Source organism: Molothrus aeneus, chromosome 4 (assembly GCF_037042795.1).
Source record: "Molothrus aeneus isolate 106 chromosome 4, BPBGC_Maene_1.0, whole genome shotgun sequence".
In the NCBI taxonomy this organism is placed as follows: domain Eukaryota; kingdom Metazoa; phylum Chordata; class Aves; order Passeriformes; family Icteridae; genus Molothrus; species Molothrus aeneus.
Window position 1 is genome coordinate 68,727,276 of NC_089649.1, and position 288,358 is coordinate 69,015,633.

General features: G+C 38.8%; 2 protein-coding genes across 2 annotated transcripts; both read right to left on the reverse strand.

Moving 5' to 3' along the window:
* Positions 1–143,395: 143,395 nt before the first annotated feature.
* LOC136556106 (major centromere autoantigen B-like) lies at positions 143,396–143,872 on the reverse strand. The gene has a single exon (XM_066549160.1). The coding sequence runs from the start codon at positions 143,870–143,872 to the stop codon at positions 143,396–143,398; it is 477 nt and encodes a 158-aa protein (XP_066405257.1).
* Positions 143,873–144,179: 307 nt separating this feature from the next.
* LOC136556107 (uncharacterized) lies at positions 144,180–161,703 on the reverse strand. Its single transcript, XM_066549161.1, has 2 exons — positions 161,211–161,703; positions 144,180–144,235 (listed from the first exon to the last, which is right to left on the reverse strand). The coding sequence occupies exons 1-2, from the start codon at positions 161,701–161,703 to the stop codon at positions 144,180–144,182; spliced, it is 549 nt and encodes a 182-aa protein (XP_066405258.1).
* Positions 161,704–288,358: the final 126,655 nt, after the last annotated feature.

Consider the following 288,358-nt stretch of genomic DNA (forward strand, 5'->3'; position numbering starts at 1 on the left):
CTGCTCCCACCAAAACATATTTTCTCAGATACATTGCTTGGATTCTCCTCTATAATCTGCTTTGTGGAAAAATCGTCTTCAGAAGCCTTCCAATAGTGCAAAAAAGGTGTAAACTCTTGTGTCAGGCAATAACAAAATAAGCTAAGAAAGCACAGTTCATTTCCCATTTTAATTTTGTCTTCAAATGTCAACATAGGAAGAAAGAATGGAAAATAAATGTCTTCATTTTGACACTTTTAACTGAAATGTTTCCATTAGTATTTAAAAATAGTTTTATCTAAAAATACATTGACACTCATTTTTAAAAGACATCCAAAGAGAAAATATTTAACTTTGTCTGGGGGAAAAGTGTTCAAACTTACTTTAAATTTGCTAAGAAAACAAAGAAAAAATTATCAGCATAACTCATATTTTGTTTATTTTTTCAAGGCAACTATTAAAAAAGAAAAATCTACACACATTTGTCATATGCTTGAGAAACTGAGAAACTCGCTCAGGCTGCTCCTCTTCAGCTCAACACAATCTTTGAGAACATCAACCTCATTAGATTATTTCTTTCACCAAGCCATCTCTATGGTCTTTATGAGCCAGTTCACCTTGTTAATGAACTACAAAAAATAACTTTTCCAGAGAACAACCATCACATTTCAGGCTTGAAGAACAGAAAAACTCTTTGGAGTGCAGAAATAGTCACCAGGCTTGAGAAATTGTACTTTCTTTCTTTCAGTGAAGCTCACCTGGTGGATTTTCTTGTGTCCAGCAATGTGGCTGAGCTTCAGGTTTTCCCTCTAATGTGATGATAAAATAATCTAGAAACATGAGGGCAAAATAATTTTGGTTTTCTTAGGAACAAATGAAAACCCTTCTTCTGATAAATGAAAGCATGGAAAAGGAATTAAATACTTGTGGTTTTGGGGATTGTCCAGAGTGAGAACAGAATCACAGAATCACAGACTGATTTGGGTTGGTAGGGAGAATAAAAGTCATCTTGTTCCAAACCCTTTCCATGGTCAGGGGCAACTTGAACTAGACCAGGTTGCTCCAAACCCCATCCAACCTGGCCTTGAACACTTCCAGGCATGGGTCAGAAGCATCTTCTGAAATTATCTTTTTTAATTCCTTAATTTTCAAATGAAATAGTAAAAAAAGGCTCTAGGGCAGTATTGATTGAAAGTGTTTTGTTAATAACCTGAGATGAGAGGGAAAAAACTGCCTATTTCCAGGCAGGAATAATTTTGAATAGATGCAAGAACCAGTGCAGGAACTGCTTCTAAGAAGAAGCTTCACAGAACAAGGTGACCCTGTGCCAGCAGCTCTCACTGTGGGCACTTGTGAGAGACAGGGGAGTAAAAGCAGCCTTGCATTCCCCACAGGGGCATAATTAATGTCATTTTCCAGCAGGGAGCAGCTGGCACAGGGAGTTGTTCTCCCATCAGACATGCTGTTCTATTTCCTCCTGTATGTGCTCCCAATGCTGTGGCTGGTCCAACACAGCTTCCACTCCTGGGTGAATAAAGCAGGGAGCACCTTGGGTGATAATGGACATGTTCTGTGAGAATCTGACATTGTGGGGTTTGTGATAGGACTGCAGCAGGAATTTGGATGAGTTTTGGAAGAGAAGTAACTCTTCTCTGTACTTGCAACTACCCTTTAACTTCCAAAGCTGTAAATTAATGTTTCCAAGTCTTAGTTTTGGAGGGATACTTGACAGTGTGCCAGAATTATGACTTACATCCAGCAGCACCTCATCTCTCCTACATGAGAATTGGGAAAGTTTGTGTCTTAGTAAGGTGTGTGTTGTATTTCTGTTTGAAAGAGATCTTGCTGTTATTTATAACACTGAAAGCCTAGAACAAAAATAGACCAAATAAATCACTTATACTAAACCAAATAAATCACTTATATAAAAGTCTTTTGATGTATTATATAAGGGCTTTTCCTCAATTTCTAATTCTAAAACTAGAGGCACATGTACTTTTACTCTTTTATTTTGTTTCTAGTTTTCCCCAGTCACTCCCTGTTTTCATGATATATTTTCTAAAGGCTTGTGATGACAGGCACTTATAGCAAGAGCATTGGTCATCTGAGAAAACTAAGTTTAGCTGAATTCTCCTACAAAGTCCCTGTGCATGTGGCCTTAGTTCTAGCAGCAGCAAAATGAGAATGAGAAGTAGATAACAACAATTAGAAATGTGGTGAAAAATCTTGAGACAGCACTCAGACTTCAGTTTTCAGCTATAAACAAAAAATATCAGCAGAGAAAATATGAGTGCATGTAATTGGGGGAACAACATCCAAAACCAAACCATCCCTGGAATAAAGTGGAATGGGGTCAAAATAAGAGGGGGGATATGGAAGGTGTTTGCCAGGACAGGAAAAGAGTGAGGATGAATTAACTGTGCAGGGAGCTTGTTTCACCCAGGAGATGGGACAAAATAAACCTGAAGGACAGAAAAATCTGGTATTTTGTATAACTGGCAGAGCTGAAGAGGATTCTTCCCAACCCAGCAGTGTGAAGCCCTTCCTGAGTTAGGAGCTCTGGGAAGCAGGTTCCGACTGCCAGGAAGGACCCAGAGTGGGATTGACAGTGGGCACAGCCACAGGGACACAGAGGGACTTTGGGACTGTGACTTTGTGGTCAAGACTGGGTGAGCAGATTGCTGGGGACAAGTGAAGAATGGTGGATGCTGTGCCAGAAGAGGGGACAGAAGGCACAGGAAGGAGAGTGGCTGGAGGAAGGTTTCACGAGGAGGTTCAGGCCATGGTCTCTCTCTCAACCCAAACCCTGCCAGTCAGGTGCTTTGCTGTCTGTGCTCCTGCTGTAAACATTTTCTGAACAGTAAATCCTTGCCTGAGACACTCTGCCCAATAAACGTATTGCAGCAGAGAATTAATTAGTATAAAATTATGGAATGTGTAATAGCTCAGCCTTAAAATAAGTCCCAATACTCTTTTAACAAGAAAATGAAACAGGGTCTATCCAGTCAGATCAATGATCCACTAAATCCACTGTCCTGTCTCTGGCAGTAGACAGTATTGGATGTGAGGAGGAGCAGACCCCTTCACTTGGTGACACAGGAGCATGCAGGCCTCCATTCACTTTGCCCACACAGAGTTACTTTTGGTTTTTTGGCCCTTGACTGCTGCTACAGAAAGCACAGGCATGTGAGAGCCATCCAGATACCAAACACTGCAGGTGCCTGTGTGTGGGAATGGAGCTGAGACACTGAGCTCTTATCAACTCAGCTGACAGGACCTTCCCTGATAGCAGTGAGGATGTGAGGGGGCTGGTTCAGATGGAGACTCCACAGAGCATCAGAAACAGGTCAGGATCATGTAGATGTGAACATTTTATTCACTGCTGTTTAGTATTATCCAGGAATTTCTGTCTCAAGCAGAAGTTCAGTGCAGTGAACCTCACATGTCATCATCAATTTGGGCACAATTGAGTTAGCATGACTTAATAAGTTGGGTCTCATCAGCTGGACTGTGCTAATTGAGTGCCTGCATAGAGCCTGCACAAATAAAATGCATTAGTCTAAGGGTTAGGGACAGGGATTTAAGACTCTGTATATTATTTTGCATTTGGGAAAAAACAAAAATGCAGAAAGGTGAGACACTTCAGCTCCCCTGATGAGAACCTATCACTTACTAAGCCAAGGTTGCCCACTCCTACTGGATTGTAGATGTGTCTCATTCTTTCAGGGGAGTACATTCCTTTAATTTTTTAAAACAAATGAATCATTGAAAATTTATTCAAAGCAGGTTTTTGGCCCTTTGTATCTTTCTGATGCAGAGAATGTCTATCCCTGTGGGCACTGTACCCTCAGGAATAAATAAATCACTTACATGTTTGTAGGATTAAGGCTTTGGAGCACATTTTTGAAAGAATGAATGTCAAGTTGCTTTGATGGTTCATGTAAACATGAGAGTTATATTAAAAAAAAAAACCTTCAAAGTTGTTAAGCCAGATACATCCCTTCTATTCCTTCCATGTGAATGTGATCAGTTTAAATAGAAAAAACAAGACTGGTTTAAACCAAACATGTGGATTAAAGGCTAAGGAATCCTTACAGAGATGAACTTGGTGCTTCTGCATTTGAAGCTTATGACAAAGCAAATATGGAGAGTTCTGCTTTTTGCCTGTGTTTTCCTTGGTGCCTGCTTATCCACCCCCTCTGTCACTCTTCCACCTTAACTGCTGGTGAATAACCAAGTCCTGCAATGCAGAATTACCTGTTTTGAGTCTTATCAGATATATCAGAGTTCAAAGGGAATATTATGCTGAAAATGATTGCCGTTAATGTGAAGAAGAACACATGGAAATTTATTGTAAATGCAGGTCCACCAACAAGGGGAGAGAATGATGCATTTGACTCCATGTTTTCAGAAGTCTAATTTATTACTTTATTATACTATATTATGAAAACTCGTGACTCTTTCCAGAGTCCGGACACCGCTTGGCCCTGATTGGCCAAGGAGTGAAAACAACTCACAGCAGAATCCAATGAAACAATCACCTGTGTGTAAACAATCCCCAAACACATTCCACATGAGCACAACACAGGAGAAGCAAATGAGATAAGAATTGTTTTCCTTTTCTCTGAGGCCTCTCGCTGCCTTTCAGCTTCCCAGGAAAAGAACCCTGGGCAGAGGAATTTTTTCAGAGAATGCGAATGCCACAGAAATTGAGCTGCTTTGCAGATGATATGACAGGTTCATATGATGAGATCTGCAGGACGTGCCTTGGTAGATGGCTCTGGCACTAGCTGATGCCAGTCCCAAATGCTTGTGAGGAAAACATAATAAAAGCTGTGGAAACAAGATGACCGTGACAAGAAACATAGGGAAACATTCCTACACCTACTTGTTATGCAGAAGTTTGATTTCGAGCTGGAATGTAAGAGATTATTTCTCTTTTTAAAGCACTTTAATATCCTTATTATAAATACTGACATTCACCTTTTTCCTAATAAACATTCACTTTCCTTATCTTTGCTTGCAGGATTCTACAATGTTCAAGTTTTAAAAGCATTCAGTATTTTAAAAAGGCAGGAGGAAAACAGGAGGTCAAAAGGCAATAGCAAAAGAAATATTTAATGAACATTCTAACTCATGGGCTACTGCTTGTAGTATTTAAGAGCATAAAGATAATTTTTAATACTGAAGTGTATACCACATAAGTTTTGTTTAATAAACATTTGTGTCAAAAATAATTTTAGTTTATTTGCAAAACATCTTCTTGCAGAAACTTATTGGCCAGCACAGAAAAAATGTATTACAGGAGAAATATGCTGCTCTACTCATAAAATGCTAATGCATGTTTATTTAGAATGTGTGCTGGGAATAGTATTCATTTTGGAAAATTACTTCTAGATTTTGACATCTTCAGAGTACGTGTGCTCGTGTGTGTGTGTTTAGATTATTTTTATTTTTGATCCAACATTTCTAAATCAATGACCATTGAACACCTTAAAAAAATATCTTAATAGAAATATTTATGTGCATGTCTTAGTATGTCTACATAATTTACCTGTTTAAAAACAAACTGTTTGGAAAATGAAAGTTTTGACCAGCACTAATGGAGTTAAGTTTTAGAAACCAGAGATTTCCCTGCAGTTCCATGAAGTCAAGGATAAGAGAGTAATGTTCTGAGTGGCATTATAAAAGAATTAAATAATCAGGTTGCTCTTGATTACTGATATATAAAATAATATTAAATAAATAAACAGGTTGCTCTAAGATTACAAAGGAATGAGACAGTTAAAACCCATCAATATGGAAACAAAGACTGAACATAGAGCCAAGGCTTGTTTCCTGGGTTGGATATTCAATAGACCAATACAATATGGAATGGAATAATTCAAATACAATATCACTCTCTTAAGCATTTACTCACAGCATTTAGTGTCCTGTGATCTCTTTCCATAAGAAATGCAGACAACAAAAACAACTATTAAATACATTAACTATTGAGTGCAGTCTACCTCTGCCAGATTGACACAAGGTTAAATTAGTTATTTGCATATTGTGTCAGTATGAAGCACCCAAATAAACCACATATAGAGAGGGACTGATGCTTCTGAGAAACAGATCAATTGAAAATGCCAATTAAAAAAATTATTCAAATATTCAATCTAATGAAGTTGGGAGGAAATGCTTGGAAAACATGAATCTTTCCTCTTATTGTAGCTGAAATGTGAAAAGTAAATCAATGTAAGAGGAAAGTCTGGAAACACATTGGGGTCCTGTTTGAGGGATTATTGTAGAACAGAAAAATCAGCAGCACCTCTAGAAGGAATCAATATTTCCTTCAGCACTGCTGTCTGTCCCAGCCCTGCCTGTGGACTGTGTAGTTGTGTGTGGAGGCACACACAGGAGCTGGGTGCTGTGCTCAGCAGTGCAAGATTCATGAGGGCAGTGGGAGATACAGGGGAAAAGCAGCTTGATTTTGTAGCCAGCGATGCAGCGACTCCCGTGGGGTTCAGTTGTTGTTCCTGATGTTGTTCACATGTTTTATTCAAAGACTATTTAATTCAGTGTTGGTAAAAGAGTTTGACACTGTCATCCCCAGAAAGGGAGCACTAGCTGTGAGCTTCCAGAGTTACTCTGGTTTTGTCTGGAAACTCTTCATCTTTTCGCCTTTAATTTTGATTTTTTTAGTAGCAGTGTGGTACAGGAGGGATGAGAAGTGTCTTTTGTCCAGCCTGGTGCCTGTGCAGGAAGAGGTTATGTTCTCCTTGCTGGGAGAAGTTGTGCTTTTAATTGTTTACTGCCTCAAGGAAATCCACAGCTCCCTGTCGTGGTTTTTAACCCCAGGGCTGGCACAGAGTGGTGGTGGCACCATCCCCGCCTGGCTTTGAGCGAACAGCGGGAGCCACTCCAGTGCCAAAGGGAGACCCCTGCTCTTCCAAAGGGAGGTGTGGTTCCCTGAGACTGGGAAGAGCATTCAGACTGGAAATGCTTCATCCAGTGCCACATGGGCACCAGTTTCACCTTTTAAGCAGTAACTATGTTACAGACTCTGATAGCACCTTCCTTTTTGAAAGGAAAAGTCACTTTGCAGGTTATTACAAAAATATGTTTATTTATCCATCTGACAACATTCAGAACTACCATGAGAACAGCAGTCTGTGATGGAACTGTTCAGCTTGTTTTACCTGTATCCTCCAGCACTCAAATGGACTCAGGCTGTACAATATTGGATCAGAGGAAAACTCACCAGACAGAAATCTGCCTGGCTCTGCTGACTCAGTGGTGTGGATGCCTCTGGATCACACACAGGAGATGAGCAGGATCCCAGATGCTGTTAAAAGCCATGTGCCATTAAATTCTGTAAAGGATCAAGGACTTTTGCTTTGTTTTGGGTGAAAAGTCAAATTCTAGATTCTGGTAAAAAAAAAAAAAGATAGGATGAAGCAAAAGGAAAAAAATCTTTAAAAACAAATCAAACAAATAAATAGAAAATCAACTTTTTTGATATAATGGAAATGTAAGTTGTTACTCTCTAATGGTTGATAGGGAGAAAATAATAAGGCTGTTTTGTGGTCTGAAATCAACACAGAATTAACTGGGTTAATGTGGGATGAGAAAGGAACCTTTCAGCTCCCCAGGTCAGTATTGATGCTGATTGTGGTGTAGGCTCCAGCTTATGGAATTCAGATGCCAAAGTTTCTTCCTCTCCTCCACAGAGAACTTAACTTTGATGGTTTATTTTTCCCATGTGCTCGACCTGCACTAGAAAGGTCTGGATGAACCAGTTATCCTCCTTGGAGCTGTGTTGCTTGTGGTTTTCTTTGCAGTATTTTGCAGCTTTCCTCTTGCTTCTGTGTATTTTTCTCCTCTGTGTGAATAGAGGACATTTCCTCCCAGGGAAAACACAGTCCAGGCATGCAGAAAAATACATCTTTAACCATCAAATATATTCAAATATAACTCGAATCAAGGACAGATTTTCCTCTCAAATAATCTTTCTCGTGCTAGGAGGGATATCAGAGCATATTCCCACAACGGGACTTTTGTCCCTAGTTCTCTCTCCAGCCCTTGGGACTCCCTTCATTTGGCATTCCCTTCTTCTCCCATCTTTCTCCCAGGCAGTCCCCAGTCTCCCATATCTTCCCTTAGGCTTTTTCTCCTCCATTGACTTTTTTTTCCAAAAAACAACCTTGTTCTGCGTGCTGCTGTACTTAACTTTAGCAACAGATTATCATTAAACCCAGACTAGAATTTCTTCAGGCAATATTTCCCTGTACATGGTACTTCATGGTGCCATCCTGCATTGCCAGTTTGCATGACTAACAATTTGAGTTATTAATAACAGCATTGCTAGTACCACTTATTTCACTCTATTTCTATATCTCCAGATGGCTTTTTTACTTTATTCTCTGTTAAAACAACCCATCTCCTTTTGTAAGCTTTTCTATTTCCAATTCTCATTCATCACGATTTAGCACTAGTTATTTTGAACATATATATTCTCAAGTAAACTATCTATAATGGGAGTTGGCACCCCCATTTAATTTTTATTTCAGAGCAGGGTCACTGTCAGCCAAACTCTGGTCAGTGAAAATGACAATTGCAACAAGGAAAGCTGTCACGATCCAACAGAGATACTATTAATGATTCAATTATAAAAACCAGGAAGAATTTAATGAGCAGAAGGGATGTGGTAAATAGGGAGATTGTAAATTCCAAAAAAAAAAAAAAAAGAGAGAAAAGAATGTTTGTATCCACCGTAAGGAACTAAACTGATTAAAACACCAAAAATGCCTGAAAAGGAGCAAATCAGTTTGGACAGCTTGGCTAACAGTACAGTCTTATTCCATATACACTGTAGATGTTGAGAAACAAATTGGTATTTTGAAGTATGGCAGCACAGAATTAGAATTGAAAAACATCAGAAAAACATCAATGTTATGCAATTACTGTGTATCTGTGGTGGGGAAAGCAGAGTCTGGAGAGAGTTGGGGGAGCCAAACTGCACAAGTGTAAAAAGTTTTCAGACATAATTGAACTCCTCTAGAAAGCTCAAAGTAGAAAGACACATATTCTAGAGAAAATTATACATATAGAGAAAGAGAAAAGTAATTGTTCTCTATATCTGTGAACAGAGAGCAGGAAAGAATGCAAACATTTTAAGAATCTATCACTTATAGGAATAAAGTTCCCTCCAAACTTCAGGATGCAATATTTTCTCAAATAATTTCTGTACTGTTCCAAGGGGAAATAGAAGGTTTCCCTTTCCCCTGCATCTACAATGGGCCTGTTTGTTTCCATTCCTTCATGACCATGGACAGCACAAGCTTTTCTCTAAAAGAAAATTATTTTAAAGTCTACTGATCAATGCTGTGAGGGTTGCTGTTCATAACGTGTAAGGAAGAGCTTGAGCAAAAATGTTATTTACTAGTGAATTCTTCCTTCCTTTCTGTGGCTATGTCAGAACATGTTGTCCAGAATTACATAAACTGATTTTTTATTTTGTTTGGACACAGACTTCTCAGACAATCTTTAGAAGTTATGTTCAACCTCAGCCATGACTGTAATATGAGATTTAAAACCCAATCAACTTCTCTTTGGAAGGAGAAGAAACCTCCTCAAGTACTGGCACCAGCAGCAAAATAATAATTCCTTTTTTTATCAGAAAAGAGAAATATGAAGGGAAGAGATGTCACAGCAATGAAAATGCTTGCATTTGTCTGTGGATAGATAGATAGATAGATAGATAGATAGATAGATAGATAGATAGATAGATAGATAGATAGATTAAAGTTATATCTAAGAATACATTAAAAAACCAGCTTGCATTTGAATGTTCAAATTCCATGAAGATAGTTTCCATCAGGAAGTTTTTTTTTCATCTATCATAGACTTCCACCATCCAAAGAAAAAAACATTGGTTTGGCACATTTCATTAGCATATATGTGATGAGATACCTTAGAAAAAGTTATGGCCTAGACATGAGCAGATACAGTAATTAAATATGCTGGGGCAGATTAAAATGGAAAAGGCTGAATTTAGAATCCAGGAAAGGGGAAGAAATGGATGTAGTGTTAAATGCTGGGGGTTTTTTGCATATAGTTGTCTAGGGATGCACCAAAAAAATCCAACAGAGTTATTTAAGTTAATGTTTCACATCAAAATAAAGATAACTAAATAAAATTAGGAGGCTGGCCTTGCACAGCTGCTGTTTGAAAAAAGTGCAGTGGTGTAGGAGCTGTTCCCTTAAATAAAATTTCTTTATGAAGAAATTGTACAGATGGATCCTTATGTGAAGCTGAAGAGGGAAGTGGAATATGAGACAAAGTCTGGACAGGGTTTTGTAAAACCAGGTACATATAAGGCAAAACTCACCAGAAGAGCAGAGTTACCCCGCAAGGACTGAAGCAAGCAAACAAGATGTCCTGTTCTGAGGGAGATAGGAGGGAGAGCCTGAAGAAATCATCCTTCATGCCATGTTGTGGCAGAGACAGAAACATTATGGTTTTATTCATGCTTTTAAACCCTTTAGGGATTTCTCTTTTTATCTCTCTTAGAGGATACCCTCCCTGGGCTTTGCAATGCATCTTTATGTTTTCTGATTTTCCTTTATGAGTTAACTGAGGGTTAGCCTACATTTTATATTCCACCAACAATGCTTGTGTATTTCAGAAAATATGTTTCCAATCCATAATAGTCAGGGCAGTCTCAAAATTATAAAGCACGAGTGAGCTAAGGCTAAAGACAAAAGAACTTGCAAAAATTACAGCTTCCGGTCTAGATCTGGAATTTATGAAAATCAGGAGATCTTCATTTATTGCTACATTGGGGTGCCTAACTCTGGGACATGCCTCCCACATTTTGTGTTCTAAGGTCAGGTCAATGCTGACTTTCATACCAGCTAATCAGATGTTACTTCATCCCTAATTTGAATTTATGTTCTTTTAAAATGGAAAGAAGGAGTATGGCCACAGAATCAGTGAGGGCTTCGGGCAGAGCAGAGGGTGTTTCCTGTTGCCTACCCTTGTACCTGCTTACTCATATTTTCTGTCAGCCAAATTGCTCTTCATGTTTATATTTTTCATAAATTTATCTCATGAGTTTGATCCACTGGCCAGTTATCTTAATATCAAGTCTAGAAAGATGGATACAGTTCTATGGACATATTTTAGAAAAATATGTTAAATTACATCTTTTTAAATGGACACATATAAACCCCTTCCTGCAGAAGATATAAAATGTCCTGGTAAATATCAATACTGGTGTCAACACTGTGTGCTCAGCAGCTGAAAATCAGACCTCTGGAAGCAGCTTTGTTGGAAACACTCCAAAAGGAAGCATTTACCAGGGAAATGTTTTTCTTAATGGGGAAAAAAAACCCTCAGAAGGATTGGTGCATTCCTCTACTGATGAAATAGATTCTTCCTTTGGTGGCACAATAAAATTCAAGGTTGTCTGATAAAGTTAATGCAATAAATATGGATACAGGGAGAAAAGAGGAGAGATGAGGGGTGGAGTAAGAATAGATAAAATTCAATTTCATGAATACCAATATATTTGTATATCCACATATCTCTGCCAAATAGAAATAAAAAGGGAATGAGTTTTGCATTTTGTTGAGTCTACTGGGGAAAACAGACTTAACTGCATTCAGCATTAAAATAAGAATGAAATTAGGGGATTTTTCATGGTGCCAAGGCTGAGAGAGCTACAGGACACATAATACCACCTGCTAGAAACATCATTATAGTAAGGTTTTAGTGACTAAGGGGCTAAAGAGTGAAACAAGCCTCAGACATCCTTCAGGGGGGGAAACAGGACAGGGAATGCCCTAAGCCTCCACTTAATGTAAATGCTGTAACTCCAAACATTCCCTCAGAATCACAGAAGCAATCAGGGTGGAAAAGACCTCTGAGACCACTGAGGTCACCCAACACCACCATGGCACTGAATGCCACATCCAGTCTTTCCTTAAACCTCTCTACAAACAGTGACTCCACCACCTCCCTGGACTGGCCATTCCAGTGTGAAGAAATTCCTTCTGATGTCCGACCTAAACCTCCCCTGCTGCAGCTTAAGGCTCTGTCCTGTCAACCTATCACTGATTGCAGGGAGCAGAGCCCAGCTCCCACCCCCAGATTTTGCATCTGCAGAGGACCTTTCAGCTGTAAATCACAGGACTGATTTTACTCAGCTCACATCCTGTGTCCCTGAGCTGTGATGTCTCTGCATACTGTGAATCTTGTCATCTCCAGGCTGATACATTCAGTGTCACCTGCATGTGTCTCTCTGTGTGAGCTACTTCTTTCTCACTAAACACAATCAGCAAAAATAGAAATTTCTACTCATCCCATCTCTGTGGGACCACAGAAACCCCTGACATTTGTCTGTAAGCTCTATTGTACACCTGGCCAGAACAATTCAGATTCTCCAAAGACTTTGTGTGGGCCTGCTGTGTCCCCTCAGGACAGTCAGGGTCTGCCACTGACCTCTTCAGGTGTCAGCTAAACTTCAGTCTTGGTGCTCAAGGCAGAGGTGGACATCTCCTCTGTATCCCACAGCACCACTAATACATTGTCTTATCTCTTGCACAGTCTTTCCTTGTTCTAGGAAACTTGCTCATAGTAATAAAGATAACAGGCAAGTCAGTGTCTCTGCTGATTGTCAATATTTATTAAATTTTGCAGAAACACACACTAAATTTATCCTCCATAAGCCCAGGCTCAACTTAATCAAAGTTTAGCATGATCTCAAGGCTCCCTTCTGATTCCGTCAGTCAGTGAAATCTTTTTTATCTGATTTTTTCAGTCCTTTTGCTCTGTTCCACAATTGGGCTGGGCAGGATGAGGGTTGGGTCAAATGCCTGGGAGGTTTCTGGGGCAAATGCCTGGGGGGTTTCTGGGGCAAATGCCTGGGGGGAGTTTCTGGGGCAAATGCCTGGGGGGTTTCTGGGGCAAATGCCTGGGGGGGGTTTTCTGGGGTAAATGCCTGGGGGGAGTTTCTGGGGCAAATGCCTGGGGGGGGTTTTCTGGGGTAAATGCCTGGGGGATTTCTGGGGCAAATGCCTGGGGGGGGTTCTGGGGTAAATGCCTGGGGGGGTTCCTAAGCCAAAGCAAGAGATCTAATCCCTTCAGGGCCAGGCAGGGCTCTGTTACTGGGGATGGGTCAGAGGGGCTCAGGGCTCTCTGTGGTGGCGTTGGGGGTTTGTCTGCTTTGCCAAGGGACCCCGTGGGAGCTCCTGTGGGTCATTCAGTGTTGTGATGCCCAGAACCCACCAAGCACGGGGTGGGGATGGAGTCTGTGGCATCTCATGATGTGGTTCACGTGGCTGTGACATCGCAGAGAACAGGTCACAGTGGGAGCCAACACCAGGCAGCTCCTGCCTCATGCTCCCTCTCCCTGCTGGCCCCCTTTCCCCCCACCTGTCACAGGCCATGGCTGCTGCAGTCGGGTTCATGGTGGCCATGCTGGCCGTGCTGCCCAGGCTGACACGCGACCCGCAGGCCGACGCGGCCACGGCACAACAGATGCAGCAGAGAAAGGAGTTCCTTCACCAGGAGATGACACAGCTGTGGCAGGAGGTGGAACAGATGACATCCCTGGAAGGAGCCCTTGTCCATTATGTGTTTAAGAGCTGGCTGTTTTGGGCCACAGCAGCAGCCATGCTGGCGGAGGTCTGCTGGCTGGCCTGGCAAAGGAAGCTTGCCTTCAGCAGCAAGGGTGATAACAAGAGGAAACGAAACCTCAACAGAGCATGCAGTGCTGCCAGGCTTTTGGCTCACTCCACCGCATTACCAGCGCAGGATCTGCCTGAGCCGTGCAGGAATCTGAAGCAGCTGGTGCGAGACCTCCTGTATGTCAGCCGAGAGTTTTCCAGGAGGACTTTCATGCCACAGATTTACCCAGACAGAGGAATGGATGGCGGCCATGAATCCTGGGCTATCTTTGAGCACAGAATCTTCTACCAGCTGCTCGTGTTCCTGCGGCCACCCCCTGGTCACTCTTTCATCCTGGAGCCTGACACTGTGAGGCAGCACCCCGAGAGGTGCTCTGACATCCGTGTGGTGCTGGAGTGCACGTGCTCCATGGAGCGTGTGTTGGGATATTCCTTGTGCTTTGTCCATCGCCGGGGTAAGAAGGTGCTGCGGGATCACAAATCACTGGTCCTAGAAACCCTCTGCACAGGCTTCTACTTGAATGTGGAGCAAATCTCCAGCTGGGCTCAAAACTTGCTGTGTTCGGCCTGGCTGCGTTTGCCGCAGTGGCCGTGCCGGCGTCTGACGCCGCTGCCCTGCTCCCGCTCCTGCAAGTTCCTGGTGAGCAGCCCCTCCAAGGAGCAGAGCTGCACTGAGATGTTCTTTGCAGTGCATGAAGGCAGAACAGGCAACTTTGTAGTCCTGGAGTAGGAAGCAGCTTCCCCATGGATCATCTCAAGTGCCGTCATGCAGCTCTTGCAGCAGGACAAGCCTCTTTTGCAGCAGGGCTTGGGAAAGACAGGTCCTGCTGGCCACCCTGATGTTCTGTGACAGGGTGTCTCACATGGGGAAGTGAGGGAAGGGCTGTGCATCTGGTCTGCCTAAACTCTAATAAAGGAGAAAAATTTAAGATTTTTTTTTTTTTCTTTTAACAAAGGAAAGACTTTTAACACTTTTATGGAACGTTTAAAATGCAGTGACTTGTGGTCACCAGTTGTTGCAGTGTTGTTGAGGGTCCCCAGGACAAGATGAGAGATGAGAATTGATTCCAAGTTCTCAGAAGGCTGATTTATTATTTTATGAATTTATATTATATTAAAAGAAACTTATATACTAAAACTACACAAAAGAAAGAGAAAGGAGACATCAGAAGGCTGGAAAAGAATGAATAATAAAAACTCATGATAGATTCAGAGAGTCCAACACAGCTGGCTGTGATTGGACATTAAATTAAAACAATTCACATGCTGGGTGAATTCAATTTTCCAAATCACATTCCAAAGCAGCAAAACATGGAGAAGCTGAAGCTTCCCAGCTTCTCAGGAGAAAAATTATGGTGAAGGGATTTTTCATAAAATATCACAGTGACAGTAACTTCTCTGCACAAAACTGGTTTATAACTGTCAAAATAAACCACTAATTAACAAACAGTTAAGTGCTGCTTGAGATTTTCCCTCAGTTCAGCACAAAAATTGAATTCTGCTTTGTAGTGTCATAATATTGCCAGCTTCTGTTTTATTTACTTTCTAACTTCATAGGGAATAAGGGAATATCCCAAATAAAGCACATAAATCACTGAATACTTGTTTCACACGTTAGTCTAGACTTGAACAGTAAGCAGAATAATCCATGCCTGAAGGACTGGAAGCTGAGAGATCACTGCATCTCTTCCACTGTGCTGATGGGCAAAGGGACTTTTACCACAGGCATCATAATACAGCTGGGGTGCATCATAATGCAGTTGAGCTGGGGCTCAACTGCCCAGTTGAATTCTTGTCTATGAAACATCTGTTTTTTCTCTAAGTGAATTAATGTATAATTTGATCCATTGTAAAGAATAATAAAGCTCAGCCCTTGCAGAGTGAGTTAGGGGGTTACACCTGCTGGTAGCACTGGCACATCTACATATTCATGGTGGGTTCAGAGTGGAGCATTCATGCAATGTCCTTACATTACATGAGGAGCAAGCTGCCTGTCTGAAGGGATACAAATGCCTGGAGAAATTCTGCAATAAAAGTCACAGTGCAGGTTTTGGAATACTGGGCAGGATATCTCCTGAAACAAATCACAGCAGACAGATTTTCAATACCTACTGCTCTGGACAAACCCAGAATAGCATTGTTGTGAAGTTTAAGTTCATCATTTGTCAAGCACAGTGTTCCTATAGTGGCTAGTGCAGTGCAGTTCAGATTGTGAAATCAGTGCCAGTGTGAGCCACAAGTTTGGTGCAGAACAGGAAATTAGCATACAGGAGAACTGCTTGTGGCTCAACACTGCCCAATAAAAATCCTTCAGCCACCCTACAAAGAGCACTTCAGGTGAGACTGTGGCTTAATTTCAGCATGTGATTGCAAGCTGACACACACACACCCCCTAACTAGCATGAAACTGGATCAGGGCAGGTTTAAACTAGATATCAGGAAAGGTTCTTCACCCAGAGGTTTCACAATTGTGAAACATAGTGGGAGTCCTTTGATAAAATTAATAAGAAAGAAAAAGACATTTATTTCAGTAATCCAAGGATTTCTCCAAACCCAGCGACACAAAATGCATGTAACATTATTTTTTTGTAGTGTTGTATCTGACTGTTGAACATCTTGTTGCACCTCTTTTATGGAGAAGGGAAAATGTTAATGAGATTTCAAATACTTATGCATGAATCCTTTAATTCGTGTTCTTTTACCAGTCACCTACACAGCATTTAGTATAAAACTATCATCTTCCATGTCTGGAGAAAAAAGATTAATGTCACTTGCCTCTTAAAGAGACCTGAAAAAAAATTTCTTCATAGGAAGCAAAAGCAGCAGTCTAGCACCAATGGAAAAATTGTCAAATTCCAAGGAGAGCCCCTTCTGTCCACAACATCTCACAGCAGTGAGTCTTGGAATGGCAGTTCAGAGCTGGCCTACACACTGTATTAAAAATTGATTTCAGTCAAGATAAGACTGTAAAGGTGAGCATAAATCCCACTCTTGAAACAGATATAAACATTTCATTAATTATCTGCTCTCTACATTTGTGATGTTAGCACCCCTGGGATAGAAGGGGAAGATGGTTCCATCTGAAAATCCAAGTTCTGGCTGAGAGTATTTAAATAATGATTAAATGACTTTATGTGGATGTTATCTGGGAACATTAAATCTTTTAGTCAGACTTCCTGTGGTTTGCATGCCAGTAGTTTTCTGAAATACAGAATTAGGGGTGAGTGTGGCATTCACTGGGAAGTCCATTTACATCAGGCAATTACTTTTTGAACAAAATCACACCTCTCATTTCACTGAGACCCTGTAGGTGAGTATAATTGCTCTTTTTTTATAGTCACAGCTGAATTATGTTCAAATTGCCTTCTGAGGAATGCAAGGAGTTTTATTTTTAATAGTAGATTTTTATTAGATAAACTGAGTCACATAAAAAAGTGAGTGATAAAAACTCTATCAGCTATTGAGCCACAAAGCCCAGGAATTTCCCCTTCTTCACTCATTGGCCCTGTTAATTATGTAGATCTTAATTAAACAGGCCTTTGGAGATTAGTATGGACATAGTAAGCAGACAAATATAAGGATAAATCTATCACAGGGAAAGAATCAGAATCTTTATGGCACCTACCAATAAAAAACAAAGTGTGGAGGAAAATTTTCTTGACAAAAGGAATATAAAAAGTTTCAGTACAGATCAGTTTCCCAGAAATATGCATTCTGTGTTAAAAAAAAATCAAGGAAATAGAGCCAGAATTCATCTGCTCTTAATTCTAACTCAGTCTTTGGGACTAATGTTTCTCACTAATTAAGCCCATCTGGAATCCTGAAGTATGGAGCACAGGGACTCTGGCCAGGTGAATTTGGGCATTTGAAGGAGCAGTGATTGTCCATTCCATGAGCCAGCAATCTTGGAATTTGGCCTGACCTGTTCTTCATGGTTTTTCTCTTTTTTTTTTCCTTTTTTTTTCCCCAGCTACAACAGCCAAATCTCAAGAAAGGAATGAAGCGCAATTATCTTCAAGTTTTTATACAGATGAGAAAAAGCAACAAGGTCATGGGGAATAGGAAGAATTGTTTTGGCATGGAAAATGAAAATATAACAAAACTGCATAAGCCCTGGTAAGGCAGGTGCCTGTGTTAGCATTCATAGAAGGTTTCAGAGAGTGAGGGACAATGCAAACCATTTTAATTACAGCTGGTGCATCCTGGTGGAACATTAGTTTTACATCATGAAACCCACCATCACTTTCAAAGTGGTGAGGTTACTAAAACATTACTTTTCTGTTTAATTGTGATTGCCAAGTATGATGTGAATTTCCCCTCCTAATGCAATTTCATGCACCTTTAGGGCAGCATCTCTGTGAAAATTGACCTATAATTTGTGTGAAATATTATTGTAATATCCATGTTGGAAATGGAGCATAAAATTATACTAATATGTACACACAGGCCACATTTGCTTATTTTCAGGGCCTTGTTTCAAGACTATTGTTTTATCTACTAGGTTTTTTTAAAAGGAATATTTTTGAATCATTTAGTAAATATATGGAGTTTTAACTTTGATCTGAAAAAATTCAGATCACCATGACTCCATTGCTTTCCTTATATCAAAGCAAGAATCTTAAGAATCAGACTCAGGTTATTAACTCTAGAGATACAATTTTAAGACACAACTGAATTATTCAGTTTTACCTGTGACATCTGCAAACACCAGAGTTTAAATGTGTTACACTTTGCCCCTTTTTTCCTTCATTTAGGACACTGAAACACTTTCTTCAGTATTGACTAGTGGAGTTTTAGGACACTAAAAAGTGTGGCCCTTGTGGGCTTTTAATAGTGGGAAATATTTTTTACTAAAAAAAGAAAGCTAGAATCATAGAATCCTAGAATGGTTTGGGTTGGAAGGGAATTTAAAGATCATCTGGTTCCCACCCCCTGCCAGGGCAGGGACATCTTTCACTATCCCAGGTTGCTCAGAGCCCCATCCAACCTGGCCTGGAACACTTCCAGGGATGGAGTGTCCACAACCTCTCTGAGCAAAGAATTCTTAAATCTCTCAGTAACCAATGAGGAGAGACATTTGCTCCTGTAGGAATTCTAATCTTGTCATCTGAGCAAACTCTGAATGAGCAACTTTTATTTCTAATGTTTAGCTCCCTGAAGTTGTGTGAGATGAAGCCAACCAGTAGTGTCCAAATCCACAGAAGAGTATAAATATTTCATTCTATCTGAATCTCATGAATTTCAGAGACTCTGGGATTGGTTTTGTACTTGTGTAACTTTCTGGGAGAAACCTCCTAGGGGTTCCTAGCATGCCATAATTGTTGTGCAAACCAGAAGTTTTAACACTGTACAGCTGCTTGTAAAAAAACCCTGATGAGGAAATAAGTTAAGTCTGAGCAATATCTGCAAATCTCAGAGATTATATTAATTTTTGCAAGCTTGCCTAAAACTTATATTTGCTTATATTCCTAAAAATTCAACAGAAATAGAGACCCAGTGATCTCTTGAAAGGCTACAATTTCCAAAACCTTTTTCTGCCTTCAGAGAAAGTTTCTGCATATCACAGCAAGGCTGCAATTACTCCAGCACTGCAGAAATGTGCTCGTGCTAAAGAAAGAGTCTAATTATCCTCCTATTTCCAGCTTGTCTTTCTTGGTACAACACTTGAAAGGTTTGTGTCAGAGCATTGCCTGTAATCACACATGATCAGTTTGGGGCTATCTTTAGGTCTCAGCACCTGTATTTTGTTACTGAGTTAATTTGAAGGGATGTTTTATTGTTCGGGTGTCTGCACGTTGGACCTGGAAGGGAGAGAATGGATGAATGTCCACATTCAGTCAAGCTGGAGAGGAAGTAAATATTTACAGGAAATAATTGAATTAAGAACAAATAATGTGAATTATAATAGGAAAAGAAATTTCATTAAATAGGATAGCTCCTTGAAAATGAGAAAGTCAAAATCCTCTATCAGATTGTCCCTGTGGGACTGTAGCCCAATGCTCCTTAGGGTAAAATCCTCAAGTTATGGACATTTTTTTCTTTTTAAGAAGGTTATCTATGCTCTATGTCACCAAAATATCTTAACAATGTGTTACTCAGCACTTTTTTTCCCCTGTTTCAACAATATTTATTCTTAACTTGGGCTAAATTTAGGACACTTTAAATGAAGAAACCTTTTTCTCTGTACAAAGCAAAACTGTCACTGTAAAGCTGGAGAGCAGCTCAAAAACTGACCCAGAGACAAAATGATGCCCTGAGAGAGAATCCCAATGCATTTTTTCTGTCATACCTGCTTCCACATCAGATTTTAGGGTTGTCTCTAAATTTGTGATTTGTCAACTGGCTTGTGACTAAGATAAACTCAAAACAAAACTTTCCAACTGCTCTTGAACTCAGACTGATCAACTCCTTCAGACCTTCAATCTTGGAGTATAAATCAGAATCATTATAAAAAAAAAAGAAGGATCTTTTCAGCACAGTTAGGGAATTGGTCTTCCTATATCCTTAACCTCTAGGCATGAAAATTTTTAACCTGCTCCATCATTCTAACTATTTCCATCCTTCCCCACCTCAGCATTGTTACCAAATATGCGGTGCATACTTACACAAACAAAATATACTGAAATCAGAGGCAATTTATGAATTACATTGCTGACCAAAACAGCCTTTATGGAAATCCCCTCCATGAGCAAAGCTCATCCACATAGTTGACCACATTACAAGAATTTGGTGAACCTTTCTGAGGGCAATGGAACTTCAAATTTTACAAGTAGCCAATTGATTTTATCTCAAGTGTTTTAAATTCATCACAACTAAATGTCAGTTGTCTGTTGAATAGCAAGTAGGACCCTTAATGGAAACCAGTTAATCTTTGTGGTGAATTATTATTTATATAATAATCAAATATTGTTAGCCTCTACACAGACAAGGATTGTGAGGACAAGTCCTTGCCTTATAGAGTTCAGACTGAGAATCTGATTCTGCAAAATCTTTCTCTCATGAATTTATTGAATCAAGCAGTCACACTGAGTTCAGGGCTAAAATTCTTCTATACATTTAAGCACACACAAAATTTTTGTATATGTATTCAAAAGTATCACTTGAATCTATTTTTTATTCCATCTCTATTTAATTCCACCTCTGTTTTATTCTCTCTGTTTAAAACACCTAGAGAAGGTTTTGGAACACAACCAACAAATTTTTTCCTTGTAATACTACACTCAACTTCTTTATTATTGAAAAAATGAAATAGGAAGAAGCTTCCTACATCAAGCAAAATTACAATTATAGGCATGCTTGGACTTCACCTTGAGGGGATTTGCACTTTAAGGAATAAACAACATTTCTCTGGCATTCAAATAACAAAGGTGGATCCAGCACATATTACTGAATGGCTGAAATCCTGGATGCTTCCCGTTCCTGTTTCTATCCTACCCTATATTTCTTCCTGTCAGTAAAGGCATATATTTCAGATGATGGCTGAAAACCAATCCCTTTAAATCAATAGGATCCTTGACACCGAATTTCAGAGGAATAGGCTTTGGCCTTGAGACTTTCAAGACAGGAATATATCATTATTTAAAGCCATCTCTGCAGAAGAAGTGGTTCAGGTGTTCTGATGTGCTTGTGGCTGAACTGCCAGACAGCAGACATTGAACCCCAGAACTCTGGATTTTAGTGCATGAGCTCTCGGGCCAGAGGGAAGGAAAGCTCCTCTATTTGCTCATTGACTTTTGTAGTTGGGCCAGCCGATATCAGCAGGGGGAAAAAGACACCACAGCAGATGGGCTACAAAGGCCAGCACCAGCTTGAGATGTTTTATATTAACCAGAATTGTGCTTTAAGAGGCAGAGGAGAAATGAGAACCCTGAGAACAAGCAGCCCTGCAGCCACTGCAGTTAAAGGGGAAAAGAAGGGGAAGAAGGAGTTGTTGGGGGTTGTATTCCCATTTACTCCAGCAGTTATCTGAATGCCTCTCTTCCCTGGTGAGATGGGAGCAGTGGTGCTGTTTTGCATCCCTGGGTTCCCTGGTTTGTGAGGTCCTTCCTGCAGCTCTTACAGCTTTGTTGGAAACTGCCACATCAAAGGAACAGCTGTGGTTTCAGAGGGCACAGCATAAACGGGAGTGCTGTCACAGGAATGGATTCCTTCAAAACTATCCCTACTCAAATCTGTGTCCAGAGAAGCACAGAATCATCCAGGTTGGAAAAGAGCTCTGAGATCATCCATTCCAAGCATTACCTAGCACTGCCAGGTCCACCACTGAACCATGTTCCTAAGCACCCACATGCGCTTTGAGCCCAAAGTAACAATCTCACCGTTTCACCTAAGGCAGTGCTATTTCTTTACCAGTAGTAAGGGAAATAAAATTAAATTATAAAGATATGAAGCCATTCAAGACCCTTTGGAGGCATCAAGTCCACTTTGAGGATCATTTGTGCAAACCGTCTGAAGAAAGACTTTAGAGGCATTAGATAATGGGTACATATATGCTGGGGTGTGTGAGTTTATATAAGTTCATGCACATCCACACATCCAGTTCTGGACATTTATTCAGACTTTCACATGCAACATATTTGAGAGAGTTATTTCCACAGAATCTCTTTTTAAAATAGTGCAAATTAAGATACTTAATAGCCATTTTTAATTTTTGGATGACAGCCTGCTTTCATAGAGGATGTTTATGTAATTAAGTGCATGCAAAGTAGAAGGAGAGGATCCTGGAGAAATTAGAAAAGAATGGTTTTTGTGCTATCACTGCAAAGCAATAGTATTTGCTTTTTGTTATGTACAAAGAAAAATATATCTTCCCCCACTCCTGCCAGTCTAAAATGTACCTCATTGTTCAGTCCCCCTTTTGTGCTCATTTCCTTCTCTCTTTACCCCTTTGGCTTTGTGTTTTCAGCTGGGAGCCATCCTACCTAGAAGACCACTCACATATTTATAGCCTGGCAAATTGATTCATCCAGGAACCTGAAGTGTTGTCTGAGAGGCAGAAAGATTAAACACTTAGGAAAGAGACCTAGAATGGGTTATGGTGCCTAAACTGCTGCTAAGGTGGGCTTGGCAAGCTAAAAAAGTGCAGTACCACTTGTGCCATGATAAGAGTGAATATAAATCCCATAGGCTACCTTCATCTTTTTATGCATTTATCTTCTTTTTCTTCTATAAAATGTTTATTCTTGGCAATTAAAACCTTGGACTCTTTGATTTGCTTCTGTTAGACTCTGTACATCCTCTGTAGTGTCATGAAATGTTCTTCTGGTCTCTGAGATTTAATGCAAAAAAAAATCCCTCCAATCAAAGGACTTGGTTCTTATTCTGGCTGCTCGCTGTAACTTACTGAAATTCATAGGGCAAAAGTTGGGTCTTTGAAGAAATGTTCACTAATTTAAATAAATCAAGAACATTGGAATTGTTAAACTTGGCATTAAGGGTTTCTGTCGGTTCCTTTATTACCCAAATGGGATTGATCCTCCAGGAGGAAAGATCAAGGCTAGGTGAGAGTCTTAGTCAAGTAGCTGAAATCGGAGGGCTTTATCTGCATGTGAATAGCTTATCTTCCCCCCTCAGCACTAATGCTTTCCATTTTCATCTGTCTGCCCCGCAGAGATGAACCAGCTGTTTGTGAAGCCACTGCTTGAAATGACTGCCCCAGATATTAAGATAAAACCAGCACTTGGGTTGTGTTAAAAGCCTGAACTCCAGTGGGGTCAGCAGTTGCTCCAATTGTAAATCAGTTTTCTCAGAAGCAGAAATGGGGTCAGTGAAGGGTCCTGGGGAGAGAGCAGAAAAGGGGACCACCACAGATGATTCATGGTGTGTTATCATTAAAATGGGTGACCTATGCAGAATAGAGATGAGACAGATGAATGAAATGAAATATTATGAATATTAAAGAAAGAGATAAATACACATTTATGTATATTAGAGCAGTTAGTATCACTCATTTCTAAAGAGTGTCAAAAGCTGTAACCAAGCAGTTAAAGGCTGCTGCCTTCCTTTTTGGTGAAGTATATTTGCATATTTATTTTGCAAAATCTCTTGCAAATTAATTTGGGTCTACCAGACAACACAGAGGAAATGATGAAGTTTGATAATGCTGGATGCAATAAAAAAGTGAACAGACAGACATACTTGTGTAAATATATTTATACAGATGAGATTTGTTATTTTTTTATATTGTTGAGCATTCTATAAAGAAGGAGCAAAAAAACCCCTCATATATAGATAAACCTTGCATTGTCCCTGTAGCTGTAGCTTTGTGACAATGTGCTCACACATTTTTGGGACAAATGTTAGGGCTGTGTCTTGTAGGTGACAAATATGATGGAGTCTTTAGCACCAGACAAGATTTTGCTTATTTTCTGTGAAATAAGATTAGCACGGACACCAGTGAACAGCCCAACACAACAGCATTAACAGCAGTGAAGCTGCTTTTATTGCAATCCTGACAATTCCCATGTCCTGCAGAGAGCAGCAGCTGCTGTGAGAATAGTGGTGAACACAAATAAAGCGAAAGTATGGAATACCCTGTATGAAAGGTGGGTTATTTTCCATACTCTGACATTTTACACACACAAAAATATGCTTTATATAATGAATATATGTAAAGAGTCCGGGGAAGAATGATCTGACAGAACAAAAGGGTTGAAGTTTTGGGCTGGTAGTTAATGAGAGATTGTCCCATCCCTGGAAGTGTCCAAAGCCAGGCTGGATGGGGCTTGGAACAACCTGGGAAAGATGCCCCTACTCATGGCCTTTTACTTAGGATGGCTATAGGAATGTTTTATAACCTATTATTGTTACCAAACAATTGAAACAGAATGCCTTGGGTGATATCTCCAAATAATTTAACATTTTCAATGCCACATGATGGAATTAAAAAGAAAACAAAAAACAAAACAAAGAACATCTTGAGCTTTGTAATTAGTTCCTGTAAAAGATATAAATTGGAACTGCACCAGGTTTTAAAATATAATTAGGATATGATCTGTAATTTTGAAATTCTGTTGTGAAAGTACATTTGTTGTTCCGTCAGTTTTGTCTCTTGTACTTCGTCTTGTATATTATCACGTGATAGAAAAAAAAAAACACATAAAAGTTTGACTTTGAAAAAGTAAAAATTGGATAAAGTACATTTCTCTCTTTCCTCCTACCCAAAAAACTCAAAGGAAAATCAACTTTTTATTTTTGAATCATTTCCATTTTGATGGAATTGTGGCTTCAAAAAGCAAAATGGTTCTGTCAATGAATTTCATGCTGGCTCTATTGCTAAATCAATCATTTGAAATTAGAAACTGCATTATGAAGGAGCCTTCAGTATGATCACACACTAATTCTGTTTGGGTTTCTGAGTTTGTTTTCTTTCTTGAAGAATTCCTCTCCCTTTGAAGGTACAAAGTGGAAAGTGGCTGTTTCAGATGCCTTCTCCTTCATTGTTTAAGTACATTTTCTGCCTGCTTGGCCTTGAAGACAGGACTACTAATTACTCACTATTTTAATAATTTTCATGTTTTTCAGCCATCTTACATCTGTGTTTTTCATGAAAAACATGAAGAAACTTTTGTGACTTCCCCAAGAAATAAGCAAAGGACTGTTTTTCTATTATAAATCTAAAGTACTTGTAGATGAAAATCTAATTGATTATTTGGAAGTCAAAGGAACATGCTTTTGAAGTTATTAGCACTTTGGAAACTTAAAGCATAGCATTTATTTTAACTCAAACCATGATTTACAGTGCACAATTCTTCTGAAAATCAGATAGTTACCAAATCAGACACCAGAAAATGAGATTCAGAGCACAGTGAAATTTTAGTTTAAGTATTTTGACATCTTTACAGTTGATTTCAGGAGAGGGTTCAGCACCAAAAGAAACTTCCTACCCAAACCTCTTGCTGCTCCTCATGGGTGGTGATGAGTCCTCAGGACAGGCAGAGCAGGAGCACACCTTGGTGTCTCACCTCAGTTCCCAGAATGCACGTGTGGCTTTAATAAGAATGTTGGCAGACTGTTGTGTCAGTGAAATGTTCCACCCTACACCCTCTGAGGAATGGACACACTGACAGGCTGTCACCTATCACTGGTACCTTCTTAAACAACATCATTCTGAGACAAGAATAAAACCCACAACTGTTGCTATGTCCATTAGAAAAGAAGGTAACTTCAGAAGTGGAGAGGCATTTTGGGTATGATCAAGAGTCCCTGTTTCTGGCCAATGTGAAAAGAAGACAAATGGGCTTTCAGTAAAATCTGTAAGATATAGATTTTAGGACTTCTTGACTCAGCAGGTAGTGAACTTCTAATTTTTTTTTTTTTTTTTTTTTTTTGCCACAGAAAGTTGTGCAAACAGCCTTTTTAGGTTCAGGAAAGCTTTGTGAACAACAGAGGCTGAACAAAATGGACTTGGATGTAGTTTCTAACATCACAAATCAGCTGGAGAAGGAGATGTGAGAAGAGACCAGACCACCTTAGGGAATCCATCATATTGCATAGTCCTGGACTAGATGGGCTGCTGCTCTTATCAGAAACACATTTCTCATGTTCTCAGAGATAAACTGTTGTAATTCTGGCTAATTTGAGCCACAGTGTGTATATGGACTTTTCATGTGGACAAAGGAGACAAAGTCCCGAGACTGAGTCCAAGGATCTTTCATTACAAATGAAATTTGCAGCCATTTCTTGGCTAATTTACAGCACCTCACCTCTTCAGAGGGTTTGAGAGGGCAGACAGGAAATTACCACCACTCAGAGGACAACAATACCTCATTGCAGTGATGCCTCAGGTTTTAGCTTTTATATTTTTCACATTCTGTGCTGCTTTAGTGTGTAGGTCTAGGCTTCATATTAAGGGATGGTGAGCTCTGTGGACAGAGCAGGGAGAGAAAACAATTCCTGCTCCAGCTGGGGACCAAGGACAAATGATCCAAATCTCAGGCCCAAGAGCGCAAACAACATGGGCTGAAGAGAGGAAAACAAGAAGGATGGGACTGCATAGGGTACAGCTGTAATTGGACAATTAACTCCAATATGCAAATGGAGCAGAACTTATAAAAGTGACAGACTCTGTGGCCAGTTGTCCAATTTTTGTCATCATTTTGGTTCATCTTGGGTGCAGCCCTGGCTGGGCTCTTGTGCTGCCCAAGGTGGATCCATTGAGGCCTTTTAATAAATCCCTACTTTATTCTTTATCTCTGTCAAGTCTCTGTTCTAGGTCAGCCTTCACAAGGCACCTGTAGCAAGGAAAATTGGTTGCAGGTGAATTTGAACAGAAAAGATCCCATTTGTTGTGCATCCACACAGGTGAATAGTCCCCCCCTCTCGTTCTGGGGCATGTGTTTCTGTGTATTTTGTGCATCTCAGCAACTACAAATTCTCTCTGTCACACAGCATTGAGGAATTCTCAGTTTTTTTCCCCAGATTAAGTAATGAGAACCAGCCCTCTTGCAGTGCCCCTTTTCAGTGCACTGAGATTTGTTCATCCTTTCTTGAAACAGATAAAATAATTCTTTCAAGAAGACATTTAAGGACTCCAATGAGCTGCTTCTTATTCTAGCCTCAGTCATCTGTCCTTGCTACTCATTAAAGATGTAGTTAAAATGCTGTAGAGTCTTTATAATTTTATAGCAAATCTTTTCCTTAACGACTTAAAAATTTTCTCTCACAAGCAAAATACTCCAAATTTATCTGAATTAACCTCATTCTGTTTTGATTGGATTCATTCACTTCTCTCATTCATTTACACACTGTTGTAATTCAGCCCTGTTTGCTGCAGTTGCTACTCACTACATTAGTCCAAGAAGTCAGCCAAAGTACTTTTTTTCTTTTTACTAAATGACATGTAAATAAAGCTGTGTAGTTATTTATGCAGATGATCTCAGTTCTCACACCAAAGATTTATATCGAGGAGTCAAATGTGTCTATGAAATTTCTTTCTTCCAGTGGAATTTACAGCACATAGAAGATTGTAATAAAAATTTTGCAAAAGAAAATTGAATTCTTCCTCCCTCTGAGTAAATATTCCTATGGATAATGTTTGAAATAGGTCCTTTTTTTTTTAATTTTTTTTTTATTCCTCCTCCAGAAGCAGTACTTCACAAAAGCATTTGTTGTTCCATTACTTTATATAGCAGTTGAGACACAATTCATGGCAATTCCTTGCCTTGCTTTTTGGTATTACTCTCAATTACCAGCCTTCACAAAAATGAACATACAGTGGGTTCTCTGGCCAGCTCCTGTGGTTAGTAATCATCAAATCCAAGAACATTGCAGTGGTGAACACTATAACAAAATCTTCAGGGTCTAATTTCTTTAACTCCAACTCTTTTTTTTTTCTTTCTTTTTAAAGGTTTCCTGGGCATATTTGTTGTGTCAGCTACCTGCAATCTAAATTCAAGGACTGTTCCATTACAATAAAACCTGGTGCTAAGATTTTGTTGGCAAACCTTGAAAATGTGTTTTGATATGAGAGGATGAGGACAAGAATGAGAAGGAATATAAATTTTTCTCAGGAGATTTATTGTTCCCAGTTTTCTAAACATCCATTGAATACCATGCAAAGAGTCCTGGGAGGCTGAAATCTGATTTCCCACAGGGGCTGCTCTATGATGCTGGGATAGGTGTTGGTATGAAAAAGCAGAAATCTCTTGCCAAAAAGGTCATGAGTCTCTTTTCCCCTGAGCTGACAGAAATGCCCAGCATCTCTTTGTGATACTTCCTTCAGTTTTTTTCACAGATTGTCTCATTTCTTGGTTCATTGCTCACTGATTCTGCTCTTTCCATGGTTAATAAAGAGTAGCCCCTTATTGGAGAGCATTCATTGCTGCAATGTCCTCTTGGTTGTTTAAAGCCATTTCTGTATCCTTTTGATGCTGATCTTCATGTTCCTAAGTACATTTTTAGTAAAGGAACAACACTTCTGTCAACAAGCCAAGAATACCACTCACATTATCACACTGGTCTGGTAGCTCTGGAAATATCAGTGTTTTTAGAATTAGAATTTAAGCAACCAAAAATTACTACTTCCCTTTTTTTTTTTTTTTGCTACCCAGCATCTGTTAGGAGGTATTTGATTACAGCAAACAGGTTACTCTAAGAAAAGACAATATAACTTTGTCTCTCCCTCCCCTTCAATGGATTGCAATGAAAAGAACTGAATTGCTTTCAGTGATGTTGGGGTTCTCACCCATGGAGATGAAATGTATTGGATTTGCAGGGATGCCCCGACGAAGCCAGGAATGGTGAATCTGACCCATGTTCTCAGAAAGGTAATTTATTACTTTATAATACTTTATTATATTAAAGAATACTACACTATACTAAAGAATACAGAAGGGATACTTACTCAATGCTAAAAAGACAATAAAGAAAACTCCTGACTCTTTCCAGAGTCCCGACACAGCTTGGCCCTGATTGGCCAAAGAGTGAAAACAACTGACAGCAGAATCCAATGAAACAATCACCTGTGGGTGAACAATCTCCAAACACATTCCACATGAGCAAAACACACAAGAAGCAAATGAGATAAGAATAAAATATAGTTTTCCTTTTTTTGAGGCCTCTCAGCATCCCAGGAGAAAATCCAGGGCAAAGGGATTTTATCAGAGAATATGAATGCAATAGAAATGGGCTTCATCCTGATTCATGCAAGGGTTTATCAGCATTTTGTGGCAGTGGTTGCTTTGGAGATTGCATGAGGGAAAACCTGCTGAGTGCAAGTGAGGAGTGCCTGGCCTGCTCCTACCCCTGGATTCACTCTGGAGCTGCATTTAGAGATGTTCACCAAAACTCCTCCCATGCACAGCCACAGGATGAGGAAAAAATGACAGGAAAAGTTCTCTATTGATAAAAAGAATGAGTTGCAGAACTTCTTTCCTAGGGACCAAGAGGATGTGAGATAAAATGTACATCCTCTACTCCATTCCAAGTGATGTCTGGGGTGTATTTAAAGAATCCTCTGATTTCACTCCACTACTACCAGCCCTAATTGGCCCTGGGAAGTGAAGGACCAGCCACCAGTTTTGTCCCAGCTCTGTCCACACTGTGCTGGCTCCTCTCTCTTCCTCCTGTACAGTAAGAGCTGAAATGAGGGATGCAGGACTCCAGGCTGCTCTCCAAAATGCAGTGTATTCCATCCAAGGTGTCACAGCAGTGCAGGGTTGTGGGTGACAGAGCCTGTGCCTACAGCTGTCAGCTCCAGCTGCAGGCAGCCCTGGAGACCCTGAGTTTAGGTCACAATGCATTATAGACTTTTCATTGCTGAGCATCTTCATACAGAAGAACCAATCTATACCTTAACTTTCATCTCTAGCCCATCATAACTACTGTCATTACCATATTCATGTTACCATTCTCCAATCACTATAAGTCAGTACATTACAGTTTAAGCTAGAAGTTGTTTTTCAGTTTCCTTGCAGTGGAAAATTCTGAGACCTTTTTTCCACTTGCAACATTTGCTGCCTTGTTTGCCTGTGCTCTCTTTCTGCTTGGTAAAAACATCTTCTTGTTTGAGGTGGGTTTATCCTTTGCTCTAAGCCATGCAAACCCCTTGTAACTCACACACCCTTTGCCTCCTTGGTTATCCAGTAAGACTGGCTCAGCAATTCTTTTCTTCTCTATCAAAACTTGCTTCCATTTCTATTCCTTCTTCAGACTACATTCAAAAATCTTTCTGCCAAGCATACAGATCTGTGAGACTTTCTTGTCAAACTGTCATCCTTCCCAACACTGTACCCCACCCTGCCCTCTCCTGCAGTGCAGCAGGGATTCTGCCAGGGTCTGTGTGGCAGCTCCTGATCAGCAGTTTGGGCCCCCTGTGTGGAAACTCCTCTCTGATAGATCTTCCTGCTCCTACAATCCACCCATTCCAGTGGGAGCCTCATAGAGGGAGCCTGGCAAGTGCAGCAGGGGGAACCCTCCTCCTTCACACACCTTTCATTTCAGTTTCAGAGGAGCAGAAGTGAGGAATTATAAAGACATAACACAAATCTCTCTTTACTTTAGCCTTGATAAATTCACATGACAACCTGAATGCTTTTTGATCTTCTGCTTTATGTGGAGACAGCTGAGCTTTGAAATTGCACTGTAACTTCCAGCTTGATTTTCTTTATGAATAAGAAACTGTCACCAATTCCACCACTGAAAGCAAATTTCCCTGAGTAGCACTTCTTAGGACTTGAGGAAATGAATGCTCCTGGACAATTTTCAGGTATGTCCTCATGAAGGCATCCCTGAGTATCTGTATCTAAAGAACACTTGAATAATCTTACTGGGAACATCAGTTATGTGTTGCAAATTGTGAAATAAAATTGGGTTAAACCAAAGTTTAACCCAAAAAAGTTAAAGGAGTTGCCTACACACCTCTCACTGAATATCAGCTCTTGATGCTTTTGCAATTCTCTTTCCCATTTCTGGTTTGGTACACAGTGTGCCATGTGCAGGTATGGTACTTGCAAAAAAATATAATTCCTGCACAGAACTAGCTACTCTGCATCCTCTTTTAATTCAGTGTTAAGCCACACCTCAGGAAAGTTAAGGCTTTACTTTAGTCTGATGCAAAACAGGCATGGAAACTGTTAGAATAATTTAAAAATTAGCACAATTTGAGTAAGCTACAGAAAGAGCTACAAAATACACCTTTTTCTAATTGCTTAAAATTATTTTTTAAAATTTATGACACTCAAAGACCTGAGTTTGTGCTGCTTAATTTACATTTGACTAGAAATTGTAACTGCAACATTAGAAAGGTATTTACCACCACCATTGTTATGCTAAAAGTTTCAGGCTCTAACACAGACATAAGGGAACCAGCAAAGCAGATGGTGCAAGATTAAGGAACTAATCCACGCAGACAAGCTCATATTTCCCTTTCTCTTTTCTATTTCATCCTAACTTTTCACTTTCATCCTTCTGAATTCAAGGTTTCATTTTTTTTTGGTAGTAAAATCTTCAATGCTCACTTATTAAAACTCTGGTGTATATATTGCTAAGCACATCTTTCAGGACATTATAATAAAGGACAGAAATAGACTTAGGGCTGCAGTAAATCACTCTAGATCTATCAAACCTAAATAAAATTTTAATTTCTGACAATCTTGCCCTTCCATTTTAACATTTAGTTTTCCTTCATTTAAAATAATGAAACGAGATGTATGAATATAAAAAAAAATTCTGTATGTGTGACCTATACAAAGTAATTGGTGTTAATTACTGTGGGTTAAAGTTGTCTGCTCTGGACCTACCTGACACAGAAGTGGAGGAATTTGAATGCCTGCATATAATCAACCTTCACCAGGCCAGAACTCAGAAAGGAAGAGGTTCCCAAATTGTCTGCAATGCAGCAGCCTTTGCTGCTCTGCCCCATGTTTAGAACTTTCTCCCTCACTTTTTTCTCTTTCTCATCCACCCTCCCCCACAATAAAAATATCTACACACAGCTTCCCTCTCTTCTCCTCATTTTATTTTCAAAGAATTAATAGGAAATTTTGCCCATGGGAAACTCAGTAAGAAAGTGGCCTAAGTCCTGTTTCCAAACTGGTTTAAGGTCTAACCTGAGGTTCTGAGTGAGCAGCAGTTTTATTTATCTCTCTGCTGTCCAGCCTCCACTGCCCTGATTTGCACAGCCCTGTGAGTCAATTAACTCAAGCAGGTAAACTTTCTTTTCCCCTCCTTCTGCCCCCACCATCTTATCTTTAAGACAGGATTTTGATTTTGTTGTATTTATCTTCATTTGACATCCAGGCTACCATGGTGTGATGCCTTTGTGGAAGGTCAAACAGCAGCAAAGAAGAAAATCAAAGAGAAAAGGGAAGAAAACAAAAAGATATGTTGAGGAAAAGAGTGCATTAATGGGTGTGTTATAATCATTCTTGGCATGTGAGGCTTTACATTGAGGAAATGCTCAATATAATGCAGATTCTCATGCAGTAAGAAGCAAATGAAGGATGAAGCCAGAGAGAGGTTGCTAATAAATACCTTTCAAATGCTGCTGCCCCTGAGGCTGCTGCAATGACAAAGTGCTTTATACTCCCCCACAAAAGCCTAAATGAGTATAACGATTATCAGAGTCTTTTGTAAGAAAATATAGAAAATAATGGAATTAAGTGTAGACCACTTAATGAAGGGATGAACATAAAGGGACAGCTAAAAGGAAGGGAATAACTGCAAGCTGAATTTTTAAGAGAACCTCTAGCAAAGCACAACAAAGATTTAGAGTGACTGGGAAATGTGAGTTCTTCTCTGGCATTTGTGAAATTTGAATTTCTTCTCCTGGATTTGCCACTGAATTTTATTTTTTTTCCATCTAGGCTGTAAATGGGAATTGCCCCTTTATACTTTCATATAACACCTGCCCATTTTTATCCAGCATGATTCTAGTACCAGTATTCTTTTTGCAACATGGGTTTGGTCCAGTCAATAAGCAAACAAATCATTATTTCAGGTGATGTGCATATTCATTTGTTACTTATAGCATAGTTGTCTATTTTAAATAATTTTTAAAAATATTTCCCTCAGAGTTTGGGATTTTTTTTTACTGTTATGCTGATACACTGCCTCTGTGCCTGGAATTGAATATTATACACATCTCATTAAAGGAGAACAAGATGTGAACAATGTGAATTATATTTGAAATTATACACCTGTTTTTTTCTTCATTTCTTTGACACTTTAAAATTTTGTGATTAATAAAAAACTCCACAGAGAAGGCTGACAGTTTTTCCCTACTTTAATTTTAATTTTGGGTTATTTTGAGCTCAGACACTTTCCCCACTATTCCTTTAGATCTCTCTCCTCACAATGATCACAGTCAGTGCCAAAGTCATTGTACTGGGAGTCCGTAAAGCAGCAAAATGATAATCCCACCATTTGCCCTCATTAAATATCTGCCTTTGGTGGATTTTTTTCCACTCCACTCACAGATGTGAAGGCCATCTGTGCTGAGTTCTTCAGGTTGGCTTTGACATAGCCGTCACAGTTTAAATGTGACCAAAAAAACCAGAATATTCAGTACAAACCTCTCAGGACTCTAAGTAAATCTCTGAAAAGATTGCCTTTAAATCCTCACTAATGTGGGCTTCAACTCCCCTGCGCTTGCAGGCTCGAGGAAAGTTGGGTGTCTCCTGCTTGTATAAAATCCTCCCCCCAATTTCTGTGTAGCAGGTAAGCCTAGAAGATGGAGGAAAAAATTCAGTGTCACATAACAGAGGAGTAGGATCTTGGCTTGGGTGCTTTCCTCTCTGCTCACGTGTTAGGGATGAGCCTCGGATGTCCAGGCTGTGGAAATGAATGTCACTGCCCCGTGGCTGATGGGCCATTGGAAACTGCCAGAGGAAGAAGCACCAGGTCAGAGATTATCAGGTCTCTGAGCTTGTTTAAAATTACAGTGTTATCAAATAGATTAATCCAGGATGGAACTTTTTCCTCTAAAAGGAACTTTTTTCTTTGGAGGTTTCTCTCCTGAAGGAAATGGGAAGGAGATGGGATCCACCAACCCCAAAGGTTTTTTTACCATTAAAACCAATCCCTCCTTCAAGCTGAATGCAGGGGACAGCAATGATCCCATCCTTGACCTTTAGGTAAGGAAAACTTTTCTACTACAGCCAGCAAATAACAATCATAGTGTGGCAATAACACTTAACGAATTGCCAAAAAAAACTTCATTAAAAAGTGTTTTGAAGGAATTATAGTAAAACAACTGTCAAATTTATAATGCAAACCCCACTGAATGTCTCCACATGGCCATTGAGCCTGATGCACTCACAGAAGGAGGCTCTGTGCCTTTTGAAGTCAGCCTTCAGGTGAGGTGTGCCTTTGTGCTATTGAAACATCCTGTTTTAAGCATACTTCAAATACAGAAATGCTTCTTTTTATGATTAGTAAGTCTTAAAAAGAAATGGGGCAGTTGGAGATGGTTTAAGGCATAGCAGAAGGCCGAGGAAAAACTTCCTTCTCCTGTGTCTTTGGTTACAAAGCACTAAAATTCATTTGACACTGTACCTCAGAGCCAAACCCTGCTATGTACATAAAAGGAGAAGGAGGAGGAGGAGGAGATAAAGATGAAGACATGTAAGACTTCAAAGCACTTTTTCTCTCAGGAACTTACTAAGAGCTGTGAATAACTTTTTTTTTTTTTTAATCTAAAAATTTTCCTTCCTATACTTACCGAATTCAGTCCTTCTAGTTGCTTTCTTTACACTCATGCTGAGCTGTAGATGACTCAAATAGTTTTGTAAGGGAGTTTAGGATACCCCACATGCAGCTGTATTCAGAAACTCTCTGACTTCACCTTTGAAGAAGGATTCCAGGTCTTAGGCAGCCTTGGCTGCCTTGATTATGCTGCTGCACTGCCTTTCAAATGGAGAGAGGGTAATTTGCTGTGAGCCAGTGAGATTATTGCTCCACTGAAAACAAAAAGACTTCCTTCAGTTTATGCCTTCAGAAGATTTGGATCTATATCTCCATAGCAGTAACTTTACAAACAATTTAACTGTGGCTTCTTGTTTCCAATTTCATGACTTGCATGTCATAATTCTTCTGAAATTGTCTGAAAACTTCTGAGAGTACAAGGCACAGCAGAGAGCTGGAGCTCTCAGCATAAATTGTGCTCTCTCCTTCACCATGAGGCTGAACACAACACAGAAGAGCTGCAAAGGGCTGGTGTGTGGCATTACAACCCTGGGGCACTTCAAACCCGTCTCCTGCATTTTCTGCACTAGGGGAAAGGGAGGGACAAACACATTCCCTTCCACACTGGGTCCTTCAAGTGTTGATGCTTCAAATATTTCATGCACTTCTGAAACCTAATTGAAACAATCCAATTAAATCTAAACAGAAAGTGAAGTCAATAATGAAATATTCTTATATTAAGGTATAAATATGAAGATAGAGATCAGCTTTCAGCATTTTTTTGGCTTGAAGTTTTCCATTACACTCTTCACCAGTCATAGAAGAGAAATCCTTCAGATCAAAGACAATAGGAGTTAGTAGGCTTATGGTTGAACAGAAGTGTGAACAATAGTATTTTTATTTATTTATTTAATAAATAACATAAATATTTAGAGAAATCTTTTGAAATATCCACTGGAATTCAGGTCCCCATTGAGTGTGCATAACTTGGTAAACAGGGTAGATGCAGACAGGAATCCTAAATTCTCTCAAGTTTTGCCTTGTGGATGTAAATTCCTTTGGAGGTGGTGGTATGACCAATGCATTAAAATATTCCTTAAGCAGCAGTCCCTCTCTTTCATACCTGGACATTTGATCAACTCAGCCCATGCAGAGTTTTTGTTTATCTTTAGTGCATTGGATTTAACTGATTCCAACACATTTTCTTGTATATTCATATAGCCCAGCCATTCAGCTGAACCCTCACTAAAAACTCACTTGCCCCCCCAGTTTTAGGCTGATGAAGAGTTCCACCAGGGCTACTTTTCACTCAATTTTCCTAGAGATTAACAACAACATCTCGTGATACTGGGCCTTGTGTTAGAAAAGCTTCAATGGCAGGAGAGTGAGCAGATGGGACACCAGGCTTATACCAAGTGGTGAAAATCATTACAGATGGGTCATTTTTACTTCAACCCCATCATGTATGTAGTTCAGCTCAAGTAGTGCATTCTCCTTTTTTAATTGATTTTTTAAAATTATTTATTTTGTAGACATGGCAAGCAGAAATGTCAAGGTTTCTAACCTCAGTTTGAAGCCTGAAAGCAGTCTGTGTTGTTAGAGACTGTTTCTTAACAATCAGCTTCCCTTCATAAAGTTCAAGTCTCCATCAGCCCATCACTTAATTTCTTCACAGATCTCAATCACCTCACCATGGATATTCAGTATCACAGTAACTTAGGCAAACATCTGGCACTTATGAGTGCAAAATCCCTCTCTTGAGGGTGTTTCTGCACCTGATTTAGTCTGCTCTGAAGATTGCCCAAAGACTGGCAGAGGGGACAGTTAATGTGCCACAACCCCCAGCAGGTGGTTTCTGAGGTGGGGCTGGCTCTCTCGTTCTGCTTGCAAACACAGTCAGGACAAATGCACACCTGATTTCTTGTCATTGTGCCCACCTGGAAATCCAAAGAGAGGTGTAAAAGAAGTCCCTCCTTGTCTTACAGTGTCACCAATGCCACGTTAAGGTGGTGTTGAAAGCCTGGCCTTTTACCAGTCCAGCAGCAATCCTCTGTGCATGTGTTGGTGAGCTGAGAGCTTCTCCAGCCCATGCTCCTTTGTTCAGTGCTTTCCTATCTCTGTCATTTTTATAAACCACTACTGTAAAATCAGGGCACCCCTGACAAAAGAAAATGACTGGCATCTGATCCATGGCTTTGGAATGCTGAACGCTTGCTTTATTAAAAGTATGCTATATTATATTATACTCTATTAAAGAGAGATACTATACTACACCATACTTACTTCTAACTACTAACCACTGAAAACTTGTGACTGTCAGCTGACAGTCCCAACACCCACACGTGGATCCAACTGGTCAATGAATCAAAACACCATCACCATAATCTAATCAAGCAATCACCTTGGGTAAACAATCTTCCAACATATTCCACATATTCAAAAACACAGGAGCAGCAAATGAGATAAGAATTGTTTTGATCATTCTTTTCTCTGCTTCTCTCCGTTCAGAGAACATGGGAATACCACAAACTACCACTTCTTTTTGGCTGCTTTTTGGTCTGTCAGTTGTTGAAAAGGGAACAGGTGGAGCCCTCCAGCTCATTTGTGATTTATGGTCCAGTGTCCAAACTTCTGCTCCTGTGCTTGGGCTCTGGAGGCCCTGAAGAATTTAAGTCACTCACTCACAGTGGTGAAGGAATGATGGCCTTCAAAACCATCCCAAGGTGGCCCCTAGTGCTGAATTACTTCTGTGCTTCCTGGCATTGTTATGGCTTGGTCTGCAAGAGCTCTCCCAAATGTAAATTGCAGGACAGCATGGCTGGAGATATTTATCAGTATTCAGTACAAACAAGGCAATGCTGTTTTGAAAGGAGGGAAAGTTTAGCCATGGTGAGACACCACTGGGTGTCAAGGACAGAGGACAGGCTGGTATTTAACAGCACAGGCACAGCTTCAGACAGGCACTGCAGAAGTCAGGGAATGTGGGGCTGTCATGTTTGCAGCTCCTGGTTCTGCATTTCTTCCCTAACCTGCTTTGAGCAGCTCTGTGATTACATGCTGGGTAGATGAGATCAGGTGAAGAGTGTGGCAGGGTCACCACATCTCAAGAGGGGCCACTGGAGTAGAATTCCCCTTGTTCAACACCTCACTCTCCTTTTCTGGCAGGGAGGATCTCCGTTTCACATTCTCTGTCTCTTCATTTCTAACCTGTCCTTGCCCTTGGATGTCTGCTCAGAAATATGTCATCATCCTGGTGTCAATGACAATCCCATTTCCTTTGGCAGCCTGAACCCACGTATCTGTTTATAAAATCAACTTTTTCCCATAATTAACTGGTTATCTGAATAGCTGTTTTCAAGGTCAGCACTTTTACATGAACAGGGGTGATCCAAAGAGGTAGAAAACTTTATTTTTTTCAAACGAAGATACAAAAGACATTTGAAGAATATCACTGTAATTATATGAAAATTGACCTGGTAAATGAGTTTTTTCCTGCAAGCACAGCTGTGAGGGGATGCAGATTAGTGGAGTACTGGTCTGGGAGTGGGGGCCTTCAGTTTTAATCTCTGCCTCTGATTTATATTGAGACACTGAACTGGACCTTCACCACTTTTTCCACCTCATCTCCACCTTCAGAAAAGCTCTGACACTCACTAGGTGCACATTCATTTCTCAGTGCTAAATGCTGACTTCGATGAAGCGTAAATTTAATGCCTAAAAATTAAACAGTTCAAATGAGACAACTGAGTCTGCAGCTGGGATGTCCTACACAGACTCAGCCTTGAGATGATGTAAAAGAATCTAACTGGAAAGACAGAAAAGTTTAATATAAAGAAATTAGTATCTCATTATTTAGGAGGAGGACAACAGAGAGTGGTGGAAAAACTTCCTTGTTCCCTGTGATTTGAGGGAAATGATACACACTTTTCTATTCTGCATTGCACTTCACAGGGTTGTCAAATACTGAAATAACCTGGGAAATAACTGTACAGCCTTGAGGATGAAAGATGACACCCCCTACACAATGCAGTTTAGCCATCTACATGGTACAATGCTGAAAGGTTACTGGTTTATTTATAAAATCACTAATGAGTTCAAAAATAATGGTGTGATAATTGACTTAAAATTGCTCTATTAGAATGATTTATCCTCATTATACAAGCTCAAATTGGTTTGAGGGTTCATAGTCACTTTTCATAGTCTTTTGTCTAATTTTAAAAGACATTTAAAATACCTTAAAGCAGAAAATTAATTGAGTAGGTAGAGAATACAAAAGCAGGTTTGAAATAGAAGTAAATTTTGTTCTAGCAATTTAAATATATACTTCAAGACATATGTGAGGAAAAAAAGCAGAATTATATGGTTTACCTGCAATTTATAGCTTCAGATGCTGAATAAACACAGAAAAAAATCTTTCCTCTTTTTGTAACAAAACTAATATTTCATTGCTATGGGGAAAGAAAGGACTAATTTCTCAAGTATAGGTGATGTTTTTGTCAAAGGAAGAGTATGTTTAATTTCAGAATAACACAGTCTGAGGTGCAGCACTGGTCTGTGCCTGGACATGGGACTTGGGTGAGATGCTCTGGTGCTCCTCAGCAGTTGGCTGCCCCAAGGAAGCCTTTCTCCAAAAGTCTCCTTTCTGTTTCACAGTGTGGGATTTTACAACTGCTGAACTGTTGATGAAATTAAATTATTTTTCTTATCTTTCCCAAGGCAATACCCTAAGAGGATTTCTGAAAGTAAATCCAGCCTTCATTACATCCTGTTCTTTGCTAGACAATCTGAGCATAATTCTGCTCTTGATTTCACCAGTGGAAATGAAATTACTCTGAATAGGAATGGGTTTAATGGAGGCTGAAATTCAAACTGCAGGTTTTTTATACTCTTGAAAAAGAGGCAAGTCTCCAGTCACCCCGAATTTCCTTTGAATAGAAGTCCTGCTACAGCTGAGTGTCAGCTGGGGATTGAACTACCCAGAGAAAACACCAGGAATACCAATACCCTCTGCTGTGCTCTGTGGGATGTTTTCCTTCAGGAAGATCAAACCCAGGTCAGCAGAAATCCATGAAATGACAAACAGCAAGAATTTTATAACCTCTGTGCACACATGTATTTGTAAGAGTTGTGCCAAAGGACCATCAGGTTACAGAACAAATCCAGATTTGTATTTTGTGCACAGGAAAACCCACCTACAACACACAATGCTCTCAATGAGTAGGCAGGGCAATGACTGTCCTTAAATAAAAGTTAGGTGAAATTAAAGTGAAGGCAAAGATTCCTGGGAGCCCAACTCTGGCCTCATGTGGGACTAAAAGGCTGTTTTTTACCAACAAAATGAAGATGGAATAAATCCAAGGCATGGAATGTCTCACCATGGCACATGGACATCATATGTCCCTGATGGAAGATGGAAATGCCACTTAAGAGGATAGAAAAAAAATTGTTTTTTATTGAAGTATGCAAAGCCTGGCAAAATAAATAGAAAATGTTAACAATTCCTCCCTTTCTTGAAATGTGTGGGATAATTCACTATTAAGCACAGCATATGTTACAGTACTCTCCAGATGTTCATTGTGAGGAAGGTGTTGTTGAAGAGATTAAAATAGCTTCCTTGAGACTTTTTGTCAATTTTCTAACAAGTTTCCATCTGCAGATATTTTTAGCTGCTAAACACAGATCCACTAACTGGGATAAGAAAAAAAAAAAAAACAAAAACCAAACACCTTCAAATTCAAATTAGTAATTAATCTTACTCTGATTCTTTCATATGCTAGATCACATCAATAAAACATTAAGGAAAAGATAGTGAGTAGTTCTCAAGGTAGACCCTAAGATTTCAGGGGGAAAAGGCCATTTTCAACACTGAATTTGACTTGTGTTTTTTAAAAATAATTTAAATTTGAAAATTTCCCCAAATTATGACAGTTTTAATTAACATGGCCCAATCAGGAAGTCATAAGGGGCAAATGGTCAAAAAATTAGCTTTAAATTTATCAACTGTCAAATGCAATTGACATATTTTATAAAATTTGACCTGATATGGGAAAAAAAAAAAAGTTTTCTTCTCTTTTTTAAAAAAGGATAGAAAAAGAAAACAACCTTTGATGTGGGACACATTAATGGCTGAAAGATAGAAGAGTTTTCAAGGTACAGTTTAATAATCACTGTCAGTGTTGAAAAGGAGTTACTCAAACCTACCTGACCTCTGTCTAAGAATCAGACATAATTATCAAATCACCTCTTTCCCATACTCTGAAGTACAGGTGTGGCTTTCACATTCCCTGAAAAAATTTCCTTCACCCAGGGCTTTTCTCCTGGGAAGCTGAAAGGCAGCAAGAGAAGCCTCAGAGAAAAGGGAAACAAACCTTATCTCATTTGCTTCTCCTGTGTTGTGCTCATGTGGAATGTGTTTGGAGATTGTTTACCCACAGGTGATTGTTCCATTGGATTCTGCTGGGAGTTGTTTTCACTCTTTGGCCAATCAGGGCCAAGCTATGTTCTGTTTTCATTATTATCTTTTAGCATTCTGTAAGTATCCTTTATGTTTTATTTAGTAAAGTATAGTTTAGTATTCTTTACTATAATATAGTATAATAAAGTAATAAATTAGCCTTCTGAGAACATGGAGTCAGATTCATCATTCTCTCCCCTCATCAGTGAACCTGCATTTACAATACACAGGCTGTTCTGTTTGTTCAGAAAATCCTGATTGGTGGAAGTTTTTCCCAGAAAAAACAGAAAATGAGGTGTGAAAGGCCCTCAGAGCTGTAGTGCCTTCTCTTTCAAGGGCAAGGATGAGCCCATCCCTGGATTCCCTGCGTGTCTGTACATCATCCATGCAGCACTCAGGTGGTTTTGCTCACGTTGGAGTTCCATAAGCTGCTCATCAAAGCCATTTAGCAGCTTCCCCCTGCCTGCTATGAGCAGCTCAAAGAGCTACTGAGAAAGCACAGGAAGGAGGAGCCTGAACTAGGTGATATTTTTCACGGTTTTATAAAATTTTTGTCCAGAAAATGTGTGTTGTTGCTGCCAAGTGAAGATGGTTTTGTGTTCATATTGATGCCCACTGCCATACAGGCCATGAATAATGGACCCAGTGGTGTCATTTGTTGTGTCTTCTAATGCAAATATAATATAACTTCAGAAAATGTTGCATATTATACATTTCTTTATTTCACCTCTCAGTGTTACACAAACATACAGAAATGAAGAAATGATCACCTTGTTCCTACAAATATAACCTGGAACTTCAGTATAATTCTTTATGTTCAATTTGGTCTTTTCTGTAATTTCATTAGAGAAAAAAAAACAACCCCTAATATAAATATAATCATTATGATAAATAAAACAGTAATCCTTTTAAAAATCCAATCTACTCTTGCACAGCTTTCCCTGTGTTTCACTTCCAGCTTCTTTTAGTGGTATAAGATTGCCTTCTTTTGCCTTACAGTTAATGGTTATGGCTTTGGACAGCAGACAATCTTTTGTATGGCCTTGTAAAACATTGAGATAAATTCAGACTTGTAAAGTCAATAAATTTAGATTTTTGAGTATGAGGTTTGTGATTTAGAATACAGATTTTTTCCTCCTCAGTGTAACTCAAAAGAACCCTACTTAGGGTTCTTTTGGTAAACAGCAGGCAGCCAAGTGTCACTAGGAGCAAGACTAAAGTAACTGGACTATGAAGAGAGGCACTGATACTGCTGCCCTGTATTCAGAGGGAATGAAGAATAATGGGAATAATTTATTCTGAGGTCAGCAAATTTTCATTCAGCCAACATCTTGTCTTCCAGATCCTTCTCTTTGAAAACAGGCAGGTTCAATCAGGTAATAAAATCATATTTTCAGCAGAAGATCTGCAAGTGTCAGGCTTATTCTACCACAAAAGTCTGGTCTGAAGATATCCATGGGTAGTTTGGGTTTATTTCCAAGCAATTTTAAGGAGACACAAAATGTATCTGAGGCCTTGCAGCTCTAGTAATTCTAGCCCATTTCATGCATTGTCTTCAATCTCATTTAATGAGATTAAGCCTAAAACAGGATCCTTGTGAGTGGAACTATGAGTTTGCCTGAAGTCCTGCAGGATCCACTGGGAGATCCCAAAGGGAGGAGTGACTGTGGGGTGGATTTTGTCTCTTGGTGAGTCTCACCAGCAATGCCCTGTACCCTACAGCATGGTTGCCAGCTCTTGGCTTCTTTTCTCTACCTCTGTTGAGGTCAGGATTGAAGGCACTTGGGACAGAATTTTGTGTTCAGGCTTAGATGTTTGTTTTTTCTTATCTATGTTACAGTCTCACAGGCAGTGAGCTCTGCAGTATTTCACTAACAAGGTACAAAATGGCTATCTCTTGCTACAAGGTCTTTTAAGGCTAAACTATCCAATTAAGACATGACACCTAAATTATTTTCACTTTTAACCCAATAACTGATCACTCAGAGTCTGCAATGTGGATTTTTCTGCCCAATTATAAAATAACACCCAAATTCATGAAGAAGAAGGAAGAAGGAGGTAAAGAAGAAGGATAACTCCTCTGCCCTAAAACCTCCATCTTGCTGTATATATATGTTACTATATTCTATATTCTAAAACCTTAAACTCTAAATTTTCCACCCTGTGATACTACACATCTAATATATGGGAGTGTAGTTTCTAATCAAACTACACTCCCATAATTCCAGTGCTATCAATCAATTTTGGAAGCCTTCTCCATGGCCTCAGGTCAAATGCAGTGCTCTCCTGGGAGTCAGAGTCTGTCAGCACAGAAAGTTTAAAATTCTCAGCATCCAGGACTGCAACACCTGGAACTGGTATTTTGTGACATGCAATGAGAACCAGAGCTCTCTGGGCTGGAAAAAGGAGATGCCATCCCATGCCAGGTGCACAAGCTGGGTAACATCATTCCAACCTTGACCCAGAAGTTCCTAAACTTGGGTGTGCTGCTGTTGTACCAACCTCCTTCCACACAGTCGTGTCTGGGGCCACTCAAACTGTGCTGAAAATAATCCTGCAGCCCAGCAGGAGAGGGGGTGGCAGCTCTAATACTCACCCACATAAATAAATACTCTTACACCTCCAAACACATTTGGAGGATTTGCTTACACTGCTAATTTTTGGAGGTCCGAGTTTAAGCTCAAAACTCTGTCTTTGAGATTTGTCCATCATTCCCACAGCTTAATCCCTTGGAGGAGAAAAGTTTTATACTGAAGCTCATTTTTAAGTCACATTTATTTTGGTGCTGTCAGGAGCACTGAACCAAAAATTGCACATGTAAAAATACCTTTCAACTCCCCAGAACTGTTCTCTCTTCTGGACTTTTAAGTGCTTTGTATCATTCACTTGGGGTCACATTTCTGTGCCTCTTCTGATGCTTTTCAGCTCTGAGGACTCGGGGTTTCTATGTGAGAGCAGACCTGTCAAATCTCTCCACTACTCTGCACAACAACTAACTCATTCTGTATTTAATTTTACAGCTCTCACATTGAAAATAAATAACATTATTGTTAATTTTGAAGGAGCTACATAAAAAATGCCATGGTTCTGGAATAAAAGTCCAAGATCCTTGAATTTTCCATGGCACTAAATGTTGCATTGAAACATTTAAATAAATTGTGATGAGGTTAAACATCCCTAATCACACATAAAAGGGTTTTTTCCTAAATTCCTATTACCAAATTCTTTAGCAGCTTGTTAATAGTTCATTTCTGGTACAAAGGAGGGAATCTCAGCCCACCTGCAGGGATTGTTTCTTTTCATTGGTAGGTGAGGGATCAACAAATTTTCATCTCTTTCAAACAAGAACTTCCCTTTTCTACACATAAATGCCATTGAAAAATCTTCCCAAGTTTTCTGCTTGAAATGCTGCTTAAATAGAAATAAGCTGGAAAACTGCCTCCTTGCACAGTGTAGCTTGAAGGAATGCAGTGGGAATCTCACTGAATCATTACTGGTGATCACAAAGCAAGAGCTATTGACAGAAAAACTTAACAGTTGTTTAAAAATGTTACTTTAGAGATTGAAGCAAAAATGCAGGTAAAATACAGGCATTTTGTAAACACCTGCAGCTGTAGAAAAGAGGTGCTATTCAAATATTGTTTAAAAATATTCATTTAGCCACTTAACACCCAGGGCTTGTTATTTATTTAAGAGCTAAGTGGTATGTGTGCATTAGACCTTCTTCATTAACACAGAGTGCTTATAGGAAGTTCTGTTTTTGCTTCAGTAATTCTCAGTTATTAGCACTGGAAAGCACAGAAGCAGATGACTGTGACTGATCGTCTGTTACCTGTGTTACACTGAAAAGAATAAATTTATAAAAAATTTACGGATAAAAGTACACGATTTTAAAAATACATTAACATTTGCTAACAGGCTATAAATTTGTGTTATATAAGTGCATCTTTATTTAAGGATAATAAAACAAATACCTCTGTCATTAACATTTTTATTTTTAGTTCTTAAAATTATTTAAGTACTTTAAGTTCCTGAAGACAGCTGTTAAATTGATTATCTGCAAATTTACACACAGCATCCAAAAAATTAACATCTTCCTAACAAGATACTCTATTCTTAACAGTCCTGAACTATAATGTTAATAGGATTAAATGGGATTGCTATTAATCACAAACTATTCAGCCTTCAAAACATGCTTCCAACACCTGCCTGGAAACTCCATTTCTTGGAATTCAATTTTATCCTTGCTTTGCAAACTCTGATGTTCCATGGCCATGAAATCCATGTTCTCCCTGCCTGGTTCCCAGCTTAAACCATGGTCTGCAGTGTCAGGTTTGGAAAGCAAGCACAGAGATGATGAAAACATTGAATCAATTAACAGAATGTCCCAAATTTATTGCTCCCATCTTTTTGAACTCCTTTTGCCAGAAGGGAAAAAAAAATCCATAATCTGATTCTCAGAGGGTTTCACCATGCATGGCACAAATGAGCTTAGCAGACACCAAATTTATACTGAAATAAAGTATTGGTGCAGACTCTATAAATGATCTGTGCTGCTGGATAAGTGTGGGGCAGCCTTCAGGTAATCCTCAAACAGCAGAGCAGGCAGACTTTAGGGAATATAGACCTCAGTGTGCCCAGAAATCAGAAAATGTGCTGAGGTTTGTGAGGGTTTATGTAGAGCAGCATAAGGGGATTCCCATGTCATCTCTTCCCTGTGGTATTGGCATTTCTCCTGTGACTCTCTTTTCTCTATCTTTAGCTCTTATCACTCACAAAAAACATGTTTGACACTGGTAAATCCTTGGAGGATAAAGGCCTTCCTAAGTAGGTTTGTTTCTCACGGGATATTTCAGGCAGTACAAAATGTTGTTGTTGTCAAAAATGTTTTTCAAAACCCTGGGAAGTAAGAGAGAGAGAAAAAAACAGATCAATAATTTCTTCTTTTTTTTTTTTTTTTCCTCTTGCGGTCAACTTTTATGGGAAAGAATTCAGTCACTGCAGCAGTGAAATACAAATGCAGGATGTTGATGTGAGCAGCCTGGATAGAAAAGATAATTCCTGAAGAGAGAATGACCTGGCAGCCTGGGAGCTGGCAGTCTGGAAACTCAGCTTGGGAACCAGAAACTTGGAAAGTGCTGCTGGGCCTCTCTGAAGTACAGCTGGGCTATCTGGAATCTGGACATCTTGAGGTATTACCAATAAACACAACCCCAAGAAATTGTAGTGACAACTTCTCGTCTGAAAAAGTGGAAATGGAGAAAATCGAGTGGGTCTGAAAGAAAAGGAAACATCATCTTTTGGCTGTTACAGCCAAAATATTAAATTAAAAAGCATGTTTGTTGCTTGAAATGATGGTGTCCTGTACTGTCTGATATGTCTATGGTATAAAAAGGGGTTAACTTTTATCCAAAATGAAATTTTTCTCTGTGAGGACTTCTTGTGCTGTAGGTACTCTGTACCTAAACAGTTGCATTCTCCACGTGAGCTTTCATTAAGATCTGGGACATCACTGGGGACACCTGTGTGACTCCAGACTGTGCCATGGATTATCTTTGGAGGGAATCTGTTCATTGATTCATTTCTTTCTTGACCCATTGTTGAGTTTGGATTTTTAGATCCCTCTCTGGGCTATAAATTTGCAGTTCTCTACGCTAAAATAGAGAAATTGAGAGGATAGAATCCTTGCCCTGTAATGGAATCCAGAGTACTCATGGCTGTGATTTCCACACACCTGTATGTTGGGTAATCATTTAGGTCATGACAGATGTTGTTTATTACAATTTTGGAGGAAGGAGAGGAGGTCAAAAATAAACAAATAAAATCTGGTATTTTCTTCAGGCAGAAATAGGGCAGTCTGTGTCCCTAAAAGTACAGGAGGAACTAAAAGGCAGTAGATATTGGTAGAAAGGTAAAAGAGTGAAACAAACAGGTAAAATTCAGCACATTCCACACAACCAGATGGGAATCTCTGGGTGGCCCTCATGCACAGAGCTGAGTTGTCAGAATGTGGAAAGGGAGCAGCTCTGCTGAGTGAAACTGAGTGAGTGCCACCAGCCAGAGCTGGCATTAGGCACAGCTTGCTTAAAGCCACCTTGCTTAAAGGACAGACAGCTGGACAATCTACCATTAGTGGCCGAGCAAAGTCAGGAAATCATGAAAGCTCATTGACTGAAAAAGCAGCAGCTGAAGATGAAATTAACAGTAGTTAAGGAAATATGATCCTTTTAGTTGTTCGGGTTTTTTTTGTTTGGTTGGGGGTTTTTTTTGGTGGTTTTTTTTTTTTTTGCTTGCTTGTTTGTTGTTTTGGGTTTGGTTTGTTTGTTTTTTTTTTTGCTTGGAGGAAGAGGAGGAGGAAGTAGACAGTGCAGAAGTTGGTACAGATCTTTTAAAATACCCATTATATGATCACAAAATTACTTTCTATTCCTGCTGGTTGCATTATTCTAAGTCCCCATATTCTATTAACAGAATTGGGAGGATATTTTAAAGACTGTGGTCTAGAAAAGGTAAAGAAATTTCTAAACATTTCAGATGTGATCCATAAATATGATAACTCTGTGGATAAGTTACCAGCTATAGGCTGCTCCCTATCAGTGAAACAGTTCAATATTTCACTTTTTAATTACATCCCAGTTTTATGGCAAGTTTCAGAACAAGTTTTTCACAGGGTTTGGTGGTGGATTTTATCCACATTTCAGCAGCTGTAACTGGGGCTGAGCTGGGAACACACTGAGCTAGCAGAAAGGACCTTGTGGCATCCTGTGAGCCAGCTTGGCACAGCCTGGGGCACTCTGTGCAGGATGCCCTTCCCATGCCCTGCTGCCTGCAGGACACAACCAACACACACAGCTCACAGGCTCTGCCTCACTCAGTCTCACAAAGCCTTTTCCAGCCCCAAATTCCTGGGCTCTGTGGAGCCCCAAAGCCCTCCAGATGTTTTTTGTCCCAAAGGTCATACAGAGAAAGATACAAGTGACTTCTCCTGCTCTGGGGGCAATGTGCAGCCTGGCACTGACCCAGGCAGCCTTGGTGGAAACTGGTTCATGTTCCAGAGATGTGCAGAGGGCTGGTCTGTAGCTTAGGCCATGGTGGTGCTTTGCTCTTGTGGGGCCTTGTTCCAGAATCACTGCATCCATCGTGACTCTTTCTATTAAATCCATGACTTTGAACCAGGCCTTATGGTCATATTTATAACCTAGAGCTCTTTGGCATTTTAAACAGCATCATTATATTTCCCATTTTATTCCTTGATACTGGTGGAATTATTTCTGCTCAGCTTTGTCAAAAATGTATTAAACCTCCCAGTTAATATGACTCTGCATCACATGTATTCTTTCCTTGGAAAACACTTGGTCTGGTAATGTAGTTCTTTACATTGAAGGGCTTCAGAAATTATTAATTGAGATTACCTTGAGATTATGAACTTGCAGAACACTTTTTCCTCCCTGTGTTTGCAGGAATTGCCTGCTTGACCTATACAGGGAGCCTGGGGGGTTTCTTGGTAAATTTAGAAAAAAAAAATACTTAGTGGTGTTATGAATGGGGGATTTGGATCACTTAAAGAATCACTGTCAAAGGTATTAGCAAGCATGGATTTAATATGATGCTGTAAAAGTGCAACTGAATGGTCTGGGTTGGAAGGGAAAATAAAGATCCTTCATTTCCAACCCCCTGCCATGGACAGGAACAGTTTCCACTAGAGCAGGTTGCTCAGAGCCCCATCCAGCCTGGCCTTGAACTCAGGGGTTGGGCATCCACATCTTCTCTGAGCAACCTCTGCCGGTGCCTCACCATCCTCACAGGAAAGAATTTCTTCCCAATATCTAAATAAACATTAGGATATTCTTCCCAATTTCTTCCCAATTTCTTCCCAATTTCTTCCCAGTATTCCCTAGGGAATGCTAAGTATGATTAGCAAGAAACTGGTGGGAAAGGGTCTCTGCTGACAGGTGATGTGCCATCTGCCTCTGATTTCTGTGGGTGACTTTTCCAAAGATCCCATCCAGGGCAGCAGGTCCTATTTGACATTTTATTGCCTGCCACGATGCTCAAGGTCATGCTACAAAAAAAGACCCACAGGGCAGGTGAGAGCTGCCTTTGGTGGCCCATCCCTCCCTTCTGCAGGTCCTTGCCCCGAGGCTGGCACGGGGAGCTCTGCAGCACAGGCAGCCTTTGCTGGGCTCTTTGGAGCAAACACACCCCTGAAGAAAATGCATGCTCTGAAATCCCAAATACCACAGCACTGCAGCAATAATTCAGGTCTAACACAGTGCCACTTTTCTTATTTAAAAATGGGAATTCGCATCAAATGTGAAAGCAATCTGCTCCCATCAGGATGCTAAATACTGTTTTGTGGCTGGGTTAAATAAATCTTAATTAGGATGCTTAGTGTATATTTTCATTTATTGCCTTCCTTCCTCTCTTTTTTGCCTCTCCCCACACCCAAGGATCTGACTAGAACATAGTGAAAAATTGTAAAAATTAAAAGCATGGGGGGAAATACACAAAAACTAAACATGTGCATCTTCCCAGATGGTGAAATATCACGAGCCTGTTTTTCTCATAAATACAGCACATTTATTTGTGTGTCTATGTTTGCACATGTGCATATATATAAAAAAAATATAAGCAAATAAACATATAAAGAAAGGATGGACACATTCAAACATATTCTTTGCAGCTTATGGGGCAGAAAAACCTATAGAGTTTCAAATGACCATTTTCTGCAGTTCAATTTCCTTTGTAATGGAAACTAACACCACAAAAGTATGTACATTGTTCAATTTAATATGGCCAATGAAAATTTATATCCCTCCCTTTATTTTATTCTGAATTATATTATTGCAGAAAATGAGCAGAGCACATGTGATTCAAAGGGAAAATAATCAGTTTTCATTTCCTATTGGCTTAGGGATATGAGCGAGCAAGCTTAAAAGAGAAATTTCTTCAGCAGAGCAATATTTTGTACAGAGGTTTTTTGGAGACCTGAGTCACTTAAAATGATTCCAGCAGAGTGTTGAAGTCCAATTTCCAAGCTAGAAGCATAACAGGGCATTTACACTCCTGTAAGGAGTGCTGCTGTTCCCAGTAGCGAATGTGACATTTCAGCTGCACCAGCCCAAGCCATAAGTAAAGGGTTTGTGTTCTTTGAACCCAAATAGACTCAGGTTTTGGATAAGCTGAAAATGAAAAGTGTATTTTCACTTGTGGCATGCTCTTTTCACCTCTCCCCATCACAGGCACAGCCCCTGCAGCCCCCAGGTCTGTATTCTTTTAGGAGAGGGGACACTGAGGAACCTGGCAGTGGCAGGGCTGGGAATAATCACAGGCAAAAGACCTGGATCTTTTTCATCTTCATTTTTGTAGCTACAGAATTGGAGTGATGGGTCTGAGCTTCCTAATAGAGAGAAGATTTGAAAATATGGGGACAAAAATTGCAAAATTACTTTAGGTAAAACACTTTTGCTGGTGGTTGAGGCCCTTGTGGATACACCAGATATTCCAGGGAATGTGGAGAACCTGAGAAACTGACTCCCAGCAAAGCCTTCACTGTGTTTTACATCTTCATGAGGGACATCCCAGCTGATTGTCTCCCACAACCATATTTATATGTCTTCAGCCAGAGAGCTGAATTCAACCAAACTGACCAAAAGACTTGAGCAAAAATTGATATTAATTAAATGCAATATGGGATCTTCCTCCAGACATAGGCTATCTGCAACCCATGTATATGAATTAATCATGAATTATCTTGAATAAATGTTCTTAGGGGAAAAACTTGCTGTGAAATGGTAGCAAATCAGTCAAAATGATACAGATATCAGGATTCTTTCTGTTTGCTTCTCTGCCATTCTCCACTATAAATAAATGTATAATCTTCCATTAACTATTTAGCAAGTTTGTTTTTTTTTTTTTAATATTTGCAGCATTTTGACATCTCTTTATCTTTCTTCTTCCAAAAGTGGGCACAGGCAGCCTATGACTGAGGCTAAGCTGGAACCAGATGTGATATATTTGGATATACTTGGGCTACTAAGGCCAAAACAAGAAGTTGAATTTTGTGGCTGCATATCAGTGAAATCAGGCATTACTGTGCCATGATCCATTATGCAATGTAAACAAACAAAATATGTTTTCATTAAGGGCTTTGAAATCCTTGATGAAAGGAATGATTGGAAAGAAGGTATTGTTGATTCTCTAATAAAAAAACCAGGACACTTCATGTACACTGGTTTTCAGGACTGTTGAAGTGCTAATTGAAGTGAAAAAAAGATTTTTTTTAAGCAAACCAAGGAAGCACAAGTTTGTTTTCCCAACTGTACCAATTAATGGTGCCTGCTGGCATTTTTTAATCCCCAAAATATTCCCTCTGCTTTCCAGGAGAGTGCTGGTCTCCTGTGTCTCCTGTCTCATAGGGAAGGGGTTTCACAAACTGTAATCAATGCAGCCACAAGGTCATTCAGGCTCCTCTAAAGAAAAGAACTGAATTTCAACAATTGATCAGACTCTCTTAATCCCATTTGCCAACATTTACTACATTTCCATGGAGCTCCTTAGTGCCTGTTTTTGTTGCCCACACTTTCTGCCCCTTTTTTATGCTTTGGGCATCCTTTCAAACTTTCAAGTGACTTTAAGTGCATCTTCTGCAGGTGCTGAGGGCAGCTCAGAGAGCATCAGAAATCCATATTTAGGTATCTGAACCCCAGTCAGGGTCACCAGCTGAGCTGTAACTGAGCCCAGCTTGACTGTGGAGATTCGGGTGCCACATCCTCTGTGTCCCTGTAGGATGTAGAAAGCAGAGCTCTGGTGGTCCCCAAATTCAGAAAACAGATGAAACACTGCATAGCTAAACCACTTCCACCTGTGGAAATAGATGCATGGTGTGGAAATTTGAATTCACAAGCCTTGAAAACTATTTATATTTACAGGAAGTCCCACAGGTTTCTTACCACAGAAGGGTTTGGCTCTCTAAACATTTATTAAATGCATAGAGACCAGTGAAAGCAATTTCAAATGAAGTTTCTAAAGCCATTCTAATGTACATTTAGCAACTCAGTTGTGAAAATCATCCACCTACAAAGCCAGAATAATGGATGCTATAAAAAATGGGGAAGTACAATGGGAATAACAGGGTTTAGCTGGGCTGTTTTGTAATTCCTGTGAAGAACATGTACAGTGAGTCATCCCTAATCCTATTTCTAATACATTTTTTAAATTTTGAGTCAAGCAGAGTGCCATCCACTTTTCCACTTGATCACATTGTCTTTGACTCTGACTGGAATTTGATTTGTATGTGCCTCTTAAAGCCAGACTGCAAAAGTTTCATGTTTAAACTGCCTCTGTAGAGGACTCCTCCACATGCTCTAAAATCACCCCTGCCATAATGCCCAAAGAAAATTGTCATCTGAAACTCACAGAGCAGGACAGGAGTTGTGGTTATGGCTGCTTCTGAATTGCCAACACACCCTGGCTTTGCTAAAATAGCTCTGCACCTTTGCTGGATTTTATCAGATGCATTTGTTATTTTTAAATTTTTTTAAATTTATTTTTTTATCTTTTTTTTTTTTTTCCTGTGGGTTCAAGGTTGGAGCTGCTGTCATGCTTCATCTCTTTGCTGAGCATTTAACAGAACCATTCTCTAACCTGTCTCTAGCCCTTGCCTACCTTAGGCTGCCAACAAAACTGAAATAGAAACCTTAAAAAGGTCAGTCAAAAACAGGAAAAAACCCCTGAATGCCAGCTCTTGCAGAGGGGTCAGGTAGGGCTTGACTAACACAACAGATGCTTCACTACTCATTTCTAAAAAGCCTCGTGGTGCAGTTTATTTTACTCCAGAAGGAAGGAATCAGTTCACCTAAGAAAGAACTAATCTCAAAACAAAACCCTGACAGTGCTGCAGAGGATCCAACAGAGAAAAGCACCTTGGAAGAAAATTAAATGCAACATAAAAGCTCCTGAAGCTTGATAGCATGTTTTAGGCTCACCAGAAATCAGTAAATAAATGAAAAATGAGAGGTGAAAAACAGATTGGAGAGGTGTTTATTTTCCCCAAGGAGAACTTGAACATCCACTGGAGACCAGGGAAGAGTGTTAATGAAGCAAGTAGCATCAGGGGAGCTACTTGACTTAATACAGTCCTTTATTTTATTTATAGAGAACTGATTTTTCAATCAAAATGCCTGATGTGGGCTTACAAAAAGCATCCATGGGGGGAAGAGAAGAAAACTAAAGTGCCTCCCACCTTATCACAGACTTCTGACTGATCTCTTGGGGATTTTATAAGAAATGTGCTTGGGAAGCTCTGTCAGGGCTCAGCTCAGATATGGGTTACAGCTTTGAAAGCAAGGCTGAAAACTGCACAGACAACCTGTGTGCTGTCTGTGACATCGTGGGTAGCACTGCCACGGGAATTCCTGCTTGGGAAAATGAAAATTGGAAGGAGGAAAGAAAGGCATGGCTGCAGAACTTTTGTTTCTTTTACAGATTTTTGTTTCTGTGTTTGTCAATAAAGCAGGCCAGGACTTTCTCTGCTTTCCTAAAGACAAGTGATATGGCCCATCTGCTCACTCCTCTCCTCCCAGGAGGAGGTAGATTTGATCTTTCTTCATATTAGTTATCACCTCTGGCCCCTTTCACCTCTCCTTATCAGCATTTCCTAAGAGTACTCATTAAATGGTGAGTAAACCCACGTCTTTGGCCACAAAAAAGTTTTGATGCAGCCACACAGACTCAGGACTCCAGGAGAGAAATTATCCAAAAGGCGTTAAAGCCCAGCGGGGTCCTGGTGTGTGACTTGATGTTTCCTTGCTGGGAGCTGCTGTGGCACAAGGGCACAGCTGAGTGCCCTGAAAACCAAACAAAGGGGAAATGTTTTGCCAAGGAACCTTTGCAAAAGGACAGATGGTCTGGAGCAAGTGGTTAACTGCAGAGAATTGATACAGTTCCCTTCATAATTGGCAATAAAACTCTATTTTACCTTTGGAGGAGAATTTCTTGAAAAAAAGTACCTGATTTGAGTTCCTAGCAGGAGAAAAAAAAGAGTTTGCTTCTCTATCTAGAAAGTGCTGCTTGTTTTGTCATTGTAAATAAGGTCTGGCATCCCTGAGAGACTTTTGTGCACTGGGAATTTGAAAGAAAGGCCATTCCCAAAGCTCAAAAACAAACTGATAGGTTAGGAGGGAAAGTCCTACAAGCCCTTCAGTCAGGTGAATTCTCAGAGGAAATCACCTCCCAACCAAATAAAAAAAAATAAAATGGAGCCAACATCTAGAATTTATTGTGTACATTTATATATGGAATTTGATGTGAAAAGGAAAGACAGAGTTGATGAAAGTGAGTGTATATTGCAACCTTACTCAGGATCAGTGAGAAAGCTTGAAAGAATCTTTTGGCCATGTATGACCAAAGAAAAAAAGCTGTTTCAGCAGCCCTAAGAGCCAGCTTTGTCAGAGGACACAAAAAAGGAGTGGTAAAGGAAAAATAAGGCACTGAACACACTGAACACAGGTGATATATTAAATATTAATTATAAAATTAATTAAATACACATTTCTGTGTTGAAAGGGAAGAAGATGTACGCTGGTAGAGAATAAAACTTCAAATTTCCTGAAGCAATTGTTTGAGGAATGTGAACCCACAGGTCCTGTAAAAAACAGATTCAATTTAATCACTCACCTAAAAAGTACATTACCCTGAAAACCTGGTCTGTTGGGGAGGAGGGAGATCAGGAAACTAGAAAGGTCAGTCCAGAGGAAACAGAATAGCTTTCACAGAAAATGGGATTTATATGTAGTGCTTGCCAGTGTGGCATTATGAAAAATAGGTATTGTCACACAGGTTTGGATTGTTTGGTAATGTAGACATTTAAGCAGCCAGTTAAGGAAAAACCTGTTCTTTCCAGCACCAGGCTGTGATTTATTTTCTGCATGTATGTAGGGAAATCACAGAGTACATAACCACTGATGGAATGAGCTGCCAGACTACTACCAAAATACCTCAAAATACCTGATTTTCTTTATTTGTATTTCATTTTGAGTGCTTCAAATCACTCCTTGCCTCCCCTTCACAATCCCTTGCATTTCTAACGTTAGTGCAGGTACCAGGAGCTGTGTGACAAAGTTCCTTTTCAGACTCAGGCACTTTGGTTCTTCTTTCACCTCCCCAGCTGCAAATGACATTTGTTCAGGCTGCTCCCCAGGTGAACCCAGGCATCTTTCCAAGCTTAAAGGCCAAAAGCTCACAGATGTCATATGTCTTTTCTGATATTTCCAAACAAAATGAATGTTCAGAAGTCATTTCCATTTCCCTCCCTGTATTTGTCTTTGAGTGCACTTCCCCCCTGCCTCGTTTTCACTCCTTTTCCTCATTTTCTCCACTTTTCCTTTTTAGCTTGCATGTGTTTCCATTTGCATGTTCTCCAAATACATGCTGAGAATTTTATGGTGACTCCAAAAGACATATGAGAAAAAACAGGTAACATAATGCTCAAAGGGTAAAAAAACCAATATTACATATTGCAAAATATCTTCCAGACCCTAGACCATGGCTTGCCTTTTTGTTGCAGGCTTTGGAGCAGGATACCAAAGACTTGAACTTCTAAAAACTTCAGAATGTGAATATACTAAACCACCAGAAAACTATTTCTGAGTTTGTTATGGGTTGGGGGTTTTTTCCTATTATTTTTTTCTTTTCTTTTTTCTCTTTTTCTCCTTTTTTCCTTGGTGGCCTAGATTTCTGCCCAGCAAGTGGACAGAAAAGGCTCACTGAAGGTCAGATGAGTACCAGAGCTGCTGCAGAGGAAGTTGAAAGAGAATGAAGCCAAAAGGAGGGAATGGGAAAAGGGCAGGAAATGGGACCACAGCAGGGATCTCTTAGATCACCCCTGACATTCATTTGGTCAGGGTTATATGTCAAGACTACAAAGTTGTAGCAATACTGAGTATTTTAAATCTTAGGAAATTATTTTCCTCTCAGACTTCTCCCTTTTATTAAATTATTTCATTATTCCTCCTGTAAAAGGACTGATTTAAGAATGTAATTTTAGTGATGACCATGAAAACAAGTTCTCTTATGGGTTATAAAAATGTATTTTCCTTCCTCCATTTCAAGCATCACCAAGATTTCTCATGTTTTCTCAGTGTCTCTCCATGTCTATTCCTATTCTGATTGTAAGTACAAAAGTCAGTCAAGGGGTATATCAGAGGTCTGCACTGAAATAAATTAACAAATTGTTTTTTTACTTCACACCATTAAACAATTGTATCAAATTCCTTTTGGAAATCCTTGCACAAGCACAAGTTAGGCAATTTCACCTTTCAGTCTTTAGCAAGACATCCCCCTCTTTAACCCAGAAACCACTTTTGATGAGCTGCTGTACTCTTGAACATTTTTATTTTAGTATATCTCCAATATTTTTTCTGCCACCATTTGTTCCAACAAGGCTTTCATTGAATTAAATTAAACCCAAGAATGTGTAGATATGTAAAGAGAAGTCATGTTTTTTTCATAAAGCTGGGAAAAAATTCTTTGAGCACATTGAGAAAAGACCAAGCTAAGCACAGGTTAGAAACAACTTTTGTACACAGAATTATCAAATACCATGTCAAGTTAATACTAAAGCTGGGTGTCTGCCACTTGCAGGGCAATTAAATCTGGCCTAAGAAGTTTCATAATCATTCCAACGCTTTTCCAAAAATATCTACAAATAATTACCACTAATACACTGAGGTAGCTGCTATTTTGTTTTTCAGAGACCTTTGCTAAAATAAGACTGAAAGATAAAAGTGTTTATTATGCCTGTCCTGCTCTAGCATCTCACAGGCACACAAATATGAATTCTCAGGTAATGTCCACTTGAGTCTTTTCCTGGCTTAAATGGATCCTGCATCAGTCACATTTTTATTAACCTTATCTGCTGCTCACCTACACCAAACCACAATTTTACCACTAAACTTCAGTCCACTGCTGTATCCAGGCTGAATAATTGTGCAGAACTGAGGATCCAAATTTAATAATACAACTCAACATAGCTTCATTAAACACTTGGCAGTTTTACCAAACGACACCTCTGGTGTCTTTGATAATGTGGAAACAAGAGGTGGGACTGGAAGTTGATTTGTCATGGATACAGGGGTGGTGAAGGAAACTGAGCACCAGCAGGACTTTTTCATTGTAGATCTCCAATATTTTTCTTCTAATAATCAATGTGGCCAACACACTTTGTTTGTAATAGTCTTGCTAACTTAATAGTACCATGTTATTTTTAAAAGAGTAAATTACAGATCAAATCTCTCACTCAGCTTTGGTCTAGGTTTTTTTTGGGGTTTTTTTGGTTTTTTTTTTTTTTTGTTTTATTTGGTTTTTTGTTGTTGCTTTTTGTTTTGTTTTGTTTTTGGGTTTTTTGGTTGTTTTTTTCCCCCAAAATAAACAAAGAAAGGAGGGTAAAACCTTATCAGGAACAGAAAAAAGTGTGGCATTCACATTTTCTGAAAAATCCCCTTTGCCCAGGATTTTTCTCCCGGGAAGCTGAGAAGCCTCAGAGAAAAAGGAAAACAATTCTTATCTCATTTGCTTCTCCTGTGTTTTGCTCCTTTGGAATGTGTTTGGAGATTGTTTACCCACAGGTGATTGTTCCATTGGATTCTGCTGTGAGTTGTTTTCACTCTTTGGCCAATCAGGGCCAAGCTGTGTCGGGACTCTGGAAAGAGTCAGGAGTTTTCTTTATTGTCTTTTTAGCATTGAGTAAGTATCCCTTCTGTATTCTTTAGTATAGTTTAGTATAGTATTCTCTAATATAATATAATATAGTATCATAAAATAATAAATTAGCCTTCTGAGAACATGGAGTCAGATTCATCATTCCTTCCTTTGTCAGGGCACCCCACAAATACAATAGAAAAAGTGTCATAGAAAATTCCAATTTGGAAGTGACCCACAAGGATTGAGTCCAAGTCTTGGCCTTGCACAGGACACCCCCCCACCCTGTGCCCAAGGGCATTGTCCAAACACCCCTTGAGCTCTGCCAGGCTGGTGCTGTGACCACTGGGGAGTCTGCTTTGTGCCCAGCCACCCTCTGGGGGAATAACCAAGATGTCACAAATGGTTTTCAAAAATATCAAGGGAAACTTCTTGTCCTCTGGGTTCTCCTTTGTCCCAGCTCCTTTGTAATATAAAAAGTTCTCCCCTGGCACTCTGTAAATGTAGTCCAGGAACTTAAAACTAGCAGATATGCAGACATCAGTAAAATTGATAAGGCTGTTAGACTCCCAGAAGCTGTATTGATTAGCTGGTGGGACACTTTATCAACTTGTCACAATTAAGTGGTATTTTAATAGTCCCCTTTTCCCATTTAATTGTTTCTCTTCTTCATTAACAATGTATGAGGCCTAATGCTAAAAGAGTGGCATTCCTTCCAGAGGGATTAGCAGTTTCTGCAGGGAATTGCCTGTTTTGCACACCCCTCCAATGCGAATTTTATCACAGCCATCAGCTGAAATCTGCTCTTGGTTTCTGCATCCACTGAGTCCCAGCCCATGGAGATTGGCAAGATTCACAAAACTTCTCAAGTGTGAAGTGTGAGTTTGTTTGGTGTCGGAGTGATTCAAACCAACACTCCACTCCTGCACAAATATGTTGGAGGCTGATGCAACAGTAAACTCACAGTGGCAGCTCTCAGTTATCTTTATTTTAGGTTGGCTGTGAGGAGTATTCAAATTTATTAAGATTCATCTCTTTTTTTCTTTTAGAAAAAAAATGCAAATTTGTAAAATTGTGCTTCATTAAAACTGAAGTTGTTGAATATTTCCAATTCAAAGACAGAACCTGCATATTTTTTTAACAGCAGTTTTATTTTAGCAGGAGGGAAGTTAATCAACACCAGCAAAAAACCCAAGCCCTTGCCATCACTTATTGAAAGGGTGTGACAGCCAAAAAAACACTTCATGCCCTTTGAGGTTTGGCTTTCACACATTGATCACATTTCCTACTGTTTTTATAACATCTGTCACCATTTTTACACAACCAGCCTTCTAGATATGTAGAACCCAAATGCCTTTACTAAGATCCCCTTTTCAGTCTACAGGAAAGTTAATGACCCATGAAAAATGTCATATCATTTATTCAAAGGACAACAAGGATAATTTGTGACCTCCTGCTGTCTCAGGAGGTGATGACACTTCACCCTTGCCTTTTCTTGTTGATATTTTCATGCAGGGCAGCCAATGCCTAGGTAATTAAATCACTCTAAGTAAACTTCATTACTGAGTTTCATGCAGTGCATTTTTCCCCTTCAAAAACGTTAAGTGAAATCCACCTAAGCAGTTGCAAATTATTAAATATATCAGAAAACACTTCAAAAATATGGTCAGAAAAGAAAAGGAGGACACAATGATAATCTTCCCTGCACAGACTTTCCTGTCCAGCTTTAGGAGTTGGGATCAGTTTTCTTCAGACAGACCAACTCTGATTTGTAGCATTGACACCCACCCTAGGTAAATATAAAGAAATTCAAATGTCTTGCACTGAGGCATATAATCCTTGCCTGACTGCCTGAACCAAAGCAAACACAGCAGTAATTCAAACCCGGGGAGGTGAGCCAGGTGGGAAGAATGCAAATGGTCTTTATGATCATGTTTATTTGGCTATGTGGAAGTAAGGTCTGGGTGTGATGTTTCTCATCAGATCTTATGTGGTGGTGTCAAACCTGAAACAAGTGTTCTGCAAATCCTTTAAAGCTGTGCAATTATTCCTGACAGGACAGAGTAAAAAATTCAGCCCTGCAGTGAGGCAGGAAAGGCTTAGGTAAAACAAGAGAAAGGAAAAAGAAACCATTCTTGGAAGGTTTGTGTGTGGGTGTCGTGGATGTTCAGGTCTCTTAAATTGTCTGTGCCATGTTTCTGACTATAATGCATTAAACAGGGAGATTATCTGTCTTTGAGGACAGATCTACAGGGTGCTGACTGGTTTAATTCATTGTTGAAGATTGCTACAGAATCCAGAGACTTTTCTTCCCATATTAAGTGACATTATATAAAAATAGTAGAACTTTGTTTCCCTGTAAAAAATTCCCCCTAATTACATAATATGCAGCAAACATTTAGCTTAACTTTCTGTACATGCAGCTTATTTTCCATTAAAAAATTTCATTTATTTAAAAGAGAATCTAGGAAAGAAAAAAGGGCTAGAAGGTTTCTATTGCTTCAACTACTTCTTTAAAGTTGAGAGTGTGGAAGATAAAAAATTACATAATTATATAAATGTAGAAAAGCCTTAAATGTGTGTATTAGAAGCACACACCAATATTCTTTAAACTTCTCAGTTCTCAACTCCATGATGTGTAATGAATTGTACTTTCAGTGTCCCTATTGATTCAACACAACTCCACACAACCACACACCAAAACTTAAATTGGGTTTAAGCAAATGAGAGGTGGGGAATTCTGTAATTACTTTCTGTGTAATGAAAAGGTCTGGATCCATGCTGATCTTCTCTGCACATCACTAAACCAATTTATCACTTTTCAGCCACTTAATAAACTTCAGTGGGAGCCAGGCAGTCAGAACTTGTGTTATTCTGCTCGTGTCAGGGGCATTTCACAAGATCTCACCCTTCCCCTCACCCTTCTTGCTGCCACATTTCCAGAGCAGTTTCCCCCCAGCAGCTTCTCCCCCATCTCTGAGCACCACTGGTAATTACATGCACTGAAAAAACACCTCTGAGCTTGAATTCCTACAGGTCAAGCAGTCCCAGCTCTCTCAGCCTCTTCCCAGTGACAGATGCTCCAATCCCTGACACTGAAATTAAAATAAAGCCAAAATTTAGGATGTCCATTATCTGAAACAGTAACACTTCTTATAAACTGGAATAAACAGTTTTCAGAACCGGGTTCTCATGAATAAAAAAGTGAGATAATGACAGAGGCAGATCAACAGGAAGACATGGCAATACATTCAGGGGAAGCTACTACACTCAGTGCTGGATAAAAACTTGTCATTCAGTGAGGTGTGTGCAAATTCAGGCATACACAAGATGATAATGCAAGCTCTGCAATTACTACCAAGAATAAAAGGACTTTATCAGCAGATCTCAATGGGTGTGTTACAAAGAACTAGAATAATTTGTAAAACTGGGAACTGGGACATCTAGCTGCAAAGTGACTGACAGTCATTCAGAAGGCCAGTGTCAGCCCTGGGAACAGAACCAAGGACATTCTAATCCCTGGACAGAAACACTACAAGTTATCACTTATTTTTCTCCCAAAATGTGGTTTTGTCAATGGGTCATTATCTTGAGCTAGGAACATTGTTTTTGAGGTCTTTGTGCCCATCAATTTCTTGGTGTTCCTGTGAAACAGATGATTTTTATCCCCCCTGTGGTTCCTGCCACAAGAACATCTGTGCATGGGGACAGACAGAAAAGTCCCCAGTGTACTGATCCTATTATCCAGCTCCCAGAACGTGTAATGTTCTGCTCTCTGCAAATCACAATGGACTTGATTCAAACACTTAAATATAGAAACCATCAATTCCCCAACTGGCTAATAATTTTTGAAAAGGGATACATCATTCCTGCTATTTTTTTTCAAAGAAAGGCAGATATTGGGGAAACAGCTGTTTTGCACCCATGGTACTTTGGGAATGTTCAGGATCAAAGATGACCAGTACTTGTTTATGACACAAAAGCTGCACTTTTTGGCTTCTAGGTAGCCAGCATGCCAGGGCAATAAAGAATGGGTTTGGGAACACTTTTTAAATTCTAGCAGAGGCTAGAAACAATCCAGGAAACTGCTAATATCCAAAGATTAAAGGCACTTCAGCTGATCCAGGGTTCCTTCAGTACCAACATCCCAGCAGGCAGTAATGAGTAGTGAAGTGCTCAGGAACCATTCTTGTTTCCAGCTGAGTAGTTCCTTGACTAAAGCTTCTTTCCATAGGTCTTTGGAACCTCTGGAAAGAACTGAAAGTGTCAGGCAAGGTGAGATGATGATTTCCATCCAGACTGCATTAGCATTTCTAATCACATTGTTCTTCAACCTATGGACAGTTACAGTCCTATTTTCTATGGATTTCTATGGATATTTCCAGGGAATTATAGGCTTGAGGCTAATATTAAAGCTGGATAATTACCATTTGTTGCCTTGTTGTTCAGATTTGTTGTCTTCTTTTATTTTCCTTTAACTTTGTGCTTTTTTCCCCCCTTTCTCTTCAGGTGAATTTATTTTCAGTTTTTGACCTGTTTCAGAAATATGGAAGCCATCAAGTTCTGGTATTAAAAAAGAAGCCTGAAAGCAACAGCAATGGTGATAAATGGGGTTGTGGATTACAGTGCTTACAGGGATTTAATTTTGCACCTCTGTGCTAGGGAAAACTGCAGCAAAACCTGCATCTAGGGTGAGTCTGCAGAATTTGTACAACATTCCTCTGTATGATATAGAAAAATACAACATTACCTGCCCAGGGCACAATGGAACACAGCAGTTTGCCCACAGACTTCACTTGGGGTAGAATTTATTACAGAGTAAATTGGGTTCTCACCTGGCCAGGCACACCCAGAGGAAAAGGAAGGTGATGGTGCCATTAAAGGGCATCACCTCTGCAAAGAATTTGAGAAAAGGCTTTTGGTGGGAGGATGAGAGAGGAAGGAACTGGATAATTAAAGAAATAAGCCTGAAAAGTTTTACTTGAGCCTTTTTTTTTTAATTTCAATGATACCATTCTCTTTAGGACAAGAGAGCTTTGCTTTAGGAGAAGGCAAACAAGTTTGAGCCCTCGTTCTAACACAAATCCTTCCAGTGATGCTCTGCATATTTTGACCTGCTGAAATTTTGTCCTCAAAGCTGTTAATCCCTGAGCCTTAAACTCCAAGCTCTGGAAAGACATATCTTTCAAGGGGTAAATTTTTTGGGATACTTTTTGGTTTTTTAGGTGTTTTTTTTTGTTGTTGTTGTTTTTGTTGCTGTTTTGTTTTGGGATTTTCTGTTTTGTTTGGTGGGGTTTTTAATTTTTTTAATACATTTTTAATACATTTTATATATATTTTAACATATTTTATTATATTAATATTACTATGAATAGAATATGTAATATATTTTAATTTATTAATATATTTAATTGTATTAATACTTTTTAATATAATTTAATGTATTTTAATATATTTTTAAATATTTTAAAATATATATTTTAATTTTTTTGGGGGGGGGTTTCTTGTTTGATTGTTTTTTTTTATTGTTTTGTTTTGCATTTGTTTGTTTGGGGAGGGGTGGTTTTCCCTGGGAATGCCCCATTCCCTATTGATTTATTGCTTTTTACACTACCTAAACTAAAGACCCTGCTGTGCTCTGAGCCCTGCCACCTTCCCCATTCCTTGGGCTGCTGTCACCCTGCTGGCAGAGCCACCAGGAGCATTTCTGTCACCCCTGGGAGGTCTCTGCTGCTGTGCACATGGAGCAAACAGGGGCACAAAGGAGCTGGTGGGCTCTGCCCTTCCGTGGAATGACACTGACACCTCCCATCAAAGAGGATTTAATGCCAGCAGGTGGGTATCACCCACCCTGCCAGAGAACCCTCCTTTGTGAGCACTATCAGGGGCTGGGAGCAGGGGCTTGTATTCAGGATGCAGTGTCAGACTCCTGATATGGAGTCTATAAAGCTGCATCTTCAAATTTATGTCTTCCACTGAAAGATTCCTCTCACAAAGCTTTGCAAGACTGAAAATGCAGGGGAAGTAAGGGAAATTGTTAAATAGCAGTAATTAAAAATACAGGCAGCTCATGAAAAAAAAAAAGGGATGAAATTGTTGGTTGTTGTTATTTAGGGGAGCAACAAAAAGGTTTTCTTGCATTTTTTGCAATGTATTTTTTCTTGTGTATCAGAGAAAGCCACCCAAAATACACCTGAGAAATTCCAACATGAAAGGCTGAAATAATATAGAAAAACCTTAACTCCTACAGTAAGAGTTAAGGTAATAAAAATGAAATAAAAAATAAACTATTAGAGAAATTTGATAACTCATATAATTACCATAATAATTTCACATTCTACCTAATAGAGAATAAAACTATTAACAATCCCTAATAATTGTGTTTCTAGTAGTAAATTTTCAGACTATTTAAAAAAATGGCTGAATTCTGTTAAAATGCAATGAAATATTAGGAAAACGTTGCATTTCAGGCAAATAGCTCTGAATTGACCAGAAGATGAGGAACAGTGTTATCACCAGGGAACTATTTGCTATTGTTTGAATAAAAGGTGTTTTTATTCACTTGAAACAGGCTAACAGTCAAGCACTATTGATTCTGTCCAGGGAGCGTGCTTAAAGCAGAACTACACAACAAAATGCAATGGTTTTCCAGGTCACAAAACACCATTATTTGTCTTAGCTGCCAAATATTTTTTACAAAAAAAAAAAAAAATAAACCAAAACCAAAACCAAAATAAAAAAAAAAAAAAGAAACAGGTTTAAAAATAAATTTAAATTTTTCTGTTGAAAAAAACTGCATTTGAAGCTTTGCCTAGAACTGTTACTGATAGAAAATGGTGATGTGAACAGAATTTTAATAAAAGAAAATTCTCAGGCCATGTGAGAGTAACTTGTAGTGACTAGAGGAAATTCAGAGACATATTTAACTGACTTTGAAATATTCTAAAAGAAAAACAAAGAGCTTGAATTATTTACATTTTTCCTTTCACACTTTTCATTTGTGCATTTTATCAAGAATATGTTTTATTTGTTTTAAGAATTATCTAATTGCACAATTTTATTTTGATCTTAATGCAGATAAAATCCCCACTCACAAGTCTGTTTCTTTAGCTAACAACACCACTTTAAGAGTCAACTATAATTCTGCAAACACTAAGGAATTTTCAGGACATTTTCAAGATTATTATGAAATTTTCCCCAGAAAAACTTCATCGTTTTCTTTTAAAAGAACTTTATACTATTTTTTATTTCCCCCCAGAAATAAAGCAAAAACTAATCTACAATGCAGTTCTTTTGTTTTTCAGCAGCTTTTCTACTTTCATTCCCTGTATTTACAGCTAGACCCAACACTGACATAGATTTTGGGACTTTGGTTTGCAGAGTACACACCAGGTAAGAAATCTGTTATCTATAAAGGCCTGTCCTATAATTCTGAATGCTCTGAAATAATGAGCTTTTAGAGATAAAGTTGCCTTGTGCTATACAGAAAAGGTGCATGATCCCAAGGGTCTGTGCAAATGTCACTGCTTGAGTACCTCCAGAATGGCTCTAATTACTTCCCAAGTGCCACAGAGGAGAATTTGTACTTATCCTTTACCTGGGGTGAGGGCCATGACAATTCTGACAATTTCTTGCAGCTCAGTCAACCTTTTTTCTTAATATTTTTCAAGTTAACATAAGGCTCTGTGGAAAACTTTGCTTCCAGCTTGTGATTTGCACTCGCAGTAACATCCCCAATTCAATGTGAAACTGTCCATTATTCTCCAGGTGTTTAAGGATTCATGAGTCTGGACTCCTTTTAAATTGGTCTGGAGCCAATTTGGACCATTTCTTTTTCTTTTTACTCTTACTTTAAGTCTTCTCTTTTTCTTATGCCATTTCCATTTATCTTAGCAAGTGGCTCTGGCTTGGTTTGGGATTGACCCTGAATTGTCCTCTTTTCTTCCCATGGACTTTGATGTGGAGAACAGGTTGTTCCAGGACTCCTGAATAGTTTTAAAGAGAGTTCTGGGCATGGAAATGGTGTAAAATCATGTGGAAAGAATTATAATTCTTTGTTAAATTCTCCTATTACAGAGGTAAGGTTGCACTGCCTTTTCATGTCTGTGTTTCTTCATGCTTCATCTTGGTGGCTTCTACTCTTTTCCCCCTTATCCTGACCAACCCCTACCACACTAGAGATGGAGGCTCAGATGTTGGGCACGTGCTGGATCTGTGGAACTGAGCTCAGCAAAACATTGAAATGGCCATAATGATGCCCAAGTCCTTAATATTTCTTCACTTAAAAACCCAAAAAGTTAATTGGGAATTCAGCTCATTCAACGCTCTGGCTGCTAGCTCTTGTTGTTTTTTGTTTGTTTGTTTGTTTTGTTTTAGTTTGGTTTTTGTTTTGGTTTTGGATTTTTTTTGTTTTGGTTTTGGTTTTGGTTTTGTTTTGGGGTTTTTTGGTGTTTTGTTTGTTTGGTTTTTTTTGGTTTTGTTTGTTTTTTGTTTCCTCTTCTTGGTTCACCAAGAATCACAGTATAATCATTGTGAATCTCCTCCTTTACCTGAAAAGGACACAGAATCATATTAAACACATAAAACCAGAAATGCATAAGTGCATTTCTTCTACTCAATGCTAAACTTGAGTAATCAAGGGTGTTTTAAGTTTGACTGAAAGTCTTCTAGTATTATTATTGCTGTTACTAAAATTATATCTATTATTAATTAATATATAATATTATGTATTATATCTATTATATTATATATTAATATATTATTGATAAATAATTAATATATATTATTAATTAATTAATGTATATATTAAATAATATTACAATACATTATAATACAAATACTGCATCATGACAATGGTAAATCTCTTTCCTTAAATGACAGTGTATTTGTTTGAACAGCTTAGGGTTTTCACCAGTATTTATAGAACACAGAAGACAAAAGGGGAAATGGATTTTTTTTTTCACCTCAAATTTAATAGAAGAAAAAATATCCATTTAGAAATCACTTTTCCCAGTGGCAAAAAGTGAACATACCAGTACTTTTCTAGAAGAAGAAATTGCCAGGTAAACCTCACTGTATTCCCAGGTGAGAAACAGCCTGCTAATCAAGACAAAGATCCATAAGTTATTTGTTAGAGCTCATTTTTAGCCCATTAAAATAGCACAAACAGTCTTGGGGACGTGTCCTGGGTGTGCTGTGCAGTTTCATTGCCACTCTGCCCCACCAAGCCTCCAAGGACAGCTTGGAAACCCAAACTCCCACGAGTGGGTCTGGCTGTGCCTGTGCTGTGTCCTGGTTCTGCCAGGACTGAGCCTGGGGATACATCCACAGTGGAATTTCCTGTGCCCAGGGATTTGGCACTCGTCAGATTTGCTGCTCATCCAGCACAATCTGGAGTGAGCAGAAACTTCAGTCATATCTAAAGCTGCTGTTTGCTCTCATTGAAGTGAACAATGGGAGCAGTGCTGGCTCCAGGACAGCAGCTTTAATCTGAGACTCTAAAAATTAAAGGATTTTATTCAGAAAATCCTTCCCTTGACATCCAAGAGTCCAAGCTTCCTGCCTTGGATTTATGGACTAAAGCGTTTCAAACACTTTCTGTCCTGTAGAACATTTCCTTCAGAATATGGCCTGGGATAATCAGAGCCTGTGACAACATCTCTTCTCAAATGACAGAGAAAAAAGCTGCCCAAAATGTGTAAATGCTGTAGCTAAAAACGTTTTCATGTGCCATATATCATGGAAAAAGCAATCTGATCCTGCCTGTCAGAGAAAATAAAATGCATTAGGAAAGTGTAAAATCATTTGCCTTAAGTGGTTTGCCACTATAATAGTGATGCAATTTTCTTTAATTCAATCACCAAAGCTCTGCCTTAATCCTCCCTCTAACCTCGGTGATGCAGCACTTCTGTAGAGGACAGGTCAGAGCACCCTGTGCCAGACTGCTCCAGATCATCAGATTATTAATGGTGACTTTTTCTCTTCCCATCTTCTCTTCCTCTAGGAAGATAAACTCTTTTCCCTCCTTTTACTCAATTCTTCTGGGGTTTTTTGCATTTTTTTGTTCTCAAACTGCAAACCAATTTACTCACCAAGCCACCATCCTGCAATATCAGTTCTAAAAACTCTTTTAATTAGCATGAGGTCATCTGTGTCAGCTGCTTTCAACAATTACTTTTGCACATTATGGAAGGAATAAGAAACTGATAAAACACACAGACTGTAGCCATGGGCAGTTTGGGTTTGCTTGGGGTTTTTTTTCCTTTCAGTACTTTCAAGCAATACAATGTACTGTATTTAACTTTTAAAATATTAGCAGCTTTACATATATTTCCCAAAGGCACTGTATCAAAAGTTACAATCTAAAGTGGATATAGTCTAAATCCTTTTGATATCCCCACTCAAGTGTATTGCAGCTGAATTTTAATGTCTGGGTTTGCTTTCCAAGGGAGTTTTTTTTTTTCCAAGGTGGTTTGTTGCTCATGTGAGGCACATGGAAGATGGACAGGGACAATTAGGAGGCTGGATGAGAGGGTCAGCAAAGCCCTGCTGGCTCTGTGAATGGATGGGCTGGCTCCTCTGCATCCCCAGCTGGCAGCAGTGTCACTTTGCTGATTTAATCTGGATAAAGGGCAGAGCCAGTTTGTCCTGCAGTGCACATGTAGAGGGAATGTGTAAGCACAGGAGCCCCCTGTGGTGGAGGGAAAACCTTTCCTCTCTATTTGCACACACAGCCCTCGGGGCCTTTCAGGTCCCTGCAACCCCGAGAATGTTAAAAGTTTCTTTTCCCAGTCCAAGCACTTGAAGAATGAGTCGGAGCTCTTCAGTTCTCGGTCTCAGAGTTGTTTATTGTGTCTTATCTATAAAAAATTTTCTCCTGCCCTGCTGAGGGCTGTCCAGCAGAACAATTCCAGGCACACTGCCTGCCCCAGGGGTGGTGTTATGTCTTTGTACTAAAAACTGTGTATACAATGTTTACAATTACTGCCCAATACCTATCACCTATGTCAGACAGTGAGCTTCTACTCTAAACCAATCTGTAAGTGCCAACATCACAGCAGAAGATGGAGGCCAAGAAGAAGAAGGAGAAAGGCTGGACACACCCAGTTCCCTCCATCTTACCTCCTGAACCCCCATACCAAAAACCCCAAAATCTACTTTTCCACCCAGTGATAACTTCGCTATTATTCTACTTAAACTCTTGTGGCTTGCTGATCTTCATCTAAGGTTGGTAATTTGCTCCACGGGTCATAATCAAACCCACAGGTGTTTTGGGCTCCATGCCGGGGTCTTGGCCATCCTGGACAGCCAGAGGGATGTCCTGGGTTCCCACTCACAGCCTCAGCTTATGCCAAGAGAGGTTTAATTTGGATATTAGGTAAAAGTTCTGCACTGGAAGGGGGAATGTTGTGCCCCAGGAAGTGGTGGAATCACCATGACTGGAAGTGTTTGAAAATCACGGAGATGTGGCACAAAGTGACATGTTTTATTACTGGGCCTGGCAGTGCTGGTTTATGGTTGGGCCCCCTGATCTTAGAGGGCTTTTCCAACCTTAATTATTCTGTGGTGCCATGGGTGGATGACAGGCTGGGATCCCACATCATAAGCGAGGAGACACAAGCCCTCCATTGGTGCAATTTCTTTGGAGAATGTACAAGAGTTGTGTGAAGTTTTGCTGTAAAAAGGAATCTGTGCTTAAACTTGCAGAGATTTAAGTCCAGATGGATTTTCTTATTCACACTCCTAATTTTAAATGCACTTTATTTTTCCTCATTTTAAAGCAGTGTAATTTCTCCTTCTTGATTTTCTCCCCCTGGCTGTCCTTTACAGCTGCATTTCGTTTTTGTCCTGAGTGCACTCTTCGATTGCCAAGGCTGCCATGCCCCCATGACTCACAGCTAATTTCACAAAAAACAGAGGTGCATAGCTTTTAACCCTGTGTCACATGAAAGTAAATAGAAAGGAAACTAGAGAAGGAAAAAAAAACCCAATAGTTCCACCCTAAGACATCAGAGAGGCAAAGGATCAGGGAAATGCACATCATGGCCTTCCAGATAAAGAAACCCTTAAACTGCTGCTGTAGTTCCTCTGTTGTACTTTGCTTTTTTTTTCCCTTGTGAACTGAAAAGCTGATACCACAAGAGGGAGCAGAGACAGGGACATTTTCCACTTTCCTTTGTGATTTTCCCTTCCTCTGCAGGTCTGATCTCAGGACTTGAACAAAGACCTCAGGAAGCAAAGTCACTTCTGTGGATGGACTTGGCCGGTGCAGAAGTTGAGCAGGAAATAAAACAGCAACTGTTGAGCTGCAGGAGACAATGGAAATCCTCACACATTCACATCCTTCTGCTCAGAGGAAGATTTCATCTTTCATGGCTACACCAACAATTATAGATTTATTGGAGCTGAGTAACAAAATTTATATTGGTAAATTCAGGCTGATATTGAGTGGGTTTAGCTGCAACAGTTTCATGAGAACTTCTTGCCCTCTACACTCATTTATATCCACATGAGCAAACTGGCGCACTAAATTTAATTTCATTTAATTTTTCCAAGAAGTAGATAACCTAAACCCATTACATTTCAATTTGGCTTGTTTATTCATCTGTTTAAGATGCATGGAGATGACATACAAAGATAGTTAAGATTAATGAGTAGCTGATTAGTAGTTGAGTTTGCAGATGGAAACAAAGCACCTGAAATAATTGCAGCAGGAAACTCATGACATTCATTTTAATTGGTTGGGGATGGTTTTGTTTGTTTTTGTAAGGGCCAGATTGCTTACAAAGCCATTTCCCTTGTGCCACTGAAATAAAACACAGAAGTTATCTTAATACAAAAGAATGTGGTAGACACAGCAGGCTGTAGCAATTCTGGTGAGTTTTTCATTTGTTTTAAGAAAGGCCTTTATTTTTGAAAGCTTTTAATCATCAGCCCAGTTTTAGGTAAGTTCTAATCTTTGCTACCTGGAATTTTGGCCAGAGAGAGTTGCAAGTGCAACAGCAGTCAAGTGGATCAGATATTTTTTTCCATTTGATGTGAATAAACATCAGGTCATAAAGAAAAGCAAAGTGCAGCTTATTTAAATTGATGGATAACACTGAAATGTTATTAAATAGGCACAAGGAAGAGCTTTAAGTTGGTGAGTAGAAGAAAATTTACAAATGTCAGATGAAAAGAGAATATGAAAAAAATTGCAATTGGGAATAATTATCTGCAAAAAATAATCCTCAGGAGGAGATAGAATTTGAGAAAATGGTGATAGAACCGTCAGCTGTGATGCCAACAAAATGGCTCAGTGTCCTAAAAAATGTCTTCCATTCATCACTTGAGGGCCTCAAAAAGTGGCATAAAAGACCCTTTCATATCACCCACATTTCACATGGCTGGTTTCCAGGATAAATTACTTCCAAACTAACCACTCCTTAATTTCCTCCCCCCAAATGGTTGCATCTCTACTTTGTGAGGGCTCCAGTTGATCCCTGTGGCTTTGTTGAACAAGGAAGATCTTGGATTGACACCTCTAAATTCTGCAGTTATGGTGATTCATATGCATGAGAAAGAAAACCAGTGAGGAAGTCACTTCTTTTCCTCATTTAACACCATTCCTAAAAGCATTGCTGGCAGACACAACCTGTCAGTGTTGGCCACCTCAGAGACCACTCAGCCTGTGGATCATTTCTCACCTTTGTTATTGGGGGACTGTGTTCTGAGAGGCCCCTGACCTCTGCACAGTGAGAGAATGAGTAAACAGTTGGCTGGAAAAATCTGTTTTGGTTTGTTGTTTGTTTTTCTTTTTTTCCCTTTCTATTCTTCTTGCAATGAAATATGATTCAGCATCCCATGGTGGTTTGATCCATGCATGGAGCTTCAGGATGGATTTAGTTCCTTTGCTCTAGAGAGGTTCCCACTCTGAGCTGCAGCACAACAAACTGCGCTCACATAAAGTAGTTTCACTTAATATAAATAAAAACTCTTGAATTTTACAGCCTCCTCTCCTCATTCCAATGGAGTAAGTCCCATTGTTTTAGGATAAATTCCATTTGCATTCCCAATGGGGCTGGGTTTCTAACCTTTCCAGAGTGATGTCTAATCATTATTAATGGTGATTTTTTTGTCCTGAAAGAAAAGGGAATGATTTAACATGGAAAAAATATGACATGGTCTGGTAAATAAATCAGACACTGATGAGGCAAAGACATAACGCTATTTTTTCCTTTTTTTTTTGTTTTTGTTTTAACAGGTTTCTTGAGTCAGCTGTTGAATGTTTCCAAATGTGTGTGAAATTACTCCCTTATAAAGAATTGTTACTGTTAAGCTATCTCTAAAATCTTAAATCCTAACCCTCTACATTGCATCAGTTCTGAGAACCTAAATGGTTCTCTGAGAGCCCTTAGCCATAATTTCCACTTTGTGAAATTTTCTAATCATTTGGAGCCAGGGGAAGAGCTCATCAGAAGCAGCCGGGGACATCCCTTTTATTCATTCAGAAGCCCCACCCAGAACACCTAAATTATCCCTAGCAATTTACCCAGACTGGTATTTGCCAGGATGTTTTGACACCAGCCTGTTCCCTGACAGCCTTGGCAATTCCCTGATCACTATGCAAATGAAATTAGCAGCAATAAAGGGTGTGGGATGACATGTCTCCTTCTGAAAGAATCAGCTATCTCCAGGCTGATTATTTTTCTGGTAAAAGTCAGGCTTGATAAGGATACTAAAAGAAGAGAGGGTAGATACACACAGTAGATTTTTGTGGGTAGGAGACAGCATGACAAAAAGTGAAGTGTGGGTAAATAATGTCAAGATAAACCAATTTGTTGGACCAAGATTAGAGAAATAAAAAAACAGGATTATTGTCAAAAAAGTGGGGAAAAAGAATATGCAACTTTCAGTTCTTTCAGAATTGACATGGAAAAGACAATGAAAAGCTAATTGTATCTTCATTTTTCCTGATACATGCATGATAAATCTATAATTTATCATTAACTCGGTATTAGAATATTTTTCCTGAATATTTAGTAAATCTGAACTGGAAGTGGGAGGAAGCTGGAGCACTGTAAAATACAGAGTTTTACCTTCATTTTAAACATAATCATGGAGCACAGACAATTTTATATCTGCTGTGTTTGGGAATATTGGCAATTCTGATTTAGGCTCTCCTCTTCAAAGAGATGATTCATCAGAAATGCATTGGTGTAAAGATCATCTGGAAACTTAAAAAAAAAAAAAACAGGAGGGCAGACATGAATCAGGTGAGGAAATGTGTCCTGCCAGTCTTCCTTTTTGATGGCACTTATGATTGGCAAGTCATGCTGCAACATGATGAGCACTTCTTGTCAGAGGGAAAAAAAAAGTGCTGAGCTGGAGGGTAAATCTGGGGGAAGGAAAAAAAAAATAAAAAAAAAAAGAGGAAGCAGAGAAAAAAATCAGTTAACTTTGATAAGTTCAGAAGATCCTTTTCAATACCCTCACCTGAAATCCTGCTAGTCCTTTTCTTGGCTTGATTGTAGAGGTGGAAAACTGAACTGTTTGGGAAGTTCAGGGAATTGTTTCCAGGATGAAGAAGAGCTGGTTTGTGGCTACTCTGAAACTGGGCTGGCATTACCTTTGTGGATTTATAGGCAGAGTGGGAATCAGGTACTTTGGGAGCACCACAAAAGCCTGGGTTCTTTATTGGAAAGATCCTCTCTTGGTGCCATGAGCAGGGTTTAGAGTTGTGAGACAGCAGAGGATGCTCCAAGACCATGGAGACATCACCAGGCAAAGAGAAGTTTCAGGGGGGGAAAAAGGGGAATTCTTTTCCTCAGTAGTGTCTATTACTCTTCCTTGCTGTAAAATTATGATTATCTTAGATTTAGCACTGTCTGCCTTTCATGATAATCCAATAGAAAACAGTTTCTATTAATTGCTGTAATGTATTGCCCTAATCATTGCAATGTTCCTGGGCAAAGTTTATTGGAGTACAAATGTTTTCTTCAGCAAGAAATAAAGGATTTTGATTTATTTCCATCCCGCCTGCAATAGTTTTGGAAAATTTGTTTTCTGACTGAAACCTATGGGTTTGGCTGGGGATTTTTTTCTTCTGACTTTCTTTTGTCTGTGGAAGTGCAGACTGTGATATGAGGCTAAGGCTGGACCTTCCAGTGGGAAAAAAATGGGTAAAAAAACATCCCTGATGCCTTTATATCCAGCACAATAACTGTGGTCATGAAAAGAGCAGGAAGGTTTGGAAGGCTCCTTTCTTTGCCTAAAAATGTCATAAAAGCTGACAGAACCCAGTGAAATGTTAGTTTTGACAGACCAACATGTTTTGCTGAAAATGTTCTGAAAGTTCTACTTCTGAGTTGGCAAAAGACAGAAGGGAAAAAAAAAGACCATTTTCTTTCTGAAAAAGGTAATTATACATTATACTTTTCAATACATTGTTTTCTGAAAGTGATGTAATTCTTCCAGGGAGGACCTTCTGAATTATGGTGATCATTTTAGCATAATGGGAACTAAACTGCTCACTGCTTAACTGAAAAGGATTGGGTGGCTGTTTCCTAGGAAACAGGAAAGAAAGGGTTTGGGTGTCTTTTAGAATGTAAAATATACACATTCACACTGTGTTAGAATCACATGGTGAAAAGATGTGCCATAGATAGTGTAATTACTGCTGAAAATGCCAAGAAATGGCACACAGGTTTTCTGGAAGACCTCAAAGTCTTCCTCATTCCAGAAAGTTAATATTTCTTCCAATGGTCAAAATTTATGAAGGACTGGAATTAAAGCCCAAGTGAAAGAACAAAAAACAAAAACAAAAGCCTTTTTTTCTTAAAATGGAAACAGCAGAATTGGACTTAAGTCAGTGTCTGGATATTTCAGGCAGAGTAATATTGATGTACAGCAGAAGAGAAGGCACCCTGGTGGTCTGGGCTTGATGCAAGAAGGGAAAAGTGGAAGAAAACAGCAGAAAAGCAGAGAAGTGGAAGACAAAAAACCTCAGGGAGTCAGGCTTGTGCTCCTGCTGCTGTCAGAGAAGCAGAGGGGTGAAGGCAGAGCATCTCAATAGAGCATCCCTTTAGGAAAACACTTTCCAGCTTGTTCTAACTCCTGTCTCAGGGCAGCAGCAGCAGCTGCCAGGCAAATTCTCCGGGGTGCTGGGATAAGAAAAGTGAGCTGCAGAACCTCTGCCCATGGCAGCTCCCTGCTGGGAGTCTGCCCCAAGCTGGGCTTTGATCTGAACCCAGAGGTGCTGCCTGTAGTTAGTTCTATCACAAGGCAAGGCAGAGCAGTGCAAACCTGTGGAGAATGGTCACAACAAAACCTTCAGTGACATCCTGCCAAAGAGTTTCTGCAGACTTCTCAAGGCTTTCCAGTTCTACCTCACTTGGACGGAAAAGGGACACCAGGCATTATTTGGTCTTTCCTCAAACACAGAAATCACAGAATCATGGAATGGTTTGGGTTGAAAGGGAGCTTAAAGACCATTTTGTTCCAATCCCTGCTCTGTGCAGGGATACCTTCCACTGCCCCAGGTGGCTCCAAGCCCCATCCAGCCTGGCCTTGGACACTTCCAGATATCCAGGGGCAGCCACAGCTTGTCTGGGCATCCTATTTCATCTGTTTCTCTGAAAACATTAATATATTTTAGTTATCAAATACCAAGTGTTTATTTCTTATATCTTTCTTGACAGCAAATTGCATGCTGCCTCCTTGCCTTGACAGCAAATTGCATGCAGCAAATCTGCAGCTTTCTCTCTAGGCTGAGATGCTGTGGTGTGGAGATGAGCCCATTTCAGACAAGTGACAATACCTAGCCAAATACAGAGCCTTTAATTATGGACACGAGGATACAAAAATCAAATTAAGAACCCAACTTTCCTACTAAGCCAGCACTTCAGTCTGCCTCACCCACCCAACAGATTGTGTCAAGAAAAGCTGACCAGGCATCTTCTGGCATTTTATTGAAGAGATCAGATGAAACATTAGAAAAATGTTATTTAAAATGTCTGTATTCAGTAGTTTTGTGAAACCTAAGACATGCTTCATAAAAAAAGATAGGAAGAAACAAAGGGTAGGTGTGAGATTTTATAACTGATTTTATTTTAGAAAGCCCTCTTGTGTGGTTTGCTGTCCATGTGTGGAATGCCCAGTGCCATGGGGCCATGAAGGACTGCTAATTAAAAAAATAAGAGATGCTGTAAGAGATCTGCTGCAGCAGGAAGGCAGCAGTGAATGCACAAACATCAGAGTGAAAATCTGCTTCTATCCAGCAAGCAATGACCAAGTTATAATGGTGTGCTGAAATACAAATAACCAGAAGAGATATTATAACACTAATGATCTTTCAGGTCAATTTTGGTTCTGCAAAAAAATGCTGATACATAGATATCTATGAATTTGAACTGCTATTAGTTTGAAACTGTGATGCTGACAGCATCAATTCTCAGTCTCTTTTACACAGATTTATATGGCCTTGTCATATTCTTTTCACATATCAAAAATAAAACCAGACTGGTGCAATTGTCTAAATATTTGAGCATGACTTCATCCTATGAAATGACCACGATCAAATATTTTCAGGTATTAGGAATGTTTTTTTATTTTTTTTATTATTACATTTTTCCATTTATAGACCTTTTGTCAGCCTAACAAATCAGCATTCTCCATTCCAATATCCAGCTTCACACATTGAGAAATTAATGAAAATGATCCTAAGGGTACAGCAGGATCTTCTTCTACTAAATGTGGTATTACAGAGATTAGGAGCTGTGGTGGTGTTTGAGGGTCTCTAGGACAAGGGAAGAGATGAGAATCTTGACTCCATGGTTCAGGAGGCTGGTTTATTATTTTACGATAGATATTATATTAAAAGACAATTATATATACTATATATATACTATATGTTATATATATATATATATATTATATCATATATATATTATATACATTATATTATATTATATATAATTATATAATATATTATATATAATATACATGATTATATTTTATATATATAATATATGATATATTATATATATAATATATATATATACTATATATTATATTAAAAGACAATTATATATACTAAAACTATACTAAAGAAAGAGAAAGGAGACATCAGAAAGCTAGAAAGGAATGAATAATAAAATCTTGTGACTGACCAGAGAGCCTGACACAGCTGGACTAGGATTGGTCATCAATTGAAAACAATTCACATGGAACCAATGCAAGATGCACCTGTTGGTGAACCATCTCCAGACCACATTCCAATCAGATAATTATTGTTTCCATTTCCTATCTGAGGCTTCTCAGCTTCTCAGGAGAAAAATCCTAGTGAAAGGATTTTTCAGAAAATATGTCTGTGACAAGGAGCCTCTGCCTGCTTTCTTTCTTTTATGCAGCTCAGGGATGTATTTTCAAGCCCATCTGCTGTTGCTGATGTCGGGTGGGATGTCCTTTAATGGGATCTCCAGGAGATTAATGTAATGTCTCTGATATCAAGCCAAACAAACCCTTGTGCGTCTCCCCCATCAGGCAGAAAGGCTTTGGCTTCCTCTCAGTGCCCAGATCTGCTCCTCATCCTTTGGGTTAATTCAGCCTCATTGCTTAGATTTCAGAAGTAAGGAGCTGAATCCCTTGCCTTGTGCACATTTTCAGAATATCCTTACACTTTTCTGTGACTCAGATCCTTCCCTGTTATTGTATTTGTGTTCCCCCAAGATGAAGGAAGGAATGATGAATCTGACTCCAAGTTCTCAGAAGGCTAATTTATTACTTTATTATACTATATTATATTAAAGAATACTATGCTAAACAATACTAAAAAATACAAAAAAGATTCTTACTAAAATGCTAAAAAGACAATAATGAAAACTCGTGACTCTTACGAGAGTCCCAACACAGCTAGGCCCTGATTGGCCAAAGAGTCAAAGCAAATCACAGCAGAATCCACTAAAACAATCACAGCAGAATCCACTAAAACAATCACAGCAGAATCCACTAAAACAATCCAAACACATTCCAAAGGAGCAAAACACAGGAGAAGCAAATGAGATAAGAATTGTTTTCTTTTTTTGCTGAGGCTTCTCAGCTTTCCAGAAGAAAATTCCTGGGAGAAGGGATTTTTTCAGAAAATGTGAATGCCACACCCTGTAAAATGGGAATTTTACTATTTAAGTGCAGGCAGGAGCCTCAGGACAAGTGAAAGTGAATTGAGAGAATTCAGCTGCAGAAACATTAGTGAGAGCCACAGTGAAATGGGGCATTTTTGCTGAGATACAGCATAACAGGGTGCTGGGAAGTTCATGAGAACTTGCTTTAATGACTTCAAAAATTTTAAAAAATATTTTAAAATTAATAAAGAACCACTAAAAATGAAGAGTTGGTAGATGCTCACAGTTATTCAGAATTTTCCTGTCCTATGAGAAGCAGCTGAGGGAGGGAGTGAAAGCAGCCAGGAGGTAATTAGAGTGTTGCAAATCAAAATTGTCTTTCCACTGCCCAGTGACAAATGGCCCTGGATTAGAAATGGCCTTTCAGGTAAATTCAGTGCCAGGAGGGTAAATGTTGGATTATCTGCAAGGCAACACCACAGCCCTGATGCAGGTCTGGTGTCTCAAATCTTCAAAAATTGAAACATTCCTTTGCTCCTCAGCATTGAATTAGGTCACATGTGCCACATTTCTGGAAGATGAGAGATGGAATTATTTTAAATATGCCTAATTGAGAGGAAGAAATCCTACTAGAAGTAATGGGATCTTCTGTGTTGCTCATGTTCGGTGCTCAAAAATTAGTTTGATGACAAATCTCATTGAAATCAAGAGGAAAGTAGCACCTTCATTGCTTTGAGGAGCTTTTGTTTACAAAATTCTGCATGCAAGCTAAATATTTAATTGTTGCCATTTTGTAGTGACATTGAATATAATCCCACATTATCATATTCAGACTGATTTGTAAAGTTCGTCACTAGCCGGTCTTGCGAAATGAATGTGTGATTTTTTTAGCTGTTATTTATTTTAATACATCAATTTATTTTAACACATAAAAATAGTGGGAAAATTGTATAAAATGGTATTTGAGAGTAGAAAAAGAATCATATCAATATGTTTATTTGAGCAACTGTACTGAGATAGCAAAGCCTTGCTCAACTCTCTCCAAGAAGCAGAGGTTTTTTAAATGTTTTCCTTTAAAAGGGGATGGGAAACGGATCAGTAATTCCAAAAGAACTCTTTTATTTAGAAGTTACTTAGAGCAAAGGGATCTGTGGGGAGCCGGACTCACCAAGCCCTCGGGAGCCTCCATGACCTCCAATAAGGGAATGCAGACTTGCCTGCTTGGATTATTTCCTATCTTCCTCAAGAAAGATTAATGTTTGGGAGAAAAATACACAAATGCAAACCTTATCATGCTTCTGGTTAATCCCAGCCACCACTAAACAAACTCCAATTGCCACCAAAAGACTCCTGCTGTGTTTGAAAGGCATTGGCCATGCCTTTAAAAAGAAGCATTTTCTGGCAGTCTGCTCTAGCTCAAGCAGAAGTTGCTCAGGGCAACAATGTCTGAGTAAAGGGCGATGTCTGCCTGATGGCTTTCTGTAATAAAGGATGTCAGAGCAGATTATTGCTGTTGTCCCCTCCAGCTCTCACACCTCAGAAATGACACACTTGCCTGACCAGACACTGAGACATGTGCCCTGTTTTTTTCTTTTTGTTTTTTTTTTTTTTTTTTTCTTGTTGCTCTCTGGGGGCATCAAGTTACTGATGCAGCTCCAGCTGAGCAGTTGCATAAGCTGAGAAGCTGGCAGAGAGCAAGGGAGTAAGTGATGCTCATTCCTGAGGGTTTGGTGCTGATAGAAGGTAACTGCATCCCACTATGGCTTTCTTTGTGCCTTTTTGGTCCTAAAACAGCTTCTAGGGCAGGGAAAAAATGATAAAAAGTGGCCTGGATCCTAAGTGTTGATGGATAGTTGGTGGGGTGGAGAGGAAATTGTAAATACCAGGGGTGCAATTATTTTTAAATCCTGGTGAATTGATTTGAATGCATGATTTGAAGGTGCAGTTATAAATACAAGAGCTCAAGGCCATTCTAGCCACAAATTCTTGCCTAATTTGGAGGACAAGACATTTTAGGCACTGCTTCCAATAGCCTGGACTCTATTCTGGACAAAAAATCTACTTGAATGCCTCTGCTGCAATGCCACCTGTCCCCAGGGCCATGGAAAACTCTCAGCCTGGGTTAGTTCAGAGCCTGAGCGGCAGCAGCATCCCAGCAGTGAGTGGAAAATGCAGTGTGGGTTTGTCAGAGCGCAGGTTCCCTGGGCTGATGGAGCTCTGCTCTGCTCTCAATCTGCCAGCATGTCCTGGAGTGAAATGGGCTGAGCAGGGCAGGAAGCACTGGGGGAGCCAGGAGTTGTGGTACTGCTGACCCTGTGTTTGGCCTCATATTCTCATGGAACTGGGGGAAGTCTCCTTCTGTGGGTATTGTATTTGCAGGGAAGACAGGAATGATGAATCTGACTCCATGTTCTCAGAAGGCTAATTTATTATTTTATGATACTATATTATATTAAATAATACTATAATAACTAATACATAAAAGACACTTACAGAATGCTGAAAAGGTAATAATGAAAACTCCTGACTCTCTCCAGAGTCCCAACCCAGCTTGGCCCTGATTGGCCAAAGAGTGAAAACAACTCCCAGCAGAATCCAATGGAACAATCACCTGTGGGTGAACAATCTCCAAACACATTCCACATGAGCACAACACAGGAGAAGCAAATGAGATAAGAATTGTTTTCCTTTTCTCTGAGGCCTCTCAGCTTCCCAGGAGAAAAATCCTGGGTGAAGGGATTTTATCAGAGAATGCCACATGTGGGGTGTGTCAGCTGGCAGCTCTCCCTGGTGTGCTCCCAGGCACTCATCATCAGGCACCAGGGAGCTGGAAGGGAGCTGTGGCTGCTCCAGCCAGGTCAAGCTGCCAGAGGCTGTTGCCAAAGGACAAGTCTCCATCTGGACTAATTTAAAGCTGAAAAAACGTGTGAAGTTCCATGGAAAAAAAAAAGACAGCAAGGAGAAAGGATCTTGCAGGTTATCCCAAATTTTATTTATGGGTAGATCCCCTTTAATTTTGTAAGACAAGAGATTACTCTATAAGAAGTTGCCAATAAAGCAGTGAAGAGATTAAAAGTAGCTAAAAAATTATTTCCCAAAGGGCAAAATTTATTTTGAAGACTCCCAAAACGTGATGGCATTTAATTCAGCCTCAAACCCAGTGTAAAACCTTTAAGCAGACACATCTTAGAAAGAGTTTTCATTCTTGAACCCCAGACTGCAAAGAGGATGACAGCGAGAATCTGCCAAACATAAATGCAAGACTTCATGTTTTTCCTGAATGCAGTAAGATCTATTGCCCAAAATTCTGGTTTATTTTGGTGTTCAAACATTAGATTTTTGGAATTAAGCCTAAAATGTTGATGCCTGATATCTAGGCATACTAGTAAAATCTGTTAAAAAATTTTGAAGTCTTAGACTTAGCTTACCCCTTGATCCTTTTCTGTTTTGGATCATGAAAAAAAAGTGGGTTCAAAATATGATTAATATTTCAACTGACAGAATTTAATTTATACGGTAAACATTTTCACAGAACTGATATTGCAGGCTCTCTCCGTGCCTGTACATTCAATTACAGTTGTAAATGGAGACACAGCTATTGCCAGAAAACTGAGGTTGTGTTTTCAGCAGGTGAGAGGCAGGTTGGCAGATCTGCAGCACTTTAAGGCAAGACAAATCAGGGTCCCTGTGCTGCAGCCACTGCTCTGTGCTGTGTGGTTCTGTGCATCTCTGCAATTGCTGTAACCTCACTAAGATCTGCTGTAGCTCTTTGCATGGTTTTCCATCACCACAGGTTTTTATTTACAATTCTGGAAGGCTTAAACAATGTCTGGAAACCACTGGAAGTACAAATATTTTATGAGAGCTAATGTTCATTTTCTGAGCTGCTGGATTCAGGGTGGGGATGAGCTGATGTCCCACAAGGGCTTTTTATTTGTATGTGACATGTATTAAATTCTTCTGATTAGTCGCTGCGACATCACTGATGTCTGATACCTGCAGAAGAATGTAGTTGCATGAGTTTATCCTGAAGTCACATCAAAAGCCTGCAAATGTTTGACCATATACTATATAAATATTTTTTTTCATTTAGCATTATATATGGCTAGTTTTGTATTTCTTTATTTTTTCTTTCATTTATCTATTTCTTTTGCTTCTACTCTCCTTTTTATTTAATCAAGGGTGGGTTTTTTCTGCTTTCTGTAATAATTCAGAAGGCAACAAACAACCTGGAGCATCATTAGCAAAAACTTTTAACCCTGCATTTCAGATGTTAACAAAACACATCAGCAAAGCAGCATAAGAGGATCCAGGAGAGAAACCTAATGTGACACAAGGTGGCTGTTTTTAAAGCATGGGTGCATGTTTTGTCCCACTGAAAGCAATGGCACAGTTATTTCCACAGCGAGGAACAGCAGCTGCAGTTACACAGTGGCTGCAATGAAAAATTACAAGGGGTGTCTGTTCTCATATTTGAGATAATGGCCAGATCACCAGCTGAAGTCACCCTGTGGTGTATTATTGCCCAATTAGGTGTATTATGGGGTTTTGCATCCCTTCCTGAAGCATTCTGTGTGGGCCAGATGATGAGGGTGCATTGGATGGGCCATTGCTCTGTTCTCAAATGGCAATTCTGTACTCTTGTGTTTAAGGGAAGCAAATCACGGGTGAGGTTTAATGAGGCAGAAGGAGAGAATTTCTACCCTTGGAAATTGTTTGTTCAGGGTCACATTTTCCTACTTGTCCACCTCCCTCCTGCCTGAAATTCTCAGTGATTGGATTCTGGCAGAGCAAAGGGAGATGCTGTTGTTTTTTTCAGTCAGAGTGGAGGGCAGAGCCACTCAATTAACTGCAGACCACAGTAAACAATCCCATCTCTTTCAGCAGGGACTACCTTCATTCTGGCAAGGGAGACATCAGGAGAGTGACAAGACTGCTGAATAACTGCATAATACAAAACCTTCACAGTCTTTCATTACTAGATGTAGGAAAGGGATATTTAGATGACTGAAACAGAAAATGTGAGAGCAAGCCAGTGTAGCCCATAAGTGACTGATGAAATGAATCGTCTGACTCCTCTGGAGGAGAAAAACATGAGACCAGTGATGTGGCTGAGTCTGAATGACCTGGAACAGCTCCCTAGTGTTTGCAAAGCTTTCTTTGACTTAATCATATCAGAGTTTGCAGACATGGAAGAAAATCTGCTCCAGGGAAGAAGAGGAGCCTGTGTGGATGTGCTGTATTACTGAACACTGCTGTTACTTCTGTGACTCACCTGGGGACATACTGGGCACCTCCCAGGCAGAAAAGGCTTGCCTTGGATAGTCCTGAGTCCTGTTCTCAGCAGTCCATCACCTCCCCACTAACACAGGCAAGGCTCACTTCTGCAGGTGTCTTGGTTTGGAAAGACAGGAGTCTGCTAAGGAAGGCAGAAGCCTCCCCTGAAATGGAGAATGTAAACCCTCCCCACCCCTCTGAATTGCTATAAATTTTAAATTAAGGATCTCTCAGGCAAAAAATATGTGAGTGGGAAATAACAGTTCTTTAATAGGGAAGAAAAATAAAAGGATAAAATAAACAATACACTAGAACAACAACAGTACACTAGAACAACACTGACAGAGTCAGAACCCAACCTGACACCCTGTGGGCCAGGGTGTTGGTAACACTCCAATTGGAAATGTGGCTGCAGCCCTCCTGCAGTGTCAGGGGTGGTTCTGCTGGAGCAAGGGGGTCCTGTAGAGAAGGATGTGTTCTTCCTCTGAAGATCCAGTGGAAGAAGAGGGAGCTGCTCTTCCTCTGGGGAATCCCGTGGAGAAAGCCGTGCTAGTGTCTCAAGACCTCTGGATTATATCCAGGTAGGAATGCTTGGCTCCTCCCCCTGGGCTCACATCTCCCAGTGGGATGCTGTAGTTCTTACCAGCCATGCAGTGACATTCAATAGCTGTTATCAGCAGATGTCCGCTCCTGAGGGAGGAGTGATTGTGATCACTCAGAGAGAGATAAGGCAAACTGCCCACTTGACAAAAGACAATCTGCCATACAGATGGCAATAGAATACATCTTGCCTTGCAATGTGGAACAACAAGGGAAAACCAAGCTGGTGCTTTCAGAATTGTCCAGAGTTTGCTCAGCCTGCCATCCAAACCCCTGTGAGGCAGCTCTGGGCCAGCTCAGCAGCCAGTGTGACACAGAGCTCAAGGTGACAAACAGGAGATGCTCAGGGGCACTTGTGCCTGACACTGCACCTGCAGCACAGTGCCACTTTTCTGTCACCACTTCTTTGCTGTCTCTGCATGGCTGCAGGACAGGTGGGGATTTTGTCACCTCAGCTGCAGCTCAGATGAATTGGGTCGTGCACCTTCCCCTTTCCTGCAGCCAGAACCACTGCTCACCATCCATGGCCACACCAGAGGCCCAAAAACCCTGCTGCAGCTGTGATAGGGTGTGATAGAATCCTGAGATTAAAGCAGTGCAGGACATGGGCTGTTGAATGAGAGGGTGAGAGGAAAAAGGAAACTCAGTGCTGCCTTCTGGTACAGCTTTTATCAAGGCAGTGAAGTCCTTGGAAGGACCAAACCAGCTGGGGAGCTGGAAAATGGTGAGAGCAGAGAACATCTCCCCAAACCTAACCCTCTCAGAAACCTCACTGACTCCTTGTAGGAAAAGTTCATCATCACTGCAGTCCCTGGCACTCTCATGAGCATTTTTCATGGCTTGAATAATTTCAGTAACACTGTTCTGCTGTAGGGTAACTGGGCTCTGAGTTTCTCCTGGGGCAATCAGCGTTTTCCAGGTGCAACCTAAATCTGTGCATCTCCCTCCGTCCTTGGTGTTGTTAAGGGAATCATCATGGGCAGATGAAAAAATGAAAAAAAGTTTGGTTTGGAACTGAAAATTACACTGAGCGTTTTTGACTTCTGAAGATCATTTTCCAGGCATTTAGTTTGAAAGAATCTTGAAAAATGAATTGGAAAAAAGAAAAAAGCCAACAAGAAGAGATGATACAAGTTTTGTTCCACAGCAAATTTGAGTCCATTCTGAGGGACTGTGTCATGATCACCTCTGGAAGAGAGGGAGAAATTTATATTAGTTTTTGTAAGCTTTATAAGTTTTTTTATAAGCTTTCATAAGTTTTGTATTGTTTATTAATATACCTAAGTCCTCTCTTTAAGCAGAGAGCAGAACTTCATGGATGGTAAGGGAGAATTGCAACTCCACTCAAGGGGATTATTTTGAAGGCAGTAGAAGGAATTTCCTTTTGTTTTGTGAGTAAGAAGTACAGAACTGAAAAAAATCTATAAGTCTTTTACACTACTTACTGTAAGGAGACTATCAGTTGAAAATAAATCCAGTTCTGTTTCTCATTCAATAATTGTTCCTGATTACCATCTTCCTAAATGCTAAGTATATATTTATAGCACACTGACATATTTAGCTGGTTTTATTAAAATTGCTGAAATTGTTTATGCCATTCAGCACTACTTTATTTCAGTGCCTTTATTGCACTTCAAGTAGGCAATATAATAAAATTCTGATCCTACATAATCCATAAGTTTTTTAATACAAGGCACATTTGTCTCTAGGAAGAACTAGCTTATCCTCAGCAAACAATGTCACTGCTATGCAGAGAGATAGAAACATTTGGAGCAAAACAAAATGTAGAAATTCAGATTGGCTGATGGTAGGAAAAGGTCATTTTGTTGATTTTCATCAGGGAACAGAAGAACCTCAGAGTGAAGACTGGGTTGTTAAATTACTCCTGAGGATCATCAGCAGCTTTGTTTGGCTCTTTCCAGAAGTGCTCATTTCACTCCATTACAGCACAGCACCAGAGAGATGCATCAAGTGGTTCAGAAAAAAAGACAAAAATCATTGCTCTAAAAATGTTTGTTATCCAAAATTATAGTTTATGGGAAACAGGAATATTTTGCAGCTCCTTTGTCTGAGGAAAGTTTTCTTCAGCTGAAAAAGATGCTGAAATGCCTCTATCTTGGTCTCCATGAGAGGAAATAAAAGACTTTAAAATAATTTCTCTCACTTCTGAGCCCATCACTGGCCAGATCTGGGGACTGGACCAAGTTCAGGCACCTGGAATTAAACTCATTGCACCTAAAAGTGTAGAATGTGGACTCTCACCTGGTGCAGTATTAGCCCAGGCCAATGGGTCAGCAGGAGACATCTGCACACAGCTGAAATAAATGGAGATCAACCAGCTCTGCTTCTCTGGATCAGGGGAGCCATTCCATCTTTGAATAAATTGACAGTCCAGTGACTAAAGAACTGGTCCAGTTGCTGCAAACTTGGAGCTCCACCCTGCCTTTATTGTTGTATCTCTGTAAACTTCCCTCATGAGAACTAGTTCTGCCTACCTGTACAGATTTTGGGGTAATATAGTCCTGTGCCAATCATTCCATTATTTTCTTTTTACCTCTCAGCTGAAAGAAAGATGGAAAAATGAGGTTTAAAAAAAATAAATTAATCAACAGTGATGGAAACCTTTGTAATTTTATAGAGATCTCTGTACAGATAAGCAGATCTGCTGAAGACATTGTCTGCATTGGTTTTTAGTAGCTAGAATTGATGGATATTATCATATTAAAGGTAAATCAAGGCAAACTAAGATAAATTAGGTAGTTTTCTTTCTTAGCAAGTAGTGACTTGAATTTACCTATGCATGCACTTTTATCCCAGCAATTTTTCAGTGCCTCTTTTTAGAATCGCTCAAACAGTGTGGATCTAGAGGAAATTGAAAAAAAAATAGACACAGAAAAAGAGTCTCATAGGTATTTTTGTTTAATAAAATTAAATTTTCTTCTCCACTTCATTTAATTCATATGCATTCTATATTTCATAGCCCTAAGAGTATACCACAAAGATGAACAGATGTCCTGGTAGATATTTTTTACAGAAGATTAAAAAATCTAGGATGCAAAAGGGACATGTTAGTCTTTGTATTAACTTAGGCAGTTTCCTATCACCTGGAATTTGTCCATTCAGTTTAGCTTTTCTGGCCAAAGGAGTTTGTGGATTGATTTTACAAGTCCTCTGGCTTGAAAAATACAGCTGCCATATCCAGAGGTTCTTCCCTGATTAATTTATTAAGGTTTGAAACTGTGCCCCACAAAGGCCTCCTAAATACTGCTGGTTTGAGGGACAGGTCTGGAGAATGGTAAAGAAAAGTCATTAAAGGAACTTTTCCATCAACTGTAGTTGAGGTTGTAGGAGAGGGGGTCTCAGTGACACCAAATTGCAGCTGAGAGTGAGAAAAACTGAAAAGCTTTCAGTGGATGTTGTATTTTTTTTTTTTGCAAGATTTTCTCCCTTATCTTTAGTTTCATTAGTCATTAATTATCTCCTATCTCATCAAAACAGATCAGGTTGTTGTGATTTGTCTCCTGTTGCTCTGTTCCATCAATTAAAACATAAACTGAAGCCCTCTGCTCCATGATGGAGAAATACAGAAACACCCAAGTTGCAGTGGTACCAGGGCTCATGTTTTCTAACTTTTCCTGCTCAGAAAAAGTTATTCCAACGTGATATTTTGTTTTCTGACAGTAAATTAAACTGCACCTGCAAATCCTATTTATTTTGCCTTGTAAATTGCCTGCATTTTATGTGACTCTTCACTCGGCTCTGTGTAAAGTAAATGTGAGCAATAACCACTACATCCCCCAGAGGAGAGAGAGCACTGAATATTGTTTGCTTGTGGAATATTCTTCATCCTATGAGGCAAATTCCAAAGGACTAAAAGAAGCTGGGAATGGCCTGAATCTGAAATTCCTGAAATTCCTTCTACTGCCTTCAAAATAATCTTTCTGAGTGGTGTTGCAGTTCTCCCTCACCAACCATTTATTTCTGCTCTCTGATTTAAGCAGAGAATTTAGATATATTAATAAACAATATAAAACTTATGAAAGCTTATAGAAAACTTGTAAAGCCTATAAAAACTAATATAATTTTCCCCCCCACTTCCAGAGGTGATCAGGTCACAGTCCCTCAGAATGGACTCAAATCTGGAGACAGAGGAAAGAGTGTTCATACAGCTGATACCTCCACAAAAGCAGAGTGTGACAAAAACACCTTTGCACTGGTATTTCACTACCTACTGGTTTTGTGCATTCCAGCAAAGCCCTGTGAAAAAGAAACAACTTCATGCTAAATTCACTGTAGGTGCATGACCATACAACAGCCTGAGCTAAGAAATCCTGGATTTCCTCACAGGTTCACAGAGATCTTGCTTGGAAGAGACTCCAGAGGTGACTCAGTGCAGCCTCCTGCTTGGAGCAGGGCTGCTGTTGGTTGGGGGCTGTGTACAAATTACAAATGGGATGGGAATGTTAGGAACAAATCTTGAGCTGTTTTATTTTTTAGCATTAGTTTTTTTACATGGTCATGAAAATGGGAAGACGTTATCAGCTCACATCTCAGGCAGCAGACAAAGAACTTAATGTTAAAACTTATAAAGTAAGTTTTTTGACCAATCACACAAAGCAAAATCATATTGACAGTAGTTCTATCTAACTACTATAAGCTCATGTACTTTTGGTTAAAACAATGCTTGCTTATTACAATACCTGCTTGTAAGCCTTAAAACACAATGCACAGCGCTCCACTATTAAGCTTAGAGCTTCTTAATATTTTGCTAGATATACTTTTTTATAGCTTAGGGAGTTATTTTAGACAAGCGTTAATACACAGACCATTGTTCCAGTTGTCTTTATTTTTCTACTGCTTACATAATGTTTTTGCTGACCTGTCTCATGGCTACTGCCTAGCTCCAATCACAGTTCTGCTGTCTTTGAAGGTTGCTTTTTGCAGCTTTCCCAAAACCCTCTGATTTTATGGATTCCTACACAGGGCCAGCGCCATCAGCAGATCAGGTTAGCCTTGCCTTTGACTGACTCAGTCCAGAAATCTCCAAGACTGAGATCAAAACTCTCACAGGGGAACCTGTTCAGTGCTGCAGCACCCACTGGGTAGGAAGGGTTTGCCCAATATCCAAGCTGGACCTCCCAAGATTCCACTGCCATTGCTAGTAATGGGGAAAATTGGCTTTTTTTTCTCTTTGCAGTGGCTCAGGCTGACTTAGATCAGCTCCTTGGTATCTCCTTCACCAGAGAACAGGACCCAGCTCCCCCACCTCTCCAGACAGGTCACAATCCCCAGCTCCCTCACCAGCTGCTCAAACCTCTCCCGCCACATCCCTTTTGAAATTATGAGCCCAAAACCAGACCTGTATTTTAGGTGCAGCTTCACTGGCACTAATAGAGATAAAAAATACCCCTGATCTGATCCTCCACTCCTCCTTGGGAAGATGAGGGTGTAGTTTGCCTTATTTACAATGAGAGCACCCTGCAAAAGTGACTGCTGAGAGCACTGGGACATGGAAACTTCAATCTAAAATCTTGCATATGCCAGCATACTTTTTTTCCTATAAATCTTAGTGACACTTCACCTGTACAACCTTGCCAAGGTAAGGTTTACTGTGCACTTACAAAAAAAAATGATTTGCAGACTTGCTGCTTGCCTGGTATATGCAATATTTATTTATTAGTGTTTTGATTTATAAGACTTATATAAGAAAGTACATTTTCCAAGCTCTAGGAGATTCTGCTGTAAATTAGAAATAGTCACATAAAATAGACAAATTATTGCTCCTCCCAGAAAAGTAAAAAAAAAACCAAAAAAAACCCACCCAAAATTGTATTGAACTTTGATTACTGTGTCCCAGTTTGTATAAAATACACTTGGTATGTTCAGTATCTCCCACAGCTATGCAGAAATAGATAAGAAATTCCACAGGTTGCTCTGACTATTGCAAAACTGAGGTTGCAGCGGGTCACAAGAAACGTGCAAGTTTTAATGGTGTGTGACTTTTATGGAATGTCTTGCCTAGGAAGGGACTAAGTTGTAGCTGGTGGTGCTGAGCCCAGGGGTGGCAGGGAGGGACAGGGCAGGAAACAGGTCCAGATCTGTTGTCATATAGCATGAGAGCTCTATTGTCATTACATTGCAAGGGTTCCATGTTGCCAGAGTTTTGTACCTCCTTGATGTTTCTTGCAGGCATCTCCTCCAGGCACTGACTCTTCCTTATCCCCACAGCAGCCAACTGACTCCAGCTCCCCCTCAGCCAACCAATCCACTCTTTTATAACACTCTTCTGATTGGCTACAGCTGTGGCCTGTTAAAACCAGGCCTGCTCCTAATCCTTAATAATTGGCTCAGCTGCAACTCTTTAGGGGGTAAGAGTACTTTCTACCTTTACTTACTTATGTTCTGTCCCCCTACAATTCCCACTTTTTCTTTTAGCTACAGAGTTACAGCATTCCTAGAAGGACATATTCAAATAAATTACATAGGATATATTCATATGTTTCATTCAGAATAATTGTTTTACTAGTGTTCAAACAACATATTATAGTATGAATATATATCTGTTTCTAAGTGTTGGTTCAGTTTTGCAGCTTTTCTCAGTTTACAAAGTACTTATCTTCAAAATCTTTTATACTCATATTTAACAAACATTAATAGCTGCAACTGATATATTTTACCAATAGTTTAATATTCAAGTCCTTTTCCCCAAATCCATGGGGTCATATAGCTTAGCATTCAAGTCCTTTTCTCCAAATCACATCAGGGTCACCATTTGTTGTCATATAGCACGAGAGTTTTGTTGTCAGTACATTGCAAGGGTTCCATATTGCCAGAGTTTTGTACCTCCTTGATGTTTCTTGTAGGCAGCTCCTCCAGGCACTGACTCTTCCTTGTCCTCACAGCAGCCAACTGACTCCAGTTCCCCCTCAGCCAACCAATCCACTCTTTAATAACACTGTTCTGATTGGCTACAGCTGTGGCCTGTTAATATCAGACCTGCTCCTAATCTTTAATAATTGGCTCAGCTGCAACTCTTTAGGGGGGTAAGATTACTTTCTACCTTTATTTACTTATATTCTATCCCCCTACACAGATCCACCCTTGTATTTCTGGCTGACACCTCCAGCTCCTGGCTAGCTGCAGGTGATGTTAATCAGTGTTTGGTTGGGCTGGTGGCTTTCAGTGCTGAACTCTGGCTTCTCCAGAGAGAGCCATCAGCTGTAGCTGCTGTGGCCTGAAGGCTACTGGCTGTTAGCACAGGTTTCTGCAGCCATAAACTCCTGTGCAGGAATTTGGGAACTTGGGACGAATGTTTAGATAATGAGGAGGCTTTACAACACTTAACTGAAGTGTAGGGAAGCTGCTTCTTTACATGATCTGTGATTGAGCTGTGGAAATCTGTGCCACAAAGTGCTGTGCACAATAATTTTCCTTCCATTAAATTGTCCCAGCATCTTTATTGTCCCTAGAGATGCCTGGACAATTTAATGGAAGGAAGGCACATAAGGGATATTTTTATAATAAAAAGGGTAGTTTTGTAGTTAACAGTTATAAGGAACAACACAAGTTGCTCAAAGTGTCTCTACAGAGAGAGTTGCTGGAGGATAAAAGGGGGTTTCAACAAGTAATCTTGGGCACAAACCCAGTAATTAGTTTTTCTCTAGGAATTAACTGCAGGTCACTGATGGAAACAGGTTTTTGGATGTGCAGACCTTGCTCCAATCCAGTGTTTTTCCTGTGTACCATCTCTGGTGCTTCCTCTGGAGTTGTCGAATCACAGAATCGCAGATTAGGTTGGAAAGGACCTTAAAGATCACCCAGATCCAACCCCTTGCCATGAGCAGAACCTTCCACTAGAGCAGGTTGTTTAGTCCAGTCACAGCACAAAGCTCCTCTGGATTAGGAATTACCCTGTGAAGGAGCTTCCAGAGCCTGGGCACCGAAAGCTGAACAGATGAAAAGTCACATAAAATAAATATCTGTGAATGTCTCCTTGTGTGTTGGATGCTGTTACTCTCATCTGGTCTCACCACATGGCAACACCAGAGAGACCAGCACTGGGTTTAAAATCCTGACTTTTTAAAGCAGTCAGCTACTCCACATGACAGCTGACTTTTAACCGTCATCAGCTCAAATATGATGCTTCTCTATGAAATTTAATAAGATTTAAAAAAGAAAAAAAGAGAAATTTCAGATTGACTTAAAGGTGCTCATAGCCAGATATATATCAAAAGAGGGGAGAAACTCAAAATAGGCAAAGTTTTACCATGGAGTTTTATAAATTCTAGTGCCTCAAATATCATCCAGTCTATTCTGGAAGAAGGAAGCTTTTAAATTTTCTCTCTGACAAACTGGTTTTTAATCCCCAAATGTTAAGCATAAAGGGCTCTTCAAACAAGTTCTAAGCACTTTATTGTTCAACAGAAGAGATTTCCTTCTTTCGCTTCTTCTTGCTTAAGGAGAAAGCAATAATTCTGTTTGCTCAAAAATTTTAAGCAGAAAAACCTGAGGCAGAGAAGGAACTTGGAAAAAATTAGAAAGGTGAAAGTTTCAGAAAGATCCTGGTGACACCAACCTAAAAAAAATTATTAGAAACCTTAGTGAATTCTTTATGATTGCACATCACAACCTATAATCCTCTAGAGTTCAGAGAAGACAATCAAGTAACAACTTCCTTGAAATGCCTTAGCAAATTATGAACAAATAAAGACATGTTAGGAACAACAAGAAATGTCATTCAGCTTTTGTCATACTGGTCTTGGTAAATCCTACTGGTTAAATAATTTAAAGAATAGAAGAAAACCTACCTGGAAATGGAAAGAATTATGAAAAATCAGCAAGAATTGAAAGTGTGTATGTGTGTATATATATATGTATGTATATATATATATATATGAACACATTTTCTTTTCTTTCTTTTCTTTCTTTTCTTTCTTTTCTTTCTTTTCTTTCTTTTCTTTCTTTTCTTTCTTTCCTTTCTTTCTTTCTTTCTTTTCCTTTCTTTCTTTCTTTTTTTCCTTTCTTTCTTTCTTTCTTTCTTTCTTTCTTTCTTTCTTTCTTTCTTTCTTTCTTTCTTTCTTTCTTTCTTTCTTTCTTTCTTTCTTTCTTTCTTTCTTTCTTTCTTTCTTTCTTTCTTTCTTTCTTTCTTTCTTTCCCTAGTTCATGAAATATAATATAAATATCATTTATATGAGAAGATAAAGAGGTGATCAATTCACAGCCTATCACTGGCTCCATCAGGCAAAGTGATTTTTTTATCTAGCAAAAACACCCAGCACATAAAACAGAATAAACCAATCACTACATTGAGTGACTGGAAGTAAAAGCTAAACAGGTACATATTAAAATATGGGCAAAAGTTAAATGGAGGAGATAATCCACCAAGGTGACAGTTTGCCTTTGAGTATGGTGATTCGTTATGTGAGAATAAGATGATTTTCTAGAAGGGATGTGTTGGGTTTTTTAGGCAAGACAAAGAAAAGCCTAGAAAATGGATCTACCAAGATAAGTGGTGCCATGGGTGAGTGCCCAGTGGTGGCTGCTGAGGGCTTGCACATGTTCCTGTCAGTGGCTCTGAGCCAAGACCAGCACCAAGTGAGGTGGTGATGAGACTGCTGCATGCAAGCAGAGCTCTGGGAAAGCTTGGCAGAAAAACAAAGCCATGAATAAATCCCCAGGAAAGTGATGGTTTTAATTATCACTCAAAACACGAAGGCAGAAGCTCATGGTATTAGACACTGCCTGGCTGGCTGTGGTACAGTGTTGTGGGGTTGTGAGGGTCTCCAGGATGAGGTGAGAGATGAGAATCTAAGTTTTTAGAAAGTTGATTTAATATATTATGATATTATGTTATATTATATTATAAGAAAATTATATACTAAAACTGCACTAAAGAAAGAGAAAGGAGACATCAGAAGGCAAGACAAGAATGAATAATAAAAACTCGTGACAGATACAGAGTCTGACACAGCTGGACTGGGATTGGTCATTAATTAAAAACAATTCATATGCACCTGTTGGTAAGCAACTTCCAGATCACATTCCAAGCAATCAGATAATTATTGTTTACGTGTCTTTTCTGAGGGTTCTCAGCTTCTCAGGAGAAAAATCCTGGCAAAGAGATTTTTCAGAAAATATCATGGTGACCAGTACAGCACATGAGTGTGAGGATGACACAATTTGTGTGAGAATCTCTGACCTTGACAATCTATCAGGGTGAAAACTTGGGACAAGGTGATGTGATTGAAATGCATCACCAGAGAGAGGGGAGGGTGCCAATCACATGATGGCAATCAATGATGAACAAAGCCAAGCTGTAAGGACAGGTTTATTGGATATGGGGGAAATATTCCTTCCTGCAAAATGGCTGTGGAGTGCAGAAAGGTGGAGGTTTGTGGGGCTAATCAGCAGCAGAGCAGTTTCACCTAATTTCTGTTCTTCCAAAGACATGAGCACTTGGATATTCACAGGATTCACAGAATGACCAGGTTGGGAGAGACCTTCAAGATCATCGAGTCCAACCCAGCCCCAGCACCTCAACTCAACCCTGGCACCCAGTGCCACATCCAGGCTTTGTTAAACACACCCAGGGATGGGGACTCCACCACCTCCCTGGGCAGACCATTCCAGAACTTTATCACCCTTTCTGTAAAAGTCTTTTTCCTAATATCCAACCTGTATTTCCCTTGGTGCAGCTTGAGACTGTGTCCTCTGATTGTCCTGAGATGTTTGTGACCACTGTGGAAAGGAAACCTTAGAGATGCAGTCAGCACAGGTTTGTTCAGGGCTACAGAATCACAGGGCAGTGCAGGCAAATTGGATTGGGGAATAAATTCCTGGGAGAGCTCCATCTGACTCAGAGATCTATTAATTTGTGAGACAACTGTGACAGCTTCCATTGTTAGTTGTTACTGAACTCACAGTTCATGAAGACAGGAGAGAAGCAACACTAGATGAAATCTGTCTAGTACAGGAATTAAGTCATAACAGTAATGATAATAAAATACTAATTACACCTGAAGCAGCGTTTTAATAATGATAATTCAGATTATGTTAATGTACCATTCTCTTTAAACATGCTAACTACATGTTCAAATTGGAGAAGGTCAGTGCAGTGTGTGGCTGGCTCTCATCAATTTTTTTCTTATAACCTGAAATTCACAGTCTTGGCTGACGTCCATTTTCCTTTTCCAATCAGCAGTTTACATTTTAAATTCATTCATTAGGTAATAAAAAAAAATCTTTAATTAAAAAAGTAATTTATTCTTAATGACTCCAGGTCCTATAAACTAACAAAAAGTATTGCTTTAATCCATTTATTAGAGTCTGAGTGACATGTTATCTCCCCAGAATGCTAAATATAATCATTATCAGCTTTGTTTACTCAGCACACACTGAGGATTTTTGGCTGTGTGGAGATGCTGGTGCCCTTTATTACTTAAGCCCTGGCTACAAGACCTGCATGGTGACTGCAAGCAGTGCCATTAAGTTTGATATCCATTAGATTAAGAAACATTTCTTTGATAAGAAAGGGCCAAGGTAAGAGTTGATATTCTAAAGGGCTGTTTGTGATGCATTCAGCAGAGTTTCAGTGTTTGTCAGAAGCTGAAGGAAGAGGAAAGAAAAGTGGTTTGTATGGTTTTTTAAGAAAGAAAGAAAGAGAGAAAGAGAGAAAAAAAGAGAGAAAGGGAGAAAGAGGAAGGAAGGAAGGAAGGAAGGAAGGAAGGAAGGAAGGAAGGAAGGAAGGAAGGAAGGAAGGAAGGAAGGAAGGAAGGAAGGAAGGAAGGAAGGAAGGAAGGAAGGAAGGAAGGAAGGAAGGAAGGAAGGAAGGAAGGAAGGAAGGAAGGAAGGAAGGAAGGAAGGAACTGTAGGTATTGGCTGATTTTTTATACAGCATGTTCTTGTCTTTTTCCATGTCCAGGGTTAATTCTTTTGTACCAAGTGAATAAGGCAGTAGATTTGCGTAGCAGGGTGGGGAGGAGATGGGGAAGAGAAAGGAGGAAATAAATTCAGACACTGAACTGGCCTGCCTTGGAGGGAAATTAAGGTCTGAGTATCTGATACTTGCTCTGTAAGTACACAAGAGCCCCTTCCTTGGTGCTGTGTGTAACAGCACAATCACGCCAAAATTGAGATTCTTGCAGATATTTTCTGGAAATGGGGAAAATTATAGTTTTTAATGGTTGCTGTTGACTTCAAATTTCCATTCACTTTAAGCACGACTTTTCTATTTTCAGGTTCAGAGAATGCACTCCAGTGTCAGTCACAGAAGTTCAACATTTATAGAAAATCATTGTGAATGTAAATCACATCCCGAGTGAATACCTAGGAAACATCAGCTCATGATGAATGCAAAATATCAGAGATTAGCTCTAGAACTGCTCATCTGAATTCAGAAATAAAACATTGTAAATAACCATTACAACTGTCATGCATTTAGCAATGCTTCAACTTTATCTGTTTCATGAATTGGGCCTTGTCAGCATTTAGGAGAAAATGAGATGGACAAAAAGAGGGAGTGAGCAAGTGCAGTACTGATTTGCCAGGAATTTTCCTTCATTGGCACAGGACTGTGAAGTGTAAATTAAGTTATGGTCATGTCCAGTGGTAATTTGTGATGCCATAAAATCAAGTTCATTGCCTGGCATCAAGATTAGGCATTTTTTGCCCAGTTTGTTTGATTTTAAATATTCCTAAAAGTTGTGGGAGTGGTGTGCTTCAAGTAAGGTAGGCTGGAAAACGAGAAACATGCTTACAAAATGTTCTACACAATTACCCAATTGCTGTGGAAACTGCTTTCTGAGTTTAAAGCGTCCTTTTCACTGCAAAAGTTTGCACATTATGAAATAGTCCCACTCCAAAGGAATATTTTGGGACCTCTTTCAGCAGAGAGCTTCCAAAGGAAAAGGTTTTTCTGACACAGTCCTTTGTATCAAAATCTATTAATCTGACTCTGAAGACTTGATCAAAGATGGATAAGCACTAAGTGGAGAAAAGACTATTTTCCAGTGTATTTTAACTCTATATTCATTGGGTTTAACATCTTTCTTGAAGTCAGATTTACATATGAAAGAACTCCATTCCCTCAGTATATAGAAAACTGAGACATGTAAATCTGCAGCTTCATTTTCAATAAACCTGACCCAAAAGCTTTCAGCTCAGAAGAGGAACAATTATTCCAGCTGAAAACTGGAAATGGAAGCTGTCCCTTGGGCAGGACACATCTGATTTCTGCACCATCCCTCCCACTCATCTCATGGTGTCTCTTAGAGCTCCTCAGGACACAGATGCCACTGTCCCTCTGCCAGGTGGCCCTGGCACCTCAATGCAGCTTTGATTTTTTATAAAAGGCCTTTCTCCTAGTCCTTCCCTCACCTTCTCTGCCCTTTTACAAATTTCAAAACATCAGGATCCATGCTGATTTTTCAGCATAAGTACATGCTCTCTGGTTTTGATGGTGGTGTTACCAAGGATACCATGATATATTTTACTGAAGATGGTAATAACTCTTCTTATTTTTTATTTTCTGGACCAAAGTAATGTTTTGCTTTCCAGTCAAGAGCTGATCAAATGACAGTGCAACTTCAAGTTGCTACGGAAACCAGACTACAAGTACAAATATACAATATTTATCGAATATCTTCCTTGCAAAAGCATATTTTTTCCTCTGTATGCATTCTCTCAGAATTGTATCTTAGAGCAGGTGACATCAGTTCATAAACTGAATCCAATAATAACTGTAGCAAAGTATGTATGGAACAATAAAAGTGTTTTATTGCAGTAATCCCCAAAGACTTCACATGGTCATCAGATAGTAAAATTCAATATAAATGGTAAAGAAAGTAGTTGCCCACTTTCTTCTCTGTCAGTGTTGATAATCCATTTTACAAAGAGCTTTATGGAATATTGACTTAGAAGAACCTGCAACAGTTTTTGCAGTCACACCTTTTGACGTGGAATATATTTTTATTGGCCCTACAACCAAATAGCTATGAAAAAAAAACCTATCAAAAAACAAACAAAATCAGATACTGGATGTTAAATCTGTTTTCTGTAACTGAAATAGACAGAAACTTTCAAGATACTTGTAGAAAGTAGCATTTAAGAAGATTTCCATGGGCATTTCCAGTTGTTTTAAGAGCAAAACTCCGCAGGTGAACCTGCTGGCTGGTGCAAGGGGCTGTAGCTGAGCAGCTCTGCCCCTCCTCAGGGCTTTGTGCCAATGAGAGACTACATTTGAGGGCAGTTTACAGGAAATGATGGATATAAAGGCTCATCAGACAGCAAGGAAATTTCGTCATCATTAATTAGTTCAACGCAGCTTTTTGCAAACATCATTTGGACTGGACAAGAGGCCTCCCTCTTTCTTCATATCAAGAGGGGCAGAAAGCTGATTATTCTTAGGGTTCAATCTGTCTACTTTTGTCCAGTTAAATTATGTTGAAGGACTTTTGTTTAGGTTTTTTTTTGAAATGCAATACAGTCAAAGCTTGTTGGCAGGAGAATGTGACAAGAGAGGAACCCCTCAGCAGAGTGATAGCTCAAAAACCCCACAAGCTGCTGCTCTTGTTTGAATTTTAAGCTCCATTGACTTGAGCATGGTTTCATGGAGCTGAACAGCAGGAATATTTTGTCACATACATGTGAAATACCCCAGCTAAATGTTGGTGTCTCCTGTCTGAGTGTTTAGGCCAGTTAACTGAGATGAACGCCAGCAGAGATTGATTAATCACATAAACCCCAAATAATATCCAAGATAGGTGAGATAAATCATGTCCTGAATTGTCTTAGTTGAGACAGAGACAATACGAAGAAAACTCCATTTTCAGAAGGCTTCAAACTCTTTTTATTCTAGCATTCATGCTTTTTATACATTCTTACAAAATCATAAGTTTACTCATTGGTCACTGAAGACAAACAAAGTGCTAATTGGAAAAAGCAGTTGCAGGTTTCTCTTATTTATCCTTTTTTCTTTCTTGGTTTCTATGTCAATGACCTTGGTAGAAAATTCTTTCAGGGGTAAACGTGGATCCTCTCATCAAACTTCTCTCTGGCCCACAGAAGTCACTGTAAAACCTCTTCCACACTGAGTAGCTCTCTGTTAAATGCAGAGGGAACCCAGGCAAGAAGCAAAATGAGATGCCAGGCACACAGATCTGCTGAGATGAATCTCACTTCTGGTAAGAGACTAATCCTGGCCAACCCCAAGCAAATGGAGAGAACAGCATCCCTGAGGCTGTGGGATGTGCAGGAAGCCTGGATCCCAAAGCAGGAACACCTGAGCACAGGTGGAGGCTCAGGGATGCTTCAGGAGAGGGGACACACAAATTTAAGGAGCTGGAGGTGAAAGGACATTTAGGGAGAGGCTGTTTGTGATTGCTGCGTTGGACACACAGCTCAGAGGAGGATTTGCTGTCTCAGGCTATGCTGTGCCAGGCTGAGCACAGAGCAGAGGCAGACACTGCCTCCTTTAAAGCAGCAGGGCTCCTTTCTGTGCTCAGCAGGGTGGGTGTGCTCCGTGCCACTCCAGGCTTTCATATTCTTCAAGGAGAGGGGCTCATCAGACTTCCCTGCAGAGAAGCAATCAAGCATACAACCATCAGGTTGGGCCCAAGAAGGAGAATATGTAATATGTGCAGCTGTTTCACTGGTTGGGTATGGCAATACACCTCTTATCTGTCCCACAGGAGGTAAAAGAGCAGTTTTGTTGTGGTATGAGAATTTAAAAAAAAAAAAAAATCTCAGAGCTGGGATTTGCTTTTAGGTTATCAGAAAATCTACTCAGCTTTGCAATGTGGTGGAGCTGGAATCCTTGTTTACTTGCTCCCCTTCTTAAACTTATTTGCACAGGCTAACATCTCTAGTGTGACACCTCTGTCCCACTGCTGGCAGATTTCCATCCCCCCAAAATTAGATTTCTGTTTCTTCCCTCCCTATCACAACTCTGTGTTTGTCTTTTTTTTTTTCTTCTCACAGCTTTTATCTCCTGACCTCAGTCTGCATTTTCCTTTTCAGTGTTTCATTTTCCTTCTCTTCATGGACAGCGTTTGTGTCCATCACATGCCTTGGAGGGAGATAAGAGATGAGGCTCTTTATTGTGAGCAGTGAATCCAGCAAAAAGTAAATTACCAAAAAATGACAGATTCACCAGCATATTTAAGATGAAGTCTGAACAATTAGCAAGGGCCTTGCAATTAATTTCCCCATGTCTCCACCTGCAGCTTGTTAGCAATGCACCTGATTCCAGCATGAGGGAATGTGGATTCCTATTAGAGATTGTCATGCTCTTGTGTAGGCACATGAATTTTTCATGCAGATGCTCCTATGGTTGGGTGATTGCTTCTGCAGAAATATTTGCTTCATCACTAATATATTAAATAGGCTGCAGACACTAGAAAAACCTGGCTTGAGAAAGGGAAAAAAGCTGGCACAGGCTGAAGCCTGTCACATCTAAATGACAGCCATGTAATAACTACTGCCACTGTGATAATGCAGCTTTACCTTCTCTTCTGTTATTTCCCAAATTAAAAATGATGAAGTGCTGCAGCTACCAAACCCTATGTTAGCCTAATATATTCCCACGTCAAAGAGAAAATTTCTACCAGATAAATAACAAATCCATTTCTTTCTTTGTTTCCTGATAAAAATCAAAACTGTTTGGTCCATGATTGAAGGTCAGAATTGACACTGCACTTCCAGAGAGCACAGACATTGATTGCTGGAGGAGGTTTTTAGCAAACAAACTTGAGCAGATCAAGTCAATATCTACTTCAACCCTTTCACACACTGTTGATGTTTTTGTGAGAGTTAGAAGAGAGCTGAAAAGAGGCTCCTTTCTATCTGGTTATAATGAATGTTTTTGGGTGGGTTTTTTTTCTGTCTTAACCAAACCAGTGCAGAAGTTTTGGGTGACGTTTCCATGATTGTTCCAGTCTGTTCATTTCTAGAAAAAACCCTTAAATTTATCCTATTTACCTAATTTTGGAGAGCCACAAACCTAAACTCTCTGCTTTAGACTCACTCATATGGACAACAGAAAAATGCAGGCATGACTCAGCCCAAATGAGATTTTCTACACCTACTTGCCTTCACTGGCAGCACAAAGAGCAGGAGCTCTGCAGCTCTCAGTGGAGTAAGAGATCTCCCAGTTGTAAAGATTGGAAGCTCTAAAGTAAAGATCAGAGCACTCCTTTCTGCTGTCAAGAAAACATCTGTGAACTGGAAATTGAAGACCCCATCTGGGGCTCACAGAATTGTGACTTTCAGGCTGGAAATTCCATAGAGCAGACTTAGTTCAAAAGACAGATGGAGGATGTGTGTGAATCTCAAGAATCTTATTTTAAAGCTGCTTTCACTCTAACCTCAGCATCACAACTGCAACTCTCTTACATACAGGTTAATTTATTTTTTTTTTCCCTCACAGTTTTCATATTTCTCAGAAGACTGGCTGTCTTTTTAATCTCAAAGAAACTGTATTACCTTTAATTCAAATAAGGTTTTGCTATACTTGAAAAGGAAATTTGGTGAATTTTATCTGGATACATAAAACAAGAAAGCATGACAGCTTCTAGGCATTTTGTTATGGCTAAACTACCACCAGGAGTCAAACACCTTCCAGTTTTGTGCTGACAGATTTCAGCCTCATCACCTGCTCATGTTGCACACTGGAGCAGCTGGAACACAAATATATTTTTGTGTGGCTGTCCTTAGATCAAGACACAAGTTGGATGATAATTTGATTTGGCTCCAATTAATTCCTGGCACCAGACCCCAAACTCAGCTGTCCCAAGCAGATGCAGTTAAAATTTGGCTTTTGTCATCTCAGAGATGGATTGAGCAGATGGGATCACAGGGTTGGGCTCCTCCTCCTCACCTGTGCATTATTATCTTTGTGTTTCCATCCAAACACTGATATTTGAACTGGGAAACACACACTGCCTGGCAATGGGTACAAATCTGGTGCTGGGATCCTTTCATGGTAATTAGTCTGAGCATGGTGGTGATTGCACTCCTCAGCCTTGATTTGTGTTCACCCCTCCTAAACATTTCACAGATTTTTCAGCACCATTTGATTAAATATTTCTTCAAGATCACTGTTCCTCAAAAGGAATCCAATGAGAATGTTTAGACTCCCAACCAAAATATTTGCATTTGGTTTTGGACAACAAAGATCAGTGACAATAGACTTAGAAGTCATCGATGAACAGCAAAAGAAAATATATAAAACCTCCTAATGCGACAGATGAAAAACTCTACAAGTTAATCATCCCAGTTATTAAATAAATATCTGTAAACAACCCATATCTTTAAAGACTCAGGATCAGTTCAGAAAAGGATCAAATAAAAGGAATCAATTTAAACATAAATGACATTCAAAATAAATGTTTTGACTAGTGAAGTCAATGCAGAATTGATTAAAGAGCTCAGTGTGTAGAGGTTGCAGCTGACTAGGTCTAGCTTCTGAGAAAATTTTTCTCATGCTACTAAACCTTCTGTTATTTTATTTTTACCCTGGTATGATGAAGCAGATTTATTTCTTATTTACAATGAGGTACTAAAACAACACCATGGCTGGAGCTGATGCTGCACATATGAGCTGTGCCCCAGAAATCTCTATTTATAATGTTGTCAAAGCAGCCTATAGATTATTTAGGGGCAGTAGAATCAAAACAACTATATTTATAAGCTATGACATACCTATATTTAAGGTGAATGTAGGCAAAGCACATGACCAATTGGATTAGACTTGGAGAATATTAAAAAAATAAAATTAAAAAAGTTAAAATTATGTAAAACAAGATTATCAGCTCTGAGAGAGAAATGATGGGTTTTTAAAAGTCCATAAATGTGAGAAATTCAGGCAGAATGAAGACATTTTCTGGAATTGTGCATACTTCGATATCCTTGGAGAGGGAGGATAGTATGTGATTATAAGGTGGAAGTGGGAACCTGCTGGGAGGAAGGAAAATTTTTTCTCAGGAGAAGAATGTCTGAACTCAGAGGGAGGCTTACCTTAGCTGAGGAGGTGAACACAAAAGTTAAAGCAAACTTTAGAAGCTAGAAATAGGTGTAAGGTTAAATTAAAAAAACCCAAAAAATCCACACAAAAGTAAGCTGAAGTTTCAAATGACAGCTGCAGCAGTTGCCAGTTACCAAATTTTGAACTGAATTCTAGTCTGGGTGAATGAAGATCCAGAAAGCAAAGTGTGATCAGTCACAGATTTCTGGGTGCTGTTAATTGGGCTGGAGAGAATTAATTATTGGATCATGATTCCACCATAATACAAACACAGGGTCAAAAATGGGCTTTGGTGTTTGAAAATAACATTGTACGTCTTCAGTAAACGTTGGGCATGGACAGAGTGGGAAAGAGGAGGCTGTGAGGCCACAGATATTAACCAGGGTGTGGGTAGAGACCCAAGGCAGCAATTTCCTCCACTTTGAAGCATTCTTGTGTTTGTTTAGAGGGTAAAACAGCTTTCCAAACAGTGCTGTGCCCAGAGGTGAGCACAACCCTGACTCAGCGCTGGAATGCATTGTGTGAATTGCATCCCCTTGTCACTGCCAAACCCCACCAGGACAAAAAAAACACAGACTGAGCCCTTTCCTGGTTATAGAACAGATACAATTATCCGCTATTTTTATCTATTCCTTTCCACATCACTGATTTTCAGGGAGGGTTTGGAACAGGATAATGTCATTAGATTGCAGGAAGCTCCTCTTGGGCCTGAGTGGGCAGCTGGGGTGATTTCTTTGGAGCAGGGTGGCATTTGCTGGGAATGACCAATACGAGCAAACTCCTCGGAAAATGTGATTACTTATTTTGCAGTTCTAAAAGCAAACACTTTTGAAAACCTGTCCTTGTTGTAAATGTCAGTGTCTTGTTAATGAATACAAGTGTTTGTGGGGAGGAAGGAGAAATGCAAAAGGGTGTTTGCTGTGCGTATTCACAGGGCTGAATTTCAGCCTTAAAGAGCAAATAAGGATGGCTCTGCTAAGTTTGATTGTTATTGCTATATTCTGGCTCTTAATAGAGCAATATGCCCAGAAGAAATGGAAAAATAATTGGCTATATTTGATCCTGTATCATCAATCATTCCCCCACCCATCCATCCATCCATGCATTTAATGAGAACCACTGAAGTTTCCCTCGGAAGTAATAAACAAAAATACATCCTGCAATTAATTCAGGCATTGCAAAATGTCCACTTAATTTTACTGGGTGTACTAAATCAATTCTATGCTTCACTCAGTGCATTGAAAGAAGCTGGCTGGCAAGAACTTCATCTGTTATTAACTCACAATGCAAGTGAAGTTAATGCCTTTTTGCTGTGAATTGTCCTCTGCTGTTAAACCTGAAAGTCAATGGGACAGAGGAGGAGCTGGCTCCTTGTAAAATGCAATAGTTATATTCCATTTTTCACCTGCAACCAAGTCCTAGTAAAAGCTCTGGCTTCCAGCATCCTTTGCTGGGCTTTACTTTTTTGAAAGAAAAACGTCCTGTTACTGTTTCAGGTGAAATTAATTCTTAAAGTTCCCTCTGAGAAATAAACTGGGGTTCAGATAGTGATTGCCATAGTTAGAAATTGCAACAGCACAGTTAAATTTAACTTTTACTTGCATGAATGACAGCAGTGCACTACTAGGCTCTGTTCTAAACATGGGCTTTTCTCAGCCTTCATTGGCTTCTTTTTCATTTACATTTCCTCAGTTGATAAAGGTAATGTGGAATACTCTGGTACAAGTTTCTGGTATTTTTTTCATGGCACTTTGGATTCTTTTTTTTTTTCCTCACTTTTATCTTCATTCAAGTTTTAATGACCTCGGGTTTATGTTAAGTCAAATCTTTTTGGTTTCATACCTTTCAGTATAATAATGAGGAACAGATAAAGAAGAGAAGATGGAGTGAGATAAAGTTTCATCAAATAAGACATCTCAGGTTCATTGAAGAGTGATTGACAATTAAAATATTTTAAATGAAAAACATGCGACTTCTTTGAGTCCCATCATGATTAATTAGAATGTTTCATTTGAGTTTGGAATACTAAAGCTCTGGTTTATCCCATATCACCTGACCAGTGTGGTTGAGATCCATGTAACCTTTCCTCAAAAATAAAAATATGGGCTTGTAGATCTGCCGTAGTCTAATATTCCCTGTGTACAGCATGAGAAGGTATAGACATCGAATTTTAGAACTTATTTAAGCCAGGATGAACCATTTTCAGAAGATTTTTGTCTTCTGCAGAAGTGTCAGAAGTGTTGAGAAGTTTTCCTCTCTACATATCTCCACTGGCTTCTGGTTCCTATTTTAAAGAGTCATCCATTGCTTAAAGTGATTTCAGCAATTAGGCACAGAAATTGCCAGTGACTTGCAGACATCAGGGAAATATTTCCTGATGCTCCCAGCTGAGAATATCAGAACTGCTGATATGTTGTCTGTTATAGCCCTTTCTCTCTTATCCACCCACAGATTCTTGACCTCCCAACCCTCCTCAAGAGAGGATTTCTAATATCTCCTGACTGCAGAAATATGAGGACTTATTCCAGAAAAGAAGAAGGATTTTTTTCTACAGATGAGATTCTGTCACTCCATTCAAGCAGCTAATTTTGGAACACAGATTCTTACCTCAGGGGCTAAAACTCCTTGTGCTTTGGGGTCAGCTGAAATCCTCCTGAACTCCATTAAATGCATTGAATTGGTCTGCATTGGCCAAGAAAACTCCTCCTGTGTAGAAAACATTTGTATATCACTGGTGTTGAATCCACACTTCAAATAACATCTCACAAACTCAAATTAAAAAAAAAAAGAATTGCTAAAAAAAGGCTGTTTGCCTGCTTTCTGCTTTGCTTTGCTATCATTACAATATCAGTCCCCACTTCATAGCTAAATGTTGACAATGTGTCATTTAGCTGACAGGATAAAATCAAAATAAATAAACATAAAAAATTGTAACAGGGTGCTACCAATATTTACTAAATATTAATGAACATTTGCATCACTGGGCTTTGAATGGAATTTGGTGCACAAAGACTGCTTCAGCTTATTGTGTGTAAACGATAAATGGGACAAGGGGTAGTGGTTTTAAACTAAAAAAAATGTTGATTCAGTCTAGATGTAAGTATTTTGCTACAAAAGGTGTGGTGAAAGGCTGGCACACATTGCCCAGAAAGGTGGTAGACCCTCACCTCTGGAAACATCCAAAGTCAGGACAGATCTCTGAGCAACCTGACCTAGTTAAAGATGTCCCTGCACATTGGGGTTGAACTAGGTGACCTTTAAAGGAGCTTTCCAACCCACACCATTTTTGTTTCTGTCATTCTGTAGCATTAAAGTTTGAGTTAGTCGCTTACAGACACCTGTAACAGTTTGGAAGGAGCACAAGTACCTCCAGAGGGCTGGATTCTGCTCCTGGGCTGGGGCAATCCTGATTTTACACTGAAACTGGAGAGCATCTCCACAGGAGGAGATCTGTGGGTTTGGGTTGATGGCAAGTTGAATATGAGCCAACGGTGTGACCTGTCAGCTCAAAAGGACAACTGTGTAATTTTCAGGGTTTTTGAGATAGAAATATTGGAGCCCTATGTAAAAATGCAAACGTGAAGAGGAGGACAGTAGGTAAAGATTCCAGTTGTCATGTCTGTCAACCCCTTCAGCACATTTTAGATAAATTACAGTTCATCAGATATCCATAATCCCACGTGTTTGCAGAACTGGCAATTATTGATGATGGAAAAAATAAGATCACACACATAAGAAGCCAATCCCATCTTCCTGTTCAAGTTCTGCATATTTGACTGAGAGAGATGGAGCTGCTGAGATCTGTTGCCTGACCCAATATGCAAATAATCCCTTGGACGAAGAAAAGCCATTGGGATTTCTCCAATAGTCTCACACAGCTTTCAAAAAGAGGCCCTGGTTATTAAATATGATCAAAAGTTGCATGAGTAACTCAGAAAGGTTTTGTGTTACCTTTAGGGAAAGTGTTGAGAAAGTGGGTCAAACAAGCAAATCAGGCAGGAGAGAAAGAAGAGTCTCTTATCAACACAGATAAGCTTTGGAGCCTGTTACAAGGTAGGCCAGTGAAATCTTTGAAGTATTTGTAATTGTTTCTGTTTCCAGTTTTTAAATAGACAGATGGAATGGGCCTTATTTTCAGGAGACATAAACCAGGTGCCTTTGGCTTACATCAGCTTTGACCCCCAGGACAGGAACAAGTGTGGTCACAGTAGATTTATCTCTGGGTAGCAGAGTGGACCACTCAGTGACAGACAGGACTGACTGGCAGGTGATTTGTGTCTTTTTCATTGACTTGCTGTGAGGGTTATTAGCTCCTGAGGCAGGCAGAAGAGACAGCTGAGTGCTGCAGGAGTCAGGTGGGAGCAAGACAAGAAAAGGGATTTCCTGTGTGCTTTGTCCTGCGAAAAAGAGACAGAGCTGTGACACTGCGAACAAGTGATGTGATGGCAGCTGTAGCCCCTTCTGAAAGCACCACTTATCCTTCCTCCATCAGCCATAAAACATCTGCCACAGCCCTCGCTCATCCCTTAGGACAGCCCCTGGATAGACCCAGGCTGCTCTCTGTGCTCCAGCAAAATTTAAGCTGAGATCTGTGTGAGGTTTACTGCTCTGCTCTGGTTGAGAAGGAGGTGATCAGTCAAAGGCTGGGCTTGATGATCCTGGAGGTCTATTCCAGCTATTCCAATCTGAATAATTCTATGATTAATTTGGCCTGGACTGGAGTTGTCGTTGTGCTCCTTAGAATGAGCCTTCTTCAGCTCCCTCTGCCTTCCTGCAAATCCAGCTGGTTTTGCTCAGCAGCTGAAAATTGTACCTGAGAGCCCAACTGGGGTTTGACTTGGTCTTTCCACAACTGTAACACAGGGAGAGTCATATTTAGCAGTTATCTAAATTGCTTTGAAATCTACAAAGAACCCCCAGATTTAGAGCTGAAACCCCAGCTCTGAATTTTCATTTTTTCTCGAACAATCCTTTCCCATGACATTTTTCTACCTCGGTGAAAGTGCATTTCTTCCCCCTCCTTGAAAACTGTATTTTTGGCAGTTTTTCAATGTTCTTTCTTGCCTGAGAATGGCCTCAAAAATATGTGATCAAGTAATAGAGAGTTTTTAGGCCAATAGCAACATTACAGTGCTGTGCAGGAGTGACAGAGAAGCGAAATCAATGGAAGGAAGCTTGTGGTTAATGCATTATCTGGATCTAAAACTGTCAATCTGTAAGCTTGACAGATAAATTGTAGTCACTGACATTTCCAAATGCTTATGAGAAATGCTGTACTTGAAAGCACTCACCTCAATTTTTAAAAAAATCTCATGTGTTGAGTGGCTTTCACACTGACATCCCACACTTGATGTGGTGCTCCCAGCTCCAAAAGAAAAGCAGGAAAAGGTCCTCAGCAGCCAGCTCCCAAAAACTCTGCCTGGATCAGGGCTGAATTTTAGTTGGGCTGGATGATCTCCAGTGGTCCCTTTTCAGCCTCAACTGGTCCTTGTATAAATCAATCTCACAATTGTTTATAACCCAGGAAATTATATTGCCTTTTTATGTAAACACAACTTGGTTTTGAGTGAAAAGAAGGAAAACACCCCAATGACCTCAGAAATCATCATAACCGATTTTCCAACACTTAGTTTTAAGTCAGAAGTTATTTCTGAAGTAGTTGTTGGGTCTAAAAAAGCTTATTTCATGAGGTCCTTTTTAAAACTTACCAATGGCATGGTCAGCACTAAGGTTTGTTTCTTAATTTATGACATGTCTGTGCTATTTCTATTCTATGGTCTTTCCACTGATAAAAACTTGTTGCAAGACTGCACCACCACACAACTCTGTTTTCCAAAGCTGGGCTCATGGTGAAACCAAGCAAAGTTAGGCATGACCAAAACCAAAAAGGGAGCTACTTGACAATGCCAATATTTGGGCATTTTACCAATGGTCTTTAAAAATGTTTTTGTAAATATTTGAGTAGGATTTATACACACTTTAAAATTCGAAAAAAAGTCAGATTTGTGAATAAGGAACTTCAGCTCTTATTTTTCTTTTTTTTAAAATCTGCCTTTGTATATTATAGGTGAGAACTAAAGGGAGACATCCAAAGTCCTGTTCGAGCAAGTCAGCATTGAAGATGGACAACTTCCTCTGTTACTACCAGTTAAATTAAAAGGTTTTAACTCCAAATACACTATGGTCAATCAAGAAGTGCTAAAAGTCAAATAAAACACATTTCTTTGTGGCTCTTTCTAGAGAGACATTGCAGGTAGAAGATGTGTTTCACTTACTGTGATTGAGTGCCAGGGCTGATGGATTGGTTTAATGTAGACACCAGCAAGCTTTGCAAGCTTCTAACAGAAAAGCATTTAGAAAATGCAGGAGAATACTAAAGGCAGCAAAAATGTCATTGGAGATAAATGAGAAGCTCTGAATTAGAAAAAAAAAAAAAGAGTAAAAATCAGATTTTAGTGTTTAGACTAGAGAAACTTCAATCTCCTAGGTTGGCTTTAAAAGCAGTGAAGGCTAGAAAAACACTTTTCAGGTTTATCTTTCATAGCTGCAGAAGAAGGAGAACAGCGCAGAACCACAGAGGAACATATCCAGTCAACCACTGGAATTTGTGATAATGCTGAAAATTTTCCAAATAATTTCTCGTTTTTCAGAGTCATTGGGAGGATTCAAATAATTCTGGGTGGGGGATCCCATGTTTTTTTTTCTTTTCTATTTCCCTGCCCCTACCTATTCTGTCAGGGGCAGTAGCTGTAAATGCTGTTCATCTCTGGTATTCAGCCAAATTCAGCCTCTCTCTTCACGGCTGGACCTGCAGTGCAGCTGAGCTGCTTTTACTCCACATTCCTCCATTGCTGGCTGCTCCTCAGACCATTCCAGCTCCCAGGTTCCCCATGATGCCTGAGAGGCTGACCTAGAACAGAGGCTGGACAGAGTTAAAGGAATTTATAAAGTAGGGATTTATTAAAAGGCTTTCAAAGGATGCACCTTGCGCAGCACAAGAGCCTGGCCAAGGTTATACCCAAGACAGATGGAAGATGGACACCAGGTCATGAGTTTTCACACTTTTATAAGTTTTGGTCCATTTACATGTTGGGGTTAATTGTCCAATTACAGCTCCAGGTTAGGAAATCCCATCATCCCAGATTGCTCTCCTCAATTCTCTGCTGTTTGTACATTTTGAGACTGAAACTGCACCAGTGTTCTTGGACTGGAAAAGGATTGTTTTGTCTGACTATACTGTGAGGAGAACTTGCTGACACTTTATATGAATTTCAGAGTCACACACTAAGGCAGTACAGAATCTAAAAAACATGAAAGCTAAAACTTAAGGCATCACCCACACAGTGCCAATCAGTCCTGAGGGTTGAGGCCCCAGACCTCACTCATCCCTCTGTGTTTTACCTGCACAGCCACAGCTGCACATTCCTCTCTCTGCAGCCTTTTCTTTCCAACTCCACTCTGAGGAAGTTTCCATTGCTTGGTTGTTCTCTAGTTCTTTAAAATTCCTCCTGTAGTGATATGAGCAAACTTGAAGGGACATCTTGTGTCCTGTTTTTTCCATTACCCATGCTTCTTTTAGTGGTTTAGGAGTGCTCTGTAGATCTCTTCCAGCAAAACAAGCAGCAAATTATATATAACATCACACCAGGTGTTTATCTGCAGTTTAAGAGAGAAAATATTAAATTACAAAAGTGTAGAATGACCTTAAAGATCATCCAGCTCCATCTTCCCCTGGGGAATAGGGACCTTCCACTAGACCAGGTTTCTCCAAGCCCCATTCCAACCTGGCCTTGGACACTTCCAGGGATGGGAAACCAGACCCATATCTGATCTACATGAGCTGATGTACCTGGTTCTGCTCCTCACCTGTTGTGCAGGGGAAAAAAAATTCAGCTTTGAGGTGTCCTGAAAATCCCTGTGGAAGGGATTGGAATAATGCCTGAATACAAATTCTGAAATTACACTTAAATAATTAAAATAGCTAGAGAGGCACAGGGATGAGTTTCACCTTATTCAAGGTTTTAATTTATTTGTATTCCGATCAATTAAATTAAAAAGAAAAATCAGAATGGTAGGACTTAAAAATGGTTTAATATTTCCAGGAAATGTGTAAGCAATGAAACTTTTCAGATTTCTTCTTTAACTCATTTGGAAGAATTTATGCATGTTCTGAAATTACCTATATTTCAGTATGCAAGCAAATACAAATAGTGATGAAAAAGTTGAGCCAATATTAAATTGAATCTCCCATGTACATAAATAAACATTAAGTTTCTGTCACCATGCTATCAGTCAGGTTGGTGTACAGATGTGGTATTTATACCCTAAGGAATTATTCTTGCTTCTCTGAGACTTTTCTTTATAAATCACTCACAGGAGACAGGCTGAAGAAAATTAAGCAAGAAAATCATCAATACCTTGCACGTGATCTGGGAAGAAATACATAAAATACTTCTATTGATCTAATTTCTATTTAAGTAAGCATATTTCTTTGAAGCAGGATGCCTATGCAAATTCCACAATGACAGATGTTTTATTGAAGGGAACTTAATTGAACTGTAGCTGGTTTAGATTCTTAATTGTAAAGTATCAGCTCCCCCATGTGCCTGGGTGGACCTATGGGTTTGGCACCATTTCATCACTGCTTCTCCCCGTTTTCTTTTTAGAAACAACAGCTCTGAATGCCACTGCCTCTATTTTCATTTCCTGGATTGGTTTGGGGTTGTTTTTGCCTTGAGGAAGAGTTCATAATTTCTGATGGAAGAACTCCTTGGATTCTTTCAATTCTAATGGGATACAGTTTGCTCTTTTGGAGCCTCACTGCAGTTTGGAGGGGTTCTGTACAGAGACCTAGACATGTGGTTAAGGAGAACACTTTGCAATCAATTTCACAGCAAGAGGACAAGCTCTGCATCTTTTGGTTCAAAGATAGTCTACAAAAAAAAATTAAATTAGGTCTGGGGTGAAGGGCAGTATTTAAAACAATTATGTCCTCCTGTCCTATCCTGTCCCATTTTTAGCATTTCTGTGCCAATATGATAATAATTACAGCATTTCTTTTCATGCTTAATGGGCAGTTTTCTCTGTAATGAGTGCAAATATGGTTCCTTTAATATAAATCAGAGAAATATAGTGGTATGGACACATTAAGGTTCTATTAGGAATAAATGTTTTCCTTCTCTGCTGGCAGACAACATTTTCCCCTGCTCCCAAATAAACAAGTATTGTGTGCACAAATTGGAGAAAAAACCAAACCAGCTTAGAAGAGAAAATGTTTTTGCTTTGCTCTATAAACATTTTCAGTTCTAACAGTTTTGGGAAACATTCACTGCAGTTTTAGACAATCTCAGAGCTGCATGTGGTGGAAATAAATTAGTACAAAATACTTTTTCAGGAATCATCTGATGGATGTGATGAAAAACAAACCCAAGATAAAGGTGGAAAGCTAAATAAGGATGTGAGTATTAATCATTCAGCAGCTCAGCGATAGATATCTGTGCAGAGACACAATTTCTCAGCTGGTGTAAATCAACAGAGACCTGTCAGAGCTGTGTTGATTTATGTCAGCTTGGGATCCATCCTCATGTTGCTCCTAAAGCAGGAGACATCTCTTCGAGTTTGCTCATATCACTAAGGGAGGAGTTTTAAAGAACTAGGAAACAATCAAGCACCAATTTCCATTTATACTCATGGACAATTTAATTTCCAATCCCTCTTCTTGGCTTTGAGAAATCTCTTTGTAAAGATACTACTTCACATTGACACATTTTTATATTTGTAAGGATAGATACCTTTCCTGGAATGTGTGTCCAGTAAAAGATCAAATTTTGGGGAATTTTGGGAAAATTAAGTTCTAATTACATGTGTAATAAACCACTGCCCTTTTGAATGTGGTCTATGAAACAGAAGGGAAAAAGTTTCATGTTTTGTTTGGAGAGTGGCAGCAGGTTTAGTAACAGAACTGTAAGAAAAATGATGGGAGTGAGAAGTTCACCATCCTCTCAATTTACACAACACAGGAAGCCTGCAGCGCAATACATTGTGCCTGTTAATTAGTTTTCCACATAAGTAAACTTTCCAGGTAGTATGGAAACATTGGTCAAGAAAACAAATCAATTTCATATTAGAAAAAGCCATCATACGAACTAGAAAAACATAGCTGAGCATTTTCCCCCATTTATTTGTGTTCTCAGTTGTTTTTTATTAATACCCAATAAATTCCAGTTGAAATAAATCATCATATACAGGGAGTCATTATTATCAGCAGGAGTAGCAGAATTCCAGGTTGCAAGATTTCTGGCACAGGGATGTTCTGCTGCTCCAGCTGCTGGAGCAGTGTGACCCCAAGAGCAGCAGAGCAATGCAAGTAAATATATTGTTATTCCAGCTGTTGATGGGATTGGTGGTGTAGCATCAAAGAGAAGGGAAATCTGCTGCCACTTACTCCATCTGCCAAAATGTATTTGCTTTGTCATAACTCAGATCAAGAGTTTACCAAAGCAAGGAGAAACTTCCTTTGTGTCTGGTATGAATTGCTTTAGAACAATGCTTCCTCATGTAGAAAAAGGAATCCAAAATAAGGAGCTCCCACCATCTTGACAATTTTTTTCCTATCTTCTTCCATAGAATAAAAGTGAAAATTCAAATGTAATTTTCAGTATATTTTTAGTTCTTCTTCTCTTTAGAATATGATTTCAATTCTTAAATTTCATCCAGTGCTATGAACACATTTAAATTTTATGATGTTTTTTGATGAAACAGAAGAATTTCTCTCTGTCTAGGTGTTGGTAGATATCCACTAGATAACAAACCATAGACTTCCTGTAGATGATGATTTATATCAAGAGAATTTAATTCAATAGGAAATTACTTAATTAATTCAGCAATAAAATTTCACACATTAAATCTAGATAAAAATAGATTTTCTTATGCAAAAATTATATTTTTCTATTCTTTTACTTTATTTTCTTTCATAACTCCATGGATTTCTGTCATGCTTTTTTCAAACTCAAATTTATGACATTGTTTTTAGATTTAGATCAATGCTTGATAATTTTTAAAAATCCACCATTGAGCTTGATTTTACATTACTCCCTAAGCAAATTTTGAATTTCTTACCAAAGTATTTCACTGATCCGTACTTGTTGGTTTTATCCTGGTTCATTCCCCTTTCCCTTCCTCCTAGATCTGGGGACTAAAAAAAATGGGTATTTGCAGGAATTTGTTATTGTTTTACACTGTATAACCATAAAATGTTTCTGTACTTTTTAAAGGTAAATAAATCAGTTGTGTAAAATGAATAAAAGCTATGAAACATCCAGATGGAGCTTTCTACCCATCAAAAAGGTAATCAGCATTTTGCTTAGCAACCACATTTTAATTATGCCAGTTAATCTTGGAGGTGGAAACAAAAGTGGAAAATCTGATGCTTAACTACAATTGATTGACTCAATAGAATGTCCCTGAATAAAAGGAGAGGAATAACCTGGCCTTTGGAAACCAGTACACAAACAAAGTATAGTTAAAGTGATTTCATCATTTGAAGGTGTTTGATTGACCACTTGTGCCTTTATTGTCAGCAGTGTTTTAATCTTTAGTAGTTTTGATAGTAATCTTTTGAAAGGAAACAATTTTGAGGGAGAGAATAATAAGGTTGTTGCTTCTTCAAGTGAAGGAAAAGCATGTTTTACCATAAAAATGCAAAACAAAAATATGATGAAAACAGCAATCTGTTAACCAACCACTCTTCCTATTGTTTTTTCTAGGAATGGACTGACCTGGTGATAACCATGACTACCAGAACAAATTAGAAATAATCAGCTCAAATATAAGACATTGGAGTAATTTCTTATCCCTCTACAATTTGTGGGAAGAGGAGCCTTCAGATGCAGAGCCACCTCATCCCCAAAAGTTGTTTAACACAGGTCAGATGGATCACCTGCCCATTTGTGTGCCTTATTTGTATGTGGTAGAAGAAGAAAAAAGATTCCTCTGATAAAATGTGGATATCTACATGTGGTACTAAAATAATATGAATTACCACAGTCTAAAATGTTCTAGAGGAATATCTACTTAACAACCTCTGTTTCCTTCCACTTCCACCGAACCTTGACTGTGCAGATGAGCTGTAGAACCTCAATGTGGGTGAGATTTTTTCACAGCCCTTGTGTTTCAGATGTAGTTAAACCCAGTGATCAGATAGGGCTAGAGATTCTAAAAGAAAAAAAAAAAAAAGAAGAAATTTTATTGGAGTCCTTGGCATTCATATGAGAACAAATGGCAGAAGCATAGTAAAAAATAAAATGAAATTAGTACAATAATCACCTTATGAAATTGATTCCTCAGAATTTAAAGGAATGAAACACATGAAAAAATTCTATAATGTGTGGTGACATGTTAACATGACTATTTGTCATGTTTTTTCCTGTTTTCATGCAATAAATATATACAGGTATACATGTGTGTGCATATATATATGTATATGTTCATAATACATATAGTTGTGTATGCATATATATATATACAAAAAATAAAAATCCTGCAAATATTTGAATTATGAAAGCTCAAGGATCTTCTAGTGACATTGAGGTGTCTTTTACAGCCTAAAAGCTCCAAATCAAACCAAATCAAACCTAACAAAAATAAAGAATCCACTGTAGTGGAAAATTTAAAAATTAATAGAAACATTCAGTTTGAAATAAGTAATATCTGTGAAAACTTGATGTCTTCCTGAACTCCTGAAAAGAACTGGAAGAAGATAACCCTGGAAACAGTGAAGAAGTGTTGCACTAACCTGAAATTTGTTAAAATCAGTTCCACACCTTACTCTAGAGACACTTTTATAAAAATTGCTGTGGTGGTTTCCAGCATCAGGACCTCCTTGTGGTCAGCCTGTGTTTAAGTCTGTGTTAAAACATGTGCCCAGTCTGGCTTTGGAGAGAGTTCTCATCCCTGAACGGCCAGAGAGGAGAAAAGTGAGATTGAATTCTACTGACTTTATGCTGAACACCCAGAAGTTATCACAACTTACCAGCCTAATTTTCAAAAAGCTGATTCCTGTGCATTTGATTGAAAGAACCTGTATGACACCAAGATCATCTTCAACTGCACCATCTGGTAGCAGCTCATCTTCTTACAGGAGCTAAGTGTGATGAAAGCTGATTTGACAATTAATGCAGATGTCTCCTCAGGGGATTTGTTGTACATCTCACTTCCACCAGCAAGATTGTCATGCAAAAGTCTCTTTGGGCCTGATTTTTATCCCATTCTTGTGGATTTTGAAACAGGAACTGCACAAATGATACAAGATCTGCATGTTAGCAGTAAAGTCGTGTTAGGGGTGCATCATAAACTCTCCTCTTCAGGCTAAGAAAATAATCATAAATTTTCCATCCCTTGCTGAAATTTAACAGTCTGCCAGGTGGCAGCCACAATTTCAGAGACATATGCTTGAAAGGCAAAATGTCTATCCAGCCATCCTGAGACAATTGTCCTCACAAATGTGATTCCAGTGAGAGCTTTACTGGATTTGGAGCCTTACAGCAAAATTAAACTCACAGTCCCAGAGGCTTTTAAAAAATGCTTGGCCCGATGATAGAATCACTCTGTGCCAGCAAATGCTTAATTTTTCTTTTTTCCTTTTTTTTTGTTCTCATCTAGAGTATCCCCAAAGTGGATGGGGCATTGTTTCTTGTCTTTTAAAGATGCAATTGTGAGCAAAGATGCAGACATCTGGACCAGTGTTCAGCCAAAATTTCTGATGTCTTTTCCAACACTGCTTATCCTTCACATTATCTGGAGGGTAAAAAGTAAGAAAAAGCAACCCAAAGCAAAACTCACTGTGCACACACACCCACGAAATCTTGCACCTGACCCTTTGGAGGCCTGAATCAAGGCAGTGGAAAAAGTCTCCTGGATTTAGCTGTGGGCACAGTTAAACACACGGCATCACTCCCTTCCACACTTCTGTCAAACCTCCCAGAGCATGACCTGGACAGATTTAATAAATAGATGAGTACAGGTTTAATAAATATATGAGTCTGGTCACAGAAGCCATGCCCTTGTTCTGTGGTCTTCAGTCATTGGGGATCTCCTACTTGAGATTCCCAATGACTGAACTTGAGCACTCCACTTTTTTTTCCTGTTCACAAAAACATTAATTGATTTTATTTGTGCTAATTTCTCCAAGTGAGTAATCCATGCTGCTTTTCAGATGAAGTTTTCTTAGAAGTCTTCTTCTATCTAATTTTCTTAAACTAAATAGGGTACAGAGATGCTCTTCTCTTTGGCCAGTTGCCTCAGGAATTCAGGAGAGGGAGCAAGAAATTAAAAATTACTTTTACATAAACCAGTCAGAATCACATGAAAATATTTGCTTTTACTGTCATTCATAGAATCATGGAATCATAGAATCATTTAGGCTGGAAAAGAACTTTAAAGTTGTCAAGTTCAACAGTTAACCCAGAACCAACACTAAATCATGTCCATAAGCACCCCATCTTCACATCTTTTAAATATCTCCATGGACAGTGACCCAACCACCACATCACATTGTTCTATCTTCATGACAGAAAATTATTACACTCATTACAGCCAAAACTCTTCCACAGTGTTTTTTCCAGTAGCAAAATGTGGCTTTAAAAGTAGAAAGAGATGAAAAAAGTGTGAGCAGGTGCTCCTGGCTCCAGCAGGTATTCCCAGTGGATGTATTCTGGTTTTTTGATGCACCCATCTGTGTGGTCTTACCTCAGGTGATAAGTGACTCTAAAAGATGTGACATTTGCAGCTCAGTGATATTATGGACTGGCCAGCACTATATCAATCACAGCTGCCAGATGCAAATGCAGCCTGTCACCAAAAGAGATCCCTTTTCCCAAAGCAGTTTTATGTCAAGATGAGAGCAGCGTGTTCCTGCCTGAGCTAACACAGAGCAACTCTAGCAAAGTTCATGGAATTATACAAAACTTAATCTAGGTTACATCGACCTATATATGGTAAAACCCTCTTTTATCTGCTTCCTTTTAAACTCAGAGATGTCAGTGATGCTCCTGCTGAACCAGGAAATCTGTGCAAATCTGGGCCCACGTTCTACTACTGGAACTAGCTGGAATTTTTACTGGAACTAGGTGGAGTTTTTACTGGAACTAGCTGGAATTTTTACTGGAACTAGCTGGAATTTTTGTATGGGCTGGTATTACAACTGGGGAGCACTGGGACTGCAATAATTTAAACAGCAACAGGACACTTTCCTAGAACAGTATCTGAGAGGTTGGAAGAAGCCTCACACAGCTCACTTTAACCCTGGGACACCTGGCACAGCTGGGTAACTATCCTGAAACTTTTACTAGAATTGCCTCCTGGACTTTTTCATCTCTGGACCATCCCATGACTGAATCAGGAATCCCAAACTTCTGGATTTCTTTCTTTGTGCCCTAGAAGCAATAGGAGACTGGAGGTATATATCTGGGAAATTCAGGTGTCTGAATTGATGATGGATGAACCCTAAGGCTTTCTGGAATGCTAAAAGTCAGAGCAGACTCAGAAGGGTTTTTGTGGGTTTTGTTTTACTAAACCTGGCCACAGTTAGTCCCTTTAAACCCTGTTGGGGTCCTTACAACACCTGCTGGGATTCCCCTCCAGACAAACCTGGTGCTTGTTCACCAATTGCAGGCATTTCTCACAGAGGTTTAAAGCTTTCTGCTCTTTCTGCAGCTTTGAAATATTTATAGGTGTTTGTAATGACTGAAAGGCCTTCTTGGGAAACTTTCAAGCTGTTGTTTTAAAAATGCATAAGTATGACTTGCTTTAACAGCTTTTTCTGAATTTAGATGCAAAACACACCTCCTGTTCACTACTTACTCACTCACTCAAGTTTTGTGCTGGGAGAAGAGAGCAAGTCCAGGCATTTTATTTATTAATTTGCCCTTAAGACCATTAATACTGCAGCAGTGATTATGACTCTTTCTTAGCAGCAAGAGATGTGCAGAGGATTTGTTGACAACTAATATATATTTTATTTTTTTTTTTTTGTCACTGTTGTATTTTGCAGTACATGAACTAAATAATCTTTAAGGTCCCTTCCAACCCACATCATTCTCTGATTCTATGAGTTCTCCTTAGAGACAGAAGTGGTTATCCTTTTCTCAGCCCTGCTCTTTCTGTGCCCATCAATCTGAAATTCTCTGATGTTTCAAACTCTACAGAGAAGCATGGTAGGGGAAAAAAAGTGATATTTTCTGGAAAAATCCCTTCACCAGGATTTCCTCTCCTGGGAAGATGAGAAGCCTCACCTTCTCCGTGTTTTGCTCCTCTGGAACGTGGTCTGGAGATTGTTTATCCAATCATGTGAATTGTTTTTAATTAATGACCAATCACAGCCAGCTGTGTCAGACTCTGAAGCATCAGTCATGAGCCTTCATTGTCATTCTTGTTTAGCCTTCTGATGTATCCTTTCTCTTTTTTTAGAATAGTTTTAGTATATAATTTCTTTTAATGTAATATCATACAATAATAAATCAGCCTTCTGAGAACTTGGAGTCAAATTCTCATCTCTCACCTCGTTCTGGGGACACAACACCACAACAAAAGATAAAATAATTGTTGGTTGCCTGTTTTCAAATAAGTGGCAATCTTTCTAGTTTTGCATCTTAGTTTTCAGTTCTGTTACAGGTTATCATTATAAAATACGTAAAATAATAATAATAATAACAGCAGTTATAGAAATTTTCTGAAAATATTATTATGACATCATCAATATTACCACTTAAAAACTTTACAGCTTACAGCATTTTATAAAAAGGTCACTATTACAATCCCTGTGGCTTTTTTAAATGGATGGTAAAACCAGGGAGTAGAGACAGAAATTCATTTGTTCAAGGTCACTCCACAGAGCACCAGAAAAGCCATGAATTGAAATCAGGTTCTCACAGTCCCCAGCCAGCTCTTTAACTTATGGCCACAATGCCTCTTACCAAGGACAGCAGCACTTAGGGGAACAAAATACCACAGCATTAAACAAAAAGCACCACATTAAAGATTTTTGCTTTGCACACTTTATAGTCCATTCCCTTTTATGAATTCCAGAAATTCACATTTATTTGGGAGGCACAAAAGAGAAAGACATGGTGACTGCAGCTGTTAATAAACTTTTTGGACAGCTGTTTTTTCAGAGTAAAAGGGGCTGGGATGGTCCTGCAGGCAGAATGTAAAAGGAGGAATAGAGTACAGTTACTCTAATAATTATAGTTATTGTAACTCCAATAATTATAATGCCCTATTGTTCAGGTGAAGAGAAGATTTGAGTAGAGTATAATTATTATTGAGACATCAGCGTGTTCAGGTGAAGAGAAAATGTAGGCAATACATGAATGGTTGGTTAGTAGGCCTAAACACTCTTTTCTTTCCTGCCTTTTTCACAAAATACAGAATCCCAGAATTGCAGAAAGGTTTGTGTTGGAGGAGACCTTAAAGATCCTTCAGCTCCAGCTCCCCTGCCATGGCAGGGACACCTCCCACTGGAACAGGCTGCTCAGCACTGCCCGAGGCAAAATCTCAGATTCCCATGCTCTGATAGGACCTGGAACAGTGAGGAATCACCAAACACCTCAAGATATCAACCAGCAGGCAGCAGTTAAGGCTCAGCTGTCTCCACTCACCAGTACTGGAGTTTCTGAAGCTCTTTCCAGCTCTAGATTTATTTGTTGATGGACTTTCTCAGGATCACTTTATCCAGTGTGATCTGACAACAAACAAACCAAAAACCCAAACCAGGAGAGATATCAAGAAGGTGGGAAAATCTTCATTTGTTGATGGCCTCATAAGTTAAGTAAACACTAATTTCCTTTGTCCAGAGGCAATCCCTACTGCCAATTATTAACATTATTTTTTGATTATTTCAGCAAATCTCAAAGGGTCCATGCTGCATTAATACTGAGCTGTAGGCATTAGCAGGATGTGAGAAGAACTTGCTCCACTGGCTGTGGGGCATTCCCGCTGAGAATATTTGTAGAAATGCAATAAAAATATGGAAACTATTAAAAGCTCTGGATTCTCAATGACCTGAAGAATTTGGGGCACTTAAGTTTTTTTAAGGTTTTCTTTTCCATAAAATGGGGAAAATAAGTAGATTTAAAGCAATTTAAAGCAAAACAAAATGAAACAAAAAAATCCCAAACCAAACCAAACCATGCAAAATTATTTTTCTAATCTTCCATTCAAATATAATTTTGACACTAAGCTTGGTTAGTAGATGTAGTGGATCATATTTTCCACTGATGCAAATATTTCAGGATATATGGGGGGGATTTTTGAGATCTGTTTATGTTTACCCCAGTGTTTCATAAAGGACCGTGGATCACTGTAATAAGGAAGGGTGGCAGCTCTGCCCAGATGTTAATTGCTTCTTCATTCTGGGAAATGAGCATGGATAAATTACATGAATAATGGAACTATGTGGCCAAACAGTGAGGAAGAGATTAGATGAAGCTGAAACACCTACATGTATGTGTGCATTACAGGAAATATTCCATTCAGGTGAGGATGATCATTTAAAAAAGCAGATTAATGAAAAGGTGGCTTTGAAAAGCAGCTTCTTTCTGATGGAGAAAAAACATTTTCCTTCACTTTGTCTTAACCACTGGCGTGGTGTCTCTAGGAAGGATATCACCGCCTGACTTTTTATTTCCGTCAAATAGATCTCCAATTACTGTTTTTGAGCAACTGATGCCCTAAAATTGTAAAATTTTAGGATTTAACTCATTATAAATTTACTATTTTACCACTGCGGCTGCTAATAGCAGCAACACCTACACCAACACCAACACATGATTGTTTTCTCTATGGCCAACGTGGGACTTTTCAGAGAGCACAAATGAGTGTGGGGAAATATTTGCATACTCTGAAGAGCAATGAAAAGTTTGATTTATTTAGATTCTGATGTCATTAAAATTGTTGCACCTATTTGATAGTGGAGATAAGATTATAAAGAATATTGGAAGCTTGCATTCATCAAGAAAACTGAGACATTTTTCTCACTAAACACTTTAAAAATGATGTTAATTTTCCTTTTGTTTAGAACTAATTGCTCTCTTTGTGCTTTTTCAAGAGAGGTCATCAATTAACCAATATGCTTCTCTTTTTAAAAATGTTTTCTTCCATGGGAAACCATATATTTTAATTAAGACCTGAAAATATTTACATTGCAAATTATTTTCTTTCAAATTTCATCATATCAAAATAATGTTCTTATTTGTTTCCATTTCCAAATGAACTTAATAAGGAAGCTTTCTGAGAAAAGTGAAAAGTGTAGGTGGAAATGAAATATTTGAGTATTTTCAGTTAGCCAAAACAGAAATGAAATTTCCTGTGCAAAACAATTGAACCATCACTTCAGCACTTTGAAGAATGATTTCTAGGAAAAGGAGCAATTATATAAAAAGATTAGACCCAATTTTGCACTTTATAATAAGCAGCATAATTTAGCCAAATATATTGGGTTTCTTCTCATTCAATTTAGGATTAAATTAAATTCTTCATTTCATCAGTACATACCTGAATTAAATAAAAAAGTTTGGACTTCTTTATACACTAAATTTGCTATCATGAGCTAATGCAGAGACACAGGCACCAGCCAAGCCCTGAGAAATGAGTTAATACTTTTTAGAGGTGAATAGGCTGGTTGTTTTCTCACTTTTTAATATCCCTGAGTCCCAAATCTTAAAATATAACAATAGGAAAACAGTTCAGTATATGTGTGCATCAGGTGTTGTTTGCCACTCTGAAACAACCCTCCTACCAAAAATATTCAAAACAATTTAATGACTAAATATAAAATAATATTTTAAAAGCTGTGAAAAATAGTATAAACACCTTTAAGATTAGACTATTGCTAGAAAATGAAGTTATAACATTTAAGTCCATTACTTATTTCCTTTTATCATTAAATCTACTTTGATGTCATAGAAATGGATGGATGGATGGATGGATGGATGGATGGATGGATGGATGGATGGATGGATGGATGGATGGAGGAATAAATCACTGAGAGTCAAAAAAACTTCCATTATAATAAGACTGTTATACATAGAATACAATATTTTTATTTAATTCAAATATATGTGCACTTTAGAATTGCATTATATGGTGTGTTATAATAAAACAATATCAGTAAATCCATGGCTCTGATTTTTTCTGTTCAGTGTTTGTCATTCTCTGTATTATTCTCAAAGACTGTGTGTGTCTCTCCCTCTACTACAAATAAATCAAAATATGTGTTTTTACAGAGTTTAATACTTTGATTCTTTAAATAAGTTAATGCAGATCTTTTGCTCTAAATAAATAAAATCTGTATACATAGTGCCCCTCAAATGGGAAATAGATTAAATCTGTAAGAAATGGACCAGGGTCTTTCAGCAGCATTGAGGTTTGGTGGTTTTTCTTGCAAAATGTGGGTCTGTCACTGAAAATGAACCCTAAACCTTGAATCCTATTTGCCAAAAGAGTTTTAAAATTGAAATTTTTTGCTGTCACTCATATGCATTTAAGAGAGATTTTTAAATATGTTGAAGAAAGCAAGAGCCCAAAGAACTTTAGATTCCAGTTTGTACATTGCCTGATTGGGCATGGAAATCTTGTCATAGCAAATTCCATGGTGTGATTCCTACTCCAGCTGTGTTTTATTAAGTTGTAAAGGCAGAATTAAGGATTTTTATATATTGGGATTTTCGAAAGCTCTTAATTCCCAGGTTTCAATTAAAGTGCTCAGCATTTTAAAACACCAAAATATCTTTCAATATCAGCTTCAAAGCTCCTGGTCTTGGTACTCATTGCACACAATCCCCTTAATTATAAGAGCTGAGCACTTTGCTGTAGTTAATGGTTTTTATTCTTGTGAGACAGGAAAATTCTCTCACAGCTCTGATAGCCTGAAAATGGCACATGAAATAGATTTAGAGGCTTTCCCAGAGCCCCACAGAGAGGCTGGGATGGAGCCAAGAAGTGAACTCATGCTCCTCAAGTTCAATCCACAGCTCTCTCTGGTCACCCCTCTTGGCTCCTGGAAAGTGCCAGAGGGGGAGAAGATCACGGTTTAAGACTTTTGTCTCCTTTTTGTTGTTGTCTGACCCCTTCCCTAATTATTTTGCAACTTTATATTCTAGAACAAAACTAAGTCCAGCAGAATCTCACTGCCCTGCAACTTCATTACTTGGAAATTTTGACTGCAATGCTTCGTTTGCCTCTGATGTTGCTCCATAAGTTTTGGAATTTTGGAATTCTGCAGAGAGCAGGCCTGTGAATCTGCAGTCCCTAATTGTGACACCATAATTCCATATTTAACACTTGGAGCTGCTGCCCATGGGTTTGTTGATTTTTTTTTCCACAATGACCTACAGGGAGAGATGGAGGCCAAATAAACAAATCTCCTTCTGGATGAGGATTCAGGTGCTGACTTGGAACTTGATGAGTGAAAATAACTTCAAGTGAGGCAAAATGGCATTAAAAAATGTGAAAAATAGAAAGGGACTGAACTAAAATGTGAGGTTTTGTGCTTTGGGAAATCCCAATGCCATGGATTTCCATTCTAAGCACTTCATTTCTGTATTTTCAGAATGAGTCAAGGAGTGTGTAGGGAGATTCATCACAGTGGGGGAGGCTGCACAATTGAGTTCAAAACCACATGGAAGCATTTTAACTGTGATCTTTTGAATCACAGGAATGTACAGTAATGGAACAATGTGACAAAAAAATAAAATTTTTGAATATACTCAAGCATTTTAAAGCTCTTACACATTTTATGATTATTTTGATGCCTCCTGGGGCTTTCAGAACACACAGTATTCTGCAGTGACCTCATCACCCATCCCAAACATCATTAGTTCAAGAAAAAGTCATGTCTGATTTGGCAGCTCTCCACTCCTGCTACTCCTCCTGTGGCTGAAGTCCCACTGAGGTTTGTGCCATCTCACTCCCAGGAATGTCACTGGAGGGAATTGTGAGCGCAGGTGAGGGAGAGCAGCAGGGATAGCTGAGATGTCCAGGACAGAGCCTCATCCTTGTGCATTTGAGGTAACAAATTTAGAGATCAGAGAAAAGCAGAGAAAAAGAGGCAGACAGTACTAAATGTATGGAACTTTCTTTGATGGATTGTTTTCCAAGTGCTTCAGGAAGCATCTGGGGCTGAGACTTCATTTTCTGTGACATTTTACTTGCCAAAATACAGCAGAGAAAAAAATAAAATGGGATCACAGGACATAATTCTGAATTAATATTTCCCTCCACTTTATCTTCCTTCAGCTTTCTTGTATGACCCCCATCACAATAAAGTCTGAGATCTGTGCAAACCTACAGTGATATAAACTGATACAGTTCTTAGTGAAGCTTCATTAATTTGTAGTGATGGAGATATGACCCCACTAACATCACTGGAGTTACTTTGATGCCTTCTACTAATTCAGCAAATGGCTTTGAAGGACATGACTGATTATGCTGCTCCGAGCTTCTTTGAACAAAAGTGGATATTTCTCTCTGGAACTTTGAATCTCCTATGACATTTCAAGTGTAACTAGCAAAATTATAATCAGAATCAAACCCAAAGGATCAAGAAATGAGAAAGAGTAATTACATTATCAGATTAGAGAAATAAATACCACAGTCTTAAAGGGGGGACAGATGTGAAAAATGTTTTGTTTTTATAGAAGAAAAGTCAGGCAATACCTACTTCAGTGTAAACTGCATGTTGTGCTCTCTGGGAGGCGAACGCACAGGACAGCATACATGGGACAGAACACATGGGAATGCACTCTGTCTTTGAGCAGAAAAAGAAAACATGAATTTTTCTGATCTGAGGATGAGACAAGGAGAAGGGCTGAGGTGGAGGAAGGGAAGAGCATCCCAACCCCCCTTGCTGTGGAGGGAAAATGGAATATTGGGGATGAGCAGCAACACTGAAAGTCTTATTTTTCCCTTTAATCCCCAGCATCAGGCATTCCTCCCTGCTCCTGGAGTGGCAGAAGTGGCCAGCACAGCAGTGGCATAGGCCAAGCAGGATGGAGGCTGTGGCCACCATGCTGTTCCTGCTGATTTATGGTCAGAGCTCCCCACCTCTGCTGCCTAAAGCTGGGAAAGGCTTGGTCCATATGAAGATTATAGATATAAATCAGATCTCTCTCAGCCATCTGAAGTTTTATTAATTCCTTGAAGTTTTGAAGAAGAAATTACCTAGATCAAATTCAGGTTCTCACAGCAAATCCTCCAGAATATTGTCAATACTTGAAGGCTCCCCTCAGTGTTGTGCAGTGCTCCCCAAGCATCCCTTGGCCCATGGACTTTGTGTGAAGGAAAGCCTGGAAACTCTTCTGCAATCACTGACAAGTGCCCAGCCCCTGTCATTTGTCACTGCTGTGATTTTATTTCTCACTGGTGTAACCCCACCATCCCCAGGACATATTCCCACAAGGCAGTTTTTCCATCACCACCCAGTTTTGGGGAAATAAGCAAGTTTAGCTGTTCAGAAGTACGTAGTGCTTTTCCAAGTTAGCCCCAGGGAGAAAAATTGCCATTATCAGTTTGCTAAACACACTCAGGCACTCTATCAGGCACAGACTTTCAGGCATCCTCTCCATCCTTTCTCAGAGCTGGATAGATTTGTTATCCTCCAAGCTTTCATTTTTTGGCACATCAACACAGATCTATTGCACTCCTAACTCTTATTTAGAGGCAGAGCTTCATGACTGGGGCTGGCTGCTGTGCTTGCTGGGTTTCTGGCTATTTTCTGGGGCTGACATGTGGACATGCAGCTCTCTACAGGCAATCTGCATGACATAATCAAAAATCTACTTCCCGAAAATCTCATCATGTCACTTTTGATTGTAAGTTCAAGGTGCCAGTGAATTTCATGCTTTAGAGTAGGAGTTGAATTTGAGTATTACTATTTTATTCTGCTAAAATCAATAATGAAAGCTACAAATCTGATCAGTTGCCATGACTTCCAGGTTTATTTTGCCAACACATTTCCAAATTACAACTCATGCTGTCACCTGAACTTGAGTGCTGTTTCCTTTTAGATTCTCTGCTCTCACTGTGGAGTGTTTTTCCCCTCAGTTGTTGGCTTCCTGCTTTTTTGAGGAATTGAACAGAATGGGAAATGACATACATTGTAAAACTGAAAATGGGAGCACATGGAAAGAGTGATGATTATTTCTCTACTTCTTGACTCTGGCAACTTCTTCCTACCTGCCCTCGAAAACCCAACAGATGAGTTCAGATATTTAGACATTTTTTTCAATTTACTTCCAAATATTTCACAACCTTTGTTTTTCATAGCTTGTTTTGGGATACAAAAATGTGATTGGTCTATCCATGTGTGTAGCTCATAATGTTTAGTTTCTGTTTCCCTGGCTTGATGCACTTAGGAGTTGGTCATGCCAACCATAGAACATCTTAATTTCATGGATATTGCGCTTCAAACACATCCAGCAGACTTTAATTGCTGATGTTATGGAATAAAAAAGGCTATGTTTTTAAAAATTTAAAGTGTTTAATTGTATATAATATATTACCTGTTGAGTTACACCACATTTGGGATTCTGTTTCAATTAAATCCAAAAATCCTTTCTTTTTATAGCTTTTCAGGCCTCCTGGTGCACTTTTAAAAATCTTAATTAATTCTTAGAATCTTTAAGTACAGCCATTTAAAAAACTGTTCTTTTTTCTCCTTCACAAACTTAGAGAAGTTGTTTGTAAAAAGGAAACCTAAGAACAATTAGCTAATAAGAAAATCTGAAGATCTGCATTTCAGACAAAGGGTAAACTTGTCTTTTAAAGTATTTAAGATTTCAGATGTGCCCTTTATGTCAGCAATCAGAATATTACTGATTTGCTTTTTGCTGAAACAACTCATTTGGTAAAATAAGAAACAGAAATTATAGCAGGAAGTGAGGTGGGAATAATCCTTCAAGTAGGAGTTTTAACTACATATGCATGTTCTGATTTTAACTGTGTTTCTGCTACTCCTGTCACTTTTTCTGTTAATAAATATTGTACCTCCATTTCTATATTTTCTTTTCCTGTTGCAATTAGATTTAGAGCAATAAAACGTCTTGAACTTTTATTGTGTTAATAATTATTATATAATAATTTTATTCATATTTTATAATGATTATTAAAGATTAAATTAAACCAATACCAATTAATAATTATATTTTTATTTACAATTTTATTGTGATAATAATAATTAGGCAATGCCTTCATTATAGTAACAATATAAAACTTTTTATAGCAGATCCACAAAAAGGATCAGAGGGCTGTAACACCTCTCCTGTGCAGAGAGTTGGAACTGTTCAGGCTGGAGAGGAGAATCCTTCTCCCACAGTTGATCAGATTAAACAAACAGAAAGTGAATTGTGGTTGGTACCACAGCAAGAACTAATAAATTACAGCTCAGTTATGTGAAATTATTACTGTGATTACCCAGTGGGTTTGATGTTGGGTAATCAAAATGTATATAAATAAAGATTTTGGTTAAACAATATCTTCAGAGCCTTTAAGCAGAACTTAAGAAATGTTATTTTTCTTTGTCCAGTGTACTAATAAAAGTGGCAGCAAAATATACTCTAGAGGTCTCTGGTATTTGATCTCATCCAAGAAATATTAAGAAAAAAAATTAAAATTGAAACAAGTACTCAAAGTTTGCTGTTAGATCAAAACTACTCAGTGTCCAAGTGAATGAGTGTGTGTGAATACTGAGAACATCTTTGGTGTTGTAGGAAATTGATGCAGCCAGAAAAAGTTGCCTAATGGGTCAGAAATCTCTGCCATATTACTGAGGTGTCCCAAACACATCTGTATAAATAGTTCTTCTCTAAGATTACTTCCCTTAAGGAAAACAAAAATTTATCCCCTATCTTTTTCATTTAAAGCATAAACCAGAAAATCTGTGTGGTGGAGACATGAATCACTGCCAGGGAAATATCAACAATACAAGTTTAAAAAAAAAAATCAGTGCTGTATATCCGCTTTGCATTTTTACTGCTAACACAACTGTTGACATTGTAAATTGACTCTTAACATCATAAATGGCTCCTCACACATTGTAAAGTAAATCCTGTGGACTTTTATTAGTATCATAAATGGCTTTTTAACATGGAAATAGCCTCCTTCCCATGGCAGTGTAAATCCCATAGGCTTTATGGACAGCATAAGTCATGGAGTGTATTGCACTTTGCTGTCGGTGCTGGTTTTCACTTAAAAACTAAATAAAAGTTTGAGGAAATAAAACACAGGGATCTGCACATTTTCAGCTTTGGCCACCCTTCTTTTCCTACTCCTGTGGCCAATGTGAAATATTAAAAAGGTTTGATAGTCTTTTCTTAAGTTTAACTCCCCTTTGCAAAATCAGAATCTCGAACAAGAGTTTCCCAGTCTGGATATTTCAGGAAGGGCTGACAAAGCTGACTAAGCAGACATAGGAAGCTGCAAAAGATGTAAGAAACTGTGAAATGATAAGTATTTTATCACCCTGATTTCTTTGGCACCTTTCATTTGCAAAGGTCCCAGAGCACTACAGAAAACACAAACTGCATGTCAGGAATAAATACAAGGGAACATTTTTCTGAAAATTACCACATAGTCCATATTCTTAAATTTTAATTCAGAATTCTGCTGTGTTCCTTGGCTCTCCCTTGAAATGTCTACTTCTCTGAGAGTGAACAGCAATAATTGTTTATTAGCACTCAGTACAAATTCACTACCCTTTCAGATTTAAAGCATAAACAGAAACATTTGCAAATACGTATGATTTTAGGGGTCATGCCCTAACTAGCTAACTTTTAAATTAACTTCCTCAGTGACATCCAGGGCGACGATTTTTCTGTGTGAGCAAAACCACCTTATTTGAACAATTTAAAAGCCATTCAAACAAGATATTGCTTGGAAGCTGCCTGAGTGGAGGTGTTGCTGTGGTTCTGGTGTGTTATGGCTCCTGTAGCTGCACACACAAGATATTCACTGTTTATGCTGCTGATAAGGTGGTAACTCAGATATTTGGGGTTACCTGAGAAGACCCAGATTGCAGAACTGAGTAGAGTTAATCAAGATGCTGAAATACACATCACTCACTGCATGTCAGTGAGTCCATTCCACACGTGCAGGATTTCCAGACAACCATCAGACAAGGAAATAAATAGTGGATAAACCCATAAAACTGTCACTGTGCTGTCAGGACAGAACACAGAGCAGTTTCCATTGGATCCCCTGAGGAAATGAATCCAAATTATTACAGCTTGAGTAATACATATCTACAAAGGCAATGCATATCTCCTTTAACTGTAATTCAGCTAAAAAATAGCTTTCATATACCTGCACATCTGTCTATATTTTTCTATAATGATTAGAGCATTAGAGTGTTCACTGACAGCACATGTGGGTTACATTCTTCTCTTGCCCTAAGAACATTTTGTCAGAGGGATCTGAAGTGCATTTGCTCAGCTGTTGTCCACACTGCAGGTGAGGACAATCCTGTTCCAACCACTCCTATGGGAACAGCTTTATCCAGCCACAGTTTAATGCAAAGTATAAACCAGAGAGTGTTTAACACACTGGCCATTCAATTCAGATTTCTGAGGGTGAGTTGGATGCTTGAGTACTTTTGAGGAGCTACATCAAAGTTTCAAATGTCAGATTTGAGAATGGCATTACAAGCCCTTCACCAATAATGTGATTAACCCCTCTCATCAGTGCATTTTGGAATTAATCTGTAAGAGCTCACCTACCTCATGCTCCCTTCTGATATGTAAAAAACCCTGACATTTTACCCTGCTCTGGTAGGGCAGCAGCTCTTTCTGCCTTCATGAGCAGTGCAGCTCCTTCCAGATTTGTTTGACTTTTGGGCTGTGCTCAAATCACCATGTCAGTAATCCTGTTTTAAAGGAGTCAGTGACACTCTCCCCTTTTTTACCAGAAAAAAAATAAAGTGAATGCAAAACTTCTTCTACACAGATCAGCTTAAATGTAGCTAACAAAATCATGAATGTTTTTACCAGACCTGAGTCTTCTCAATATGTAATTACATTAACATACATGTTCTATTCCTGTTCACATAATGTAATGGGACAACTAGATGGCATTTTTTCAATTTAGAACTAGAAAGAAATTTCTGAAGACATTCAGACAGCACCAGCTTCAGAAGGCTGCTGAAATATTTAAATATTTAAAAGTTTCTTTTTAAATTGCCTTAGAGGAGAAAAGATTATATTGTGGAGATGGTCTGACTTTGAAAGTCAGCTCATTAATCATAGTTAATGCTCCTTGTTATAGCAGATAGTTATCTGCTTCTTATAGTTTCTTATGAGCCCACACTGCCCACAGCATGAAAATATTTCTGATCCATCTAATAAAAATTTATAGTGTCATTCCTTTCTAAGGTTGGTGTCTTATACTCTTTATAGCAGGTATCTATGAAGTAAGAAAGTTTCAACATGTACTTGAAATTTTACAGATGCTTATATTTATTTCCAACATTCGTAGAATACATTTATGCATAAATGCACAGGTATGATATTATATTTGTGAACATCAGGTTGTTCAGGATTTTGCCTAGACAAGTTCTGAGAAGCTGCAGGGATGGAGATCCATCCCCATTGCTCATCCTTCTTGTGTTTAACCAGTTTTGTAATGAAGATCCTTTCTCTCACATGAAATCAATATCCTCAGGAACACCTTGTTCTAATTAGCTGTGTTTGATTGGAACTAAAGCAGCTCAGTAGATTAAAAGGTCTGGATTCAGGTGATGTGAACATCTAAATCTCACTTCTGAAATGCTCTCAGACATCAGCTGGTTGGTTTATAATGAAGTGTAATTTAATCTTTCTGCCAGGAGCCCTCATGACCCCGTGGCAAAGGTGAATCACAGACAGTTATTCACTGTAATTCACTGGAGTTTCCTTTGCAGTCCAGCTCAGGCTGTCTCTTAATGAATTAGCTGGCTCATTGCTGCTGCTGTTGATATTTCCTTCACCTTGGGCACTGCCCCATCCCTAGGGAATGCTCCTGGTGGCTTAAATTCAGGACCATGGGGGGACTCCAAAACCAGATCTCCAATCTGAAAAGGCTCTGAAGTTTCATTGCTCTAAAGATGTATTGTGCTCAGTTTGTTGCACATTAATTAAACTTTTTTTTTACATTTATTCATCATTTTCATGCTTAAGTGAGCAGAGACTTTACACCTAAAGCTCAATGAGACTGACAAGTGCCCTGCACTTTTAAAGCAGCTCTGAATGTTGTTTCTGTCCAGCATTTGTTTCTTCTCTTGGCTAATAATGACTATTTTATACCCTTTATTTAAAATCATTGCCTAGAAAAGTGCATGAAGATCCACACACACCTAAAGGTTTCTCAAAGAAGCCTTCTACCATATTTTCCTTTTCTTTTTACAGTTTAATGCACAGTCTGGAAGTCACTGGTCATTTCTGCTGTATTTGCTTCAATAAAGAGACTGTCTTATCATGACTAAATGTCATGTCAATAAAGAGACTCTCTTATCATGACTTGCACCCTGAATTCCTTCCTGGGTGTCTGGATCTGCACAAGTTCAGCCCTGCACAATTTCAGTTTTCACATGTTACCTTGTAAGCCAAGGAACTTCTCCAGGTGATGGATGTGGTTTCCGGCCTCCTACCTCTGGAAAAGTGTGGCAGCACCTTTGTGTTAGTCTTGATTTGTGAAAAGCAGATGCAGAAGGTGATGAATGTGCCTCCCCTGCTCTCCCTCTTGCTCACTGTGTCTGCCTGAGAAGGCTGTGAGTCATGAGAGGCATCTGGGAGTGATTTCTGGCTCCTCATCTGCAGAAACGACCTGGCACATGTCAAGCAGAGCACTTGAGCTCCTCACATGCACTTTTTGGCAAAAGCCAGAAGCCTGAGCTAAAAGAATGATCCAGGAATATCCAACCAAATGTCCCAGAAGCCATTAACACCTCCAGTTTCAGCTGGTGTTCCTCAGACCTCCTAAATTGCCACTCTTGCTAAACTGGGTGTCTAAATATCTTCCTCCTTCCAAGTGTGTTAATGATGGAAAATCCCAAGTATTTGCCTTGGCATCCAGAGGAAGCCTAATGTGCTATAAATGTTTGCTCCATGCCTTATTCACTTCCACAAAACATTCTTGAGTTAAAAAACTGCTGCTGGAGGTTCCTCTCATGAAAACCAAGTGGCAAGAATGCTGGCCCTACAGCTGGGATGCCTTGACCCTGCCCTTGTTGTGTGGTGTAAACCCAAAGCACCTTCATCTGGAATTGAGGGGTTAATCTTTATGGAAACCTTGTTCCTCCTGCTGGTGCTGGGAGAAGGCAGGAGTCATCACTGCTCAGTCCAGTGCTCAGAATCAGGAATCTGGAAAAAAAGCGACAAGAATTTCAATTTCTGGTGTGTCAGTGCCAGCATTTAGCTGCAGGTAAAGGGACTGCAATTCTGAATCTTAAATTCTGGTTCTTTTGCTAATAACCATTAACTATAAATTCCTTTAGAAACATGAGGGAATAGGATCTAGAATTAACATTTCAAGAAAAGTTCCTTTTTTGCTCTTGTGCTTGCACTCCAGTTCAGAGACCCTTTTAAGCCCCTTTTTCTAAGTTTTTTCCAGTTCTTTAATTTCTTCTACTACAGCACAGAGAGACAAAATCTGGTAAAGGGTTCATAGTATGGTCGCTAGACGGGGCTTCTCTGGTTGTGGGAATGATTTGTTGAAATCTATTCAGCTGAAGTATTTAAATAAATCAGTCAATTTCAGGCTCTGAGACCCCATATCTCATTAAATTACTGACTTTAGAGACTCTTCAGGTCTACAAACTCCATAAAACAGTTCATACAGAGATTTTAGACATTGCTGTGCTGTAGGTTGCAATGCCTAAAGACTTTTGCTGAAATGCTGCCCTCTTGCTTTGAGGGCTGGCTCAGTAGTGATGAGTGCAGACAAAAACAAGACTGTCACAATGGTAAAAAACCCAAGAAGATTAGCACTGTAAACTATAGTAGAGGAAATGTATTATACTTGAATATCTGTACTTGAATATCTGTATAGAGGCTTTGCCTCAGAGATCCCGGTTGCCCTTGATGGGCTGCAGCTGTGATGTCCTTAATTGGGCTGCAGCTGTGACCAATGGAGATAACTGAGATAAAATGGGGTGGGTTAGCCAGTCAGGGAGAGCCTCGATGGAGCCCTGAACTGTGAGAGAGATCGATCAACATGCAGAAGAAGGAGTCTGTGCTGTGATGATCTGCAGCTATAAGGACACACCGAGGAGGTATGGAGTTTAGAAATCTGATAATAACAACAGTATGGGACTCTAGAAATAGAACAACAACAGTAAACTTTTCAGATATGAGAACCTCGAGGTCAGATTAACTGTATCTCAACAGCCTCGTTGGTTCCAAACCCTGCCATGTGCTGTGCTCTGAGCTTTGCTCCTCACAAACCATCCTGGCAAGATGTCTCTGAGAATAATTCTCAGAACAGATGAAGGCAGTGCCATGGGATGGGCACAGCAGAGCACAGCTCCCACAGGCTGACCCTCACTCATGCTCCCAAGAGAAGAATTCTCCCTGGGCAGGCTGTCACATCCCTCCTTTTCCAGGTGAAGGCTGAGCCCCCACTTCTGTCTCTTGATCACAGTGAATTTCTTCCCACTGCAACACGCAGCCAGTGAATTACCTCTTCTTATTAATGAACAATGGTTTTTCCCTTTGAATAACAAAAAAAGCAACTTTATTTTACTATTTTATACCTTGGCCTTGAGTCTTTTCCCTTATTCTCTTTGATTTTGCAGTACATGGATCCCCAGGTTATCTCCATCAAGAATGTGAGAGTGTTCTAAAGCAGAATGGATCATCCCCAAATTTCAGAGTTAGTTACATCAGAATTCTCAAAGGAGCTGCTTTTTTAAACTATTATAAACTGACTGAACTCAAGTTTTGGATTTGAATTTAGAGTCCAACATCTTCATATTTTGGGCCTGAACTTTGCAACCAGTACTTATCTTTCTAGATGAACCTAAAATTCCAACGGAAGTCATTGATTAGTGGAGTACTCACTATCTGGAATTTGACCTAAAGTTTTCCATAGTGATCACCTCCCCACAACCCAATACAGACTTTCTGGTTAGTTCCATATTTATTATGCAATGCAATTGCTAGAGAGCAACTGAATTTTGCAGGAGAATGTAGGAAAAAAATATATTGGAATTCAAAGATCAAAACTTCGCCAGCAGATTATATTTCTGTGTAAGGTGATGAATTGCAGTGTTTTGATTTAGTGAAGGTTTTGTAAAAAATAGGTCCTGAGACTTTTACATCTTACTAGAGTATAAATAAAAATAACTCCTTTGATCTACTCTAATGTAAGCTATAATCTAATCTTCCCTTTTCTTTAGGAGTTTATTAGCTGACAGTCAGCGGCTTTCTGCAGCATTTAATGGAACATTGCATTATCTGTGATCAGTTTTCCTCCCTGAAACCTGTACATCCTGCAGCCTAAATGCAGCTTTAGGGGTGTAGAGGGCTAAAGAGAACAAGATCTCCTCTGTGTGAGCTCTGCACTGCAGCAGCCTCAGAGCTCAACCTCCCCCTTTGCCAAGTCAAGGATGGTTTTGCTTAGATTAAAGAAGAAATTGGACTGACATTGATAACTGTTCTAAGATATATTTTCACTTTCACCTTAATTTTTTTACAGGCCTGATGTCTGTTTGTTACCACAACAGGCGCTACAGGTGCGTTTTCTGCGTGTCCAAATGTGAGATTATGTGAGTTAAAAGTCACATAAGGTAGATCCCAATCAGAAACTTTAAGAAAAGCACACTCTGCAGAGATGCAGAACCAGTTAAAGCATTAGTTGAGTCTTTTTTGTCTTCAAATAAATTATTTGTTTGGACAAAATGAGCATTAGAAAAAAGTATGACTTTCTTCAAAAAAGCTTCAGGTCTTTTATAATTTTAACCCTACAACTAAAATGATGACTGAGAATATAAAAAGAAGTACAAAACAATTAATGGTTCCATCGTAATGGTAGTAGAAAGTAGGATTTTGGCATTTGTTTGGGTTTGATTTTTTTTTTCCTAATCTAATGAGAATGTTAAATTACATTTTTATGAAAAACAAGCAAACAAAAACTTCCCTCAATTTGTAACAGAAAAAAAATTTCACAATGCGAAGAAAATACCCCAAACAAACTAAAATTGGTCTCTTGCTTATCACTCAGCTTCTGGGAACAGGCACAAAACAAGGTGTCCATTCAACTAAGAGATGCAATGAAACGTTTTTATGATTTTCTGATTTTATGACTCTAACTTCAAATCCTAGAAACAAACTTTAGGAAGATCACAAAGGTATCTAAGTGAAAATTTGGTTTATTATATATTTTCAGAGGTATATTTCACTTGTGGTTTCTAGGAAACATTATTTTACACTGAGTTAGGAATTCAGCAATGCACATAATGAAACTCTTTCCCTAACTCCCTAATTTACAGTTGTTAAGAGAAGTGACAACAAAAATATCTAAAAGAAAAAAAAAAACAAACAGCAAGCTTCCTCCTGATTGGGTTTTTTCCCTTTTTAAAGATAGTTTAAAAGCTTTTTTTCAGAGCTGGCTCAGTGTATGCCCAGATTCACCATCTCCAGATTACTGAACTGGGCCTCATTGAAAATGGGAGTAATTTTTTAATCTTTGCCTCTTTTAAAACCATTAAATGTTTCACCAGCAAACTTACGGCTGTTTGTGTGGGTCATCTTTTTGGCTGATGCTCCTCTTTAAGATGTTATGGCTTAGCCCACACTGCCCTGACTGTATTGTGTGCTTTCTTTTGAACCCTGTGAGACTTATTTTTCTTTTTGCCTCCATAGATGCCAGTCCAAATTGCATTGACTGATTGTCTGTGACCATCCAGGCTGACAAACTGTGACTTAAATGGGACAGTGTCAATTTTTCTCAGACAGGGAAAGGTCATTTCAAATTCAGAAGCCTGGACCAAAATAATCCATTGAATCTGAGTTATTGGCTTGAAGGTTAACATTTCAGTGATGTACAAGGTCATTAATATGATTAATATTTGCTTTGTGACTGCCCAGTAAGGACTGCAGAAGCCATGAGATGGAGGCTGGTGGTTGTTTTCCAAGCCAAAGCAATGTTATAATAAAAAAGAAGCTTTGAAAATAATTGTGGAAAGGGCCTGTCCTGGTGCCAGTGTCTCCAGTCAGTAACAGGGTTTGAGGATAACATTTGATATTAACTGCAGGGATGGGGCTCTGTCCCTGACAGCCTTCATCATCACAGTCCTTTTTGATTTCACTGGGGAAGTTTTGACTGTATAACCTTAAAATAAAAACCCCCAGACTTCTACAATTATTTTCTTTAGGATGAGAATCTTTGCTGCAAACTAAATCATGCATGGGTGGTGTGGTCTGTAAAAGCAAATAAATTTACGTGCCCAGGTGGAGAATTTCTCAGAGCTGGACACTGCTGTTATCACCATTCATACTGCACATGCATCAATTCTCTCCTGGTTTGTCTTTCAGCAAAATACAAACAAATCATGTGGGCAGTTTTGAGGATTATTCACCCCAGTGACCCCTCTCATGAGATATCAGCATCCAGAATGCAGTTTGGCTGCTTATGGGCCTCCCCCACTATTCCAGAATTTTCTCTCTTAAGCAACTATCCAACTTGTCTTCTTTCCAGCCCAGGACACAGTGTAAATTCTCAATTTCACAGTATAATAATAGATTTCTGATAGCCTGAAGCAGAACCTTTGCGCTCCCTTACTTATCAGGAAAAAAGTACGAAGACATAGTTTTTATAGAATTATTATTATTAGGAGAAGAGAGTATTACATATGTCTGCCTTCAAGAAATCACTCTGAAATCTGAAACAAGTGTCATGGTTTTATAGTACAAATTTAGAAGCTAAGATTCCAAAATTTGGTTTTTTTTGGTTTTGTTGCACATTATAATGATTAAAAGACAAATGAAATAGGAATGAGAGACTGATCTGAGAGATTTAAAACTGTCAGTCCCTGTGATCTAATGATGTTGACTTTCTATCAGCATCAAACCTTCATCCCCTCCACAGCTGCTAAAGGTCATGTTGTGTCCCCCTGCAAGTGTGTTTGTCTGAGCACTGACACAAACCAAATTTTCCTCCCAGGCAGGAAGATCCTCCATTATAAGACCAGTCCAGTACAATATTTTAACTAATTTTAAAGTAAATTCCATACTGTGGTTACTAGTAAATTGAATTAATAGAGGTAAAGGATACACAGCAATATATTTTGGAATGGAATTAATGGAATCAATTCAATTTTTGGCATTAATTCAATTAATGAATTAATTCAATTTTTTTAAACTGAATCTCCTATTTCATTTTACTTGTTCTCGTGCATATATTATATTTAATTTTGGATTAAGAGCTTGGAATCCAAGCTTGAACTCCCATTTCAAAGTTCTTGTATTTCCATGGGCTAAAGGCAAGACCCACACCTTTGATCTAGCACAAGTCGAGTTCATATTCTTGGGTAATGCAGCTCTTCACTGCTGCTTGTGCCCAGTTTTTCACTCAAAACTTTTTTTTCTATATTTGAATTTCGCAGTGAGATTTGTCTGCATGGTGGTATTAGAGTCCAATGAAAACTTTACAAGAGCAGGAATGTTTTTCTGCTCTCTCCCATCAACTACATGACTCACCAGAAAGACATGAGGAGTATTTGATTAGGAATTATTATTTGAAAACTAAATTAGATAAAAAAGAAAAGAAAGAAAGAAAAAGGTTTAAAATGGAGAAAGTATTTGTTGATCTTTTATCTTGAGACCTTTACTTTTTCCTGTGGAAAGTTTCTGTCTATTGCATTTTCCCTTCAGTCCTGCATAAGATGGTAACTACTTATTTGTCATCCTTTAATCTACAGTCTTCAAGGATTTTTTTTGTAGATTCACAGGCATAAAGTGCATTTCAAGCAAATAAATGTGTATTGATCAATTGAAGTAATTAATTCCTGAATATTTTTCAAGTAATTAGGGAATTCATAAGGTTTTAATTCTGAAAAACAAATCTGAAAAAGACGAAAAAGAAGCAAGTATAGCAACAATGAAAGAAATTGAGCTGCATTCATACAAAAAGGTGTTTTAATCCCTTAGTGATTTGTTAATACTTAATGGTGGCTAAATATGAATTAATGAATCATATGTATCAAATTATTGAGCTAATCAAATTAACAAATCAGAACAGATTGCTGCAGAAAAATAATTCAAACCACAGCCTTCAACTTGAGGTCACTGTGTGGAGCAGTACACTTAAACTATTTCTGTGAATTCTGCTCTGAGATCATAAATAGATCCACAGGATGTTCTCCTGACAGTTGAAATGTTATTCAGGACTATAAATGTAAAATAAAGAATATCTCTCTTGAATGTAGCTTCTAAATCTGTGGGTCACTCAGCTTGATGTTCTGATCTAAAAGAGATAAGGAGATCAGTTTTATTTATCAAAGAATAAAATGTTGGCCTTACCACAGTAAAATCTGTCTAAATTCATACCTGTTACTTCTTGAATGAGAAATTTTGGATTAGTGACTTCTATGTGATCATTCTTCAATATTAATCAATTTTTAGCAGTAACTGGTGAAAATTGTTTTACTGTTAGCTAATTAATTAGTTATTGCCAGAGTCTCTATTATTCAGAGCAGCACTGTAACTAGATTTCATTGCTAAAGGCTGGTAAATTAATTTTTAATGGACTGTATTTCAAAATTTAATAATGAGACAATACTATTTAATTATCTAAGCCAAACACTGAAACAATTTCAGGCAGTACATGGCACTTATGAAAAGTTAGCCATTTATCCTACTAGAAACTTTATATATCCTTCTTTATGCCATAAATATCAAGCAGTGCCTCTGAAGGTCTGCCTTGGCTTTTTGTTACTTAGATTTTCACATTGTGTCTCTCCACTTGCAGAGTTCTGTCTGTACTACAAAGGGGGAAATACTGCAAATAAGCAACTGACAGTAAAAATGTCTTAGCTGGTTTTGTAAGGCAATAAAAAAAAAAGATGTGAAAAGAGCATCTTCTTTCCAAGTACAGAGTAGTGTACTGGAAGAGAAGATGTGAAAAGGTGATAGACAGAACATGACTTGATGATATGCTGCACAGAAGATATGGGGAAAAAAACCAGACTTCATATCAAAGTGAAGATTTCTGAAACACTTCTGTAAGTGAAAAGTGCTATAAAGCCTAGCAAAGAGAATTTGAGTATTTCTACCCTCACTGCCAGCTCGTGCCCAGCATTAGAGGGGTGCCCCTGCACCCTCAGTGCTTCTTCCCATGTGGGCAGTGCTGAAAGTGTCAGCTGGCTTGGGTGGCACTGCAGGGTGGTGGCACTGGTGCTAACCTCGGCCCAAGGGCTGTGGAAATTTTTTAAAGGTTTTACTGAATTCTAAATATCCCAAAAAGTAATGATGAGATTACTTCTACTGAAAAGAAAAGATGTCCCTGCCTGTGGCAGGCAGGTTGGATTCTGATTTTTAAGGTTCCTTCCAGCCCAAACCATTCTGTGATTCTGTGATTTTATGACTCAGTGGAAAATGTTCCCAGGGCTCTCTGCTCTCACAGCACCCTCAGTCCATCTGTCCAAAATTTGGTTTCAGTTTTTGTTTCATTCCCTTCTGGAAGTAAGGACATGAGGTTCCTCCTTCTTTCACTTCCTCCTTCTGCCTGACCTATTTCCTTTTATTTCATTTTTCTTTACTTAAAATGGCACGGAAGTACCTTTCCCTTCACCATTGCGACCCTAAAGTTTCTGGCTGGTTTTGCTATGATGTTTTTCAGCATTTTAAAATATCCTTTAGAGTTCTGGGGGCTCTTTCCAAGGTAATTTTTTTACATCAAGGATCTCCAGAAACTGGTAGGCAAATAGTACTGTGCTTAACTGAGACTTAATTCTGCCTGGGCTTACAAAGGAGGCTACATTAGTAAAAATAAGTGCAAGGGCAGGGACCTAAGAAATATTCCCCCTTTTTTTCTTGCTGTGGTTTTACCTTATGCCATGGTTTTATTCATCAGGATGCCATCAAACAATCCCTGACTAAAATTCCTTGAATGCAGATACTGTTTTGGGAACTGTATGGATGAAGTATCTGTTGTGTTGCTTTTGCTGCAGAGGCATTTCCATTAGTTATTTGTACGTTTGTGTACTGAAGATACAAAAATGAAGAAAATTACTTCTTGTAGTGTTTGCATTGATTATAAAGAAATAAAAGATTACAAACTTTAGTGGAACAGTTAAATGATCCATTTATTCAATCTAATGAATTTGCATTGATGTGGTTTAATATAATGTCAAAAGTACATTTCAAGCAATATAAATTGATTTTATTGCGTATGAAATCAATCCTTGAAGACTCTAGCTTCTGGCAGAATGTAAAAATAACTGCAGACTCTAAAATTAGGGGTGTCTGTCTCTGTATGTCTGTGTTTGTGTCTCCAAATGCGAAAGGCTAAAGTTGTGGACTTCAGTTTGAACTGGTTTCCTTGGTAACTTGCTCATAAAGTTCCATTTCCCTCCTAGTTTCTTTAATATTTTAATTAAATAACCCTTAACAATGTATTAGTTTCTCTAAGTTACAATATTCCTGATGTTTTTGATACTGTGTGAGAACAGTTTTTCCCTTAGCTCTTCTCATAATTTTGATTACAAATTACAAACATTTGACTTGTGACTTCACAGAAAAAATGCTTTGCTATTACTGCAAATAATACTAATATTTTTTATTCTTTCCTTAGTACTATCACTCTTAACAGTCACATAAATACATCCATTTTACATCAGGAAAGTTTTAAGTTAAAAGTTCTTCACCCACTATTTTCAGTAGCAGCACAATTGTTATCCACTCAAACTGGTAGTTGACATCAGTAGCAGATTTTAATGACAAAAACAGGAGCTCACAGGAGCTGGAACTAAAGTAATTTTTGTAACTTTGATCAATATTTGGGGTTCCTTCAGCCTCTTTTGTCAGAGGCTTTGAGCTTCTGCAGTGCTCACTTTTTCTTCAGTGGATGTGAATATTCCACAGACACCAACATTTCCAAATGTGTCAAATAACCCACCTCAGAAAGGAAACCCACAGTTAAACAAAGTGCTAGGAAAACCCATTTTTGCAAACTGTCTCTCCCAGAAATTCAACAAAGGCAAAAATCAAACTTATTTTGGTAAATATCAATGGGAACATTACTTCTTGCTATGAATTCTCACTCCATCACTCACAACACAACTGTCAACTTTGTGCTGTTTTGTACCTATGAAAAATTCTAACTTTGAGGAGGCTGCTTATATAAAGGTATGAATTTAAGGAAAAAGCTTCAGAGCAAGAGTTAGGTAATAACTTCCCACAACAGTCAAAGATGCTATTGAGATTTTTGTAACAATGCTTAAGATTTTGCAGGAGACAGATCAATACAAACATCCAGAGAATCTTTCAGAAACAGAATGCTCTAACTGAAAAGTCAACAGAAATTTAGGCATGGATGTAGGAGCTGTTCCTATGCATTCCCAGATTCTCCAGCTTTATATTTCTCCTTGGATTGAGGTTACACTCAGTCCTACAGAGGGCAATGTGTTATCAAGGTGCTCAGCAGGGCTGTGAGCAGTGGAATGTGGCATCTGTTAAAACCTGCTCATAAATTCTTAATCCCACACACAAAAATTAAAAGGTGTCATATTGATCTCATTTTATTTTGTGCTGCATGCAGCTTTTGTGTAATGACACATTTAATAATGGCATGGTATTGTTATCTCTGCAATACCTATATAAGCTGTGTTTCAATAATTTTTTTTCTCCTGGTGAAGAAAATACTTAAATTTTCTTATTAAATTGCTTTAATATTATGAAAAAATGTGATGTAGTTAAACCATTTTATTTCCCCCTCTTTTAACAATTGCTACAACATGGTAATTACAGAAACACCATTTGAATGGAGGCAAGCAGAAAAGGAACAATTTCAAATTTAACAAAATCAGTTTTACTAGCTTTCAACCAGTCTGAAAATGCTTTTTTTTTATTCAAAATGATCTCTTTTATATTTTAGTGAGGACAGTATTTTATTTTTACTATAGAATGTAGTATTTTATTATCAATAGAAACCACTGTTAAAAAGTTGACTTAATTTACTGCTTATGTAAAGCAGCAGACTTACACCAAAGGCAGATTCCACCACCAAGACTGAGAAGACAAAATTGGTCACAAAATGACATTGTCCTGTTGGAACCCTGGTTACTGAGAATTTCAGACTTTCTGTGCTGACAGACACTGACCCCCAGGAGAACACTGCATTGACCTGAGGCCGTGGAGAAGGCTTCCAAAATGGAATGACAGAACTGGGCTTGTGGGTGGGGAGTTTGAATAGAAGTGTTTAATATCACAGGATGGGAAACTTAGAGTTTAAAGTTTTAGAATATAGTGATATATGTGAAGCAAGATGGAGCTTGTAGGGCACAGGCTGGTTCTTGTTCACCTTCTTGTTCACCTTCTTGTTCACCTTCTTGTTCACCTTCTTGTTCACCTTCTTGTTCACCTTCTTGTTCACCTTCTTGTTCACCTTCTTGTTCACCTTCTTGTTCACCTTCTTGTTCACCTTCTTGTTCACCTTCTTGTTCACCTTCTTGTTCACCTTCTTGTTCACCTTCTTGTTCACCTTCTTGTTCACCTTCTTGTTCACCTTCTTGTTCACCTTCTTGTTCACCTTCTTGTTCACCTTCTTGTTCACCTTCTTGTTCACCTTCTTGTTCACCTTCTTGTTCACCTTCTTGTTCACCTTCTTGTTCACCTTCTTGTTCACCTTCTTGTTCACCTTCTTGTTCACCTTCTTCTTCGCGGGTTTGGGTGGTTTTGTGTAATTGGATAAAAAGGTTCACATTGCAAGCCATGGGTGGTTGGTTATTGGGTTAAAAGTAAAAATAATTTAGGTGTCATTTCTTAATTGGCCAGTTTATTCTTAGAAGGCCTTGTAGAAAGAGTGATACAGCTCCATTTTTACCTTGTTGGAGTGAAGTGCTGTAGAACTCGTGGCTTGTGAGACTGTAACATAGACAAGAACTAATAAACATCTGCGTCCAAACAAGAAATACCATCTCGAGCATTTAATCCTAACCCTGGCAAAAAGAAGATAAAACTTGACATTGCCCCTTTACAAAAGCCCAACCTCTGCCTGTTAAAGGCCCAGTGGGAATGCCATTAATCTCTTCCATAGAAGACTTCCATCATCATCACTGTCATTATCCTGGACAAGTCTGCATGAAAAACAATCAATCAGCTTGAATTCTTTAATGGCGCAGAAATAAAAGGAACCTGCCACCTATAAAGGGAAACTTTGAACATGGAAGAAACTGGTGCTCATTATCTTCCACCTCTCAAGTTCATTACAGGACTCGGGGTTTTCTTGGGGTTGTTTCAAGGTCCTCTCGCAGCAAGAGATTTTCCCCCTGTGGGGTTTAAATTTATTGTGGAGGAAGCTGGAGTAATTGGAAGCAAGATTTGGGATGTTGCTGTTTTAGCTGCAAGTTCTGCATGCCTGTGCTCTGCTCTACCCTGCTTCACGTGACGACTCAGCCTCTCTCCCTTCTTCCTCCAAAAGGTTCCTCCAGGTGTTCCAGCACACCCACACACACAGTAACTCTGTTATCAGACAGGTGGAAGATGGTTTGGAAAACATCAGCATTGAAAACACACAAATAACTTTGATTTTAGGGTTTGTACCTGCCTAGGGAGGCAGCACAGAAATTGGTGTGTTGGAAACTGGAAAGTGCAGAAATTCCTGACACAGTGAGGAGCAGCTGGGGACAGAATAAAGCAGCAGCTTCCTGCATCCAGACTCTGCTCTCTGCATCCAGAGTGAGACATGACTGCAGTGTGAACCTTTAATCTCATGAACATTGCTGCTATCTTTTCCATGAGCAAAGCAGTTGTGTATAAATGGATATTTTTAAGAGGACGATGGGAGTAGATAATAGTTTTCTGCAAGCTGAAAAAGTACTTATCTAACTTCCCACAGCCACACAGAAATAAAATTCTTAAATCTCCCTCCAATGCCACCATGAATAGATCAAAATAGGGAAAAGTAATGAAAATACAGGGAGCAATCAGCCACTATTGTGAGGATGAATTTTATAATCCTTCAGAAATGTTATATGCAACATAATTGTAGACAGAATAGCATTTCTCATTCTTTTTCTGTCCAGGAAATAATCTTCCAAAGTGTCTGACCAAGAGCACTGGCTGACAGTAGGAAAGGAAATGGATTCAAAATGAATTTAGTTGATATGTTTGTGTTGTTCCTCTGGAAGAAATTCAGTGTTAATGACGTTATTCATTCTGAGAAATTGAATAAATGTATCAGGACAACAGTGAAATTGAAATGTGCAGTGCTAATGCAGTCATCACCCTTAAGTCCTTTCCAGTTTCTTATGGCCTCAAAGCTTCCAAAACTGTTGTATGTCCTGCATCAGCAAATTGTTAGCCTGTGCCTCTGCTGTGAATATTTTACATATCCTAGGAAGGATTCTGGCCCTTGACATCCAGGTAACATCAGTTCAGCATTTACCACACTTGGTAAACATTCTCTAGATTGCGCATTAAGGGCCATTAAAAGACAAAAAAAAACCCAAAAAAACCCCTATATCGCTCATTTTTCACTATTTGAGTTTATAAAGAAAAAATGAAAGGAGAATTAATATTTCTGAACAAAAGGAAAACTGATGGAAAAGAAGTAGGCAAAAGTACCAAGGCGATGGGGGTTGCAGTCAAAGGTGCCTCTCATAAATCTTGTGTGCATTTTTTCACGGATGAGTTTCCCAAGGCTGCATGTAAAAATAGATTTGAAGAGGACTTATCCTTAATCCTCCCCTAAATCCCCTTTCTGCCATCCATCCAAGAGACAGATAGGAATATAGGAATCCAAGGTTTACACTGATGTCTAAAGAAAAAAATATTATATTCAGTTAATATTTTCATCTACTACAGTTATATTGCTGATGCTGAATCCCAGGCCAGAGAATCATGGTTAGTCAAAGTGGGGTCTTTGGTACAGTGATATGCACTGAAATATGGCTAAAAAAGATGTAAAATTCTGGGAACATTTTTATTTGTAAAACATCCTAACCTGATAAGGTTGTTTTGGTTTTTGATGTTTTTTTTTTAACCCGTATTAATTCTGGGATCAAAAAAGCCCCAAGGAAATCAAATTCAACCAAACCAACAAAACATAACAAACAAAAACTCTCCCAAATTATGGAACACTCCGAGACTATTTTTGAGCCTTGAGAACTAAATTTACAAGGTATCATAACAATATATATTGTATCAATATACATGTGGTTGTATTAATCTATTATCAAGATTGATTATTTTTTTAGTTTTAGGAGGATTTTTTCTCCTATTTCCTGCAGCATTTCATGAAATGCAGCATTTACTAAAATTTTGTACAATTCTAGGATCTGGGATATGTAAGTTTTGCAGGTAAGTCTGCTGATGAAAGAAGAAAGATGAGTTGAAAAGCCTTGCAACTTTAGACCCTCTGTGTCATTAGGTGAAATCTCCATCAGCAACACCATGGTTACTTCCTTATTAACAATTTCAGATATTTTAGTGGCTTTATAATATCTCTAGGATATAATTTTCTGACTTTCAGCTTCCCCTTCAGAACAAGAAAGCTGAGGCACAATGAAGCAGGGTAAGAGGCTGCCCAGGAAGGTTGTGGGATTAAAGCACTTTGAGATTGTCAAGATCAGAATGGATAAAGCTTTAAAGCTTTTTTAAACAACCTGATCTGGATTCATGACCTGGTTCTGAGCTAGGGCATCAGGCCAGAGACTTCCTTCCAATTCTGTGACTCTTTATCTTCATGTCTCATTCCCATGTCTTAATTATCCTTGGATTATCCAAAATTGAGCTAAACACTTATGTTTAGATGACTAAATAATGGGAAATATCCATTCTCTTGAACAGGACAAACCCACAGTTAAAGCTGTAAATGAAAAGGCTCTTTAGCAGATGGTGTCCATAAAAAGGGAAATCTTCAGGTCCAAGCCATTTTTTCAGCATGGCTAGATGAAAAATAGACCGGGTAGACTCAGAGGTTCTTTATGACATCTGCGTTTGGGTAAGAGAGAGAATCATTCTTAACAAGATATTATTTGAGACGAGCATGTATTGTTTGCTAGCTACCATCCTAAAACCAGATGTTTAGAAAAATTCCACAGCCCCTGCCCCCAGACACACACTTCCCCTTTTTTCAGGGCTCCTCCCCTGAATGAAGGACTGCAAGCAAATATTGCCTAGCTTTGCAAGGGCTGACAACCTCCCTTGATGTCAACAGAGAATATTGAAGGGCTACTGCTGCAGTTCATTATGCAAATTGCTGTAGTCCCAAGGAAACCAACTCTTTTATGCAAATAAATTGTTTACAAGCCTATTTATATCTTAATAATGGCTTAGCCTGGGTGCTTTTTGTTTCTGCTGGCACTAAGAATTTAAGCAGGATCTTTCTATTATCCACACATATTTGTGAGCTGGTGCTGCGGAAGGGATTGACCGACTCATTTCTATGCAAGGATTCTTTGCTGTACTCAAATGAGTTCTCAATCCATGAAGCACATTTCCAGGGTTTAAGAAAAATTAAAACATTAAGTAACTGCCTCCTGCAATTTGGCCAGCGATATACAAACACCAAACTGCAGAAATTGTGATGGTTCCTGAAATGCTGTAGATATTTTTCCTATGAATTTAAAAATAATAAAAATTAATAAGTGTATTCTGCAAATAAGATTTGTTTGGCCTATGAAAATTTTATAAGCAAGTGAATGGATTCTTTAGCTAATAACAAAGACTTGCTAAAAAGTCAAATGTTCAAAGTAACTGTGTTTAAATAGAGAAAAGGACTTCATTAGCTAGTTCAACATTCTTGTGTTTTGTTGGCTATTAGGGTTGGGTTTTATATAAAAATAATTGCTTGAAAATAAGAGGCAAAGTCCATCCTTTTCATGTTTCCTTTTTTTCAGAAATACATTCTCAACATTTTTTAAATGACATGTCAGGTCTGTAAGTTTGGTTTCAATAGAACATGAAAAAAAAACCCAAAATCAAATCAAAGTCAACAAGAATACAAAAAGTAAAAAAAATGGATGAACTCACATAACAGAAACATGCTGATCCCCCCCTCATCTTTTCCCTACTTTTCACAATTTAAGGCAAATATAGGTTGCTACATTATGAAAGGTTCCTGGGTCTCAAAGAAGATTTTAACAAGATGTTTCTTCCTTCCCCTGTTTTTTCATCCTGTGAATTTCTCAATCTTTTTGCTACCCTGTCCTACCTTTAACAGAGATAAGGTTCTCTTCACTTAAATAATTAGTTTGACCAGGACTGAATTCATATGAAAGGTGTGGGGTTTAAACCAAAAGTGTCATAACCTTACACGTGGTTTTTTGGTCTGAAGTTTTTAACAAGAAGCTTTGGAAAGGAAAAATGAAGTGATACCACTATTAACTTCCTTTAAAAAGAAAAGCCAGTTGTCTACTTCTTTTTAGATGATGCAAATGTTAAAGGACAGGAAATTTTAGGCTGTTAGGCCTGACCCTGTACAGATGCCAGGGCATTCCTAGTGAGCACATCCAATATTTTCATGGATGTAGCTTTCAATGGACTTATGGCATTGATTTGTTACATCAACAGGCAACGTGGTACCCAGAAAGATAAACCTTCCAGTGAGATCTTGCCAAATCAACTTTTTTTCTCAAGATAATAAAAAATTTCAAGGAATCCAGTGACTTAACATGGCTGCAGACCAACTTTACCTGATTGTTCTTTTATGCAGAATTCCAAACTTCATTAGACAGCTAATTTTTTTTTTTTTTTTGCAACTGACCTGTAATTGTGAAGATACCAACTAGGACAGGCTGAACTCTGAGTCTCATAAAAAGAAGCCAGGCACTCCAAATAATGCCAAGAAAAGGCTAAAAATTGAACAATTCTTCTAGTATTAAATGGAAATGTAATATAGTAATTTCTGTATTATTCTGATGAATTAAAAGCTTAAAAACATTGATTTAAAGATTTAATCTTTATGACTTTTATTTGATTACTTCATTAATGAAACTTTAATTAGTGGAGTAAAAGAGCAGCTTATGAGTTACAAATATTGCTTTGTGTAGCGTAGCCTGATCTTTTCCTAAATTCTTAAAATTTAAGCAGAAATGCCTGATTCCACCTGAATTGTAAAAATCTCAAAGCCACCAGGTTGCTTTGCACAGGAGATGTGTGCATTGTCATTGGGTGGATTTACATCAGATATTGGGAAGAAATTCTTCATAAGCTGTTGTCATCTTTTGTGGATTCTTTGTTAGAACTGGAAAATGTGTTCAACAGGAATGGGAACAGAAGTGCCAGATGGACTAATAAAGAAAGAATGAACTCATGAACCTCATTTCTCAAAGAAATTAGGTAAAAAGTCCCTGCCAGAGTAATTTTTTTCTCCTGTAAACTTTAAAACTGGTGTTAATAATTTTAATAAAGACATTTGTATCTGCTAATGCTTAACATAGTAAACAATTAGTTCTGGATGTTGGGCTTGGAGGAACATACCTATTTCTTCCTTATCTATTCTTGCAACTTGTTCTGTTCTCTTTTCTTTCATTCTCCTTAAAAAAAAAAAGCCAAAACTTTTGATTAAAGGCTATTGGTGAAGCTGAACTTTTGAAAAGCTGGTGGAAAACATTAATAATAAAAATAACTAATAGTGGAGCTCCTCCATGATGGATTTTGACAGAGCTTTTCTATTTAAAGAAATAATTGAGTTCTATTAAATTAGTTTCTTCTGGCAAATTATCTAGTTTTAACAATACTTAAGAAATGCCACATTTCTTTGCTTGTAGATTACCCATACTGAGATCATCGAAGTCTTGTGAAATGAAGGTTATAAGTCAATTCTGACAGCTTATGGTAAATCTCAATCACTGAATGTCATAATAAAATTTCAAGTATTTGGAAAGCCAAGCCAAAGTGTGTAAGCAAAGAATCTAAATTATTTTTTTTAAGTTAAAAGACTTTGGTTTTTTTCATGTTGGGTCAAAATCTCAACATATCTCACTGTCTTATACTTCATAGAATCGCAGAATTTTTCAGCTTGAAAGACTTCAAAGACCTTCTTATTGATGGTCCCATGGGCAGGGACACCTTCCACTGTCCCAGGCTGCTCCATGCCCCATCCAGCCTGGCCTTGGGCACTGCCAGGGATCCAGGGGCAGCCACAGCTGCTCCGGGCACCCTGTGCCAGGGCTCCTCACCCTCACAGGGAAGAATTTCCTCCAAACATCTAATCTAGATCTCCCCTCCTTCAGTTTGTATCCATTCCCCCTTCTCCTATCACTGCCTGCCCTTATAGAAAGTCCCTCTCCAGCCTCCCTGCAGGCCCCACTCATTTCCTTCTGAGCTGCATTTGTCTCACTTTTTCCATGTGGAGTGTGAATACATGATGAAATTCCATTCTGTCTGATCCATTTGACACTTCCACAAATGCTTCTGCTCAAACATGGCTATGAGCAAGGTCCCTTCCAACCTATGATTCTATGATTGGGGCCTGCTCTTAATCTCAACCCAATATAATACAGATTTCCAGGGTAGTAGCAGAAAGAGCTGTGGAAATAAATCCTTTCTTTCCAATGATCTGAGGAGAAATCTGCCTGATAACTTTCTCCTCAGAGGTATTGAAAAATGTCCTTATTTCCTCACTCATGAACTCCACCCTGGCTCTGCACAGTTGTGTATCTTCAGCAGAGTCCTTGGGAGCTGTTCCTCCTGCAAAGGGAAGGGATTTTGTGGAATAGCTAAATCTATCCTGCAGACCTGCACCTCTGGTGACTTGGACTGTCAAATAAATGGTTTTGGTGATGTACAGTTTAAAACTCCTTTCAGCAATGTAATTAATTTAGTCAAAATCTTCAATCCATCCCAATGACAAAACTCCCTCTTTATTGTATTTTTTAAGGAGCTATTTTCACCACTCCCCACACACCTCTGGTGGGGGTATAGAAGGAAGACTGACCAAGTTTTACTGGAGACATGATGAGTGTGTGCAAACGCTATTTGTGTGAATCAGTAACAGGCTATTTGCTATTTTTGCTGCAAGAAAACCACAGCTGATGTTTTCAGGAATTCTTATTCGCTGAAGCTTTCAACATTTTTCAAGGTTTTGAATTTTGTTTTTTACTCCTCAGCTGAATAAAAACAATCCTTCAAGCAATATTCACTTTTTTGAAATGTTTCAGTTTCAACAAAGCAATGTATTTTAAATACCTCTAAATACCTTGAAGATATTATTTCCCTTTTCAGATTAGTATGCCTGTCTATAAGTTTTCATAAGAATATAAGGCAACAAAACCAATTGCCCTCAAAGTTAATAGGAATTTGTTGCCTAGAAACTGTATACTTCTTTAAAACTAATTAGTTGCCTAGAAACCACACAAATCCCTAAAACTTCTGTAGTTTCAACAATGCCTGACATGCACTGTTTCATGCAAGAAAAAAGCAAGGTTTGAAAATGTGATTTTGATGGCAGAAGTGTGGGAATGTGCTATCAAGGTGTAAGCAAGCACTGGAACATTTAGAAAGCCTTAGGATTGGGATCTGGAATGTGATTTTACACGTATTGCCTAAGTGGGAATATTTTTAATGTCCTGGAGTTCAGGAGAGCACTCTGTGCTGGAATATCTCTGCCAGTAAAGCTGGACTTTGCAGGCTGATGCCCAATAATCCGTTTTTTTTTTTTGCTGTATTGCCTTACATGAAGTTGGGAAAAGCAGATCTAGGCGGGGCCCAGTTCTTGGGACAGGTATTAAGGGAACACCAGGGAAAGTCAAAAGTCCTACTCAAGTTTTCTGGAGCTGCAGTAAACTAAATATTCTAAATATTGTCCTTTGCTCAGCTTACACACATGTTCTACTGCACTCTTAGGGAAGAGCTAATCCCCAAAAAAAACAAGAGAGCATAAAGCAAGCCTCATATAGAACTGCTACCACACTTAGTGTCATTAACTCAGTGAATTCAGAACAACAGACTGTTTTTAGAAGAAATAAATTAATTTTTCTTTTTTTTTCTTTTTTTTTTTTAAAGAAACACACGCACATGTCTGGCTAAACCCTGAGTTTTCATTCCCATGAGATAGGGCAATGTTAAGCAGCCTGTTCATCCTTGTGCTTCAGTGCTCAGAGGTTATGACTTTATTAGAGGGAATTTTATTTTCTCTAAGAGAAGTTTATTTTCTCTTGTTTAACATTAGATAACAATTAGGAAGGGATATTTACTCTCCTTAAAAATATTAATCAGAACTGTCGGATATCAAATGAATGTTTCACTGCAATTCCGTTCTCACCTTTTAAGAAAAATGACATCCCTAAAGTGGAGCTCAGGCTGAGAAGCAGTCATATGAGGGCACTAAGTTACTTCTTGTTCACCTGAGCAGTCTCTGGAAGGGCTCAACAGAAGTTTGAGATCTGCTGAGACTTGGCTGAGAGCTCTAAAAAGTAAAATCCATTTTAAAATCCACTGCACTGTATATCACACCCAGATCCATGCAGCTGTTGCATTCACACCAGGGTTATTCTGCTTTAAATGTCCACTGTGCAGTCAGCATTTTTTTCAGCTGTTCATCTAACAAGGCACAGTGAAGGCATAATGACAACAGGAATCTTGGTTTTCTTTTGTGGAGCAAATAAGTGGAGCTTCACAGATTTTAGGTATTCACTTACTTACCTATTATTTCTTTCTTTTTACCATGAAAGAACAAATAGGCAATGAGATCTAAGCCTGACAAACTCCATTTCAAATGGACTACTGATCTAAAAAAAGATGCAAATTATTCCAATAAGGACACACTTTATTTATTGTCTGCTGTTGAAGTAGCTGCATCAAAAGGAGTCTGCATGGAAAACACTGAATGTGAATCGATATCTACAAAAACTATTTCAACAAGCAAAGATAAATTATTTTCTCACACAGTTTCTGCTGAGCTGCTGCCATACCTATATTTATATTCAGTGACGTCTCAAAAAAAGTGCTCTGAAAATAAAAATTGGGGAAGTAATCACCTGAGATCTGACACTTTCAAACTAGTGGTCAAAATTAGTATTCTGACATCATGAAGCCTCAGTGTATGTGACTGAATGGCTGCTGTTATTGGGACACACTGATTTATCATCCCCTGCATGGTGCAGAAATAAATTCAAAAGCTGTATAATAAAGTCCCATGTGACAAAAAATAGAATTTTATTAGATTACTTTTACATTGCGACATTTAATTTTTTATTTTATATTATAAAATATAATTTATAATTAGCATTTTTATTTTTATAATTACAATTTACATTTTTATTTCATTTAATATACAGAAATTTTACGTGAAAATTATTTTAGAAAAAAAGTCTTTAAATCAGATTATTCAGGCTGCTAAAATCCCTTCCCCCCAAAATATCTGGACAAACCAGGTGTGGCACTGTTATTCTCTAAGAAAATTACATTTTCAGAAGCCTCAGAACATTAGGCTTTATTGTTTTTATTACCATGCTGAAATGTTTTTAAACATGTTAGTTGTCATTTATGAATGCCTCAGAAAATAAGGCCAAGTGGGTTTTGAACATGTTTACTTCTTTACACTCAGAGATAAATCTTTCCAGGTAAATTACTAAAAGAATGAAGAACAAATCCCACTTACTGTGACAAATTAAATTACACTTAAATCTAGTAATATTTACTTCACTGGAAGTGTTTTCATCTAAAGTATTATGAGGAAAAAGAAATGTTCAGGTCCTGAGTCATGCCATGAGGGTCTTCTTTCCAATCCCAGACCTGAAGAGTCAGTCAGCTCTGTATTTTTACATTTATGTTTTTTTTGTTTTAGTTAGAGTAAGAGTGGAAGGGCAGCTGGAGACTTATACAGGATACATCAGTCAACAGAGATACAAAGAATGTAAGAATGTTGAAACAAAGGAAATGCGTGATTTTTGAGAAATTTATCAGTACAGTGGGTCCCTTCTGAGACAAAACCTCTGATTTTGGGAAAAGCTGAATATAAATTCTTCTTCCTGTTCTTCTCTGAGGAGTGGGTGGTGGGGATAGTGGGAGGTACAGTCCCATGTTTTAGAGCCATAGTTACTTCCGGTACTGGGCTGGGAGACCTTGTAAACTCTCTGAGGGAGGTTTATGGCTACAAATCACCAAATCTAAAGATTGTGCTTCGTTATGGGTCATTTTCCCACAGGGCAAAAATAAGAACCTATGATTTTTTTAATGTTTCATTTTTTTATTTGATAGGTGTCAGGTTCGGCTCTCTGTCTCTGCCCCGACACGGGTAGGGTGGTTCTTGGGTGGCACGCGTTTCAAAGGACGAGTCTGGACTCTTCAGCTTTTCGGTCTTTGGATTGTTTATTATTTCTTATCTACAAAATTTTCTGTCTGCCCAACAGAGGTCTGATCTGCAAGCAGTCACAGGCACTCTCTGACCACCCACGGGGCGGTCATGTCTTTTTATACTAATATCTACGTACATGATATTTACCTTTATTTTCCAATACTTTTCACCCATGTTGGCAAGTGCACCTTCACCATAAACCAATCCCTAAGTGTCAACATCACCACAGGAGATGGAAGACAAGAAGAAGAAAGAAGAAGGACGAGACACGCCCTGATCCCTCCATCTTGTCTCCATAACTCCCCTGTACCAAAAACCTTGAAGTTTATATTTCACCCTCTAAATGTGTCCCTTTTACACCCTTCACTCTAAAGTGATTCTCATGTCCTCAAACTCTTGTTATTTCTGTGGATGGATCAAAATCAAGCCACCAAACACTCTTGGCAACATTCCAGGATTTTCGAGACCCCCAAGGGTTCTCCTGGCATCTCTGGACATCGGGAACGATGTGCTGAGATCCCACAGATAGGGTTTCTGTAATTTTACTTTTTTAGAAAATTGAGGCAAAACAGCTCAGTCTTAGTCCTGAAAGGCAAATATTGGTCTTGGCAACTAAGGGAATCCCACAGCCCTTCAGTAATTGCAGGTGATTTCATAGAATCATAGAATGGTTTGGACAGAGACATCTTCCACTATCACGGGTTTATCAAAGCTCAATCCAGCCCGGCTTGGACACTTCCAGGGATCCAGGGGCAGCCACAGCTTCTCTGGGCACCCTGTGCAGGGCCTGCCCACCCTCACAGTAAAGAATTTCTTCCTCATGTCTGGTCTAACCCTGCCCTCTGTCAGTTTGAAGCCATTCCCCCATGTCCTGTCTCTCCATCCCAAGTCCCTCTCCAGCTCTCTTGCAGCCCCATTAGGCATTGGGACTGTTTACTGGGAATGTGAAACTGTTTCAAAAGTGTAACGGCCTTAGGGAGATTTAAGGGAGCTCATGTTTTTGTGTACTTTGATTTTTTTCACTAGGGAGTTGACTCCTTGAAGGAGAAACATTGGCTTGTGATGGTGCTGGATCCTGCCCCAGCCTCCCCCTGCATTCCAGCAGGTGGAGAGGAACCCTGCTGGGTAAAGAAGGTGTGAGACAAGGTGGACAGGTACATGAGTAACCACAAGTCTAAGGCATGCTGGAAATGGTTAAGTTTTGAGGGCTCACAGATGTGAATCTACAAACATCCTTGGTGTCACCATGATATTTTCTGAAAAATCCTCTTTGCCCACAATTTTCTCCTGGGAAGCTGAGAAGCCTCAGACAGGAATGAAAACAAGAATTATCTGATTGCTTTGGAATGTGGTCTGAAGATTGTTTACCAACAGGTGCATCTTTGATTGGTTCCATGTGAATTGTTTTTAATTAATGACCAATCACAGCCAGCTGTGTCAGACTCTGAGGAGTCAGTCATGAGTTTTCCTTATCATTCTTGTTAAGCCTTCTGATGTATCCTTTCTCTTTCTTTAGTATAGATATAATATAATATAATATAATATAATATAATATAATATAATATAATATAATATAATATAATATAATATAATATAATATAATATAATATAATATAATATAATATAATATATCAGCCTTCTGAGAACATAGAGTCAAAAGTCTCATCTCTCACCTCATCCTCACAAACCCCACACCTGGGAGCACACTCACCTGAGAATGGCTGTGGTGGGGCGAAGACTTCTCTTGCCTTCAAAACAAAGGGATTGCTTGAGCTCACACTGAGTGTCTGGGATCAGTTCTCCAAAGGAAGGTGCTCAAATCACTCTGCTCAGGTTTAGACACACTTCTTATTCCAGCCCTTCACTCGGACAGAAGTTTTGCTGACCTTGAGGGCAGTTTTGCAGAACAGGAGGCTGCAGAGAGGTAACTTCCATCCCTATTAGGGCTGCGATACCTCCTTCACATTTCCTTAAATTACACCAAAGCCTGTAAAAAGGAGAGTTTAATTTCTTTGACACTCACTGCTTCAGCTGCTGGCACGACAAGTTGTTTCTCACTGGAGCTCTCTGAAGTACTATTGATTTTGGCAGGATGGCTAAAATGAGCTACTGTCTGCTTCTCATCATTTCCCATAGACAATGGAAGACAATTGTGGACAATGTCCAATCTGTTTTGGAATCACAGGGCTCTCACTGGCAATTTCAAATAATGGGCAATACACACTCCATGGTTTAGGTCCAGTTGTGTTTTGTCAGAGAACACAACTCTTCTCTTTTGCCACTTTGAATAAGATGACTCATGCTGCCTTGCCTTTTCAGCTTCTTGAGCGAACTATACCTAGTGTCATTTTTAACATTTTTTAATAATTAAATACACTCTGTACTCAGAAAATGTGGTTCCCATGTCAGAAGAGCAAAGGAGAATTTATTGTTCACTATCTCATAAAATTATTTTGTCTTTTGTGGCACAATTACAGATAGAAGTGGCTGCCTACTCTTAAGTTTTTGAAGTCCTTTCGGTGGTGAAGTTTCTTTTGTGAGAACATCAAAATTAAATATACAGGAACAAAGAACAGAAAAACACCACTTTGTTGACAACTTTGTTTAAATTTGTACAAGTCACAAACAATAGAATCTAAATGTGATTTTCTCTCTTCCTGATAGGCATTTGCTTTATTTGATTATCTCTTTACAAGATGTTTTTTATTTTATAACTGTAAAAATGAGGAAGAGTTTTCAGACAATGCTTTGCACAGGACTGAGTGACCTGTACTCTTCAGCAGAGGTTTCCTGCGGGGTCACACAGGTGGGAGTTTTCTTCTCTGTAGAATGACAGATGTGACATCATGATGGAGACACAGGCTCTGGATAGACACAGGGCAGGAAAATGACAACAGGACACCAATTTCTCTGGTCTGTACCATGTAAGGACTCAAGCTGTTAAGTCACCTGCACCTCAATATAGTAAGGATTGAAAAACATCCTCACTATGAGGGCGGGGAGGCCCTGGCACAGGGTGCCCAGAGAAGCTGTGGCTGCCCCTGGATCCCTGCAGATGTTCCAAGCCAGGCTAGATGGGGCTTGGAGCAACCTGGGATAGTAGAAGATGGCCCTGATCATGACAGAGAGGTTGGAACTGAATGGGCTTTCAGGAACCTTCCAAACCAAGCCATACTTTGATGATTCTATGATGAACGTGGCTGTTATGAGTTAGCTGTAATATAGTGAGAAAATATTTCTGTTTTGACTTCTATTCTTTCATTCAATTTATAAGTGCTTATTTCTATTCTTTCACTTTCAATTTATAAGTGCTCAGCTGGGTGTCTGGGATTTCCAGTTGCTAGAGCAGACCCTGGAGTGTTTGGTAGTTTGTCACCATGATATTTTATGAAAAATCCCTTCGCCAGGATTTTTCTCCTGAGAAGCTGAGAAGCCTCAGAAAAGAAATGTAAACAATAATTATCTGATTGCTTGGAATGTGGTCTGGAGGTTGCTTGCCAACAGGTGCATCTTTGGTTCCATTTGAATTGTTTTTAATTAATGACCAATCCCAGTCGAGCTGTGTCAGACTCTCTGGTCAGTCACAGGTTTTTATTATCATTCTTGTCTAGCCTTCTCATGTCTCCTTTCTCTTTAGTACAGTTTTAATATACCATTTCATATCATATCATATCAGCCTTCTGAGAACTTGGAGTCAGGTTCTCATCTCTCACCTCGTCCTGGGACCACCATCACCACAACAGTAGCTGGAATAAAAGCAATTAGTATAAACAGCGATGGCAGTGGGAAGGAACCCTGCAAATCCTTTAGCAAACAGATGAGATTTGAAGTCCATGCAGTGTTAATCTAAATGAAGCATGCTCTAAGCACGGTGGAAAAGCTTGGTCTGCAATTTTTATAACCCTTTGATACACTAGAGATCACATTTATCCCTTGTCTTCATTCTGATTTTACAGCTCACTTACTTCACAGGAAGTCAAGTAATTTGGGATTCATTTATCAGCCTCAAGACGAGCTGGGGAACATCCCACTGGGGAGAGGTGATGATGACTTGGCCTCCTGGCAATCCCTACCCAAACCACCCTCTGCAATGTGTAACCAACTGTGCTTTCACTGAGTGAACACCAGAAGTGGCACTCTTATTTTACTGAACAAAGACTCTGCCTTCATCAGCTCTCATTGTGATTTGATTTATTGATGAGGACAAGAGAATGCTTTTCAAAGACAACACAGAAAAGTTTGGAGAAGGCACAGCAGCAGCAGTGTTCAACAGGGCAGAGACCACCATGCTCCTGTGGCAACACTCTGTGGCTACAGGGCAATATCTGGTGAGCAATGGCAACTGAGACCAGCCCTTGGTGGTTTTAGGAGTTCTCTTTCGGGGGTCACACCATGATTTGTTCTAATTTTTTAATTTCTAGCATGCCATGAAACTGTTCTACATTGCAGCACACCTGCAGCCATTTAGGACTTTATAGCTGCAGTTACATTTCACACCTCAGATGTCTCCTCTTTCACTGCAGCAGAGGGGATAAAACCCAGATCACCTTGCTTATGGGGGCTGTTAATATTGTGGGGACTGTTGAAGTTCTAAGTGGGATCCCAGTTGCACACATGTGAGAGCTGTGCTTTGGGTCTAATTCCAAAGTCACTTTGCTGATCACACAATTAAACCTACTGGACCAAAAAGGGACTGACAATTAAAAAAAAAAAAATTCATTAAAGTATATGACAAATTAAACACCTTCTACACTGTTTTTTACAAACTTTCTTTCCAATGCACATAACACATAAATTATTTACATTAAGGAAAATATGGAACATAACACTGTGATCAAGGTGGTAGAGACGCTAATGGATGCCTCAGTGTAAAAAGGCCCCTTGACCAATTAGGGGAAACTTCTTTGATTAACAGCCTTTGTATTCACTCTCTTTATTTCTCCTTTATAAGCTGTTAATGGGTATGTCAGCTAAAAAAGTAGCCCCATAAGAATCAGCTTTGGAAAAGATAATCTGAGATCATCTAAGTTCACTGCCATTAGTGTGGAATTGTTCTCTATAGCATTGTTTAAGAAGCTTTATTCAGCCTAATTTTGGGTAACTCAATCACAAAATTATTTTTTCTGTTTCTCCACAGGCTCCATCACTAGCTACCTGAATAGTTTAAAAAGAAATAAAAAGGGTTTTTTAAAATCATAATTCTATTGCTTTAGATATTCTATAACCTATCACCTAGCATGACCTGTAGCTTCTTTATGTGTATTAATTCTAATGATTTTTCAGCTGTATTGCTGCAGAGATCAGAAAGCCACAGATTGGTTTGTGGAGCTTTGTAAATTTAATTAGATGTCATAATTTTTTCTGTTGGTATTGGAAAATTTAATCAAAATTCTATTTAAACAAACACACACACACACACACACACACACACACACACACACACATTTAAGTCTATACAGAAAACACACACACCCCTGTTTGTCGCAGACATCTTTCATGAAAAATCCTTTCTTAGGATTTTTCCTTGTGACAAGCTGCAGTTCAGCAACCAAAGTAAACAATGGTTATCTGCTGCTGTGGAATGCAACAGGTGATTGGTCTCCTGTGGGTGTTTGGATTTCTTGACCACTCATGGCAGAGCTGGCTCTTGCTCTGTCTGAGACACAGATCCTTGTTATTCATTCTTTTCTATTCTTAGCTTAGCTAGCATCTGAAGAAACTTTTCCTTTCTATTGCTTTTTAGTATAGTCTTAATGTAACATATATCATAAAATAATAAATCAAGCCTTCTGATCATGGAGCCAACATTCTCGTCTCTTCTTCATCCTGAAAACCCTTGTGACCACAGTCACAATTGGTGACCCCCGACTGAGGAGGACAATCATCACTTGGTGAGACCACCAGAGGAGCATTGCTGCACTGGGTAAACCCTGAATGTGTGGCATTGATGGTTGCTTCACAAGTGACCACAGAAGTGGATTCTAGCCAGGAGCTGAAGAACTGAAGATCCGAATTTGGACAGAGTTCACAGCAAGGCTGACCACAAAGAGAACCTTCTGAAAAGCCTCCAGGAAGATGTTCGGAAAGCTCAGCAGAACCATGCAGATAGCCAGAGAGTCCTGGACACTGTCACAAGGTACTGTTGGTTTTTCCCCTCCTAAAGATGAGGTCATTCGCAGTTTGTGGCTGCTCATCTGGAGGACTCCTCCCCTAGAGGATGAGGTTCCATTCTCCCCTTCAGAGGAGAAACTTATTGCCCTCTGGCAAAAATGGGGTGAAGAGGACAGAATTCTCCTGTTGGAGGCAGATCTCTATGAGTTTTTTCGATGGGCGAAGCTCTTTGGGTTTTTTACGAATGTGCTATATGCCCTCGATGTGTTTGTCTGGGAGTGTATGGGCTCCATTTTCCAATTCTTTTTATACCGGGGGTTCGGATGCCCCTCGATTTATCCAACCTTTTTGAAGCTCTTTCTAGTCTTGAAACGGAGAGCAGCTGTTTTTCCCTGGATTGCTAACTGCAAGGGGAAAGCCCCGTTCTCCCCAATTCTGGGGGAAGACCCTTTGGAGGGGGACGCTCTGCTGCTTTCCAGCCCCCCTGAACCACAGTGGGGGGGGCGAAGTTTCACCCGCAGCCGAAGTTTTTTTTACCGCGTCTTCGGAGCATGCTCAGACGGAGCCGTTTGTTCCCCCCTCCCGTTGCTCTCAGGGGGGATGGGAGTGGGCGGCGCCGCCCCGGCCAGCGCCACGGGCGCCGCCCCGGCCAGCGCCACGGGCGCCGCCCCGGCCAGCGCCACGGGCACCGCCCCAACCCGCCCCGCGGGTGCGGGCGGTTCCCCGCGCGGCCCGTCCCGCGGCCGCCCCTCCGGGGGAGCCTGTGGGCTCTCCGGCCGCGGTTCCGCCGGCTTCCCTGCCTGCATCTATCTCAGAGACACCGCTTCCCGCGGCTGCGCCGATGTTGCTGGGCAACAGCGATCCACCGCTCCCCCCGGCCGTCCCGCCGCCTTCTGCGACTGCGGTTCCGCGGCCGATGTCAGAGTCCGGCGCAGAAGAAGCTGCCGACCCCGTGCCGCCCCCGCCGCCCCCGCCGCCTCCCCAGGCGGCCCCGCTGCCCGCCCCTGCGGGGACTCCGTCCTCCGTGTCTGCATCAGAGGCTGCCTTGGAGCCGGCGGCAGCAGCAGAGGCGCCTCCTGCATCCAGCGTGACTTCCTCCCCGAGCTTTTCGGGTTGTCCCGGGGCTGCCCCTACGGGGGGAGCTGGGACAGGGGAAGAGGGCGTCAGCCTGTCCTTCCGTGGAGGAGGCATGGCCCGACAGCTGGCTGTGGGCGCAGCGCGGCTGCCTGTTTTCAGGATCAGCATTCTTGGCGGGTTGGGGGGTGTTTGGTCCGGGGTTTCCCCCTGGGGGATGCGAATCTCTCTGCCGCCCCTCGCGCGCCCCAGCGGCGAGGGGGAGCTGGGTCCCGAAAGTTCTGCCCCTGGTCCCCAGCCCAGAGGGGGTGGCGGTGGTGCCGTGAGGCAGATGGGAGGAACACCTGGTGCATTTGCATTGCAGAGGCAGAGGGCACAGCAGGAAGCGAGCATCGCTTGTCTGCTGTGGGGAAAGGACATCCCCAGACCCGAGACGAAGTGTCTCGGGACAGCTTCTGTCTTCCCATTGCCGGCATGCCTCGGTGATTTTGGGGAAAGGAAGCGTTTGGTCACCCCTTCTGCCATTGTACTGGCAAAAGGGTGCGGGTCTGTGCCAATGCAGAGCCTGCCTCGGGGGCTGGGCCTGGGCTGTCTGGCTTGGGCCAGGGCCACCTCCCAGCCTCCTGTTGAGTTTGGGGGCTTTGCTTCCCCCTTCTGGTCCTGGGCCACCTTTCAGTGGGCCAGGTCTGGGGTTCCTGATCCTTCCACATGGGCCAGGGCCCCCAAGGGCCTCTCTCTGGCTCCTCTGCTGCTGCTGCTGCTCTTTCCGACAAGACAAACAAAAAAAAAAAAAAAAAAAAAAAAAAAAAAAAAAAAAAAAATTTAAATTGAATAAAAAAGGGTGAAAGAGCTGGCAGCAGCTCAGAGGCATTGAGGAGCCAGGGATTGGCTTCAGCCCAAGTTGTTCAATGAAGGGCTGTGGCAAGACATTTCAGAAATTTTATAATTTTCTCAAAATTGTTTGAAGACTGTCAATGGACTTTTGATAAATATTGATGGACCTTTTTCTGTAGCAAGCCTGTTTCAGGACCAAAAGAAACTTTCAGATATGGCAAAGAGGAACATCTTCAAGCCATGGACTTTTCCTGAAACTCAGCTGCTTGGACTTGAATTTTCTTTGCATTGTTTTTGCATTTTCTTATATTATAGAATTGTTTTAGTAATATGATAGAATTTTATGTTCTACAGGTGAAGAAATTCCCAGTGCATTCCACAGGAGCACTTGAGTGGAGTTTGATTGGCAACAGATAACCTGTCAAGTGTTTGTCTTTTTCTTCGGCATGAGTACAGCAGAGAAAATTACAAACACTTTTTCCTTTTAATTTAACTAAATAAAAAAAGGTGACATGTCGCAGACATCTTTCATGAAAAATCCTTTCTTAGGATTTTTCCTTGTGACAAGCTGCAGTTCAGCAACCAAAGTAAACAATGGTTATCTGCTGCTGTGGAATGCAACAGGTGATTGGTCTCCTGTGGGTGTTTGGATTTCTTGACCACTCATGGCAGAGCTGGCTCTTGCTCTGTCTGAGACACAGATCCTTGTTATTCATTCTTTTCTATTCTTAGCTTAGCTAGCATCTGAAGAAACTTTTCCTTTCTATTGCTTTTTAGTATAGTCTTAATGTAACATATATCATAAAATAATAAATCAAGCCTTCTGATCATGGAGTCAACATTCTCGTCTCTTCTTCATCCTGAAAACCCTTGTGACCACAGTCACACCTGTTCAGTCTGTTCTAATGGTAAGATCATGGAGCTTAGGCCCTATTTCTATTTTAAAATATGCATTATAAATTATGAAATGCATATTCATGAGATTATTTCTGTTTGTTCTTTCATCCAGTGTCTAAGAAAGGCTCAGTGATATGAACATTGTATGAGAGCAGCAGTACAAGAAGTTCTTTCCAACCTTAGAACCACAGGGTTTTCACAGCAGACAGAGATGTGAATTCAGACTATAAAATACTTCCAGCTTCTGCAAATCACTTTATTTTCAATAGGAAAAATGTAAGAAAAGCAAGTAGAAGGTTTATGCTAAGTCCTGTTCAGGACTGTTCTGCAGTAGAACATCTACATCCAGGCTCCCCCCAGAGATAAATTATGGCGTCTCCATAATTCTGCTAATTGCAGCAATCAAAAATGTCTCTACTCCATTTTCACTTAGTCCATGTTTAAATCTATTGTATTAATAATCTATTTTTATTTCCTACATTTTTCCCCTCTCTAATCCATCTCTGAGAACCTATGAACTCAGAGTCCAAAAGCAATAAGACAAGACTTCAAACTTTAGCTCAGCTTCCATTCCAATTTTTTGTGTAATTATGCTTTAGTCATTTTTTAGGCATCAAAACCCACTGGATATTGATTATCCAGGTCCAGGAAATGGTGAGGACAAAGATATTCTGTCCCATATGATAAAGATTAATGAAATGACTACCTACGTTTAAGCTATCTGAAAAAAAAAACCCCAAAAATACACCACAGGATACCCATCCTGGGCATCAAACCCCAAATCTGGGTTAATATTTCATCTTTTCATGAAACCTGAGTTCAAACAATTCATCTACACTTTCTCACAAACTTTTTTATTCAGCAACCTTCGTCCTCCCTTTTAGAGACTAAGACAACTGAAGATGACTTTATTTACCCATTTTCAATAGTGTGGCAGTGCTGGTGGACATTTTTGTGTAGGAATCTGAATTTCTGCAGTAACTTTTGCAAAGGAGACAGCAAAGCCCATGCTTGTCATCCTTAGGTTATAAAGCAAATTATTATATTGCATCCTACAAGGGCATAATTATCCCTGATACAGAGAGCACATTTACCAGGAGATAATCACATTTCCAGCAAATGTGGCAGCTCCTGAGCTAATGGCAGTGCTATTACCTAAATATGTTACCCATTTCAGCTAATTAGACCTGCAGAAAAATTCAGAGAATTGCCACCCCCATCGATGTTGATGGGAGAAACAGAGCTCCTATAGAAACTCCAGCTTCCCTGTGTGCATTTGTGTATTTGTGCTGCCTATACACCTGCTACCCTGGCAAGAAATTTTCCAGGACACAAACTTATAGTTTCACATTGCTTAAAAATTGTGACAAATGCATGCTAAGGCTGAGGGTGTGGGGGATAACTGTATAATACAGTTTAAAGAGCCTGAAAGAGCCTATTTTTTTTTTTTTTTTACTTGGTTCAAAAATCACTCCCAGGTTTGTTTGGGTTTTTTTTTTTCCTCCTCATGATTCAGAAAAAAATTTCCCATATTATTCTTGGAAATCCTTCCAATTACATTGCAAAGTGATGATTTTATGCCACTGTGCCAGCAATGGCCAGGCCACGTTTGGCCAGAGAGCAGGTGGAGTTTCATACCACAGCACCAGCAAGGTTGAGGGAATTTTTCTAGTAAGATTTACAATATAGCAGAGCTCCCTCTGAAAGAGAAAAAAGCACTCATGGGTAAAATAAAACATGACTGAAGTTTCAGGTTAACAGTTAATGATCACACAGTTCTTTGCAGGCAATTACTGCAGTCTTTTTAAAGTCCCTTTTGTGGCTGCTGATGGGGCCCTTGGAGGTTCCTGTAGTACTGATACCATTTCATCAAACCATCACTTTGCTTGCATCTGAAAATGCAAAGTTTATCATTCTCCTTTGGAATTATTTCATGTAATATTCTCCCTCACAGTCATTCAGCTGACTGAGACTTATTTCTGCAGTGCAGCAACGTCTGAGAACACTGATATAACATCATATAACACTGAAACTGGAATCTCTGAACAAGTTTAAAAATGTGCAAAATGGATTTACCACTGACTATCATGAGTAAAAAACACCCCAACCTATTTATTTGCATTATTTTGGGTTTTTTCCTTCTCTCTAGGTTCACAGTCAGCAGAGAATAGTTTAGGAAATGACACGGTTTAAGATAACACATGAGACCAGTCCTGCACTAAAGACATACAATAGAAATGCACTCAATGGAAAAAGCTGATAGCTGTTTCTGCACATAAATACATACATTTAGACCCAAATAAGCAAATAATGTCCTTAAGGTGACAAGAAGTCTTTAGAAATGTTCATTGTTCACCACATCCTTTCACACGGGCCATGCAAATGGAAGAAAGACAACCAATAATAATCCTCTGTCCTCCTATCTGAGTGTGCTTTCATCCTGGTGCATCATCAAATTCTCCATTTTCTTCCAGGACTCAAATGCACATTTCCATGGTACAGGGGGGCTGGCAGGGTGAGGCAGCTGCTGGTGTTCAGCCTGGAGAGGAAAAGGCTCCGGAGAGATCTCAGAGCCCCTTCCAGGGCCTGAAGGGCTCCAGGAGAGCTGGAGAGGGACTTGGGACAAGTCCTAAGTGTGACTTTGTGTGACAGCACAAAGGGTGAATGGCTTTAAACAAGAGGACAGGTTTAGATTGGATCTTGGGAAAAAAATTCTTCCCTGTGAGGGTGGGGATGTGTGACGGTGGTCACAGGGGTCTTTGGATGAGGGAAGAGATGAAGATTTGACTCCATATTTCAGAAGGCTTGATTTATTATTTTATTATATATTTTACATTAAAACTATACTAAAAGAATAGAAGAAAAAGTTTCTCAGAAGGCTAGCTAAGGTAAGAATGGAAAGGAAAGAATGATAACAGCTGTCTGAGACAGCTGGGCCTTGATTGGCTATTAACTATAAACATCCAACATGGACCAATCACAGATCCACCTGATGCATTCCACAGCAGCAGACAATCATTGTTTACATTTTGTCCCTGAGGCCTCTCAGCTTCTCAGGAAGAAAAAATCCTAAGGGAAGGATTTTACATGAGAAGATATCTGCGACAGGGAGGCCCTGGCACAGGGTGCCCAGAGAAGCTGTGGCTGCCCCTGGATCCCTGGAAGTGTCCAGGGCCAGGCCCAAGATGGGGCTTGGAGCAACCTGGGATGGTGGAAGGTGTCCTGTGGAAGATTCTTGTTTAGAAATGATTATATATCATTATATATAATTTCTATTTATCTTATATCCTATGATTTAGATACTCCAACTATCTAAAAGCATCCTGTTTGCGGAAAGGAGTATGAAGTATCCAAGGGGTTGCTTGGTAAGGCTGGATATGATCTTGTCTGTATTTTGTCCAATTAATTACTCTTCAGTTGTCTCACAAACAGCCTCCCTCTAAAAATAAAATCAGTTACAGAGCATGGTGTTTGTACTAACAAAGTGTAAGAAGGACTAAAAAGAAAAACTTTTAAAAAATTAATATCTGAAGATCAGCCTTAGCTTGCAGTTACAACAGTGACACAATCTCCTGAAAAGTCTGAAAAAAGAGATATTCATTTGCAAGTTGAAATACAACTTGTAAACAAAATTTGGAGATTGATTTTCCATGGATTTAAAACCAGGGATACAATCATTCAAGAGAGAATGCTCACCAAAGCTCTTGTACTACATAGTGCTCCATTAATATGCATGCACAGCCACAAACATATGTCATGCACAAAATGCAACCTGATATGAAAATCACAGTGTATTACTTTTTTCCCCCCACTTTTTCTGGAATCACTTTTTAAAAGAGTATTAACATAAACATTTAGAGTTTCTATCCACAGACATATACTACATTTATCTTACTGCTTCAAGAAAATATAAAATAATTTATATAAACTATCATGCTCTGATATCATTTATGTACAAATGTACAGCTTTTAAAATTTTTGCTTATAAAAAGATTCACACTATTTAGGTCAAAATACTGGATTTATAACTCAATATATATTTTCTATTCTAACCTAATTTATCTTCTATAGATCATTTGATAATCCATGAGCATCCTGAAAAGCAAAGAACTTTACCTCATTCAGAGCAAGGGAGGGGATTTCATTCGGAATGTAGTAAAGGAAAAATATGAATTGATATATTGTGGTATTCAACATTAATGGCTTAAAAGGAAAGAAATGTTGCTTGCATTTATGTGACTTTACTGTTTCATTTTATATGATCCATTAGCTTTTCTTTTCTTGCTTCAGGGTGGATTTGATGAAGACAATATAATCACAGGGCCCATCAGTCTGTGCATTTTGAATCATTGAATCATTTCTTTGAGGAAGAAAGTAATGACAGTTTCATAAGCACAAGTTTTCATTGTTTGACCATCCCATACCACAAAAAGCTTTCTTGTGATCTACTGAGCTACTTGGATCTTGTGTTGCCTTTGGAGAGATGAAGGAATGAGTAGTTATAATTCTTTGGGGCATGGTAGTAAAATAGTTTGGAATTGACCAGAAATTATTTAGTAGTTCATAAAAGGACAGGAATGATGAGAAAAACAGAATTATTTCAGTCTGGGGAATCAGCAGAATGAAAGCAATGAAAGCAAGAACTTTGTGTAAGTTTTTAAAGCCTGCTTAGGGTCATGTGCATTGGTTTTCCCTGTCCCCCACATTGTCCACTGTCCCAGGGAAAGGAGCTATGTGCAGGAGACAGCTGAAAACCTAAAAAGGTGCAGGAAGGAAAAATGAAGAGCAGACTGTGGCTCCAGGAGCAGCGGAATCATTCCAAAGACAGTACAGAGTATTGTTTCTGCAGTCACATCTGCATTTCCCAGCAGCAGGCATGACCCTGGGGGACACATCCTCACCACTCCCTTCACTGAAGCTCGGACATTTCACTTAACCAAAGAAAGTAGAAAAGAACCTGCAGAAGGAAAACACAGCTTTGTAAATATATTCACAAAGAAACAAGTAAGTTATTGAACTGGGGAGAGGTAAACCTGCAGAGAAACTGGTTTTCAAGGAACAACTGGAGGTCAGTCACCAACAGGCTGGATTCCAAAGGAAATTTCATTTCCCTTTGAGAAGGGAAATGGAATCTTGCGAACCCAAAAAGAAAGGCTTACAAACACTCTGGAAAGGAGTGCAAATGAAGTGCAAGTGAAAAAAATGCCAAAAAACCCAGAAAATCGGGAGTGTTAATGTCTTCAAGAAATGGTCCGGGAGGAAAGGAGCTGCATTGCAAAGGACCAAAAGACACCAAAACTGAGCTGACAGATGTTGCAAAAGCAGGGGAAAAAGTCAAGGAGGAAGACTCAACTTGGGGTGGAAGATATAATAGACATGGCATGGACGCTTAAAAAAATTAAAAAAAAAAAACAGGAATCTTTCCCATATGCCAGTACTTGCAGGCACAAGCAGCAAAGCTTGCCAAAAGTGATCCCCGCTGAAGGCCAAAAGAGAAAAGAAGGACTTAGAAACAGGCTGGAATGGAGATATCACCAAAGGAATTGCAAGTGGCGAAGAAAAAAAAGAAAATTGGGAAATTTGGGCAATTTAGTGACTCTAAAAAAATGGACCGAGATTATATCAGAGCAGTGCAAAAAACCAAAAGATGCCAAAACTGAGCTCACAGAGGCTGCAAAAGCCAGGGAAAATGTCAAGGAGGGAGACTCAACTTGGAGGGGAATATAGGAGGGACATGGTATGGATACTTGAAAAAAAAAAAAAAGTCTGGAATCTTTCCCATATGCCAGTACTTGCAGGCACAAGGAGCAAAGCTTGCCAAAAGTGATCCCCGCTGAAGGCCAAAAGAGAAAAGAAGGACTTAGAAACAGGCTGGAATGGAGATATCACCAAAGGAATTGCAACTGGAGGAGAAAAAAAAGAAAATTGGGAAATTTGGGCAATTTAGTGACTCTAAAAAAATGGAGCGGGATTATATCAGAGCAGTGCAAAAAACCCAAAAGATGCCAAAACTAAGCTCACAGACGTTGCAAAAGCAAGGGAAATGTCAAGGAGGAAGACACAACTTGGAGGGGAGGATATAAAAGACATGGCATGGATGCTTCAAAAAAAGGAAAAAAAAAAAGAAAAAAATCTTTCCCAAAGTCCAAGGCATCAAAAGGCATGGCATGTCATCAAGTGCAGGGACTTGCACCAAAGATTCCTCTCATGGTGCCCATTGAAATCGCAAGATTCCGTTTCCCTTCCCGAAAGGAAATGAAATTACCTTTTGGGAAGGGAAACGGAATCTTGCGAACCTAAAAAGAAAGGCTTGCAAACACTCTGGAAAGGAGATAGGATCAAATGAAGTGCGAGTGAAAAAAACGCCAAAAAACACAGAAAATCGAGAGTGTTAGTGTCTTCAAGAAATGGTCCGGGAGGAAAGGAGCTGCATTGCAAAGGACCAAAAGACACCAAAACTGAGCTGACAGATGTTGCAAAAGCAGGGGAAAAAGTCAAGGAGGAAGACTCAACTTGGGGGGGAAGATATAATAGACATGGCACGGATGCTTAAAAAAATTAAAAAAAAAATACAGGAATCTTTCCCATATACCAGTAAGTGCAGGCACATGGAGCAAAGCTTGCCAAAAGTGATCTCCGCTGAAGGCCAAAAGAGAAAAGAAGGACTTAGAAACAGGCTGGAATGGAGATATCACCAAAGGAATTGCAATTGGAGGAGAAAAAAAAGAAAATTGGGAAATTTGGGCAATTTAGTGACTAAAAAAATGGAGCGGGATTATATCAGAGCAGTGCAAAAAACCAAAAGATGCCAAAACTAAGCTCACAGAGGTTGCAAAAGCAGGGAAAATGTCAAGGAGGGAGACTCAACTTGGAGGGGAATATAGGAGGGACATGGTATGGATACTTGAAAAAAAAAAAAGTCTGGAATCTTTCCCATATGCCAGTACTTGCAGGCACAAGGAGCAAAGCTTGCCAAAAGTGATCCCCGCTGAAGGCCAAAAGAGAAAAGAAGGACTTAGAAACAGGCTGGAATGGAGATATCACCAAAGGAATTGCAATTGGAGGAGAAAAAAAAGAAAATTGGGAAATTTGGGCAATTTAGTGACTAAAAAAATGGAGCGGGATTATAACAGAGCAGTGCAAAAAACCCAAAAGATGCCAAAACTAAGCTCACAGACGTGTCAAAAGCAAGGGAAAAGTCAAGGAGGAAGACACAACTTGGAGGGGAGAATATAAAAGACATGGCATGGATGCTTCAAAAAAAGAAAAAAAAAAGAAAAAAAAAAGAAAAAAATCTTTCCCAAAGTCCAAGCCATCAAAAGGCATGGCATGTCATCAAGTGCAGGGACTTGCACCAAAGATTCCTCTCATGGTCCCCATTGAAATCGCAAGATTCCGTTTCCCTTCCCGAAAGGAAATTTCATTTTCCTGCTCATTTCTGGCTGATAATTTTAAAAGCATATTTTATTTTTTCTAGAAATATTAAATTTAAGTATGAAAAATAAACATTTCTTCCTCTCTTTTCTTTTTATTTCAATATTTGTGGCCTTATCAGGTGTCAGAAATATTTGAGAGCAACCACCAGAATAAATTGCAGACATTCTTGTGAATGTGGCTTTTCTCCCAGACCAGTTTTCAATATATTCCATTAATCCCAGATTAAGTATGTGAGAGATTGTTTTTGTTGTACAGCTTTTTAGAAGCAGCTACCAAGTGATTCAGAACTTGGAAATTTCTTAAAAGTGCATCTGTTTGGCAAATTCTTTTGAATAATGCACCCAGAATAGTTATAGGGTATCACAACCAATTGCAAGCTATTTACTAACAAAACAAGAGAAGACATTTGCAATAAAGTTCTATTCACTGAAATAATCTGGTCTAATTTACTGCAGCACTGAATTGTTCTCATTTCCAGAGGAAGACCACTCCACAGGCATCCATTGATTTGTTTCCTACACTTCAATTTTCAAGGTGTTAAATCCTGCTCTATTCATTTTCTGCTGCAAATCTAGTTTGCATCAAATGCCTAATGGATTCCAAACACAAGAAAACTTTCCCATTTATAAAGATTTTAAGTACATCTCTGTTTTTTTTTTTCCAAAATAATAATAGAAATCAAGTGTGGCTGCACGAATCTGACAGTTGCACAACCTTTTCCCAGATTTCTTTTTGATATGGTGGCTGCTTGTCTCTCCTAAAGGATTACTTCTGCATTTTGGGGGAAGAGAGGGAGTGAGACAGAAAAATTACACATACATGGAAACCAAAATATTGATTAGGAAGCTGTGACTCACCTACTGATGCTGCATTTATCTCTTTCCTTCCTATGGGAAAGATACTGAGAAAAAAAAATACAACATGGATCCAATCCCATCTTAAATAGTTTTGCCATGGTGGATGTCATTAAGTCCCAAAATACCAAAAAAATTGCTCTTCTGCTCTTGTTTTTAATTACCCAGCTGTTCCTTGGCCCCTGTTGAAGACACTGATACATTTTGCTAGTCTCAATAAAAATAGTCAAATGAACATTTCTACCAATGTGGAAAGGTTTTGATGGAGTACACTTTTCCCTTTTATTTTTTTATATTTACTATATACATAATCTAACACACACTTCACAAAAATTGAAAGAAGGGCTGAAAAATCCCTCCCTTTTTTTTACATGAAAATTTTTGACACTGTTAATATTTCTTTTTTCTTGAAGTCCATATCTTAGGGAGAAACTCTTCTGACTTGGTGATGTTTGATATTGTTATCTGACAATTTTGTACCAATACTTGAATCTGGGTCTGGCTATCTAACTTTAGGAATCCTTTCTTACCCAATGCTTTGCTTTACTTGTGTCCTCCTGTGCCACCCTAAATAAAGTCTTGGAATGAGATTCATATCCCATGACTGGAAATGCCTACAAATGCAGATATCTACATATGAGGAAGGCATTTAAGTGTTCTCTGCACTCATTGGGATGACATAGTCATTGCTCAAGTGTAATTCATCTGGCCTAATTTGGATGTCTTCATTAGGATGAAAGGAATTGTGCCCTAGAAAAGTCCACTTCTTCCACTGGCTGTAAATTGAGTGATTTCAAGAAGATTAAACGAAGTTATACTTGTAAGTATAGTTTAGCAATATAAAGTGAACATTTTCCATTTTCTACTGTTTTTTAATACTTCACTTAAAGTTAGTTATTCTCTTTTTCTTGCTTAAGAACATTTTAAACACATTCAACCAGTTCTTTCCCAAAGACACATTATTCCAAACAATTTTTTTACCTAATCTCTTCTGTTCATGTATCTTTTGCTTACATCCATCTAAAAAAATGATGCCCAGAAGGAATGTACTGCTCTTTTCTAATTGGATCCAAGACCTAGTCAGTCAAGTTTGGGGTTTTGTTTCTGTAATTATATTTAGAGAGATTATAATTATACCCTTATGTTCCTCAGCCTCATGATTTGCAGTCAGCTCTTTGCCTCCAGCCTTACAATAAACACACGAAGCCCAACTGTGTGCATTATCTCATGGACTGCTACCTTCCTCCCCATCCTCCTGACAGGTTCTTGCTCTAAAATATGCAAAAATATTCAGACAGTAATTCAAAGAATCTACCTCTACCTTATTCCAGCCCTACAACTTCAGGTCATATGTCTAAAACAGTTCTGCAATCACTTCTTTCCCCTTTTTGAATCATTAAATAGCCTTTTCTCTTATGAAATGAAGCTGAAACAGGAAGATAACAAATGGCAGAAGTGACAAGCAGTCACTTTGGTAAATCTCACATTGTGCTTTCATCTCATTTCAGATTTTACCATTATTTTTCTGGTGCAGCACATGCTTTCCCTTATTAATTTGTCTACATTTCTCCAACAAAAGATTAACTTCCATCATGTCAGGGCGTCCATTTGTGTGATTGTTGTAAACTATTTTTTGCTTCATCTGCCCATTGTGCAAGATGCTTTAAAATCTCACACTCTTTAACAACTTTGATCTCCCCCAGCTGGTTTTTCACCCTAAAAGCATTCCTTCAGCATCCTGTCTTCCTCCTGAGAAAAAATCTAATTTGTTTCAACATTTGTCCAGAGTTTTACTAATGTCTCCAGCAATGACTGTAGGTCATAGTCAAGGCAAGATACATGTCTTAAACGCTTAATAGTGGACGTATTCAATTTTATTTTCAATTTAATAAGGAAGATCTTCCACCCAGTAGCATCTTTCCCCAACAATTCTGACAAATTTATTCTTTTTTTTGTGAATGTGTGTGGAAATCATTCTAATAAATGCTATGAATTCCACCCATTCCAGTTTCTTTCCAACTGATAGTTGTACACAAACCCCTTGCACATATTTGTATGGAATCTTCTCTAACTCATTGATCTTAATTAGCATTATTCCCAAAGGGCTTTATTTAGATTGGTTCACCTCTTTATTGGCACTTTATGTACCATGGACAGTGCTGGCCTCATATGGGCTACAATATAAAAATTGATTTTAAGGGCCAACCATCAAAGGTAACAGTTTTAAGTCCTGCCAGACTAAGCCACATGAGATTAGAAATCCATTGAAATGAATAAAAGGAATCTTAGCCAAATTTAGGATTGTGATCTCCGGTGTGTCAAAGCAAATACAAACACGGTTGTGTGTATATAATGTTTTCTGAAATCTTGAGGTGAGATTTTTTACTTGGAAAAATCTTAATATCCTCTTAGATTCAAAAGTGGAAAATCTTAATAACCTCTTAGATTCAAAAACGGAAAGTATCCACTTTATAGCACACATGGAAGTGGTTTGTGATGTTCTAAAAGCCTCCTGTATCTACATGGATTATTTACAAGTATTTTATCTATGAATAATGGCCTATTTTGCAGCAGGAATTCCTTTAGAGATCTCTGGAGTGGTCAGATTTTCATCCACATTAATGTTAATTAACACAAATGAGCGTACAAGCCATGCCTATCAGCTGGTCTAATTACAGCAGGACCTGCTGGACAAAATTTTGGGGATAGCTGAAAATTTCCACTGGAGTGCCCTGCTATGACAGATGGGGAAAATTTAGTTTTATCTTACTTCTCACTTCTTACACTAACTCCAGGAGACTTGTGATCCTGATTATCAACCAGCATTGACTAGGTGCCTATTTTGGCTTTGACTTTTGTGCTTGCCAATCAAATCAGAGCTCTTTGGCAGACAAAACCTCTATTCAGCCAAGCCTGTTGGCTCATGGAGCTCCTCCCTAGGGAGCATTTGATTATAAACTCAATAAACAGCTGCCAAGGAAGGAGCAAAGCTTCTGCAGTTTGTTGCTGTACTGAATTTTCCAGACAGCTCTCCCTGGGGGCTGATGCAGAGCTCCATCCTGGCTGTAAACACATCTGGGATCAGTCTCACCCTTGTAGAAGTTTGTCATGGGGTTCCATGGCTCTTCAAGGGAACTGGTGAGGTGTGTGGGGAGAGCAATTGAGTAAATGAAAAGGGTCAGGTCTCACGTGAGATATTTCAGAGAGATGCACCCTTCGGGGGGAAGCTGGAGCGTGGTAAGGGCGCAGCCAGCACTACTCAGACACATTTTCTGAGAGGTGTGTGAGTGACCTCAGTGCACTCCTGGAACTGTATCCAGACTGCTGTGTGGTGCCATAAGGATCTCTGTAAGGATCTGTCCTCTGGGACCTGCTTGTGGCTTATTGCAGCAGAATGGTGTCAGCATGGCCACTGACTGAAATGTAACTCTTAGAGGAGTGTGAAAACACATTCTGAGGGGTCGATAGGAGCCAATTACAGAAATACAGATGGCTTGAAGAAAACAAAGTTGTGTTTGAGTTCTGTCCTAAACTGAAGTATTCCCAAGTCTTTATATTCTGCTACAGCAGTTAACCATATACTTTACATTTCCACTATCTGCTCAAGTAGAAATGGAGAAAGAAGTGATACCTTATTCTTTCTGTGAGAGCTGTCTCACAGGTAAAACACAGTACAATGGTTACTCTTCCTGAGATGAACTGTGACTAACAAAAGATTTTAAGCTTTTAAGCTTTTGTGCATAACTTGAAAAGTAAGAGTAATTACTTTGAAGCTAAGGGAGCATTCATATGCTTAAAACCTTTGTTATACTGAAAACTGACAACTCATCCAGAAGATCATGGCTAAACAGCTGAGTTTCCTGTAAGTAGTTTCCACACTCAGGGAGATTTCATGTCTTAAAGAAAGATTTAGATATGCTATGCCTCTAAAGACTTTATAAACTATGCATTCAGTAAGTTCCTCTGAGGATAATGTAAAATTTTACATATGTGGTGCAAATCCCATTATTTATCCATGGCATCTTGCTGGATGTTGTAATAGTCCTTGGGGGCAGCAACAGAAGTTGCATCTCTTCCTTATGGCAAGTTCAGAGCTTGGAAACTGTGCTCCACAGTGTTTAATGTGCAGCCAACCCAAAGCCTGTGACTCTGGAGCATCAAACAGGCAGTGTGACAATGGCTGAATGACTGGGAGGAACAGATTTCCCTTCACAAATTAACATGTGAACCATAATAAGTCTTGACTTATTTACTTGAAATAAAGGAAGTCTAAAAGGTTGGCTGGAAATCCCACAGTTACAGAATCACAGAATGTTCAGGTTGGAAGGACCTTAAAGACCATCTTGTTTCATCCCCCTGCTATGGGCAGGGCCACCTTCCCCTAGACCAGGTTGCTCAGAACCCTGCCCAAACTGACCTTGAACACTTCCAGGGATGGGGCAGCCACAGCTCCTCTGGGCAACCTATTCCAGTGTTTCATGAACATCAGGAAGAATTTCTTCATGAGAGGGGTGGTCAGGAGCTGTAATGGGGGGCTCAGGGAGGTGGTGGAGTCACTGTCCCTGGAAGGGTCCGGGGAAAAACTGGATGTGGCACCAGGGGTCTGGTCTGGCCAGTAAGGCAGGGATTGGTTGGAAAGTGGACTTGATGACCTTGGAGGTCTTTTCCAGGCCTAGTAGTAATTCTGTGATTAATTTATTTTTTTAAAAACAATAATTAAGATCTCAAAGAGAAATGCTGATACAAACCTCCAATACTGATATAAACCAAAATACCAGTTCAAACTCTTTATTATATTCAATAATAAAACAGTTACTATCAATATGTCTGCAATGAAATTTATATCAGTGATGTCCAAAATGAATTTAAAGTTTCATACATTTTGCTTCTGCCTCAAAATTCTAGTTTCTTTTACAAAAGCTAGTGTAGTACTTTACAGATATTGTGTACCGGAATTGCTGCTTTGAGTGTGGACTGAAATGCCTGTTACTTGTTTCAAAGCCTTCTTCCAACAGTGCTCTGCAGAGACACTCAATTCAACGGCAAAAAAATAGCTCTTTATGTAGAAACTCAGCAGTCGTGTCAGCACAATGTTGTTCCTCAACTAATACTTCTGCTTCAATGAGGGCAGCCTTGTTCTGCTCCCAGAACATCAGCTGAGGTTGGTGCACAGACCTGAAATGTGCAGGTTTGGGGACTTGCATCAATTGGGAAATATTCTATCTTCAACTCAGAGCTGCAGAGCCTGTTGGAGATAGAGAATTATTTATGTCTTTTTTGGAAAGAACCTCTAGAAACCTTCAGCTTTTAAATCAAAGTAGGATGTGGGCAACCAAGAGCCACAGAACTAGTAATCTTATAGCCAAGTCCAAAAGTTTGAGGGTTGGGATTTCAGCCTCCATGAACAGCCTCTTCCTGTGGAACAACCTCTTCCTGTGCTGCATGGAATGACCTGAACCTCACAAATGCTTTAACTCAAGATGAGAGGGAAAAATAGGTTAGATATTAGGAAATTATTAATCTAAAAATAGGTTAACCTATATCCCAAGGGAAATATAGGTTGGATATTAGGAAAAGGTGTTTCATTGAAAGGATGATAAAGTACTGGAATTGTCTGCCTGGGGAGGTGGTGGAGTCACCATTCCTGGATGTGTTTAAAAACAGACTGGATGTGGCACTGAGTGCCAGGGTTTAATTGAGGTGTCAGGGAACAGGTTGGGCTCGATGGTCATTCTGTGATTCTCTGATTCTGTCAGAGTGTATCTGTGGCTCCTACTCCCTCCACAGCAATTCTCAGGCCCTTTTCAGCAGGGAGGTCACAGGCTTTGCAGAGCTCCGTGCAAGAGTTTGGAGCATTTCCCAGCTCACATGAAAAATTTCATTTTCTCCTTGGTGGACTTTGCAAGTTGTCTCCTGACTAAAAGTTTGCTCCAGACAAACAAACTCAGTTGGTCTGAAACTCTACATGTTGGTATCTCAGCCTCTTCCCATAATTTAGCATAATCTGCAAGTGTGCTGAAGGTTCTCTCTGCCCCATGGTCTGGACTGTGGCTGAGGAAATGAAAAGTGTGGGCATCTGTTGTACTCAGTATTACTGTCACTGCTAAATTAATCTTATTTTCCTTAAAGCCACCTCAAAGGTCTCATGGATTAGTTAAAAAATATTCAATTCATAACTCACGGAAATTATCTGTTTCCCTCTGTGTTTACGGCAGATAACATCAACCTTGAATGAAGATAAGCAAAGCATTGTCTTATGTGAAAGAAAAATTCCTGCCACTCACTTTTGTCATTCATTTTCTTCAACAGAAATTTTTTGATTTATTTATATGATTAATTACTTATATAATTTTGGCAAATTTTTTTGCTGGCGACTCTCTACATGAAAGATTTTTCTGTTGTACTGCCCAGCTTTAAATTATGAAAATAATATACCTTAAGAAATATCTAGGACTATTTGCTATAGTGTAAGAACTGGAACTTAAAAGAGAACAGTGGAACAAATTACCTTTCATAGGTGTTATTGATCCCAGAAATCCGAACAATGAAAAGATTGCAAATAACCTCTATTGGACAAACTTTGCAATAGAATTTAACAGCCTCAGCTGGTATGAGACTGATGAAATATTAAAAAAAAAAAAGTTAATCAGAGCACCGGTTGATCTAATTTATTCTTTTTTCCCCTCACTTGAGGCAGCATTAAGATCAGTACAGAAATATTGCATTTAATGCAAATCAAATGCCAGACTTCTAGATATTTGCCGTGGGAGTCTTATCACTTTATATCAGATGGATGTAGATATTTGTACCCGAAATGCTCACCAAAGTTTCTCTTTACAGCTGTTTTATGCCCTGCATAAGTGTTTGATGTGGGAGCCTACCTAGTCATTGCTAGTGAGCTACACCAAGTGCAATAAAGTTAATTTATGAGGGTTTGTGCATGCACTCAGCTCTAGTGGTTCCACCTGATTTCAAAGTCCAGAGAGAAATGCTCTGCATCAGCACAGGTAGCAGGAACCCCTTCAGAAAGAGCAGGCACATCTGAATATGAAATGGTCGTGTCAGTTTGGAACCAAGGAAGCTGAGGATGATTATAATCCATCATAACTTGGGCAGACAGACTAGGCAGGAAACCACCATCCAAGTTTAAAATTGACAGTGCTGAATTGCCAGCACCCCTGCTATTACCAAAGAAATGCACTTTTCACTCTCACATGGACAGCCCTCCTGAGCTGCATCATTTCTAAGAGCTCACACTTTGGTAATGCTTAACTCCCCATGGGGAACTTAATGGACCCTTCCAGTTTGCAGCAGCTGAGTGCCAGTGGGATGTGACATCCTGGGCTTTGAAACACAGCTTGCAAAGAACATGTTGTTCTCCATAAAATTCTGCCCTGGAAGGTAGATACCTAAATGTGTTTTCAGACCCCTTAATCAGTGGTATGATTCTCTCTGTGTGCATTAGTCTCCATGGGGCATAGGTACCGCCAGAGATAAAAACAAGTGGTGAGGTCTCAGAGCACACAGAACTGACTGAGCAGGTACATCAAGAAGTGCTGGCTGACTGCCTTCTGCCTAATCTAGCCTGTTATTAAAAACACATCATAAAATTCATCCAGTCACAGATGTTATAAATCTTAAGCAGGTCTTACAATAACACAGTACAAGGCAGGTCGTCACTGACAGTCAGAAAAGTTTTTCCTTATTAAAAAAATGCTTGCTATGATTTCAGGTCTAAAATAATAATAATAATAATAATAAATTCAAATTCAAACTTCCTCAGATAAACTTAGCTTACTGGTAAATTTGAAATATTAAATTTTACCACTATGTGTAGTTTTCTAAAATACCGTAAGACCATGACAGCCAACGTTAGATGCTGGCATTGCTCATATTGACACTTCAGTAGCTGTGAATAAAATAAAATAAACAGGTAAATAAGACCATACACCTAAATTAGAGCAGCTTTACAGAAGTCAACACACATCTGTCTTTGTTACAAGCAAAGAAGTGAGGGCACTGGCAAGTGAAGAGCCAAATGGGTAAAAGATGCCAAGAAGTTCAGCATTTCTGAGAGCAGGGACAGTGAAGAGGACTGTGGCATAAATAAAATTGGCCATCATATTGATTAAAGGAGTAAGTTGTTTATTTTTGCCTTTGACTCCTGGAATGATAAATGTAAGACTCTGAAAAGTGGCAGAACAATTCCATTTGCTTTAAGGCAGCATGGGCAATGGGTTGAACAGAAAGACCTCTGCACTGACAGAAAGGAATGGCAGTGAAAGCCCCATAGCACGACTGATTACACACTGCATAACACAGAGAGAGGTGATGCACAGCTCCAATGCATATTTAGTAAGTAAGAAAGGTTGTTTTCATACAGAAAGCCCATTTCGGGATTCAGAAGATGGGGGCCAAGTTGCAGCTCTGCCACTGATGTGTTAGTTGCTGTCTTCCTGATTTAACTCTCTCTGAGAGTGAGGCAGCAACACCTCTTTATGCACCCTCATAAATTCTGTGGTGACATTTATGACCTTTCACGCAAGTCAAGACCTGACTTTAAAAACTTTTTAAAATGTGGATCTAAAGCAGATTCTAATCTCTACAGGAGACTGGAGGAAATAAATGGCTGTGACACAGATTGGGAAGTACAGGGAAATTTTGGTAGTTTATTGTTCTGCAAGGGAGGCAGGACTTCTTACGCATCAGAACCTCCACCACAACTTCCCAGAAGTATCAGGACAAAGGAAAATCTCAAAGGAGGTTTTGACCAGGGACAATGGAAAGAAAAGGTGGTTTCTTCCCAGCATTTTCCCCATGGAAAAATAATGAAAATACATAAACGCGAACTGAATAGGCTGGAAATGGATCTTTGTGCAATGGGCAGGACAAAAGTGGGAATCAATTTCTGAATACCTAATCACAGAGAGCAGTAGAATGGTGATAATGAAAGGATTTGAGATGAAAGGCTTATCAGATGCACTAGACACACATGGGGACGTGTACAGACCAGTGTGCAAAAGCCAAAACAAAAAGGTGAGCTGAGCAAAACCAGACTCAAGTTGTCAAGGTCAGAGCAAATACATAACAGAGATGGAACAGCTTGGGAGGCTGGAAAAGGATTTTTCTTATCTCTTATTTCTATTTAGATTGCAAAACCTGTCATGCAAGACCTCTTTGTGGCTTTGAAAAGCTTTTTACTTTTAGGTGAAAAGCTGGTTTATTAGCTGCTAGACTTGGATTTGAACTTTTTACTTGCCACATATCTTTTTTTTCCTTATTACAAGGCATAGAAGCACTGTCTTTCTGGATGGCATGTTGGCCATCTCAAACATAAGCCTGAAAACAGAAGGTTTGCATCTGGAGTGCCAGCTGCAATACAGCAATGAAAACAAAGGTTCTGGATGTTCACATCCTCCACCTCTCTGGGTTTTTTTCCTCTTTCTCTACAAAAGATTATTAAAACATTGTGTATGCGAGGCATGAGGTCACAGGGGTCCTTCCTGTCCCATTCATCTCTTCCCATTCCACTTTCTCCAGCCATGGTCCTCAGTATCTCTAGGTTGAAGATGTCTGGGTTGCCACAGCTGCGTATTTAGGACACTGAGATAGTGATGATGTGGAAATATATTACCACATATGTTCACACTGAGTTAGCTTTCCACATCTGCGCAGCAACAAGCACTCTCAAAATTTGTCAAGAAAAGAGAAATTAGAGAGTAGCTGCATTTGAAACTCAGGCAAAATTTACAAATAACAAACATCCTAGGTTGTGGCAGTATAAGATAATTTTTCTTTCATTTTTAATGTAAAACATTTGATGTATTATAAAGATTGCAAAACAGCATGTGAACCAGTCTGTTTATGTTAAAATATACAAATGGACATAACTGAATTTTGATGCTTTCATTTCATTATCTCTATCATCTGTCATTTTACTTGACTGGAGATGGGAGGTCTTCCTTCCTACCTATTTTGAGTGTAAATTGTAATTTTTTTCTGCAGAAGGCTTTAAGGACAAAAAGAAAATGAAGCAGAAATAATGTAAAAAAAAACAAACTGGGGGACAAAGAAGGAGATTAAGACAGGAGTGAGTTAAAGCAGAGAGAAGTACAGGAGCAAGAGAAGAGCTGAAGATTTGTAGGACAGAAAAGGTGACTGCAATAATGAGCCCCTCAGCAGGCAAAAACCTGCCCTGGATTGTGAGTTACTCAGAGCAGCTCCAGGAATCTGAGACCCCAAGCTGGGTTGCTTTGTATGCTTCCTTCCACACCAGGACCAGGATTGCACCTCCAGCTCTCAGATACCTCACAGCAGTGCTGGGGATTCAGTTCTGGGAGAAGAACCAAAATATTTGGCTGTGTTTATGTATGAGATGCACAGCGAGTTCCTTTCTCATCTCTGTGAAAAACAAGGCAATAAAATCAACCACCAGCCTGTCTGACTGTGTGTGCTGGTTTCAGCCGGGGTAATCTGGGGTGGGGCTGTGTTTTGGGTTTGTGCTGAGCACAGGGGTGACGATACAGAGATGTTTTTGTTGTTGCTGGGCAGGATCACACAGAGTCAGGGCCTTTTCTGCTTCTCCTGTGTTGTGGTTCTAGTTCTAGAGTCCCATACTGTTGTTATCAGATTTCTAAAGTCCATACCTCCTCGGCACATTCTTATGGCAGCAGATCTTCACAGCACAGACTCCTTCTTCTGCTTGTTCTTTCTCAGTTCAAGGCTCTCCCTGACTGGCTAACCCGCCCCCTTTTATCCCAGTTATCTTCATTGGTCACAGCTGCAGCCCAATTAAGGACATCACAGCTGCAGCCCATCAAGGCAACCAGGACCTCCTGAGGCAAAGCCTCTATACAGATATTCAAATACAATACATGCATTTTGCTAGGACTCAGAGGCCACCTCTACTATATTTCCCCCTTTTCTTTTACTTGTTAACAGTTGTACAGATATTCAAGTACAATATTTCAAGTACAACACACACATTTCCCCATGACTCACAGGCCACATACAACACACACATAGCTCCTTGCTCAAAGGCCATACTCTTGCACAGCTCCTTGACCCAAAGGCTATGTTCTCTCGCAGCTCTTGGCTATCTTATCTTTTACCAACTATCACCACAGCTCTTGGCTGTCTTATCTTTTACCAACTATCACATTGGGGTCACCAATTGTTGTTGTTCTATTTCCAGAGTCCCATACTGTTGTTATTATCAGATTTCTAAAGTCCATACCTCCTTGGTGCATTCTTACGGCTGCAGATCTTCACAGCACAGACTCCTTCTTCTGCATGTTACTCTCACTCTCTCAGTTCAAGGCTCCTTCAAGGCCCTCCCTGACTGGCTAAGCCACCCCCTTTTATCTCAGTTATCTCCATTGGTCACAGCTGCAGCCCAATTAAGGACATTGCAGCTGCAGCCCATCAAGGGCAACCGGGAGCTCTGAGGCAAAGCCTCTATACAGATATTCAAATACAATACATGCATTTTGCTAGGATTCAAAGGCCACCTTGACTATACTCCTGCAGCCAGGCTGGGGAGGGCTGGGGCTGCCTGGGAGGAGACACAGCCAGGACAGGGACCCCAGGTGACCAAAGGGATATTCCAGACCTTATGGCATCATGCTCAGGATATAAAGTGAGAGGAAGAGAGGAAATTAAACGTCTGTAATCTTTTTTCTGGTTGGGGAGAAAGAAGGGGAAAGACTTCCTGCAGAAATAAACTACAACGAGGGGTTACATACCAAGTTATGAGGTTGCCTGCTCCACTAAATCAAACTATCATATAGTAATAGAGATTATAAATATGTGCATGCTATTGGCTGGATGGAAAACATTTTTGTCTAGTGCTGGAAAATGGATTAATGGCAATTAACTTGGGTTACTGGACTCAAAGGACTTAAGGTGGAAAGTGAAAATACAATTTGCTCTTTGATTTCTGGATTCCACTCTGATATTTTCAGTCTTTCTGCTGCAGCTAAGGGATAGGTTTTTGCTTTGAATGAAAGCTGAGATTCATATTTAGTGTATTTGCTGGTTTGTGTTGTTTTTTTCAATAGCTGGAATTATTCAGAAAACAAATGAGATGGCACAAGGAGCCATTTCCTGCCTGTGTGTGCAGTGTTTTCCAGTCACAGGGATTTGCACACTCCCTGTGTATTTTTCAGCACAGAAAAGTTCCCCTGGTAGCAAGTTTAAGACTATGAATAACATATTTTTCTTATTTACCTGCTGCTAATTCCTAGCTAATGCTCCACAGTTCCACAGAGCACAGGCTGAATACAGAAGTTTGGGACAAAAAAAAAACAACAAAAAAACCCCAGAAGATCAAGACTTTGCAAGTTTATTCTTTACTGAACAATTTCTCTTTCCAATCCATACTCTGATTTGCATTTCATATCCATAAATTTCCACATTTGTCTCTATAGTTTTTCAGTTTGAAGTTTAGCAAAGACCATTGCTGGAGGATTCAATGTTCCAATGATTAATTATTTTCACTCCAAAGAAACATTCCCAGTGTTGTTTGAACAAACAGTTGCTGTATCACTTGTGCCTATTTTTACCAGAGAAAGTGCCTCAAAGTTATGGAAGTATTGTTTCCTTCTATACATAGAACCTTTTGCAAATCCTGTGAGTGATTCCCTGTGTGAGCATCAGAAGAGTGGAAGAGAATCATTTCTCACAGCAGGAAGGGGATGAAGGGAACATCCTATCTTTGGAGGGGTTTTGAGTTATTTTTTCCTTTCTGATGCCAGCAGCTGCAGAGTTGATGCTCATGTAAAGAAGGATGTCAGTGTGGCAGCCTGTGAAGAAGAGTGCAGGGTGTTTGAAGAAGCTGTTGAAAGAGAACCAGTGGCATGAGAGAAACATGCAAAGCCCCTTATAGCAACAAAACCATCATAGATTAGAGAGAAACAATGGGAGCAGGTCCCAGCTCAGCAGGGAACTGCCAGGTTTGTCTCTCAGCAGTGGGAAGATGCAGCCATGGCTAAAATCCATCAGAATGACCAAAGTGAGAGCCCTGCTCTGTTCTCAGGTCCTCCTTCCTGTGCAGTCCATGGACGTGTTCACTGGGTCATGCAGAGGAAAATAACCTGGCTTTTTTTTTTTTTCTTTTTTGTTCAGGGTGTAAATCATTCTTTGTCTCCTCTTAGTGCAGAACTTTCCTGGATGTATGAGCTGAATCAATTTTAAGCCGAGGATATTGAGTTTTGTGTGTTGGCAACAGGGCTTGGAGTTGGTTTCTGATGCACAGGTGAACTTGTCTGTGCAACTTCCTCATGAGAGGAGAGAATAATATAATTTTAAAAACAATAAAAGGATGGGCACCTGAGAAACTGGAAAATGAAATCATTCAATCTGTTTTCCCTTGCCTGATATTTTATTCCTGCTAATATAGATCCAGACTTTTACTATAATACATTAGTTAGAGAACCAACCTAGAAAAGAACTGTGTCTTCTAATTACTTTTTTTTTGGTCATTTTCTCTTTTTTTACCTGGTTGTCTTCTTGCTGGTTTAGCAACTTCCAGACATCTGGTCCTGGTCCAAACAGAGATGAAGGGCCCAGAGACAACAGTGAGATGAGAGTCAGCAGGACTGGGAAGGAAGCAGTTTATCCATATTTGGGAAAAGATAAATTTTTCCATGACTCTTTAATTTAAGATTTCAAAGAATTTGTTAAAAGTGATTTGTAATGAAAATACGGCATAAGTTAACTCTGGATAAAGGATTAAAACCCCCTCATAAATTAACAAATTGTGATGTGCTGTAGTAAGTAGTTATCCCTGTCCAGATTTCTCCTTTTTTTTTTTTTTTTTTTTTTTTTTTCCACACCATTTGCCAGGTAACAGTTCCTGGCAGAACACAGCACTTGTCCTAAGATTCATGAAAACTTAATGGAGCTTGATTTCAAAAGCACAGAGACAAAAATAGGTGGTTGAAAAATATCTTAACACAGAGTGTTTTGTAAAAGCCTCCTGTGTCTCATAAGATAATATCTTACAACATCAATTTTGTCCTTGTTTTCTGTTAGCTCCATCCTGCCACATTATCTTTTAATGAATCTCCCATTTTGCTGACCTGACTAGCGACAAATCCATTTTCCTGTTTCAGGGAATTGAGTAGAAATAACCTGAAGAAGACATCCAGATTTCCAGATAACATCCAGCCAAGAGGCCTCTGCTCCTTGTAAATCTCCCCAGCTGAACAGGCTGCCATTCTGGATAACCCCAAAATATCATGGCTGGGGTGGAAATGGATGAACAAGACTAAATGTTGCCACCTGTCAGTGACCTGGAAGGATTTATCAACTCAGGCAAAAATGGATAAAAAAGAAAATAAGGAGAAATAGCCATGGTCACAATGCTGGTCACTGACAGTAGTGGTAGATCAGATCCCCTGCTCTCCATCCTCCCTCCTGCTCTGTTTTTATCTCTGACATCCTTCACCTGAATTTTTGTAATTTTTTGTAAATTTAAGTAGACATTGACAGAAGTTTTCCTCCTAAGATGTTAAAAAATCTCAGATTTTACAATCCATTCTTAAATCATACTATGGCAACATTATAATAATTCAAATTTCATTTTCTGTGTACATTGGAGCCTGGAGAGCTGTGTGCTGAAAGATAATTTTCATTGCTAAGAGTAAAGTATCACAGTGCAGATATCCTAATAATAAAAAATATATTGTCTCCACTTGGAAGAGTTAAGTACACTTTAATTAAATCAAAACCTCTGAGTTTGTAAATGATTTGAAATCTTTCTATACCAAAGCCAAATTTATGGGATATTTGGTCTTCACAAGATTAAGGCATTTATGCTTGTACATAAAATGAAAAAATCACTCAGAAAATATAATTAAAAAGCCTCTAGGGCTGGTAGAGCACAGATGTTTTAAAGATCATTGCTTAGATCTCCCATAAAGTCATCTGAGCCTTATTTTGGATCAGCCTAAGCACTTGGGTTTGGCTCTTGGTCACTTTACTGGAACTTTGGAACAAACCAAGTTTTATTCCTATGCTATTTCTTACCTATATTACCAGTATGCTGGTTAAAAATGTACCTAAGCAAGAGCTTTAAAGGGCATGTAAAGGATAATCTGATTTTTAGAAAGAAAAAAAAATGCAGAAGAAAACCCAGCAGAAAAAAAGTTCAAACTGGGATAATATTTAGCCACCTTAGTTTAAGGGCAGTCTGGAATATATTGCTCAGAATTCATGGCAGCATTTAATTTTATCTTTACACTAGGTGACAATCTCACAGGCTTAGTGAGTGCATCTGGGCTCATTTCATAGCAAATGCCCTGGAGATCAGCTGGTGGTGTACTTTAGTTAATAATGTATTTATTAGCAGAATTTGAATAATTCAGAGAGATTTATAGCTGGGAGCGAAGGGAGTTTTTTTTCCCTGACCTAATATAGGAACTTCTTCATAACAAGTGGCTCCTCTGCCACAGGTGCCCACCTATAAAGCCAATATAATGACATTTATCCTCCCTTCAAACATCAATTAATGTTTTTCCTCTGTCAGAAACTTCATGAAGTCCCTTAGTCCCAGCTCTGGATGGGAAATAAACACTTCCATGGACTCTGAGGGGCATGAGGTGTGTTAGGCTGCCAATCTCCATAAGCTGGAGCTGTATTCTGTTTTCTTTTTCCTAAATGACAAGAATTAGAATTTAATACCAGGGAAAACAGACATTTAATTAGCAAAATGTTTTATTTCTTGGGCCAAAGATTTGCTCCCTCCTGTATCTACTTTCCATATTTTTGGTTATTTTAAAGAGAGAGAGAGAGAGAACCCAAATAAACCTGATGGAGTTTTCTCAGTAATATCTATATCTGACAAAGTTATTCAACAGGATTTTTTGCTGTAATGCTTTTCCACCCAAAACCAGCTAAAAGCCGTCTTCAATTTATTAGCTTTTAAAAATTTCTGTTACCCTGTTTTTCTGTTTAGGGAATTTATATGTGGCAAGAGCAGGGCAGGGAATCCAATAAGTTTTGAGTAAAGCAGTAATGTCTGAGAGGATATCAGTATACCCCATTTTTATTTTCATTTTTTAGATATGGGGAGAAATGTGAATACTTTACAAACAAGATACTGGGCTTTACACCTGAGACTGGATCACTATTAAAAACTATTAGATCTTCCCAAAGTAGCTGGATAAATGCACATACAGCTCAGCTGTGCCACAAATCAACATTTTGTATTCAGTGTGTTTGTGCTGATCACAGCTTTCAGTCAGGTCAATCTCATCTGCTTTGTTTACTAAACACCACATGTATCACACCATGCCAGTTTTTATTGATTTGAATTTCATTCAATTCCACTAAATGCTACAAAATGCTGTGGCTGAGTCTGGCACTTCAGATTAAAGCTGCCAAGAGTTGCACATAAACAGCAATATTTTTAAGTTAAATAAAAAGTATTTAAGAGCTGCTGTGACAGCAGGCTGGATGGTCAGTGCAGAGGAGGCTCTCATTCTTAGCTGATGCTCTCTGTTATATTCTGTACTCCCAAATTGTGTCTGGGCCTAAAAACCCTTATCTAAACTCAACCCAGCATCTTGAAACAAAGTCCTGTATGCTGCTAGCAGCTAAAATGCAGCTGTGCAGGTCAGCTACAGAGAGGGAGAATAAAAAATAAAACTAAAACTTGAGGCTGTTTAGCACAATAGATGCAAAGGGATTCACCTGCCAAGGACCCCCAGCTCAAAGCCTACAGGTGGCCACCACACCAGGGGCATGGCAAACAACCTCTGAAAGGTTAACACAGCTTTTTGTAAAAGTGAGCTGACCTGGGCTGCTGGGTACGTACCACCCTGGGCCTTACATCCTCCCTAGGTCAGAATCATAGGTCTCCTACAAAGCCAAAAGTTCAGTATTTGAAAATATCAGAAGTGCTTGTGAGAATTACTATGAGACTCCAGCCAGTCAAAAAATTCTCAGGTTAGTTCCTTGTTAGAGCTGCAATTTTTTTAGGGAAAAAAACCAAACCAAACTAAAGCAAAACAAAAAACAAAAAAAAAAACCCAACCCAAACCAAACCAAACAAAAAACAAAACAAAACAAAACAACAAAAAAACCCCAAAACAGAACAAAAAAAAATCCCACAAAAAACCCCAAAACAAAACAAAAAAAACCTCTGTGTGTTCGAATCAGAAATTTATAACTCTGCTTAGAGACAAACAATTTGGAACCAAAACTCCATTTTTGAGTGAGCATCAGCCAAATCTCTTCCAATTATTGCTTGGAATGCAGTCAGACAATCCTTTCTGAAATCATGCTGAGTTTTCCAGAGTGCTGGCACATGTAGTCCCAGGTGAACTGCGGTGATGGTTTGTTGGTTCCATGAAAATCAGGGATCAGACTTCTTTGCTTTTCACTTGTATCCCATTGCCTGAGCTGACTTGGCCAAGATCCTCCATATGAATCTTTTCACACTCATCACTTATACAATTAATATAAAATTATTGGGGTGTCAGTCGTGAAGTTCCTCCCAGCTGGGTGACCTCGTTTGACCTGCAAATCTGCCATATGTGGAAACCAGACCCATGAACTCACCTCAAGTCCATTCAGCTTTACTGAATTCAAGGGAGCTCCAAATTGGGAACTTGTAGTGCCAAGTTTAACATTTCACATCTGGGAAAAACAGGCAAGTCTGAAAGTAAAGTGTTAAAGCTTCCACTTCTTTCCCAAAAAAGGAAATTATTCATTTAGAGAAATATTTTATTGTTATTATTTATTTTGAGATAATAATAATAAAATTAATATTTTGTTTTTATTGTTATTTATTTAGAGGAATAAGACATTGCCAGTCCTCAGCTGAGGACCTCAGCATCTGTTATGAGCAGCAGCACACAGTCTGGAAAAGAGGAATCAGGAGCTCAGCTCCTGAGTGACCTGAAAAGCTCTGTACAATTTCATCATCTCCTCCCAGGCCTGGGCACACAGAACAGCCCAGTGAAAATCCAACCCTCCTGCACTGTGCACTCTTATCCCCTCTGGAAAATGTATTAGAAAATATATCTGAAAAAATTGGATAATCACTGCCCTGATGTTTTGTTTGCCATTCCTTTTAAACCTCACAAGCATTGTGGCCAATCCTCATGAAAATGGTGATTTTTAAAATTGGAAAGAAGATGGTTAAACCAAAGCCCACCTCTTCAGCAGAGGCAGAAAAATCACTAATCTCTACTGCATCCCATCAGGTTCATTCACCACTGGACTCTTAGGTGGCATAATCACTGTGCTGAGATTTTCTGGAGGCTACTTTACCTATATTAACCTCCAAAACAGATCTTTTAGGATTATTAGACAAATCATTCTCCTATTTCTTTGTCTCATTTGCACCTGCTCTCCTGCATTGTGTTCAGTTACAGGGCTCAGAGTGAGGCTTTCCTGAGGTAAAATGAAATACAGGACACAGGAAAATGATTCTTTGTGTGTTTGAGTCAGAGAAAAGTTGCTTACAACAAATATCCCTAGGTTAATTAAAAAAAACTCAAAATTGTTTTTCATCCCAAAATCAAATATTTAATTTCAAATTCTGTATTGTATTAACCCTTCCATTTATTTTATATTTTAAATGGAATTTAATATTTAAAACAATTTTTTATAACATCAACATAAAACACCATGAAATTTTTAATATTTATTATATATTTTTAAAATAAATTTTCTCCCTACTTCTTACCAAGTAGTTGGAATAACTCATCCTTTTCAGGTAAATTAACTTTTGAAACTATTTACTCATCTGAATGTAAATAAAATGGATATCTCAATCAAACTCAGTACAGCTGAAGACAAATTAGTATTTCTTCTCTTTGGCTTGTATTTGAAGAGTTATTGTGATGGTCCAAATGTAAAAAAAAAAAACAAAACCAAAAAAGCAAACCAGAAACAACAACAACACTCCTAAATAATCAAACAAAATTTTTACATGTTCTTTTGTTTTATTTGTCTATATTTCAACAGACAGTGATTTTGATTTCAAAATAAGATCTTCTAACTATCATGAGGTATTTTTTTTTAACTTGAAGAATGTTCACGGTCACACAAAATTTTTTTTTTGGCATCCTGGAGGTTCCAGTTTATGTGACTTTAGTCACTGATTTCTTTTACAGAAATACCCTGAGAGTCATTTCAAGAGGCATTTGTGTCAAGCTGGGAGCCAGCAAAGCACTTAACTGGGTGTATTTAATAAAATGCATTGAAATCACTGTGCCAGCCTGCAAGCTTGAACATAAGAATGTGCTCTGATGAATTACAGCAGAGCAGAAGTTTTATCATCACTGGAGTCTGGAGAGGTCTTCAAATTTCTCACTTCTTCTCTCTTTTTAGCCTGTTGTTAAAGTGAAGTTTTATAACTGGAAGGTTTCTCTTGTATTTTAGGGATGCCCCGATGAAGGCAGGAATGATGAATCTGACTCCATGTTCTCAGAAGGCTAATTTATTACTTTATGATACTATATTATATTAAAGAATACTAAGCTATACTAAAGAATACAGAAAGGATACTTACAGAATGCTACAAAGATAATAATGAAAACTCCTGACTCTCTCCAGAGTCCTGACACAGCTTGGCCCTGATTGGCCAAAGAGTGAAAACAACTCACAGCAGAATCCAATGAAACAATCACCTGTGGGTGAACAATCTCCAAACACATTCAACATGAGCACAACACAGGAGAAGCAAACGAGATAAGAATTGTTTTCCTTTTCTCTGAGGTTTCTCAGCTTCCCAGGAGAAAAATCCTGGGAGAAGGGATTTTTTCAGAGAATGTGAATGCCACAGGTTTTGGACTGTGATCCATCACTGGAAGGATGTGGGATGTGAGATCGCTTGATCATTCAGTTTTAGCTTTTAAATAACAATATTAAGTTTTTGTAAACAGTCATCTCTTTGGCTGTCTCAGATAGTGATTTCTGGCCCGGCAGTTGCTTGGATGGGGTCACCAGCTGCTCTTTGTGTCAGAAGGTCAAAAGCTGGTGAGGTGTGACACCCTGAAGTCAGCCCCTAGCACCAAAGTTTAAATCTGTAGGGCTGGGCTCTGTGCAGGAGGTGAGTACAGAGTCATTCTGCATCCCTGGGGAACTGCTGGGTTTGAGCAGTGCCTCAGCTCTTGGCACAATCTGTGGAGTTTCGTGCACATCAAGTCACCCTTTGTCCCTCAATGCCCCCAGGGTGAGTGGTTTGTAGCTTTTGAGCAGAACAGAGCAGCCAGACCCTGTTTGCTTTCCCAGAACAGAACTCCATGGTGTTCCCTCCCTCTTTCATAAAATCATGGAATCATGGAGTGGTTTGGGTTGGGGAGACCACAGAGATCACATAGTTCCAACCTCACTGCCACAAGACGCCTTCTACTATCCCAGGCTGCTCCAAGGCCCATCCAACCTGGCCTTGGACAATTCCAGGCGTGGAAGTGCCTTCCACAGCTTTTCTGGGCACCCTGTGCCAGGACCTCAGCACCCCCAGAGAATTTCCTCCCAATACCAATCTAAACTTATTTTCACACTGATTTCATGGATCCACTGCCCTATCTCAGTGCTGTGTAACCCCTGAGCAATACTAATGATGTCAAGATCATTGAAGGCATTGTTCTCTATGAAATTAATAGAAACAGAAATTAATTATCCAGAGTAAGACTTGCCCTGATCTCAGTCACCAAGAGTGAAACACATCTGCTTTTAGCTGGGTATCTAATGCCAGAAGAGAGGAAAAAAGGGAAATCACCCCTTGTGATACTTCTCTCTGGGGCCTAGCAAAAGAGTTTAGTTAAAACACATAAATCTAGAGACAGCAGTGGCAAAATTAATCAGCTGCAAGGCCAAGGCATAAAGAATATTTAGATATTCAGCTCCTATCAACAAGTTTGTAACCAGGTGTATAATTATTTGAGCTTACAGGCACTTTTTGTGATATTTTTCATGGCAACTAATAAGACTAAAGGTAGAGATGACTACAGAGAAAAATCTGAGGGGGTTTTGCCTTTTTATCATAAAATTCCATACATCTCACTGTATTTTTTATTCCATTACTCTTTTTTACGATGGAATATTGAATGCGACTGCTCTAGAGAAATTCTTGCCTTACAATAGATTGAAATTGAAAAACATTAAAGTTTATGGCAATAATTCTTCAAATTATAATTGCCTTTCCATACAGGGACTATTTTTTTGTGTGAAGCTATCAAATGTTTAATAGCAGACCTTTACATAAAAGCAATTTTATTAAAAAAAAGGTAAAAATACAGCTGCTTACATTATTGGTATCAATCCCTTGGAAGCTGGCTCATAGTGCAATAACTGCTTATTTCTAAGGGAGAAGAATAGAATAACTTTAGGAAATACATTATTTGATATTTTTCAATATCATATAAATGTAAATGTAAACAAATTATTCCTGGGGAAAAAAAAAAAAAAGACAGTATGTAAAGAACAAAATAGTGGTTTCTAGTTTATGGCTGCAATATTCTTATCTGCCACATTTGTTCACCCATTCCAGCAAGAGGCTGAGCGCTGTGAGAGAGTGACAGGGAGCTCTGGGAGACCTTTGGGGAAGTTGTCTCAGGGGAAAATGCTTTTGGGAAGCTGTCTCAGGGGAAAAAATGCTCTGCTCCAGCTCATCTCCTTGCTTTCTTGTGACAGGAGACCTACATCTCAGAGAAGGAAGCCTCAGCATCTCCTGGCAACAAACCATCTGCTCTGTAAAGCTGCAGGTCAGAGCTTTGCTGTGAGTTTTTCAGCTGTGTGATCGGAAATTCTCAGCAGTGATGCAGAAGTCATCCTGCAGAGCCAATGATCAGTCATTGAATTTTCCTCATGCTTTTAAAAGAAGCCTGAAGACTTTTTAATGTTTTCATGTCTTAGATAATACACAATGGAAAGAGGAATTAGTTGTCAAGTTTGCTGCTTCCAAGGGTTTTATGTGGGAGCCTCAAAAAAAAAAAACAACAGAAAAAAAGAAATGTGATAATGTTATAAAGAATTAAGTTAGTCTGATAGCAAATCACTTAAAAGAGGAATTCTTCAATAGAAGCTTGTGGCTAAATCTTGGGTTATCAGCATCTGGCAGGAAGCAGATTCTTCTTACTGCATGTAGTGTAGGAGAAATGCTGAAAAGTACATAACTCCATCTTTTTTTCTGTTTGTTCACTGACATTCTCATCAGACATTTCTCTTTTAATTATGAGAATTTGCTTTTCCTTCTAAGCCCAGAGCAGAAGTTTCCCTACTCACATATCAGGAAATACTTTCCTAAGCAACTTGGAAATGGCTGCCTGGGCTGGACTTTGGGTTTGAGAGATGCTTTTCATGGAAGTGCAAGATGAGTGAGTGGAAGGTTACAGGCTCCAGGGTTTGTGAGGCACAGAATATATCGTGTGTGTCTGGAGAAAAGTGCCAGTGCCAGCCACTGGACCCATTCCCAGGCTGCTCTGCATCTCTTGTCTCATCAGGAATAACTTGCTTTGCTTCCCTTAATTTATTCATGTTGTCAGGGATGGCACATGGACATGGCAAACTACGGGACATGACAAAGAAATTGCTGGATGTGACACACAGAATTATCTCAGGATAAGACAAGATGTTGACTGTGAGGGATGATGGAGTTCAGAGGTGGTGAGAGGGGAAGTTATGGCAATAAATTAGCAAAGTCCATGGATAATGAGAGGGGAGTATTTGGGAACCTTTTAGGAATAAAGCCTTACAGGAAAATCAAGGTAATCATGTTTCAGTTAACTATTAGGATTTGTACTGTTATTGATAAGTTTCTCTCTCTTCTTGGTCTCATTCTTTCCTGTTGTTCTATATGGTAGTACTTCAATATTTACAAGCTGTATTGATATTTTATATTTTTTCCTGCCACACATCAGAACCCACCACTGCCAGAACATTAATTTGCATGGGCAAGACAAATGCACATGTGGGAAAATGAGATATTAATGAAACCAACACCTCAGGCTGTGTGTACCTATACTCAGGGATGTAAAATGTATTGTCCAAGTTGCTCTCAATTCCAGTTCTTCTTGCCTGAAAAATTATATATATATATATATAATTATAATTATATAATTATATATATACAATTATACATATATATTAGATATAATTTTTGTGTGTGTTATAGAGTACTAATAAGAAGGATTCTTCCTCATGCCTTTCATAACTCGATGTAACGAATTATATATTATTTAAAAAATGAATGAACTGGAGAACTAAAAGTACACTGGGCAAAGAGGGACAACTCAATTAATCCTATTTTAAATTCATTTCAAATATCAAAGCTTTTAGCCTTTCTGTTGCTTTTGGTAAACAGGCTCAAAAATAGTGAGGTGGTTAGGAAAACAATGGCAAAATGAAGCCTTAAATCAAAAGAGCTGGTTAAGAGATCAAAACCTGGGTTGATGAGATTATGAAATACTCTGAGTGCACCTGATTTTCTGAGACTTATTCTCTGTATTTAGTCCAAATATTTTAAATAATCAACCATATTTTCATGATTTTGGGAAAGATGCAGGACTTGATTGAGTGCACCTGATTTTCAGAGATTTATACTCTGTATTTAGTCCCAATATTTTAAATTAATCAACCATATTTTCATGATTTTGGGAAAGATGCAGGACTTGATTCCCCACTGAGGTATCAGTGCCTGATTTTAGCAGATCACTGAAAAACCACAGAGGAATGGCCCCAGTCTCAGAGCTCAGGATCTGCTCCAAACTGAGAGCTGTCTCTGAGCTGCTTCCCTGGAAGCCCCACCCTGCCCTGGAGCAGAGGGAGCAGGAGGCAAACACAGCCAGGACCTTCTCTCCATCAGGAGCTTGTTGGGGTGAATAACTCCTTCCAGGGCTCATCCTGCCTGAGCTTAGTCTGTCTCAGCCCACCAGTACAAAAATTACTTTTTAAAGCCATTATTGTCGTACTACATCAAATTCTTACTCTCACACACTTATTTTTTTTTAGCCAGCTGGAGAGAGAGCATAGTCTTTCTAGCCAAAGACCTAAAGGGGTGAGGACAAAAGAACAATCTTTTTGCTGAAGAACTTCCTTTTTGCCAGACCTACAGAGAATTTTCTCTTCTATTCCTGCCCTCAATCAGGAGGTCAACATAGCCCTGACCCTGTGCATGCTGAGCTGTTCTCCTGCAGATTTAAATAAAACACCCAAAAGGAAATTCTGAAGTGGAGCCACAGAGCACAGGTGATTCTTCCTTTTTAAAGTTAGTATTCAGGTAAGTACTGCAGACTTTAATTGAAGAAGGTTGAGGTATTATTGTGAGGTCTTGACATGAAATAGCATCTATAGATTTGGGTTAACTTCAGTGACCCACTAGCTAAGGATTAAATATGCTAAAAATAGTTAAGAATAACTCATTTTATAGAGGAATAATAAGAGGAGAATATATTGGGATGCAGTACTGAACTCAAATTTGAAATATGGTTAATTTTTAAAAAGAATCTGTGCAAGGGTGATAGAGCTGCTGTAGAACAGAACCTGTCATTTCAGAAATGCCATTAAGTCATCTTACTCTGTCCTCTTGGGTGTAAAATTTCCATTTAAGCAAAACACATCTAGGCAGCACATACAGTGAAAAAAAAAGGTCCAAAATGAGTAAAAGAAACGCTGGAGGTCTGCTGCATAATTTGAAAGATGGATTTTGCCCATAGTGTGAAAGTTAATACAAAATGATCTCCTGTTCTCAGAATTCCATTTAGCTTTCATTGCTGAGCCTGACCCTATGTGATAACACATTAATGCTGGCTTTGGACTCAGTCCTTCCAATAAGGAATTCTGGTTTTATCCACAGCCATCAAAATAAAAATCCAGCAGTGGAGGCCAAAGTCCATGGAGCTGTTTAGTCAAAATATAATCTATTGATTTCATTAAAATAGATGCTAATGACTCCTCATTATTAACAATCATATTGAAAGGAAGATTTCAACTCTAAAGACTCAGTACTATGTAAAACAGAAGATTGCCTTTCTGCAGGGACAGACTAGCAATAATGAAGGTATCACAGAATTATTTGATGAGGCTGTAAGCTGTACCTTTTTGAAAATGCCTTGTTTATCTTCTGTTAAATTGCTTAGTTAGGAAAGGTTTTTCCCTCCAGGAACACAATGTTAAAATTTGCATAATGATCCTTTTTTTTCAGCAGTTGGAATTATTAATCTTTTATATCTCAGTCATGATGAACATGAAAAAAACCCTGTAAACCTGTCAGTAATACAGTGCTGAACTCTGTCCATCGCAGAGAATAGTGTTTGGTGTTACATCTGGCTCTGTGGACCTTGCAGGACCCAAAAGTGGTTCCACACATCTGAACCAATTATCATGATATAAAGCATGAAAAAAAACAATTCCTTTCAAAAAGAGTTCTAATGACACTCAGCACTGCAATTTCTGTCCAGCATGGATTTCTTTCTGGGACTCAGTAGCAATGTTTTTGTGAGGACAGTGTTTGAAAGTAAAACCAGTGTCCAAGGATTATTTACCAAATTGTAGCAGAACCAATTAAGTAATTGGAACAGGAAACCATAGTTTGCTGGAAAAATAGTTTGCGAGAGGCAGAAAAAAATCCAGAACAAGCAAGCAGTGGACAAAAAGTTTATTACAAGCAAGAGGAAATGGAGTGTGGAAAAAGTAGTGGTTTAATTTCCATCTTGGAGTCAGGGACAGGAACCTGAACTAACCTGAAATCTTCAAAATTCCAGATAAGAACCATGATCAAAGCCTCACTTTTTAGCTACAGCTGGCTAAGGTACCCCTTCTGCTTGCAAAGTGCAAATTAATGGGTATTCACAGAGATTTTTGTCTACAGTTAATTAACAGCCTCCTACAGACTTACTCCTGCTAGTAATGTCCACTTTCTCCCTCCCAAAACAACCTAACTGTGAATCTCCAGACTCCAACATGACTAAATTCTATTCTAACATGGGCACAACCAAAAGCCAACATGAATATATTACACCCATAGCCCACAGTTTTTTCCTCTTTATAGTACATAGTACAAGTTTTTTCCTCTTGTAAATAGTAATAGTACAAGTTTTTTCCTCTTATAAATAGTACATGGTACAAGTTTTTTCCTCTTAATTAAAAGCTGTAGAAATCTTACCACTCTCTTAGTCCTGTGTTTGAGTCAGAAACTTTTCATCAAGTGCTAGTAAAAAATAAATTTGTCTGCAGCCAAAAAAGCTGAACCATGAAAATTCAGGACCAAAAACGAAAGGGATCTGCAGTAATTAATAAGCACCTAATCCAGAAATGACTGGGAATCTCTGGCAGAAAACCTTACTAACCTTTCATGTCCTGGTATGTACAGTAACAGCGAAAGCTTTCAAGATACCTGCAGTTCTTGAGCTGTGAGCTGTCCACCAAAAAAGGCAGAACTAGTATAAGGCAGGCTGCAGAATGCAGCTGTTGTTAAACCACGAGAGTGAGGGGAGGTTTGTGAAAGACAGAAAATTATAATAATCTGCATTTGCAAGGAAAAGGGAATTTACACACCTACCCTGCCCTTTGTATTCCCTGCTGCTCAGCTCCCCATGAGGTTGTGTTGGCCAGGTTGCAATTCCATAACTCCTGGCTCAAGGCTTTTAAAACACTGTGTGGAAAACAAGAATGCCTCAGAGAGCATCCTGGTTTCATTGAGTTTGACACTCCAGTTCACAGTTTTAGGGACCAAAGTCTTCACTCTGGATTCAAGCCTAAGTAATAATTTGCTCTGAAAGTTTAATGTTAAACTAGTTGTTTACCTATTGTACATACATTTTATTCAAGTGCAAATCATTACCTTCACTCCACCTCTTTTAGAAAAGCAGAGAAAATAATTCTTACTCAGGCTTTAAGCAAAAATACAAATTCAAAACCACCACATTTCTTCCCAGCCTTAGGACTTTTTTGCGGTATAATGAACCACTACTTCACATGCAACATTTCATTTAGAAAACACTGTAGCCACGTTTTCTTATTCAAAATTATAATATTTTTCATTTAAAATATAAACCAAAACAAGAAGACTCTTGACCAATGTTCTATAGGAATGCCAAGAAAACACATTTTAAATGACTGTTTGAGGAGTTTAGGTTTCTTCTTCTGATTGTTGATTTCTGTGCACCAATTTCACCATGAGAATGATACAAATATATGTATTAAATATGCTGATTTGAAGACAGCAGGATTATCTGAGCATTGCTCTCAGTTTCAACACATCCTAAAAGAAACCAAAACAATGTTCAGTTGTAAGAATGGCATGAATAAATCTGTTAAGTAGTTTAAGAAGCATTTAATTAGTGGAGCATAAATAAAATTGAGCCTCTCTAACAGGGAAAATGGAACAAGAACTTAAATCTCATTGGCACTTTGTTATCTCAGAGTGACAAGGACTCTGCCTTGTTTTGCAGGAAAGTTAAAACCAGCTTTATTCAGAACAGGTGAAATCCTGATTCCAATAAACCAGGGGAGTGCACAAGATGTCCAAAAGATGGTTCAGGATTTTACCCCTTTAGTTTTTTAGCATCCAGAGGATTTTGCAAATTATTTTGTAAAACCTTGCATCTACTGCAAAATGTACTGATTTGCAGATGTGGGAAGCCATCTCATTTCCCACCATTATGACTGCAACCTGCAATTGTTGCCTGGAGAGTTTGGCTGGAATGTGCGTTGATTCTTCCACATGTGGATTATAGATAAGGGTGTTGCATCAATCATACTCTGTTTTATGAAATAAAATTCAACAACAACAGCAGCAGGTAGATGCATAATCAAGATAATGTTATCATAAAAGTGTAGAATAGACAAAATGTTCCCTTGGCTGTGGCCTGGGTAAAGCCTCTTGCCTAAATTGGGACTGACATGAAATTCAGTCCTAGGAGCCTTCCTTTCAAGAAGTTATTCAATATCAGGCTGGGCAATTTGCTCATGTAGAAGAAATCTGATCGTTCATATAACTACCTTAAAGTAAGCATTTTCCATTAAAAAAATTCCTATTTCCAACACACAAGTCCAACAAAAGCTTGTATTTGGTATTTTCACAGCACACTGCCCCAGACATGATGCATTCAGAGAGAAAAACACATGAAGGGAAACCAGCTTGTGTAGGAGACTGGGAACTTGAGAAACTTGATTCCAAGATTGCAACTTTCCATTTTGGAAAGTCAAGTGCAACCTGGAATTTTCACTTGTTAAATTTCAATAGAATTTAATTTCATTCTCTACATCCATGGACCATATCACTTTTTTCTCTTTCCTTAACCTTTCTCTCCCTTCTTCTCCATTAAATATACACATATATTTTGTCTCTAGAGGAAGGAATTATATCCTCTACATGCATAAAATAGAATTTATAGTTTCTGTCTTTTAAAATAAGCACGTCCGATTACAAACAACAAAGGCTGTTCAATACTATTTAAAATCTTAGACACATAAATCCCTCCAAAAATGCATGAGGGTAAAGGCCACATCCAAAAAGTCTGAGGTAATAGTTCTTTTTTTCCCTATAGTTTCTTTTTCCCTATATCCATTGCTATGGATTTCAATAAAAAATCTTTTGGTAGCATATCTTGTACCAAGCCCTGTGAGATTCCTTCAGCACATAGGTTCATTCTTATAAAAATAAGCAAATAGACAGGACAAAAAGTGAGATTGGAAACTGATTCCCAGCTGATTTATGTGCATATTTTCTATCTCAGTGAAAGATGGAGAAATGAATGCTTTTCAGAAAGGCAATCTCACAGTGGACAGGTTTAGAGTACAACAGAGGGTATGTCTCGAGATCACAAGAGGTGTGATGGTTTCTCCACCACCAAAATGGGGTTTTCCTGCTTGCTGTCAGAAAAAAGAGTAATTCGAGATATCAAAGGCAGCCACTGGGGCTGGCTTCTTGTTGTAGCACTGGTTGTAGGATCCTGAAAATTGCAAGCAAGCTCCTAAGTGTTTGCTATAGATCATGTAACATTTATAAGCAACTCCATAAAACAGGATAACTAACTGGAGAAAACAAGAAATTAAGAAATTTAAATATTCCATGCCAATTAAAAAAGAAAAAACAAAAAAAACCAACAACAAAAAACCTGAAAGGGTAGTTTCAAGAAGAAGAAGATAATAGAGATATATTTACATTATAAGTCATGGTAAAGGGAGGATAGAGAGACGTTACCAAAATATAATTCTCAGCGTAGTTGCAACACTTCTTGTTTAAGAGTTCATGATCTGAAAGCCACAAGTTCAAAAGGTGTCCCAAAGAATTAAGAATGGGTGGGCCTCGTTTTCACATGGCTTGGAAGACATCTGAGGGAAAGGAAGAGTTTTATCAGTCAGGGGCATCCTATCTCTCATCTCTTCTATTGTTGTAGTCTTGGATATAAGTACAAGAACCCTTTAGAAAAAAGAAGGTTTTCTGCCCTTCTCACCTCTTCTTTCTTCAAACAGTTGTGCAGATCTTAAAATATGAATAAAAACCCATGGGGCCAATTTTTTCAAAATGAAGAGGCCGACTTCCACCTCTTGACTTTGCCAAGTCAGAGTTCAACGAGACTCCTCTGAAGAGAAGAGAGCCCCGAGCTCACCCGTGGATCACGAGCGTGGCGGTGGCCAGAGGTCTCGGAGAGCCTCTTCCAAGAGGAGCTTTGTTCTGGGGCTCACAGAAAGTCAAACGCCCACCTGGTTTCATGTTTCACAATGCTCACTTCCAGCTCAGAGCCACCTCTCTCACTGGCTGATCTGTGCAATAGTCTTTCCCTTCTCTGCGGTTTCGATTTGTGTGTAAGTAAATGTCATTCATGCCGCTGATTCAGTGATGGGAGTAGAGTGTTTCTTCTAGATGAATCTTTCTGCATGTCATTTAGGGTGAGATTAAGCCCATATTCCACCATATTCCACCATATTCCAATGCTACCCAATTTACTATCATATTTCCCCAAACCCTGGACCTTTTCTACACTTAAAATTGGCCCCTTGAGCCAGACCGCTGCCATATTGCCATTGCACAAGACACACCAGCCAAATTCAATTTTCATTATTCAGTTAAACTGTGGTTTTAACCACACACTGATTTTGTGATATTGCAAATTTATTGCAAGTGTTGGGATTTGATAAGTTTAATAGAAATCGAGGTTAGTCTTAAATTCCCATCTGCTCAAAAAGTAAGAGATTGTTTTTCTTGTACTTCTGCATTAAGATTGAGAATTTGTAACTCAATTTCCTAAATGGGAACAGGAAGCAGAACTATGAAATTTTACTAGATTTCTAAAGAGTCTGTAAATTAAACTTTTGGCTTGAATGGAAGAGCAATATTCTTAAAATGCTTGGATGCAAACATCTTTTCCAGTACTGTTTTTTACCTTCTGCAGGTATGTGATAGCTTGCAAATGATGGTAATATTTTAGATGTTATTAAACTCAGAAATCCTTCCTCAATGTCCTAACCCTCTGCCACAGAAAAGTCAGTAATTTTTTTATCTGGGAAATATGAGTTACTTGCTGCTTGAATGTTAATCAATTCATAATTTGATTTTTTGCATTCATCAGAATTCTATATAATTTGAGGGTAATCACAACCCCTGCTTCCCAAATAACACATGCACGAATATTCAAGTCCAAGCCATCCAAATCTGTCTGCTTTTAAAGCATATGTCAGGTTTTTCCCCATCCTGCTTTATAGTGTTTATAATTATTAAGCAATATTATTATACAAATTATACCATGTGAAGTATTATACATTTTACAGGTATAATTAGATATGCATAAGTATTTTATATGTATTTTATGTATTATAGAAATCATTGCCAAAATATGAAAAGCTGCATTCTTCATGATTGAAAGTTTCCTATTCCTCTCTCAGTGTAGTTCAACCTTAATGCTTATAGGAGATTTGAAAGACCTGAAGGCAAGTTCTGCAATCCCAGGAATCAGCAGGGAGTTTTACATTATTTACCACCTGCTGTTCTGGACAAATGTTTATTTATCCTTTAATACCATATAAATCCTAATATCTTACTATAAATTCTGTTAAGGGAAGAGACAGTTGACAGCATGTGACTGATCAGGAATAGAAATGAGTGACAGGGGAGTATTGATCAGGAGTTTAGACACTTACACTACATTATCTGTGAAAATGATACTTGGCTGACTTGACTGACGAAAAAATTGAGTCCTACGGCTTCCTGGAATTCTTTAAAAATACAGGTTTTCACTAAATATGGAAATACAACAGCAAATCCATAATAGTTGTATGATTACTTATTTATGCCCAGGCTATGACAAAGTAGAATGTGCACTCCACCATTCCAGTGTATCCTGGTGAAATTTAATTGAAATTAGAGGTGTTATTGGGGTAGGCATAAAACAGCTGAATCTCACTTATGGAGGTAGATTTGGGCTGTGAAAATGCAAATTCCTGTTTACAAACTCCTTTAACATGTGATTTCTCAGAGTATTAAGGAATTTAGGTTGAGAGCTGGCATAGACCACTGAAAGTTGTTCAGCAGAAACAGAATTTGAAAGGCTCCAAAATTTGATTTTGCAGTTCTTATCACATCAGTACTTCAAGAGAACTCTCAAAGATGGCAAAAAAAAGTCATTATGAGAGACAACTATTGGGTAGGCAAAAAATCTGAGTAGAACTATGCAGAAATTAATTTTGTGTGAATTAGGATGACTGAATTTTGCTGGCATTTGCACTCTTGAGTGCATATAATATACTTCCCATTCTCAGGGGACATGGAAATGATGACATCTGCATTGTCTGTGAATGTAATACAACAAAGCTCATAAATTGATTATGTGTCACTGGAGTCATTGGAGACCGTACTTCAGCTGAGGTAGAGCCACTGACTGTCCTAGTTCCTCATTTTTTAACTTTTTCTTCTAAAACTGTCCTTTTGTGTAAAGTTTCTTTTTCTTTTCTCATTTTCCCAAAGAGATGATTCTTCCCATTACAATCCAAGTCACCAGGTCAGGTATTGTTCACATTGTTCTTTTTTTTTTTTCATCCAACACGTATTAAAAAAGAAAGAGTTTTTCTATTACTCAGAACCTACTTTTAAGCTGATCCAACTCAGTTTCACTTAACGTAGCACTAGCAAGGACCTCATTCCTGTATTAAATGTATTAAAAGTAGAATATTTTATGGTGGAGAAAATTTAGTGGAGGTGTGTAAATTTGTGGAGCTTCAGTGATGCAGGGAGCTTGATCCATCATGCTATCAAAGAGCTTGGCAGAACACATCATATTAGAAGGAAAACATGCAGTGGTGGGGATTTACCCTCATATAGAGTCTGCCATCTGGGAGCCTCAAGGTTAACCAACAATTTATGGTCTGTTAGTTCCAGGGAGAGCTTTGAGATTCAGGATCAGTTTTGAAATACACCACAAATATCCCTAGCAAAATATGTAGAGGAAAGTGGAAGGAGGGTACACAAATGTGAGAATTTACTGCCTTTTTATCATCAGGTAAGAAAAGTCTCCTGATCAATACAGATAATTCAGTATAAACTCATTTAAAAAATGAACACAGGAAAATTAATCAGTCCAAGGTCCTTCCTCTGCCCCTGAAGCCTGTGGCATAAACCCAATTTACACTCAGAGTGATTTAGGTCTTTATTCAAACACATGATAATAGGTGGGTTTTTTGGGGATCACTCTCTTCTTATGCTTCCCTATTATCCCAGAAAATACTCACTGGTGCCTCCTGTAACCCAGATTATGGACTGTGCTAGAAGCTGGTGAATTAGATAATCACAGATCACAGATAATCACAGTGCTTGAGCTCAAGCCCTCATACAGTTTTATCAGCAAGTATGGACACAGTCAATGCAATCCAGGGTAAACCCCCACAGATTTGATACACAGAGAGGTTTAACTGCCTCAGTCATACCCAGATCCTTCCAAACTCCCTACACACCTTGCCAAGAAGTTTGCATAGCATGTGGACTCCCACTGTGATGTTATTATTATTATTCATACCAGGATATCCAGGCCAGTGCCTCAGTCTCAGAGCTCTGTTGGGTTGCCTTATGTTTTTATTTGAAAATATCCACCTTTTCATAAGCTTCAGCATAGGTGGTTTGAGACCTGTTCTAAGATCTTGCTCCTACTTGATCTGAAGGAAAACCCTGAACATCATCCGTGTTTTATGGCTTTTGACTCAAGACAGCGGTGGTGCCTTGTGAAGGCTGAGCTAGAGCAGAGGCTGGAAGGGATTTATTAAAAGGCCTCAATGGATCCACCTTGGGCAGCACAAGAGCCCAGCCAGGGCTACACCCAAGATGAACCAAAATGGTCACAAAATGCATGGCTGGTCACAGGGTCTCTCACTTTGATCAGTTCTGCTCCATTTGCATCTTGGAGTTAATTGTCCAATTACAGCTTTAGCCCATGCAGTCCCATCCTGCTTATTTTTCTCTCTCCAGCCCACATTGTTTGTGCTCTTGGGCCTGAGATTTGGATCATTTGTCCTTGGTGCCCAGCTGGAGAAGGAATTATTTTGTCTCTCTGCTCTGTGCACAGAGCTCACCATCCCCTGATATGAAGACCCACACACTAAAGCAGCACAGAATCTGAAAAATACAGAAGCTAAAACATGAGGCATCAGTGGCAGCAGAAACATTTGTCAAAGGGTGGCCAAATGGCAAAGCAGATCTGCTGAGCCCAACACTTCTGCCTACACCATCTACTCTGCTCTCAAAAATGCACCTCAGCCTCAGGGGACAGATGGGCAGAGGTGGGTGACAGACAGGAGCGCTGCTCTGCCCACAAACCTCTCCCAACATCGGACGTGTGTCACAGACACATTTTATGAAAAATCCTTTCCTTAGGATTTTTTCTCCTGAGAAGCTGAGAGGTCTCAGGAACAAAATGTAACCAATGGTTATCTGCTGCTGTGGAATGCAACAGGTGCATCTGGGATTGGTCTCATGTGGTTGTTTCTAATTAATGGCCAATCACAGTCAACTGGCTCAGACTCTCTGTCCCAGACACAAGCCTTTGTTATCATTCCATTACTTTTCTATTCTTAGCCAGCCTTCTGATGAAATCCTTTCTTCTATTCTTTTAGTACAGTTTTAATATAATATATATCACAAAATAATAAATCAAGCCTTCTGAAACATGGAGTCAGATCCTCATCTCTTCCCTTGTCCTAAGACCCCTGTGAACACTGTCACAGATGTGCAAAATGCAGGAATGTGCAGTATGATATTTTAAAAATCTGATCCCAGCACCTACAAGAACCTCACAAACAGGAGAAAGGAGATGAAACAATACAAATGAAGATTTGTTAAACTGCTACCTTTCTTGACTAAATTAAACATGCATATTTGGGTGCTTTTCTTTGGAAAATTGATGCCTTTGCGTATCTTAAACTGCCAGATTGAAAGTGAGACTTTTTGTTTCATTTCAAGGAACTGATTAAATGGGATAAATTAAATATTTTTTTGGCTTGACTTCTTTACTACTGTTCTAATTAAACACTGGAATAATCTTGTATTGTGGGTTTTGATGAGATAACTCATCACTTGATCACTCACAATGGATGGCTTTGTTGTCAAATTAACTACTGAGTGTGTCTTGGGGGATGCAGTTTTTTTTTTCTTTTCCTTTCATTGAAAATATTGCATTTGAATCAAAGTACTTGAAATTAAACTTTTATATGAGAGAGTAAAAAGTTGGGTTCTCGAATTTCAAAAGGAGCTTTTATGTTGGTGGATTTATACTTAAACTTTTAGTAGCTAAATGTGATTAAAGACTCATTTTCATCCAACAGCCTGAAATTAAGGTGAAAATCACAGCAAGTGTTGGAATATAGATCCTCTCTCACCACCACCATCTGCTGAGAATCTTTTCCATTATCAGAATCACACACTCAACCTGCTTTAGCCCTGAATCTTCACCTCTCTGCTCCTGCTGTATTTGATCCACATGGCCTGCACTACCTAACAGCCCACAATACCTGTTGCTATAGAAGTGCAGGGGTGGAGAGAGAGAAAGACAAAGGCTGATAATCCTTTGGTATTCTATGACAACATAGCCATGTACAATGACATCAAATATAAATCATCAGTCAGAAATCCTTGACATGTAGCCCTTGGAGGAAGACAAAAGGCAAGATAATTTCTTAAGGTGTATTTAAGTTCTAATTACCATTGTTTCCTGAAAATGAAAAGTTTAATAGTTAGATGAGTATACTATTCTAACATCAAATCATTCTAGCACCGTATTCAAGGTAGTTTTACAGCATAACCTCAATTTGTTTTCTTGCACAATTTCATTACAGGATTATTCAGAGATTTGCTTATACTGGTAGAGACCATGAAGAATAAGTTCACTGTCACACCACAAATGTAGAGTTTTGCTATCACTCACCTAAATTGCAGTGTTATGGTCTGTGAGTTGAATCCTACTGCTTTTTTCTTGTTTTTCTAGATGAGTCGTGATTTACATCCCAGTGAGAGAAAAATGATACAAATTATATAACCAGCAAGAAATAAAAAGGGGAAAAAGATGGATGAAAGGAGAATCAAATCAAAGATTTATGAACTAATAGTGCAATTTCCATAATGTCTTTACCTCTGTGTTTTATTATTGCTTTATTTATCTTTTTGTTCTCAGGTTAATCTTATATTCATTTGTCCCATAGATAAATTCTAGATTATTAAAATATGAATTAGATGAGAGGACATGCTGTCTGATTAAAATAATATCCGGTTACTACATGCTGATATACACCCAGGCTAAAATCCAAATATTCAAGCATTATCAAGCTACAGCATGTTTTAACAGCATAGCCTAAAACTACTAATTGTATTACAGGAATTAAGGGTGGGTTTATTCACTAAATGAGAACAGCAAATAATGAAGTAGATGATTTAGCAAGCAGAGGTTCTCCCAGGCTGCATCTTAATGTATCACTGGAGAGCCTTGTGAACTTCTGTTCAGAAAGACAGTCTATTAAAAATGGCATATACAGGAAAAAACAGAACTTTTGAAAGAGAATCAAGGCTGATTAATGTCTAAAATATTTATTTTAAAATTTGCTTAACAGATAAGAGAGATAAGAGCTATTGCTACTGCAGCAAAATTTGTGTTGGGTTGTGATTAGAATGCAATGCGCTGTGTTTTTCTTAACATGCTAAAATTAGTGCATCATTCACTTCCTTGGTGTAATAAATAAAAATGTATAAATAATTAATTAAAAATCAATAGTGATATGATTAAAACATTTGTGATATGAATAAAAACATTTTATTCCTCACCCAGTACCTTAACAGGAAGGGTGGCACAACTCCATGATGTCTCAAGTTCCTCAACACTGTGTTCCAAAGATCTGATTCAGGCCCTGAACAGGAGGATCTCACCCCTTTATCTCCCATGGGAAGGTCTTGGTTTGTCCCTAGCTGGACACCCAAACCTAAAAACCAGGATTTGCAAACCCAGGCAATTTTTATCTATGTTAATGTCCTATGTTCCTTAAATTAAGAATTCTTGGGGACAGGAAAACGATGCACTGAATGCTTATTTAGTAAACAAAGACAGTAGAGATATGGCCTGATCCTTCTTTAATTTAATTCAATGTAGAAAGTCCCATTAAGCCTAGGTAATATGAATTTAGAATTTAATGAATAATATGCATATTATTTCTGTTTTGAAGGGTACATAGGGAATTACTAATAATAAAAAATGCACTTTTCAAAAACCTTCTTTATTGTTATGACTTCCTGACTCAATTAAGATTTTAATTATAGACTCAATATTTCATGTTTTCATTTGTAATGTAGTTAAAAACTAGATTGCTACTGCTGAAGAAAGCTTAGATATAATGTCATTAATTCAAAATTATACATTGGAATGCAATCTGTTACCATTTGATTAACCTATCAGGCATCTAGATGAGTTAAAATGTTTTGCTGGCATTTCAAACACCATTTGAATATCAGTAAGAAAGTGGTTAAACTATGCTAATTGACACTCTGGAAGTGGATTGGTTACTAATTTGTACCTGCTTTGAAATATCTCAGTTAAAGCCTAATCTTTATCAAGTAGATTGCATTTAAAATATTTTAATGGACATAATTAAAATTTAATTGTTTATGTTATTTTTTCATCATAATTGGGAGATTAATTAGATATGCATCTTCATAGTACTGTTTAATAGGTGTTCTTGTTATCAGCTGACATTTAAGACTGTGGCAATCACTGTTCTTTCATGTTTTAGTATCTCAGCTGAGAAACAGTGCTTTGGAAAAGAAGGAATGAATGTAATTGTCCTGATTTTATGGAGCAGTGAAATTGCTACACTGGATCAGAGCTATGAACTTTCATCTTCCCTGATGTGTGCAAGAACCAGATGCTGCAAAAGAATGAATAAATCCTCCTATTCCCACTCAGCAGATGTGCAATATCTCCCCATGGAGGTCTCATTGTAATCCCAAAGGATTTGGATTAAACCATTAAGTACAGGGTTCATTTTATTTTCTTTTATAAATCTGTGGTAGTTTGGACTAGGATCTGTCTGAATATTTCTTCTCCATATAAACCCACAGTTTCCATTAGAACTTCTCTAATTCTGACTATTTCCTTTGTGAAGACCACTAATTGATGACAGAGTGCATTTTAAAATGGTAAAAACCAAGTGCTTGCAAAAATTCCAACAAAAATCATCCCTGAAATTACAAATGCTGGTCTCAACTCCAGATTTCTTTGTATGAGGAAAAGGACCATTAGGGAGAAAGGAAGTAAATAAAATTTTACAGAATAAGTTCAGATCTGCACATTTTCCTTGGAAGAAAATTACCATCCCTCAGTATTCCTGAAAAAAAATTAAAATAAACAGACTGAAAAAAAATAATCACATAAGAAACATCAAGCCTTTGTGCTAAAGATGTCACACCTGCTCCCTAGGAATCAGCAGAAAATGGCTAAAATTGGCATGAATTGTGACAGTATTCAGCAAGAGCATGGCAGGACCATCTCTTTGGGCAGCCCTGTCCCAGGGACATCACAGATTTCACCTGTCTGCCTGGCCAGCACTGGGAGTCCTGACTAATTCCCGTGTCAAAACTTCCTCAAAGTTTCTTTCCAGAAAGGCTGATTGAAAACTTTCTTGCTTCTCAGCAGCATTTCACCAAAATTCATATCAATCAATTTATGAAATGCAAACAAGCTTTAACTGCAAATTCTCAATCAATTTTATTCCCAGAAAATGTTAAATTCAATGTATGATTTCTGGAAAGGGGACATAGCTACCTCAGGGTGCACTGAATAATCATACCTGAGTTTCCACTGAATTCCAAACTTTTATGTGCTTCTTCCTATTTTTCCAAGAAATTTCCCTGAATAAATTGCTCACACTGTGGCATGAGGCTGTCTGCAATGTGGGCACGTGACAAGGAAAGATAAAGATAAATTCATATGCAAAATGTCATTTTTACTACTTATAAAATATGTACAGTGGCAAAAGAGAGTCAGACTCTCAGCCTTGAGCTGGAGGCCTCTGGCACAGGATCCCAAATCTAAAAGCAGCAGTGACCAATATAAGACTGAGAGAGTGCAATGTACCTCAACAGAAGAACAAAAAGAAAAAAAAATCTGGAAAAAACCCCCATGAAATGTCCAGAGATTTGGGAAATGTCTTGGGTAGAAGAAGGGAAAACCACTAAAAATGCATGTGAATGTAAACTCATTGACTCTCTGCTTCCTAGTCTAGATTCCATCCTCTGCTATGGATTTAAACATATATTTTAAAAGAACTGAGAGGGGATTAAAGAGAGATTAAATCTTCTCTCTTTTTCATTCCAGGGAAAAGTTCCTAATTGCTGCCCTTCTACTGGTAGTGGATAAAGGATACAGAAAAATCTTAGCCTAATGATTAGAGATCTGGTCTAGGAAAAGGGATTTCACCTTTCTTTTCCTGACCTCTTTGGAAACTTTATACAGGACTCAGAAAAGAAATGAACCCCTCAGAGAGGCAACATCACATCCAGCTCTTGCCTTGCCTTCCTGACCACCTGGCTGTGGAGGAGGGTCCTAGAAGGGTAAATATCCCTCCTACCCCTGTGTCCTCTGAATGGTTGAGGGTGCTTAGGAAAAGATCATAAAAACCAGGGAAACACTGATGGGCAGAAAAGAAGAGAGATTTAATCCTGAGAGTGCTTTTCTTCTGACCCTATGACAACTTTCCTTCCTATGCTAGGGCTAACCCAGGGCTAACAACATGTACAGTTCTGTTGGAATAAACAAAGATAATTTTTTTTTTTGCAAACATGAATATTCATGCAATCATAGATATATAATCTTCAAAGCCATCTTCAGTCTATCCATCCCTCCCAGTTCAAGGCAGAGGGAATGCTATATTTAGTCTGCAGCTTCCCAGATAAAGAATTTAGAGCAGCAGCAAAGGGGGAGAAGAAAAATGGGCTGTATTGAAATTGTCCTGGGATACATTACACAGTAATTCATGAACCTGCTGTAGCTAATGCTGTTATCACAAATCTACTGTTATTTACTGTGCTAGGGCATGCAAAGAAATGCTCAATTCAGTTTTACATATGTAAATTAAACACATAAACCTGCACATCTTTCCTTATTAGGCTGTGAAATGTTATGACTCAAATGTGACAAATAAGTTATTCATAGGTACTGGTGGCCATCCATTTTAAACTATTCCCTGCAGACCACAAATACCTTTATATCCTAATGAATTCCCAGACTCTCTGGCAGAATCAGCCAAATAGATTTTAAATATTTTAAAGCATTTCTGAATAAGACAATAGGTAGTCCACTCTAGATCCCATTATACTCCCCAGCAAATAAAAGACTTTTCCTATTTTTTTTTTTTTCCCCTCTGGATTCAGTTTGATTGCTGTCTGGATACTTGAAGAAAAATTTGATTAATTTTAACAGATGAAGAGTCATTTGAGTTAAAAGCCACCTTAGAGTCTTCCACACTTCATCTTCTTGCACTAACACAGAGCTGAGACTTCCAGCTGTAAGGAAGTTCTGATCTATTTTGCCAGTGAGTAATATGGAATTTGAGAATTCAAAGCTGAATCCCCAGATGTACCACAGATTTAATTTGTGACGTAAAGAGGTCCCCTAATTACTTTGTACCTCATATTAAGCTCTGGAAAAAAAAAAAATCTATGTACACAGTACATTTGGATGTCTAAAATATACTACAAATGAAAAGGGAAAAATGGCACTGATATGCAATCTCTGGGATTGTCTCAGGGACCTGGGCAATGGAAAGTTCAGGGAAAGAAAAGAAATGGGGAACTGATGACACATTTTTTTTCCTCAATTTATGATGCTGAGAAGGTTTGACAGAAGAGAAACCATGATTACCCAAAGCCTTGTGGAAGAAGTAAGGCTACAGACAAAGAAGAATGTTTGGGTCATTCTTGGCTTGGCAGTACCTGTTCCAGAGCCAGACAAACAAAATGAAACACAAGTTATATCCAATGTTTTTGCTTTTGTAAAATTTGAGGACCCTTTAGTTGATACAATTTTACCAGTATTAGAAAAGCACTCTCACTCTTCATTCCAATAATTGGTGCAATCTTGTCAGCATTATAATGTAGTTCTAATTACCTACATTCAATAATGCAGAATATAAATAGGAATGGGAAAATGAGCAACCTTGTAATCAAAGGAGACAGGAACTTAATTCAGATTTATATTTTTTAAGTAATGAAAGATTGAGATAGAATACATTTTTTGTTATTAAGTTTTGAGGAGAGGGAACTTTGTAAAGGAGAACATAGAGTGAGCTTGAGTAGTGTCTGTGAAGATATTAAAACAGACAATAGGTGAGAACAGCTGGGATCTCAAATACCCTTCCATCAGGGATAGTGAAGTCTGGGAAAAAAACCCCAAACTTCTAAAACTCCATAGTTTTAAGTCTGGGAATTGCTGTCCTCTGTGTCAAGAAAAATCTTGAACCACTGATCCATTCTTCTGTATGCTTGTCGAAGGGCAAAATGTTTTAAAGGAAAATTCACAAGCCTACCTCAAGCAGGGAAAGGAAAACCCTATTTAGACTGAGTTTTGTGCTACATTATTCTTATTTGTTAAGGCAGAACCTGGGAATGGACTTGATCGCTAACCACATGCCTAGGTGCATGCAAGACTTGCACATGCAAGACTTGTGATAGATGGGTAAATTGTATTTTTAACAACTATTACTTCTGGAAAGGATATGGCTTGAAAAGGAAATAATCATGCTAGAAAATCCAGTTTCACCTTTCAGAAATTCCAATACAGTGCTGTGATGTGTCATTTGAAAGAAGACAGCACACGGATTGGGAGTGAGGAATGAAAAATGTTTGTGTCTATTCAGAATTCTTTGAAATATAATAAAAATTTAACCAGAAGATTTTTATACATCTGAACTTACAAAGGCAGCTGAACTGTTTTCTGAAAGGACTTTCCTTTGCATGCCTGTGTCAGGTACAAGGAACATGAATACTTAAACCTGCTCTTGGCTGCTCTTGAGACACATTCTGATTAGAGCAAGGCATGTTCCCTCCCAGGGCTGTGACCTCGAGAGACCATGTACTTTTATAGAGCTAAAAGTTTGTCAGCCCCAAACTTCACAGATTCCTGGGTTTCCTCAGGCAGATGATTAAGGATTTTTTCTTGAAAAGAAGTTTTTAGGTAAGAAATACATTCTAAAATTACGGAAAACTTTTGTCTGCTCTTTCATCTGTAATGCTGTTGCTTTGCAGGGAGCCAGCTGTGCCTGTCAGGAATGCAATACCATAATTTTGATAGATTGGTATTTTCTTGTTTTATGGAAAGGTGAGAGGTAGGCCCTAGGAAGTACTTAAGCCTTAGAAGTAGAAAATTTTGAATTTTGTTTTATTTTAGGGTTTTCCCACACCTATGACTAGGCCATTGAGAAGCACAGACAGCCACAAAGTAACTATAATCCAATACCCACAAGTGTCCATTAAGCATTATCCATACCTACAGGGAACCAAATCAGATTTTATTTAAGGCAGGAAAAGCCCTTCTGAGTATAATTAACCTCATCAAAATGAATTTTTATCAATTTACTTTCACAGGAACTGCCCTGTGTGTATTTACTGGCTCCTGTTCCTATATGCTACTTGTTTTGTTTTAAAGTATTATTGTTCACTTCAACTTTGTTACAAATTACTGCCCTTCAGGGGTATTAGTCAGGAGTCTTATGCAACAAACCTATAAAGAAGTGGAGGGAATATCAGCCAGTGATTAATCACATACAGGTCTCAAAAAGAGATTTCTTCCCCTTTTATCCATATCTCATGTGCAGTCCCCAGGCTCCTGAGACAAAGCTAAGGTTATCTGCAGACTGGCAATAACAGCATACACTGTGGAGGTGAAGAGGAGATAAACCAAGCCTCTTTATGGAACTGCTACTGGCAAAACAAATGCCCCAAAGGGCTGGAATTGGCAGTTAACTCTAAGCTGTTTTCTTCAGAAGTACAAAAATAGCCTTTACGTCTTCCACCAAAGCAAAACATTGAGCCACTGCATTTAGACAAGAGAGCATTCTTTCAAAACTGGCAAGGGAGAAATGTTTTAGTTGTTGTGTAGTTCTTTCACATCAGCTGTGAGGTTTGTGCCTGCAGTTTACTCAGCAAATTTCAGAGCACCTTTAAGGTTTTGTTTGTGTTCCTCTAAGCCTTGGCCTTGAGATTCAAAATGACCCAGTGTCTTAGGTTGGAAATGGGGGTGTGTATTCTATTGCCATCTGTCAGAGGTGGGGCAGTTCTCTCCTGTTCATTGGGCAGTTTTCTTTATCTCTTCCACAACCAATCCTCCCTCCAGGAGATCTCTGCTGTTCATGGGTCATTAATTATTAATTATCTTCTGTCCATGGCCAGTGAGTGTCCCTGCATGGCTGATCCTATTCCATCATCCCATGGGGAGATGCTCCGCCCAGGGGAGGAGCCAAACATTCCTACCTGGATCCAATCTGAGGTTTGGGACAGCACAGCAGCCTTTGCCCAGTGCATTGCCAGAGGAGCAGCTTTCTGCTGCCCTGCATTGCCAGAGGGAGCCCAGGCCCATCTCCAGCAGCCCTGGAGCTGCAGAGGAAAACTCCCCCCTTGTGCAGGATCCCTGCTCCAGCAGAGCCACAGCTGGCACTGCAGGAGGGCTGAGCCCCCATGGGATGGGGCTGTGCCACCCCCTGACACACAGGGGGACAGGGTCTGCTCTGACTCTGGCAATGTTGTTTTGTATTACTGCATTTTTATTTTATTTTTATTTTTCCCTAATAAAGAACTGTTATTCCTACTCCCATATCTTTACCTGAGAGCCCCTTAATTTCAAATTTATAACAATTCAAAGGGAGGGAGTTTACATTTTCCATTTCAAGGGAGGCTCCTGCCTTCCTTAGCAGACACCTATCTCTTCAAACCAAAACACCCAGTGTGTGTTGGCCAGGTTGGATGGGGCCCTGAGCAACTTGATCTGGTGGGTGATGTTGGAACCAGATGATCCTTAAGGTCCCTTCCAACCCAGACCATTCTATGATTCCATGATACACTTCCAGTTTAGCACAGTCTCAAAACTAACTGGATAATTCTGTATAATCCCAAATACTCCAGATGATGCTCTAGGGAACCAAGTGAATAATTTTAAAGCCTCAAAGCCTCACACTGCATCCCAGAGTGGACAGCAGGCCATACCAGACCGGCCACTCATCTGCAGGACTGAAGAATTCAGCTGATGTCTCTTCAGGCAGTGATGGTGCAGGGCTGAAGGATGTAAACACCATTCCCCCGGTTTAAGAAGATCTAATCTAAATCTGCCCTCTTCCAGTTTAAAACCATTATCCCTTGTCCCATCACTACATTCCCATGTAAAATCCCTCTCCAGCTCTCCTGTAGCCCCTTCAGGCACTGGAAAGTGCTAACATTCCCTTGGAGCCTCTTTTTCTCAAGGTTTGACAACCCCAACTCTCTCAGCCTGCCTTCATATACCCACAACATGGATTGGTGCCTGTCCCACTCCTTCCTTACTCAAGAACACAGGCCAATTCATATATTTAGTTATATTAAAAAGGGCTGCATCCAAGCACATATATGAAAGTTTGGAGGAGGTCTGGAACATTAGGTTTACATTGCTGAAGAATGTAGACAGTGTTTCTTTGGGGGTTTGGGGTTTCTTTTTAGTACAGAGCCTTAGTACCATGCCACCCTTGTTCCTATTCTGGCTTCTCTGTAGTGGAACTCACCAAACTAATTTAAAATGTTCAGGATTCACTATTACTCATTTATAAATTGAGAATGTTCCATTCATGTCTTGCACAGGCATGTGTAGAGATTACTTCCTTGTTTTACAAGTGTTATGTAGCATAAAATCCCTTTGTTCCAGAAGTTAAGACCTCAGCCACAGACATTTTGCTTTGGATTAAAAATTGGCATGCACTGCTTCCTTCAGGAACATAATTCTTTTGGCAAAATGCCCTTCTATACTTCAACAAGTCTTCCTTTTTGAACATGGATTTTTACTATCTGCTTTTTTCACTGTTAAAAAGCCCTTCTAAAAATTTAATATATTTTCTAATTCGTAACAAGACCTTTGTGTTTTCTTGCTTAATATATGGTCAAGGGAAAATTATTCTCCTTGATTTTAGTCATTATCAAACTACAGGATTTTTTTCTTTTCATGTCCAAATGTATGACATACATCCCTCTGTGTATCTGAATAAAAAGTAAAAATTAATTTAAAAATAATATTTAATAAGACACAAAGTGTGTGTGTCATTGCTGGGCTGTATTACAAAAGCATCCATGAACTGAGGAGCAGAAATATATCAAGAAAGCAAATAAAGCAAGTAATTGTGGGGTAAGTGATGGTTTTCCTCTTTTCCTGTCAATAAATACCTTCCTGTTCAGAATCCTGTTCAGATTATAAGTACTCTGGATTACCCAGAAACAGTTTGTAGAGGGTAAAGGGAGAAAATAATCTAACCCAGACTCACCTAAAAGTTAGGTGAGTATGTCTGAGCTACTTAGAACATTTATAACCACTGGGATTTTTTTTTCCATTTATAACCATTGGGGAATAAAAAAAGAATCCTAGAGAGAAATTCATCCAGTCTGTGTAAAAGATCCCTGCCAGTGTCTGATGGGCCTTTTACTGGGACAACCCAATTCCTAGCAGGCATTCAGACATTTAACATTTAAACAACAATAGAGATGAGTCCCATCCTGGATTAAAGCTTTATATCAAGTTCCCTGAAGTTTTTTTCCCCCATGATTTTGCTCCCCAAGTGTATTTACACAGCAGAATGGGCAAATTGCCCTCTTAGCCTATGTATGCTGCTTGACTTGTCAAAAAATGCTGTTTTCATTTTACACAAGGCTAGCTGATAAAATTTGACAGTTTTGCATGGGGTGTGAAATTATTCATATAACTGTGGATTTTCCTGCTTTTCAATGCCATTTTTAATTGAATCACCTTTACATATTTATTAGCTTACTCAGCTGGTTACAGGAATCAAAGAATAGAAATAATTGCAAAACTGGAGAATCATTTCACAAAACACTTAGATGAAGTTCAGACCAATATAATTTTTTTAGTGTCCAAACATCAAATCACTGTTAAAGCAAGGAAAAATGGAAACTCAATCAGACCTAGGCCTTTACATGTGGACGTAAAATTTGTGTGAATATTTAAAAATTTTTCCGTCAACACAGAAACTTCTCAGCTTTCATACATCACCCAAAAAGTATTTCTTAAACTATTTCTTTAATTGTCTGTTCCCATTTCTTTCACCTCTATTGCAGGCAGTCACTTTATCTGCTGTAGCTTTTGCACCACATATATTTATTTTCATGTGTGCTGAGAAAAGACCAGCCCAGAAAAGCATGCTCAGGGACACAAATATATGTCCACATATATATATATATATATATATATATATAAAAAATATATTTTCCTTCCCATGTGACTCTCTAACCAAATGAGACAGCTGTTGTACTAGGCAGGAAGCCAGGCTGGGATTTAAAGGCAAAAGGAGCCTTAATACTAAAATAATTATTTAAAAACAACATACAGCAGCTGTAGTCAGCAGTACAACCTGAAGTTCAGTGTTATTTCACTGTAACATCACACTCCATGTTCATGTAATGAGAGAAATCAGTTATGGTTGCTGAAATTTGGTGTTACAAATGTCCAGAAGCTTTTGCTTGTTAATTGTGTGAAAAGTTAATGGCATGTAAACTGCTTTTTAAATCTTATTTTGCTTTTTGTGTTTCAAAACTCCTGTTTGTCAGAATTTAGAGAGCTGATGAAAGAGGACTGAAGCAAATAGTGTACTATGAGAAAATGTTATAAATGCATGAAACAGGCACAAGATGAGTTAAACACATAGATTGTGCTTAAGGACATGAAGGACCATTGAAATTACACCAGAAATCAAACTTGCCCAAACATGAGAGCTCATCTCTCCTTTCTTCCTCTACGAGAACAGTAAGCAGAATACAAAACATCTGTACTCATAAATAAAATTCCCATCTGAGCAAGATATCAAATATGGAGATGAGTTTAGCCACGTGATATCTGCTTTCCCTATTATCACTGCTGTTTGGATTTCTGGTTGTCCAACAATCCCAGGTGCACTTTGCAGCAGTTGCTGACCTGTCTCATGAGTCCTCTCTGAGACAGTGGAAAATCAGCTTGCTTAAACCATGGCTGCTCCTGCCTGGAAAAGCTAAATGAAAAATACTCAAATTAAAGGAGCTTGTCAGCAGATGAACCAGAAAGAGTTGGACAGCCTGTAGCTCAGAAAGGTGCTCAGAAAATTGCTTACAAATACATATTATTCAAATCCAAATCTGATGAGAATTGTTAGTGTCAAGAAAAGAGGATGCAATTGATATACATTCTACCCATTTTATTTTTTGCCTAGTTTTAATATTTAATTGCAAAATGCCATTGAGATTTCAGTGCTGATATTTTTTTTGGCACATTATTGAATTGGGAGACTATATTTATTTATAAGATGTTTATGAAGGCCATGACCTAGGATTTCTACTCAGAATGGCATTTAGGACTCTGATTAGATCTCTGTGAACTTAAGTAAGTGTATAAAATTAACTTTTCCTGAATCAGGATTAAAATAAGCTGTTATTTTCTGTTTGAGAAAGCTTCTACTAACTGGCAGTAATAGCTTAAAGAGATAAAAAGGAGCTGTCAGTCTCAAAAAAACCTTGGCTTGAAAGGAGGTTAATCTTGCTAAATCCTAGATTGACAGAGATCTTGTATGGATTCCCAGAGCTGAATATACATCCAGATGAACAGAAATGCCACAAAATCTCTCAGAATTAGCCCCAAATTTTCTAAAGTATTAATCCAAAATCCTTCATCTGTTTGTTTATTTATTTATGTAGCCTGCTTTCTGGAGAGGAACTATGCACATTTACGTCCCGAATCCAACCAGTAAGATACAAGCCTATTCAAAATAGATGGTTTAATAAAGCAATAATTGAACTGTGCTTTTAACACAATTAAAACATGCTACTTCTCTGCAAGCAGGACCAATTTCAAAGGTTTTCCTGCTTGTACACTGAAGTCTGCAGGAGTTGTGATTTGTCCAGACGGGTTTTTCATCCTCAGTGTTTTCCCCCACAGCAGTTTCACCAAGGAGCATCAGACCCTGGCGGATGTCAATGTTTTAATCTCTGTGCCAGGTATTTTTCAAGTAAGGTGTCAGAGGAGTTAAACTCTTCTGGACCCACTGATTTAACATCACCTTCTTGTCCTGGAAAAGATTTCCAGGCACAGAGAAGAGAACAGTTTTGCCAAAGTGTCTGTGCTAGCTCAGTGTGTGCTGGGTGGCGCATGGAGATGGTGGAGAGTAGGCAACACAGGTAGCTTAACAATTTAGGGGAAAAGAGGCAAAAAGAGAGAATAAATCAGAAAGAAAATAATTATATCAAGGAAATCAAACTGTTTCAGTGTCAGGTGGGGTTTTTGTTTGAGTGTTTTTAAGCCTTCTAGATTGGCAAACTGTGAAGTTGGGATTGGATGCAGAGATTAGAAGGGAAACTAAACAAATCTAACAGGACTGCCAGGACTGTTAATGCCAAGACTCTTACTCCAAACAGCTCTGCCTCGTTTGGCAACAATCTATTCCATTTGTGAAATGGGACAGAGAAAAAAATGAACATAAAAGGACTGAGCCATTCAATAATTATTAGCTGAGATTCAATTTAGGGAACAGCTGAGAGAAGGTCACACCAAATTAGAGGGAAAAACTCAATGATCTTCAGAGCACCTCTGATGTGCTGTGTTGGAATGAAATTCCCTTTGCCTTTACTTGGAAGGGAAGCAAACCCATTCATTTCAGTGGTATCTGGGATTTCTTTCTTGGACCACCAGTTCTTGGTGCTGGTGGTGAGAAACATAGGTAGTGATAAAAGCAGTTTGGCTACAATTTAAAAAACAGTTATGCCATTTCCAAGGAGAATGGAAAGCCACAGATCTGAATAATCTAAATTAACAGGTACTTTGGAACAAAGTTGCAAAAGAGGATAGCCAAGACCTTTGCTGTTAGGAAATATGGAGTTAATGTTTGTATATAGGCAGCTGTTTGTATATTTGCAGCAAATCCACCTTTAAGCCTTTGTCAGGGAATCTGAAGCCAAAGGTTGATTTGCTGCAAATTTGTTTTCCAGGAAAGCAGATTTAAGATGAATATAGTATTTTGTAGCATTCCTGCTTACATTAGCCAAAAGGAAAAAAAAAAAAGGATTAAACTTCTTTAACTCACTACAGAAGTAACAGAACATTTATTCTTGGAAGGTAGGGGGTTGGAAGGAGGGGAAGAACAGAAAGAGAGCTGATGGGGAGCATTTGTTGTATGCAAAATTCACTGCAGTACAGGAAGCAATAAACTGTGATTATAGTGTATTACATGCAAACCATGTGCCACATCTACTAAATCAGTGTTTCTCTGTGCCTGGTAAACACAATAACTAACCCCAGTGTTAAGATATTTCATCCTTTGAACTTGTTCAAATAAACCATTCCTCCTTAGACTGCTTAAGGAAACTACTTGGAGCAGCTTGCCAAAGCTAAATCCTGGGTCAAATTTATATTTGTTGTTGCAGATGAATCAGTTTTGTAATTCCTTTCTCTACCCTCCCTGAGCTTAGTCTGGTGCCCTTTACTTTAAATTGGAATCTGGAATCTTTCCAAAAACTAATAGAAAGTTCTCTGAGACAATATTGTGAGCATTTGTTTGATTATCTAAACAATTTCTCAGCTTCCTCCAAACAGAAGGACTCTTACAGGGAAGGGATTCAAGAGCTGAACACATTTAGACTGGTGAAAGGCAGTGAAGAGGGTATTAAATCACAGTTTACAAGTACTTATGAGGGATTTAAGGCATTGCAAGGATTCACTAGGCATTGCATTTTTCTATTGCAAAATACATGGAGAATTTAATTTGTCAATTTACCTTCAGTCTGCTTGCAAAATGCAGGAATTACTACTTCATGAAATACAGGATTAATGTCTACCCAAGCACTCAGAAAGGACAGGCCAGGGAAAGCTGTAGTACTCATCACAATCATTTTAAAAGCTTTTCAGGGGTCCATGAAATAAGTATATGTTTGGATAGATAAAATAGAAAACAGCAGATAGTGAAAACAGAATGCATTTTTTGCCAGGGGAGCTTTTTCGAGTTCAACATATCTAATCAAGCTATTGAAATAGAAAGAAAATAACTCACCCCAAACTGGTTTACTTTCTGTTCCAAGCCATTAACACCTCAGGAGAAGCAGAAGAAAGTTTCTTTGCCACTTAAAGACTGTTCTCACACACCTTAAATAAGCAAACAAATAATGGAAGCAATTCACTTAAAGACATGGGACATAATTGCAAGGATTCTGTGACACTTATCTAAATCAACAAGTGGTGAAAGAGCTGAAACCTTTCATTATGGTTGTGGTGTTACACAAAACACCTGCTGAAAACACCAAGCAGTGCTCAGAGTGCTGTGTCCCTCCAGCCTTCCCACCTTCCCTCATCCTTTGCCATCTCTGCTCCAGGATGGATTTAGAGCAGCTGCCACGAGAACGCTCTGCCACAAATGTGTCTGATTTTGAACCAATTCAGTGTCTGACCTTCTGAAAACCCCATTGAATTTCACTGTCTAATCATATAGTGGGTGAAAAAAAATTTATTATTTCTATCAGTTTCAGAGCAGCTTACTTGGTTTTCTGGTTTTGGTTTTATTCTGTTTTCAAAAGTGAACGATGCAAGAATTTTCTCCTGACCATTCCTCATTCTTTTTCTCCGTGCAGAGAGAATGATTTTTTCTGTCATGATTTTGTTGGTCTCTGTCATACTCTCCCTCACTTTCCTCATCTGAACACTTGCTTAAATTTGCAAAATTGCTCAAAATACTTTATAGAGAACATTTTTCATTACTTTGCTCTTACCTGTCTATTTTTTTGATTCTGTCTCTTTTTCCAAGTCAAGAAAATAATTTCTAAACAGGCACAAAGTTAAGTATTTCTCCTAAAGTTTTTCCCTTTTTTTTTTTTTTGTGTTTTATTCTCTACCAATTTTAACAGCAGTGCCCTGTTTGCCTTCATGAAAGCTCTTCATTACTGAGCAGGATTTCTGAAGAGCCCAGAAACAGTGACTCTGATCCTTTTCAGACTGGCAAAAGTTAATTTAGCAGTTGCCTCTCTTTATGTACAGTGAGAATTTCTGTCCTGTGTTTACTCCTTTGCAGTTAACAGGAACTGTCTTCCATCAGCAATTGCAGCTCTTTATCACCCAGCATCAGGAAAACCTGCTGCAATTTCTTGCATGTCTTTCAGTTTAAAATGTCCTGAATCATTTTCTGTCATCTGCAAATTTTGTCACTTCTCTACTTGTTCCCTTTTTTGGATCCCTTATGAATATTTCAAACAACACAAGTCTTGCACAGATTTCTTTAGTGACAACTGTGAAAACTGGCTTTTTTTTTTTTCTCTAATCTTGAAAGAGTTGTAATTCTATCTCTCTTATTCCTTATGCCTTTTTTTTATATATCCTCAAGTAAGTAGTTGGGTTTTTTGAATTCCAGCTGTACTTTAGAAACCACAAGAGATTTTGAATTTTGTTTGATTATTTGTTTGTGGGAGAGTTTGTGGTTGATTGGGGGTTTTGGCTACTGATGTATTAGACAAGACCTGTAGGGTGTGAGAAATAAATTTTGTCTACAAAATCTTTTAAAACTCTTTTCCACTGTGTCCTAATTACACACATGACTTTTAATTCTACTGAAAATTCTAGGATATGTTGGGTTAAGCAAGTTCCCTTCAAGATTACTTCCTGATCTCTTAAATATTTTGGTTTTGTTTAATTTTCTGGGTTGAGGTGATATGGAGATTGATGGCTCACTGTGGAGACCATTACTGGGAAATGTAAGAGATGAAGTTCATTGGAAATGTCAAGAACAGCCGCTTCCTTCCCATTTCAAAAGGAAGACTTCTACTGGGATGAAATATTCATAGTAGTTTTTTTTTTGTTCCTAATTAAAGACAAGGTTGATTGTCACATCACCAAATGACAGGGTAAGAAGAAGTGTGGATTTTATGTTTTATAAAAATCAATGAATACAAAGAGCAGCTGTAGGATTGTACTCCTGAAGGAGAATTCTGGTGTTCCTCAGCTGTGCTCACCCTTTGTTTCAGCTCCCGAGGATCTCAACCAGCCTTTTTGCTTTCACCAAGAGTGAATTTTGACTTCAAGCAACAGAGTAGTTTGCTTTTGTGGTCACCTGAGTTTTTCACACCTTAAAGTAGATCAGTTTTGGTAATTACCTGTAAATCATACTTTAACAGACAGCACAGCATCACTGAGAGCCAGAGGAGAGCCAGACCAGCCTCCATCTCCCTTCCCAAGTGACTGAACCAACAAGTTATAAATAAACTCACATTTGAATTGACTGACTGGTCCTCCCATTCCAAATTTGGTTACTGTGTAAATTAATTTATTTTGGTGCAGAGTAAAGATGTATTTAGGATAATTTAAGAATCAGAAAAGCAAGATAGCTCTGGCACTTGATAAATGAAACTGGGTAACATTTTCACCATATAGCATGTCTGAAAGAGGAAATGAAAATTAAATTTGTTGAAATAAAGACTCTAATGTGTTGTTTAGTGGTATGGGAGAAAATGGGATGTTTAATCCCAGGTGATGCAGAGAAGAGAAAAGTAAATTATTGTACATTTCAAGATATTTGGGAAATTATGACCAAAATGTGGACAGAGATTATCAGCATTTCTTCCCAAGACCAGGCATTTCAGTAGTTTTTTCAAAGCAATGTTTGCTTTTCTACCTACATGCTTCCTTTCTCTCTTTCTCTTTTATTCAACTCCAGGTATAAATTGTGAACCTTGAATATTTTTTCCCAAATATTGCTTAGGGTATTTCCTACAATAAATAAATACATAATTTTCCCAGTTTCCCATGTCCTTTTCAATAATTTTTAGGTTTTTTTTCCAAGGAGTAGGAAAGTACAGGTAAATCAAGAGCTGAGAATCCAACTGGGATTTTTCTTTTCTGTTAACAGGTCATAATGCTAATAACATTTACTTAATCACCACTGTTATCAGTAATCTTAAAAAGTTAAATTGTCATGACTTTATATAAACATTGTAAGGACAGAAGTAGCAGACAAACAAGAACCAACAATATTATCTCATTTCACTTCTGGGCATGCAATTCTGAATGAAAATAGTTACTTTCATCAGGAGGAGCAGAGCCTGTACTGCTGGAATTTGAAATTCTCTGTTACTCTTCCCACCAAGGAGTGTCACATCACTGCACAAGGGGAAGCAAAGGCACAGCTGCCACATGAAACAATCCCATTGTTAAGTGGAAAGGCTGACACTTGAGCTCTGCCTCCTTTTTTGCCAAACTAATTCATCTTTCCCTCTCTAGCCACCTGCCCATCTTTATAAGGCTTTTCAGCACGCAATTATCTGCAAAACTTCTGTCCTTCTTTCGAGCTTGATGAAATTGGTCAACAGATCAGATGCCAGTACCCAAGGACAGACTGGCAAATGAGCAGCCAACACAATCATGTCAGCAAAAACTTCTCCAAGAAAGAGAGAGCCACAAGCAGTAAAAAGCTGCTAGCAACAGATTAATGGAAATAAATTTAGTCACCAAAATGGGAGGCCGTGACAAGTCTTCTTGCAGAAGCTGCTCCAGCTTTAATGAAAGAATTAAAGATTCATCAGGCTACAGGGAAGGAGCAAAAAGAATCATGACTCTGTCTAGTGGTTAGGGCACATGCCTGGCTGAGGAAGGATGCGAGCTGTAATTGCTTGGAAAGCATCAGTGCTCAGAAGATGAGTGATGAGAGTTGCTCTCACCAGATACTTCTCATACCTGGCTGGCTGCAGCATTCATCTGTGATGCCTGGTTTGTCCCTACAGGTGAGGAGGAAACTAGATATTAATAATTTTTTGAATCTTTAGTAACACTTTCCTCATGTAATCGTTGCTGCTGAAGCAGAGCCCTGGTTGTGGCCGAAGTTCTGTGTGTTGGGCATCCTCCCTGGCTACCTCCTGCATCCATCTCTGCAGGGGGGTAAAAGGAGGGACAGGCACCTGGGACTGGAGGCAGGACTTCAGCAGGATTCCAAAACTCTGCAAAGATGAGGAATTTTCAGGCTTTCTCAGGAGGAAATAAACACACTGCAACAAAAGCCCTTATTGATGGTCAGCCATGGGTGGATAACTTCATTGCTCATGTCTGTAGCTGGAAGGAACCAAGTTAAATGACTTGGTTAAAGGACTTTCCAACTCCTTTGGAAATAATAGGTTTGGGTTAGAAGGAACCTTGAAGATCACCCAGTTCCACCCCCTGCCCTGTGCAGGGACACCTTCCACTGTCCCAGGGTGCTCCAAGCCCTGTCCAGCCTGGCCTTGGACACTTCCAGGGATCCAGGGGCAGCCACAGCTTCTCTGGGCACCCTGTGCCAGGGCCTCTCCACCCTCACAGTAAAGAATTTCTTCCCTAAATCAAATTTAATCCTGTCCTCTGGCAGTTTAAAACCATTCCCCCTTGCCCTAATATGCATTCCTAGGTTAGGTGAGCTGTGGAAGGCCCCATCAGCTGTAGGATCACACACTTTTCTCCAAGAAAGCCTTGCCTGGACTGTTGTAGGAATTAAATAATAACTATACAAATACTAATTTCTAATTATATGTATTCTACTAATGATCATTTTATCACAGGTTTGGATTGGGTTTGCACCAGAAGCAAACCAGAAATGACAGTTTCTTGCTTCTCAGAAAAATTAAAAAAAAAACTACCTCGTGTCAATTTTGCCACCATTTTCATTTTGGTTACAGGTGATGGTTGTATGATATATTGAAGTAACATTTTTGGCTATGGAGATATAGCTAAAAATGGTGTATTTGTCTAAAACAGAGTGAGACATGTCTAGATAATATCTAATCTAGGAATATATGGTAACTCAGAAATCATTCCAGCCTGTTAGCACAGAATTAATCACATGCTGTTGGCAGGATAGTGGGAGACCCCTGGATAACTTGCAGATGTTTACCCCATTAGTCACACAAACATTTAACACCACATGGATTTGTATCATCACATAGTTTACAGTGTTTATAAACAATTTATAGTTTATGATTGGTTGATATTGTTGAGCATTTCTGAAGGAACCTCACTTTCCTCACTCAATGCACAGGGCCAGAATCAGCCTGCACAGGTCAGTGAGGAGTTCAGAGTGACTCAGTAAATGCCAAAAACCATCCTGGGCCTGCCTCCCACCTTCCTGTGCAGCAAGACAGCAGGGAGCCAAATTCACAGGGACACCGTGTTTCAAAGTTGGTTTAACCTCATTTACCCTTTTTTAGAATTGACCATTTTTTAGAATTTACCCTTTCTAGAATTTAGGTGGGGATACAGTGCTCTGTGCACATGGCTTAGGCAGAGTCCATAGCAGTCATGACAGGAACAAGGCATTGCTCTTTTAGCTGCTTTCACATCACCAGCTCTGGGTGTCAGGAGGCTACTGAGGGGTAGGCTAGGAGAATTCCAGAGAACGAAAGAGGCTGAAAATGTGGTTAAAAGAAAGCTGATGAAATAATCAAATAAGTGCAGTATGGTGCACTTAAAAAAATAAATTTAAAAAAGAGAATATAAAAGATGGGAAGGGAAGGGAAGGGAAGGGAAGGGAAGGGAAGGGAAGGGAAGGGAAGGGAAGGGAAGGGAAGGGAAGGGAAGGGAAGGGAAGGGAAGGGAAGGGAAGGGAAGGGAAGGGAAGGGAAGGGAAGGGAAGGGAAAAAAATAAAAAGAAAAAAGAAGAAAAGGAAAGAAAAAAAGCACTCCTGACTTCAACACATGCCAGCTCAGGTGGCACATCAAAGTGGACATTTGGCAGGAGTTGGATGTTAGATGAAGCAAATCCCCTCAAAAGTTTTGCTAGAGCATCTGCCTGTGTGATAAAATTTCAGCAGGGAGAGGAGTCTGACCCTCTGGTCCCTTTTTATCAAGGGCAGCAGCTCTGCAAGGGGATGGCATTTCTCAGGAAAGCAATGTCAGCTGGTGAGTCTGCTCCAGTACCATGTGCCTGCTGGAACTGAGCAGCCCAGCTTTGATCTGCAAGAAGCTGGCTGGGAGCACTGGCTGCTCATCTCATTTCAATTTTGCAGAATTACAGCAGGTAGCTCCAATTTCACACCCTGCTTCCCTCACAACATCTCTTCCCAGTGAAGGTCACAGCCTGCTCTGGGTGCACAGGATGGATTTCTCCTCCAGTCGTGCCATCAGCAGCAAAAGCAAGATGGAACAGGTGCTTTCTGTGAAAAGTCTGTCTGTCCTGTGCTCAGGTGTGTGACTGGGGTTTGCAAGATGCCCAGGCTAGCTTTAAATTAGCTGGCTTAAATATCCAAAATATTACAGAAAGTCAAACTGCATTCAGGAGCTGCCCTGTGCTGATCTCCTGTGCTTCCATCCCTACCAACATTTATCCAGCAGGGCTTTCTAAATGGATTCCCATGGATGTACCAAAATCAGAGGCTCTTTATTTGTGCAGAGTCCAGCTCTACATGGTGGATGCTTTCCACAAATCCCCTGAAAGTGCCCTGCCAATAATTTTTCTCTATTTTTTTTTCCTCTCTACCCCACTGTGCGGTGGTAACACCTTATCACCACTACAAATAAGAAAGTCACACCTTGAGATATCACCTTGGGATGGGACAAAAAACTTTTTACACCTAATGGACTTTATTGATCAGGGATAAGAGTCAATAGCTTGAATATAGTTACCTACCATCATTTTGGGTTGTGTGGAGCATCCTGACTGCTGCTTCAGCTGCTGCTCAGCAATGGCAATGGGCCAAGGTGCACTTTTAACTACAATTACATTAAATATTAACATTCAACCAAGGCTAGCTACCACAACAGTTTTCTTAAAGGCAGTCACTGATAGAACTCCCTGCCTAAGTTTCAAGGTCTCTAGCAGGAAGACAAGCCAATAAATTCTGAGGCAATAATTGAAAACAACCACCCTAACAGCCAATTCAATTATATTTTCTCAAAGGATGAAAGATTCAATTCATTGGATCAGTGGGTGAATTTTTCCATGTACTTTTTGTGTTTTCAAGGGGCACATAGAGAGCAATATTTGCTGGCAATATTTAACCAGCACACTAGAGTGGGCAGATGAGCAATCAGAGCTGCCCCAAACATTATTTTTCATGAGTGGCAGAATGCTCAGCTCAGTAAAGGAAACCTTTAGCATGAGCATGGCTCCCTTCAGGGGGAAGGTGGAAACATTCTCAGTGTGATGAGAGAAGGACAGGTCAGTTTAGAACAAGCCATGGACTGTAAGTGAGGGTTATTTAATCCAAAAGAGGGTAAAGTGAGAGTAATTACTATAATTGCTCTGAACACAAGAACACTTTTCCCCATAAAACAATACTTGTGAATTTACTCTCTGTGCACTGAATTTGCAATCTCAGATAAGGAGTCTCCCAGAAAACCTTAGAGGGATGTAGAGTAAGACTTCATCTTAGAGTGCACAGATGAGATGCACTCAAACATCTACAAGAGGAGATGGTTTCCATCTCTGAATTATTCACAGTAACATCGGCTGTGAGTAGAACAATGCATTTTTCTATTTTAAAAAAATCCCAATGAGAATGTACTCTGAAGAGATCTCTCTGAAGTGTTCATTTCAAAAATATATTAATAATATAATGGTGGTGGGGGGGGGGTGAATCATGTCATCCATGAGGTGAAACTGAGACAACTGGATTTGTTAAGCCTGAAGAAGGGAAATATGTGGGGAGACCTGATATAGGTTGAATCAGTGTCTGCTGGGTGGATAAGAGACAACAGCATAAATTGAGAGATGTGGACTAGATACAAGTTATTTTTTGGTTGTGTGAACAGTCATGTAGAGGTCCAGGTTGCCCAAGGAGCTTTTGCAACCTCCACCCTCAATCCTGACTAAAAGAGGACCTAAGAACCGACCTCAAAGTTGAGCTGACTTTGAGCAGAATGTTGGATTAGACAGCTCTTGACATCCTCTCCATCATAAATTATTTCCTGGGTCTACAATTCTTTGTCAAAACCAAAATTTATGTTGTTGGTGATGTTCCCTCCTTTAGGCAGATTGCTCACCAGATTTCCAGAACATGCTGCCAGATTTGAAAAATGGCTGGTGAAGCCAATCTGAGAATAGAAAGCAAACAGAGTGTGAGGCATTACAGAGAAAGAACATGCTCAGAGTCAAAAGGAGGCATTTTGGGATGATCAAAACCTTCACACCAAACCTAACAGAATAATAGTGTTCTTTAGTGATTAAAAGTAAATATAATGAGACACTATTGATTTTTTTATTGTTGCACAGTAATAGATTTTTAAATCATGTACAAGACAAAAAGAGCGAAAAGCATAAAAAAGGATCAACACCCAAACTTCCTAAATAATACCCTAGGTAATATTACTATCTTTTTCATTTTTGCAATAAATTTTGGAAATATGTTGGAAACATTTCCTGATATTTTCTGCAAATAGATGGTTTAGCATTTCAAACATGTCTAAGAAGTACATATGGGAGAGAGAAATTTTTCTCAGTTGAAGGATGTGTTCAGAAACCATGTCTGCCTTAAATTGATGCATCATACTATGGGATGCAAGCTATTTATTACTAATTGCTTCTTTTCCAAAAGAATTCATCACACTATATATCAAATTTTTGAAGAATTGACACAGAACTTGCACTGACATTGTGATTAAAAATAGAACTACCAATAGAAAGCTGAAGAAAATTTTGTTTTGTTTAAAAAATCCTTAGATCCAGTATCTTTTCAGATCTTTCATTTTAAGATGGTAGTCATAATTGTTTCCACCTAGTATACATTTTTTGAGTACTTTGGGGTTTTTTTTATACCCCATTAACAAATATTCGTTTTAATTTACAAAGCACATTTTAAATCTCTGGCACAATTGAATGTGCCACACAAGGAAGTGTTCTTATACTTAAATAAAAGTCAGTCAGCTATTTTCAGTCTAATAGTATAAAAACTTTAATGTTTAATAAGAAAGCATTGAGGTCCTAACATTTCCTTAAATATTTACTATTTTTTAAAATAAAGTTTAATTATATTGTACATTCTTGGGAAAATTTATGGCATTTCCTCCTCCTCAGTTTACATTTTCCTGCATATACTTTATTGAAAATATTTTAAGTTTTTAATTTTTTTTTCTGGAATAGTTCTGGATATCTATGGCTCTGGAAGATATCTCAATATAGCTGTCTTCAATTCAATGTCCACATTCATTCAAAATTAATGAAAATATGTCACTTCAAATATAAAATCATTCCCACACCTTCTGCTTTTGTTCCTCACATAACACATGGCTTAGCATCTTCTGAATTATGTGAGGAACAATCCTGCCTTGAAAGAGAAAAATGAAAAATCCTACAACCATCTCAAATACAGCTGACATTTCACATTAATTAACAGGGAATGACTCTTCATGGAAAATATAATTACCCTCTGAAAAAAAAAGATATTGAAGATATCTGCCAATAAAAACCAGAAGAATAAATTCCAAAAGAGTCCTTGCCATATCCTCTCTTGGAAAAATTAAAATGAGGTGGACTCAAGTGAAAAAAGATACCTGTGTCCCTTTTATCCTGATTGTGTAGAAAGGATTGAACATACAGATTTTTCTCTTGGAAAACCTAGAACTTCCATAGTGTGGTAACAGTGCACCCTAAAACAGTTTTTCAGTGCAGTTCTCATTTTTAGGAACTGAGGCTATGGCATAAAGTTGAACATTACAAAAGTAGGCTCAGTTTCAGATTTAACAGGTTTTTTCTGTTCAAGCTTGTAATCGGTGTGATGCAGTTTCTTGTGTTCCTGGTAGCTTTGGGTCAGGCATTTGTTTTTTGGTTTGTAGAAATTCTGAACTGGTTTAAGATTACTGAATGCAGTATTGCTCTTTAATTCTTGCATTAAATTGATGAGGAGTCAGATATCTGATGAGATTTTGCAAAAATGAATTCATTAATCTAGAAAAAATACTAATTGATTAGGTAAATTGCCTATCAGGAAAGCTCACCCTTTTTGTTGGTTTGTCTATTTGTTTGATTTTTTTGGAGGACACTCTGGAATGGGATTCAGCTGCTCTACAAATGCAGAGCAAGACTGAACAACTGTTGGCATCAAGGAGAAATAGTGAACATAGCCAACAGGGTGCTTAGGGTGTAATTAATCATGTTGGATTTTTTTTGATGAGGGAAAAAAAGCAGAAATTATTCTTTGAGATTGGCATAGAACTGTTAATATTGGTAAATGTCCAATATCTTGATTTTATGTCTCAATGAGGCTCATGAATGCAAAAAATTGTATGCATATTTAGCAGTATTATAATAAAGAAAAAACATTAAAAATCAAGTCTAGAAATTAGCCAAAAGTATTAGTTATGTTTATAGCATGGAAATCAGTTCCAGGTTGCTCCTTACCTTTATTAGCTTTGGGCCAGAAAGCTCAGTGCACACATTCCATTAAATGTCTATGTCAGGGACACAGTTCTAGGCACCTTCCTTAGGGAAAATCAAGGGTAAGCATGTCAATAGAAACACTTTTCTTGGGGTTTAAAAACCAAAACTCTGACTTTCCATGAATCTCTGCTGACAAAAATACTAAAAAGTTGCTTGACCTGACCAGTTCTTCTCTGTTCTCTATGGTTAGTAGATCAATATTACCATAATGCTAAATTTATGAGCATTTTCAGTCTTAGGAGCCCCATTTAAATACTTTTTTACAAAAAATAATTAATCACCTTTTTATCTGTTGGTTGCACAGTCTTTGATGTACAAAACTGTACATTTTGCCTGCAATGTGGGGATGCATCATGCTTGTTAAGGGTTGCAAAGAGCAATCTTCAGATGAGATCCCAAAACAGGAACTGTGCTGGTCCTTCACGCTGCATTTTATTGCTGTCTCACAGGTTCTTAATGTAGGGATGGATTAAATGGAAACTGGCCACTTATGAAAGCATTGAAACAATTAGACTTCATCAGAAGCATTCCTTGGCATCAGGAACCAATTTTAAAGAGTGTTCACTGCCTCTGCAGCCAACTGCTCTCTCCTTAAAACAGGGTGGCTGCACTCAACCGGGCTACTCAGAGTGAGCCCTGGAATTTCCTGCATGCCAAACTCCCATGGGAATGATTCCTGAAAATTTTAAGTTTAAAAAGATTGACTCAATCCTAGGGGAGATCCTGACAATGTCAGGGAAGAGTGTCCCCAGATGTGTTTGAGTTTACACGATGGATTTAGGATCACAATCAGCAGAGGTGACTGTAAAGCTGGTCTGAGACAGGTCTCCTGGGTGGTCCCATCTGCCTTTTCTGTCAAGGCTGAAAACTCTCTGAGGTGGGCTGGCTGAAACATCTATTCATGCATTCTGTAAACATCTCTTCAGTGATTGTTCTTGGTCTCTGATCTCAGCTGACTCTCTTTGTCTGTGGCTGAATATGGTGTCATGCACATAAAGCTACACATTAAACACTCAGTACAGTGAAGGTTTCATAATACACTGAATTCTGTGAATATTCAGTATATTTTCCATTTGTATCATAGCTACATCCAGACACATCTTTTTTATTTTAATTCTTTTTTTCCTTAAGACTGTAGAAATGTGCTCTCTGTTGATGGAGTGACAAAACTATTTTTTGTACCCTTAAAAAGGAAATAAGCCCAGAAATTTCTCTCCTCAATTAGATGAAAAGACACCTCATAGGAGTTGGGGGACTTCACCTCAAACTTAAGAATAACTAATTGGACAGGAGCCAAAAAGTCCAGCCTGAGAATTTACTAGAAAAAGAAGAGAACAAAGAAACTAATGGCTTTTGTGAGGTGTTTTACCAGGGACACGAGGGCCTCTTGCACCTGGCTCAGTTTTCTCTGTTAAGAATTTGGTTATTTTGCCTTTTATTAAAACCTTTTTGTTTCCAACACTACCACAGAAGCCATCCTGCTGATTTTATGCCTTCTAAGGTAGCTGAGCTACCTTGGGTGTTAAATAGATCTGCAAGAGCTTATGAGACCTGGCTTGAGGAGACCCATATTGCATGACAACTGCAAAATTTTTATTTAAATGCAACTATTTTTTTTAGATTATATAATATGTGTTTTTTTAATATATAGAAACAATTTCAAGGTTTAAACATAGGTTTTCATTTATATACACATATTCTTTAGTCTACTGTCAGTTCTTAGGGGACTGACATATTTAAATTCATCATGCAGAGGCCTGGCTTCTTAATCCTACCATAAAGGCTTCTTTTACATAAAAATGAAGAGTTAAATTCTGCTGTCAGATATGCTGATGGAAGCTTGTTGACATCAGTGGGATGGCACCAGAAGGGCCTGGCACTACTTTTGTTCCCTGAATTCAACAGCCCCTAGGAGCGTGCAGCTCTTTTCAATATGAGGATGGTTTTCTCTGTCATATTCAATAATTCAGATGATTTGAACTTAAATGAACAGCATGTAAGGAATTTACAGTAGATGCTTAGACTACTGGAAGGAACCCTCTGGCACAAAAGTTTCTTTTGCTGTACATTTTATTAATAGTCTGTAGGCTGGAAGACAATTTTTGTTGGTGTTTTTCTTTGCCAGCTGCTCATGGACCCAAAGGTGTATTTCTTTCTTGGGTCACAGGATTAATGAATTTTTGCTGCCTTTGTATTTCTATTTCGTGACAATGAAAACTTCCAGTCAGGACAAAAAAAAAAATGGATAAAGAACTAAGCAAGTCTCAGTATTTTGGCACTGGAATTTCCTTAGACAGTAATTTCCCCATTTTTATAATAGAAATACAAATAAAATTACTCCTAGTGAGTTTGTAAGTATATCTGCAAAGGGTTGTGTAGACTAGTGCAATCTTTTCTCAACAGTTTTCCTTCAATGTGTCTCTTTTTGGGTTCATTTATGTCAACATCCAACAATTTTGCTCAAGTTCTGTAACATCCCTGCCTTTCTAGACTACTTAGGTGACTCTGTGACCTGATAGACAGAGATCCACCAGAAATGTAGAAGTTGGAGTGCTGAAGCATTGGTATAAAGCAGTAAGGAAAGCTTGGAGAATTGGAAATAGTACTTAAAATTTATTTTCTTCCAATTGCTTCTTTAATTGCAAGGCCTGCAATCCAATTTCCAATCTGACAAAGGGCATCCTGGGGGTTTTAGCACACAGGCTGGGGACCAATGACTCAGTCAGCTTTTTATTACCCAATTTGTGACAGCCTGCAAGAGCCCCATTTGCCAGACAGACTCCTACTGTGCTGGGAAACTTTTTCCTATGGAAAACAAACTGGAGTTGATGGGTAAACTGGGAGGAGTGAACTACTAACCCAATTCCATGTGGAATTGCTTCTCCCAGAATTAACAGGAGATATTCCACCTATCAGGTTTGCACATTTTAAGAGACTGCAATTCTTACTTTAAGGTGTCTTTAAGACTGAGCCCTAAGAATTTGCCTGCCTGAGCTTCAAGCTGATAATGCAAATACCATTCAAAACCTGACAGGTTTGGCTTAATGGCATCCTAATTTAATATACAGATGTCTAAAGACATGCAAGCTGAGAAACTCTTTACCCCTAAGTATTTGGATCCTGAGTGCTTGCATAAAATTAAAAAAAAAAAAAAAGAAAAATGTATGGAAGAGAAATCTATCAGAGGATATCTTTGCAACACAGACTGCTGGAAATTGGAGTGTTTGGGAAAAGTATCTCTGGACAATTACTTTATTCTTACACTTGTCTTCAGGTGTCTATTACTGGCCATTTTATGGAATTGTATAAAATGGACCAATGCCATATCACAGGATCACAGAATCATTTTGGTTGGGGAAAGAACTCCAAGATCATCAAGTTCAAATTTTGACCAAACACCACCCTGTCAGCTAGAGCATGGCACTGAATGCCACTTCCAGTCATTTCTTAAAAACTTCAAGGGGTCAGTGACTCCACCACCTCCCTGGGCAGTCCATTCCAATGTTTAGCAACCTTTTCCATGAAGAAGTTCTTCCTGGTGTATTGTATTTGCAGGGCACTCCCATGATGCATCTGACTCCATGTTCTCAGAAGCCTAATTTATTACTTTATTATACTATATTATATTAAAGAATACTATATTATACTTTACTAAAGAATGCAGAAAGGATACTTACAGAATGCTAAAAGATAATAATGAAAACTCCTGACTCTCTCCAGAGTCCCAACACAGCTTGGCCTGATTGGCCAAAGAGTGAAAACAACTCACAGCAGAATCCAATGGAACAATCACCTGTGGGTGAACAATCTCCAAACACATTCCACATGAGCACAACACAGGAGAAGCAAATGAGATAAGATTGTTTTCCTTTTCTCTGAGGCTCCTCAGCTTTCCAGGAGAAAAATCCTGGGCAAAGGGATTATTTTAGAGTATGTGAATGCCACACTGCTGTCCAACTTGAATGCCTCCTCATAGAAGAATATAGAAGGTGTCATAGTCTCATCCAAAAATGAGTTCTGAACTGGCCCCACTGAACAGCTCTCCAAGGTGAAATGAAAGCAGCATTGCCCCCTTTATGCAGAACTAATATTTGATCAAACAAGCTCCCAAGGGGAAAGTGGAGGTCCTTGCACGATGTCCATCCACCTATTTCTTATAAATGATGTAATCTGTGCAAGGTTCAGCATTTTATCAGCTCTGGGCACTTCAGTTAGTTATGCTGTATTAAACAATCACACATACACCTATTTAGAAATTAAACAAGCAGAATAAGCTTGTGTGCACTGTGCACAACTGCACTTCTTTAATCTTTTTATCTTAAATCTGCAGAACAGACTTTTTTTCTTTCATTTTAAAGAAACTGCCATCATATCTATTACTGTTATGGATGACTTCTCTTTAAAAACAAATTGAATGCAAGAGTTCAAGCTAGAAAATTGTATTTTGGCTGAATGGGAGAGCCTTGTTCTTTAGAGGCAGAACATTAAGACAGCAATGTCTTGAGGATGTATCTGTAAAAGACATATTGATTTTTAATAAATATAATGCACCAGTCACTTTGTAATAGCAAAGACACATGCAGCACAGTGCAGGCCTTCTGCTCCTTCTAAATGCATTCATATATATGTTCTGACATATATATGTTTATAAACCAGTAAGAGTTTAAAACCTTGCACAAAGCAAAAAGGGCATGAGAAATATATATACATACATATAGACACATATATCAAAAAATGTACTTACATATGAAAGGCCTTCTTGCCATTTCTTTTTTCTCCCTGTTCTTTAGAACTACTTTCAAACAACATCTTTTCTTTCTGAGAGGGAGATGCTTTCAGGAGTGTTGATATATCAGATATTTCAGAAGGTAATATATGAAGGGAGAGTAAGGACAGTTGAAAAATCTCAATAACTCTTTATAACTTTTACCTTACACAATTGAGGGTCACTGAACAAACAAATAATCTGCCTGCAAACCAATCACCCCCTGAAAACCAAAAGCCAGTTTATGTATTTATTTCATTAGCACACCTATGTCCATGAATCCATAAAAATGGGGTTCAGGGATCAAAAATAAATTTTTATGGCCTCTCCAGAGCACAGACTAGGGAAGTATAGAAGGAATTTAAATCATAACATGTCTTACATTTCTTAGAATAACATTTTAACTAATAATGATATTTTAATGCAGATCCTGGTGCTACTGAGTGGACAGGAAGCAATTATATGAGTCTTGAAAATCAAAAGGGTTTGATGCAGGGAAAGATGTTGCTGGCTTGGGCTTGTTTGCAACTTCAGACATTATTGCTTGGGGAAAGAAAATGCAGAGAGGGGAGTGAGTTGCAAACCACTGGAGGAGCCACTAGACAGCAGTGAGGGATCAATAACTTAAAACTGCTGCTGCAAATGTCTTGGGTCGAGTGAAATGAATCTTTCCAGACCTTGGAAGATAAAGTGTCTTGATCTCCTTTAGTAGCTGGATACCACATCTTATGGATATTTTCCATGAACAAACCAGAATTACCTAAAAGCTTTTATTTGGTCCTGTGGTCCAAATTTCTTTTAGGAATAAAAATAACAAACACTAGGAAGAAATGTGTCACATCCAGCTACCATCTCACATGGTGGTCATCAGCATTCATAACCTAATGAAAGTGAAAAGGAGAAGGGAGAAAAGAGAGGAGAGAGAGCTTTGCTCTGAGTTTATTTCAGTTTATAATAATCCAAAGGAATATCCTTTAATTACTTCACACTGTGAACAATCATTATGTCCCATATGATGTCACCTTGATCCAGCATAGCTGATAATGACAATATGTCTGTAATAAATAAGGTAAAGGTGGCATATTATTCTCTAAGAGATTAGTATTCAATTTGCAAACTGCATTCTATATGGAAAAGACTGTGTCATTTAAGATTAAGTACCTTTTTGTTTGTTACCATAACAGATGTTTCTAAAACCTATTAAAAAGAATCATAGTGCTGTTTTTGTCTAATAGCAAAAAAAAAAAAGTAGAAAAAAATCAGTACCTTATCACTACAATTTACCCTTAGAAACTTTCATTAAAGTACTTTAAATCCATTTTTATTTTCTCCCAGCTACTCATTTTATTTTTTTTTTTCAGAACTTTCATCCACAGGTTATTTGAATTATCAATGTCATTGGTAACAGGTTTCCTTAACTGCTCTTCCAATGTGAAAATATTATTGCCTGTGGGTTCCTGTGTTAAAATAGTTGTTCTCCCAGAACACCTCTCCTGAGAGATGTGTGTCCCTGTTCTCACTGCTGAGCCATAGAGAAGCCACAAAAAGAGCAATGTTAAAGGTTTTCCATGCGAGGGGAAATGTTAGATATGTCAAGGAAGCTTGAAGCTGGTAATTTCCAGTCACTTGTTCATTTATGAATGTGCACCAAGCATCCAGATCTGCAAAGATATTGAGTACTCACACATGTCTTTGAATGTCTTGTCTATCACTTTGACACTGCTGAGATCCTGTCATGTCCATAAAAACCAGAATTCTCACTGGTCTTCAGCCAAAAACCTTAATGTTGGCACCCTGCTCTCACAGCAAAGGCCCTATTGCAAACTGGAGATGTGGAGTCTCTGTCTTTAATTCCTTGGGCAAAATAACCTGAATTCAGCTCTGTTTTATGCAGCACCCTGCACTGGGCAGCCTGTGGGCACAGACATCTTACCAAAGCAAGTGAGGAGAAGGGTTGTACAAGGATTTGTGCCTCACATGAGCATTAATTTACTTGGCCATGTGGTTCTCCTGTCCCTCACAGTTGTGCCTACCAGACTTTTTGTAAGTACAATTCTTCATTCTTATTTGCCTAAATGAAAGCATGGATTTGTCAATCCCTTATCAATATCTTTTTTTATAATCTTTTTGTCATCATCAATGTCCTGCTAAATCTTGAGGTTTATGGTATGTTATTTGGCAAATAAGGAATGTATAAATGTTGGCTAAGGGTTCTAGGGCTGTGATGTGGAAGAACGATTAGCTGAAAAACAAGTTTCTGGTCTGATGGCTCTAAAAGCATTTGAGGTTGTAGCTCTGAGAAGGAAGAAAAGCTTGAATTGTTTGATGTCAAAACACAGGTAAGTGGTTTGGGAAATTCAGAAGAATAAAAAGCATTGAAATCCACCATTCTGCTTGTTGTAAAGTATAAATGAATTTTTTTTAGATGCAGGCATCTGTTGGAACAGAAGTTTGGCTACCAAACATTCAATTGTTCACATCATCCTTCCAGAACATTGGTATTAAGGAAAAAAAAAAAAAAGGAAATAAGTCATAGTGCTCTAATATAGAGAAGTAGGCTATATGAAAAAGACTTAATCCTTCAAATTGCTGAACAGTCTGGCTAAATTCCACTTAAATTTCCATTAAATCCTTGAACTCTGAATTAAAAGATTTAGCGCATATAAGCCAAAATATGCAGGACACTTTGGGCATAAAAGGATCAAATAACAAGAAATAGCAGGAAAAGACAAATCCTCAAACAGAAAATCATGCTTTGACTGTAGTTTTCTGAACTTCATTCACAAATAACTTAAGACTCATTTAAAGCCTCATTAAAGCTTAGCCCAACTCTCCGAGCTTTCCAGAGCTTTTCTGAACCATGTCCCACAGCCTGAAGACCTAGCAGGAGCAGGGATGTAATGTATTTTCCAACTGGAAAAAAGGAATTACTTCACTTTGCCTAAAGATTCTCTTTACATCACCACTCATTTAGAAATCTGCTCTTGAGACCAAAGCAGTGTATGTCAGTGTGCTTATTTATTAAGATTTTAAAGGATTAAAAACCAAAAAAAACCCCAGATACTCCACTTGGGAAAAGAGGGAAGAAAAAAAGGAAATATGTTTATTTCTAATGTTACTTATTAGAGTACTTTCAAGCTTTTCACCCAAACCCCAAATGAAGACGCTGCCAGATTTTAGAATTTTGAAATGCCAGATGAGGAAATTACAAACCCTCCACAGTTTGGGGCTGTGGAATTCCTTTCTAAATCCATTTCCTGCCAGCTATCTGTCACCTGAATGTGTCACACACTCTGCCTGCTGCTCAGATTGATGCCAAATGATCTGCAATTACAGTGTGCTTAACCTGGAATCTGCTAACACCTCTGAGCTTTGCAGAAGGCAACTTTCAGGTTTAGCAAATCCTTTAATTACCTTCCAGGAAGACTTTCACACCAGAGTAGGATCATTTGGCTGCAGATGTACAAAATTACCCATTTTACCAGGGCACTGACACTGTGCCAAATCATCCCTCTCTCTGAGCTACACTGGAGAAGGAAAATGTGAGAAAGGGAATCCAATTTCTTCGTCCTAAGAGGACACCAGGAGCCTCTCCTCCCCTTTGGTGACATGGGGGTATCAGTTGTGTTTAAAATTCTCATCCAAAGCACAGGACAAAATCTGGATGCATTGAGAGTCTTCATGAACACGCTGAGTGAAAAGCTGCAGAAACGAGCCAGGAGGAAAATGTAGAGGACAGCGAAGATTGCTGCCTAACTGAATGAACAAAACAAGGACATTCCCCATGGAATACATCAACATTTTTCTGTTCCAGAAGAATTTTTCACAGAATTGTTTCCTTTTCTGACATTTTCCCCTTTGTAAAATGGTTATATGGCTTTTTCACAGTGCAAAGATAGAAATTCTTCATGATGAACTGACATTTTAGATGCAGCTCAAACTACTGCAGTGCCAGGGACTTCCAGGAATAGCAGATCTGCAGACCTGTGGGTGCTCACATTTTGCAAAATTTCCTCAGAAGGTTCGGTGTTTTCATCCTGCAGATGAATTTATCTAATTAAGCTTCTTAAATTATTGATTGCTTTTCTTTGGTTTTGCCCTGTTCTCATTTGTGCTCAAAGGAATGAGTAATACTTAAACAAAACAAAAACCAGCCACAATTGGCCAGGTTTAATTCTAAATCTACCTAGGATAAATATGTGAATTTCAAGGAAAACTGAAACATGACCTTTCATGTTGCTGTGGGTTTTCTTAAGGATTAAGGCAATAAAAGTCATCAAAGTGTTCTGAGGTAGACCTTCACTTCTATTTGCCCAGGGGAGAGTAAAATACACATGATGTTGCTCTGATATCTGAGATGAAATCTTCACAGGAAATATTAAAGGATGAAAAACAAATGTTATTTTAACTGTCAGATTGATCTTCTCAGTAGCTGTAATTAATCACAATTACTGCTGTAAAGAGACTCAGAACTCTCTCTTAAAGAGGTCAGATGGTAATGAAACAAAGTTATTCCCTCATGTTCCTTTCAGAAATTGCCAGCAAACATAAAAGTGTATGAGCTGTCATCCAGATGAGCTTTTCAGGACTTAATAACCCATTTAAAACTATCAGTGCTGGCAAAGCAAAATCATAAAAGACCTTTGAACTTTGCAAGGACGTTTCCTCTTTGAGCAATTTAGCCTTTGCATATGGATGGCTCAGAGCCATATGCACAGAATAACATTTCACCACAGGATGTCATCTTAGATACGAAGAGAATGAAAGAATTAATCTCTTATTTGAGTCTGTACTGTTTGTTTGGATTGCTGCAAGAGATGTAACATGATACTTTAAAAAACTGTAGGCAGAGGGCAGTATGACACATCAATAAAGGAGATTTTCATGAGTGGATTGCTGGTAGAAAACAACTGGCATGACAAAGTTTGTACTTCTTGGGTGTGGCAAAGCAATTCCAAGTAATCATTCTCACAGTCCTAAAATATTAAAGTGTTTCAACCTTTACCTGGCCTGAAGTTCAGTTCAGAAACCTTTTACAGTGTCTTGCAGTATGAACAATTACTAGAATCACTAGAGCTGGTTATTTCTGGGGTTTAGTAATAAGGCCCAGATTCAGCTTGTTAGGTTATTGCCAGGCACAAATTAAGGTTATTACCCAAAATACTCATCTGTCAACCTAAATATATTTGCATCTCATTCGTGGTGATTATCAGAATAACCCCAAGAAATCCTTGGGAGTAGAGATGAATGCAATCTTCATGTCAGGAAAACAAAGGGGTTATAGGGATTCAAGAAATACTGGAGTTAGTTTTGCTCTTCCCTTTTTGTCTCTAGTGGGTAACTGAGCACTGGCTGACTGAAATAACAAATTACAACTATATTTCTTTAGGCATTGTCACATGTACATTTCTGAATCCTTATTTGTATGGAAACACACAGCCTTGATGTTGTAAAGTTGATCTTTCTTCCCCCAGAACTATTACATTTGTCAAATGTACTTTTTACCTTGATTTATCTCCCATTTATATAAAATTAACTGCTGGGAAAAGGAGCAGATGCCACATTAAATAACAGACTGGCCATAGCACCAAAAGATACCTTTCTGAACCCTGCAAGGGCAGCATGGCCATTGTTGATTGCTGCAATCACATGGGAAGAGTTTTCCAAGTTATCAGTTGTTCCTGGAGATTACAATCTCTCCATGTTTTTGAAGTCTTATTTAGAAGATAGACTAAGGGGAATATTCTTTTTTCCTTCAAGAAAATATGTAATACTCTGTGAGCAGCAGTGCATTATATTTTAATAATTTAATGCTTGCTTTCAAGAGTGACAGCAGCCTAGGAATTTGCCAGATCCTGTTTTTTTTTTTCCTTTGAAAGTTCTTCCCATCTAACTACACATGCATAAAAATCATAGGTTGCCTCTTGCTGACAGTGCAATGCTACCTTTTCATTTTAAAAGACAAAGGTCAGATCTATATGTTTGTTACACTCAGGCAGAATTTCTCTGCTATATTCTGCTTTTTAAATTCATGCTGTCAAGAGAAGAGGACAGGTTTCACTTTTTTTTCTGTTTGTGTGAGCTGAAAATCACTGCTTTATATATATCTAGCATGCCTTCTTGTGAAAGGAGACAATGTATAGAACTAATTTTTCTCCACAGATCTGACAAGGCCAGCATTTCATAGGTTTACAAGCACAAAAGTTTTTCTAAAAAAAAGCAGCCTATAAAAATAATATATAATAGAAAGACTGAAGGAAACAATATTGCAAAGCTGGAAGTACATCAAAATTGTAGTAAAAAAATGCTTTTGACAGACTACAAAAAGTGCTGTTGGCAGGTTACAGAGTGATCTGTGTCATAAAAAGTAAAGTTGATCAATGGCAGGCAGAGGATCTGTAGATGATAGCATGAAATAACTTTTTTCCAACAAAATTAGTCTCACACTTGCAGAATATAAAGCCCTGTACTGGCCAGCCAATACCTATCTCCTCCTCTCCCCATTTGAACCCTGGGATAAAATGTGCCACATGAAATACAGGAGAGCCTGCACCAGCTTGTTATCCAGGTTGGAACTGGATCTACTTCCAGTCTATCTCCATTTTCTTCCATCCACCTCCATCCTGCAACTGCAAAATGAGAATCTCCATGAAACTCATAAAAGACAATTCAATGTGTGGTTGTGTGGGTTGGTGCCAGGAGAACAAGGAATTATCAGGACTTTTGGATGGAGAGGATAGGGACAGTCATGTTCCTGCTTCAGTACCTGCAACCCTCACCCTGGAAAGAGGAAAGAGCTGGAATCACCAATTTTAGGCATTTTGAGCAGTGTGTAGAGCTAATGAGGGAACTCTGGAGAGCAAGCAACACCTCTCTGAAGGAAAGAGATTATGGTTTACAGTACTACTGCCCCTCATAATTTGTATGCAATCTTTGCTTAGTGTTAGGTAATGAGGGCTCGCAATGGTAATTAGAATTCTTTTTCCTTTTTTAAAAATTTTATTTATTTAATGCAGTTTCAGCTCAGTGAGTCCCTTTCCCAGATCAGTCATCTCATGGATCTGTCTCAAAACCTGAAATCACAGCCAGAGGGCTGTCTACCAGCAATCCAGGTAGGATTGCATTGGAATTGTGTCTGGGATTCAATGGACAGTCATATGAAGCTGCTGCCTCTCCAGTTATCTCACACCCTCACCCACAGCTGAATCCAGGAGCTGAATCCAGGGGCAGCCAGAGATAAAAACACTTCATGGTCATGTGCCTATCAGCTGAACTTCTTCTGGAGTTGGAGGTAAATCTTTGGGTGTGTTATTTCTTGATTTTTTTTTAAATTATTTTCTCATATTTGACCTAGCCATGCTATTTTTAAAGATTGTGATTCAAAGCTTTGATTGTCTGGGTTATTATGTCCTTTTAAGTGTAATATTCTTCTCTAGAAGCACTTTGCATTTACCTTTCACTCAAGTGAATGCAAATTGAAAGCCTCTGCATTTGTTGTTTGCAAGCTGTTGATTACAGATTAGAGACAGAAAGGAGGAAATCTGTTCCCTAAACAATGAAACTCAGAGAACACCTATTCATGTATGAAAACAAAAAGCACATAAAGCTTGTAAGAGTAACCATCTTCCTTATGCAATTTGCAAGAAAACATTTGCAGTCAGATAACATGAATAGATGAGGGGACAAGCCAATCATCCTGTGTTTAATTGTCCATGCTATAATGCAATAAATCTGTATTCCAAGGAAAGCTTTGGAATGAGATCACTGAATGTATTTCAGAGTTCTGAAATTATTATTGATTCAAGGATGTTTTTTCTGAATTGTACATATGCAAAGCACAGTTCACACTGGAAAAGGCCTGAGTGTGATATAATAATCTGCAGAATGCCATCAATAACAGCCTTTGAGGCCACCCTCCCTTAATTGAGAAGATGTGTCACATTTGCAGTCAGACTATTTATTATGCAGACAGACATATTGCTTCCCTTTTTTAGCTGGATGAAGGGGACCTTCCCTTCCTGTTAGACATCTGGTGATAAATGCTGCTGTGATGTCATTCTTTATATCTCCATGTCACTGCACTTGGTATGCATTTGGCTTCACACAGAAGTATTAGAGCAGGCCTTTAAATCCAAAATCATCGATTGGCATGGGTATTTCCTAGAACAAGCACCAATGCGGACTGTCTTAATTTCTTGTTGAGCTACTCTCCCAACCACATACCTGTCTGTGGCACTTAGCTCATGGTAAATATATATGGAATTGTCTTGGTTTGAAAAGATAGGTGTCTGCTAAGGAAGGCAGGAGGCTCCCCTGAAATGGAAAATATAAACCCCCTCCCTATGAATTGTTATAATTTTTAAATTAAGGGGATCTCAGGCAAAGATATGGGAATAGGAATAACCACTCTTTATTAGGGAAAAAATTAAAATAAAATAAACAATGCAGTAATTCAAAACAACACTGCAGAGTCAGAGCAGGCCCTGCCCCCTGTGTGTCAGGGGGTGGCACAGCCCCATCCCATGGGGGCTCAGCCCTCCTGCAGTGCCAGCTGTGGTTCTGCTGGAGCAGGGATCCTGCACAAGGGGGGAGTTTTCCTCTGCAGCTCCAGGGCTGCTGGAGATGGGCCTGGGCTCCCTCTGGCAATGCAGGGCAGCAGAAAGCTGCTCCTCTGGGAACGCACTGGGCAAAGGCTGCTGTGCTGTCCCAAACCTCAGATTGGATCCAGGTAGGAATGCTTGGCTCCTCCCCTGGGCGGAGCATCTCCCCATGGGATGATGGAATTGGATCAGCCATGCAGGGACACTCACTGGCCATGGACAGAAGATAATTAATAATTAATGGCCCATGAACAGCAGAGATCTTCTGGAGGGAGGATTGGCTGTGGAAGAGATAAAGAAAACTGCCCAATTAACAAAAGATAACAGCCCCACCTCTAACAGATGGCAGTAAATCATACACCCCCAGCATTTCCTACCTAAGATAGGTGTATATGACTTTCAGTCAGAGATCCAAGGCGCAAAATAATCATCGTTATCTCTGTAGTTATTCCAAGTGCATGTCACTTTTCCACATTTTCCAGGGTATGTCCATTCTTGTTCCCCTGGGTTCTCCCTCTGTCCCCTGGCGTTTTTTCTCTCTTGGTTTAAGAAGCACTCTTTGGTCCTTGGAGTGTATTTTACCACTGCCCACTATGTGTTAGATCAATCCCCTCCACTCAGCTCACACAGCCAATCAATCAACAATCCTCTGGCAATAACTTTCATCGCTGCTGACCCAAACTACATCACAAATGGTTATTTTGTGATGCTTCAGGACTTATTGCTGACATCCTGAAATATGCAGTCTTCTTGAAATTGTTGTGTGCATCACTGTGAAGGTAATTTCTTTTTCACCATGGTTATATATGCTACAGTTCTTGCAAAGAAAAGGTTACCTCTGGAACTGGACAGAAATTATCTTAGAATAATGTGCATTGAAGAAGGAAAATTTCCATTTAAATAGTTGACAACAGCTAAAAATGTTTGAGAAAATGTCACTGTAATCACATTACAAAATAACCCCCGACTATTTCATTGAGTTGTGTCTGTGGTGGGTGAATGCTTTCTGCCAAATTGATCAAACTACTTTGGTTTGACTTAATAGCACAGTTTATGTCACAAACTACTCTGTGAGTTTTTCTTTTCACTAAACTTTACCACCTCCCACCTTTCTAGTTTGGTATGGGAAAAACTGTGTTATCTTCCCAAAGGAATGAATTTTCAAGGTGAAAATCTGAAACTATGTGGAATTACAGAAAAAAAAACTAAAACCAAAACAACAAAAAAACCCAAGCAACATTAGTTTTTCCCAAAAGTAAATTAATTAGAGATTGTCTTGTTTAATCCCACAGCAGATGTGATTACCACAGCATCTTGTTTGGTCTCCCTACATTGATATGGTCTTCTCAACTGCTCAAGGATTCCATGTCCTATAACAATATGTTTTTAGTAAGTCTTTGGTATGACTTTTTACTTGAACCTTTCTCAGCCAGAACACCTTCCTCTACCTTCCACTGATCCTTCCTTTCTGTGTCTTTTACATTTCTCTATTTTTTAAGTTATGTTATCTATAATTTTACAGTGTAGAGCCAAATGGCCTATCTGTGGTGTTAAGGATTTAGTAAATAACTATTATGTTTTGATTATGAGAACAAGTGCTGCTCTGACAAAAGCATATACTGTGTAATGCTGTGATTTATTCTGTGATATGATGGAAAAGAGAAAGCAAAAACCAGACTGTACATAAATAAACCAACCACTAACTTGTAATTAATATAACTATTATAGTTTGGCAATAGATTGAATATAAGAAATACATAAACATAAAAACATAACATAAATACATAACATAAAAATGTACATAAAAATGTGTAGCAATTAATGGAAGATCATTTGGGCAGGGATCAGCATTTCAGAATTAAACTCTAGTGTAAGTGGGCAATGCAGAACTGCCACCAGCAAACTACAAAAATCCAATTTGAGCTTCATTGGTTTCAGATGTATTTGAAATGACAGGAATTGGCTGCCTCCTGGCCTAACGAGCAGAACAACAAATTACATGCCAGCTCATTTTAAACAAAGGAAAGGGCATCTTTACCTTAAAGAGGGAGATTAAAAGTTTCCAAGTGCACTACAGACAACTGCCTGCTGCCTGAAGGAGGAGTGGGTGTTTATTGTTAAATGTTTTATTTGCCCCATTGCTGTGCCAGCCAGGACTGGTAGTGCTGGCTCTGGGTGGGTTATGCAGAGCAGCTCCCAGCTCATGGTCATTGATGTGAATGCAAAATCAGAGCATGATGGAAGCAATCACCATTTCCTGAGCTTTTGCTTTCCAAACCAGCTACTGTTTGTATTTCAATCATGAGCATGCTTTGCTGGAATTTTTGCTTTCTTGCCAAGGGATTTTAGATAAATGGTAAATCTGATGTAAATCGCTGTGGTTTGCCAAACACTGAAGAAAGTTATCACTCACAGAAGTGGAAAATAAATTATGGGAAGTTTTTAGTTTCCATGATCTGTGGAGCTGAGGGCTTTCTCTCATGTGATAAGAGACTTTTTTGTAACAGATCTTATTCCAGAGGAATCATTTAATATCTGGTGAATGAGTTGGATTTCCTACACAGGGCCAGTAGATATTCCAGTCTATGTAGCACCTATAACCAAGGAAAACCAAGATGTTTCATGCCAGCAATGTCAGAAGAGAGTCAGGAAAGCAGGAAAAAATTCTGGACTTGGAGAGTTTAATCTTCTCTAAGTCTCATTTTTCTTGAAGCAGTGTCTCATCAGTAATGTAATAGAAATAATAATAGTGTATTCTTCGTGCATATATAAACATAGTGGGACAGAAAATGTAGGTGTTTATGTTGCTGCAGGATTTTAATTTTATGTTTTCATTCTTCAAATCTTCCTTTATTTTCTCACTAAGAAAGTATTTACATTATTTCTTAATTGCTAATATTGTGTTCTTGAAAACAACTCTTTTTCCATTTTTTCTGATGTTTTTACTTACAAAACCAAACCTGTCATACTAGGAAAAAAAAAAAACAGAATGAAAAAGCTTGTTGTCAGAATGTTTTCAGCTATGTTATGAGAGAAAGAAAGATGGAGGAATCATGATCTCTCCTCTCCTCTCCTCTCCTCTCCTCTCCTCTCCTCTCCTCTCCTCTCCTCTCCTCTCCTCTCCTCTCCTCTCCTCTCCTCTCCTCTCCTCTCCTCTCCCAAAGCACAAATTGCTGATTTTTTTCCTACTCTCTTACTCAGAGACTTATTCTACCTATCACTCGGTGTTCCACAAAAATATTGTTAAGGTGACTTGCCCTTGTCAAGCGAACTGCATTTGAGCAGGAGGTACAATGGGAAGGAACTAAGAAGAGAGAACTGTGGCACCATGGACCCACCTCTTATTCCAGGTGGTGCCTGGGATTTAGTTGACTTCTAGGAAAGGCATCACCCTTGGATTCCCATGGCCTGGTAAGCACATTGCACCTCTCAAGAACAATACAAAAAGACCTGATAGCAAAGTATCTATTAATGGATCACAGGAAAAATTACATAAGGAAAAACCATAAAGACCAGCACTCCATCAATTTCTGCATTTTAGTGAATCATTCTCTCAAGACATCTAAGAAGATTAGTGTTAATATTCAAAAAATTACAGTGTCATAAAAATTTGGGGCTATTTCTAATGCCTCAATTGCACTGTGAATACTTTCTTTGGTAACTAAAACAGATGAATATGTTTTAGGTTATGTGTCTCCAATTGCTATGATATTTATGGGAACTGTACATAGAAAAATCTGAACCTGTCCTCCTAACAGTTTATTTTCATAACATTTACAGCAATCTTAGAAATTTTTATGTTATCTTTTCATGTCTGATTGTAAGTTTTCCTGCATATATTAATCCTGTTGTGATATGAATCACTTGTAACAAGAACCAAGTACCTAAATTTCAATACAGAGGAGGCAAAGCCAAAGTGAACACACACATATGCTCCTTCAAATAAAATTATTGATTGATGTTTTCATGTGCAGAAGCTTCACTGACAGCTTGTGTCAGAGGAAAAACCATGCTCACACCAGTACAAAATGTGTTTGTTAATGACTTTTAACTCTTCTTATGTCTATGTGCTATCTAGAGGGTAACAAAATGTGTTTGTGGTTAAAATATCTAATCAAAGAACAAATGCTGCCATATGATTTTCAGGGACTATGTTTCACATTGGGTTAATGCTAAACAACTGAACCACTTTTACTCAATCCATCCTTTGAAGAGCTGATCATCATTTCAAAGCCTACACCATGTTAATTCAAAAGGGCTGTTGATGAGCATGTTTTGAATAAGTGTTATAAAATGTTCACAAGGGATTAATTCCACAGGAAAGCAGTGATCAATCAGACATCAATTCCCCTACCCCACATTTTTGCTACAGATGGTGACAAACAATCCCTCTAGAGATTCCTAATACAGTCAGTGAATATGAACCTTGAATTCCAGGTATTGATAAATTATTTATAACAGATTCATCAGCCATTAGGTTACCCAGGGGAAATTAATACTATTCAATGATCCTCAACTCCATACTTTTGCCAGTGGTAGTGAAAATGTGCTGGACTGGAGTGCAATCATCAGGGAAAATTCAGTGGAAGACACAGATTTTGCTTTTCCAGTTCTTTCTGCTCCCATATACAGTCCTGCTCCAAAAACATGGACATTACAGCATATCAGTTTGGTCCTGGATCACCAAGGGTATGGTTTCATCCCATCAGTCCTGTCCACGACATCTTCACATTTAGGGTCCCATTAAAAGAAATGGAATTAACACATTATTGTAGACACAGAGAAAATGCCCCATCCCTGAGGTGTTCAAAGCCAGGCTGGATGGGGCTTGGAGAAACCTTGGGTAGTGGAAGGTGTCCCTGCCCATGGCAGGGGGTGGAATGAGGTGATCTTAAGGTGTCTTCCAACCTAAACCAATCTGTGGTTCCTTGGATTGGAGTTATCAGGAGTGATCTATCGGAAACAGTTTTACTTTTCAATTTAACAAATCCCTCTCATGGCCTTTTGTATTAAACAGACCAGGCTTTACAAGGTTTTACAACTCTGCTTAGTAGAGTTGTATCTACTTCCTTAACAGAAAATAAATATTTAAGCAGAAATACTACTGATGTAAAATTGAAAGGAACGCTGTGCAATCGGCTCACAGATGAAGATATAAATATGATGTATGTACATAATACTTGATTCTGTGAACAGCAATCACAAAGCCAGGGGTGAACTTCACCATCTCTGTGGTGAAAACAAGTCAGCTTTAAGACAGGATGTTGTGACTATTTCTAAGTCCACAGGATGCCTTGTGAAGGCTGACCTAGAACAGAGGCTGGACAGAATTAAAGAATAAAGTAGGGATTTATTAAAAGGCTTCAATGGATGCACCTTGGGCAGCACAAGAGCCCAGCCAGAGCTGCACCCAGAAAGAAGCAAAATGGTCACAAAATGCACAACCAGTCACGGGGTCTCTCATTTTTATAAGTTCTGCTCTATTTGCATATTGGGATTAATTGTCCAATTACAGCTTTAGGTTATGAAGTCCCATCCTGCTTGTTTTTCTCTCTTCAGGCTATGTTGTTTGTGCTCTTGGGCCTGAGATTTGGATCATTTGTCCCCAGCCAGAGAAGGAATTGTTTTCTCTTCCTGCTCTGTGCAGAGAGCTCACCATCCACTAATTTGAAGCTCAGAATTACACACTAAAGCAGCACAGAATGTGAAAATTATAAAAGCTAAAACCTGCAGACGCAGTGAACCACTCTTGTCACCTGGGAACAAAATTCCCTGGTGAAATCATGATTAAAGTATCAGTGACCACAAAACAACTCTCAGAAACACCAAGAACTCTCTTTTTGTGGATCTCAGCTGTTTCATGTGACCATGGGACACAGTAAAGTGAATATTTTTACCTTGAGCTCCTTTGAAGATCCATTTTTAATGAGAAAGAAGTGGTAACATAAGTAAATGACACGAAACAACTCTGCTTAATCTTGTCTGAGAGGGACTGGGCATTCTTCAGTCAGCACTGACTGCCATGATTTGCTTCAAACATCTGCCCAAAATCCAGCAGCCTTTCAGTATGGGATGAGATGAATAATGTCTCCTCCTGCCTGTGCTAGGCAGAAGCTAAGTTGTTCAATTAACTCAGACAGACACTCTCTGTGCTTTGGGCTGAGATGCTGTGGCTGCTCAAAACCCTTGTTTATTTTTAGACTGCTGCTTTATTCTAATGCTTATTATTTAAAGAAACTAAGTTAAAGCACAACTTAGTTTTCTTCTTCATTTATAAAAAATCCCTTTTTACCTGGTCCTTTTGCCTCCTCCCAAGACCTTCTCAGGGGAGGGTATGGATCAGAGACAGTATAAAACTTCTGAGACAAGAATTCACTTCATTTAAAAGCAAATTTTTTTCAGGAATAAATTTAACAGCCATGAAGCTGCATCTCAGAGATCTGGAGTTTGAGAACAATACTTCCAATCAGCTTAATTATATGCTTCCAAAATACAGACTTCTCATGAAGGCATCTTGCAACCTTTTCTGGGTAATGATACTTTGGAGTAACCTTTCAAACATATTGACTGCATAATAAAGAAGGAGAAAAAAACCCCCAGCACCAAGGAAAGTATGAAAAAATTTGCTAGAAAATAGAAATTAATTCCTTTAAAGCAGAACTAATTCTGTACATTTGTTCAGAGTTAAATGCTTAGACCCAAATACTCATTTTGGCAAAGTAGCTTTAATTACTAGGTTAATTTTTGAGTAATTTTATAGGAAAATATAGAACTCCTGGATGTCTCAGATTCAAAATTCGTGTTAAAAAGAAAAGGCTTTTCAACAAAGCTTCTCTGTATCACTGTTTTAATTCAGCAAAGTTATCTTAGAAATTAAATGTTCCTTTATATCATTCTATTAGTTTTATTCAAATGGACAGAGAAATCCATTTTAATATATCATAGTTGGAAGCAGAGATGAAATGGCACGACAAATAATTCTCTTACATGTATCTGTTTCCTTTGGCTTTCTGCATGAAATAAAGAAAAGCTGAAAAACTGCAAAACAACATAGTGACTTATAAAATCAATGTGCTACCTCACCAGGTCGCACATCACCTTTTTAATCAGAAAAAGATCTTTGCAGTCCATCCTTCTCCCTACACCCCAGAATACCAGCTTATTTAAGACTACATTCATCCTCTTCTCCTGAGTATTTTAAACATGAAGAAAAGCAGCATTTTTTGTGAATTTTATTCTACTTTTTTTAAAATTTTATTTTATTTTATTTTCTGAGCCCCTGTTGACTTAAAGCTGGCTCAGGATTTCTCAGAGGTGTGTGCAAAAATCAATTCTGACCCCTCTGCAAGCAGGCAGGGTTTGGCAGAGAGGGCAGCTGTTCCCAGGGGTGCATCCATGCAGCCCCTCCAGTGCAGCCCCTGTTCTGCTGCTTCCCCTTCCCTCCCCAGCTTGGCTCTCCTCAGGTCTGGTGTGGATTAAATGGGCAACAGGGATGTGGCTCTTTCATCCTTCCCTACCCCAAGCAATCCCTTGCCCTCTGCAGCTGCCAGTTTTGCCCATGCCTACAGATAGTTTTGATTTGCCTTAATTCTGTATTTATCTCCAGTTAATGCACAAAGAGGATCACACTGTGCTTTGGCTGAAGTCTCTGTATTACACTGGGCTCTACAGCCCTGCACTGCTGAAATCCAAGGTTATCCAAGGAAATGGGAGATCCCCTTCACTGCAGGGAATGTTTATCCATCCCCACAAATGTGAGCTCCTAGGAAAAAAACTCAAAAACTGTGGTATTTTCAGGGTCACCTGTGGCAGGAAGGAAATGATGAATCTGACTCCATGTTCTTAGAAGGCTAATTTATTATTTTATGATATTATATTATATTAAAAGATGCTATACTAAAACTATACTAAAGAATAGAGAAAGGATACTTACAGAAGGCTTAACAAGATACTAATTAAAAACTCATGACCCTCTCCTCAGAGTCCTGACACAGCTGACTGTGATTGGTCATTAAATCAAAACAATTCACATGTTGGATAAAGAATCTCCAAAGCAGCAAAACACAGGAGAAGCAATCAGATAATTATTATTTTCATTTTTCTCTGAGGCTTCTCAGCTTCCCAGGAGAAGAAATCCTGGCAAAGGGATTTTTCAGAAAATATGACAGTGACAAAAAAGGGTTATTTATTATCAGCTACACCTCTGTGTTCACCCCTGTCTCCCTTTGGAAACCAACTCTCTTGGGATCAAGTGCTGTATAATGTAAGGATTGATTAGGGGTTTGGAAATTCTTGCTGGATGTTGTGTCTGGCTCACCTGGCATTGTTGTACCATGTGTATCAATACAAGATGGGTTATGACTCTCATCTTTTCAACCAACATTTTATTCTGAAGTTTCAGAACCATCCTCCAGACGCCTTTTTGCACATCAGTAATTTCTGTTCAGTGAGTCTTAAAGACAACATTTAGTTTTCTAATTTATAAGCAGAGCTGTCCTTGGTCCCCAGTGCATGAGAAGAAAAAGTTCCATTCCCAGCAAAGCCAGTGAGCACCTTCCATGGATCCCAAACAACTCCTCATCAGAAAATAACATCTGTGTGCCTTGCAGGAGGCTGCAGCAGAGTGCCCAGGGCATTGCAGAGCAGCAGAAAGCAGAGCTGAGGCACGGAAACCCAAACTCTTCATGGCAAAACCACAATTTTTTTTGGTTTTGTCCACCTCATCAATTAGCCTAATTTATCTTAATTTTCCCATTCCACGTGTGTGGCATTCACATTCTCTGAAAAAATAATCCCTTCACCCAGGATTTTTCTCCTGGGAAGCTGAGAAGCCTCAGAGAAAAGGAAAACAATTCTTATCTCATTTGCTTCTCCTGTGTTGTGCTCATGTGGAATGTGTTTGGCGATTGTTCACCCACAGGTGATTGTTTCATTGGATTCTGCTGTCAGTTGTTTTCACTCTTTGGCCAATCAGGGCCAAGCTGTGTCAGGACTCTGGAGAGAGTCAAGAGTTTTCATTATTATCTTTTTAGCATTCTGTAAGTATCTTTTTTTGTATTCTTTAATATAGTATAGTATTCTTTAATATAATATACTACAATAAAGTAATAAATTAGCCTTCTGAGAACATGGGGTCAGATTCATCATTCCTGCCTTCATCAGGGCTACCCTGCAAACACAATACATGTGTCCTTCAACCTCCTATAGTCACTGTAATTTATCTATGTATGTGCAGCCTTTACTTGTCCTAAACAGGTTTCTACTTTCTATACAAGCCAGAGATGTGAATTCGTCCTTCCCCACTTGCTTTAACAGAAATCTCCATTTATTTTGTGAAAGGCATGGAAAAACTTGTTGCTGAGCCTTGGCTTTATTGTGAATGTTTCCTTTCTCTGTGCCCCTTGTGCAGTACAAAAATCAGATTCAAGACCAGAGCCATTGATGTGAAAATAAGATTTCAGTCAGTCTTGCCATTTTGAAATTTATAATATTCTCCTTTTGTAAATGATGTGTCTGAATCCCTAACTTCCTTGCTGAATGATTGTTCACTGGGATATTTATTTTTTCCATTTTTTATGTTTTTAACAGTTCTGACTTTGGCAAAGTAGTGGCTGTGTTAGAGCATGACACTGTGTAGCTGAGAATACTTTAGGAAAAATTAAAGTTACAATAGAACCTAATATACTACATTGATATCATAGGAGGGATAGTTTGGGTCTAAATAACCATCCTCTGTTGCCAAAAGAAATCCACTTACTCCCTGTCTCCACACACTAGAATATTTTCTACAACTACTATATTTACTTTATGCTAATAAATGCTGTTGCCAGGGAAACAGCCCCTTTTCCCACTAATCAAGCTGTGTTTAAAAAGCAGTAACTTGCAGAGATTATAGTAGTTAGAAACTTGTCCTTGTGGCTAGGAGACCCTTTCTTCCTCAGGCCATCTGACTTATTTGATGCTTAGGCGAGGTACCTGGCCTCTTAAAGAATTCCTCAGGATTTGCCTTTTTTCCCAAAGAAATATTTAATCCATCTTTTTTTTCCAGTGGAAAAATTTTAATTTATCTCTTGCTAAATATCTAGCTTGATTAAACTGTGCCTTGGTATACAAGCAGCAGAGTTCTTTCTGAAAAATCTGGGTGGCTTGACTAATGACTCTCCCATCTCAAAGGCATGTAACACTCACCCTAATTTCTGTGCATTCTTTCACAGGCAGAAAGAAACCCAAAAAGCTCTAGGAACCTTCCCTGAGAATAGAAAAATCTGAGAATGATAAAAAAGAGGAAGACATTTTCTTAGCTGCTGCGGCGACCAGGCTCACCTCCTTCTTTGTGTTTTCCTCATGACTAGCTCATTGTTTAACTAACTATTATTATTATTAATGTTAATATTATTATTATAATCCAAAGGTTATTTAGCTGGGGTGACTGACTGTACTCCCCAAGGGGACCCTCAGGGGCTCATTTGAGGCTGGGAGTTCAGTAGAAACCTGGGCAGCCAGTGATGTTCAGCAGGGAGCAAACTGAGCACTTGTGACAATCTGGCTCTAATTGGAGCTGACAATGTTTATTTTCTGGAAGAAAACTTCAGATGACAGGGGTGGCTCCATTTGTACCTCACTGAAGTCAGATCTTCCTCCTAGGACTGTGTTTGCCCTGTGTGTTAAAATCCAATAATTGCTTCTTCCATTCATTCTCTTTGTGGAGAGAGCAGCTGTCAGGAATAAGGAAACAGTTTAGGCATGAAATGTTAAAATTCTTCATCTTAGTCTCTGTTTTCTAAAGCCCTTTTACATTTGTTTTACAGTCAGTTCTTATGAATATTCATAGTAAGAAAGAATACTCACATCGCTGCTTGTATAGGCACGCAAAACCATTTCTAGGAAGAGATTAATTCTTATTGACTTTCATCTGTGTTTTCAGTCCTTAAATTAGGCAAAAAAAGAATTAAATTAATTTAAATAAATGGCATTGAGGGAAAATAATACATAATTGGATTAGTTCTCAATTTTTGAAGAGTCTGATAAATCCATAGAGTTTTCTCTCTCTTTTTCAAAATTCTGTAGCTTACTTCATGCTCAAGGTGAACTGAAGGAAAGTACAGTTTTAAGTTCTAGTGGTTTAGATACATGTACAGCAGGTACATGTTTGGAGCATGGAAGGGTACATTTGCTAAGAATCTGGTGAGCCTTTGTTGAGTTCTGAATAGATCTGATGAATTCAGAGAGATATACTGCTAAATTTTAATAATATGAAAAAGGGAAAATGAGAATTGTGACAGCCAGGATTCCTAACATTAAATCTGGAGTGAATGTGACAGTCAGAAAGACCTGGAATTCCATTTTCCTAGACAAAATCAGCTGCTGCCACTACAGTTGCAGACGCATAGAGCCTGGGTTTGACTCAGAAGTCACTGAAATAATCATTTTGTGTAGGACAGAGAGGATGAGCTCCCAGCTGGGGACTGCCAGACGTGGAACCCTGATCCATTCCCATCTCTAGAGCAGCTCCCTGTGAGGGCTCTGCTGCAGCAAAGCTGCCCTGTTAACGTGAGCTGCTGTGCCTGTGCCCAAAAATAACCCTGTGCTCACTCAACTTGTTCCTAATGCAGCCATTAAACCTTGTCTTAGCAGAATTAGGCAGCCTTTAGCAGGCAGTTGGATAATTAACAGCAAATCCTTTATGTGCCACCACAGCAGCACTATAAAGGACATAGAAGCAGACTAAACATGCTGCTAATTTTTAATGGACTTCTCTGTGTGTTCAAGCCTCACAGGACCTGGGTGAATGATTCCACTTGTGAAAAGTACAATAAAAGTATTGCTGTGCTGTCAGTGTTAGTAAGATTTATGCAGATTTTAATGTGCAAAATTCTGGCTCCAGTCTGGGCAGCAGTTCAGGAGAGTTTAAATCAGGGCAAAGCTTGCAGCCAGGTCCAGAGCAGAGTAACTAACTTCACATCCTACCCTCAAACCTGCTGACAAGGTGGCAATATATGTCCATAATATTCTGCAACTCTTATAATGTGTGGCCACATTAATACAGTGACTGCTAATAAAATAATATTTCAGTTAACATTATCATAAGATAAAATACCTATGTATTGACTTGAAACTTAAAAACACAGAATAATACAGGCTTATAAAAAAATATATTTCAGAGGCTTTTTTTTAAAACAGCCACACTTTTATTTACATATATAAAAAATTTCAGCTCATTCAAATGCCTCGTAACACACCAAAGTTTTTTCTCTGATGCTCTGATAACACTGCTAGGTTAATACAGCTTCCATGTACTGTGGAAATTAGAACAATTTTATACTATGTTAGAAACTAAAGTGGCTCCCTGCTGTTGACTGAGGCAAAATCCCTGTACTCAGTATTCAGATTTTTCCACAAGGTACCCTCAGGTTATTTAGTATTTCTCTACAGTTCATATCCTTCACTTACTCGAGCAGCAGGAGATTTGCCTCTCATTCTCAAGGAAAGAGAAAATAAGATTAGATAAATATTTACATTTAATGTTTGGGGGTATTTCATATTTTCCTTGCCCATTAAATGTTTGTACCTTCATTTTCACCCTTAATAGCAGATTTCCAGTTTCCCAACAAGTGTCTTCATGTCAGTTGTAATTTACTTGGCACTAATATATATTATGTAGGTCGTAGCATGTAAGTTTTCGTTACACCCCTGTAACTGAGTTTATTTCTTACTGCTTTTTGTGTGGATCTGACAGTTTTGATCAATTAATTCTAGTTTACATGTAACAAATCCAAGTTCACTTGAAGTCTGTCAGAAAAAAGCAAATGTTAAGTATTGCATGCCATATCCTTGCCATATGAAAAGCAAAAAAAAGCTTCTCAAACCAATATTTAGCTAAATCTTTAGGCAAAGCAATGGCCCCTCATCCTTCTATTGTTCTTTAATGATAAAGATGTGAAAAATGCTGATCACTTGTTTTTAAAATTTTAAAACTTTAATAGTAATAAAATGGTTATAAAAATAGTAATAAAATTAGAGTAATAAAAATTCGGGCAATTAGGATTAGGACAACACAAGACAATAAAACCAAAAAGTTACGGACGGTCTGGGTACCTCTTTCTGGGCAAAATAAGCCCAAAAAAGGACCCACGTTAACGGAGGATTAACCCTTAAAAGCAACAGCCTGTTACATATTCATACATCTCATACATGATGTATAAATTCCATTCAAACACAGGATTCTGTCTGGTCAGTATCAATTTCTTCCTCTGAATCCTGATGGCTCCTCAGGGCTGAGTGAGGCAAGAAGAAGTTCATTTCTTCTGATAAAGGAGCAATAAATTCTTTTTCTCTGAAAGATTTAGGTGTCCTGTGGCTGCTATCTCAGTGTGAGTCCCTCATTCCTCTCTTTAAAAAAAGTATCTTACATAGCATAGTTTCTATTTTAACATTTTGTTATAACCTAAAATTATATTTAACACACTACTTATGAAAATTAATACAGCACAATTTTCTAACATAACACATATAATATTCATTTTCATATTTGTGAAAAGCCAATCATAAAATACCAATTTTTCACAAAGAGAATACACAGATTTTGTTGGACACAGAAAAAAAATTAAAAGGCAAAATTTTGAATGGACAATTTGTCCCATAGGAAAATGCTCCTTCAGTATCTGTCTTTGTTGAATGAGAGCCTGAAAACAGTGACAAAAATCTGCTCCTCTGTGAAGGATTTGTTGTTGAAGAGGATTTCACAGTGAGGTGAAGCAGTGGAGAACCATCATGCCATCAAAGGTATAACCTGGTTATACCCAGGGAGTGAAGAGCTGAATGCTCTCCCCATCAGTGACCATCAGTTGTTTTCCCTTTGCCAATCCCTGCATGGGCAGGATCACAGCTCTGGATGGCTCATTTGTGCCTTAGGGATTACCTTATTATATTTGCAGGGACCCCTGTGGCAGGGAGGAATGATGAATCTCACTCCATGTTCTCAGAAGGATAATTTATTATTTTACAATATTATATTATATTGTAGAATGCTATACTATACTAAAGAATACAGAAAGGATACTTACAGAATGCTAAAAGATAATAATGAAAACTCCTGACTCTTTCCAGAGTCCTGACACAGCTTGGCCCTGATTGGCCAAAGAGTGAAAACAACTGACAGCAGAATCCAATGAAACAATCACCTGTGGGTAAACAATCTCCAAACACATTCCACATGAGCACAACACAGCAGAGGCAAATGAGATAAGAATTGTTTTCCTTTTCTCTGAGGTTTCTCAGCTTCCCAGGAGAAGAACCCTGGGTGAAGGGATTTTTTCGATTTTTTCAGAGAATGTGAATGCTACAATTACCTGGAATAGTTAAAACAGGGGTGAAATTGGCTGTCATCCCCAGAAGCTGCTGGGTGACATATTTGAGCCTTTTAAGCAGGATTCACCATTATTTATATTTTTATTGACAAGCTCCCAGTGTAAAATTTGGCTTTAGTTGAAAAGCACTGATTTTTCAGAGTCAGGACTAATATATGGCTGCAGGATTTAGACCTAGAGAAGATAATTTAAATCCTTTAATATATGTAGCTTGGCTGCAATGAAAGACCTTAAAACACATGGGGATGGACACACAGCATCAAAATATGGCAGAGATCAAAAAATATATATTTTCAGGAACAGTGTACTGATGCTGCTTTTAGTTTCCTAAAAGGGGTATTGCTCATTCATTCACTTGCTGAATAATTGTGTTACTTGGAGCATCCTCAGAACTTTTTGAACAATTTCTTATTATGGATTTGGAAGTGCTCAAGTGCTTTTGACAGATAATTGTGTTTTAAAATTTAAATACTTTTATGATGAATTTTTGAGGCAGGTGGTGGTTTGATTAAATTTTTAAGAGCTCTGATTATGCAAAAAATGTGAAAAGTATTGCATACATTTGTAAGTTATTTCTCAATAAAATTTAAACACTATTTTCTTTGAAAAGAATGCATTGAGACTGAGAGTAACTTCCACTTTCTTTTTAAAGATTTTGATGTGTTCATATGTCTATTTACAACTATATCTCTCTATGACTAATATCTGAAAATCATTTTTGTCTGAATACAGAGTTTTGGAAATCTTGAAGGTGTTTTTTGTTTGGTTGGTGTTGTAGCTTTATATTTTTTTATGGTATGCTGTTGTTGTTTTTCTTTGGCAACGTGAAAGGTTTAATTATCCAGATTCTCTAAATCTGTAGTAAACTTAATTTTATTCAGACAGTATGGCAGAGCAAAAAACTCATATACTCAGATATCAGCAAACCTGATTAAATGTAAATCACTATAAATTTAAATATCTCAGTGGAAAGATGTAGTGAAAGAAATGCATCCCAAGCAGCTGTTTCATATGGAGTACTGAGGAGTCAACCTCACCAAGCCCCAAAACTACCCTGGCACTATGTAAAGCATAAAACCAAGCTCTTGATCTGCTGATAAGCTGTGATAAATACAAACCAGACATTATATTCCTATTTTTTTCTCTGTTCTTGTGGGATTAGGCTTGTTGCAAACCATCTAGAGATGATGGTTTATATAAAATAATCAAAGATCTGAGCTGGGAGGAAAGTGGAGGGGATTCATGAGCCATTTAAGGGTTCAGAGGCCAGTCAGAGCTCATATTTTGTAGATTTCTACAGTAAATGAAAAACAAAACCACCAAAAAAAAACAAAACCAAAAAACCAACCAAACAAAAACCCGAACAAACAAAAAAAAAAATGAAAACAAAAAATAAAGATACATTAAAAATGTATTCCCTCCCATTCCTTTATTGATAAAATAGAGAATACATGGTCACCTGGAGCTGATCACTCCAGAGGAGACCTCTGAAACAATTACCTTTTCACAGTGTGAGAACCCAGGCTTTAGGAGATTCCCAGACAGAGATCCCATGGCTGAGAGATCAAAAGGTTTGTTGATGTAGGAATTTCCTTGAGTCCACCAAATTGTTCAGGCACAGAAAAATCCCTGGAGAGGGTTAGGAAAATGGTCCCACTGCCCAATGATGTTGAGAGTCCCCAGTGATGTGCTCCTGTCACTAAGACACCAACTCTGGGACAAAATGCTGACTCCTTTTCCGAACACAACTGGCTCTATAATATGAATGTCATTGCAAATGCAGCAGAGAATACACCAGTCATGAAATCAGCCACATGTTCATGGAGCTGCTGCCTCAAACAGGAAAGGAGTTTGCTCTGTGAGCGTTGCTAAGACACTGTTTTCATGCCTCTGCACTTAGAGCACTCAGACCTGGATGAAGGAAGCTCAGGTTCCAGTGCTGATGATAAATTGCTGACCCACAACTGCACAAAGTGGGTTTCTGAGCCTGAACCTCCAGCACCCCTGGTGAGTGCACTGGCAGGATACACAGTGCTGAGTGAGATAACTGCCATGAGATTTACATTTCCAGTCTGCTTTTGTTATGCATTTTTTGCTTTTCATTTTGATGCCTCCAGTCTGAGCACATGATTCAAGCTGCTGGATGGGTTAAAGTGATCCAAGAAACAGCTACAGGGAGTTGTGTGTCCTTATTTGTGTAGAGGATGAGTTCCATTCTGTACATCCTGGTAAATGCCATTCATCAGGGTGTCAGATATCCCAGAAATTCACATTACTTGAAAGCCAAATACAGTGCCAAGAGAAGAGCCAGAGAAAAGGCTCTTTTTCTTGTTGCTGGGGATGCAAGAAAGGAAACAACATAAAAACCAAACAAACCCTGCAAAACCAACTGCTCTGACCATGGCTATACTCCTATTCTAAGACAACTACAAAGCATTGAGATAAAATTGCCAAAGTTCAGAGGAATCCCAAAACCTGGACTAAAAAATATGGCTGGCACAGCACAGTATTGACATTAGGAACAAGAATAAACAGCAAGTGGTAATAGGAAGTGAAAAGACATACAATCCAGTCTTATGAATGACAAAATATCCTGGATAACTCTGTTAGAAAAAAAATTAACAAAAAAAAAGTCTTTTCTATTAACCACTCTTTTATCATGAAAACTTAGTCTTCCTCTTTTTTTCCTTTCTCCCCCTCCCAATAAATGTCTTCAGCCAGAATGTTTCATGTAGAATATGAAGTGCTAAACCTCTTGCTGAAACATTTTACATTTCAGTACAAAATACATTTACATTTATGAAACCTCATCAATACAGATACATTATTCACACAGATGTTTAACATACCCACAGAAAAGCAGATCAAAAGGGTTGGAAAATAATCCACCCAGACACTACAGAATGGAGGAAACTGGTTTTGTCCAGCAACCAGAGATTGGCATCCTCATGGTTTTTTTTCCATTAGAGGGTAGAATTTTATCATAAAATTGAATGGCAATTTTTTTTTTCCTAACATGGTTCTGAGTAATTCAGGGCTGAATATCACAGAATGGTTTGAGACTGAAAGGACCTTTAAAAGTCATCTTGTCCAGCCCCTCTGTTATGGACAGGGATCTCTTTCAGTAGAACAGTTTGCTCCAAGTCCTGTCCAATGTGACACATCCTGGGATGGGGCATGAACAATTTCTGTGTAAAATCTGTTCCAGTGTCTCACCACCCTCAGAGTAAAGAATTTCTTCCTTGGGTCAAATCAAAATTTTCCTCTTTTAAGTTCAAATAAGTTAAATTGTCACTTGTCCTACTGCTAGTAAAAAGTCCCTCTAGACATTTTAAATCCTGATCAGGCATCAAAACACTGCTCTGAGGTGTCCCCAGAGCCTTCTGTTCCCTAGACTGAGCAGTTCAATCACTTCACAGGAGAGATGCCCCAGCCCTCGGAGCATCTCTGTGGATCCGCTCAAACAAGAAGATGTCTCTCTGCTCTTGGAGGCCCCAGAGCTGGACACAGTGCTCCAGGTGGACTCCCACAAGAGCAGTTGATGTCCAATTTTCATCCACCTCCATGCCCAGGTGCATCTTGGCAAGGCTGCTGTCAATCCCCTCATCACCCACTTGTTACTGATGCTGGGGACTGCCCCCACCCTGGCACTGACCTTGCCCTGGCCATGCAGAACTTGATGAGTTTCTGCAGAGACCAATCCTTGAAATGTGTAATGAAAATGACTTGCTGTAGTCTTATAATAGCCTACTAATTTTTAATTTTTTTTTAAACTTGATAACAGATGTATCAATGCTTTATTTACTGGTTGCTGTTCAAAGCCTGTTTTCCAAACAGAATTGTTCATTTCTAGAGTGATATGTAAGGCAATCATTAGAACTTTTTTTTTTTTGAGAAATGCTGTACTAAAGAAGCTTCTTCTTGTGTAGAATTTTTATTGATAAAATTGAATCAATTTCAATGTAGGGCTTTTTTCAGTTCACTGACAAAGTCACTAACAGCATAGAATCAAGAATTTTATTGCTTTTTGAGAACAGTTAACTCAATTTATCAATTTAGAGGCCGCTCAGTAGGAGGTCACTTAAATACAAGCAAAAGAGTGGAAGAAATAGATTGGAATCCTTATTTTTGGTGCCAAAACTTCTTCCAGAGAGCTCTTTACAAAGGTAGTTTTTGAAACAGGTTAGATTTCAAAAGAGAAGATGTCAGTCCATGGGACTTCCTATAATACTCCAAATAGGAAGAAATAGTTTGATCTCCTTCCTCTGCCTTGCTAAATACTGCATTTCTTTCTATCAGACTGTTCACATTGCTACCACAATTGCACCTGTTGGCAATATAAAGCAAAACAATATAAAGCAAAACCAGTGTAAAACTGTGGTGCTACAGAGAGAAGGAGATACACATCATAATCTCAGCTGTTCTGATGCACACACCAGGACAGACCTGCCAGCATCTCTGTAAATACAGAGAATATTTTCTGTGTGGCACAGAATTGACCATTTGAGATTGTCTGGCCTCCTTGGAAATGTAAAAATTGCCACTGTTTAAGACCAAACTCCTTCCCCTGTGGAAGCCAATGTCATCAGGAGCACCAACAAATATCTCAATGACTTCAAGTGCATTATTGTTGAGGGTGAATTCTCCTCAGTAGACATACAGACAATAAAGGGAGTACATCTTTAGCCATATATGTTGTCTTTGTGTTCAAAGATGACACAAACATCCCTACAGGGTAGTTCCTCCCTTCCTAAAATATTTGATGTCAGATAACTTACCTTTTAGGGATGCCTACACTTGAGATGAGAAATTAAATTGAAAGAGTAAAGCATTTTTCCCTTTCCCAGCTGAAGCAAATGGATGATTAAAACTCCCTTTCAGCAAAGAAAACCCATGAAATGAAACATGAGGCAGACACATGGCATTGGAAAAATGAGAACAAAAGCCTCTTCAGTCCAATTTATTACTGTTTGATGTTAGAACTAATAAAAAGACTCTCTTGTAATGTGACACACCAGGGAAACTTCATAATAGATAATGCTGTCATCCTGGAATTCTGTGTTTGCTATTTGATCAACAGATGGTGGTGATATAATTGCCAATGACACAGAAAAGAGACCAAAACTTCAGGAGCTAAGAATTTACAAACTGCAGACTTCAGTACGTGTTCAGGTGCTTTTTCTTCATCCTTCAAAAAGTGGGTTATAATATTTCTGAAATATGCATTACAAGATTGTAGTGGAAACCTGCTGAATATTTCATTTTCAATCATCCAAAGTAGTGAAGTTACAAAAGAATGCCTTTAAGCTGAAAAATGTAGTTTTACAAGCAGAACAACCCGATTTGGGAAATGACCAATGCTTTTCTTCCACTTTTGTGTTTCCAAAGTGGACACTTTCAGCAGCTGGCTCCGCAGTTTTTATTTTTTAATGTTCTGTAAGATCCTTTTTGCTGAGTAATGCTTCCAGTTGCTGGTCACATCATCTGAAGAGCAGATATTTTACTGCTGGGTAGCAGAATAGGCTTTTTCAAAGAAATTCTGGCTGCAGACAACTTTGCTGTTTCTTTGGAATCATCCATAGAAGGTCAGGTATGCAATGGATTGATTCCAGGGTCGTCTAGAACTGAACAAACAGGTTAGTTGTGATATTTGCTATCATGTCATTCAAGCCTGAATATAATTCAAATACAGTTTAATTTATCTAAGTTTCTGCCGCTGTTGAGGGAAGAGATTTGACAGCCCAACTCTGGAGTTGCCTCCTGCCACTAACCACAGAGAGGAATTCAGATGTCTGGGTTTGAGTAGAAACTTTTAGAAAGATGAAACCACGTGGGATCCATCATGAATGATACAGAAATCATCAATGGCAAAATCACTTTGCCTTGGACTCAAATGTACATTGTTCTTAACAATTAGATACCTAACTATTAAAATGGTTTTTTTTTCTTTTGCCTGAATGTTGGCAAACCCCAATAGTTTCATTGACTATCTTTTGGTACTGTAGGCACTGCCTTTAGCAAAAAAATATTAGACTTTTTTTGTAAATCAACAATTCTAGGGCTTGATCCCCTATTAAATACCATATCAATGAGCTCAGCAGTGTGTCACATGCAAGAACTCGCATTCATGTTATTGGTTTCATACTGATTTCTTTTCCATTTAAACATCTACCCTTGAGCTATGAAAAAGTACATAAGGACTTCTTAATTTACCTTCTCTGTGGCATTCATTACCCTGCATGTTTCTGTAACATCCTGTATTAATCACCTCAAAGCTGAGCATTCTTCCCATGCCTTCAAGAACTTCATCAGGCTTCTTTGGATCTCTTCCATTTGTGCTATACATTTTTTAGATGAGATAATGGAGAAGGAACAGTGTTACAAAAGGCTAAGCCAGGAAAGCATGTGATGATATTATTATAGCTCCAAATTTCGTTTCTAGACCTTCTCTAAATGCCTTTATGTTTTGTTTTTTCAGTTTTAGCTACACAAAGAATTACCTGTAAAGACTACAAAGACTTTTTCTATAATGATTTGAGGTGCACTTTAAGTAAGTTCCAGTGTGTTTGCTAACTTACTATTGTTTGTTACCTTTGTCTCCACAGCTGAATGTTCATCTGCTGTTTTGCCACATTTACCTTAAATTATTCTAAAACCTCTATTTTAGTTCAACCATAAATTAAGAGAGTTAATGTGGTAGAGAAAAGCACATGATCTGCAGAAAAGAAGTGTGGATGAACATGAGGGCACCATTAGAAGTCAGCTCCCAAACAGCACCAACTAGACCTAAATCTTCACTGAAAAATGTTTTTCTAAATGTTTTGGTTTTGTTTTTGTTTTTTCTTTTGAAATTCCAGTTAAGAATTCTGCAGTATTTTTGCACAGGCTTACCTGGTGCTTAATCTCTGTTAATATTAAGGCAGAAGCTGAAGCTCACTGGCACTTGTTTCCATGTAGTGAGTAGGTATTTCTATGGATCTTTCTAAAAAACAATCTAAGCACTTGAGGATTGCATTCCTTCAGTCTGTTCTTTTTCTTCATAAAGGTCACTGTATTCTCTCAACCTGCCATCACAGAAAAACATGGTAGAGGATCACAGCAGTCCTGGTGATTTTGAAAATAGTAATCAGTGATTTTATTGGATCTTTCTGGCCTTTACTAACTCAAAGTCCCTGTGCTGTTGAAAATGTTCCAGCTTCATGCATAACACTGATAATTTATAGTCACACCACATTGAAACAAACATACCTACAAATGTTTATGCCATAAGCAAGTAGAGAAAGTTTTTCGATGCATGTCATATTTGGGATATGGTCCTATAAGGGATTCACAAAGTTAAGTTGCCTGATCCTGTTTTTTCCCCTTCCTATTATAAAACATAAGATTTTAAAGGGAGAAATTGCCATGCCTAAAGTCTAGGAACCTTCAAAACTTGGGGAATACCTGAAAATTCTGAGGTTATTCTGATGAAATCACAAGTATAAGGACCTAAACCCCAAAAAAATTTATTATTCCATTTCTCAGCTTTCTGTAATTTTTGTTGTGAAGAAAATTTCCTCAGTTTTAGAGGAAGTGAATGTTCTTGCTGCTTTGAGAATTCACTTGTGCAGCTGAACATTGAAACAGCAAGCAGCAACTGACAGGAAGAGAAAATATCTCCAATCATTGCCTTCAGGATTTTGTTGCAGGGAAAGGAAAGGTTCCCTAAGTTTCTAAGCAAGTTAGATAAAGCAATTGGATTAAAAAAATTACCTGTATGAGATGATCACAATTACAGTCTGAAAGACACAGCAGTCTTGAAATGCCCTTTTGCCATTCAAGGCTCTCAGTGCTTCTGCTGATTGAGGGTGATAAATCCATACTTATTTGCATTTACATAAGAAAATGGACATTGGGTTACAGTAGCTTAATTACTAATCCAACCTTTATACTTTTTTATGTCTCATAATTACAGGAAAAGGCAAATATTCACCCATGACATAGGATAGCAATTAGTTTTATTCAGGCTGATCATATTAGCTTGAATGTTTTCTTATACACAAGGGAAAAACTGAACTTCAGAAAAGCTTCTAGGCTGGGTTTAATAATTGCATCATCTCAGCATAGAGACTATCTTGCTTTGTCTGCTCATTCATTTAAAAGTACCAAAAAAAGGCAAACTGATCTTTCTTTTCATAAGCAGAAATTTAATATCATTATGCTAGAATTAAAGCAAACATGTTTCTGTTTGATCTTAGGCTATTCTTTGGCAGAGATGGGGAAATATAGAGAGAGAACATCTGAAATCTAACAAACACCTGTTAATGAAGGGAAAAGTAAATGGGGTTGATTCCTCCATTTATAATTTACAGAGGACATCAGAAAAAAAATCCCATGTCTCTGTCCCCTCTGATGCTCACAGGCTTCTGTCCAGCCTCAGTATTTAATGCCTTGAGCTCATCCCTAATTCAAACTCTGCCAGTGATAGCTTGTGAGCTCAGCATATGCCCAGTTTCCTGATATCAAAAACAAGACCTTGATTTCTTCTAAACTATTTATACACTCTCAGAGCAGGCAGGAAAGTTTATCCTGACAATGTGGACCCCTTGGCAAACCTGTGCTCCATAGGGCAGGAGTTCCTGAAGCAAAGGATCCATTTTAGTGCAGTTTTGTAGAAAGAAATGAGCAAATCTCAAGCAGTTTTCTTTTGCTGCCATAAGGTGGGAGGAAATTTGCCCCAACAGGAACCTCCTGCCAATAACGTTTATACCTTTTCCTTCACTTTAAAGCCTTATCTAAGGGCTTCACCTGAGATGGGAACCCCTGTGCAGAAACTGCACAAATAGAACAGATGAACAAAGCTCTCCTGCTGATAGAGACAGCAGCACAGGAACACGACTTCTGCATGTAATGAAATCCACATTGGCCTGGGGTCATGATAATCTCAGGCTTAGCTGTCACCTTCTATACACCCTGAAAATTCACTCTTGCAAAGGAAAAATCACTTCCCCAGCACTCTATAACGGATTTTATAAAAATAGCAGGACCATTACATTAACTTTACAGAGAGGAAATCGGAACACAGAGATTTATTAATTTGTAGAATGCCTGTAGAATGAGTGCATGGCACAGTACCATAATTCTCTGAGCTATTTTACAGCAGTAAATAAAATAGCACTAAGAACATTCTCTGGCCCCATGGCAGAAAGCACGGAAAAGTTTAATGGTGACTGAACTCTCTTCTCCCAGAGAACAGAAACTGAACCCCAGGATTTGAGGTGCAGCCACACCCGTGCCCAGCACAGGGAGACAATCACTGCCCTGGTCCTGGTGGCCACACTACTGCTGATAAAGGCATGGGGGCATTGGCATTGGCCACCTGAGCACATTTTGGATGATGTTCAGCCACTGTCACTAGCATCCCCAGGTCCTTTTCTGTCATGCAGCTGGTCCAGCCACTCAGCCTGGAGGTCTGGAATTCTGCAGGCCATTGTTTTGGCCAAAGCACAGACCCAGCACCTCCTTTGTTGAACCTTAGACCATTGGCCTTGGTCTGTCCATCCATCCATCCAGTCCAGATCCATCTGCAGAGCCTTCCTGCACATCAACACTCCCACCCAGCTTGGTGTCATCTCCAAACTGACGGAGGGTACCTTCCTGTTGTCATTACATTGCAAGGGTTCCATATTGCCAGAGTTTTGTACCTCCTTGATGTTTCTTGTAAGCAGCTCCTCCAGGCACTGACTCTTCCTTGTCCTCACAGCAGCCAGCTAACTCCAGTTCCCCCTCAGCCAACCAATCCACTCTTTTATAACACTCTTCTGATTGGCTGCAGCTGTGGCCTGTTAAAATCAGACCTGCTCCTAATACTCAATAATTGGCTCAGCCCCAAATATTTGGGGGGTAAGATTACTTTCTATACTACCTTTATTTACTTATGTTCTATCCCCCTACACCTTCCTTAATAAAGAGATTAAACAGAGCTGGCCCCAGAAGTGTTCCCCTGGAGAACACCAGCTGTGACACTCCACCATGCGGATGTGGCTCCATTCCCCACTGCTCCCTGGGCCTGGCCATCCAGCCAGTTTTTCACCCAGCAAACTGTGAACCCATCCAAGCCATCAGCAGCCAGTTTCTCCAGGAAATATGAGAATATGATGGGAAAGGCTTTCCTAAATTCTAAGTAGACCGGATCCACAACTTTTCCCTCACTTCACCATGTGAGGCACCTTGTCACAGAAGATTGGGGTGGCCAGCAGGCCCTGCCTTTCCCAAGCCCATGCTGGGCTTGTCCTGTACCCATGGTGATCTGCTCCATGACCTTCCCTGGAAACAGCCTTTAAGATTTCCCTCTTGAAGAATGTCCAGCCATCCTGGACTCCTTTGCCCTCCAAGAATGTCTCAGCAGGGATTCTCCCTCCCAAGGGATTCTCTCAACCAATCTTCTAACCAGGCCAAACACTGCCCTCTGGAAGTCTGAGGCAGAAGTTTTGCTGGCAGCCCTCCTATGTCTCCAGAAATACCAAATTCTTATAATTTTGTGATTTCTGTGCCTCAAGAGGGCCTCTGACCATCATATCACCCACAAGTCCTTCTCTGGTTGAAAACAACAGAAACCACACACTCCAGGAACCTCCCAGACTGTTTCCTCTCTGCTGGGCTGCATTTCCAGCAGACATCTGGAGCTGGAGTTCCCCATGGGAACAACAAAATATTTAAGAGACATCCTAAGTGTTTCCTCTCCATTTTTTATCCAGTATCATGTTGTACTGCCAGACTAGGAAAATTTAATTTGAATCTTAACTCTCATTTAGTCAAATTTCTTTTCTGAGGAATGTAACAGATCTTGGGAGGGGTACTTGGACATTCAAACCCCACGGTGTTGCCATGAAGTCTTAGCTGGCAAAACATGAAGCTAATGAATTGATTAATGCTGTTATCAGAGTGGGCTTACCCTTAGAAAATTCAACAGATCAGGGCACTAATTTTATGTCTTCTCTGCTAAATGAGGTGTGCAAGCTGTTAAAAATTCCCCTATCACACAGAGTTTCGTATCAGCCAGAAACAGATGGGCTTGTAGAATAATCAAACATTTAAGCAGATGCTAAGAAAATTCATCAGCAGTGAACCAAAACATTGGGATAAATTGTTACCTTTTGTTTAGTTTGTCTATTGGGAGGTCTCTTCATCATCAATTGGTTGTTCCCCATACCTTTCCAAAAATACTCAAGAGGCAGCCACTCTGAATTTGTGTTGTTTGCAAATTATCTGACATTTGGCAGCCTCACATTTTCACCCAGATAACATCCTTCATAATTATACTGTTCAAATATGTAAATCAAGGCCCTGATCCTGCAGATAGATCGACATGACTGGAAGGATATAACATGCACATGAATGACAGCAGTAGTTCCAAACTGGCAATCTTTATGAAATATTGATGCGGTAGATGGATGAAGCTGAACAATTCTCAAAACAAAAGCAGTGACATTGAGACAAAGGTGATTATTTGTCTCATTTATGCTCCTCTCAATCAACAACAGATTCCCTGCAAAAATACAGAGAATTGTTTGGGCAGGGAACACACAGATTTACATTATTGCTGTGTGTTCATTTCCCAGATCTGAAAATCTTTCAGCAGATCTGGGATAAGTCATTCATGGTTAACAACAAGAAGACATTTTTATGTTTAAGGTTGCTGGTTTAGGGTTTGGCATATGGGCTTGAACTGACCTCACAGTGACACAACCATACTGCATCTGCCCCTGGAAACATAAATTTTCATGACAATATTTCTGGTAGCTCAGGTTCTTTCTCGTGCTGCTGGGTAGTAGAATGTCATTCCAATGAGCTATACTATCAAGCAGAAAAGCAGCTCTACTGTATTTTGGATGACTAATAAGACATGAAATATAGCTAAATCTTTCAATGCAGCTATTTAATTTTCAGTAATGTACTATATTTTACTACTCAGGAAACTACCCAGCCACTCTGAGAAAGTTTAGCTGATGATTAAAATGTCTGTAGAAATACCAATGAAACAGTGTCAAGGAAAAACTATATATATATATATATATATATATATATATATATATATATATATATATATATGTACATACACATATGGTCTCTGAGGGACCCAGTTCTGTTGAAAATTATGGAAATGTAAAAAACTGTAAAGTTTGGCTCTGTGAATTCTCCAAGAATGTATTAAATTAGATTAATGTAATGTATAGTTCAAATTATTCTTTGCCTACTAAAGGTTTTTGGCAAAGCTCATAAAAATGGTGGTCACCATCAAAATATCACAAGGAGATTTTGTGACTAAACGAAGAAAAATTTGTACTATATTGCTCTAGAACAAACCTTTCAATTTTTTCTCTCTACCCAAAGAGAAATTTTGCCAACTTTTTTCTTTTACAAACATCATAATTTTTTTTGTTTGAATTTACAATTAATGAAGTTTTGTTCCAAAACGTTTTAGAGAATTTAGAAGAATCAAGAACTTCCTCTCAGTTTTATTGCGGTAAAATGCTGCAAGACACAGGGAAGGAAATGGAGGAAAATAAAGATGAATAACTGCTCATTCAGCAAATATTCATGAATGAGTCACGGATACTTTGGGTTATCATGAAATGGAAGTTATTGGCACACAGGTAAAAATAAATGGAAACTAAAAGCAAAGCAGATGTCACGGAAGATCAGGTCATCAGGATAATAAACCTGAAGCCAAGTTTTGAAAGGAGATTTGGCACCTTTCAAGGCACATTGGTAATGAAAGAGTAAAAAAAGAAAAGAATAATTAAATTTTAGATGGTTTCAGAAAATGTAAAACCCATCCTCTTTCCAATTCAACTATTTTTTTTCTCCCTCTCCTATTTTTTTAATTCTGTGGAAGTATCCTGTATTGAGAATATCTATTTTCTCTCACTCTTTTTTCTGTATGCTTCCTTTCTTGAGGTTTTCCTGTCCTCAGTATTTTCTGATGCTAAATATTTGAACCCATTTTAAAATATCACAGATTTTTTTTTTCTGTTTTCATTCTCTTCTTGCTTCATTTGTTTACTTGGTTTTATCAGGTTAAATAGAATTTTCGGGGGGGGTGGGGAGGAGTTGATAGTCAAAAAGAAAAAGAGATGGGGAAAAAATAGAAAAAAATTTCAAACTTTTATGTAACAGAATGGATCTGTTGTGCAACATCTCTTCTGCAATGTCCAGGGGAACTGGCTGTGAAAATGCCTGTGTTCAGTCTGTCTCTTTCCCTAACTCCATGACTCACAAAACTTTAAAGAAACACGGTAAAAAATGATCTTTCACCAGATAAATTTGGTCCTTCAACTGTGTGAAAATCACTTGTCAAGATAGGTCAATTATTTTCAATTGTTTGGCTGCAGTGATTTAGCTGAACTAAATATTGACCATGCAGAAGAACAATGACTTCACTGTCTTTCTGCCATCAGAATTGCTTGCTTGGGCCTGCATGTTTTTAGCAATTTTATACAAAAACATACTTGCATTCAAAGTTTGTGTCTGAGGAAGCCTGTCTACCAATATTAGAGTGGCAAAAAACTTCAGGCACAGGAGACATCCTTTTTATACAATGCTCGGTCCAACACAGGGAATGAGAAATGAGACCTAAGCTGCACTTCCTGACAGCTTCCCAAACCCTGCATCAACCAGGGCTAATCCAGTTTATTCCATATGGCAAGAATTAGGGCACAGGAAAATAGGCAGCTGTAGATTTCATCCATCCATCCACCCATCCCTGTCTCACTGTCCTCTTAAGTCATGATTGGATCATGAGGGAGGACAAGATTTTTGTACTGATGCCTGAAGTTTTAGCTTTCATATTTTTCCATACTGCATTAGTATATAACTCTGAACTTCATATAAAGTGTTAGCAAGTTCTCCTCACAGTTTAGTCAGACAAAACAATCCTTTTCCAGCCACAGAACCAAGGGCACTGTTGCAGCTTTGAGCCCAAAAAAGTGCAAATAACAGTGAATTGAGGAGAGCAATCTGACAGGATGGGACTTCATAACCTGAAGCTGTAATTGGACAATTAACCCCAGTATGTAAATGGACCAAAACTTAAAAAAGTGTGAAAACTCATGGCTCTGAGTTCATCTTGGGTGTAGCCTTGGCCAGGCTCTTGTGCTGCTCAAGGTGCATCCTTTGAAGGCCTTTTTAACAAATACCTCCTTTATTCCTTTAACACTGTCTAGCCACTGTTCTAGGTAGACTCTCAGGCATCAATACACCTTTTAAAATGGGAATATATTCTGTGTTAAATTTTCAGTGAGAGATCAGGACTGTTCCCTGGCTGTGAGCTGGAGATGGAAACCAGACACGTTCAATCCAGAAGTTGCTTGCACTCTTTAACAGAGAAGAAAAATAACCACAATGAGCAGAACTTATCTCAGGGTCAGGATAGCTTCTCTGTTGTCCAGCATTGCCACATGATTGATTTACCAAATTAAATTCTAGAAACTCTTGTTCAAATACAGAGTTTTAATTCTCTAAAGGAAATTCTCTGGCCAGTGCTCTGCAGCAGCTGAGAGGGTGAGGAATGGCAGGAGGCCCTTAGATCACCCTGTTCTGTTCATCCAGGAAAAAACAGATATCAGACCCATTGAAAAGGTTAGATTTTTAGGTAAGTCAAGCCACCCATTTAGTTTTTTTAAATGTTCACCCCATTTACCTCTTTCCTCCTTTTATGTGTTAATGCTGTGTTTGGCAGAGCTGGGTTTGTTACTCTTCTCCATGCCATATTCCTGTTCCCTTAAGAGGCTCCTGCCTTCTTGCTGGATAATACAGTTGGACTTCTCAGGCATCCTACTTTCATAATGGTTAACTTTTAAAACACTCAACTCAGCAAGTAAAAGACAAAACCAGAAAAAGCCTGGGGTACTTGACTCTTTGCTTTAATGGCACATTAGAAATTTAATTTTAAATTCCTGGGAAAGTTATCTTTGCTGTTTAGCTTAAGTGTTGCTTCCAGATTAATATCTAATTTAAGAGCAGCTATCATTTTCCCTCTGTTGAATTTTTTCATAATAACTGCCTTCAAAGTAGCTAAAAATATCCTTGTGATACAGAGCAATAAATGTTTGCAGATATGAATCCCATTATAGTTTATAGTGATTAAAACACGAAAAAGGACTTGGTCTTTGAGAGTTCTGCTGTAATTTGAAGCAGACAGACCTAAGAGCAAATAGTTGTATTTATATCCTTTTTACCTCAGGGCTTCAAACTGTGATGGGGATGACTATCATTTTTTCAAAAGGATATTTAGAAGATATCAGATATTAGGTTTGCTGTTATCCTCCTCTTTACTCTGGGTTTCATAGTTATTCTGACCAATGCACTAGCAAAGAAGAGACTGAGATAGTGAATGCTGATGTGTTTCCAGAGAAGAGAAAACTGAGGACATCTGTCATTAACAGGGTATCTATATTTTTTTTTTCCCTGCAGCAGCATAAACACAAAAGCATTAAATGTATTGCTTAAATTATAAAGACTGCAACACAGGCCAGACTCTTATAAATCAGATTTCTTGGTTTATTTTTTGGTCTTGTTTGTTTGATTTGTTGTGGTTTTGGTTTTTTTCATTTTTTTTTTGGTTGGAGGTTTCTTTTTTGGTTGGTTGGTTTTTGCTGCTGTTGTTTTGGGTTTTTTAAATTGAAATTTAAATTTACATAGCTCAAAGAAGACCCCAAAGGATCTGTGCCAGCTGTGATCTCAGGAGAGCCCTAAGCATGCCCATCAATCTGTACCTACCCCAGGCTGTAATCAGCTATAAAATACACTGTACAGGGAAGACCTTTCTCTCACTAAGACATTCTTAAACACTCCCACAGAAGCCTAATCAAAAGCTAACAAAGCTTTCTTCCTCATGTGTTTCAAGATATAAAGTGATTTCATTATTCATCTATGCAACTTTTACTCTGTACTGAGATAGACTAGAACACCTTGCACAGACAGACAATTAAATGTGATTACCCTGAAATTCTTGATTAATGCCTTTCAGATTTTTCACCTGACTGCAACTGTGGAAATTTATATCTTGGCTAACAGGTAGATTTTGAACATCTATTTAGCATTTGGTGGAACAAACCATCATTTCAGGCAGAGGGGTTCAGTTGTTTTGCCAAGTGGATGCACCTGAACTTGTCGGTCCTTTTCTACAATGTAGTGATAAATGGATGTGGGCTGTGGGGGGAGGAATTAAAAAAATATAAAATAGAAAAACAGACCCTTTGCTAGCTGCAGAGTCACCACATGAAGCAGCTTCTTGTGCTGAGGGCTCCATGCCATGAATCCAGCTCACTGCAAGGAGGTGGGAGTTTTTCAGGCACTGCCAGACGGCGTTGGCGTGGCCCCAAAACCCCACACTTTTGGTGCTTATAAATACTTTGAGCAAGGAGAGGATTATGGCAGGAGCTTTTTCAGGCTCAGTCCAACCAACTCAAGCTGTGATAAGGGAGTCAGTTATTTCCTTCATCCAAATGCATGTGCTCAGGATAAAGAGGGAGACACACACAGCCCTGGGATGGCAGAGTGGGAGAGTTTTAATTCTCCATGAAACATTTCACAGGGTCTCACAGAGAGCTCCAGTAAATCCTAGCACTTACCTGTGACTTTCCACCTATTTTTATTGTTACATAAAATTGATACCAACATCTTAATACAAAGTTCAACCATAAAGTTAATGACCATTTATATTTAAATAGGTTCAACCAAAGGGAATGAGTTTAAATAGGTTGGTTTGTTTTTTAGGGTTTTATTGGTTTTTTTTTTGTTTGGTTTTTTTGTTTTTTAATGAAGCCAACATGGATTTGAAGTAATTTACAGTAATGCTGAATTTCTTTAAAAAGCATGTTATAATCAAAAATATCAATCTCAATGAGATTTCTTTTTCCAAAGATAACTGTGTACCTAAAAGAAAGCAAACAACTTACCATCTAAAATATGAGCATATGTGGCATTTAGGGACATGGTTTTTTAGTGAACATGGCAGTGCTGGCTTGATGGATGGACTCAATGATTTAAAAGATCTTTTCTAACCGGAAAGATTTTCTGGTTTTATATCTTTGGCCAAGTAAGATACTCCAATGAGAATACACAGAATATTATACTCTTTCTTCCTGTGCTCTCAGAAATTTGTTAATGCATTCTTCAGGTCTATTTCAGTTTTCTTAAGGGTTATAAAATCACATTGACAGTAGTCAATTTATTGTAATGAACATCACACAGAACAAAACTGGCCCAAGTTCTCTGGCTATGGTTTATCAATGCATTCAAAACCATTGGAGAAAATGGCCTCTATAAGAAACAGTAAAAATTCCCATTCATTTAAGAGTTTCTGTTCATCATGACAGTGAGAAAAATAGCTACAATATCAGCTTTCAAGATGCACTCATTAGAAACATGTAAATTGCCTTTTGATTGGTGGATTTCTTTTAGGGGAACTGGTCAAGAAATCATATTCCTACAAGATGAAGCTGGTTTTTCATGTGCCAACTTTGGCTGCAGAACATCAACATCTGGAAAGTTTTATATGGGATTTGTGGGATTTTTTTTTCTCTCAGGAGGTCCTCTTCTAACTAATCTGGAATCTGGTTTGGGAGACAGTCTGAGTCATCTTTAAAATATAAATATTTCATGGTTGTGGTCTTTATTGGTTTTTGTTATTTGGGATTGGTTTTTTTTTGTGTGTGTGGGAGGGGTGTATTTATTTCTCATAACCTTTTGTCCGATCAATTGCAGCAGATTGTGATCAATATGCACAATGATTATTAGAACTGCAGTTGTTGCTACCAGGTCATATCTTCTCCTACACAAAAATCCCATTAAATTTTAGTGCAGGAGTATGCCAGATTTTTTAGCAAGGTAGATTCATTCCATCCCCACACAAAGAAATTATTTTTATTATAAATTAATTAGTTCAAGTCTGAGATGCACTGAGTGATTTTAGGATGCATCACTGTGGTTCTCTGTGCTATCAGATCCATTGTGGAAAAGGCTGTGTGTAGGTAGATAAATCAAGGAAGAAGTAGAGTTTTTATTTTAAATCTTACAAATGTCTGCTGTTTACACTTCATTGACATGTTGAAGGGAATATCTGCAGAAACTGAGTTTAACAATATTTTAGTATATGATGCTGGCTCATTCACACCCTGCCATTTTCAATACTGCAGTCTTAGAAGTTGAGAGTGTCAGAAACAGATAAACTCCAAGCTGAATCTATTGCTTATTGGCTCACAAACAAAAGCCTATTGTTCAATCCAGAACTGACATCATTGCCAAAAGTGAAAGTGAATAATCTGAGATGGAGAAGACAAAGAATTCTGAAAGTTAAAGTTCCTATGGCAACACTGACTGGGACAATCTGCCACAAAAATTAATTGTTTCTCTGTTCCTTAATGGTAGGAGGTGCAGGTAGGGAGAACACTGCTGGAATAAACATGGTCAAACACCCACAGCCTTTCTGATTAAGTATGTTTTGATATCAAACAAGCCTGTCAAGCCCAGGTTTTTAAATATCTTCGGAGAAAACGTGAATAAGAAGCACAGACTTAAGTACTAATGCACAGATTCATTGTGCTATCCTCTCATGGAGTATAAATTTGTTTATACACACACCCCAGCAAGCTTGCATCCAATTCCTACACTGATTTTTTTCAATTTAAGAGACGCTTTTGCAATCAGATACAGAGTTTACTCTGTTCTTTTAATCTCGTTTACTTCGTTTCTCAGGAGAATTGTTTCCTGGAAATCAGCACTGAGAAGGTATTTGAGAGGAGTTTACCTGCCTGTAATTAATTACTTCCTGTATCTGAGGTGTGTTGCAGTGTAAACCAAGAATAAAAGCCTCTTTACCAGGTATTTTAATCAAGATCTTGCAGTATTTACTTGTCTTCAGCAAGAAAGCATTTGTCTCCATGATCCCAGAGTTCTGCTAAGGTTCTTACAGAGAATCCAGTATGCTCAGTGGAAAACAGGCATGGGAAATATTTAACAAGTGTGATAAAAAGCATCTGAATGCCAAATATTTTACAACTGCAATTTTGAGGCACACAGTGTAAGCCTTGTCACCTGTACACCTCTGCTTAAATCTTCCCTCAGGATTTTCTTTGTGCATGTCATCAAGACAGTCCCAGACTTATAATTTTAAAACATTTTCCATTCAAATGGCATGGTTCTTGACAAATATCTTAAAGGCTGTAAGATCTGAAAACCTCCTCATTTGCCAGCATGCTTTGTATCCCAGGATGCTCTAATTCTATAAAATTTGGGGAATACTTTGACCTTTAAGATGAAACCTCACAGCACATACGATATCTTCATACCAAGCCACAGAAGTGATACTAATTCACACAATTTTAACTGACCCATTGTGATGTGCATCCAAATATTAATATTCTAAGATCCCTTTTCCAGAGGTGCCTTTGCTCTCAGAGCCAATATTCTCCACTCAAGCTATTCAAACAGCAGGACATTGTCTCCCAGTAGAAAATCATCTCGGCAGGATTTTATCACAATTCTTTAATTTGAGACTAGTGAGAAACTGTGTAATCCATTAGGAAAATGAGTTGTTTAACATCCTACCTGGGATTGTTACACCTTCTCCAAAGGACTATTTCTGCAGGATTAAACTAAGGCTGCTGAAGTACAGCAGGACTGAATCTTGAGTTCTTGTGTCAGCTGAGGACTTGGCTCCTTTCCCTGAAGCTTTCACTCTCCTTCCCAGAAGTGTCAGCTGAAATGAGATGACAATTCCAAGGGCACCATCGACTTTTCAGCAAATGAGCAATAGGCCAGGACTGTAACTCCTGCCAGGGACTGCCAAGAAGGGGAACTTGGTTTTCTTGTGTTTCAGTAAGTCTGAGATCTATGGGCAGCTGACCTTCAGTGTCTGTGGAAACTGTCCCTGCATGGATGGAAGATTTACATTCACCTCCATGGTATTTCTACATGTGAGAGAGTCAGTTTAAGAGCAAACTAAACTTCCTTCACTGTTTTTCTGCAATGGCTCTTGTGGTCTCTTCTGGAGCAGATCTCATGGCATTTGCCAGGAGGGGGGAAAATATTAAAATTTTACAAGTGGAATGCATTTGAGAGTGTCCTCAGAACTGTATGCATATTATCTCAACATAACCCATCTTTTGTAGACAGAGAGTTCTTTCTTGATAGGCCGCAAAAATCATCCTGACACAAGCACACAGGATTTGTGGACAGATGGAACTTAAGCACTTTGAGCTGTATATGGAGACAGGCTTGGACATAGAGGGCTGAAAAGTTGATCTCAGAACCAGGCAACACCAAAAGCACTGCTTCCAAAACATCACTTCAGGCAAGAAAAGTAAATTCTATACCTGTTTTCAAATTACTTTCTTGCACAGCCGAGCTCATTTCTATTGCTCTAAAGGATTACAAGCTGCAAGGCAAAGTTTAAAGAGACAATACTTTAAAACACCATGTGCTTGAGAGAATCAACACATGAAATACAAAACAAAGAGAAAGAAAGCACCTCCTTCTTGGTGACAGAAGTGGTTTTCAGAAAAGCAAATGAAGGATTTCAAAGCATTTTCTTGTCTGAAGTGTCTTTTAGACTGTTCAAATGGTAAAATCTCCTACCACTCCTTTAAATGTTAGAGGCACTAAGCCTTAGATATCAGATCCAGCTACCTTACTCTTCTAACAGTGTCACATCTTGAAACAACTTTTGCCTTTAATATGTTAATATTTTTCAGCAATATGAGCATGCATATAATCCCACTTTCCTTTATACCTCTCCTCTCTTCTTGTGCTTTATTGGAGTCACGTGTTTTGAGAGGAGAATGTAATACTAATAATCATCTCAAAGAAAATCTGCTAGGGCCACTTCCAGCTGATGCAGAGGTAGTTTGAGGTACAATGTGTGGCTTTAAGAGCAATCTATATTGTAGTACAGGACCTTTTAGAGAGATCTGTAAACCCAGCTTTGGAATTGCTCTGCAATGTCATTTAGCTTCTCAGTAGCTCTCCAAGTCCTTGCAGAAATACAAGGATGATCAAAGGTACAGGATGGTATCAGCATGATGAGTGTATGATAGACCAGCTCTTTTCAGCCTGGAAAAAAAAAATAGATGAGTGAAGAAGTACATGACAGGTGCCATCAGTGGCACATAAAAGATAAAAAGATAACATGTCGTTCATTGTCTCTTTCAATGGAATGAAATCTAAAGCAGGCAGATCCAAACTAAGCATGAATTTTCAAAGTGGAGAGTTAAAATATACTCCTGCCACAGGCAGTTGTGCAAACTTTTAGGAGTATTGAAAAGGCAATTGATGAAGTTGAAGATAATAATAAAATAAGTAATTCACTGTGGGCTATTATGTAATGGCACTTCTGATGGTTAGAGGGACTCTAAACAGAAATTTTGTCAAACTGGGAAAAAACACTCCAGAAAAGGATCATAGCTGATTTCTCCCACTCCTATATGTTATTCCATTTACCAAATATTGGTCATGTTGTGTGACAGAACACAAGGTCAGATGCACATTTCATCTGATGCACTACAGCCATTCCCTTGGTGTAATTGTGTGGAAAAGTATCAGATCCTGCCTGGAAAACATAAGGGAAAAACCCCATATATTATTAATGTTGGGAATAGATTTTTCTGAATGCTTTGTAAACTCACTTGAAGAATGAAATATTACTAAATCACGCTCATTGATAAAGAAATGCACACTCCTTTTCCCATTTTTTCCTCGTGTAGATTCTGATTGAAACAACCTGACCAGAAACTTTGTACAGTTAAGACCATTCAGGACTTGGAAACACAGTCTCTTAATCCCAGGAAGAGATTATTTCAAAATCTTGGTGATAGCTTTGCTGTAAACTGGTCAGGAGTTTCTTTTCTATATTAATGCTATGGAATTCCTAATCCCAGAGGATGGCTGAACCAACATTAACTTCCTAATTTCTACTTTTAAACCAGACAGGTGTTTGTAAGGCAGCAGAGACCTCCCCCAGGTACTACCATAACATTTAACAGGTTTGTTGTCACACAGTACTGGTACCACTCAGAAACCAGAACAGCAGATTGAGGAAATACTTTTGGTCCTGTCACCAAGCCTTGTTTAAAAAGAGTTGCAAAGGAACTCCCAAAATAAGATTGAAGAGGTGAAGATGAAAACTAAAAGCACAGAATGAAACACCATCCCTACTTACCCCAGTGTGTCACTATTTTCAAAAGAGATAGAATACACTTGGAAATTCAATTAGAATTTGCTGGTATTAAACAACATTACAGTTAACTGAGATCAAGTAAATCTCATTTCTCAGTGAAAAGAACCCAAGATATTTTATTTCTTCTTTCCAGAAACCTCGAATTTTTCAGACCTACCTCAGGACTGTCAAAATTATATGAGGTGACAAGTAAAGGGCAATATCAGTACCTATTGTCCTTTTTGTTTGTTCTTTTTTCCACTCCTCTAAGTGGCTTTATCTAGAGTAAGTCAATATTGGGTTAGACTACACACAAGTAATTTTCTAAAAATTTTAATTATTAAATAATTTTATATTATTAAATAATTTTTATTAATATTTCCTGGCCTGGCAACTGTTCATGTTATTTGGTTTCTTGCAGGGCAGGTTGAATTTAAATAATGGCTAAGTTGGAGGCACAGCCACTTCATGGTAATAAGTTTTTCTTGTGAAAATTAAATCACTTCTATCATACATAACAAACTCTGCTGGTAGAGACATTGATCAGTGATGGAACTGAATGTCCTCTAAGCGGTTAATCTTTAAAATAAATTCTTCAGCATTCAAAATCGCTAACTGGTAAAACTGTAGTCGTCTTGTAAATAAAGTTGGGTCACAAGTCATAAGATCCCTTACATCTTAAAAAGTCCTCTGCTTATATGGTAACTGTTCACAGACTAGATTTATCCTGCTGTAAAAAGGGTACCAGAATCCTGAAAACTTTAGCTCAAGGGTTCTGTTATTACAGAATACAGCAGTGCTGATACCAAAATTAATATGTCTTCTCATCTGAAAATATCAGAGGAAAAACTTCCCCAAATTGAACAAAAAAAAGAATTTCACATACCTCCATTTATCTCTGGAGGAAGTTGTTCAAATAGGTGTCCTGCTACAGAAGGTGCTAACAAGTTATTTAACAAATTGCTGTGACTGTGCATCTGAGGTTTTCCCAATGACACATACTCAGCTCATGAAATGGTAAGTGATAAAATTATTTGATGTAGTAAAGAAGCATCAGTTGATTTTCCATGAGCCAAATTGCACAGAATTATAAATCTTCATGAGGTACCCTTTGGCTTGAAGAACATCTTTAAATTTATGAACAGTCCAGCTATCAACTCAAAGCTGGCTCTTCAGGTTTCCATAAGTTGGGTGTTGGAAATGATAGACCTGCTCTTTAAAAACGACTCTGTTTGCACGTGCCTGACTTAAAACACCTCAAAGAGAAGAAGGGATTTTACTCTTCTCAATACCCTGTATTGTAAGCAGAGAGCTTAGGCCCAAGTGGCTGCCTGCAACATTTTTCAGCATTACAGTGATGACAGAAACTACCAGAATCGAACTTATCTGGTGCTACTATGAAGGCCAAAAACTTCAGAGTCCTTGGAATAACTTCTCATATCTCTACTCCCTCTTCTCTCTCAATTCTTGTGCCATTTCTCTTCTTGCTCTTTTAATGAATCTTTATTTAATAGTTGAGGAGTGAGCAGAGCCCCATTCAGTGTTTAAGTTTCTGCGTAAAAATACAAAAAAGAGTCATATGACCAGTTCTGTGCTCCCTGACAAAAGCCCAGAATTACAACCTTCAACCTAATGTGTGCCTGGACAAAAACTTGATCTTTTCATGTTCATACACTGTGCATGGATCAGTCTCATTTATTAGCAGACAGGTAGATTCCTGCATTACAGCTGAAGTGACAACTCCATTAGCATTCAGAGCAGATACTCATGGAATTGGCTGACAACACAGTTCATGTTTATATGCATGGGATGCATTTACACTTATAACTATGTCATGATCTACAACATCAGCTAATGTGAAAATTATGCATTTAGGTTTAACACTGTGTAAATGCCAGATAGGCAGGATGGAAAAGTCCATTTAGCTTTTTAAGTACAGCCTCCAAAGGCAGTTTAGAATTTTTAGTTAGCAACTACGTTAATAATTTTTTTGTTCTTTTATTATAGAAATGGGTAGAAAAAAAATTTGACACTTCGAATACAATGAACAACTCCACCTGCTCCCCAATCTTTGCTTTTATTGCAAAAGGCTGTGCTTTTATTGCAAAGCTATTTAGTACAAATAGCCTTACTATAACAGGCTGTGTTAGTATCTTTGCTATAATAACCAAGGATGTTCATGTCACTACATTAACCACCATTCTCTGACCCTGAAGGGTTGAAAGTCTTTCCAAGACAAAGTATTTTTCTTTGTATGGAAATTATAAGTATAGTACTGCCTTTCAAGAAAGAAAAACATTCTTCTTGGCTAATTTGCCTCATCATAGTATCCTAAAAAACACACCAGCCAAGCATTTTCTGCCCTGATCTTAAAACACAACTGGCTATAGGAGTTTATCTGTAGAAGAATTGTCAGAGCATGGGGTTTAAATAATTCTTTGAACCAATGCTGTCAGACGTAGAAGCACAAAAACACTGCCAGGTTTGGCGGCTGCTAATAAACCGGTAGGATTTCCATTATTCAGGTGAGTACCTGCACAGAGAACCACTATCACTGTCATATTTTCTGAAAAATCCCTTTGCCAGGATTTCTTCTCCTGGGAAGCTGAGAAGTCGCAGAATAAAATGAAAACAAGAATTATCTCCTTGCTTCTCCTGTGTTTTGCTGCTTTGGGGTGTGGTTTGGACATTGTTTACCAACTGATCATTGTTTTATTGGTTTCATGTTAATTGTTTTAACCTAATGACCAAAAATGACCAAAAATGTGAAAACCTTTCTAGGAAGAGAAACAAGAACTGTTCTGGCTTATGCACCTCATAATAGAAAGGGTCAGGGGAAGCTAATCTGCCACCTGAGCCTGTCTCAGCCATTATGCCAATTGGTCACCAGCAGAGTAAGATTTTTTTACTCTTAAATAAGTCTTAGTTTGGTTATACTGAATAATTTTTGTATCAATATATCAAAATATTTGAATGCAGAATGTCTTGGTATTTTCACCATTATTCCCTCTGATGAGCACATCCCTTTAGGGACCCTACAATAACCTACTGCTGCTATCACCACTAGTTTTACCTCTACCATTTACAGAAGTAAAAGTGAGTTTGGGTTATTTAGGCAAAAATTGTGATTGTATAATCTAAGTGTTAAATTTCTCATCTGGAGGGGAAATCCAGCCCTTTACCAGTGTGACTTCCCTTATCATTAGTTCATGAAACGTGGATATTTATGGGGAGAAAAAAAACATTTCTAGTAAAAAAAGAAAAAAAAGTCTAAGCTGGTGTCTTAACTTCTAAGTCATAAGAATTTTAACTTCAATACATGCAAATGAATATTTTTTGCAATATTTCTTCCAAAAACTCTGCAATTCCCTGTTTGCATGCGCACATGCATGGGCATCCTCAAGACAAATAAAACATTCAGTGGATTTATCCCACATCTTTTATTTTCAGTTAATGGCTAGTAAATCCACACCTTTTTGTACTTATGTTAGTGCATGAATAAACAAATACCTCCTACTTAGAATTCCAGTTCCGAGAGATTTAAAGAACTCCCTTCATAAATAACCTTGATTTCAAGGCAGTTAAATTCAACCTAGGGTTACAAAACATGCATTATTCATTTTCCCTATGACTGCTAAAAGTGATTTAATCTGTTTATAAAGGGGGAGTTCAATTTTATTAAACTTTTCTTAACAAAGATCCCTGTGCTGCAGGATGTTTTACCTTGAAATTGTCACCCTTGCCTCTTAAACAGAATCCAGAGAGAAAAAAATCTCTCCTCAGACATAACACCAGTCATATAACATTTATTCTTAGGCTTTCTAATCATATTTTCTAACCATTATTAATTTGTAATTAAGAAGCAATGAGCAAAAATTATTGCAAGGTTTCATTTCTGCCCCAATTAGCATTTTGGATTTTGCTTTGGGGTCTTCATTACAAACAAGTTGTCAAGCTAAATGATGTGGCAAGTTATCTATATTTAGCAACCTATAATTTTAGCTTGTGTTTTACTGGTTGAAAACATGAGCAACTGACATCACTGCAGACAACAGGAAAGAAGAATGAACTAATATTAAAATCCCCAATAGCATGCATTAATCTTTTGTGATTAAAACCCTCTGCCTGGCCTTTCTTTGAAAAGACAAAGACTTCCAAACTGATTAAACCTAGAGGCAAGGCTTTTTTTTGCATATATCTTGTAAAAATCCCCAAGCTGTCCTATACTTCAGTCTAAAAATTAGCCGCAATCAAATTTTTCTTAGATAGCCATGTACCAGCTTGGAATTCTTCCGATTTTATTCCTCAAAATCTGATAAGCTTGGAGTCCAGTTTTATAAATCAAAAGTGTGCTTGCATTTTACCTGATTTCATCACATGTTCTAAAATTGGTCTAGAAAACAGGGGTCTGTTTATGCTTCTGAGTTCAGTGAGATTTGCTGTTAGAAATCAGCCATGATTTCTACACTTCTGCTCCGAGTGGACAACATCACACCAGGAGTACATTCTAATTAATTCCAATGTTAATTGGCCATTCATTAAGCTTAGCTGTGCCACCAATTGAGTTTAATTTTACCCAGGTATCCCCCAATGTATTCAGAGGCACAGCCACATATCTCTTTACTTTAGGCTTATTCCTACAACTCCTGAAGTAGAAAAGAGCTCACAAATATATGGTGGGTAAAATGCAGTCAGAAACAATCACAGCAACTTTGATGTCAAAGAAGCTCAAAAGATCTGCGCAGAGGTTAAAAGCAGCTGCTTAGATCTGGAGAAATCAGTTCCAGTCTCATTCATCTGAAGTCACTGCAAGCTCCACTCCTGCCTTCAACACCAGAAATACTGAATTAAGGACTACATCTGTACTCAACATTTTTCAAGCTGCTGGAAGGTTTTACATGGTCGATGCAATTCCCATCATAATTTTCCCTCAGAACTAAATAAATCTGGGAGTTGGTTTGAAGCCTCATTTCTGAGAACAGGGACCATACTTTAGACTAATTGTTGCACTTTAATTATTACAAATGGGAGGAAATAATTCCATTTAAGATACTAACAAGAGTTAGAAATCCTCATTGGGTCAATAGCAGGACATGGCACTACTCAGTGTGACTTACTGAACACAAAAGTGTCTTCTTATTATGAAGTGACTGATTAGCATAAAAAGAGAATTAAAATTATTAGTGGTTGGGATATTTTTGAGGTGGATTCTGATTTCTCTGTCCAGGGGGAGACCGAATATATCCACTCTTGATATCAAAGAGTATTACAAAAAAAACTGTTAAATATAGAATTGACATTGAAACTGTTTTTTTCCATTATTTGCAACAAGTGTAAGTTGACAAACACGTGGCAGATTTCCAGTGTTTCTCCAAATACTGTTTTTAATACTTTGCAATAAAATTGTTTATGTGAGATGTTGGCATAATTGCTTGCAGATACAAATTAAGAAATTATTTCCTAACTGTGCAGAACTGAAATCCTATGGCATAAAAGCAGGAGTAAATAAATACTGCAATATATTTTGCAGAACATTTTAATGCACTGTGTGTCCCATAAATCAGGAGAAATGCACTACTTCCCTTGCTTGCCTGGATTTAGTCCTACAGAAGATAGGGTTACCTAAACTTCAATCCTGCCCTGAACTTAATCCTTTGTATTTTATCTCTAAAAGTCTCACCAAGCGTATGAAATAAGACATTGAATCATACTGGGGATGATGGGGAAAAAAGACCTTAAAAGCTAGAAATGGATAAAGCTAAATCAAGCCAATGAGTACCATAAAATCTGCTTGAAGTCAAAGTGCCTTTGCCAACATTTTTGGCAGCTTAATATTCCAAATATTCAAAGTTGGATCCTTAGAAATAACTAGAAAATGTCTTCTGTCCATAGCCAGACTTCACAGAGAAAAGCTGTTTCTTTTTCACACAGGTAATGTTTAACTCTCCTGATCTGTCTAGCTGCAAAGATCTGAACATCTCTTCAGAAGAGGTTTGTGAGACTTTCATGAGTACAACACTGTATTATTGAGTGGCTATTCCCACAAGGTTCCTATATCCCCTGAAGAACACCTTTCAGAAATATTTTGTTCAAAAAAGCAGGTCTGGCTGCTGAATTGTTGTGGGTTTATACTTAATAACAGACATTCGCAAAACAACATAAAATTCTAAATTAGTCAAACCAGAATGGTTGTTTGACCTTGAATCAAAGCACCCTAACAGAGCTTCTGTCCACACATCTACACTCTTTTTTCCTCAGAACTGTCAGAATAGAATTTCCTTCTTTTTGAACCAGTAATAGTGCTTGGCAGTAACTCTAAGCTGCAATTCCATGCACTTAGAACTCAGTCCCCCTTTTAAGCTTGAGAGCAAGCTGGTGATTCAATATTTCTGTCATAAAGACACTCCCAGGCTTTTTCTGCAAATACAATGACCAAAAGAGCTGAAGGTCTCATCACCGCTCAAAGACTTCCAATTCTAACAATGAAGCAACATCCAACCCATATCAACCATCAAAGCTCTACATACATTATACTGCCAACCTTTAGACCATCAACTTGGCTGCTCACTGACCTCAAGGTAATGAGAAATAAATTGTATCCTGAATATCCAAGTGCTGTGCCTCAGGAGCAGCACACTTATACAAACTTCTCATGAAACATGAAGTAATTTCTTCATAAGGAAGCTTAAGGAAGTAAAAAAGCCAACAAAAATGCCAAAATATCCATTTTCTGCTGCTTAATAAAACAAAAATCAGCTGAAAAGCATGTA

What these genes read in the sequence shown, in the direction of transcription:
- LOC136556106 (XM_066549160.1), bottom strand. Translation starts at nt 143,872, where the DNA reads ATGGCTTGCAATGTGAACCTTTTTATCCAATTACACAAAACCACCCAA.
- LOC136556107 (XM_066549161.1), bottom strand. Translation starts at nt 161,703, where the DNA reads ATGCCTCCTCCACGGAAGGACAGGCTGACGCCCTCTTCCCCTGTCCCA. An exon ending in CGCCCGCACCCGCGGGGCGG is followed by an intron (nt 144,236 to 161,210) that starts GTTGGGGCGGTG and finishes TTTTTCATGCAG; the next exon opens with ACTTGTCCAGGATAATGACA.